Raw genomic sequence first — 288,358 nt, 5'->3', positions numbered from 1 at the left:
TGCTGACTCAAAACTCCACATCTAGAAAACTAGCAGGGTGTTAATTTTAGAACAGGAATGTAGCTTGCGTGTGTGAACATTTTCATCCTATAATTATAAACGTAAATTTGAAGGTTCAGAAGAACAGAAAATGCTTCAGATATTATGCTAAATTCATAAAAGAAAAATCATTAAAAACAACACTTACAAAACTGTCAAAGGCAGTAGAAATGTTTATAATAAAATATTGGCTAAAAAATGCAAAAACATATAATCCTTCAGATACATACACACTTATATATGTGACAGAAGAACAAAAATAAAAAGAAATGTATAAATATACTAGAAATCACTCTTTTAAGGTCATACCAGTTTTCTTACATATGCATTTTCTTTTAAAAAAGATATTCCACAATTGTTACAAATTAGTTTGATAATTATAACTACACTTATATTTTAACGTGTACAAACAAGGAGAGCCTTCTCTTTGTGTATCATTTTATTCTTAGACCACATTTTTATTGTTCCAGTATGTCATTTTCTATGACTTATGTGAAACAAACAATGATAGCTAAGGATAAGTGAAATGTGAATCATTAATAGATCCATGTTGACCCCTGTTCTGCAGAATGAAACCTCCTGTTTGAAAGTGAGTTTTAAGATAGAGAAAACTATTTCTCTATCTAAACACCCAATATCTAAATGATTTCATGTTTTATTAAATTAGAACTGAAACACATTAAGCCTCTGGAATGACTCCATGGATAAGAGTGAAATTCCCAGGTAGTGTTTGCCATGACACGCACAGATTTCCTTTTATTTTTGTTATCTGTTGCTGTAATGATACAGAGAGATTCACCACACTGATAAGATTTCTGTCTCATGAGCTGCATGTTTAAGAAATACACAGACATATGGTGCTCTCTGAATGATTGATACTCGTAATAGTTTGTACTAAGAATAACATCATCACAATCGATGTTTTAGCTTTGTGAAATAAATAAAGCAAAATAGGACTCTTTACATTATGCTTCTGATCATCCATTAGTAATGATGTGCTTCAGAGATCACAGCACTAGTTTTAGTAGTGTATTGGTCAGTTTCTCTTTTCTGTGAAAAAATGCCTGAGAAGAGCAACTTAAGGGTGGCATATTTATTTTGGCTCATGGTTTCAGAAGTTTCAGCCCATGTTCAGCTGGTTTACATTGCTATGGACCGGGAGTGAGGTGGAACATCATGGCAGCAAAAGAGTGTGGTGAGAAATTTTCTCACCTCCTGCCAGCCAGGAAGCAGAGAGGCAGGAGAGGTTAAGGGCAGACACTCATCAAGAACATGACCCACTTTCCCCTAGAGGTCCCATCTTCCACGGTTCTACCATTTTTATTTTTGGTGGTTCTGGAGATTGAACTTGCTAAGCAAGTGCTCTACTACTTGAGTCACACTCCCAGTCCTTTTTGCTTTTATTTCATTTCTTTTTCAGATAGGATCCATGCTTTTGCCCAGACAGGCTCCTTCTTTGCCTCTGAAGTAGCTGGAACTACAGACTTATGCCACCACACATAGCTCTCTTCAGATATTGAATCCATCAATGGATTACTCTAGTCATGAGGTCAGACCCCTTCATAATCCAATCTTTCCCTCTGTGAGGGAAGCCATAACTCTGAGCACCAATTGCATCAGGGAGTAACACTCAGTTTGTGAACCTCTTTGGGGACATTCCATTATCCAAACCATAGCAAATAGTGGGAATGCAGACACTGCTGTCTGACAGGTGGGACTGCTGTGTTGGCTTTCTCTGATCCTGGCTTTCTGAGCTTTAATTCACTAATTTGTAAAGTGGGGATTTACTCCTGCTGCATCATAAGAGCAAGTCTATGGTATACTTTAAAAAACTCAATTAATAGCAAGTATAATCTTTAAGTTGAACTTTTTAATATTGAAGCTCTCCTGTGTTACCATGCTAAACATTCAGGTAACTCTACTGAGCCAGTGATTAGTTTACTCTTAAAAATGAAATTACTAGTAGGTATTTTCAGACATGAAAATCATTTCACTCAAAGTTGACATGACGCACATCCACAAAATGTTCTCCAATGATATTTAGATATAAAAGAACGATAAACCACCTGTGACCCTCATGGCTTGAACCTTAACGTGAGGAGAAAAAGAAGTCCAAGAAACAGTTTCTCCATTAAAACGAAACTGCTGGTGGAGATCTTATTTCCTATTGGCTATGATAATTTTTATTCTTCCCTTCTTCTATTAAGTATGATTATAAGGTTTTGTAGATTGCTCGTTCCACTTTCCTCAGACAATGTTTGATGTGCCTACAAAATGTAGTAATGGTGGAGGCTTAAGGAAAATGTGTTCCTCTAATGTATATTCAGCAGCAATGTATAAAATGAAAAAAGAAAAGTCACCATGGAGCTAAACTTTTTTTTTCCTTCCTGGAAGCTCCCTTCATCTTTCATCTTGTGAACGCATTGTAAAGTTTAAACTTAATCTCAACGTGACACCATCTCTTTGAGATGGAGCTCTCCTAGAGTTTCATGCCTTACCTCCAGCTTGACTCTTTCAGTGATGTCTTCGCCATGTCTACAATCAGTATTTGATACAATGAGTCAATGCTTGTCCATGGTAGGCATCCAGTATTGTTCTTGAGTAAGACTAGTATACTCATCCTGGCAAGGATTGAGCTATTGCAAAAAAATAGCACTATGTCTTTCTATGAACTATGATCAAAGTACACTAAATGCATGTGTGAAAATGTTATAATAAAGCCCATTATTTTGACAGTTATTATACATTAGTAAAAAAAATTAAAAATAAGATTCACATGCATAGCTGTTATAGAGCAAATGCTCCTACATTTTTGTTGAGTGTTGGCAGATTGATTAACAAGCTGCAGGCTCCTCTGAGCCCCATTCTCTAAGGCTTCAAAATTGACCTCTGTCTTGTCATCCATCTGTCTGCCAAATTCAACCACAGCTGGAATCCCATTCTTGAGAAATCCCTCACTCTTTCTCACCTTTGGTGAATAAGTCCTTACCTTACCTCAGCAAAAGCAGTTAAGTCAGTTTAGCAAGAATTCCCCTACCCTTCAAGTCTTCTCTTAGTAATTTTCCATCACCCCTTACATCCTCCCTCTGTTGCCTAGCTATGGACCTCTGCTGTCTTTATTGCATCAGTGTTGAGCCCTACCTCTCTCTAGTCTACTGCCACGCTGCTGTAAAAATGGTCCTGATTATCCACTCTTGTTTTAACAAGTGTCAGAATTTTTTCTCTTGTAGTGTACACTGAGGAACGAGTCCCTTAGTCATGATGCACGTTCATCTTCAACTTTTAATCAAATTTCCTATTTTCCGCAATAGCTATAAGAATTCATACATCCACCATCAAGATATAAGAGTTTTCATGATTCCCCATTTGTGCCATCTTTTGGTGGTTTGTATTTTAGCGATTCTTGTGGACCCACAGTGGATTATACTATTTAATTTGTATCTTCCCTGGTTATTAATGAGGTTATACACATCTCTGTATGTGTATTGACCATTTGAATCATTTGAACATACATACTCCTTTATATCTGTGTATTTACTTATGGCTATTTATGGTGTTAGCCTATTTTCTTATGAGTTTTATGTCTTTTGCTTATTATAGGAATCAAATTCTCCACATATTCTAGAAATAGATTTTGGGATTCTATGTATTACAAATAACATCTTTTTCACTCTTTAGTACTGAATTTGGGGGAGCAAAATATCAATGTTTAGTGTTATTTTGTTAGTAGTCTTTTTCTGTATTAGAGTTGCTGTATTTTCAAATATTTTTTAACCTTATGTCATAAAGACATTCTATTGATTAATTTTCTTGTGTAATTGGTTAGTTCATGTGTGGCGCTTGTGTGTTGCACTTATATCTCTGATTTTGCATTTATATAGAAGAATTGATTTTTTGTGAATAATTTGCATGTCTTAGCACTCAATGTCATTTGCTTGGGTTGGTGAGGTGGTCTCTTTCCCTAGGCCAATTTGTGAAATACCTTGCTGCCTTGTGTGATGCACCACTTATCTCATAAATTGGGTTTGAAGGCTACTTTCCTACTGTTCTCTCAGCTGCCCTTGCATCTAAACCAGATGCTTTGGAATTTGTGTATGAATATGACAGTGAAAGTCTTCCCACGTTCTTCTTCCAGAGTTCTTTGGATATTTTTGGGTCTTTGCATTTCTCTGTAAATTTTAGAAACATCTTGCCAAGTTCCATCCAAAACTGTGTCGTTTTTATTGAGATTTTATTAACCATGTAGATAATTTTGGGCAGTGTGACATTATTGCAAAGTTGAATCATAAAATACATGAGCATATTATTTGTTATGAATTATTAAATGTATTCAAATATTTTGATATTGTTTAAAAACTTTCTAACATTCTGTACATCTTTTGTTGTCCATATATGTAGGTACACTTGCTTTTCATTATTCCAAGTAGTTATATACTGAAAATTCACCACAAACACTGAATAGTGGAACTCGGCCCTAGAGGAAATGCAGGGTGAGGTTCCTGTGAGCCTCTAGTCACATTTCTGTTAACTGATCAGTTTATAACCTCGTTATAGACTATTTAAAAACAACTTGATCAATAAATATTGTTGATTATTTAGTATTGAATTCACAGCCAGCATAAATATAACTTATAATGAGTGAAGTATTACTGATTTCTCTGTAAGGAACAGCACAGCCTCATTGTGTTCAGAAACATCAGACAGCACTTCAGCTGTACACTTGGGGGTATTTTAAACTATGAAAAGTACAAAAAAATGAAAACATGACACTAGACATTGCAAAAAGAACACTTGCTTACAGCAAGATAACTAGAACAAGAAGACAATGTCTTGATTGCTCTACTAACCTGAGAAATTACACATTGGGTAACTCAAAGTTTTCATGACTGCACACATCCACAAATGACTCAAAAATAATCACAAGTTATTTTTTTAGAGTTGCAAATAAATAAATAAATTTGAAAATTAAATAATGGAAATTGACTGTATTTGCTATTTTCAATGAGTTTATATTTAAAACCCTATGGAAGTTAAATCTATTTCTTTAAAAAATCGATAGTGTTGTCAGACATCTTATTTAACTTAGTTATTAATTCTCATTTCCTGTAGATTTTGGGTTTGCACAAACATCATTTTGTTGTCTGTGAGGTCAGGTTCTGTTGTGGTTGGAGTTAGGGGTAAGTCTGAAGACAAAGTGCAGCAGGCCCTCCCCTCCACAGTTTGTAACTGACCTTCACTCTATCTGGTTGGCATAGGAACCACAAATGGCTCAAGAAGATATATACAGCCAAGCCTAAGACAGCAGACAGAAACCAAAGAATGTCAGCTCTGGAGAAAGAGGCTATCATCCTTGCCTTAAATCTTTTCTTAAGGCATATTTTGAAATTCACTGCCAGACACACATTGAAAGAACTAGGCACACAATGCAAGCCAACATGAAAGGGATGCAGCAGAAACAAGAGGTGTTCTGAGTATCAAAAATATCTGGGATGATTTTTAAATGCTTAACATGTTCCAGGAAACAAAACAAATGGTAATGCTTAGGAAATAATCACAAACTCTAGAAGGAGGAAATAGATGATATTTTAATGATATAAAGAAGGAAATTCTGGTCATGGAAAATACATAGAACTGAAAAATCATCAAAAAACAATCTAAATGGTGGGAAGTTTCAAAAAGAATATTCTCAGAATGAAGCCAGTCAAAAGTCAAAAAGGATAGAGGGATGAGATAGATATAAGACACTTGTAGGATTCTGTGATAAAGTTTTATATACATTTAATTGCATCCTAGATGAAGAGAAGATGTAGCAAACACATTGTTTGAAGACATAGCAGCCCAGAATTTTCCAAAATTATCAAAGATATCCATTTATAAACTGAAAAAATATTTTGATAGAGAAATACATTGTTATGTAGCTATTCTTAAGTAATTCAAAGATCATATAATGTTTTGTTGCTGTTATGTCCTTCCAGGTTTATAAAAATCTTTCAAACTCAAAATGCTTATAAATTTCAGTGTCTCAATGTCCTTCTGTACCCCAGAAATCAATTGTTACCAGTTGATTGTTTTATGCAGTTGGTGTTTGCTTGACTCTGCTTATGCATTTAGAATTTCATTTAATTATCAGATCTTCCATAAAGAAAAAGATCACCCCCTCATTTCAACTGAAGAAAAGCAAAGAACCACAGGCTGGGGACCTCTGGGATTTATTTCACTAATGTCCAGAAGTAGAAGACTGGGGACTGGTGCTGCTGTGCTGAACTTAGTGAATAAAGGAAACAAAATTAAGTGTGACTAAATCTCACATGAAGTATGACTAACATCAAGGAACTCTTTTAATCTTGCTGTACTGGGACTTGAACTCAGGGCCTTCACCTTGAGCCACTCTGCCAGCCCTTTTTGTGTGAAGGGTTTTTTAGAGACAGGATCTTGTGAACTATTTGCCCTGGCTGGCTTCAAACCACTATCCTCCTGATCTCTGCCTTCTGAGTAGCTAGGATTACAGACATGAGCCACTAGTGCCTGGCTCAATGAATTCCTAAGATGTTTTATTTCTTATTTTGAAAAGACTTGAGATAATGGGTATTTGTCCAAGTATGCTTTGAAATTATTTCATGAATTCATGTTTTTATTTAGGATATATTCATTTCTCCCAACAAACTTAAAGCAATTTAAAGATTAAATCAAAAGCCAGATGCAATAGCTCATCCCTATATTCTCAGCTACTTGGGAGCAATATGTAGGAAGATTGTGTCTAAAATGGCCTAGACAAAAGCATAAGACCCGTCTTAAAGAATAACTAAAGCAAAATAGCTAAGAGCGAGCTTCACTTGGTATGGTGCTTGCTTAGCAAGTGTGAAGCCTTTAAAAAACCCCAATATTGGCAGAATTTCATCAAATAAATTAATTCAAATATATAGCAAATTAAGAATCATTTTGAAGGGTCAGAAATACGTGTCTAACACAGTTGGTCAAACTGATAAAGCATTTAGGCAAATCTATTGACCTCAAAGTGTTGAAATTCATAAGAAAGTATGAACTATCAGCATGCATATTTTAAGGAAAAGCATAAAATATACATCATAGAGAGATCCAAAGAGGTTTAGGACATGGGACGGAGAAGTGTGAACAAATGATTTGATTTGCAGGTAAAAGCCATTAGTGCCTCCTAATTGATGCTATCTGAGAGAATGACGCATCCAAGGTCAGTGTAGAGTTTGCGTGAAGGATGACATCACTCCAGTAACTTGCTTCACCCAGCAGAGCTTCCTCATACCCATGGCTGTTTGGATGTCAGCAGATGGATTAGGTCGGCACAAGACTTTATGAGGAAGGGAAGTGGAAATATTTCATTTCCAACGTGAGGTGAGAGCTGTGAAGTGCTTTCTTCCAAGGGCCTGAGGGCAAGGTTCATAGGAGGGGATACATGTGAGTTGCATTGTGCCAGTGCAAAGCACTGAATCCTGAGTTACACTGGAGTTTTGTACTCTTTAATTAATGAATGCAATGTGAGCATTATCAAGACTCCCTAAAGAGCAGGGGCCCAACTACTAGTCTACAGCAAATGTACTTACAAGGACTGGAAAAGCAATAGCGTTGGAAAATGTAGGTCACCCTTAGCTAAAACATTAACCTAGAGTTAAATGATAACGAGTCCTTAAATCCCACTCTGTTACCTGGAATTGAAGTACCTCACCTAAACATACAACTAACATGAACACTGTGTCTAAATATTTAAAAGTTTTCAATCAGATCTCAGTTCAAATACCTCATCTCAAGTAGGTCCCACAGCCTCCTAATCAATTTCCTTCCTCCAGTCATTCCTCATCGCACTATCCTTTTTAGAATCTCTTTATAGCAATGACCACCTTTTAAAAGTCACCTTGTTTTAGTTACATATGTATACCACCTATACATTCTAAAGAAAGACTGACATTACCCTCCATGCTGTCATCACAACCCCAAGAGGAAACATACTATTTGGGACATACTCCATGCTCAATAAATGTGTGTCAAATAAAGATTGATTATATAAAATGTAATGATTGAGCATATAAACCTTAATGTATTCTTGGATAATTTTGCCTTTTTTTCTTTTTCACACTATTGCTCCTCATTACAACTATGCCTATTTTATTCCTATTCTTTTTTATTTAATATATAGGGAGCAGGTGGAACATTTAAATTCAATATACTAAAGTCATGCATTTCCTCACCAACACTATTATTTCAATAATGCTTCTAGTGAAACCAAATGCCCCCTTAGGGCTGGAATGCATTGATAGTGGGGGAACCTGAGGTACACCTGAGAGCTGGCCTTCCCAATGAATCAGCAAAAGAAAAGAAAAGTAATGAGCTCCCCTTCACAAGTATTCTCTTGTCTCATTTCCATTCATGAACTATTAAGCATTCAGCTTAAGCCAAACTTGAACATTTTATTGATTTGTTCAGCACTGTTCGTGAAGATCATTTGTACTCTCACAGTATACTAGTGGCTGGTATTATTAGGTGAAAATGGAATCCAACTGAAAGGAGAAAAAGTAGACATATATTGGGGAGCAATTACCATATAAATAGACATTAACTATCTAAGAGAGTTTTCCAACATGCAATAAGTGAAACAAATCTTTTGAGGTGTTATTTCTAAGACTTCAAGTCGAAATGCTATTTCAACTCTCATTTACTTCTGCACTAGCTCAGGAAGAAAATCCTAAATGAGAGGTTAAAATGTTCAAATGTCCATACTATAGCTGTGATGTATCTGTAGAAACACACTTTCCAGCTATATATATAATATGCTAGGCAATTTTCATATGGAAATGAAAATAGCTTATCATCAACATTCAACTAACTCATATGTTATAGAGGTTTAATAAATTTGTGCCAATTAAAAATATTCCAAGTTTAATTTATTTTTCTGTCCATTTTTAAAATTTAGAGAGGAGTTCTCTGAAATCAATTTGGCATGAGGTGTAACGTTTTCATGATAAATATAAAATATGAGAGAAAATGAAATCTTTCGGATAGTAAGTCCTTATGGAAACGGAAATACTCCTATTGATTTGCTTTTCTATTAATTTATTATGTAGCTTGAGTGTAAATTGTTCCTTCACTTTATTCATATAAGGAATAAATTAAAGTTGCTACCATTATAGCAACTTTTTTTAAAAAGAAAAAGAGGATAATTTTTGCAGACATATTTGCTATATTTGATTCTTTTTATGTAAGTGCTCAAATCACTTTTTTAACTTCCTAGTGAATTGAGGATATTTAACTACAAACATAAAGGCTATGAAGTTGGGAACTTTTTTTCTTCTCTTTTATTTCTATTTTTTCTGTTGCTTATATTTTTTATATCCCACAATTCTGGCTTCCTTGTTAAAGGTGCATGTTACTCTTTCTGTTCGACTTCAGATGCAATTATAATTTACATTTGAGTAAGTGTTTTCCATTCACAAAACAATTTTGCATATGTGGAAGGTGTAATAACTGCAAGAAAACTGAAATTGAAGGAACATGTGGAATATAGCTACAGTCTGAAAGTTAAGTTAAAGGCATTAGGAGACACACCTAAGGCTTTGGATGGCAACTCTTCTACTGTACTTTCGAAATCACACTATTTGTAGCCTTCTCAAATAATGAACCTTCTCAGCCTTCTCAAATAGCAGTCTACAAGAGCTAATGTAATTTACATAAACAATAGTTTGCTTTATCTATTATTTTTATAGTAATCATTGCATTGCATTATATCAGGACTTTAGAATTTACAAATCACTGTTAATGTAAGTTGGCTCATTAGCTATAAGCAAACCTATGGTCCAGTCATTTGCTACATTGTCTCATCCTCAACAAATTTTCATAAATCATTGTCATATCATTTACTCAGAGCTAAATCTTTAAAGGAGTCTGTTTTCATGGTCTTTGGAAATTCAAATAAGTACTAGGCAACGATGTACTCTCAGATATGGCTCCCACACCAGTCCAGTCAGTGATTTGAACCTCCACAGTGTTTTCAATTGTCTCTAAATTCAGGTTTTAGTCACTCATTGGCTCTTAATGTTTTGAACGCACAATTAGACAAATATGCTTTATTTTTATTTTTATTAAGGTGAAATTCATGTAGCATAAAATTAAACATCATACAGTGACCCCTTCAGCGGCATTCCTATCTGCACAGTATTTCCAGCCACTCTCTCTCTTGAGTTCTCAGACATTTGACATTTCAGTTTCTACTGTGTTCTGAAGATCATTCAGAACTGTGTAGTGAAGATTATTCCACTAGATTTGGATCTGGAGATCATAAAGGATCACTCATTCCAAGGAATGGAAGAAAAACGTTTTCTAGACAGAAAGCAGTGAGACAGCCATGAAAGCTGGGAAAAGCATTGTGTGTTAGGGAAGATGAAGGCATTCACTATGTTCCCTCAAGCTTGAGGGTGTTATTTGGAAGGCAGAAAAAAGTGAAAGACTTGAGACTAACACATGGACAGAACTTGAAAAGCTTCTTAGGATTGAGGGAACTTCATTTGGCATGCCATGGGAAATTCTCAGACCATGATAGCTGCTCTAGTCAGATTTTCATTTTACATAAGCCATTTGATTGCAGTGGCTCATTGACTGGAGAAGAGCAAAAAAATGCAACAAGATTATCAATGGCAGTAGTATTTGATAGTGTAAATGGCCAACTGCATGAGTAGAAGCAAGAAGAGAGCATCAAGACATGTTTTAGGAGCAAAATCTGCAGAACGTGGAAGGTAAACAGATGTGATTGCTGACAGGACTCCTACATGGGAGGGGTGGAGCTACAGTAAGAGGGTTAATACCTGTGACCTGTGGTTAAACTCACTCTCAGGCATGGATGAGAAAGTGTCAAGAGGTAATGTTCTTCATCTATACTATCTTTTAATGAATAGACAAACAAAATCATCCCAATATAGATATATAAAAAAAGGCTAAAAAAATAGCAATTTGCATACTACTGGTACCTATCAGAATAGTTTTCTACTTAAGATACAGACATAGAGGTGAGGCAAAAATCTTAGATAAAGATATAATCTAATTATCTTGGAAACTGTGGCTGAGATAACAAGGACTAGCAAAAACAAAAAGCTCCTGTGGAATATGTCATAGTGAAACTCTTGAGTTATCGGGGACCCTCAGAACTTGAAAGTATGTATAAGTAATATTCATGGCAAATCAATAGGAAAGTGTATTGTAATTAATGTGTCTTTAATAAAATTATGATATTGTTATTTTAGTAGAATGGACTAAATGTTGACTAGAGTTTTTAAAACAGACACATAAAACCTTTTACATAGAATTAAATCAACAATGCATGGATTTTGATTTAGGGCTGGATGTCTCTGAAAATGGAATACCCAAAATTCCACAAAAAGTTCTTGCATATGTCTTATCCTGTCAAGGAACCCAGGATGTAAGAATAAATCTTTGAATCCTTGAGGTGAAGAGTAATGCCTGAGTCCCCACCTTCTCATTTCTAATTGTCTGAACAGTTGCAAAACCAAATCAGAGAAGACTAAACAAATAAAGTGCCAATGAGCGTGTACTGACTGTTTTAATGGATCACAGTATTTGTCATATCTACCTTCTTCAAAAGTATCACTTGAACATATCTATTACTCTGTCTTTGTGGCATTGCCAAAGACAAAGACCAGCTGCTGTTTGAAAGCCCTTTGATATGTTCAGTTAATTTTTAGCTGAAAAGATATGTTTTCTGAATTTAACCATCAATGTTCTAAAAACCAAAATGATAGGTGTTTGATCTTCAGCTGAGATTTTAGGAAGAAGGGATTAAAATCAATTTCCATAATATAATTGATACAGCAACTACTCAACTAATCATATGTTTTAAAACACAAAGCATACTTGCGGCCTTGTTTGCCTATCTTATTCTAACTAAATTAATTCAAAATGATGAATATTACATTGTAAGAAAGACAAAAGGCAAAAAATGAAAGAATGTCTCAACTAACCCATTACAATAAATGTCAGTGTAATTGATAATTTATGTAACTTCTTTTTTGTTTTAAACTCAAAGCTATCTGGGAATTTGCCCTCATGATATGTCATCATTAATTTTTAATTTTTTATGAACTGTGCTCTTTATTAATTTTCTCCTTAAAATTTGTAATGATGTGAAAGTAAAAAAAATGTTCTTTCTCTAAATTAAATGCATTTTTAAAAGTTAAAAGGAACTATTGCATAAGAATAAAGTTAGCATTACCCAACAGAAAAGTTCATGGATGGGAATAAAATCCTGGAAGTGACAATATGTACCTATGTTTTTACTATTGCAAATATTGTCAAGAAGGGCTATAAAATAACTTAAAGTTTTCAAATGAATTTATATAGGCTAATTATGGAGGCAAAGCAGGAGGACCACGAGTTCAAAGCCAGCATGGACTACATAACAAGTTCAAGGGCGTCCTGAACTACAAAGTATGACACCTTTCTTTAAAAAACAAAAATAAGTAAGTAAGCAAAAAATGAACAATAACAGGTAAAATCATGTGTTTGCAAAGGATATAATCTTATGGTTTATGCTGTTTTAACTAGACATGCAAATATTATTTCTGCTTATATAAGTGGAAATATATATATTACAGTGTATAATACAGTAATATGTACTATAAGTATATATATATATATATATATATATATATATATAAGTTTGTGGTTTTGTTCTAAAGGTATATTCCTTGCTTATTAATGAAGTCAGATACTCATGTATGGCAAAGCAACTTTCTTGTACATAGGCAATGCCCATACAAGGCTTTGAGAAAGAGCCATTTGGAAAAGGAAAAAAAGGTATTAGAGAAGAAAGGAATAATTGATAAATCAAGGTCTGTGATGCCATCTGAGGAAAGTGTCAAGAGCACTAGTGAGAGGTTGTCTTCCAACTTAGTGTGGACAAATTGCATCTTCTGAGATTATAAGGCAGGCAGGCAATAGATAGAGAGCTTGTGATCTGGCTGCGAATTGACGACATCCTCCCTAGATTTCCCAGTGAGGCCAGGTAGCCTGCAGACTGAGGCTGAGGGCACTTTGTTGGATAGGATGTGGGAAAGAAGCACAACTTTGACTAGTGCCAGTGTCAAAGGCTGAGGGGAGAGCCTGTCTATTTGTCACTGAAAGAGCCCGAACGGCTTTCCCCAGAGCTGCAGAGAATCCCAGGCATTCAATTCACATATACCAGGTAAACATAAGTATATTTTGTTGATGGAAGTTTATTTTATTTAATGCTTCAATGGATCAATCATTTGAGATTATAAATTTTAGGTGTCATAATTACTCAAAAAGAAGGAACAAGGAAATTGTAAATTTTATCCTGTGAGGCAGGTTTCTAGACAATAAATGGGGGAAGGAATTTAGGGTAAGAGAAGAGGAATTGAGGTGTTCAGCATTTTGGTTAATCTTATTGCCAACTTCATGAGACAGAGAAATGCCTAGGAGTTTAGTAAGGCATACCTCTAGGAGTGTCAGTGACAGCATTGCCAGAACGATTAGATCATGAGGGCTCTGACATAATGAATGGATTAATCCCTTGATTAAAGATAGGAGGTGGGGTCTGCTAAAAGGAAGTAGGTCATTGGGTTGTGTCCTTGGAAGCTAGATCTTGTCTTGTTCTCTTCCTGTATTCCCTTTCTCTCTTCCTGGCTATTAGAGTGTGAACTGCTCTGCTCTCTCTTGTCCTCCCCATCATGACAGACTGAACTCTCTGAAACCATGAGCCAGAAAAAATCATTCCACCCCCGTTTCTTTCAAATATGTTGTCACTTGAGAGACAATGTTAGCAATGGGAAAATCTAAATAGTAGACTTGGAATAGATTTGAATGGGATGGGGTAGTGAAAGAAGTTGAGGAATCAAGACAGAAGAAATTATGTAAAGGATGAAAGTAATTGCTGTGGGAATTTGGATGAAAATGGATGGCAAGGTCAGATGTGAAACTCAGCATGGTTTATTAGAGTTCAAGAGTTCATGAATAAAAGGTTTCAAAGTACAAAGTCCATGGCATGACCATGGGAGGACAAGAAGATCAGAAAGAACAGTTAAGGATGTAGAAGGTGAAGATTGGAACAAATGACCCTCCCAGAATACAGGATTCTCCCAGGTTAATGGGAAGGTCAAGGGGAGAGAAGAATGTAGGCTGAGTGAACACATTCAGTCAGTACATGTGCCAGGGGAAGAAACAGACTATCCCTAAACAGTAAGCATGGCTCTCCACTCAGAGAGGAAGGTTTCCTGTGTGAAGTACACATCAGCCTTGTAATTCATTTCTTAAGCAATTTTGGCTTAAAGACTTTTAGAAGTTTTCCATACCTGGAGATGCCCTCCCTGTAGTTTACCAGAGCATGTGTAAGCTTATAAACACCTGGCCTCTGTCTGTCCCTTACCTGGACAATGGGGAAGACAGTAGTGCTTGTAGACTGCCACTGCTTTGTCTGATTCTATTGTTTGAGAGAAAAGAACTAATGCCTCTATCAGATCCTCCTACCCAAAACAGTAGAGCTGGTCAGGCTTTTAGAGTTTGGTTCTATTCTTATGAAAATATACTTTATTGTGAAATTTAGAGAAATTCCTTCAAATATATTCTGGGATCCTATAGGTCACTGAAAATAAGGGAGTAGATAGAGGCTGCCAAAGCTTGTTACTGAGCTGCGCTCCTTGGGGACTGGGGAGAAGGCCTTCTCAGCATCCACCAAACATTCACTCTGCTCTCCTATAACCCATTACAGTATGAACTTTGCTGTATTTCCATTTTTTTCTTTCAATTTTCTTTTCTATTTTTGTATTTCAAGGTTTTGCTGAGGCTCCTTTTTGCCTATCACCCCTACATGGAGACACAGGGATGGTCAGTTTTCTGTGTTAAAGTGTCTTGGCTGCAGTCTCCAGCTCATCAATCAAGTAGCAGGTGAGGTATTGCTGTGAAGGTGTGCAGATGTGACTAAAGCCATTGTCACTTTGACTGTTAGTAAGGAGATGCCCTGATGTGTCTTGTGGAAAGACCTGAAGGAAAATTGCTCAGGTTTCACTAAGCAAAGAAAAGTATGTCTGTGGAGGGGAGCCTGAGTTTTGTCTTTTTCATGTTGAACCCTAACTGTATTTGCTCTTTCCACTTTGTGATGGAACCAAATAGAATCACAGCTTTTCTAGTGCCCAGTTCATCTATAAAACCAGCATAATAACACTTGTCTTCAGGGCTCACTGGATGGGGTGAATGGAGCATGGCATGTATATTCCATGCCACAAGGAAAATCTGTCCACTAGTTCCATTTAGTTCCTTATCTGGGTTTTCCTTCTCCTATTTATGTTTTTCTTCTCTGTGTAGCATACTTTACAATTTGCATCTAGAATGTGTAAGAACTTTTCTTATTTAAATCTCCAAAATCTATAAATAATTAAGTATCTTTTCAATGGTATAGTGTCATTAACACTTGAAAAAACTGAGGTCCTCAGAATTTTTAACCAGACTTCTGCTGTTTTAGGTTTTAATTCAGTAAGTGAAAGCTCTGTTTTATCCTTAACAAAGGGCTCATTGTAAATAACTCAACAGGCACACACTGATGATCAATATGTGACAATTAACCACTCTATGTTCTAGAAACATTCATAGCTTTTAAAGATTCCCTTTAAATGCTAATCCAGTCATTCATATTTTATTATTTTTCTGCTCTGCCCTTGTCCAGAATAATAGATTTTTGGTTTAAAAAAGTTACTTTATTTCTTTTCATTTCCTAGGATCTGCCTGTTCTCTCCTCAAGTTCACTGTCACCGTTTCAAGCAAGTGTGTGTCACTGCTAATCATTCTCTTCGAAATGTCTCAGCAGCTGAGCATCTAATTCCCAGTGCTTTATCCTCCATTTTATCACCAAAGAAAATAAAGTCATAAAAAGAAAACTTACTATGTTCTTATTCGTGGAGAAACCGAAACCAGAAAATAAGTGAAATGCTGCTTTTATTTTTATTGTTGTGCTGTGTGGGGGTTCATTGTGGCATTTACAAAAGTTCTTATAATATATCAGTCATATCACACTTGAATTCACCCCTCAACCATTCTTTACCCTCCTCTCCCCGCCATTCCTGGACTAGTTTTAACAGGTCTCGTGTTTCCATTTACATGCATGTGAACACAGCATTTGCACTATTCACCCTTCCATGCTTTTTCCCCACCTTCTCCTACCACTGGCACCAACCTCCCAAGCAAGACCTGCTCCCTCCTCCTGTTCTCCAATTTTATAAACAAACAAACAAAAAATGACATTTTTGATTATTTAAGATAGTTACACAGGGAATTTCCTTGCAACCTTTCTATGTATGGATGGATTATAACCCGAATTGGTTCATCTCCTCTATTTTTCTTCTTTTTACTTTAGTCCCCTTCTTCAACAGGTTTAAAAATTATGAAATGCTACTTTGAAACCATCCTAAAAACTCAGCTGTCAATGGGGGAAATGGCCTCTGGAGCTCCCTTTCTCCAAACAGTCATCCTGTTTTTTTTTTCTAAAAAGTGGCACACAGCCTGCACCAGATTTCTCATCACTACTCAAAAATGACACCATAAACTGGAATATCCTAATCCCCAGCCTGTGTCCTACCCAGTTACAAGGCCAAGTTCTCAGAGTGGGGCTAAAGACAATATTTTTGAAAAGGATCAGCTACATTTGAGACTCTCTGCCACACTGACCTCTCCTCCTCCAAGTGTGGTCCAAAGCCCAACAGTGTAGTGTCCCAGGGACCTTGTTAGACTTGTAAAATCCTGGGCTTCCTTCCACCTATTGAACTGGTATTTCTCAAGACCAACGGGTGACTCCTTGTTCTACGTTTTATTCTTCTGCTCGTGTGAATCAAACATCTGCTTGATTTCTACCCAATGAGAATGAATGATCAGCATTGTTCAATAATGTACACAATATCTAAGAGATCACTATTTTTGCTGTTTATTTCACATAATTCAAACTATTCTATCTATGTATCTGTGTATGTATGTATGTATGTATCTATCTGTCTGTCTGTCTTTCTATTTATCTATCATCTATCCACCATAATCTATCGATCTATATAATAACCACCTGTCTCTCTATGCATCTGACTAGGTAGCTTTGTAAAGTGGAATGCCATAGGTTTCGGAGGACACACAGTTAATTAGGTATATTCTGTCGTTAGAAATCTTTTCAGTTTGGCTGAACCAGGAGGAATGGTGTGTACTTCATTATACTACAAGGCTAGAGGATACTCCTTTAGACCTCTGCCTGCCACTGCAAAAAAGGAATTTTGAAGATTAGAGAAAATTTCTTAGAGAAATGTCACCTGATTTTGCATCTAATTAGATTCTTGTCATATCTAAATACTTGACCTTACCTTTCAAAATGAATTAACACCTTTCACTTCTTTCTCTCTTAAAAGAAGTTTCTAATAGAAATTAATTCCCAATCAAGTAAATTGTGAGTGCTTCACCTGCCTGGTCACATGCACATACTTTCTTGTGGTGTGAAGTGACATTTAAACATGGTGTGGAAATATGTCAACCTGGGTTTAATGTACGACTATGTGACACTTTTCCCTTTCACTTTCCCCCTCCCTTGGTAGAGATTCTTAATGATTTTTTTTAAAGGAAATGTAGAAGTTAATTACTGACCTCCTGTTAACAATGACAAGAAAGTTTAGGAGCAAAAGCCAACTGGCTTGTACTAGATTCTTCCTGTTTCTAATAACAAATTCATGGAGAGAGTACAATAAATAATTTCAAATATCAAATAGCACATTTTTACTAATGCATTTTCTAACTTCAGTAAAAGGTTGTTCTTTTTATTTATGCAAAGAATGTCATTTCATACTGACACAGTCAGTGACAAGAAAGAAATGTCAAATATTATAAGAGTTTAGAGAATGTTTGCCAAGGGTCCCTAAAAAGTATTGGTGATGCTTTTATCTGGGATTACTTAAAATGCATATTCTGTGTGGGTGGAACAAGACCTCTCACGCACAAGTGAAGAGTTTCCTAACTTATGTTCCTTCTATATTAGTCACCACTAGAAAATCAAAATGCAAAGTCCTCTTAAAAAGAAGATGCTGCATAGTCCTAGATTTCAGTCGTAACTTGTTTTTAGGTGTGACTTCTATCTGTATCATGCTTACACATTGGGGTACACACAGACAAGACTATTACACATTTACACACTACAATGGCAGATGGCATGTGATATGTGGGACTGCAGGCAAAATAAGAGAGACTCCATCTCTTTGTATCAAGTTTAAACGACTCCAGAGCTGATTGCATGGGCTTAACCAACCAGTCCCTTATGAAGTGACACTGCCTGTCACTTTTCCTGTCATTATGCTCTTGAGACTCTTCCCAGAGGAGAGACCTGTTCATAGTCTTAAGGATTTGTAATGCAGAATGAGTATTTTTTTCCTACCTTTTTTCTCTTGCATTAATAAAGAACCCAACCCAGTACAACTGTAATGCTTTCATTGGCCATTAATTATTCATAATTATTGAATGTTACCAAAGCCAGTGGTAACTATATGTATTTTCTACCTTATTGATGGAGAACAGATTAATTGTGGATACAATTTTCCTATTAATCTGTAGATTTTTCTTTGGGGGGGATATAGAAGTCATTAGTCAACTCTCCTTTATATGCCCAGCCCAAGATGCAATCAGATGGGGCCATGGCTGCACATCTGGGCATCGCTTTAGAAGTGATGATTCTGAGTGCACTGAGATGTGCTCTGTGCTCAGGTCCTTGGGACTCAAATCCAAGTCTAAGTCCAAAATCTCTCAGAGATATTGGAATCAAAGTTCTGCATTGCTTTTAGACTGTATTCAGTGGGTACAATTTACCTATTATGTAAGCATAAAAAGATCTGAAGAAACAGGCCACAGCAGACCACATCTGGGCTTGAAACAACATCAGCTCAGGCCACAGTGGGGTGGGGGAGTCCCGTCCAAGCATTCAGTGACAGCAGGATAGAGGGCCATGGCCCCCCACAAGGTCTAGCTGCTAGGACATTTTGCAAAAGCCATCACACAAGGAGTCAAAGGTGAGGAAATACACCATGTTATTTATTGCACACACTATACCTCCCTGAGTTGGGATAAATTGTGCCCCTCTGAATTCATATTGAAGTCCTATTCTTGAGTATGTTAGAATCTGACCTCATTTGGAAACAGTTTCTACAGAAGTAGGAAGACCAAATAAGGTCTAGCGTGCTTCAGTATAGCGTGACTGTGGCCTTACTAGTCAGGGCAGTCTGGACACAGGCATGCACACAGAGAGAAGACCAGGAGACGGCTTAAATTAGCAGTCATTAGGACAGATGCACCTCACTTGAAAATGTGCCTGCCTTCATTTCTCAGTCAGTAGATGATGGGAATATTTTCTCAGGACAATGGACACCAAGGGAACCAATTGTCTCTTTTTCTCCTGTGTGGTCATTTATAGCTACTTACTTTTTATTGAAACTAGAAGTCTATGAGCTATCTTCCTCGTTGCTTACAAAGTGCCTCCTGTAAACATAGATTTCAAGGCTTCCTTTCTGACATGTTATGCTAATAACTGTTCTATAGTATTCTCTTTTTATTCTAAATTTAGAAGTCTGTGTAGGAATCCAGTCTCCTCTAGACCCTGCAATTCAGTGCTTGATTTCCATCTTTTGATCCCCTCCCCCAATCAGCCTTCCACCTCCCTAATCGGCCATCACTTTCACTGGGACCATTAAGCATATTATAAGCTGTTTTTCTAACCACATCTAGCAGTAGTCTAATCAATACCTTTCTAGCAGCTGTTTCATTTCCAGAGAGAATCGTTTTTAGCACAGGCATATTTGAAGGCATATTCCCTGAACTCTTGCAACAGGCTTGCAACCTCTTATCTATTTTCCCCAAAATGAGCCTTCCATATATCTCTACCGTTTCTTCTCTCTGAGGCTTATATGACTGCAAAAATATCTTAGAATGATTCTTGGTGAATTTATAATAACAGTTCCCATAACACTATTCATGTGGCAACTGCTTTATTCCTTGTAAACAAAACCTGGAAAAAAAGAATACTTCCTAAGAACCTTTCTTTTCCTTCATAGCTTTTGAAACATGGCATAAATCTCCATTTTAACCTCCAAGTTCTTTTCTCCTAGGGTGTTGAATGCAGGGAGAATAAAAAAAGCCAGGTATTACTGCCCCTTTTATAATTTTCCTTCCTTCTCCCTCTCCCTCTCTCCTCCTCCCTTTATTTTCCTTGTTAACACATGCCCTGCTGCCTAACATTTTTGGCTTACTTCCTAAGTCCTCACCTGCCAGGTGTCAACCCTCACCAACTGCCTGGCTGCCTGTCTGCAGTTAAACTTTCACAAACCCACCCTTGTGTGCTGAGCTTGTGGGTCTCACATTTCTCCAAATTCTGGATTCCTGCTTTGTTCTGGAGTAGCCAGTTGAGAATGGCAGTGAGTCTAACAAGCCTGGTATCGCTAATGAAATGCGATTCTCATCTGCCCTGTGCATATGTAAGGAGCTGGTGCTCTATGGGAAATGACAGGGAGACTTGGTTCACACAGGCTTGGACACAGGTGTAGTGTTGAGGAGAAGGAACAGAAAGAAGGCTGGTATCTGAGCGCAGGATGAAAGTTTACTTGCACTGACCCTTTTACAACTATTAGGACAATGGTGCATTTTCATAAGTAGAAAATGTTAGGGGCTAAGTGTGTTCCTCAAAACTCGTATGTCGAAGTTGTAATCCCCAGTCCCACAAAATGTGAGTATATTTTCAGATAAAGTCTTTAAAGAGCTAATTATGGTAAGAATTAGTTCATACTGGTGGTTCCTAATCCAATGTGCTGGTGTCCTTAAAAGAAGAGGATAACAGACTTCTAATGCACACAGAGGAAAGACCCCATGAAGATGCACAGAGAGGATGGTCTTCTACTGGCCAAGGAGAGAGGCCTTAGAAGGAACCAGCCCTTGATATTGGCCTTGATATTGGAATTGTACCAGAAAGTTGGTACTTTGGTATGTCTACCCTACTGAATTGTGTCACAAAGATATATTACAGCCTCTAGCTTGGACTATGGGAAACTACAAAATAGTTTTCTAGCATGTCCCACATTAATTTTATGGGAGAGTTTCCAATTTGCTGTGCCCAGGGAACATGCTGTCACTCCTTATTACTCCCTATAAGCTGGAAGGGAACCATAAAGCATTTACTTAAACACTTTTAAGAACAAACTGCCAGTGCTGACTTGTGAACATCTTCTCACGGCTCCCAAACTTGTCACTGGCTAGTGCACCAAACTGTTCCCCTTTGCCATGTCATTGCTTCCCATAAATGTTTTGTTCTGCTCACAGCTGCTATCTGAGCACATTGTCTTCTGGTACAGTCTTGCCACCTTTGTGTTCCATCTCACCAACACTTTTTCTGCCATTCCTTGGGGACCTACAGGCTCATTAGTATCTTTGCTGTGTGATAATCTCCCTCAGAGATTTTGCCATAAGATGCCTTAACAGGTCCACACAAGAAATGCTCAGCTGTTCCACCATGATCACCTTAGCCAGTGCCGTCCTGATATTTCTTTATTTTTGAAATAAAGTGATATGGGCTACAGCTTTGCTGGAATCATTTGTTTTTTAGTCTGTGTCTCAGCAAATTTCCTTTCTTCCATCTTTCTCTGACACTGGCCACCATGTTCCTTCAACACCAGGCACACTCCCTTCTGGAATCTGTTTAAATGCTCTTCCCTGGCACCTCCATCCCTGGGAAAACTCTTTCCCTTGTTTTCTACAAGTCATTGCTCAAAATTCCTTGCCTTAGAAACTTTCTTGATTGTCTTACCTAAAAGCTTACTGCCACCAGGTTCTTTCTTTCACTTGGATTTATTTTCATTTCAAAGCATTCGTCGTTCCTGATATTACAGCAAATATCACTGTATCTGTCACCGTTTATTTATCTCCATTGTTGAGGAGGTAAACTGTACAAGTAAAGGGTCACTGCCTATCTACTCCCTGCCCTAACCTCTGCACTTAAACCGTGCTTCACACAGACAGGATTCTGGATCTCAGTCCCCGGAAGCAGAATGTAAATCAGTAGGAACATTCCTCTTCCAGAGCAGTTCTGAAGACTCCAAGGACACACAGTGGCAGTGCATCTGTTTCAACCTAAAACAATCCTTCATCTATATGTGCATTTGCATGCATGTGTGTGAGAGCACGGGCTTGCACAGTTTGTGTACATGTGTGTGTGTGTGTGTGTGTGTGTGCGTGTGTGTTTGTACTTGCTGCGTGTATTCTCAGAAGTTCGAGGGTTCCCAAGTTATGTGCAGACTCCTCAACCTGACATTTGCAGAGCTTTGGAGAACGGCTTGATTTCCTCTACAGCGATCTCTGTTGACTTGAACATTTTCTGTACTTAGTACCATTTTTTGTAATGAGAAACCCCTCCCCCTGCAATGTACCCACCTTACCCCACCTGCCCCACCTCTGTCAATTGCATGAAAGGCCTTAGGGTTTAGCTAGTCACCTTTTCTGTGGAGATTTTTCTCATCTTTAACCTCCACCCATACATTAGACCCTGTGTTGTTGGGTTTGTTCTTCCCTTGTAACTTGTTTTCAGGTATTTTATTTCATGACTATCTCTGAAAATGAATGTCAAGTTAGAATGAGTTTGCAAGGGCTGCTGATCATTTAAACGATACAAGTCTATTGTTTCTCGGTTCTGGAAGCAAGAAATTCAAGCACAAAGTGTTGGCAAGATGGGCTTCTTCTGAGGACCATGAAGGAGAATCTGTTCCACACCTCACTCTGAACTTCTGGGTGTTACTGGCCATCTCCAGTGTTCCTCGTTTTGTATATGCAGCACCCCAACCTAGTCTCCATCTTCACATGCTGTTCTGCCCATGTGCATGTCTCTTTGCAGAAAAGCACTAGTCATGTGGCATTAGGGCCCTCACTTCAGTAGGATGACCCTCATTTTAATAAACTACACATGCAAAACCCCATTTCCAGTGGGGCTACATTCACATGTTACAAGAGGCTCATGTGGTACAGGAGGTTAGAACTTCAGCATAAGAATTTTGGGGGTAGGACACAGTTCAACCTGTAACAAGTTCCTTGAAAAGGTTTTGCCATTTTTCTCATTACAGTGACTTCATAGATATTGTGTTCCACTTATTCAGCATCACCAGGGCCTTTTCCAATATCTGGAGCATAGCTAGTATTCTAAATCAATTTAAAGTTATTATTGCCATAGGACTTTTCTTCTTCCACATTAGAGTTGAAAGATTATCCTGTGATCCTCTTTCCCTCTTGATTTGAGCCACCCCAATAATGCAAGCTGCACTTATTTACAATAACCTGACACTGAGCAATGCTGGGGTCAGGTCAGGGTGGCTGTGAAAGATGACAAGAGAACAAGAAATAGCAGTGGGGACAAACAGGTCTCTTGACAGGTCTCTCCTTTGTTCAGAGTACAGGAAGTCACCCATCTAACAGGATCCCTGCAGAGGGTCTGAGGACACACCTATTTACATGTTTATCTCAAGGAATTGCTCCTCTGTTTCTTTGAAAACCTGGTACATCGTAGGCTTGTAGACTCTAGAAGTGAAATGTCAGATTTATTTTCATACACTGTTGTCTGTCAAGTTCCTATTGTTGACTTCTTTCTCAGTCTTGTGGTATATGCAGTTCACATTCAAAGTGTCTTCCAAGACATTGTACCCCCCCGTCCAACCTTGTGATTTGAAGTTCTTTTGTGAGGTAGCATTTCTTCTGTTACTCTCTCTTAAAAAGGTTTCCATATGGCCTCTGGGATCTTGTTTTCACTATTATAGAACTTTTTATAGCATTGGTTACAACATCCAGTTTGCTACTAACTGTCAGCATTCACCTGAATCTGTGTGAGGAAGCTTTATGTGCAAAGCGAGACCTAAGATTTTTACCTTTGGGACATAAGTAAACAAATTAATGCAAAAGAAAGCATGCATTTGGCCTAAAAGCTATCTATAGGTAATTAGTGTATTATTATATTTTATGTATACTATATAGTGCAATGAAAAATTTGATTAAAAAAATTAAATCTCAAAATAAGTGACACAGAAATAATTTTTGTAATTTCTATTCATATATTCTTTATGAATATTCTTTAACAGTCAATTTAAGATGACTATCTTAGGTATGAGGAAAGATTGCTAAGAGTTCATGAAACAATAACATTAATTGATTATCCAGTTAGATTTTTTTCTTTCATTTAATGCACTAGGATCACAAAATTATCTTCACTTTTTAGATGTGCATTAAGAATTCATCATAGAATAAAATTCATGGAAATTGGAACTCACATTCCATTGAATTTGATGGTTTGAGAATAGCATGTGTGATTTGAAAAAGCCAAAGATTTTTGTTTTTGAAAGCAAAATATTCATATACCATATTCACCTTAATATAGCTATTGGCATTACAATGCAGCTTGTGCAAAATTTTAGGTTGTCAACTCTAAAACTAAATCATTGATTTAACATATAGTTAAAGATTTTAAGACTTTGACAAATAACTGTACATTAGATGTATGTTATTATATCCACTCTTTTTTGTAGAGTTGGGAAATTTTTCTTGATGTTAAAAAGATGCAAGTCATTTCAGAAAAAAATATATCCACTCTGGGTTTTAAAGAACTTTTCATTAATACTGACCCCATTCAAAGTAACCAGCTGTGCATTGCAGGGTATTTCTCCTACAATGAGCCTCATGCCTGCCTGTTAGCTTGGGTCTTGCCATTTTGACTGAAGTTGTGAAAGAGATGGGCTTTGTTTGTAGTTAGCAAATCAGGGATATCAAGTGAAACCTTTTAAAATGTGGATTGGGAAACAGATTGACTTCTTAGTGATATTTGCTTTTTATTAAGCATTGAAATGCAAATTTTATTATGTAATGCATTAATTGTTTTGTTTTATTTTATGATTACATATGAAAAATGATTAGTAGAGCAATCCTACTTATTCTGTGATGTCAAGTAAATTTCTACCATATAACAAATGTTACACTACAACTGATAATTCTAGAAAGAGAATAGGAGATATAGGTTCTGTCTATGCTATCTAGTTTGCATCTGGATATGAGGTCTGACTCTATTTGTTTTTAAATACCTTGTGAATATACATCTTATCATGTTTCTTATTTTCTTCCTTGCATAACTGGTTAGAGTAATTTCTGAGTTTATGGTTAGCCCATGGCTGAAAATTCAGAACTCAAGCTACAAGCTTTCTTTCTCTATATGTTTATTTTTCTATTTCTGAAATCAGAAAAGATCCAAGCCTCTCATGATATGTATGTGACATCTTCCTAAATGGTCTTACCAAATTAGATTCTCAAATCTTTTTACAGAGCTCTGTCATGATTGGCTTATATACTCAATTTTTGTAAATTGAAATGAAACATTGTGAAATGACTTTTTCATAATTCTGAAACTCATAAATGTTCTTATTTTCATAGCAATATGGTTGCATGCATACACTCACATTATGTAATTTAGTTATTTGCATGTCCTTGTTAAAAGAGCATAATTAGAAACATTGGTTATGCAACAAGGTCTTGCTTGAGAATGTTGCTGTTTTAATCAGAAGCAACAAGGCACTTGCAAGGACAAAGGTGGAGGTTACGGAGCCAGTATGGAGCCTTCTTAGAAAACTTAGCTGATACCTACTTACAAAGTTTCCAGTCCAATCAGTGGGCAGGGAAAGTGACTTACTGGCAGGCACAGGAACCTAAGGGTATTTTTGGGAAGACAGGAAGACAGTAATTAGCTCTGGATTTGAATTCTTGCTTTCTCTACTTAGATTTCATATGGCAGTGTTCAAAATCCAATATGAGATTCCTTATAAAAAAATTCCAGAAAAGCTAATGTAAGGTCTCTGTGGTGAATTAACATTCTTGCTACACCTGTGTAAATAATCAGAGTGAGAACAGTCTTATTTTGTGATTAAGAATGATCTATCTTCCTTTGAGATTACTTTCTATCCAAAAGCTGTAGGCTAAAATTGTATGTCTTAATGGTAACCCACATCATCTATAGCCCACCTCTTTGGACTATCAAATTCTAAATTTTTATTGTCTTTGATATAATTCTCACCATTTTGAAAATTAAGGATACCTTGTGGATATACAAACTCTTGTCTTAGAGTCATTTCATTGACTTCTACCTTTCCATTGGAAAAAAAGGAGTTTTGGTACCCATTGGGTTAGCTCTTTTAACTTTACTCAAATGATGACCACCCTTATTGTGTCTTTCTTCTTTCTTTCTTTCTTTCTTTCTTTCATCTCTCTTCCTTCCTTCTTCCTTTCTTTCCTTCTTTCTCTTTTTCTCCTTCTATCTTTCCTTTTTTCCTTTTTTCTTTCTTTCCTTCCCTTCCTTCCTTCCTTCCTTCTTTCTTTCTTTCTTTCTTTCTTTCTTTCTTTCTTTCTTTCTTTCTTTCTTTCTTTCTTTCTTTCTTTCCTTTCTCTTTCTGTCTCTCTCCCTTTCTTTCTTCTTCTTTTTGCAGTTTTTCAATATCTTCTTTTTGAATTTTTACAGTATCTGGCTTCAATCTTTCAGTTTACTTTTTTTTCCCAATTTTTCTCATTGTTACCCTATTCAAAGTCATTGAGGAATAAACTTTGGTAACTTGGGAAGAGAGTTCTACTGGATCTCCAGCCTGCCTGGCAGATGGCTGTTGTCCTCAGGACCTGAAACCCAGATTGTTGAAATATTAATGATGTATTCAGCCTTGAGAGTCTTATCACAATTGCAGACACCACAAGCCTGAAGTCACCTGGGACAACCTGCTGCCTAGGTCACCTGAATCCTTGGACAAAACGCTCAGGAGATACACAGAGCTGATGAAGACCGTGGGTCACATCACCATGAGCTTGAGAATCTCAAGAAAATCAAGTATTGCTGCATAATCAGTATTGTCCTACAATGACCTCTAGGATTTCACTGGGCTGATTATTCTCAGAGTTTAACTCTTGATCTTCACTTTAACACAACCTTTGTATTAATATTTCTGGTTTTCTTTTCAGCAGCCTCTTTTTTATGTAAATACCTGACTTCTGTGACCCTATGACTTCCCATCACCTCTTGATAAATAGTTCAATGTGTTTTTCAGGAACACCAAGTAAAGGAGCCTGTGAGAGACTACCTAAACATCAGGAGGTCTTTGACAGTTTCTGTGTCATTCTAGGACTCATTTGAACAAAAGAGAGGACTTGGGTATTGAACATCAACTCCCAGCAACAGCAATGGCTAAGAAATTCCCTTATCCTCTTGTGTGCAGAAAATTGATCATCACAAAGGCCAGCCCTCACCCTTGAATACTCTAGGCAAGACTCAATACACCTTCCCTTAAGACCCCCGGCTTTGCAAAATCCCAGGTTTTCTGTCCTCTTTTATATCTCCACTCCCTAATCGAAACTCTCTCTAGTTACCTCATACATTACTGCCTTGTAATACCACAAGATTGCTACAAATGCTTGCATTTGATGAGATAGTATATACTTACATAATCTTATAGAAAGCTATGTTGGTAAATTGGCCTGAGAATTAATGCTCAATATTCCTTATAACATTGTATATATAATGCTACTATTTAAGCAGAGGGAAATTAAAACTTTAATAAAATGTTGTCAAATACCTAAAGAGGCTGTATTGAATCCTGTTAGACTGGTGTTTGGGACAAATGACAATTGAAGGCAGCTTTAGAAAATAAGAACAAAACAAAACTAAGCTTTAAGAAATGTAAAAGATGTGGAAATTGTTTTCCCAGCTTAAAAATTATCAGAAGAAAGTGAAGGTACTTTGGTGCCTCTCTCTCCATGAAATCTTACGGATTAACAGACAAGTTTGTACCATCCTTAGCTAAGAATATAGTGATGGTTTTGAAAGCATATTTTCTAACTCATCTAAAGAGATTATCTCAAAATCTGCTGGAAAATGATAGCCAGACATCTGAATGTTCCATGGGCATGACAAGCACATACAGAACCTGAAAATGAGGTGTAGTGTGCCATTTTTGTGTATTTAGTGCTTAGTTCCACCTCTCTGTCCAATTAACTCTGAGAATAGCTGTGGTGGGAGAGGGGTTCAGAAAGGTCAGCAGTCCAATCTTCCTCTCCCTCTCCACACTGGGACCCCCACCATCTCCTGCAGCATGACACTTTTCTGTCTCTAACCAAAGACACTGGGATTAAGATAACAAATACCTTGTCTGCATCTTTGCACCCAAGCAGAACTGCTAGATTATCACTCCTCAACATTTCTTCCTTTGTGTCATTTTCCAGTGGGTTTTTGGAAATATAAATTTTTAAATTAATAGGCTATCCTAATTATGTTTTGTAATATATATGTAAACTCAGTCTTGCTGCAAGTTGACTTTTAACTTTATAAATCTCACTGTCATTCCATTTGTAGCTTCTATTCCCAACACCGTGGTTTATTCATGGGTCTAGTTCAAAGCTTCTCAACTCCAATTGCTTGTAAGGGTGACCTTATCTGTCTCATCCAAAACACATGGGAATCTGGTGCAAAAAGTCAACTCCCTGTATAGGTATCCTTATGTCAACTAACAAAAACCCTTGGTTCTTCCTATTATTTCTTATACTCTCTCTTCAACAAAATTAGAGATAAGGGCAAAATAGTTTCTGCTGGGTATCGAGGGGGTGGAGGGGGTGAGGGAGGGGGCAGGGACAGGGGTGAGGGAGGGGGCAGGGACAGGGGTGAGAAATGACCCAAGCATTTTATGTACATATGAATAACAAAAAAAAATTTAAAAAAAAAGACACACGCTAGGCAGTGCTCAGCGGTGTGTTTATTATGTCAGTGAGTCAAAAACAGTCATTATGAACCTTTTCCCAATACTAGGTGAGCACCTCAGATCTTTTTAATTATTACTGTTTTCTCTTAATTATTTTAGAAAACAATTTTTAAGCTCCAAGATGTTTGTCTCACTCCTTTCCACACTTACATTTGCAAACTTGTATGTTAAAAACACGATAGTTTGTATAAAGAAAAGGGTAGGGAGAATAGATATCTATATTTAGTCATATTTAAAAAGCAAAAATGTAAATATAAATCAAAAAGTATCATACACAAGTAAAAGTAGTGAGTAGAGTTGAGCATAGAGAGAGGAAAATTCTATCACTCCGTATATGTTAGTATATTGGTTTAACTTTGAAAATTTTAAGTGATTTACATATCAACAAATTAACTAAATTAAATGACAGAAATTTAATTTAATTAAGAAAAATTAAACTAAAATAAAAAACTAGACTGTTATTTTAAGATCATAACTCAGAACATTCTCCACTTCCCTCAGAACAAACCCTAAAAGCCCTCAGAGTCCTTCAGGTATTGTCACATTCAGCTCTGTGTTTTTCTGCTCAAACTTGTTGCATGCCTCTGGGCCGCAGTAGAACTTTCTGTTCCTTAAATGTGTGCTAGTTCTTCCTGCCACAGGGACTTTGCACATAGTCTTCTGTCCCCAAAGCAACTTCCTTGCTGTGAATCTGACACATGGCTCAGATCCCAGATGCTTATTTCCTTGCTAGAGCAGTGTTTGATTCTTTGGATTAGTTCAGACTATCCCATCATCTCTAGCACATATTTTTAAACTGTCTACCTCCCTTTCTTTCTGAACACTTACCATTCTTGTTTTATTTTTATTTGTGTGATTTGAACTTTAAAAATTTCTTGTCTGCCCCTAAACTTTAACTTCTAGATGTGCACAGATGGTCATTGTTTGCTGCCCACTCTTGTACCATTCCTGCCAGTATTGATTGATACACAACCAACAGGTCAAATAGTCCTTAAATAAGTGAATGCATTCATAAATGAATGAGTCTGAGAGCTACAGAATATGTACCTACAGATGCTCGTCTCTTAAAACAACTGCCGAAGAGGGTTGTAAATGTTAATTGGGGTGGATTGAGATCTGGACTCTTCCTAGGTGAAGATGAGTAGAAAACACAGTTCATTTGCACATCTTCTGAACCCCTTTCCCAACCATTTATCTCAGCTCCGAGCTGTCACTTTCCGCCCTGGTGTCCAGGGAGAGTGTCTCTCTTTGTCACCCCTCCAGTAGAAAGTTCCTCTGAGGAAAGAAACAGAACTCATTGATGCCAGCATACAATGGCCAAAGACTTCCCTCACAATTAGGAAATGTTCATTTTTTAATTTTTTTGTCACAAATTGATAGAAGGCATTGGGCTTACAAAAAGTAAGAAATAATCTCCATCCTAGAAAAGAGTTAATTTGCTCTTCTCCTGAAGGTAATTTTTATTAGTAGACAATGTCATATACCTAAATTCAAAAATTATTATCAGTAATGGTAGAATTTTAGATATGACTAGAGTGAGTTTGCAGTAACCTGGGTGACAGATAGCCATAAACTTACCTGAAAAAAATCAACAATTCCCCATGTATAAAAAAGAAGTCTAGGCCCAGCATGCTGATGCCTGCCTGAAATCCCAGCAAGAGGAGAGCAGCTGCTTAGCAAGCACAAGGTCCTGAGTTCAAAGCCCAGTACTGAAAAAAAAAAAAAAAGTAGGGCTCATGGCTTAAACAAGACCAAAAGAAAGGCAAATCAGGAAGCTGGGAATCAAGACTTTGAGAACCACTGGTTCATGTAGAAACTCCTGAGACTGAATTATGACTGTCATCCTCCGTCTTCCTCAGGCCTCCCATGGAGGGCTCAACCCACTTTCCTATGTGGGCTTCTGACTACACAGGTTGGCTTGTCTGTGACTGACTTTCTACAAATGAACTCAGGCCAGGGGCACTTTTGTATCTAATTTTTTCCACCTCTCAGTACTTTTGTGAGATCCATCCATATATTGCATACATTCAACTTATTCTCACTGTTGTAGAATATTCCATGTATAAAATAGAGAATATTCAAAAATACAGACACATAATCATTTCCAAAAAACATTTTGAAGAATATCCAGTATAATACTAATGACAACAGACTGAAATTTGGCCAATTGTCAATCTGTAGCAGAACAGCTAAGTAAACATAGTCTGGGTTGCATTTTGATTCTTGTTTTTCTTAAGCAAGTGGAGTTTCACACAAACTACAGAACAGGTGTTATTCCAAAAAAGCTTTTTAAAAGTAAAGGACTCAGAAAACATCTTATATTTATGTGAGATTTTTACATGTCACTATTATTTCTGGTAGTAATGTAATTATTGTTGTGTTTGTTATTGTTGTAAAGTATTTCTGCTTGGTAAGCCCTGATAGAATTAGGTACAGCTTAAATGATATTTTAAAAGGAGAGCTGGGACTCCCAGTTTTGCCTACCTGCTTGGGACACAGGCAGCTTGACTGTGTCTAAGACATTGTCTGTGACAATTTCTAGAAGCATGATGCCCAGGGCTTCAGACTCTATACTGGTAAGAAGAGAGTGGATTGAAAGTAGGGAGTGTACCCTGCACAACCTTTGGAATTGTGGTTACACATATTAGTCATCATGATTATGGTTCACATAGCTCAGTCTTTTTAGAAATTTAAGAGATTTCACTGTCTTTTGCACTATGCATGTTCAAAATTCAAAATTTAAAATAAAAATTTGTTTCCACATATTTGTTACTGAAGCAATCACTTTCCTAGTTTGCAAGGAAACTGACAGTATTATGTTTAGTGTCTATGGCCAAATCTTCATTGCCAGGTGTCTATTTTCATGGCTCCAAACCTGTTTATCACTTTTCCCATAGTTTTTGGTGTCCATTTCTTCTGGTGTCATTAGAAATATATTATAGTCTCTGAGTTCTTGATTAAGACAATGATTTCTACTGATATAGCACCGACAGTATGGACATGCAACCATATGTCACCACACTGGACTGTACTTTTGAGTGCCATACTCTGTTTAAAACTATGCATCACCATTTAGAAACTCTTACTGATGTTCGAAGATAGAATCATGTGCTTTTATTTTGTATGGGATCCACAACTTATACAGCCAGTCCTGACATTAAATAGAATTGAAAAATTGTCTGCAGGAATGAGATTTCCCAAGAGGCAGTCTCTGTGCTGGCGTTTAGTGCATTAGGTATTTATTGAGGAGGACCCTTGTGATTCCTACTTGTGGGAAGGAGAAACAGAAAGCAAAAATTGGGCAGAGAGAGTAAGTGAGCCATCATTCAGGGCCAGCCACAGCCCCAGCTCACCCTACAGCACGCTTCAGGAGCTAGAATGGACTTTCCAAGTTGTTCGGACCTGGACCAAGGAGGCCTGGTCTCTCTATTTCCCTCCCCTTCAGGAATCAATGGCTGGATTTAGGCTTCCCCTAGAAGGGTAAGCGGCTTGTTTATTTGGAGCAATCCTCAGAGGGGCTGAGAAGAGAAGAATCTGTGTCAATGCCATGTTCATCTCTAGGGAAAATAGTCCTTTTTGGAGGATGAAGTTGGCAGCACATCTAACTTCTCATCTTCCACATGTGTGAGAAAGTCCTTGATCTTTGAGACACTTATGCATCCATTCACATTTTCTCACTATTTCTTTCTTGGCCTGTGCATGGATTTTTTTTTTTTTCTGGTTAGATGTCTGTACTTAGAAATTCAGCCCATGGCAATAGAATTGAGCAAAGCTAATTGAAGTGAAATTGGATCCATGACCTTCACCTCATTAATAGGCCTCATAGGCCAAAGAAAATGACCTCATTTGCTTTACTAAACTAGGCTGTTTCAGCTGCAAAGAACTAAGGACCACCCAAGTACTTCCTATCTTTACAAGTGTAACTTTAAAAGCCTAGTAAGCTTTGAACACAATCCATTAGCTATTAAATGTAGAAAAATCAGTTTTTCCTCCTAAATGATTAATAACAAAGCAAATCAACCAGAGATTAAATATTTTAACTACATAAACAAGTAGTAGAAATTGAAATGCAAGATAATTGTTCTCTTGGTTTGCTTTAAAAAACCAGGGACAACATTAAACAAGCACACATGTTCAAAAACTTAGGAGCAGATACTGGAAGCTGAAGTTCTCAACGTTAAACTCAATATTAAAATCTAGTGGTTATTCTTCATGAGGATAAAGAAAGCCAAGAAGATGAGAAAAAGGCAGTTAATTAATACAAGAAAACATTAGACATCAATGTCTGATGTCTGCATGATGATTAGAGAGTAAGAGATGATAGCTTTTTATGTTTCCTTGTAAATATTTTCCAAAATGTTCAATGGGCAGGAAGAAGGAATTCATTTTTAATTTTGATCTTAATCTTCTTATTGACCTGGTTTGCTTCAAAGTTTTTGAAATAGAAAATTCTTCCCAAATATCTTAATATTTGCAAATTCAGTGTTTCCCACTCTCTCAAATACTAGAAAATGTCAATATTTCTCTAGCACTTCCAACTGATTTCTTTAAATTCTATAAATGCTGGTTAGTTAACAGTATCTAAAGAAATAAACAAATGATATGAAAAAAAGTGTAGCATGACTTCTTTTACTATCCTTAGTGTTTAGAGCAAATAACTCCAAATGTCTCCAAATATTTCAGATACCATGTATTTTTTTTTTTATTTTTTTTTGTGAGATGGAGTCTTGGTATGTAACCCAGAGTGGCCTTGAGCTCACGATCTTCCTGCCTGTTCCTCCTAAGTGCTGGGGATCTCAGATGTGTACCACCATGTTAAGCGTGATACCACGATTTCTAATGTTGCATTCTAGACCTTTGGGGAATTCATTTGAACCAAGCAACCTGTCCCCTAGCCAAGAGTCAAACTGGAAGTTATAAGACTAGTGACTAAATTGCTAATGCTTGAAAAGGGAAAATAATATCCAGCATTATATAGTTTGGGATATGTTTTACGTGTCTGACTAATCTCATAAACTAAAACTGTATGCTAAGATTTTATAAATGATAAAAAGGCCAGTCCTCTAGAGAGCTATGCACCTGCATGGCTGTCACTTTGTGTACCATAGCACAAGCTATCATGTGACAATTAAGTAAAGGATTGCAAGTATGAAGGGGAATGGTTAAGTGGGTCTGAGAAAGAATTCATACATGATGAGCGAGAAAAACATTGTACTTAGTCTTGTCCTTATTTCTATCATTACAGTTATCTTCTTTATTTTAACCATCTTCTTCTTGCTTATATCTCTACTACAATGTTAAATTTCTGGTCAAGGAATTTTCACAATTTTCCAAGCAGAGGGCATATTAGAGAGAAAAGTAAACTGTCAATGAACAATTATTGAAGGGTAGGGTGATAGAATGGATGAAAACCCATTGACCCAACACACACACACAGTTTTAATATTTACGTAAGAAAACTGAAATTCAAGACACTTAATCAAGCTATGCAGAAGCACTGAACCTGTTGACAAATGTGCTTAGGACAGGCAGCCACTTGACTTGTAGACCAATGCACTTTCAGAGGCACTAAGTCTTTTTTCCTCAATAAGCATTTTAATATTTCTTGAATTCTTCTGCAATTTTCTTTCTCATGGACCTGAAGAACACCAGCATCCTTGCACTACAATTGTTTGCTCTTCTCTGCTCACACACATAACAATGAGTATATTTGTATGCTGAAATTAGTACAAGCCATATGAATGCTGGGCGAAAACAGTCCTTATTGAATTCTCAAGCACAAAATTGTGAGCACAGTTACTGAACTGTTTTTGTCTGAAAACTAACATCCTTATGGCAGCTAAAACTTTTTTTTACCTATCTAATTACTGCATGCTTGCTCCTATTTCTAGGAAAATTCATTAATTATCAAAGTAGATATTAATGACACAGATAACTAAAATAAATGGTTATAGTGAACTAAAATAACCTATGACTTCCTTCTTTTTGGAATTATTCCACTCAGGTGCTGCTAATTCTATTGTTGTTTGGGGAAAAGGAAGGAAAAAGACAATTAAAAGAAGTTTTTTATTATGTTTGATGCCCACTTTTCATTCAAATTATATAGCTCCAATTCAGCCTTCTTGGGGATGCAACCAGATTGTATAGATACAAATTGTGTGTATTAAGTAGAAAAGGCTCCTGCATATTTCTAAAAGTCTTTGTTTTTCTTAATCTTGACTACTCTAATTATTCTTTTAAAAAACTATTCCAATTCCATAAAGCTCTTTTTGGAATTGTGTACTTGCAGAACATGACCTGAAGAAGACTCTCTATCCCCACACATCAATGTCACTGAAGGAACTAGGAATAGAGAGATGACAATGGCATGTCTCAAGGGCTTATGCAAATCCAGGGATGGGAGAAGTGGAGTTAGACTCTCACGGCCCATCCTTCACCAAAATTCAGCTCTCATAAATCTTGACACTCCTGTCTCACACCTCGTCTCTTCAGAATACCTCGCTAGCAATAGAGCTGCAAATATTCACCTGAAATTCATTCTGGAAAGTCAGTTCAAACTTATGCAAGTTTAAGCATTACCCAATGTGTTAAGAAGGCAGTTTGGATCAGCAGCATACAAATATTTACATATGTATTTTGAGGGAAAATTTTCAGATGATTGTTATTTTTTAGAGCTCTAAAATGCTCCTTTGTGAATTAATATTAGACTCAGTCCAGTTTAGATTATTTGCTTCTTTTCTGCTATCTCGGTTCACTTCTGGCTTAGAAACCAATTTTTAAATTAACAAATGAAACCTATCAAGAGTTATATATATAGCCTTTTTATATATAAAATTATAATATTAAAATTATGAGAAAATTAACAATTTAGGCTTACTCTTTGTTAGGCATTTCAGTATGTGTAAACCAAGGTGTGAATATTAAATCAATCAGTGAAGCGCTGAGGGGTTATTAGTGCAAAGTCATTCATACAAATCATAGGTGACAGAATAGAGATTTTAAATCAGTCTCTGTTCTTTCACAAGGAAATGTTTTGTGTTGTTTGTTTTTAAAACAAGTTTGCCTCTGGAAAAATGTGATTTAAAAGTGTATTTTAAAATGATGTCTTAAAACAAATCAAGAGAGTTTTCCTTCCAAATGCAAAATAAATATCTAGAGCCACACTGACTAGTGTAGGTATGAGTTTTATAAATACATTGATCCCTGTTTTCATTTTGTCTCTACCTTTCACACAGCTGCCATAGTATAACATGGCTGGATAGAAAGAAGATTTTCCTAAGTACACAACTGATTTCTCAATTTTCTGTAGCAGTAAACCAATGGAAATCTGCTTAGGCTCCCTCTAGTTATGTCACATACCTGTTCTAAGACTTTCTTCCATGGTAAGACCTTTGACAATGTCTAATTACTATGTAAAGTCCAAATTCCACAAAAGGACAGAACCAAACACACTCAGTGCTTCCCTCTGGTCACTATTTTCCTTTTGGATCCCATTCAGCTTGCCTATTAGAGGGTTCGCTGAGCATTCTTTGCACTGTAAGAACAATTACAGTTCTATGGTACAAGACAGGAAGCTCCCTGAAGGTGGCTACTTCGTTCCCCATAACTCATACAAGCAATTGGCATACATCTTGAACAAATCAAGGGATAGCTGAACAAACACAGCAATGCAATGTGATTTTGAATAATTTGGTTTATTCTCCTATGACTCAATTTCCTTATTTGCTAGACGACACAGTAATTTTGGTTGTGGTATTATATAATTTTGAGCAAAAGCAAAAGGCTTGGCATTTGCTACCTGCTCGAAAATGAATAATAGCTATTATTATTTTTGTTGCTGGTATTTCATAATTACTTTTTTACTCCCCTTAGAATTTTTCTCTTCATCCACAGAAGTCAGCTCAATTTTCCAAAGTCCTTCTCACATTTCATGGAGTAGATATACTTCCTTTGGTATCTGCATTGTTGGAACACTTTGCGAGTACCCTTAACACCGTTTTTGTCACATTTTGTTGCATGTCTACATTTACATGATATGTTTTCCTCCCCCATGCCATGACTATACCAAGGACTAGAGGACTGTGTTCCCAAAATTATCCTAACACATCACTATATGTGGCACATCTGAGAGGCATTACACATTAGTTGAATATAAAGAGGTCAGAAATAACAAAAGTAGCTGGTTAAAACATCACTGGTCTGATGGTATCCCCAAAAAGCTAGTGCCGGTGGAGAACATGCAGAGGAAAGAGAGAAAAGAGAAAAAGGAAAGAGAGAAAAGTGTTCTCTTCATCTTCACGTACATGTTTTCTGTATTAATTTCTGTAATAATAAATCAGTGTAAAACTTTCACAACCATTACTGCTTAAAGATAAAGTTTTCACAGTCTATTATTCTCTGTTTGGTTAATTCAGCTTTTCATGTAACAATTTTAAATAATCCCTACCTATGTACTTCAATATTTTAATTAAATTGATATCAACTCCAAATGGGGGTTTATAAATGCACGTGAACTTTTTTTAACCCTTCTATTATAGCAATATGTTAATAAGTATTATGAAATCTATGATATTACTGAACAATTCTCTGGTTACAAATTAATGAGATTAAAATAAAGGATCTAGACTGTAAGCAGGAAATTCAAATTAGAATATTAAAGGGAATAAACTAAACAAGTTACAAAATCCTGCTTTTGAGAAATTTTCTTTTACACAGACTTACAAGTTCAATTTGGAGCACTAGGAATTAAAAAGTAACATTCAAAATAATAAGCAATAATTTAATAATGTAAGAGCACTGGAAGAACATTGCATTCTCCTTGTACAATGAGCAAGAACACTCATTCTCTGTGTACAGTGAAAATTCAAACAAAAACGGAATGCATCTTTCTGTGACTTTGGAACTGATAAAAAGTTGAGAGGTACCTTTGGTTCACCATTCCAGAATATTTAAGTTATTAAGAAGTTCTTTAAACTGTAATGTTGTAATGAGAAATTGAAATATTGCAGTGAAAAATTATGATAGAATCCTACTAATCTAGTTAGAGAGGATTTAATATTTCTGACTTCTTTTTCTACCATATTTATCTGCTATTGTGGTCAATAATACAAATTAATCCAGCTAGATATCATTTATTCTTTATGCACTGTGTAAAAGAATCTATGTTGCAAATGGGATAAAGATAGACCCAGATAAATTGGGTAAGATGCAAATAATTACTCAAGTTAAAATCAAATCAATACTAACATAAGTGTCACCATGCACCAGTCACAAACATTCATTCATGCATGAGTTCTTTTCAATTAACATCAACTCAGCAGCATTAATGTGGATCCTTGCTGGGAATACAGGAAGTAGAGCAGAGGGATTTACGGTACAGGGGAGGTGATGTAGAAGTTTAGATATTTTATAACATAACTTGAGACATGTTATAAAAGTAATATTAATAAATGCTTGAGGAGACCAGAGAAGAACCAATACAGAAAAATGTTAATATTAAAATTTAGTCGACGTTATTTTGCATGATGGTCTGATATCAGGGATTCATAATTGCAACCACAGTGGCCTCCTGTGGCCATAGACAATTCTACAAAAATCTTCAGTTATTCTATAACAAAATTTTACTATTTATCCATATACATCTTCATATTTGCTCTAAGATACAATCAGTGACCAGTAAATGGACCAGAATTACTCTTCTTCAACGTTTCTTTCAATCAAAACATTTGCTTTTGAAGTTTTAGGGAATCCAACTTAGTAGAATTTGAAAGCCTGACCATGTGATAGCTGTTGTCTAGATGAGCTGATCTTCCTTGATCGTATTGACCAAAGATATATTTGCTTCTTTTTCCTCTGCTTCTCATACAGCTTACATTTGCCGCTGTCGATAAGTTTATTTTTATTTAAACTTGCATTGCCTCTTAGTTGTCTGTGCAATTGCTTCATTCTCACCATATTTTCCTTAGAGAGCTCCCACTTGGAAAACTTCTAAAACTTGCTGATTTTATTTTGAAATTTACCTCATCAGATATTACATGAGCTCAATTTCAAAATAAAATCAGCATGGACGCCTTAATACAATTTATTTACTCTTGGTATCTCAAAACCAAGACCTCAGCTAACTGATCAGGTGGCGATTCACCTAAGGAGCCCATGAATGAGGTCAGGGTGTGGCAAGTGCCATAAGGAGAACAGCTCAGCAGGAAATAGTGAAGTGGCAATTAATCACACATTGTGACTTCCTTTTGCACAATTGTTTTTCATCTTACCTCACTAGATCAACTAATTTTATAAAAGAATAATACATATGGCAGACATTTAAAAAATCATCAACCTTATTACAAGTGGGGAGAGGGTAAGAAAGCAAAATTATCCAAACTTATAATAGACATGCATCTCAATAAAGTTTGATGGAAAGTCCTATTGAAAATGAATCTACTAAGTTAGCATTTAAAAGTACTAAAGGAAACAGTATTGCAAATCATACTTAATCTGTCAGAAGAGAAAACAGTCTTAGGGCTCATTTGTATTTATCTTCATAATATCAGAAAAGAAGGGAAAGGAAGTGAGAACACACGAAAAATTATATTATCCACATACCTACAAATTATTTTAAGTAGAAACATAGAGAAAGATAAATAGAATCACCAAGAGAATAACAGGTGTTTATTTTTAAAATTTGATGACCATTGTTTAAAAAAGAAAAAAAATCAGTCTCTCCATTTTAAGTATTTCCAAATAAATGATTCATGTCAAACATAAGAGGGGACATTTATTCTTAATCCTTGGATAGATTCTAAACTCCAATTTAATTTATGTTACAAGAAAGAACATCATCTAAACATTTTTAACTATTCAAGTGCTAGGTGTATAGGTCTCAAATAAAGGACCTCGCATTCTATTATTTTTACATAAGCAAACTTTTGTGGAACAGGTTTTATGACAAAGCAGAACTAACAATATTTAGCAAGTTTCATCACAGTAAGATATTGTCACGTAGCCAATACAATGATGCATAGAATTATTAAGCTCAGGTAGGTGATTCGGTTCCATCTGCAGAGTGATCTATATGGGTGCTTTCCTGTGTGTTAGGCAAGTGAGCATGGTTGTGTTCTCATTTAATCTGGGCTAGTTATTAGCTGAATAAATATTTTCTAAGCATCCACAATGCATAAATATTCACATGGAAATATCCCCAAATAGTTTCCTCTTACCTGTGCCAAATTCAAAGCCTTTATGTGGGCTATTTTCTCATTCCCTTTGAAAGGAATAGAGAACACGTAACCTTAGTTTCATGTTTAATTCGAGAAACTGCATATAATCAAAAAAAGTTCAGAACAGCTGGACATGGTAGAGTACACCCATAATCTCAGCTCTACTCAGCACCCAGCAGACTAAGGTAGGAGGATCTTGAATTCAAGGCAGCCTGAACTATATAGACAGACTCCGTCTCAAAAAAAAACCAGAAAAATTCCATTTCACAGTAAGACTATATGCCTTGTTTTTTCATATGTAAAATAAAATTTTTTTCAACTTCACATGCCTATTACAAGGAATAAACACATTGATGAACTCCTGATATGAAAGCATTCTTATAATTGACTTCAGATTTTCACATTTCCAAGTTCAGTTTCAGTCATGTATGAAAAAATATACGTTAAACATTTATCTCACTAGGTGACTAAGTCATGATCATAGTGTTTAATGAAAACAAAAGGGCAATGAACCCCAATGAAGATTCAAGAATAGGTAGAAGGGGACTCTTTTCCTCTTCACAGGAATTTTGAACTGTTATATGACATGTTACCAGTGTCCAGCCTGGAAGGACAGATGACAGAGAATCAGACCATTAAGCAGATAACCTGGTGACAGCAAGTGAAAAGCTCTGAGACTCTGGTTCCATTTTCTGAGCACAGCCCCAGCCCTGACACCCCAGTCACTGGTGCTTTATCTGGGCACAGCTGGTGTAAATAGAAGGTGACAGCAGTGTTCTCCCTGTCACATTTGAATGAACAGCTTCCATGACAGGAAGACTTTTCCTGTCAACGCAATAAGGGTGGCTCTGTGAGAGCCCAAGTTATGTGTTATTTTCCCCTGGAGGGAAATTGGTACCCTACAAGTAAAGACTTCATTTGATGAACTCAACATATATTTAAGTGTCTAGCATTGACAGACACTGAAATTACCCAGCAATTGACAGGAGAGACCCATTTCCTACTTTCATGGTGCTTTTACTCCCTGAGAGAAATAAGGAAGAAAGGCAGGAAGAAATCAAACCCACAACACAATAATTCCAAAGAGTGATGTGGGATGTGAATAAAGCAAAGAATAGAAGGGGTAAGGTGGTGCAGACATCTTGGCAGGCACTTAACAGGTGGTGATCAGAATTCTGTTGAAGATAAGACAGCTAAGGTGACATTTGAAGGATGAGCCATATCTGGGCATCACAGAAATGAGCATTTGAGTGTTTGGGGCAGGAGACCTTGAAGGGTTGGCAGAAAACTTACGTTCATGGAGAGGGACCTCCTGCTTCCACCTGTATTATGTACCATGAGTATGAACCAAAGAAATGGCCCTGAGGTAACTGTGCTCCCATGTGGTCTGTGGCTTCCAGTAAGTTCTAAAGGAATGTGTGCTATTAAGAAACACAGGTGAGTCAAGACTTTGGATTACATTTACTTCTTATTTATTTACGACATGTCCCTTTTGTTCATGCTGCACTCCAAGAGTTAACTTTTTCTAGGATAAGATGCCTGAGTTTTGTCTAGATAAAGTTTTATCTACCCCCATCCCATCCCATTTCAATCCTTGCAGAAAATGAAAATAAAATCTATCCCAGCAGATGTGGGGGAGAGTTGTGAGGTTACCTGAGTCTGACTCTCTTAGGATTAGCCCATGAGAGTCTTGTTAAACTTGCTGATGGATGCAAAGACCCATTGCACACTCTTAGTACATTTGTGCTTATGACTAAATTTCAAGTGGTCCATGATTCATCTGCTATTCCCACATATCTATTTTAGACTTACTGAGGAAAAAGCAGTTCTGAAATGTAGTGTTCAAGCCACGATTTTTTTTTCAAATGACATATACCACACTGTCATCCCATGCTACATCAGAAAATCATGGGCCCTTTCCTGTCAAAGTGATATGGACTGCTGTCAATAGCTAGCACTACTGTTTGTTTGCTAATAGGATCTTATATGATCCAGTGATAAGCAGCTTTGTGCACCAGGAACTAATACCTGGTGACATTTTGAAAGAGAGCAGCATGTGACAGTCTGATTGATGCTTCACAGCCACATCAGGTGCCTCTGCCTCGACAACACATTGTCAGAGCTTACAAACAGAAGGACTCTCAAATCACACTGCTAGAATTACAAGACTGTGGTTTATTTTGAAGGTTCAGTTTCAAGCACAGTTCATTATTTGTAGAAATTGCTGGTCAACAAGTTAAGAATTTTTTTTTGAAAGTTTTAAGAGATGAATCATGGCACTATTGTGTCATGCAATAAAACAAGTTTGCAATTATTTTTAAGTAGAAAGTGTTTTTTAATTAGAAAAATGCTTCTTGAACCCGAAGTAGTGCTTTTATAATCTTTAGTTTATATTGCTCTTGTGTGTGTATTTCAAAAGATGTGTTCAGAGTGCAGAGATAACCATGGACTTGCTGTATGAAGTGTCTTGATGCTACTGTGGCTTGGTGGTAATCATGCAGGTGTGTGTTTATTGACCCTACATCCCAGACCTGAAATTTCAAAACTATGCCCTCAAAACAAAGCAGTCTTGAATAACTGGACATTTGCACATACTTTCATTGTGATTCTTTTACACTCAGAGAATCTAGGTGGTTGTCTCAAGATCTTGCAGCAACTTGGTCCACGGGCAGCTATCTCATTAGGGAAGAGACCCACACAAACACATAATTTAAGGTTTTATTTGGGGCTTTTGTTTGTTTTCTTTATTAGTGCTGGGGATTGAACTAGGGGTTTGCATATATTCAACACGTAGTCTACCACCTACACAATTCAGGGTTTCTGAAAGGGTTGCCATACATCTCTTCGGAAAGTCCAGGTTTATATGTCTTTCTAAGGCTAAGACAAATATATAGTAATATTTAGGGAATGTGACCATCAGAAGGGTAATGGTCTATGCACATGATCCAAATCTGTGCACTGAGTGAGTTTTGGCCACTTAGCATTATTGACCTCCTGGAAATGTTGCCTTTGGAGGGATGATGGGTCATACTTGATAGCAAGATGGTAAGAACCCTTGTATTCAAATCTTGGTGCAAACACCTGATTCTATGCTTTGATGTGGCATCCTAGAAATAGAAAAGCTGAGTCAATGACTGTAAATTTTTAAAAATTTTCTTGAGATATATTTTATGTAGAAACAGTTATATTACTCCTCTTTAAAGAATGGTGTGCCTTTGTACTTTTATATCACATTGAATATGATATTAATTCATCTTTCCTTATTTGATGAGATTAAATATTTTTCTTTTAATTTAAATTGAGCACCTTCAAGTGGTGGAGTATCTGCCTAGAAAGGACAAGGCCCTGAGTTCAACCCCCAATATTGCCAAAAAATAAATAAGTGAATTAACTAATTAAAATGAGCATTTAATTACTAATGGGTAAGGATATTGAGCACTTTTGTTTAATACTAATTACATTTTATCATAAGTTGTAAGTACATGTCTTTTCTTTTTGTTAGGTATTGGTAAAAACAGTTTGTAAGCTCTTCCTGTGAATGAATCCTTTCTATGGCCATTTAAAATAATTTTTGCTAATTTGTCATTTTCTTCTGATATGCTTTAACCACAGTTGTGTTAATTCATTATACTTTCTTCTTATAGTTTTTCCCATTGGAAAAAGTGATACATTTGAAGTGACAATGGACCTAATAATAAAATTTGGGAAACTGTACCAAAAAGAATGAATGTGATAGTCAAAATAAAAGCAAGTCATCTAAGTGTGATAGATATGAAATTGGATATAGTACTAAGGGAAAATATTTTGAGGGGAAAGAGAAAATCAAGTGAAAGTGGGCACACTCCCCAAAAGAAGGGCAAAGAAGGACAAGGAACACTTTGGAAGAATAAAGAGAAGCAATAGGTTCAGAAAGAGAGATAAGGTCAGCAGTGCAGTGTGAAAGTCCAGCCCCTGGGAGGAAAGTAATCTAGAAGCAAGTCATTAAGAGTGTCTGGAAATGCAGAGGTGTCAAGAAAAACAAAGATTGAGAAAAGGCACTTGAATTTATCTGCTCTTTGTAAAACCTTCAGCTGCTACCCAAATGATCCAGCACTCTCTTGATAAGCCCTAGTTAATAACTCCTGCTATTATCTGCATTACAACAGAGAATCCCACTTAATACAGTGGAGAACCTGACATTGGTCTCTCTTTTCACAACAATGCAGAATTTACTCAAATAGAGTATCTTGACATTGGGAAGATTGGGGAAATACGAACACTGGCTGTGAAAGTTCAAAATGTGACATTTATTCGGAAAGTAGTCATAACATTGTATAGATACCTACTTTTTTAAAAATGCAGTTTCAAGAAGCTTTCTCCCAGAATAAGGACATCTCCTACGATGGCTTCAATTGTAAAGTACAATTTCTATTTGGGGAAACAAGGTGGATATTCACCCCAGGGAAAAGAATAAACCTGCACTTTCTTGTTAGTCTTGCTGAGCTGTGCACATCCTGTCTCCCCACCATGCCAGCAAAAGCACATAGAAACCTGTCTCATTTCACAAGCCATTCTCTCTCTTTCTCTCTCCCTTCTTCTCTTTCTGTTTCTCTCTCTCTCTCTCTCTCTCTCTCTCTCTCTCTCTCTCTCTCTCTCTCTCTCTCTCTCCCTCTCTCTCTCTCTCTCTCCTCCCCCTTTCCTTCTCTCTCTTTACTTATTTGAGCACATCAACTTCTAGAACATGACAGATAGCCACCAGAATTCTTTAGGTTCTCAAACTCTTACATACCTCCAAGAGCTGACTTACATCTCTTCACTTTTGCCATTCTTTATGATTTTCTTAGTTCTTTATTCACTGAATAAAATGGGTTTTCTATTCACTTATGCAACACTGCTTTCTGTAGAACTCAGTCTGTACTTGTTTCTTGTCTATTAAGGCAGTTTTCTTGTCTTCCTCTCTGATCATATATTTTTTTCTATACTTTAACAAATCCTTCCTTATTTCCATTTTTGAATATTGTCAGTAATTTCCAAATTATGCTTTTGAGCTCCATTCTGTCTGTTTCCATCTGCCCCCCACACCCCTATGTGTCTTAGTTTCTTACTATATATTCATACCTCCAACCCTTGGCAATCTTATTTCCTTTCTATACTGTCTATGTTATGTTTCAAGAAAGAGCTACAAAAAGAGATGGCCATATTTTTTTCAGAACTTGCCCTAAGGAGCACCTGGTTTTTGATGTAGTCATTCTAAATCCAGTAGCCAGTCTGTTGTGCTGGTATTTCCTAAATTTTTTATCCTCTTCCTAGAGGCAAACACAAGCCAAGGAAGAAATTTTATGTAGGTTCATGAAATGACTGAGACCTGAGTGGTCAGCAGTGCCAGTTCTCCTTGGTGGTGTTAAAAAAAAAATGACCAGGAGTTTTCTCTTAGAACAAAGAGAAAGAAAGTTAAATAATTTTTGAGTTAACTCTATCAAGATTCCATAGACGAATAAATTGAATCTGTCTATTTTATATGGTGAGGTTTATATATTCAGGAGGAGTTATTAGCATTGTAGAATTCTCTGCAGGCTGCACTTCCGGAATGATACTGTCAACTCCTCACTGTCCAGGATACTAAAAAGAGAGTCCTACAATCACGTGGTAGGTGTCATCAGTACACTGCTTCCTGGTGCTAGTTCTGTCCCTGTTGCCAACACCACAGTCTTATGCTGCTTTAACCACATTTGGAGTTGAGATGCCCCTCTGTTCTAAGAAGACAACTCTGGTTTCCTACTGATATTAGAAAAGAACCTAGCTCTATTGTCATAACATGGGGTGGTTGCTTCTACAATGGCATATTTTGGGGACATATTCCTGCACATAGCTCACATCATTCATCTTGTGTTGATTTTATTAGTTTGAAGTTTTATATTCTTGCTTTATCCAAATGATGCCAGATAGCTCCATGTAGAAGAGTCTCTAGTTCCAATCTGCCTTTTAAACTCCAGATGCTTTGTTATAGTTCTTGGCTTTACTCCACCATATTCTCTTCAGTAACAACTTAAACTAAGACACATTGCAAAGTCAAGTTCATCTTCCTCATGATTTCTCCCAGGTCTTTGCAAATCCTCTGTATTTCCTCTTTTAGATGTTGCTAACAAAATTTTATCATGCTCTGAACTGTCACCATTGTTTTTGATTTCTCACTTAACACTATATCAAATATCCTGTTTGTGTCCACTTTGGACACATTCTAATGCTTGTGGCACTCATGAGGGCTCAGTTCCTCAGTACTTGCAGTGACCTCTTAATTACGGTTCAGCTTCGACTTTTCTCTCTAATCAATCTATGCAATACAGGAGAGCCAGGAGAGTCATCTTAGTTATAGTCCTGCTCCTATGACATTCCTACTCTAAAGTCTTTATTGTTTCCCCTTGGACTTACTAAAACCTAATGTAGTATAAAGAGAATAATTAAAAATCAGGCTCCTTCAGGCTGAGATGGCTTGGAATCCTAATGATGTCATCCTTTTGACGTGTGGCTGAACTGAATTCTCTCATTTGTAATATTGGTGTGACACTATTGCTTATCCCATGGCTTGCTGTGAGGATTTCAGTGGGAAGCAAACATTAAGTGATTAGTACAGCACATGGCATGGTTTAAGTTACTGTTCTTGTACAAATTCTTTAGCAAAATATTAAGAAATATTTGACTCCAAACCTAATGTATATATATATATATATATATATATATATATATATATATATGTATATTTGAATATCTTCCATCAATGTTTTCACTAAACTGACCCACAGAGTTCTTGTTATTTCACTTTGCTGTTTCCATTTTTCTCTTACAACCTCAATTTTAAACCCTAGATGTCTGCTAATCATACTCTACTTATTCTTTGCAATACAGACTCATTGTTACTATCTTCAAGAATACAACTTCCATCTTTATTGCATCAATAATAATAATAATAATATTAGTATTAAGGACTAATGCTAATCAAACAGTTACAACCTACCACACTACCAATTAAGAACTTTACCTGTACTATAACATGGTCTTCTTCCCTAGGATTCTAATAATGCAAACTCATATCATGTACTACTGACAGCATCCTGTTTCTAAATGACTGTTCTTTTCCTGCATTCCAATTATGCCCAAAAGGATAAACACTGGAACCCTTCAGCTGCTCATTCAATCCACCACTGCTCACTGTTCCTGCTGTCCTCTGGTCTTTTGGACATAAATGCTTCTCACAAAGGGAGCAAAGCATATTCTTGCCTCCCTCATGTTATGTGTCTGCTCCTGTGACTTCTACATATTTGCCCTTTCCATGTCCTTCCTCAATCTGTCTGTCTGCCATTAGGGACCACTTCCAGTCCTACCACCCTCTTTAAACTGTTTTTAATAACTCCAAATCATATGGATGGCTTTTTAAAATATGCTAGCATGGTTCACATCCCTCAGTTGGAATTAAACCATACTGGGAGTTTTTAGTGTGTGTGTGTGGTTTTTTTAATATTAATTTCTTGCTTCTACAAATAACCCTAAAGCTCTTTAATGACAAGGAACACATTTATGCTTCCTTGTATAATGCTAACATTATTTTGAATATGACAAAATAATACATCATTACTTCCTCCTTGGATAGCCTTTCCTTATTGACTACCTTCTCTTTGGTTCAACAAAGGGCCAGAAGCTTCCATGAAAGGACAACATGATCCCAGAACACAAGAAAGTGTCCCAGATCAGTCTTGAGCCTCAAACAGGATAGTTTTGACTCCTCCACTTAACAATAGTGTTGAAAGCCAAGCTTTAATGAAATAAAACTAAATGGTCCTATGAAGTCCTCTTATTCCCATGCAACACAAGAGACAAGCTTTGCAAAAATAATAATAATAATAATCATAGACTGTAAGAAGTTAGAACCTCAGCCACAGGGGAGTAAAAAATGGAAAGTCCACCTACCCCTTCAGATCCTGGATGGCTGAAGAAAAAACTGGGTAACTGCTCAGGAAGTGGCAAGATGGGGTCAGAGATCTGGTCCTTCCCGTCCAGCTACAGTGCTAAAGAGAGACTAAGGGCATATGCCAGTTACAGTGACTTTGTAAAGTATTAGTGCCTTAAAAGAGCTTCACTCTTCAGCCTGGACAGGCTCTGCTCCATGTTGTTTCTCCTGAAGTGACTAGATGGGATCTGGAGTCATATCCCATCCCTTCTTCCTCACTTGCTAGTCACATTGCTGCTGCTTGGGCTGGGAAGACTGGCAACCAGGGATGGACCAGATGCTCTGCAGGCAACTGTCACTCCAAGAGATTTCTACATCTTGGTTCTCAAACTGAAGAATCCAAGAAGACTTTCTACATGGTGTCTCACTACTGAAGTTAAGAGAGGAAAAAAGAAGATAGAAAGGAGGGGGTAGAGAGATTGTCCAGTCAAATTTGCATCAGTTCATTACATGGGAGTACCTAGGGCTAACTCCTATTCCTAAAAGCACCTATTCCTTTTCTTAGGAGCACCTCAGTTTGTGGAAGGAGTGTCACCTAATCAGTGAATGTGCTTTTAAAACCATCAAGCAGGCCAGGTAGCTGAAATGGAAGTGGGAAAACAGAGAAGAAGCACTGGCTCCGTGCCCATCTAGAAGACACCATCCCCAACAGAACTTGTACTGTTGTTAGTGAAGCGACATCCATGTAAATGCTATTCTGCAGTCTGGCTGGGCTGCAGAAAAGCAATCTCAAGTGTCATCCACTCTCCAAGGGGTAGAAAGGATCCTGAGTTCCCTCATGTCATTCTACTGAGGCACTGAATAGTGGAGGAGGGAGAAACAAAATGATCTGGGATGTCTGAAAGCCAGAGATCATATGAGTGCTTTATGTAGCCACATCTTGTCACCTATACCAAGCAAGGAAAATGAGGACAGGACAAAAGGAAGGACCACTGAGTTGTGATCAAGTCAGCAAGTTTGCACCATGCTTAATTCTAGTCTTTATCAGATGATGCCTAAAGAACCATCACTAAGATGGCTTAGTGAGTCACATCTGCAACCCACCTTGGACCAGCAACACTTCCCTTCCTCCTATGTTCCATGAACCCACCATAGCACCCACTATTCTGCCTAGACCTATGCTTGGGAGAAGGTGGAGAGACAGAGCTTCTTTGCAGAGAAGAAATTCATGGTACTTTGATCGGGATGAACAGAAATTAAACTTAGACTAGCTGGAAGTTATTCATGGAAAGGAAACCGTCAATACCAGAAGCAAGTGTGAGGCTTCTTAAATTTGCTCATACCCAGGAGACAGGGCTTAGAGGGTAGGCTTAATCAAATACAGAATATAAAAAGTTCCACCACATTTTCTCTATATGTCTTAATGTAAATAAGGTTTTGACACTGGTATGATTTATTCATATTATAATATGCTAGGAATGTCTTGCATATAGAATAGATTCAATAAATATGTATTAAGTTAGCCCATAAAGGATTTTTGCAAATGCAGAAAATTTTAGAATATTCTAAGAGTGAACATATATTAGGAGCAATCAGCAGCAAGATGTGTTCACCTAGGTCAGCAGGCAAGTCCTTTTAGTTTCACATGATAAAATAACCCCAAATTTGATAACTGGGTGGCAATGTGCATAGGTGGGAAGAGTCCCTTGGCCTTTGCCTCCCAAGGCTTGGACATGTCCTGGGTTGCTGCTGCTTCTCTTTGTTTCCCCCTTTTGAACTAGCTCTCTCCTCTGCTGTCATTGCTCTTATTGCTGTTCATTTGCTTCTTAGTCACTTAACACCAAGGATCCACATGCAAAATGGCAGACTGAGATCTCCAGCTTCTCCTGCACAAACTCTGGATGATCTGACTTCCACATTCATGCTCAGAAAGGAGGTTTAACCTTTGCAACAGAGGAGCTTCACATTACTCAGAAAGGATGGGTGTGGCCAGGTCTGTCACTGACTTACCTGTGTCTTAAGGAGGGAAAAAATTATTGGGAATTTCTAGCCTCAGAGGGTGGTTCAAGTTCTCTCTATATACTTGTTATACTTATGTTATGATCTCCTTTCATTTCTGGGTTCTAGTCATCAGTTCAAATTAGTTGTAAATCCTCCCCCTCCATTTACAAAAACAAAAATTCAGGTAGAAACTTTCCACCTTCAAGTACATGGACCCCGTGAATGGGGCAAGAGAACAAAGGCCTGGCAGGTTTGAAAAACTGAAAAAAATGGCAGTTCAGTCTCCAGTAAGTACCTCCTAGTTTTGCTCACCATTAATGACTGCAGAGTCAATAAGTCATGGAATTCTCAATGCACGACAAGGCTCTGCTTTTTGATCTTAGAGAATCATTGAAGCAAAGTGAAGAGTCAGTTCTCTAGTTCAGAGAAGGTCTTAATTCTCTTAATTCCCACACCAGCTCATCCCATCCAGATATCCTCCAAGATCCTCGGTTCATCCTTTTCCCCATAAAATGATGGGTATATCAAAGGGACTCTTGCATTTTGTTTCTCACGGTGTCAGGTCCAGGACTGCCTTCAAATGACAGGAATTCTGATGTGAGTAGTGAGCTCAGAGTTCACCCAATTTATTTAGTCTGTTTTAAAAGTTCCAAGAAAAGTCAGGAAGAAGTTTTCTTTGCAAGATAATTTTCTATAATCTCTGAAACCAACAAGATATACATATATAGCAGATTCTAGATTGGCATGATGGGTAGAAAGGAGGAGGGAAGAAGAGATGGGACATCACCTAGGATGTCTGAGAGAAAGTATCAATTGTCTAAAGAATGTTAGCTTAAAAATACAAGAGTGCTCCATTCCTGGAAAATAATATGTGAAAAGAGGACACGTGAACTGAGGAAATGTCATCAAATGCATAAGGACCAGGGATAAATAGCTAGAGAGCCTAGTCCAAGTCCAGAAAGAAGCCATAAAGAGACAATAGGACTTCCTAGTAAGAAAAATGTGCACATTGATATCACTTGGGCCAAAATCCGTGTTTGGGCAAAAGTATCTCACCCCTTCTCCAACTGTGCCCTACAAACCATTCTTTGTGAGACAAAACCTGGGGTAAAGAGACAGATGGCAATACAAAAGTTCCAGAGTAAAAAAAAAAAGAGGAAATTACTCTCCACAATGATTTCTCCATTGTTTGCATCATAGATAAGAGCTGCACAGATTTAAAATGCATAGATACAGAGGGTAAAGAAGGAAATTAAGAAGATGAATATGGTTGATGTACTTTCTATACAATAATTAATACAGAATTTTTAAACCTGTTGAAATCATCATAAGAAGGGGACTAAAGTAGAAAGGAGAAGAGTAGAGGGGATGAACCAATTCAGGTTATAATACATATATACGTCGAAATGTCACAGTGAAACTCCATTCATCACTATCTTAAACAAATGTGCAGAACAGGAAGGTAAAACAGGCTCTGTCTGGGAGTTGGTAGCAGTGGGAGGGGAGAAGTCATAAGGAAAGGGTATAGGAGGGTGAATGTATTGGAAATAGTATGTATTCATGTATGAAAATGAAAAAATAAGATCTGTTGAAACTATTCCAGGAATGGGAGGAGGGGGGATAAAGAATGATGGAAGCAGTGAATTCAGCTATGATATATGGTAACAACTTTTGTAAATGTTACAATGTACTTCCAATACAACGACAATATGAAAATAAAAAATAAATAAAATACATAAAAATTGAAAGTAAAATAAAATGCATAGATGCAATAAGCAAAAGAGTGGAAAGGTTTATTACAAATGTCTAGACCTGTCTACAGCACAATTATAAGGATGTATTACTATGTTACAGGATCCTCAGTTGTAACTCCTTTTATGCATTTTCAGAACAAATAATAAATATCAAGCTGTTAATAGATTCATTTAATTATCATCTGAAGGGTGGTCTCTTGATAACAACTTTATTAACTCCTTATTTGCCAATAACTTCTCTACAATTAGAAGTGAAGATCTTTAAAGGAAGCAACTTTTGACCTATTTGTAAACCCCACAGTGCTAGAAACATGTCCTACAAATATATACATATAATCATAATCAGTTGATTTTCTTTAAAGTAGTGGTATCAGGAAGAGTGGTGTCAGGAAGAGTTTAGTACCTGCCATTTGGGGGAGAATTGAAAGAACTAGTGAGCATAATGAAGGTCGCCCCCCTACTGCCCATTCAGGGCAGGAACAAAGAGAGGGCCAGGCTCTGATACAGCTTAATTTGTCAGGATCGGGTAGCCTCTATCAATGCAATTTAATGCAAAATCAGATTGGTGTCTGAACACTGAATAATTCATGTGTAACTTACATAAATATATTTCCATTTGTGCTACATTGTGCACATTTTAGGTTAACATGGGTTTTGGTCCTTAACCCCTAAAGAGACACTCATTAAATTAAGCATGAATGTGTTATTTAAAAATGGACTTGCTATTCCACAGGAAAAAAATTTGCTGTCATGGTGTGACTGTGCATTTTGTCAGCTGTTTAATTTAGATGGTTAAATGTAGCCGCCTGTATCTCTGCTTTAGAGTCATGTGATATAATCTTCATATTGTAACAGGCAATCTATTGCTGAAATAGGAAAAAAAAAATGATGTGTATTTCAGGAGGTTGGTCTTGTATTATTTGAAAGTATTTTTTGTCTACATTTCCCCCATTTTTAACATCTTTACTAAGGAATAATTCACAGACCATAAAATTCCATCATTTGAAAATGTAAGTTCCATGTTTTAGTGTTCTCAGATTCATGCTGTCATCTCTGAAATCCTAGTTCAGAGCACTCCCATCACTCCAAGAGACCATGAACCTAACAGCTGCCACTGCTCCCTTCCTAATCCCCAGCCCTCCACACCTGAAGTCTACTCTTCCTCATCCATAGACTATCTGTCTTGGGCAAATCAGAGAAATGGAAGTGGGCATTCTTTGGTCTCTTTGTCTTGCTTCCTTCACCGAGCATAATGTCTTTGTAGCCCATCTGTTCTCTGTCATGAATCCCTACTTCATTGCTTTTGTAGTAGATAATACACTATTGCATGAGTAGGCCACATTTTTTTATTTACTTAATTGATGGATATTTGGGTGGTTTCTATATTTTGCCTGTGTCTTTCAGTAATTTGAAAAGAGACATATTTAAAAAACATATAAATCCCATTTTGCTTTGGCTTCATGGAGGTGTTAAAAACATCTAACCTTTGTCAACTGCCCTCAAGACACCTCTCCCAGTCTGTCAGCAGGAGAACCATTACAGCCCCATGGCATTTACCATCTGAAGATAGACTCCGATTTCCTACTTAAATCAGATTTTTTTTCTCTTTCTAGCTGGGCCCATTTCACCAGCAAAGCGTTCACAATGTAACTGGTTATAAATAAATATTTTCCAAAATTTAGCACAAAGAACTCTGATGTGGCAATTAGAATAATCTGTTTTTTGCTTCCATTCCATCATTGCCTGTTGAAAAATACAATCTTAAATTCTCTGTACTCAGCCCGGTAGAGCAGAGTGACCTGGCTATTACTCTTCCTTAAGATTCAGGAAACCGGGTAATCAGGAACTCCTAAAATGGAAACTTGCTTCAAACAAACCAGATGAAAAGCCAAAACCAAAAGCTAAAGCCAAAGGATTAAAAAGTAGCAAAATCCTCATCACTGTATCTTTTGTTTCTTTGCTTTGCTTTTTAAATGTCTTGATTGCTAACATTTTCTTTGTTGTTTGGGTAGAATGAATTTCCACAGGATTCACCCCGGACACTGTATAGATGATGCTTTCTGCTCTTATTATTGCTTGTCCTTGCAGAGCTGGGTGCATCTGGTAGTAAGTGGTGGGTGAGAAGAAGGAGTTTGAGTGCTTTTCAGAAACAAGAACTATACTAAGACGCTGAATAGGCTGGATTCATGAGGAATGGTATGACAGTGGCATATACTGCCCCATTCACACCCAATATGCAGAAAATCAGAGAGATGGGCAGAACCTGTTAAGCTTAAATCCTTCAGTACTTTATAGGAAAACAAAATAGAAAAACTGGTGAAATAGAGAGAAATATTTACCCAATACTCAACATAAATGTACAAGTTGCCTATATATGTCTACTGCAAAGGTTTCCCTATATCTTTAAGGACCAGACTGTGTTTGTCCTCTTCAACTATCCCAGTATTTGTCTACTTCATTCAGATCAGTTTATGGTATAAAGCAGTTGCTAGACTGCCAATCACTATTACCTCTATTCCAAGTACTAGGAAGGAAAAAAAAATGGTTTTAAAGACGTTTGCCAGCTGAAATTCGCTGGAAATTACATGGATTTTTCCTTCCTTTCTTCATTCTCTTCCTCACTGTTTTTTTTTTTTTTCAATTGTGTGAGGTGTATGGGAAAATGGATTAGCACAGAGTTCTCTTAGCCGGGATGGAGAAAGAGCAACAGAGGAATTACTACAGAAAAGTGATCTTGCTTTTTTCCCTATGAACTCAACTCAGGATCAAATCCCAGCCCAAGATCAGCATTGACTCTTCATGAGTTTTTAAGAAATGGGGATGGGTTTTGGTGATTGCAAAGCAATTTAATCATATAATCATAAACAATACTGATTTACTTTTAAATTCATAGGAAACCTCTGTCAACTAAATGAAAGTTTAATTTTACTGAGAATTAAATATAAAGGTGAAGTTTTGACTGACTGGCCCCTGCCTGTCTCCCACCTCTCTTACTAGTCTCTTACCAGATGATATGACATACTCGTAGCACATATACATACTTAAATTCACTGTGAAAATGGGCCATTTGAAGACAATTTTGCTTTCTACTTGTAGCTTAGCTTTCTCAGGGAGATAGCCTGCAGCTGCTTAGAAAAAAAAATAAAAACAAAACAGTCTTCTTTTGATTCTGGACTTCAATTCACATGGCTCACCTGAAGTTCAAGGACTGAATCTTTTTTAAACACTAGATAAACTTTAAAGGGATACCCAGAGGAAGCACAATTACTATTGAATTGATTCTGCAGTTCAAGTGGCTTCTCACTTTGGAGAAACAATTAAAAGTTTTCCACTTCTGGGCCTTGGATCCTGGGATAATTGGGTATCAACATTCCTGGGGATGTACTTAAGAGACAAGGCTGAAGCAGACACATGGAGATCAACTGTGCACAAACAGCTTGTTGATGCCATGCCACAGGGCCTGCAGTGGACTGTGAATTACAGGAAATTGTGGGACTGTCAGAGTCCTGCTGGTTTTATAGTGACATGCATTCTGCACACTTCACCCAGTGTTTCTTCAGGCAATATAGGTTTGATGTCTGCAAACCCATAAACACCCACATCGGCTGACAGCATGCAGAGCAAATTGAAGCAGAGTGATTTCCTGTTCTGAGGGACTCACCAGTACATGATATTGTTGAGTACAAGGAGCGGCAGGAGTCAGAAATTATGGACTATTAATCTTATACCAGGTCATTTTGGAAATATTTCTCCATTGAAGACTTCTTCATTGTTTCTTCCTAAAATATAGAGCTAACTAACATATGAAAGCCAGAAAATATTAATAATGGGAAGTATGATAATGTATGCATCATTCAACACAAAATTATTGAGACTGGTGTCAGCAATATCCCACAGATAGGAAGTATCTGTCTACAGGATTATGTCTTCATCAGATAAACTTATGATATTTGAAATAATGAATATAGTGGAATTGCTTAGTGTTACTCTGATTCCTTTTTTACTTTAGGTTTGTAATAAGGGGACCACAGTGACATTTTTAGTATTGTTTACAAAATATAGCTACACACATGTCATCCACATGAGAGTTCATCTTATGTCAGTGCTGGCCATGGCAGTCTCTGTTCCCCGCTGCATGTCACACACTGCCTGCCAGGTGTGTGACAGGCAGGCCCTACCCTGTGTCTCTAAAATGTCTAGTCAAGGCCACTGTGCTGTAAAATGTGAATGCATGGTGTACTAAGATGTCATGATGAACTGAAGTGGGCTTATCCACTTGTGGGACCTCTTCTTTCCTTTCTCTCTGTGGGTAATATCTAGCTTCACCATAAGATTCGGATCTCACCAGAGAGAGATACCAAGCTTGAAGAAGTCAACGATAGTGATGCTTGCCCTCCCAAGTCACAACAAACACACCTGTCACCAATTTAGGAAACAGCTCAAAGAGCAAAACCATGCAGTTTTTAGCTGGGAAGATAATTGGGGACTTCCACAACCATTATTCATAGCAACTTGAAGACCTCAATCAGCATGTCATTCTTTCCAGAGGGAGTAGAACAAATGAGGGCTCTTGATTTCACAGATTGTACATTAAAGTGGATCCAACTCTGTCCTTGCTGTGGTCTGAAGGGTCCCCATTGCTAAGTCCACACATGACTCCTCCTGGGCCCAGCAGCTGTATTTGACAAAGATGCTTCTCCTTCCTCAACAGGCTTTCTTGACCTGGTCCCAGGATTCTGTTCTCCTGGTTCTCCTTCCACTTCACTTCTTTTCCTTCTCAGGAACACTTCTGTGGGTTCTCCTTCTTTCCCCACATCTTTAAATTTTGAGTGTCAAGCATTAGTTTAGGGTTCCTCTTTCTTTTCTGTCCTTACTCAATCTCTTAGCAAACCAAGTCTGCTTCATGGACTACACTATGTGCTGTCAACTTCTTTATATTGGTTTTAGGCCTTTAGCTCTTTCCTGTAATTGAGACTCATATATCACTGCCAACATGTTATGGGATGACCAAGACATTTCAGGTGCAGTGTGTACAACTCTGCTCCCCATAGGACTCCGTACATTTACTCTACATTTGCCCGCTCCCCTGTTAAGGGCAAATCCTTCCTTCCATTTTCAGCCAAAAGCCTTAAGTCTTAGTGGCTTCCTTTAATTCTCTCTCTCTCTCTCTCTTTCTCTGTTGTATTTCATATCCCAAACTAGAAATCCTGGGAACACTCTTGTTCTGCCTACTAAAAAGAAGGAATTTCTTTGGGCTCTGTCTTTAAATGCAACCAGAGTTCAATAATTCCTTGCCATATTCACAAGTACTGTGATGTTAAAGCCACTATTATCCCTTGCTTAGACTACTACAGAAGTCTTCTACAGGTCTCCCTCCTTCTGCACTGCTCTTTTTATCAGTATATATTAATTGTAAAAAGGGGTTTCATTATTATACCTTCATATGTGCATGTGATTTAATTTGATTGTATTTCTCCTCTTTATTACTCTTTCTTATCTATCCTCCTCTCTTTTCCCTTCTACATCTGTAATCATTCCCTTTTTTACTCATTGTTTTCCCTCAATACCACATACGAGACAAAAGGCAAACTTTGTGAGTTTGGCTTATTTCACTTAACATGGCAACCTTCATTTCCATTATGTTGTAACAATTATTTTACACACCAAATGTCACAACACAACACTGCTTTCCATTGTACCCAAAAGCCATACACTGTATATGAGCAGATTAACTCAAACCTCCTCGGAAGCATCCATATTTCTAGGCTCATTTTAGGTTTATTTTTTTTCTTCAATTTATTGCTTTTAGACCATCTTCAGTTTTCTGGACCTGAAAATATTTTAGATAGAGAATAAAAAAAGTATACAAATAAAAGCAATTTTATAACATAGAGGGAAATTTAACTCACTTATATTTCTCCTGTCTTCCTTTTAGCTTCATTCTTCTAGCTCAGAAGAGGGTAGATGAAACACCTGATTTTCTCTTTTCTTTTTTCTATAGCTCATATCAACATCAAGACATTCCTTCTCTTATCCCCAAATATTTTTCCTCCAGTAAATACTGTTTTTTGATATTTTCCACTGATCCAGGATGAGAATGACCTATTCTGCTTCAAAAGGAAGGTGGAAACCAACTTAGTATGGAATCCATTGCTGCTGATCTTTGACGTTCAAAAGATGTCTTAAAAAACTCATAACAGAGAAGATAGTCATTCAAAGCCTGTACTTCTGCTGAGATGGGTACAGAGAATTAAAGATGAAGATGGAGAGAAAGAGAGAAAGAGAGAGAGATAGAGAGAGAGAGAGAGAGAGACAAAGCTAGGCTATTAGTACAGTGAGTTCAGGGTGATTCCGTGTAAAATCCAACCATAGGTTCCTGTCTCATAGGAAAGAAGCAAAATCCCTCCCAAAATTGAAAAGAAAAACCTAAAGAATGAGATAGAAGGGACTAGGTTACTGAACAAGGTGTAATCTTTATGCTCCCTCATTGACTTTGGTGAGACTCAGAAGAGATAATTGAAGGAATAAGTGACATCCACACAATGAGGACTGTGCCCATTTCCTGTCAGGATCTCCAAGAGGACCCCACCTTTCCTGTCTCACACCTGTAAAAGGTGACTGTAGCTGGTTAGACAGTTAGTGACATGACAGACACATTTGACATATTTGAAACTCTGAAATAACAGACCTCTGATTCCTCCAGAGCTGGGGAAGTAATACTGTTGTTTCTGAGTCTGTCAACCTCCTGCAATGACAAAGGGAATCTCACAATACTAAGCAGCCATTATTCTCAGCTTTGCAGTGAGGCATGACTCCAAGACAGGCTATAGTGCAGAACCTGGAAAAGATCTTCAGAATAAAAGGGACAGAAACCATACACACCCAGGACAGGGGTCATTCAGCTGAGATGGGAAACTTTCCCTGAGCTGAGGTTGTGAGGCAGAGCCCACTATTGGAAGGTTGGAAGGAGGAGGAGCTAACTGAGCTTCATTAGATCAAGATAGTGAAGTCCTGAATGTTCCCAGATAACACAAATTGAAATAGCTGGAGTTCAGATGGGCATGGTAGAACATGTCTGTAATCCCAGCATTTAGGACACTGAGGTTGGAGGATAATATTAGGAGTTTCAGGCCAGGCCTGGGCTGCATGGTGAATCCCTGTCTCAAAAAACAATAACCAAACAAGAGAAATGTTTGGAGTTAAGAGAAGCTAACGGTAATACTTTTCTCCTGATGCTGGAAGGTATCATGAACCCTGCTTACAGTCACCTCTGGAAGGGAAAAGGGAAAGGGAGGCATCTGAGAGGGGAGAGAAACCTCCACTGAAGGTTGAAACTCCCACTTAACCAAATTTAAATCATGAAATCACTGAGTAAATTGCAATAGGCTATGAGTGCTCAAAATAAATAAATAAATAAAAGCAATTGGACTGCTTAAGTTAGGGGATCAATCCTCTAATCCCAGGTACTCAGGAGGTGGAGCTCTGGAGGACAGCAGTTCAAGGACAGTGCTGGTGGAGGCTTATTCACCTCAATAAATAAGCCTGCATGACATGCTGTTGTGCACCCAGCTTCTCAGGAGGCATAGGTTGGGAGATGATAGCCTGAAGCCTGTCCCCAGCAAAAAAAACCAAACCAAACAAAACAAAAAAACCGAGGCCTTTCTGAAAAATAAATCAAAAATGGACTGTGGCTGTGGCTAAAGTAGTAGATCACCTGCCTAGCAAGTACAAGGCCCCAAGTTCAAATCCCAGTATTGCCAAAAAAAAAAAAAAGAAAAGAAAATTGACTCATTAGAAAGAGATTTAGAAAGAAGCTAATCTGACATTTTAAAAATATAGTCAGGAAAACCTGTGAACATGAAGTATATACATTTTGAAATTGATACCTATTCTCACAGATCCACATCTGCAACAGAACCTACCTACAAAGCTCGGCTCAAATCGTTGGTGACTATTTTTCTCCAATCGTCTGTACTTGCCAGTACCTATAGAACACTCTACCAGGCATTATCAGACTGTAGTAACTTTGAAAAATGCTTTCTGCTACACACAGAAACTACATTAGCTTTTGTTGTCGATGACAACAGGGCTTGTTTCCTTCTGTAAAATTTACTCATACTTTAAAATATAATTTTAATGTCATTTCCTTTAAAAAATACAAGAAGTACTTACTGAAGATTATTCACATATGTATTTTCTTCCTCAGATTGTTGAGAAATCCTTAAGAGAAGACGAACTCAAAAATGATTTAAGCAATGAGGTTACTACTGCCACTTTTATTTTAATCTCCAAGTTGCCGGAAGCCAGCTCAAAAAATATTTTGAAAAGGAAAATAAAAAATTCTTGCAAGGACAACATTTGTTATCCACTTGAAAAATTGTAAATTAAAGAATAAATACTCACCCAGTTTTTTTAAGCAACATTTCAAGGAAAACATTGCCAATGGGAATGTAAGATGAGTGATAGGGGGTGGGAATAGTGGTGTACGCCTATAGTACAAGCTAGAAAGAGGAAGAAGGACAGAGGTGCAAGACCAGTCTCTGGCAAAAATTAAGAAACCCTTTCTAGAAAATAAAGCTGAATGAAACAAACTAAAGATGAATAATTGATTATCACCAAGTATTAGATTAAAAAGTTGACTTTTTTCTCAGTTGAAAGGGCAAAAGTCTTGTCCTTGAAAAGAGTCAAATCATTATCTTTTTAAAAAGGTGCAGGAAGACTCACTAAAGGAACTTATCTTGTTCTACCATGAAGTTTTAATAATCCTCAGATTTGAGTCCAATGAGCCTGGCTTCTTTTTAATGACTATCTGTAATATTACTCAGGTAATATTTAGGAGAAAATTTCTAATCAAAAATCAAGACAAATAAGCCCACATTTTATTAATGTTTTCTTGGAGATGTAGAAGTCTTTACATCACCCAGTGACACGCAGATTCTCCTAAATCCCCACTCAGTTTTCTCTTCCCTTATAAGACACGGCTTTCTTCTTTGTCTGTCTGTTGGATTCCTTAGTTGTTTCTCAAACACACCAACGGCAGTGTGCTGTCTGTACACCTTTCTACTGTTCTATCCACCTGCAAAGAGACTTTCTGAAAATAAAAGCTGTCTGTAAGGAGAACTAGGATATCCCCTGTTGCCTTTCAAACCATCAGGGGACATTTATTTGTGCCATGGTACTGTGCGGAATGATCTGAAGTGGAACCGCTGTGCTCCTGGGGCAAACAATTTGGTTCTTACCAAATTACCAAACACAGCTTTACTACTGATAATCACAACACACTCTTCTAGAGCCAATGCAGGAACTAAGCTTAGTGGTCAGTTCCCAAGAGGAAGGTCTAGCTCCCTCCCTAGACCACAGACATAAACCACAAGGGAGTTGAAAAAGATCAGGGTGGGGAAGGTACTGAAGGGAAAGTTTGAAAAGATAATTAAGTCTGTGTTTTGAACAGTGCATCACTGCTCTCTAGGGAAAAACACCAGTTGAACATACATACAGACATAAAAAGAGACATTATAAGTGAGGAGTCACATGGTTATGGAGGCTAAAAAGTCCCACAATCTTCAGCTGGCAAGTCCAATTCCAGGAGAGTCAATGCCTCAGTCCTGAAAGTGAAGTAAGAAAAGTCATTTGTTCTACATAAAGTAAATCATACTGGAGGGATTTCCTTTGGTTTTGGAGGAAAGTTGACTTTTGTTTCCTTCTGGCCTTTGACTTGGCTGGATGAGGCCCACCCATATTACAGAAAGCAATCCTTTTTACCCAGATAGCTGTAAATCTACCCATAAATACCTGCAATGCTTGACTAAACAGCTGGGCACTCAGTGACACATCAAGTTTACCCCTAAAATTAACCTTCACACACAGGAAAACATTCTGACTTCCCCAAGGACTCGGGGACATGGCCTGAGAAAGTGGCGGCTGAGTTGCTATCTTTGTTGGATTAGCAGGTTTAATATTGAGATGGCAGAATTTGTGTCTTCAGGAATGGCACGAACACAGGTTTGCTCTGTGCATCAGTGGACATGGCTACTTCCTCCCTGCCCTTTTGAGAAAACTCACCTTCACTGGGCACTAGGCCACAAACAAAACAACCTTCCGCCTTCTAAACCCCAACTAAGAATCCTACATTTCTAAGCTAAACCTATGCTCTCTGCCTTAAGAAAGAAAAAACTCTATTTGTTTTACACAGTTCTTACAATAGAGGACAATCACATCAACAATACAGAAAGCATCATTAAAACTAGTTCAGGGGAGGGGAGATAAAGGAGAATGGTGGAGGGCTGAATTCAACTATGATATATTGTAAGAACTTTATAAATGTCACAATGTACCCCCAGCACAACAATAAAAAAGGAAGAAAAAAAAATTCTCATCTCGCTGCCAGTTCCACGTATACCATGGACTTTCTTAGATAAACCATCAATCACTTACATATTAGTTTCGATGCCTTGATTTTTATAGCCTTATTACAGAAGCCATGGTGGGGCTCAAATTAATTTCTTTTCAAAGCTAGTTTACTTATTTGATTTTAAAAGCTTACAGAAACCAGCAAAGTGAGTTGAATAGACATTGCCTGAACTTTGCATAGACATTGCTCTTATCATAGCTAAAACTCTCTGGTTAATATTGTATAAACATTGTATAATATATAATACATAATATTGTATATAATGTCAATTGGATATATAATTATACATAGATATATATTTACATATAACTGTGTATGTACTTATTCTAATAGTAATCATACTATATAATTACATAATATTTATTATTGTATAAATATAGATAATATACAAATGGCAACTATAGTGAATAGCTTCAGTGGAAAAAAATACTAGGAAAAAAGGGCTAGCATTAAATTAAGTGCAGTAGAATAATGGGCACCCTATTGAATGTGTGTTTGTTTTTGCGTAGTGTTTAAGCTTGCTGAAAGATGAGTATAGCAAGTCACTCTTTCTGAAGTTTAAGTCCATGCCCTGGTAAGAAATCTGCCTATAAAGAACTGGATCATTCCCTGTATCAGCTTGACACGCAGTCAGTTATTTAATGGATAATCAATCCCTCTGCAGTAAAATTTGTAGCTAATCCATGTTATGTTCTCCCATTGATAGGTTCAGAAAGAGATCAATTTAGGAGTATTCTCGGAAAGAGGGATTGGAAGTGCCAAAACACTTGCTTGGTAGTTTTCTGAAGAATAGGAGCAAAGGGAGAGATGCTTGCTGGGTCCTAGCACCTGTGATTTCCACACCCCACAATCATTATAGTTTCACATTTAACTTGCAAATTCTCACTGAATCACATTGGTTTTTGGTACTACGGTCTATGCAGTTCTTTCGGTACAGTTTGAGGTATTAATGAAAATTACTGCCTGAGCTCTTTTGTACCCATTTCTAGACTGAAGAAGGAAAAAAAGGCTTCTAAAACTACAAAAATGAATATTTTATTTTTAAAAAAATAGACAAGAGATTTCAGTCTCTTGATAACTCACAGTAAATATACTCTTCCTAAGTAATAAACACTCAAAATATAATCTCATGTTTTCCTTTTCACACGTTAAGTATTCCCACATCCCAATCTGTTATGGTTTGAATCTGATATATTTCCCAGAGGTACTGTTCTAAAGCTGGGCTGTCTGTTTGTGGTGTTATTGGGAGGTGGTGCAAACTTTAGAAGGTCTGACCTGGTTGGAGGGAGAAGGCCATTTTGAGCATGCCCTTGTAGGTGATCTTAGGACCACAGACCTTTCCCCCTTCCTCCTTCTCTTTCTCTTCCTCCCCCTCCTTTTCTTCCTCCCTTTTCTCCCTCAGCTTTTCTCCCCCTCTTCCTTTCATGCTCTGCCCCAGTGTTCTTCTTCACCATGGCCCAGAAGCAATTGAGCCAAGTGACCATGGATCGAAACCTATGAAAACGTGAGCCAAAAAAGTCTTTCATCCTCTAAGTTGTTTATCTCAGGTGTTATGACACAGAGACAGAAATCTGACTAAACACCAACCTCAGTGATTCACTCTCCAGAAGTAAAATTATATCATATAAAAAAGTACAAAGAAAAAGAAGTGAAATGAAAAAGCCAGTACCTGGCTTTTTTTTTTTTTAATCAGGGGTTGGGGGGTGGAGTGGGGAAGTGAGGACAACCATAGCCTTAAGGTTTGTTTTTCCTGTTCCCTGCCTCTGTGCTCTGGAGCCTTACTACTTTTGCTCACATCTACCACCAATCCACATGGTTGTAAAGCGGTCATACCTACAGAAATCCACATCTTATTGGTCCATCAGCAAAGGCTGGTTAATAGGAGCCCTTTCCTAAGTTGTTATTACAATCATAATATCAATATCATTGTAATTATCATTGCTTTTACATAGATAGGTAAGTGTCCACTTTCTGGTGGCTGAATCACTAAGAGGTGAGACTTGGAAATGCTCACACTTCCACAGCATAGAAAAGCTGACTTGGAACAGTAGAGACCTATCAGAAAGAATCTGAGGAGTAGAGGTCTTTCAGAATGAGATCTCAGTTCTTCCTGGGGCCCAAGCCACTCATTGCCCTGTGTGTCTTCAGTCAGTGCATGAGGTGGTCAAGGTGTTCCCAATATATTTCCTTTTACCCACCCCCCAACAAGTTACCTGAAATTAGTTTTGTTATGTGAAGTGTATTGTCCTCCCCACTACCAGGGAGTTTGGGGCATTTGCAAAGAGAATAAAATGGAAAACATTTGATGAACATCTTTGAGTACCTTTTGAGTCAGATTCCCAGGAAATGCCCAGAAAAATCTAAGTACAATTCATGAAGTACCGGTTACCTGCAAGAAACTACAAGCAGATTTTAATGTTAAAATCCTGGTTACAATATATTTTCCTTCTCATTTTGTATATTATAAAACTGAAGCACAGAAAATGTAAGCAAATAATTTCCACAATTACTAACAAGATGGCACTGAAATTAAGGCATATATCCACTTAGGGTTAACATTTGATTCCAAAACTTGATATGAGACACCTAGAGTGCTAACTTTCTGACCCCAACCTTTCTCTTAAATTTTGCTTGAGAGAAACAATCTGAACACGTCAACTACTTAACCAACTGGCTCAAATCCATGGTTCCTTAGTTTGTCTTCTTTCCAGGGGACTCAGCAACAATGCTATTCTGCTTCTCAGATAGACCAGATATGCCCCCCTCAAAATCATATATGAAACAAAATCTCCCATGTGATGACCTTAGGAAGTGAGGCCTTCTGAAGATAATCAGATCATGAGTGTGGGGTCCTGGAGAATGGGATTAGAACCTGCTGAAAGAGACCACAGAGCTGTCTCACGCCATCTGTCACATCAGAATTCAACTGTTTATGATGCAGCCATGGACCTCACCTGACAACGAACCTACCAGCATCTTGATCTTGGCTGTCTCATACTCCAGGACTGTGAGAAATAAGTTTTACTCATTTGTAGCTGCTCACTTTATGGTGTTTTGCTGTAGGTACCCAAATGGACTAAGACACTCTTAATAATAATATATGGTGAGTACTTAGATGAGGGTTCTACCAGATTTTTTGCTACATAAATGTGTGTGTGAGTACACATACCAACAAACTACAAACACAGAATTTAAATGCTTTGAAGTAGACTTTTTAAAATTCTACCTGAAATCAAGTATATTTATCATAACACATTATTTACACCCATTCTATAAACACATTTGCTAGCATGTGCAATAAGTAATCACTTATCACACTTAGCAGGTTCTTGCTGTATGCAAACCCTGTTATAATGATTTGTTAAGTAACACTCCATTAATCCTCTCATTAAACTGTGAGCTGAATACTTCCATGACCTCCTAACTTGTATGTAAGCATGAGATCAGGTTATCTACCCAGAGCTACATGTCAAACTTGGAGTCTGGATGGTCATCAAGGTCCTCTAACTGCAATGCTGCCTCCTACCCACAAGCTCCTTCACACAGACTCAGCAACCATTTCCTCTCTCACATGTCCTTCCCATGAGTCTAGGACATGGATGAGGCCTAACTATGTAGATAAGAATTTTTTCACTGAGAAGTTTCAATTGGCTCAATTTGATATAAATTTTCCTACATTTTTATGTTAATCTGAAGTTATAAAAAAATCTTTGAAATACAAACGTCTAGGAGAAATGTTGCTAAAGAAACCCATATAAGAATTTGGGGAAAATGAAGTATCAACTTGTAAGTAATGATGGAACTTTCCAAAAAGGGCAGTAAAGTAGATGACACAGAGTTTATATGACATGGGGGTGAGACCTCAAGAGACTAGGGAGTTGAGCAAAAATCAGAGGTTGACAGGAAGTGAAGGAGCCAGACAGACAAGGGGGTTGGGCATAAACTGTGCACCACATAGACTCAGAGGGGCTGGCTAGAGAGGGTTTATACTGAGTTCTGTCAGTTTAGGAATTTTTACGATTGTGCTGATATTTTGTCATATTTGAGGACATTGTCATTGACAGAATGAATCACCCAACGATACAGTTTTTGGATGGTGCAATGGGCAGCACTTCTCAAAGCATGGTCCTAGAATGACTGCATCAGAGTAACAGGAGGTTTCAGATCAATGCGCCAATTATCTTTCCAACAGAAATGCTGGGAGACATTCTTCTTGTGTGTGTGTGTGTGTGTGTGTGTGTGTGTGTGTGTGTGTGTGATTCTGGGGTTTGAACTCAAGGCCTCATGGTTGCTGAGCAGGTGCTCTACCACTTGAGCCATGTCTACAGCCTAATATTCTTCTCTTGAGCAGTAGCCAGGACTTATTTTCCCAGTTGTCCAAACAAACGCAAGCTTTACTTTAGATATCCATTGCTTCAATTATTGACATTCACTTCATGAGGGAAGTAAAAGTTACAATTATTTTTGTACTTCTAGTTCAAAAATATATGATAGTTGATCAATTAATAAAAATGCAGCTCATAGTGAAGAATAAAAAAACCCCACCGATATGTTACAAATCCTATTTGAGCATGAAACACTCAAGTATAATCATTTTCCAGTCTTCTGATGCAAAGCCTGACTCATTCTTTGTGTTTCAGTTTATATATTGAAGTTTGATCTATTCTGAGTAAATCTCAGTCCTACATCATCTTTTATGACTTATAATTTAATTTTCTTTCATGTAGAACAAGAATTAGAGATTTATGAAGAAGTTTTATTTCAGATTCAGAGTCCTGAATTTTCCTATTTTTTTATTTATTTAAATGTGTACTTCAATAGTTATTTTTTCACTTACTTATAGCATGAATTTTCAATTTATTCCATATGTCTTGGGACAAAAATCCTCTAAATTTATCTACTTTATCTTATATCAACTAACCATATATTTGTATAATTGATCTTACTAGACAGTATTTCACTATAGCATATAATTTCAAAAATACGCTCACCACTACAAGTGGTATTTTGAAGAAACAAAACCATATCTTGGTAATCACATAAATTATCCACAAGGAGAAATTCTAAAATCTAGAGAGTGATCTGCTAATCAGGACCAGCATTAAGCCACGAGCTGATAACAGCACATGAAAGAGACAAAATAAATGAATAAAGAGGTAACCTAGGTGAAATTGTGATGCTTAAGAGAGCATCTCCACTAACTCCAATTAATTCTGAATAATTGCTGCCTTCAACTCTTCCCAGAAGCATAAACTAAGCTCACATTTCCAAGCCCATGCTCACTAACAAAAGCACAGAGGAAGGACCCATAGATAGTGGTGTAGGTTTCCCTCAAGCTTGCACAGTCAAGCACATAGCTAGCTTCAAGAGGCACTTAGACATACAGCTGAAAGCTCTTTTGTGCTCGCCTCTGTATTACCTACTTTCAAAAAGGCAAGACAAAAGCCAATGCAATTTTTTTTAATAATAATAAGTTAATGCACGTAGGAACTTGCAGATGAGCTATGAATTTTTAATTTGAGTTGGAAACAGGATGTTAAGATGTGTTTTGCAATAATGTTGCATTTTATTATGTTTTTGTTGTTGTTCAATATCTTGAGGCAAATGTGAGTGGAGCGTGTCAGGTGAAAGTCCTTCTAGGCCCTTGTGAGTGGGCATTTTTTCTTCAGTTTTCATCCTTATCCCGCTTGTTTCTGAAGACAGGAACACCATGGTATCAAACAGGTTTATTTTAAACCTTTAATCACATTTTTGTAGAAATCAATACACCATTTTAGAATTTTAATTCACTGGATGAAATCCAGCAATCAAAGTATTTAGAACCTCTGTGTTAAGGAAAGTTTCCTCATACTTCCCTTCTTGGGAAGTAAGTACAAGTGAAATTCATTACCCCCCTCTTGTGGCCACTGGAAGATATGACCCTGTACACTGCAAAGGATTTTTGAGTTTCTGGGTTTCCATTACTAAAGAAGTCATCTGGAAGAAAGAATCAAGGCTTCATTTCTGTTACACAACAGAAACTCATTTGAGAATTTCATAGACAATTTGTATTTTTGCAAATATAAATGGAAATGATACATGCCTGAACCTGTAATCCATTTAACAGGTAGGAGCTTTCAGTCAAAAAAGACTGCTAAATCTTGTTGAGCTTGAACAGATCTTGGTAGAAAAGCAGACCTATGTCATGTCAGTGGCCATCTCGAAAGGTTGAGCTGATGAAGCTGACGTGGTGAGACAGGAATCCCGCTTTGCTGGTTCCAACCCAGTCAAGTGGAAGATTACATAAGTTTCCCCTAAGCACTCACAGACAGAAAGGGCATAAAAGATACACACTTCGCATGTTATATTGCGAAGGGGGTGAGGGCAAGTTTTAACCAGACCTGAGGGCTCCATGCGACCTCATTCTTTTTGGTTGGCCAGTGAGGCATGGCGATTGACAATATTGAGAATATCATGGCTAGTACCCTGAAAGAACACAGGCACCCGCACAGCACAGATGTCACATGCTGGGTTACACCAGCATAGTGCAAGGTCCACAACACACAACATGTTCACACATAGATGAAGAGGCAGGAATAGTATAAACAAGCAATTTTGAATTGCAAGAGTTAGTGTCAGGGCTCCTTAAGTATCTTTGTTAGTGATAATGGCTCTGATTTAGAATAGCACCATCAAAATAAGTCTGTATTTCCTTCAGAATGCATCTCAAGTAATTTTGCTTTAAAATAATGTTTATTTTTTACGTATTATTTTTAAACTGTCCACTTTAGTTTAAGATACAGAAACGAGGCACCTGTCTACACACGCAAGCCAAGGTGATTTGCGATTGTTAACTGCACAGAGTAGCAGAGACCCATGTGGTGCCCTGTCCTGAGGCTCCAGCTTCACTATGGTTGTCGGGTCTCTGTTCATTCTTCTCACCTGAGATCCAGCACATTAGATAGGCTCTGCACTGGGGTGCTTGGCATCACTCTAGCTATCTCAAAAGTAACTTTTCTACTCAGCGTTCCCTATGTGGATGCACGTATATGTATATAAGGATATCTATCAAATATAGAAGAAATCAGCACATAGTTTATAAGTGCCTGCATACCATCACCCTGTGTACTCATGAAACTTTACCCAATAAACTTTAGAGGTTCAGAAATCGCCATTTTTCTACCCTCCCTTCTTAGTTCCTCAGAAGTCACTAAGAATTGTCCCAGGGGAAGAGAATACTCTTACTTCAGTGAAAAGTTATCATCCTTGGTTTCTGTTTTTGTTTTCCTTTTTCCCTATCAGACACCCTTGCATCTTCTCAGTTTGACAGCCACTCAGCCTCAAAGGGAAATGTAGTTAAAGATTTGACTCAAAGACAGGATTTCCAGTAAGTGAACAAAAATAAAAAAGCACAGATGTGGGACTTGTCAACTTTGGATAAGTTCTCATCATTGTTTTTAAAGCACATATATTTCATGATGCTTACAAGTTGTTCACAATAACAAGTTATACCACAGATCATCTTGTCAGATGGCTCTCTCTCCTTTTGACACCAGTTAGCTTATTAAAAGTTGCACTTCACTTGCAATAGTTGGACAGACATATGGAGGTCTGATTTGATTTGAAGAGCCTATCGAACAGTTATAGCAAAGTCAGAGTAGCTCTATTCCTCCCAGTTTCTCCCTTTTACAAGTAAAAAGCTCTGGCATATACAACAAACAGGCACAGGAAAACTCTGGAAGGAAGAAAGAAGGTGGCAGAATGGTAGGAACCCAAGTTCTTGAGGAACAACATGGTGGGAGGAGGGGTTCACGAATGTTTGTGTCACCTCCTCCGTATGGTAAATGGAAACCACAGAAGCCTTGATCCCAGAATAATCAACAGGGTCAAACAGACAGAGCTCATAGAAAACTCTAATTCTCCTAGCTAAAGAATCAGGCCTGAGGTAGCTTAAAAATGAAAAGTCCTTTCTAGCAATACCAACCCAAACCCTAGCCAAACACCAAAAGGAAAAACCCTATCTCCCTTGAGGCTTTAGGGAGTGGGAAGAAGTGGATCTCCCACTGGAACAGAGGCCAACATGATGAGTGGTGGCTTTGGTGGCTGCACAGTCATTTGTCTTTCCTTTCCTACTCATGGAGGCGGGTTGCTCTGATCCCTCAGTGAGATGGTGTCTACAGGGTCCACTGGTGATCTCAACCTCACTTTCAACCAGCATCACTAAGACTAAGCAAAGCAGAGTGAAGCAGGAGCAGCAAGAACTCCAATCCCCTCCCCTGCTGGGGCTGGTAGTGTATTAAGAAGCTTAGCTTCCACCCCACCAGTAGAGTGAAGTGCTGAGGGGTGAAGCTATTGTCAAAGAGCCAAATGAGGGACTTAGGATGCACATAACCCCATTCCAATACAATGATTCAGTGCTGGTCAATGCACCGCCTACAAAAGAGAAAGTGTCAAGGGTGGGGGTGAACTTTCTCTTTGTGTATCCACAATGGAGGCCATAAGAATCAGTGTTCCACATGTGCTGGACACCACCAATAGAGCCCAGCAAGAAGCCATCCATCATCACAGACTTGAGCCTGCTGCATTGAAATGGACGAGAGTTTGACAAAATAAAGGAAAATAACATCCTGAGCCTCATAATACAATATACAATATTTCCTGGATACAATGAAAATTCGCTTATTATACTAGGAATCAGGAAAATCACAGCATGAGTGAAAAATGATAATTAACAGTTGGTAACACCAAGATGGTAGACATATTACAATTTTCTGGAAAAGATTTGAAAACATCTGTCATGAAATGCTACAAGCAGTTACAAGTTCCATTAAAAAAAAATGAAAAGAAAGAAAATCTCTGCCAAGCAAAGAAGTCACAGGAAGAACTAAGCAAGAAATATAGAACTGGAGAACATAACAGCAGTAAAAATCCCACTGGATGGGCACAATAGTAAAATGTAGAGATAGAACCAAAGAACCAATGAACTTGGTGAGAAATGGAGATAATTTGCCTGATCTGAACAACAGAGATGATGTAGACTGAGAAGCAAATGAACAGGGGCTAGGGGACAATGACAAATGAATTAATATTTGTATTAAAATCATAGAAAAGGAGAAATAAGAAAAAGTATTCAAAGATATAATGGATGGAAATTCTCCAAATTTAGCTAAAGAAATAAAACTAGACACCAATAGAATAAACCTTAAGAAGCCTACACAAATATGCATCATAAACAAACAATGTATGCACACATGAGTTAATGAATAAAGAAAAAAAATTGCTAGACACTAAAGAAAAACAAAAAAGTGCAGTAATAGCAGATTTTTAATCTAAAACCATGGAAGCAAGGATGAAATTGATAATTTTTGAGGTTCTGGGAAAAAATAACTATTACACACTCATTCTCACATAAAGAAAACTATCCTTCAGGATTGTAGTGGAAATAGTTGTTAGATCAAGGAAAACTAAGTGAATTTGTCACCACAGACCCACTTTTCAAGAAAGCTTAAGGAAGTCCATTTAACATAAAGGAAACGACAAAAGAAGTAGCTTGAAACTTCAAACAGTGTTAGAAAAATGGAATATAATAAAAGGGGTGAAATTGTTCAAAGTACACTGTGTACATCTATGGAATTATAATTATCATCCCTCCTTGTATTATTAGTATATGCCAATAAAATAGAAACAAAATAAAAGAAAAATAAATATAATAAACTATTTGTCTCCTCAGTTTCTTAAGTCATATTTGATGACCGAAAGAAAAGGAATATCATCTGATGTAACCAAATGTATACACATGAAATACGACAATTATGTTTCTATTTTCATTCTTGACTTTGAAATGCTTTGATCACTCCCTCTTACCCACTCTTTTCACCTTCTCACCTCCTGTTAGTTTCCACCCCCTAAAAATCCCCACTTTACACTCTTGTCATTCATTTTTTTAAAGATCTAGAATGGGCAGATGAGAAAAAACATGTAATTTTTATCTTTCTCAGTCCAGCTACTTCACTTATGATGATTTCCAGTTCCATTTATTTTCCTCAAAACAACATTATTTCATTCTTCTCTATGGCTGAGTACTTGACTGTGTATATGTACTACATTTTCTTTATCCATTCATCAGTTGATGGACACTGAGTCTGATCCCATAGTTCTGCTATTGTGAATATTTCTGCTATAAATGTAGGTGTGTAGGTGTCTCTGTTGTATGCAGACTTATATTCCTTTGGATATATGCCCAGGAGAGGTATTGCTGGAACATAAGGTAATACTATTTTTAGTTTTTTAAGGAACCTCCATACTGATTTCCAGAGTGGCTGCACTAATTTGCTTTCTGCCAACAGTGGATGAAGGTTCCTTTCCTCTTGCATCCCCACCAGCATTTGTTGTCTTTGTTTTCCTAATGACAGCCATTTTGTCTGGGGTAAGATGGAATCTCAGGGTAGTTTTGATTTGTATTTCCTTTATGACAAGGATGTTGAACATTTCCTCATGTGTTTATTGGCCATTTGTACTTCTTTTGAGAACTCTGCTGATTTTGTTTACCCGTTTATTAATTGGATTGTTTGTTCTTACAGTGTGAAATTTTTTACCTCTTTATGTATTATGGATATTAATTCTTTTTATGATAAATAATTGGGAAAGATTTCATCCTTTTTTCTGGAAATTTTCTCCTTTATTGGGCAGAAGCTTTTAAATTGTATAGAATCTCATTTGTCATTTTTTATTCTATTTCCTAAGCAATTGATCCTGTACTTAGAAGACCTTAAATACCCCATCAAAAAACCTATTAAGTTTGATTAAACCCTTTGGGAAAGGGATCAAGGTATAAAATTAACATATAAAACAAGTAGCTTTTGTATATGCCAATGATGAACAGGTTTAGAAAGAAATCAGGAAAATAATCCCACTCACAATAGTCTCAAACAATTAAAGAGCAAGGAATCAATCTAACAAAGGAAGTGAAAGACTGCAGTGAAAACTGTAAAGCCTTAAAGAAAGAAACTGAGGACACTAGAAGATGGAAAGGCCTCCCATGTTCATGGATTGGCAGAATTAATATGGTGAAAGTAGCTATACTACTGAAAGCAATCTACAGATTAAATAAAATCCTCATAAAAATTTCAACATCATTTTTACAGAAACAGAAAAATTAATCTTAATCTTCATATGGAAGCACAAAAGATTCAGAATAGCCAAAGCAAACCTGAGTTTAAAGATCAGTGTTGGAGGTATTACATTACTGAACCATAGTGACAAAAACAGCATGGTACTGGCACAAAAACAGACACATAGACCAATGGAATAGAACCAAAGTTACAGAAATAAGCCCAAAGAACTTCAACCATTTGATTTTAGACAAAAGCACCAAAACATCCATTGGAGAAAAGACAGTCTTTTCAACAAATGGTGTTGGGAAAACTGGATGTTCACATGTAGAAAATAGTAACTAGACTCCTATCTTTAACTGTGTACAAAAAATTAATTCAATGTGGATCAAATATCTTTAAGTAAGGCCTGAATCTTTAAAATTACTAGAGGAAAACATAGGCAGGACCCTTGAAAATATCAGCATAGATATTTTCTATGCCTTTCTGAATGGACCAATGGTTCTTAAATCCTGGTTTCCACATAAGCAGTAGCAGCAGCATCTGAAATCTGTTGGAATTTCCAATTGCTGAGTCCCACTTACATTTGCTGAATCAAAAACACTAGGGGCAGGAACCATAAACCAGTGTTTAAGATCCATTGACCTAGACAGCCATGTTTAGAGGTGGGGAAAGAATTCACAGTGCCTCCTAAGGACAGTTAGAAGACATCAGAGTGCAGTCTGGAGCAAAGCTCTAGCTTATTCAAAGAGAGGTTGGATGGAGGAAAGGGCTGGCTTGTTCATTTTTGTCTTTCCAATGATGCTTGGAGCAATCAGTGAAGCAGTGAAAAAAAGAGGAGCATGGAAGATTGACAAGGATGCTCTTGGCCGCAAGTAACAGACAATGATATGGTCTAACTGGTAAGGGTGTGCTAATAGTGCCAGGAAAGCAGAGGTAGGGATGTTCCACTGCTGGTTATTAACCTGAAGACCTGGATTTTCCCATCAGACCTCTCTGCCATCCCAAGCAGGTCAGCACAGAGACATTGGCAGTATGGTGTTGAGCATAGTTGCCTTCTAGTTGTTATCCTGGTAGAAGCAAAACCTTGCAGTACACACTCAGACTTCAGCAAGCAGAGGCGAAATTTATGTCTGATTCCATCTACCATTTTTCAAATTGAGTTAAAATTCATTCATATAACATAAACTTAACTAATTTAAGTGTACAATTTGGTGACATTTAGTACATACACTATGTTGCCAAATACCCCACAACCACTAAGCAGTCATTGTCCATTCTCCCCATCATCTACATGTTGGAATTTGCCAGTAGGATTTCTGTCTCTATGGACGTACCTATTCTGGCCATTTCATATGAGTGGAATAAGTTATGGACTCTTTTGTGTTTGGCTTCTCACTTAGCATGATGTTATTGAGGTGCATTGTGTTGTAACATATATCAATATTTCATTCCTTTGCACAGTTGAATAATATACCACTGCATGTGTATTTTGTATTTTGTTTATCCTTTTGTGCATTGATAGACATTTCAGTTGTTTCCCATTTTTGACACCTGTGAAGAGGGCTGCTATAAACATTTTTGTTCATATTTTTGTTTGAACATGGTTGCAATCAATGTAGGCACACAGCTAAGAACAAAATTACTCTGTCATAAGTCAACTATATGAATAACTCCCAGACCATTTCATGAGGCTGATCACCATTTTGCCTTCCTCTTACCAATGAACAAGGATTCTAATTCATCAACATTTTCATTGACTCTTGCTATTTTTTCTTTTCTTTTACTAACCATCCTAGGAAGTGTGGCCTGATTCTATTTCCCTGATGGCTGATGATGTTGGATCTTTTTCTGTGGTTGTTAACAATTTACATATTTTCATCTATTTAAATTCTTTCTCACTTTTTAAATTAAGTTGCTTGGCTTTTTAGTTTTGAGTTACGAGAGTTCTCTGTAAGTTCTGGATACTAGACTTCTCATATAAATGATTTACATTTTTGTTTGTATTTCATATAGTAACTTTTTCTTGATAATGTCCTTTGATATGTAAAAGTTTTTAACTTTGATTCACTTACAGAAATGTTGACAGTGGTCTGTGGAAGGGTTGCAAGGTTTGATCTCTCTCAAAAAGCACTGTCTAGGATTGAGACATATTCTGTGTTCTTTTCAAAGGCAGGATATAACACTTCTGGAGAAACATGCCTTTTACCTTTAAATGTCCCATCAGAGGTGGTTATTTTCCAATCTTGCTCTATGGTGTTTGACATGTGTTTAATGAGGCTATTACTGTGCAATATGTTTTCTTTTTATGGAGGAAATTTGACTTGGGATTAGTTAAATTATTTTAATTATTTCTGAGACTCATGTATGAGTTAGTTAAAACCTTATAGCCCACAGCTAATTTTATTTAGTTTAGACATTATCTTCTTTCAGGACACTGACATCTGAAAAATATGATGATGATATTGTCACAGTATCATCTAACTGAGTAGGAAGATCAATGGCCATCTGTAAGAGAAACATATTTCATCCTTAGTGAACTCTCTCTTCATGGCTCTCTCTCTCTCTCTCTCTCTCTCTCTCTCTCTCTCTCTCTCTCTGAAGTAGTCTGTGGTGCTCTCAGGCCTTCATTTTTCTTTTCACCTGCCCCATGAAGCCTAAGTAAGGAAATGATAAAATTAGTCAAATTAGCAAAGTTTCCCTATTGTGGCATTCTTTTGCTCTCAATTCTCTTTTATCCTTTCTTTATCTTCTGAACTTTTATTAAAAGCTTGCATAAAAGGTGGAGTGGTTTTCATGGCAAGATAGCTAAAAGGGAAGATGGAATTGATATGTCTCCCTGGCTTTTTCATAACTTGCAATGACTGTGTGCATTTAATTGACAAGAGAATGCAGTTTTTGGGGCTGAATTATGACAATTTCACATAACTCATTTGCAGAAGGGCAGAAACAACCACACATAAGCACAGACACAAACATCTTCACAAATGTACCCCTCCACCCACACATACAATTTTGTCATTCCCTAGTTCACAGAGAAAATCCACTGTGATTAAAAATTTTACAGAACCCTGGTGCTAGAGGTGATAAAGAACCTTCATCCATCAACAAGCTGGCCCCATCAATCAAGAAAGGGTAACGTCAAACATTTCAGCTTATTGCAGTCTCCTCTGACATTCACTAAGGAAGACAGCAATGCCCCAGTTTCTGCAACAATATTAAATAACTCTCCCTAGATTTCAATACAATCATTTCCACCTATGAAAGTTCTTCATCTTTGAAATAACTGATCCCTTTTTACATAGAAGAAGACAGAGTGTCAGCAGGAAGGGAGGGAATGTCCCTTAGGGCTGAATGTCACAGTGGATCAGCTATTGACTTCAAAACTGTATTTGGGCCTTATCCTAGAATTAATTGTAAAAAGCACTACAGCTAATACTTCTTGACTCACTAGGTGATATCTACTGACTGTGAATTGCATAGGATTACACTGCAGAGAAGAACCTGAGGTTATGGTACATGTTCTGCAAGAGCTCAGGCCCTAAGGCACCGTGTTTCCCCAAAGCTACTTCCTTAACCCCAATTATCACTTTAGGTTATCACTTTGATAACCAAAGGTGGCTGTTAGCTAGACTTACTGTAGACAGGAAAACAGCAACCAGGAGAAATCAATGGATAAGGACACTATCAGGTCTGTGTTTGTTTAGTACATGTAAATATCTCTTCAGGCAACAACACTTAAACGCTATCTCACAATCTACTCTCTAAACTCCAAAATATCCCACCAGAACAAAAGGAAAAAAATAAATAACTTTTCAGGTGCTATTGTCTCACTCCTAAGTGTTTCTCTAAATGTTGGCTTGGTTTTTGTTTTACCTTGTCTAGTTTGATGAATATTTCTTGGAACCATTTGTCTGACCCTTGTCCTACCTCATCTGGTTTAAATTCTCATTTTTTGAGGTAAATGGGTATTATGTCTTCCAAAACTTTGCTACTCTCACTACATGACCTCTGCTGTTGGTTTGTCTGTCTAGCTTATTTCTTCTGATAAATAAGCAGTTTTTATGACTTCACCACCTCTACCCTCTACAAATATCAACCCTGATATGCTATATAACTATTATGAAACCTACTTCAAATCTCTCCCTCCTGTTGTTCTGAAACACAGAAACTATAGAGACCATGAAAAGCCAAGCTAATAGTGATTTTACAAATGAGAAAACCAAGAGAGAGAAGGTAACCGACCAAGTCTTAATTGAAACTGCTAATCTGGTCAGTGGTACCCATTCCCTGTACTCACCTACTGTTCACTCTGTCACTTTGGCTTACATTTGTCATGAAGAATCCTTAGCTTGTAAAGTTTGGAACAAATTCTATTCTGTACTTAAAGTATATCTAGACTCTCTACTCTCTCTTCTTTATACAGTGGTGCAATACTCATTTGTTTTATAAAATGGTTTAAGGTTATCAAGTAGATGCTGATATGGGAAAATGTCTATGGACCTTGCTCTTGTGGCTCTTGCAGTCTAGTGAGAGAGTCATCAAATAACCCCCCACACACATTTATAGTGACAGACAAGACTAAATGCTCTGAAGGTAAATACTGAGTGTGATGGTGAGAAAGCACAGGACCACCATATCTGGTCTGATTAGCCAAGGAAGAATTACCTAGATAAGGAATAAAACTGCAGATAAGGGCACAGGAAGAAAAGATGATCTTGAATGTAGGTGATTAGAAGAGAAGTCAGTGCAACTATTGGAAGTACTGAGAGAAAAGACATATGTTATCCAGGGTTCTCCAGAGAAACAGAACTGATAAGGGAGATGATAGATAGAGAAAGTGATTTATTATAAGGAAGTGATTCATGTTACTATGGAGACAGAGAAGACCCATGCTTTGCCTTCAGCAAGCTGGAGATCCAACAAGACTTGGGGTATAATTTGAAGGTTTGAGTGCTGCAGATCAGACAGTATAGATTCCAGACTGCATCTGGAGCCACAAAACCAAGAGAGAGGAGAACAGGAGAAGATCTTGGTTCTAGTTCAGGCTGTCAACAGGTTGGCTGACAGCCATCTGTATTGAGGAGGTCATTGTTTTACCCAGTTCTCCATTCAAATGCTAGAAAATCCCTCAGACACATTTCCCAAGAGTGTTCTGCAAGATATCTATGCATTCTGGGATCCAGTCAAGTTGAAGCACAAAATTAAGTGCCACAGACATGAGTTTAATAGTTATAGCGAAGCTGTGATATTGGCTTCTGTTAGGGAACATGTTTGCTCTTGCCACTTTAATGACGTATACAAAGAATATGTACAGCTATACGCATGCAAGAACCTGTCTAATTTCAAAAATACTTAAAGATGACTTATATTTATAAATCCATACTCCAATTTTCTCTGTGCAGTTAGGAGTTAATTTATTTCTGCCAAAAGTTATAGGAACAATAGAGGAAGAAAGGAAGGCATGAGTAGGACTGTGTTTTTGTTTGTAAAATAAAGATTTTTTTAAAAAAAAGTTTTATTGTAAAGTGACTATTTAGAATGGAATACAAAAGAAGATAATTAAAAATAAAATTAAAATAGAAATAAAAAGTTTTGGAGTGTTTATAAAGAATGAATTTATTTATTATGTTTACTGATGACTTCAAATGATGAATCTTTAAAAGAAGCAATGAAATGTTGCATTTTTAATAATGTTTGCTCATTCTTAATGGGTTTATTCACTATATAATTTACAAAGGAAACATACAAATCTTTTACTGCTAAGCATAATAATGAAAAATTAGAACTTAGTGTTCTTTCTTCTAAAATGTTATATTGGTCATAGAGGGTATATAGAGGTTATTCTCTGTAACGTCCAAATATCAGAGATTTCATGACACCCAAGTTCCTTCCATACTTTGTAAAGGCATGTATTGCCATGCCTTTATTTGTAAAAGAGTTAGAACTTCTTACAAGTATATTATCTTCATGGTATACTAGCACATATGAGTTGAATAGGTGGGCTTCATTGTGACATTTCCACATAGGCTTTACAATGTACCTTGCTTATGTTCACCCCATTATCATTCTCTCTCATTCCCCTGCACCCTTCCATTCAACCTCCCCACTCCTACTAGTGCCCACCCCAAATAGGACCTGTTTTACACTACTGTCTTTCATTTTAAGGGTATATTCATTGTTTAAAGGGATCTCACTGTGGTATTTCACTTGTGAATATGCTATAATTTAGTTAGACTAACCCCTTTGGTTATTATCCCTTACCCTTTCCCCTCTACTCTCTTTTATTCAACCAGCATGTTTCTTTATGCAATCTACCAACAGCATTGCAATGTATTTCGATATCATTCACTATCATTCTCTTCTCCTATCTCTCTTCCCACTAGTCCCATCAAACAGTCCCACTACTGTAAACATGTACTCTCTCTATATATATATTTATGCATACCTATATGTACATATGTACACACATATATATGATCATATGTACATATTTATCCCTTAGATCTATCTTCCATATGTGAGATAAAACATGTATATTTTGATCTGCTTTATATTTAATGTGATTAATAGTCAAACATTATTTCTCAGGTACACATGATCTTATCTTGCTGAACATCCAAATAGCCTGCCTTTCTCTTGATTTTTGCTTTTTAAAAACCATAACACATGTTGGAATATAAACTAGTACATTTATCATGGAAAACAGTATAGAGAGTCCTTTAAAAACTAAAAATAGAACTACCATATGATCCAGCAATTCCATTACTGGTTATATATCCAAATAAGATGAAATCATTACAAAGAGATAGCCACACACTCATGTTTATTACAGCACGCACTTTTCATGATAGCTAAGGTATGGAATCAATCTAGATGCCCATCGGTGGATGAGTGGATAGCAGAAATTGGGTCTACAAACACAATGGGATATTACCCACTCAAAAAAGAGAAAAGAATGAAGTCTTGTCATTTGCAGCGATGTAGTTGGAACTGGAGGTCATTATGCTAAATAAAACAAACCAAACACAGAAAAACTACATCTTCTCACTCAATGTAGAACTAAAAAGTCAATCACAGAGAAAAATAGTGTGGATTTAGTCACCAGCAAAGGGCAATGGGGTGGAAAGAAGCCAGATAAAGGGAAACAAATCATAGAAATTAGGAACTAGTGCTGGTTTCCTATAGCACATTAGGATGACTATTGGTTAAAGCAATCTATGATACTTTTCAGAATTAGTGCAAAAGAGAAAAATACTCCCAACACATAACAGTGACAACATTCAAGGATATGAAAGTGCTTGTTAACCTGATTTGATCACCACACTGTGTAGATGTATCGAATTATAATGTACCTGAAGAAGGTACAGATAGTATGTGTCTTATTAAAAAATAAGATGTTAAACTTAGTCAAAACTAAAATGCTGTCTATTGAAAAAAAAATCTTTGAGAACTGAGCTCCCCCAAAAAGCACTAAGATGTCTTTCTTCCCCTTCTCAAAAAAAAGTACTAGAAATAGTTGTTTGATATGTTTCATAATTCTGATTTGTAGCTACTATTCCAAGAGCAACACAGGAAGAATTTGTCAAATTCGAAGGATCATTTTGCCTTCCCTAGCTTAGGTTTGCTTAGATAAAATGTCACTAATATAAAGATTTCAGAAGCTGTGTGTTAAAAGAGAAAGCTCTGGAAGTCAATGTCCTCGCTGTGTGCAGTAGGACCCAAGAGAAACATGGGAAAAGTGCTTGTGAATAGCTGTGTACTGTGACCCAGCAGACAGTGCTGCCATCCCCATTTTAATACTACTGGCTACTGCAATAAATTAAAAATAGCCATTAGACAGTTTCCATCTGGAGTCTTTTCTGAAGCATCCGTAAGCCTCAGGTCAACAAAGAAGGTCAGTGTCAGAGCCTCATGGAAGAGAATTGTACAATGTGCTTTGAACCACTGGCCTTCAAAGAAGTGCCAGGCTTCTGTGCTGGCACCTCTGGGACAGGTGTTGGGAGTTCTGTGATGTTTTGTGTCAAGAACCAGACATCCTTCATGAAGACAGATATCTGATCCAAGATTGAGCAGAACAAGCATAGATTACACAGAAGAAAATTACCTCATGGAGAATGTATTTACAATTATTTGCTTACTATTACTTACTGATGTGGTCATTTTTTCTTTCTTATTTTTCATAAGCCTGTTTTCTTTCTTGTAGCCTATCTATAACACCCAATCTACTTATTAGATTCTGCTTTTATACACAGAAATTTAAAAAATCATGCTTAGTTTTTACTGAACTCTCACCAGTTCTCCATATTCCTTTTGGAAATATCATTACTTATGCAGTTTTAATAAAACATGTTCTCCTTTACATCAAGACATAACTGGAACGTGGTGTTAATAAGCCCTGTGACTTAGCCATGGAAGTGATTCTCACCACCTTTGTGGGTTAGAGGCCAATCCGGAGGCCAGCTCACACAAGGTTGTGAATACCAGGAGGCAGGGGCCACTGGGGCCTTCCTTCATCCACTAGAAGGTGGCCTGATGGTTTATGCAGATACAGGAGAGTGCGAATTAACTATGTTGAAACTTTTTCTTTGCAAACAGTCATGAAACTGAGCAGGTAAAATCACAAGAATTAATCTAAGTATGGACATTTTTATAAGGAATCTCATATCAGATTTCACAAAGCCTTTGTCATTTACTACTGTTCTGAGGTGACTAAACCAAGGCCAAGATTCTGTCAATTAGATTCTTACCTACTGTGCTGACTTCCTCTTTTCTTGTGATCTTCAACTGTCCTAAGTGACCTTCCTCACTGCTTCCTAGGCCAAGGCCCAGAAAGTCAGGACCAGGCCAAAATCTTGGGAGGACTTGCCAATATTGGATGCCCAGATCAAGTGGCTGCCCTGTACGTTTTAGTGAGATTCATTCTCAAATAGGCTTTTGTTGAATAATTGATTTGGTCAAGTTGTCTTTTGCTTTCTTGGCAAGAACATTTTGTTGAATAGGACACAGGTGAGAGAGGATCACCTGGTAAGGAAACATGGGAAACCTTTGGTCAAGAGCCAGCTTCCAAATGAGGTTTCTGATTCAACAAGCATGGAGGAACTGAATGGTGAATGTGAGCACCTGAGCTTGTAAGCAGATGAGACCTGAGCCCAGGCTGAAACCTTGATTCTATCCCTGTGAGAGACCCTACTGCCAAGGACACTGCTCAAAGTCCTTCACCATGGAAATTTCTGAGTCAGAGACCAAAATGCCACCACTTAGTTTGGGGTACTTCATTATACAACAAGAATAACCAAAACAAACCTGGTGAGACTATCCTTTCCTCATTTATAATGAAGGATTTATGTTCTTGGGACTGTGATAATCACGTGGAGGACAGATGCTGACAGAAAGCAACGTAGAAAAATTTTAAATGAACAAAATCATTCTTGGATATTTTTCCAATGAAAATCTGGGCTCTACTTAGCAGAAACTTAGAATGATCTGTGTCATTCACTAACTGTGAGTGATTTCATAACTCTTGAAGTTGCAGAAAACTGTCAGTAGCACAAATTATCATTCTTTTTTTAAAATTTAGTAAGACAGGATCTCACTACATAGCACAGGCTGGCCTCAAGCTTTCAATCTTGCCTCAGCCTCCCTGGTGTGAGTTACAATTGTGTGGTGCCTCACAAGGCCTGGCCAAAGCTGGTGTACATCATTGTCATTGTCATCCATCGCATCACCCCATCCCATCTCATCTCATCCCATCATCCCATCCCATCCCATCATCCCATCCCATCCAATACCACTGGATATTGAAAGAAGGGCCTGTGTATGTTAGGTAAGCTCTACCACTGAGCTACAACCCCAGTCTAATAATTCTTGTCTTAGAGATGTATATATGTTTATCCTGCAGAGACTGAATTGATTTGGATTCCATGGAAGAGATGATTCTGAAAGTTACAGTATGTGCTCTGTGGAGGCTGAATTGTTTCAAGTTCTCAACCAGTAACTAATTATAGCATTTCTTGTTGTCTATAGATGTGTTTGCCTTTGAATTATCTTTTGAATCAGTTTTAATCAATTACTTAAAAAACCTTTGGTACACACTCACTTTTTAATAGCATGAGAATCCATGATCTTGCATATTCTATAAAAAATTTCTTAACAATTCTCCATTTGTTATAAGCATAACCAGAACAAATTCTGAGTTGTATAGTGATTTGTTACCTAGTCATTAATGCCAGTTGGTTTCTTGGTATATACATCAATATTTTGAAATGGCCTTTGTTTAAGGCATAGAAGCATTGGTATCCTGGGGCACTGCACACAATTAGACCCTGAGGGGAACACCGTTCTTTCTAAACTGGATAAAGGAAATCTGAAAGTAATGTTGAGAACTATCATGAAGCAGCAAGACACTACTGTTAGAGTTGTGTGGATTAATTGAATAAGTACGTGGAGAGCATTAAGAAAATAACCTGCAGAGAAAAAACGTTCAACCTGAGTAATAATTAGAAGTTTTTACTCGTGTGGGCTCTGGAAATCTATCTCAAAAGTGTTCAAAAGTACAGCATGAATTGGACATATTAAGACAGGGCATGATACTATAATTTATGGGAATTATTTTAAAATAATACTAGACATTTAATAAGCATTTAATAAATAAATGCTACCATCCAAGTTTAAAAAATCTTGGTATTTATGGCCTTTTAAGAAAGTCCTTTGTGTCAAACATGAACTGTTTGTGATCTATATTTTATGATTTTTATTATTATTCATATACAAAAGAAACTGAATGTATGTGTGTGGTGTCTAACTGTGTGTGTAAATTGTCTTTCAGGTTAAACATTTGCTATACTTTCAAGTAGTCTTTGACACAGAACTTAGCTGGTCTATCACCACCTATTAGAATGATTATCTATCTTTCTGCCTTTCAGTGTGGGTTGAACTACTCCAGATGTAGCATGAGTGAATGGATCATACAAGGGTGATACATATTTTCAATCCAAAGTCCATTCTTCTGTTGTTTTAGCCCAAGATGATAGTAAACTTTATTGTAGCTCCAGTGTGCTTCTGTCTTACACAGAGGTTACTTGCACATGCCTGCTCTGTATCCCTGTCTCCTCCTTGCTTCTCCTCATAAAACTTATAATTTCTTCCCAAATCAATTTGTGACTATTAAATTTAATGTCTTAAATTTCATCTTATTGTTCAAAGTTGTTGAATACTTTTGGCCTTCTTATTCAATAATGATATATTCTCTCATATATAGCTTTAAGTTATATAAAATGGGCAAGTAGGATCTCAGTACAGTTTTCAAATCATTTATAAATATGTGGAAAAGGACAAGATCAAATCTTTGTGACCTATGAACAAGTATTTTCTTACAAGGCCAAAGGGACAGTATCAAATGGCTTGATGAAGTGTTAACCCAATGCCTGCTTTGTGTGTTTTTAAACATAGCCTTTTATATCCAGTCATTGCATACATAAAGTAAAAAAATCAGAATACTAATAAGGCGATATTCATAAATTACATTGCCATAAAACGCTCATGATAGTCAAGAAGTAGAACATTATCAGCAACCCTGTAATACTTTTCTTCCCTATTCAAGTCTTCTAAAGTAAATAAAGTAAATAAACATGGTGAAGGGAACACCATGTTGCAGATGGTAGAGTTGTGGTGTGGGTTCAGTAAGACACACAAAGCATTTAGGAAAGAACCTGCAAATACTATTGATTGACTTTGTCTGCTTGTTTTAATTTATATTGAGAGAATGTTTTAATGCCTTCTGTATGTTTCTACTTCTCTTAAATTTCTCTTCTGGAGTTTGAAGTCCCATTATTGCGGGCGTGTAGACTTAAGACTGCTACCTCATCAGTGTCTGGCTTCTTTCGTTTTGTGTTTGTGATTCACCCATGTTGTTGCATGTGCCAGTGGTTTGCTCTTTTCTGTTGTGTAGTAGCATGATTACTGTGTTGTATGATAAGTGCATATTTAAGAGACACTTTCAAACTCTACCTATGGTGACTCTGTTTTGAGTTCTCACTAGCAATGCCTGAGAGTTACAGTGTTCCCACTTGCTGGGCCAACACTTTGTACTGTTTTGATTTTTATAAGCAGTTCTAGTTGGTGTGTGATTGTTTCTCACTGTGGTTTTAATTCATGCTTCTCTACTGACTAATGATGTTGATTTTTCTCATGTGTTCCTTCATAATCCAGAGTATAATAATTTTCATTAAAATGAAGTTATATTATCAAATTCTAATGGTTCTTTTTATATGACGTAACTCCTTGCTAGGCAGGTGTTTGTTAATTTTGTTTCTCCTGGCAAATGTTGAATGGGAATCTGAGCAAATAAGAAGTTTTGCGTTTTGACAGTGTTCATTTTATATTTTTGCTTGTTTTATTGTTCACCTTTTTATGCGTTGAGACACAATGTTTTACAAGTGGAATAGTTTTGGTTTAACATTTAGGACCATGACCATTTTTACTGAAGTATGAATGAGGATAGTTTAAAGTTTAAGGTTAATTTTAAAACATGTAGGTGATCAATTTTTCCACTATGATTTGTTGTAAAAACAATTTTTAGTGTTTCCCTGAGATTTTGGTTAAGGTCTTTAGACTCAAATTCATTTCAATGATTCAAACTTTGTCAAATTTCTTGAGAAGGTTTGAAGTCTGTCAAGCATCCTGTTGTATCATTACATTAATCTGCAAACACCAAACACTCAGCTCATTTTACAGTTCACTAAGGCAGCCCTGTGCAAGGGCGGCCCTCTTCTGAAATTCGTCATAATCCTCTCTGCTTCCTCAGCTTTTCTCATGCTCAATTAGAGTGTTGGCCTAAGGTGAGCTACTTATCTTGGCCAGAGGTAGAGGTGTCCTCTTTGTGGAAGACAGGGCAATGGAGTATTTTCATGTTTTTTACAATGTTGCAGCTAACTGAGCAAATATTACTGAAAGCAAAAGAAAAAGATGGTTCTGTTGAGAACATGTCTTGAAAGCTAAAGACAGTGCATTTCTTTGAATGCGTTTTAGTCTGTCCCCTGGAGCTATTTGAATATTGAAAGAAAACTAGAAACCAGACTGTCTCCCCAGGAAGGATTTGTGTGTATTTCAGAGCAAAGTCTCTTCTCTTAGTTTTGCTCTTTCTTTCTTTCTTAGGAGTAAGGGCAAGTGTACCAACCAGGAACGACTCAACTCACAGGTGGTTCTGTTCATTGATCTACTCAACTCAAGTTAATTTGTTGACTTGTGGATAAGATAACATCTCAGATCCTTCACTCTTTTAAACTTAACACTCAACACTGTCTATTTAACATTTCTAGTAAACTTTTCAAAATAATACATTTTATTTAAATTAAGTTCTACATCAATTCCTTCCTAATCGAAATGCATAGAGCCTCATTAATCACTCTTAAAAATATTAATCAGTATCATAATTTAAATATGTCTGGCAAGATGAATGATGTTTGAAAATAGCAAATCAAGATATATGTTCTCTATAGATCCATTTGTTCTTAAAAAATTAGAGAAAATGAAGACCCAAACCTACACAGATGACAAAATAAAGCAAAAATTAATATAAACATCAAAATGAATACAATTATGACTGGAGAAACACGAATTAGATTGGTACAACATATAAATGTCAAAATCTTGTTGTATTAAAATACAGTTTTCTAAAATGTCAACACAGTGAAAATCAGGAAAGTATATAATTATAACTTCCTATGTTATTTCCTATAATATTATAATCTATATTATTCATTATAATTGCACATAACTGCACAATTATCCCAATAAAATTTAATTAAGAAATAATGAAAACACTTCATATAGGCTGTGAATTTAAAGAAATTACACACTTTATTATGCTAAGATTATAACCTATTTTCTGTATTACATAGTTCCATTTTGAAAGTCTAGAATAATATCTGTTAGCATAGTTCCAGATAGATCATTACAAATGGCCTTTATTCTATTTCTAAACATTAATGTTCACAGAGAATATCTGAATCAAGTTTATTAGGCTGAGTTGACTGAGAGCACATAATAGGCAAAATAACTTCATCTCTCCATGTGTTATGGTAACAGTGCACTTTGTAAATGTGTAAGATTGATAGTGTTCTCAGCACATAGTCAGGATTACCTACATTCAGAATCATTCCAAGTTTATTTATATTAAATAGGACTTATATCATTGATGCAGCTGTACTTTCAGGAAGTTTTATGTTAACTCCCAATCACTTATTTAATTAGTGGAGAAGTAGGACTTAAAATTTCTGTTCTGTTCTGGAAACTGCTCCACTGTCAGCTCTGTGTGCTGGCTGCCCTTTGTTCTAAATCATTTAGATAAGCAACACTTGTTTAATTACTGAAGTGCTTTCTGTATTTATCTTTTAAATCAAACTTAGACTTCTATGGACAATTGGCTATATGGCTTTCATACATTTTTATAGATGTATCCATATAACTGTGATAACATGTTGGTCTCTGATATCTATGATATAAAATATTACAGCAATAGATGTATAGTTGTGTGATTTACCCGGAACTAAAAATCCATTTGATAACAAGGCATTTTCTATTCTCCCCAGTAGAGGTCTCTCTTACACTTCTCCAAGAGTTTAAAAAAATACATAAGGGAATGATTTAAAAAATAAGACAGAAGTTTCTAGAGATGTTTAGTGATACATTCTACTTTCGCAGCTCTGAGTGTTTTCAGAAAACCAACATCAATTCATGTCATTATTAGGGAAATATTTTTTTACTGTCTACACTAATGTAAGTAAAAATGAGAGTGAGCTTAATGACTCCAAAGAGCTAGAGAGATTTTGGTTATTATTGATGCTGACCAAAGTCTTAGGACAGATGCTGTCTCTATCTAGATGTTTGTAATCTCGATCTCCACAACATGTGGAAGGAAGAAGGTAAACCCATCATGTTGTGAAAATGTGGGCAAAACACATTGTTTGAGCTTGCATTGCATCTCAGATTGTCAGATCTTAGTTTACCTTTGCGAAGACATATGGCAGCAACTTCATCATAGCAGCTGTGATCCTTCCCAAATTGAGTAACTGTGGCTTGGGACCATTGGGGATTATTTTCTTGAAATATGGTGTCTTTTCTGTTTGCCTCCACTAAATGTTGACTGAAACAATGAGAAAAAAATGCTTCCAGGTACTCTTCTCCAAAGAACAGTTATCCCTAATGATTCAAACCTGCCATCTTACAAGACAAGCAACAAATCTGACAGAGGTTGATAAAACTAAAATCAAACACCTATAATTAGAAATTCAAAATTAGGTTCCTATTGCCTCAAAGTCAAGCTCTTTCCATTACACAAAGGTACTCTGCTCATAAATTCAAGTGCATAACTGCTTACATATCCAAGTTATTTATAGTTTTCATATTAGTATTCATCCCATATGCATGGACTCAGTAGTTTACTTAGACTACAAAAATACACTTTTACTATTAAATTTTTGAACTAATCTTTTCAGGATGTGGATATGAAAATAAAAAGTGGTAATCTACTTTATCTCATAGGAAGGATTTAAATCCCCAAAGATACCTTCAACACTAAAGCATTAAAAAAAAGGGTGACTTGACTTTTCATATGTCTTTCAAGTGAGATAAACAGAGTAACATTTCTTTGAAAGACTTCTTCAACTGCCAATTCTGCTCTCTGAAATGCTTTTATAAACAGTGATAAAAGGGAACAACAGGAGCCAAAGTGACTCAAATGCTTCAGGATAATACAGACTGAATGTTAATGCACAAATCCAACATTCAATTACTCTCTATGAAACTCATGCATCTGTACGACAGGATAATATTGAAGGTACCTATTTCAATGTCAAAGGAGCTAAATTATGTTTGACTTTCTTTAGTAGAGGGAGGGAGCTAAAATTTTATGCTAAGGAAATTATACTTTTCTGATCTAAAGTGTGAAATAACATGTATTAAATTGTTATCTCAGTAAGAATAGCACAGCAAATTATGAGTTGGTGATTGAGAACATGGGAGGCACCACATTACAGAGATATAACGCTTGTTTGGTATTATTTGAAGATACACAACACGTAAGAGATATATGGTAAAAGTACAGAACATAATGTTAATAAGATAATATTGTCCTGACCAATGTAAGTATTATCTTCTTTCTACATTTGTTAATTTTTACTTCAGTCACGTATACCCTCATGAAATATTAGATTGGGGAGACATGCAAAGGCAAGAAGCGATAATTATTCCACATGTAAATTTCCCTAACTCAGTTTCTCTTTTACATGGTATCTAAAGGCTCTTGTTATACCCTGTGATTTATTATTTGCAATACTAGGCTCAAAAGAGCCTCATCATTGATCTACCTTCTTCTCCATGGGGGAACAATTCCATACTTTGAATTAATTGGTACATAGGACATTTGGTCTTTCTAATAAGTTAATGAGAATGCTATGCCTTACAGATTATTTTAAGAGCCATACAGAGGAATTCTTCTTCAGTTAAGATGAGCTAAAAGTGATTTTTATCTTCACCTTCAGTTAAACATTAATAAAACTGAACATTACATACAAAGCAAACATAAGATGACTTTGAAACTGGACAGAAGAAAGCAGATCAGCTAGGAACCTTAAAACTGAAAGGAAAAGTTAGTGATGAATTCTTTAATGTTCCTTGGTCTTATATATACCACACTTAAAGCTGAAGATTTCTGCCAGCAACCCAGAGACATCAATGGACACAATAAAAAAAAAGTTGCAATGAAAGCCTGCTCTCTCTGGCCAAAGGAACCAGAAAGGGGCACCCTAGGAAACCAGAACATTTTAGACTATATCCTCTTCACTGCAATAAATTTCAAAAGAAAAATAGGACCCTCTCCTCACCACCATTATCAAAGAGTTTAGCTAGCTTAGATTTCTACCTTTGCCAGGCTGTACCAAGTTGCCTCATCTGATGGAGGGGATATCATCCTGACTGTACAGTGAGGAGGCAGCCATACCTGCACACTGCAGTGCCTCTGCAGCCTTTACAGGGTGCCATACTCCCCACCCTAGCAATAACGAGCCATCGCTCTGACGGGGAAGGAGTCAAAGAGGACATGGGAAGAATCAAGACTTTCACCAGTAGCCAACTGTATGCAGGAAGGAGGCCAGCCACCCTTTCAGCTCACCTGAGTCAGTGGAGATCACATGAGAAACAGTGATAAGTCCCCCTCCTCCTCCAGCCATGGCAGTTTCCATGAGTCCCAGTAGGGAGCCATAATTCTCAGCTCACCCAATAGTGAAAGCAGCCCTCAGAGATTGAGCAGGGAACCTGGGCCTTCAACCCCATCTGCCTGGAATGAGATGCTATCCCTTCTTTGAGGACTGAAGTGGAGTCTGTCTATAAAAGAAGATGGAAGAAGATCAAGAGTGTGCTACCACATCTATTATTTGAAAACCCCTCTTCATACCAAGAACCCAGAAAAACTTCATTCGAATGAGAAAATGCAACTAACATAAAGCAGACACAAAGATGATACAGAAGCTCTAATTGTCTAAGGAGGAATTTTAAGCAGCTACAACAAAACACTTCAACAATGTGAGCACACTTAAAATAAGAGAGGAGGTAGAGGGTCTCAAGAAATACATAGAGCAACAAACCAAAGCCAAAAGAAAACTTTAGAACTACATAAACCAGTGGATGGGCTCAATAAAGAACAAAGAAAAACAGGAATCCATGAACCAGAACAGAAAAATAGAGTTGAATAAAATAAAGAGATGAATAAACACTCTTTTCAAGTGCTATGGAACATTAACTAAAATGGACCATACCCTTAGTCATGAAACAAATTCAACAAACTTGAAACAATTGAAATCACACAGAATGTGTTCCTTTAATCATGATAGAATCAAACTGGAAATCAAAGACCAAAAGATAACATGAAAATCTCCATACACTTGGAAACTAAACAACATACTTCTAAAAAATGCTTGAGTCTAAGAGAAAGTCTCAAGGGAAATGAAAGAAATACTTTTAACTGAGTGGAACTCCTCTGAACAGAATGTATTCATTGGATTTTAAGTGATTCTGACAGGATTGGATAAAGCAAAAAACTAGGTTTTTAACAATCAGCTAAGGCTGAATAAGTGTTTTTGGTTCAGAATAACAATTTCTTAAAAATTATGATGTGATTATTCAATATGTTAATTATCATGCTTTAGAAGTAAGCAGTAGTAATTGTCATTGAATACTAGCTGTGTGGTGGTATAAATGTTCTATCAGTATTTGTATAATGAAGAAATGCTCCCAAATAACAACCCTCTTTAAAGAAGTCATTCAAGTGGTAATTCCCTGTTGGGCAGTCAGGGTGGAGAAGCCTTACTGCCAAAGACACCACTTTATGTTGAATCAGAGTTGGCTTCTTCTTGTGAAAGCCTTTGACTGAATTCTACATCCTCAATTATAATAAGGAAAATTTAACTTAAGAGAAGAAAGGAAAATGGCTGATATATTCTTAAAACATCTATCAAAACACCATAAAACACTGAGTGAGCATGTTAGAGAGACTTCTAGGAAGTGTACTTTTTTGCATGTGATATCAGGGAGAATAATTATACTTGTTTCACTTTAGAAACAAACTTCTGACAAATTGGTGTGATGGTGTGCTCTGGATTATTGCCTTGACCACTGCCATTTATTAGAGCAATCGTTCCTTACATCTCAGCTAGTAATTGTTATATTTAAAAGTAAAATAAAACCCCATCTGCTCTTTCTAATGACAATTGAACATCCTGAACTCTAGTGAATGCTGTTGATGTAAAATATAAGGGGGGGAGGATGTTATAAAACAGCTAGCTGACCGCTATAAACACACTTAAAATATGTATAAGATCTATCAAAGCAGTGTGAGACCTTCACTGGCCAGCTGTTCCATGTAGATAAGAAAACTGCACAGGCTCAGCCAGAGCATGCCAATAAAATGCCCTTTCCTAGAGACTGGGAAAGGGAGGTGGTCGGTGTTTCCTCACCTGTGGCCACGCTTCACCAATGAAAACCCACCCTGATTCAGATGAGAAAGTAGGGTAGGGGAGAACGACTGAGTTATGTGACCAGTCAAGTCAGTAGTCAGTACGACAGTAGAGTAATTAGTATGTTCATATAAAATGCAGGCATGGGGAGGAAAGGGGAGAAAGAGAGAGAGAGAGAGAGAGAGAAATACAGAGAAAGACACAGAGACAGACAGACAGAGAGACAGACAGAGAGAGAGAGAGGAGAGAGAGGCTTTAGGCAGTTTATTTATTGAAAAATAGTTTATTGGAAAGTTGAACAATGTATTGATGCCTTTAGGCAGATATTTTCAATTTAAAATATAACCTGAATCTCAGAGCTAGAGGAATCATCTATTTCTTTATTTTACACAGAGGGAAATCACGAAATTAAGTGATTTATTCAAAGTCTCAGAAAGTCAGTAGCAAAGCTGGTGATAGAACTTGCTTCCACTTCTGTTCAGATTGTTCATCCCTCTCTCCAAGTTGCTAGCATACAACAAAACTCAGAAGCTTCTTCTTAAAGTATTAATTCACAGAATCATGCTGCCTCATGCTGATGCACAGTCCAGGTTTGTGAATAAATTTGGGAAATCCTGAAAAAGTAGAAACTGTCAACCAGGAGTGAAGAGAAGGGGGCTGGTTTATTTAGCCATAGGGACCTGTGGAGAAACACTGCTGTGTTGGAAACAGGATGTACATGGAGCCTTTTTCCCCTTTTATTGCTGTGCTGGGTGGGGGTACATTGTGACATTTACATAGGTTCTTAAAATGGATCAAATATATCAGACTTAAATTCCCCCTTCCTCTGCTGTCCTTCACCCTCCTCCCCCATTCATAGAACGGTTTCAACAGGTATCTCTTTTATAACCAGGGAAGTTGAACACTTCTTCATGTATTATATTTGTACCTCTTCCTTTGAAAATTTCCTGTTTAATTCATGTACCCATTTCTTCAATGGGGTGTTGATTTTTTGGGGACTGAGTTTTTTGAGTTCCCTGTAGATTCTGGATATCAGTCCCTTGTCAGAAGAGTAGCTGGCAAAGATTTTCTCCCATTTGTGGGCTGTCCCTTGAGTCTGGTGAATGTTTTCTTTGCTGTGCAGAAGCTCTTTAGTTTAATGCAGTCACATTTGTTCATTCTTTCTCTTAAACTTTGTGCTTTTTGAGTTCTGTTTAGGAAGTCGTTCCTTATACCAATCAGTTCCAGTGTATTTCCTACTGCTTTGTGGAGTTGTTTCAAAGTTTCAGGCCTTATATTAATCAACTCCACTTTGAGTTGATTTTGGTACAGGGTGAAAGACAAGGATCTAGTTTCAGCCTTCTGCATGTGGATATCCAGTTTTTCCAGCAGCATTTGTTGGAGAGGCTATCTTTTCTCTATTGTGTGTTTTGGGCTCCTTTGTCAAAAATCAGTTGACTATAGATGCACAGATTTGTGCCTGGATCTTCTAGTCTGATCCATTGGTCTTTCGTCTGTTTTTGTGCCAGTGCCATGCTGTTTTTATTGTTTTGGCTCTGTAGTATAGTTTGAGGTTGGATATTGTGATGCCTCCAGCATTAGACATTTTGCTTAGAATTGCTTTGGCAATTTGAGGTCTTTTGTGACATTTTTGCATTTACACACATGTGTATGCATTATTTGCAGTGTATTTATTCTCATCTCCCTTTCCCTACCACCTCTCCCTAACTCATCGGTGCCACCCCCAACCCCTGCAGAACCTGTATTCCCCTTCGGTTCGATTTTGTAGAAGAAAAAAAGATAAAAGCTAAAAAGAAAAACATGAATTTTTGCTAATTTGAGATAAAGATATCTAGACAGGGAGTAACCTTGTGTTGTTTCCATGCATATGCATGTTAGGATTCCAATTGCTTCATCTTTTCCAGTCCTTTTCACTCCTCCCTTTTCCCTTTTCCATGGTGGTTCTGGCCAGTTTAATATTTTTATATTCATTCCTGTACATGGAGCACATCAACAACATTCAAGTTTTTGGTTTCCTTCCCTTGCCCTATTCCTCCTGTGTGCAGCCTCCCCTGATTGTGTGACCCATGTCCCATAATATTACTGCATTTGTTTTAGACCTATAATCCACATATGAGGGAGAACATGCAATTTTTGGCCTTCTGAACCTGATTAACTTCACTTAAGATGATGTTCTCCAGTTCCATCCATTTACCTGTGAATGACAAAATTTCATTCTTTTTTGTGACTGAGTAAAATTCCATACTAATAAAAGGAATAATACATACATCCAGAGGGATGTATGGAGCCTTTGCTTTTGCATCAACAGGCCTGGCAATAAGACAAGGGCTGCACAAGGAAGCAGGTGAGTACCAACACCAACAGAAAATTCTGGGCTCCTTTTCTGTTCTAGATTCACCATGAATCTCATGAGCACTAAGGTGCAGACTTAGTATGGTCACAAGTCATTTGACCATTTAGATTCTTAATTCCTTAGGCTTCAAAATGACTTTGATTTGGGTGGTTCTGGTTTCTTTTGTTTTTTGCTTGATCCTTGACTCTGTAAAATCAGGTTACCATTTTCCTTATACAGTTATGGGCAGGAAATAATGATATATTGCATAGAAAGTATTGAAAAGAATAGAACAATGACAGGTAGTAGGTGAAAAATGGTCTCCATGGGGTCCCAAGTCTCCCCTTATTCCCCCAGGTCTTCAAGAAGCCCATGGCAAAGGGCTTCATAAGTCATTTAAATATATTATGTCCATATTCACAGTAAGGTTGAAAGTATGGGATGCAGTGTATCTGTTCAGTGAGTTATTTTTTGAGTTAGGCACTGCCCTCTCTAGTGAGGAAAGAACAATGACTGACAGGTCATGACCCTGTTGAAAAGAAGTTGATATCCCACTGCAGTAAGAGAGGCACTTCACAGAAAAAAGGTCAGACTCCAGAGAGTAAAAGAGCTATGAAAAGAACGACTAGTTGAAGTCTGAAAACTGTGGTTAAGAGCATTTTCTCTCTGGAGGAAATGTGAGCAGAGATCTGAATGATGAAACAGAAATCAGGGGAAAGAAATTTCTAGGCAGGCAGATTATATGTGTCAAAAATTTCAATTTATGGAATTATACTGTTTCCAGTACTCAATGTAAAAAAAATCACAATATGAATATATGGCTTGGGTAGCTTAATCATTGCAACATGGGGGTTTTAGGCTGAAATGTGCCCTCCAAAACTTATGTGTTGACATTCTAATCCCCAGAACCCATAGTGTGACCTGATGTAGAGAGAGTATTTACAGAGGAAATATTCAATCGATTCTGGAGGCTGGGAAAGTCAAACTCTCTAGAATAATCTCATAATCTATTTTGATTTTTTCTGATAAGAAACTCAGTATTTAACAAAATCTAAATTTATATAGGACATAACTTAGAAGTCTGCCACATTAAAAGAAGACTCATCATTTGATTCTTGCAAACACTGATTTCCCCGAGTTCCTTTAAAATATCATTTGATGCATATTGCATGTTTGATGTACATAGCATGGCACAAATAAGGTACAGATTGTTGTTTAAATTTTTTAAGAGGGAAAAGTTTGGTTTTTAGAGCTGTCACAGAGGAACTCAATTTCTTAGAAACTAGATCAGTCATCATAAATTGATCTTTCAGGGAAAATTGTATGTTCCCAAAAGTTTGACACAGGCTTTCTTTTGAAACAGGAAGTCATAGTTTTGCTTTTGGTTATCCAGTAATCCTCCTATGTATTCATGTAGTATTTATGTATGGTAAAAAATTTAAAATAATAATGACTAGGTATTCATGGGACTAAAAAAGCCTATGTCTCCAGCTTTTATTACTTCTTAAGATGTTAAATAAGTGGTTAGATAGGTAGGTAGATAGATTGATATACAGATAAATAAACATAGATATATATCCTAATGTCTTAAGTATACAGTATCACTCCAGTGACAATATAAAGGGCAAGACAGTGTAGAACATCTATCCCACATGCAAATACACTAGTATTGGCTGTGAATTCGTGTTTCATTGATGTCGAGTTCAATTGGCACCCAGCTGTCAAGATAGTAACACACTGCATTTATTTCATAAGTTGCAGTAGACAGTGCTAACGCAGCCTTCATAAGCATCATTCAACAGGATCTCATAAATACCCAGAGTATGGAAAGGACCAAACAGAAGCAAGCATGCCACTGGAAAAATAGAGAAGTGCATTAAGAACAAACCAGTGAACGGATAGCCGCCCTTATAATATCTGCGAGAGAATAGGCTGAGGAACACACACCCCTTTAGAAGTGTGTGTTTGCAAAAGAAAGTGTGTTTCTTGAAAATTAATAGAACTGAGCTGGCTACAAATGGTGAGCTGGCCTTCTCTCAGCTTGCCAAGACCCTGCTGTCGGTGGTTTCTGACCCACACAAGGCAAGAATGTTACTGCCACCTACATGCTAGGAACGGTGTCTACGAGCACATTGTCAATTTCAACATAAAATTGCATTATTTCTCCAACACAGAAACATTTTCTAATAACTAAGTTTTTGCAAATCTCATTTCTTACCCACTATGGCAATAGAAGACATGAAAAATGAAAGGGAAATAATGAGATGGGTTGAGAGATAAAAGATTCGTGGAAAAAATAATTGATCTGAAGGAAAATATTTTTATTACTTTTAACTTTTATTCATTAAGACTACACATTTCAAAAATATAGATAATACATAGAAGATTAAAACAGTAAATATTATAGGTAGATAATTTATATATCTATAGTGATTACTTCACATTTTCTTCCTGAAGTCATGATAGATAAGTGAAAATTTTTTGCAAATGAAATGGCACATTTTATAAAAATGAAAACTTTTGATCACTTTAATTGTCATCATCCAATGACAATGGTCCTAACCTTTTGGTGGATAAATTTCTTCCTTTTTTTCTAGCAATTAAACACACAGAGACTGGGGGCTTGGGTCAAATGGTAAAGCACTTATTTAGCAAGTATGAGAATTTAAGTTCAATGTCCAGTACCGCCAGACACACACGTAAATCAATATACCTACACATATAATGTAAATAATGTACAATTATTTTACAAAATTATGACCTTATGCCACTTTTATTTTCCAGTTTAATGCATCTCTTACATCTTCCCATGTGAATAAAACATAAATATGAATCATCATTTTTAATAGCAACATTGTATGAAAGTGTATGAAAGTGTGATTTAATGGGATATTTAATTTAATTGGAATTAGTGCCTTCAAAGGAGAAAAACTTTGTTCTCTTTTGTTTAGTTTTGATTTTTGAGATAGGATCTTCTCACTATTTAGTCTAGGAAGACCTTGAACTAGAATTCCTCCTGCCTCACCCATCACATCTGAGTGTTGGGATTATAGGAGTGCACCATCAATTTGCAAAAATTATGCTCTTTACCTGCTGTTTTCAAACTGTTTATTCTCTCTTCCCAGGAAGAGAGACACCAGACTTTTTCCAGTTAACTGCCACTTGGTAATTATCTTGCTTGTTTTTAGCTATTAAAAACTTGAGTGCAACCATAACAGACAATTTCAATTGTTACTGAGTAGAACACTTGCCCTCTCATTTCTGCTTTCAGTTCAATCTAATAAATAGAAAAAAAGAGGAAAATTTCTTTATTGTCCTTATGTTTGTTCCTTCTTCCTTCCTGGGTTCTCATACTGACTCTGGCTCTCTGGAGTTCCAAGAGCCAGCTGGAGAGGTGATGTGGATGTGGCAGAGACTAGCTAATTGCTCACCAACACTCATAGTCTCTGCCCTATGGTACCTTTCCAGACATACACCGGCCCTTATAGTGGTGGGACCATGTGATTGATGGATGCTTTCCAATGGGTTCTACCCCCTAACTGCAGAGAACGTAGGAAGATCTATGGTGCTAGAAGAAGATGGACAGAGCTTAGGTCAGAAGGAAACTGGATCACCAATGCCTGTGTTGTTTGGATCCCCTTTCCACAGATTGCACGGATTGTGGTATTAAGTCACTAAATTTTGGTTATCAGTTTCAGCAGTCAGCTTATTCTCACCAAAAAATGAGGCAAAGGGTCAAAGGCCAAATTATTTACTTGATCCTGTCTGCACATTTTGAGAGTAAATATAGTTTGTCTTGGATGGTGGCCAAATTCTGAGTATTTTGCTTTATTTTTTAGAAAGATTTTTTTTTATGTGATGTATTGCATCATTTTTTTCACACATAAAGAAAGGAGAATTCTGTACTTTTATCCCAAGTTGTTCTTCACCTTCTCCATAAAAGTAAATGCTGAAAGTAATAGCTCAAATTCAGTTAAAGCTTCATGAGAAATTCTTAATTTCTCTCTTTTCCCTACTCTCCATATCAAATCTTTCATTTTCTTCTGTCCATTCTGTTTCCAGAATGTATCTGGACATCATCAAAGACATTCATAATCTGGTTTTTGGACAGCTTTCATTGCTTTCTAAGTCTTCTTTGTGCTTCCTAGACACTCTGTAAACTGTATAAACTTCAAGATTTTGGTGTTGGTAGTGCCAACCTGGAGGATGTTCTGCCACTTTATCATTTGCCTTCCCAGAGGCAAATCTGACTTTAATTTTTCCCAAGGGAACAGTAGGAACCAGGGGTGTCATGATCCCACCTTTCTCCTACTACCCCCCTCCACTCACAAATATATGCTTCATGGTACAGTCAGAGTGAACTCTTCTTATTCTGATTCTTGATGTAGTTCCTCCTCCTCCTCCTCTTCCTATTGTTCTTCTTATTATTCTTCTTCTCCTTCTCCTTCTTCTTCTCCTCCTTCTCTTCTTTCTCCTTCTCTTCTTCCTCCTCCTCCTCCTCCTTTTCATCTTCTTTCTTCTTATTCTTATCCTCCTTTTTTCTTCTCCTTCTCCTCCTGCTCCTTCTTTCACCTCCCTCTCCTTTTCATCCCCCCTTTTCCACCTCCTTTTTCTTGTCTTCCTCCTCTTCCCCCTCCTCCTCTTCCCCCTCCATACAATGCTGGAGATCAAATGTTGGGCTTAGTACATGCTAAGTAAGCATCATAGCACTAACCTATATCCTCAGCCTTTCATAATGAGCTTTTAAAGACAAACCTCATTGTATTGCTATAAAAATTTTATCTTCCAATGGCTTTATTAAATGCTTAGAAAAACTATAGCCTCTTCTAAAATTTATTTTATGTTGACACAATCTCTAACTGAAAATACAAAAGTGCAATACAAAAAGAAAGCCATTTTTCCCCTTCATTTAGAATCAAATTATCATCTTGCTGCCAAAAATCCTAAATATGATAGTATATATTCCCAATAGACAAGGGCCTTCAATGATGTAATCGCAAGGTGATTATGTCTTGCAAAGGCAAGAAATAATAAAGGCAATGAAAATATCATCTACTCCTCAAACACCATTCAAAATTTCCCAGTTGCAATAGCATTCTTTATGACCAAATGATCCTGAAGCATGTCTTAAATCAATTGTCATATCTGCTTCTCAGTCTTCCCTCACTCTTTTGACCTTGACCCTTTTGAAAATTTCACATCATTTCCTAGAATGTCCTTTATTTTGATTGATATAATGTTATTATGTGATTCAGGTTTTGCCTGTTTGAAATAAATAGCACAAATGACAATGTTGTGTTCTTCTCCTTGCATCGTAACAAGCTTGAATTCTCCTGTCTCTGCTGATGCTTTTTGATTCCTTGACCAAATCAGTATCTTCCAAGATTCTCTGTAGTTTTCCATACGTGTGAGCAATGTTTGAAAGTGGGCTCTTCTTCTACCATCTGCATTCTCAGTTATTGCTGCCACATTAGATAGGAACCTGGAAGTCAACTTTACCCTCTCAACTTTGCCCTCTCCCTTTCCCAACCTTCTCCCATGTGGTCATTAAACAAATGCAATAAGAGAAACAATTTTGCTTTAGAAGGGAATATCCATGTACTTTTAACCTTATTAGAGGCCTGGAATTAGAGTGGGTAGAACACTATTTAAACCTGGAATCCTAGAGCTCAGGTGATAGGGGTGGGCCTGGGAATCATTAGGGCACAGTAAAAACAAAACAATGAATGCAATCCCTTGTAGAATATTTGTGGCATAAAAGCTATGAGGAGACAGGAGTCATGAGAAACATGAATATTGATGGGATTGTTGGAGGAAAGAAAATTCAAGTGCAAAAAGGAAGTCATTACTGAAAAGTCATCAAAAGAACCAGGTGTGAGGAAGTAAGTGGCTAGAAGAAAGAGAATTTTAGAGCTAGGTCAACAGCAAATGGATCTGCAAAGTGATTTAAGGATATTTTTGGTAGATTCTGGAAGAAGAATACTTAGAATTTATTTCTGGCAGTACTGGGGTTGAGGCTTTGTGATTGCTAGACAGGCACTGTACTGCTTGAGCCATGACTCTGAAAATTTAGAATTTTAAGTGTTTGACTGGTTTCCAAGATAAGTAAAAATTATATCTTTCCTTTCAAAAAAGGAAAACCAATAAGATATTGGAAACCAATATTCAACATTCATTTTGCTACACGTGTGAATATAAACTTATTTTAAAAATCACCATTAGAAAAAAATTAAGTACATATTACTCTACCATGAATTTTGGTTCAAGCAGCAATTAGTTGGTAAATGGCCCATTTAGATATAAACCCATGTCAATCTGAAGCTCAAATCTGCATGAGAGCATATCTCTCAAAGAGAATTTAAAATAAGCTCAGATGTATCCATGATAAAATTCATACTAGATTAAAGGTGCATATACTTACTGCCCTCTCTGTAGGTGCTCATATGGTAAATTCAAATTAGATTTCTTGAATTGCATTTTTTAAGACTTTCTGGAAGACAAGACTTTTCTTGATATTGTAAGTACAGCATATCAGTGACTACTAGATATCAGAAAGATATGTAATACAGGGATTATTTCCATCTATGCCATCTATCTACACACTTGGTCAACATGTGTTTAGTGAAGTCTTGCAGTGCAGCCAGCATCCTTTCAGTACTAAGACTGCAGTATGAGAAAAACACTTGGTGCTCTCACAGGACTGGCCATTATTGAGAATGACCATAGGTATAAGCATCCAAATATAATGGGACAGAAGATCACAATGACTAAGAAAAAGAAAACCAAAGGCACGGGTTAAATCATGTTGGTAGGGTTCTAGAATAGGACTGAGGGCTGCTCTTGCACAAGGAGCAAGTTGCAAACTCTTCTCTGTTAGGATGACTGTGGGGCACAGACCTGCAGTGAGTGAGCCAGTTGTCTGGGTATCTCTGGGAGGAGCCGACCAAGAGGAATAAAAGTGGTCTGCAGCTGAATAACAGCAAGAAGCCCCTTCTGATAGGATGTGAAGTGTTAGGAAGCAGGGGACATGTCTATTGAATCGTCCTTTAAAATGTTTGTGATGGGTCCACTTTTCTTGATTTTAACTAACACGTACATGTTAGTACAAATGCTCTAATCCTTTAACGATCGTGTACTTAGGATGAGGATACCCATAGCTCACTGCCTCCATCACTGCGGCAGTGACGAGCAGTGGTTGAAGGGATCCTTAGCAGTTACTTATGATTTTAATGGCCTAAATATATTTTTTAAATTTTTTGGTTGTACCGAGATTTGAATTTAGAGTCTCATTCTCACTAGCTAAGTGCTGTACCACTAAAGTCACATCTCCAGCCCTTTCTGCTTTTAGTTATTTTTCAGATAGTGTTGTGAACTTTAGCTCAGGGACCAGCTTGGACCATGACTCTCATACCTATGCCTCATACGTAGCTGGGATTACAGGCCTGTATCACCACATCCTGCTTGTTCTTTGAGGTAGGGTCTTGCTAACTTTTTGCCCAGGTTGGCCTCGAACCACAATCCTTTGATCTCTTCAGGGCTTGAGACAATGAACCTAACCCTATTGACCTAAAGCTTTATAGCAAATCATTCACAACATCCACTCTGGTACATCTAAATATTGTAATTTCCATTTTCTAGATGGAGAATTTTAGTTGCTAAAAAAGTGGAGACTACTGAGGAAGTTGCTTTCAAGCTTAACTTAAATTTTAGATTTACTGACTTGTGACAAATCATTAGACTGGAAAACCCCAAGACCTCAACTGGAATAAATGCAAAACTCACAGGTCTCATTATGCACAAAGTCCTTTGGGAGCTTATAAGTCAGAAAAGAGTAGGAACCAGAGACCTGCTCTCCTGGGATTTGCTCTGCAATCCGATGGAAGTGTGCGAGTTCCAGGCAGAAAGGTCAGTCTCACCACACCAAGGGTTCCCCAGTGCCATCCTACCAGGCATGTCACTCAACAACACATGGCAGTTAAGTGTCTCTGTTAGGATTATACAATTTGGATCAAGCCAAAGTACTTTAAAATGCCATGCTCTTATCATATAAATTTCAGAAGTTAGTTTTAAAAAGCATAAAGAAAAGAATGAGATAGAAGCACAGAGATAAATGTCTTGAATTTGAACAAAGGAAATAAACTTGGGCAGGATATTGTAGCACCTCAATGTTGCTAGATAAATGAGCCATAGAGTTGAACATGTGTAAGTCTAGTTATAGCCCAGTAATCTTTGGCAATGTTAAGCCTCCGAGCCTTATCTTTAAAATGCAAGATGATAACAAGTAGCTCACAGGATTGCTGTGGGTGATAAACAGAGTAATTCCTGTAAAGAGTTGAATACAATTCCTAACATATGGCAAGCATCTGACAAACAATATCTACTAGGAAAACACTCTAAAATGACTGTCTTGTACATTTAAGTCCTAAAATGTACTAGGCCCTCTTTCAACCTTCTCTCTTCTATGACTATTTTTAAGGTAATTCTTCAAAGCCTTACACTTCATTATTTAAAGAGATCAATAAAATATTTCACTATATTTTTATATTTATAATATCATAGAATGTAAGTTTTATTTGTTATAAAACTGTTTTAATAAAACTTCTATCACAAGAATTCTTTCTTCTACATAATGTTGACAAAATATGCACAGTATTGAAGTTTTGTCTCAACATATTATTTCACCATAAGGAAATTCAACTTTGGAGAAATTAGTTATGAAACAATAGCTGGTTTTAATATTTTAAGCTATTTTTCCACATTCCACTTCAGCTTATGTTATTTGCATGGAAGAAGAATATTGACATGAATGTAGACTTGTGTTGTTTATATTAAAGATATTTTAAATCCAGTATTATTTTCCAAAACAATATATACCTCTCAAACACAGATCAATTTTATATTTCATATAGAAATAGCTGAATGGAAAAGAAAAATAATAACTTACCTAATCAAAGGAATGTACAAGAATTTTCAAGATGAAATTAGACTTTTCTTACTGCAAAGCTTAACACCATGAAAAGCATATATCTACAGTAAGCCTGCCTTGTTTGTGGATTTGTTACATGGGATTTTGACTAAGCATAGTCAACAAAACAAAACAAAAGAAATTTCAAAACAAAAAACAAAAACATCTCACACATGCATCACGCAGCTCAGTTGGTGAGGAGAAGCTCTCAGACTGTCATATGTTATTGTCAGATATGTTTAAATCGTTGTATGATATGCCCAGTGTTTTCCTGCCCTTAATTTTGTGAAAATATGCCTCCCCAAATACAACTGGTGTCCCCAAACAAAGTAAAAGTTAGTGTGATTAATTTAAAAAGTGAAAATTTTGGACTTGTTGAAAGTCCTCATGTCTTTCGTGGAAGGTGAGTGGCCTTATGGGAAACAGGGATCCAGCATCTGCAGTACAGTATGGAACTCTGCATCCTCAGCAGGTGCAGGTTTTCCTCAATGGTGGCTCCTTGGAACCATGTAACTGTAGGTTCCCTCTGTGTATTTACTTATTTGTATGTCTATTATTTCTGGAAATAAACAAACTGAAGAAAATTTATTTTTCCATTCAAGATTATGAACAGAGTTTAATACCAATTCTGAAGTGCAAAAGCATTTTCAGAAGGACCAGGAATGGCAGTATAAAGTCTGAAATTCAAAGAGGAAGCTTTGTGCATTTATTCTACTTGCATCTCTGTGGGCTGGTGGCTGGTGAGGACTGATTCAGGTTAATGTTTGTCAGCTGAATTCCAAGCTCCATCCATGAAAGACCTTTCTTCAGTTGTGTTCTCTCACTTCAACCACCTATAGTTCACTTTTCTTGCAGAGGAAAGGTGTAGTTTACTATGTTATCATGTAGCCACAGTGTAGTTCTGGTGGAAATGTGTAGTGGGATGAGTTTACCATGTAAGAAAACTACTTGTGGTGTTAGTTTAAGAGTAATCTTGACATTTTTGTGATGGTCTGGCAGTCATCATCTTGTAGTAACATTATTTAATGATGTGATTACTACTACCTGTTATAACAATAATAAATTCATTTCCTGAATCAATACTCAATGGGGTATATAGTGAACAATTAAGAAAAACTATCAAGTCAAGATTAAGAATTAACTTTCATTAAGAAATAGTCTACAAATCTACAAATTAAGATTTATCCTTTTTTTCTCAACAACTGCAATTCTATAGCAGTCCTTTGATGTCTCAGCACCCTATATGTATAGCTTCATTAGTCTTTGAAGTTATATAATGTCCCAGATGCAAAAACGAGAGAGATACAGAGATACCAACAGTGACTGGTCTTCTAGTGCTGTCTGATTTTCCCTCCATGCAACAAACACTTCACTGAGTCTTCAAAACCTTCTGAGATACCTCTAGTATGTAGGAACAATTTCTGAAAAATTTACTAGCTCTTGAAAGTAGAAACTGAATTATAGAGGCTCACATAGGTGCTTCATAGGTACCAGTTCATATTCATATGCATACGTAAATTGTTCCTTTACTCATAACAAAATAAAAACTACCTTATGCCTTAGTAAGGCATAAGTTACCAACTTCCTCTTAGCAAGAAAGCAAGATTTCAACATAAACAAATAAGCAAATGAAATCTCAACACACAGCAGAGGCAGAAAGTCAGACACCTTATTGTTATAATGGTTTTAGAAAACGAGAAACTGTTTCTCATGAAATCAGAAGGATTCGTTTTCCAGCTTTCAAAGAGAAGTTTCATAAGAACACAGAAGAGTCAAGGGACAGAGAGAAGAGGCAGAAGTGATGGAACCCTGTCATTTTGTGGAAAATTATAGAGAAAATCTGGATTTGGGGGGCCTACCTAGACAAACAAAACTAAAAGCTTTCACTTTGTGATTCTGAGCACGGTGGAGCTCAAACCCTTCCCAGATTTCTCGTAGTTCAGTCATCTACTTTACTAACAAATGCTCTCTGCAATGGCTTGTGTGTCCGGAGGGGAAGTGAGAGGCTGGAAGTTTTTACCTAGAATTATTTCTGTGCCAATGGGCAAACTTGTTATCACACATAAGCAAAGGAGATCAATAAAATATGACTTTATTTTGACAAAACAGTCAAACAACATTCCAGTCAGGATCTTAGGCACCCATAGAGCTTGGGGATCAATGAGGAGCTGTTTAGTCAAACGGATCTGAGTTCTTCATCACCATGGACAGCACAGAACCGTGTGCACCATGCAAATGTCTCCATTTTTTCTGTTCTGCCTCATCATGTGGAATTTGTTTATAATAAAATCCAAATACTTTGGACATTATGTCTAGAATCTAAGCAGGAAGAAAATGTAAATGTTAGAGACCAGCTGAGTCCCTTTCTTTAAAATGATGGTATTCCTAGAATCCCCATCCTGCTCTTTTAGTTATTTACCATTCACTAGAACTGCTTCATGTGGCCACATCTACCTGGGCAGGTAAACATTAACAGACACACTAATATTCTGAATAAAACTAGTATTCGGTTTATAAAGAAAAAGGGAGAACTCTGGTGTTACTCTAAAAGCTGGTGTATTTGTATTTGAAATGTCATTCCTCTAGAAAAGCAAAGAAAAGCAGAATTCTTTAATTTTGTAAGTCCAACAGCGTCAAGAACTGAGCCTATCATCCTCTCCTAAATATTAACAACCCTTTAAATTGTACCATAGTTATGTCATAGAGTTAAAGTAAATGGTAATTTTTTGGAATAGACTCATTCAATGAATTTCAAATGGACCTCAGGCTTTTGGTTAGGAATAAGAAGAAGTAGGTTGTGTACACCCACTACTGCATTAATTAGAGCCCATCTGGTTTCATGAAAGAACTCCACAAGGCATCTGCTGTGACAATAGCAGCACCTGAGGCCCTGTGCCAACAGATTCCATAATGAGTCATCAGCATGGCTGCACACACATTTCCTCTGCTCTTTCCAAGTTCTCCACCTCCACTGTGTTTAAAAAATCATTAACTCCATAACGTTGTGCCTCCAGAGAACTGTTTTGCTTCTTTAATAAGGAGATTTTGTTAGTAGTGGATAAAATACAGTCTTGGAACTGAAATCTGATTTATAGATGCATTGGGATCTGTATTTTTTTTCTGACATACTTAACTTTGTAGACTTTGTGTGAAGACTTGCTCAAGCAACACCCATCTGACAATTAGAAGAATGAAATTATATTCTATGATCTGTGGAAAGACCTTCAAGAAGGAGTTTGACATCAATTTCTCATGCATACCGCCAGTAGTCTGGAGTCAATGGCTCACAGATAACTCTCAGTATGTTCCTCTGAATGGTAAAAGCTGGACTGTACTATTTTAAAATGCCCATTTCTTACTATGGAGACCATTTGATATGGTTTCCTTATATTAGAAGGCAGACGATAGCTTTCTTTCACTTCTAGGCTTTCCCAAGGAAGACTGTGGAGATAATGAGACCTCGGCAACAGCGTAAGAATGTTGGCACACTTCTGGATATGAGCCTCAGTGTGGCCATCAGGGTGGATAATTAATAGCATTCAAGCGCAGTTTATCTGTTCAGTTTTGACAATTAGATTATCACAGTTATTTATAAATGCAATTAAATATTCCTGATAAGGAACTGAACATGCACTATAAAAATGCATTTATATGCAAATCTTATACATATAAAATATTTGTACCAACAGATGTGATAACTCTCAGGAAGTTAACAGTGATTCTTGGAGTCTAGGATTTTTCTTTTATGTGTGTATGTTGGGAAATGAAAGAAGGGCATAGCAAAAGGGTAGAAATAAAGAACTATGCAAAAGAAATGACAATAATACATGTGAAGTTTGGTAATACATGTGATGTTTGGTAATATAAATTGATTAACAGAGTAATTCTTTCTAAAATAAAATTCTAATAACTGAGATTAATGTCTCAATGAATGGGTTTTACTATATTAGACCATGACAAAGAAACAAATACTAAGTTAGGATATAAGTAAGGTAAAACTTCAAGATTGAATAGTAAGAAAGGAGGATAAAAGGGGAAGCAGTAAATACTGAGGAGAGAAAATGAGATAAAGAGATAAGGTTCAAAGTCATCACAAAAATGACCAAAGAAATCAAACCACAGAATCAAGACATGTTTTGAAGACACAGCAAGATAAATATGAAGAAAGCTGTATCTACGGCACCATTGGAAGTACTGGAAACCAAATGCAAAACAAATTGTAAAAGTAGCAGAAGATATGCTTCTTTCAAAGGAGAAAGACTTAATAGAAACTTTTTTAGTCTATATGGTAAAAAACCAAAAGAAAAGTGATAAATTCATATAGCTGAAAGAAAATGACCACTTTCATGGAATATTAATCAGAAAGCAGTGTAAAATAAAATGATTTCTGGAAAATAAAAACTGAGAAAGTGACATAAATAATGGGCCTACTTTTTCAAGCAGAAGGAAAATGATTCCATGTGTAAGCATAGAAATGCCAGGGTACAGGTTGGCAGCTTCATAAAGTATTAAGCATCTGACAAACTTAAGATTTTGAGTTCCACAACTAGGCATTTACTCAAGAGAAACAAAATACTTAGTATGAGTTTTATGGCAGCTTTATTTGTCTTAATAGTCAAAATCTGAACAAATGTACATAACTCTCATCAAGAAAATGAATAGACAAATTGTTATATATTTGTACAATGGAACACTGTTAGATCAGCAATAAAAATGAACTCATGATACATGAAACAGCAAAGACAAATTTTGAAACTTGATATTAAGTGAAAGAAGCCAGATTCAAAAAAAAGTTACATGTAGTGTAATTTCATTTCTATGAAATTTCAAAACAGGAAAACCTTAATTGATAGTTGACATGATTATGAATGCACAGTACATTTCTGGAATGACAGAAATGTTATAGTATTCAAAGTACAGAAGTTACTTTTTTCAAACTCACAAAATTATATACTTAAAATATGCACATTCTAAGCTCTGTAGATTTTATTTCAATTAAAAAAAAGAAGTTATTACCAATAATAACAAATGGTAAAGGGAATTTCCATGCAAGACGCATTAGTAGAAATAAGCAATTGTATTGCATAATGATGAAAAGTTCAATGCACGAGAAAATTACTACAATTCCACATTTACATAACTAAATATCTAATCAAAGATACAAAATAAAAAGTTACAGAACCAAAGTAAAGAGACATATAAAATTTGAACACTCAAAATTTATTTCTTGTTAAACAATAGACAAAATTGGAAAAAAAAAGGTTGAAGATATTAGAAAGTTAGACAGTATTATCAAAATATAATTAATTTAAATAGAATTGATCACATAGACTGCGAGTGGCTTCATTCAAAGAATCAACCTGAATTATAAAAGTTGACGAGAGAATCCACTGGGGATACAAGTTCTGCTTACCCAATAGTCATCAATATGTAAGTTTTTGTTGTTACCTTTATGTGCACTTTGAATTCTGAGCTTTCCACACTTACGGAGAAATTTAAATATCTTTCAATGATAAAAATCTTAATATTAATAAAGGTCTGCTGTGTCTTACTATAAACGTCTACCTTTTGTAGAGAATAAAAGATATGTTTCTATTTATATTCTTATATATACATATACATATGTACTCAATATAGGATTGTTAAAAACAATTTATTGACACATATTAAACTGTAGATAGTAAGGGTTTCATCATGACAATTCCATGTAACATACTTTGATCCTATTCACCCCCATTACTCTTTCTTATTAAACACTCTTTCCTGTTAAACACTTAATCTAATCTCCTCTGATAACTCTATGTAATTTGCATGGCACTTTGTTTCTAAGCACCAGATTTTTGTTCATTTACTTGTTTTACCCATAATATGTATTTAGAACTATCCATGAGTACAGTATGAGGTTGACTTAGCAAGCTTGGAGCCCTTGAATGACTCCTTGAAAACAAGCTCTGAGCCCTGTAATAACCTGCTAGGAGTGTTTTGCTTGCTGCAGGCTATGGGTCCATTACTACTGTCTGACCAGATAGCTTACACCAACCATGTGACTGACGGAGATTATCTGCCTTTGTTTGCCTAAGTTATTGGGCACATGGTCTGGAGACAGAAAAGCTAATGCTATATGACACACTGCATGCCAAACATCCAGTAAAACCCTGGACTCCAGGCCTGGATGAACTTCCTTGAAAACGTTACCACACATGGCTGCTGAAAGAATTAAGCATGGCCCATGTGACACCTCTGGGAGAAACACAATTGGAAGTGAGCACCATGTTTCCTTGGATTTCATCCTGTGTGCCTTTTCCCAATGCTGGTGCTAATCTGCATTTTTTCACTGCAAAACACCATCACCAAGAGTAGAACAGCTCTTTCTGATTCCTGGGAGTCATGAGTCCTTCAAGGAAGTCATTCATCATACCTATGAGTGGTCTGCAGACCATGGATATTTACCATACATTTACCAGTGCCATTGTTCATGTTTCTTCTTGAATTCCAATTCTATCTTCTGAATAGAGTTTTCTTCTTATTGAGGTCAATACAGCATAGCAAATCTTCCCAGAAAGGCCAGGAGTGGCAAAATTTCCCAGTCCTTTACAGGAAACATCTTAACAACTCCTCTCCCCCCTTTTTGTGAAAGATTGTTTGTATAGGTATAGAATTCTAGACTGATAGTTGTACTCCTTCAGCAACTTGAATGTCTATTTTGCTTTCTGTGGCTTTAAGTGTAGGTGGTAATCATGAAATGAACACCACCATAGAGAAAACTACAATGATGTGAGCAAAGATTTGTTTGACTCTTAGCGCACGAGGCAGCATTCCAAGGACTTATGTTTATTGACTCACTTAATACTCACAGGGCTACATGCCATTTAATAGAAATTAAGTGAAGACATGGCTCATAACTGACTGCTATGGGATACATGGCTCCAGAGACTTTGGGTGAAAAGATTTGCTATTGTCTATTTGCTTATCTTTTGGAAATCATTCATATTTTCTCTCTGGCTCCTTTTAAGTTTTCCATGTAGTTTTGGTAATCTGAACCTTTGTGAAAGTGTATCTGGGTATATATATTTATTTTCATTTATTCTTTTCAAAACTTTACCTTACTTCAATCTAATCATTCCGAAACTCCCAGAAATGACTCGGCAATGCAATCCTCTGTACTCACTGTTTCCACATGCTTGATAATTTTCTAAGTTTACTTCTTAATATGTGTATATATGGGAGTCTCATATACATTTTGTGTCTTTTTTTATTATTTTTATTAGCATACATTAATAGTGCAAAGGTGTTTCAGTTATGGTAACTCTATGAATGCATACATAAAACGTTGAACAAGTTTATTCCTTTTATTATAGTCCCTTAGTCCCCTCTCCCACCCTTTCCAAATAGTCTGTGGTGGGTTTCATTCTGCTATGCACACACACACACACACACACACACACACACACACACACGCTACATACCTCAGACATCTTCTTTTTCTTCATTTTCCCTCTCTCCCTTACCACTGATGTTCATTTTATATTTCCTCTTATGTTTTCAAGGCTGAATTCTAGAGATATTTTTCATATTTATTTTCAGCTTATCCATTAAATCTTCAGAGAGTATGTAACCTAAACAACACCCAACATACTCACATGTACCCATACTCAAAATTTTTAGCTATTAAATGCTGTTTGTTCTTTTATATCTATTTCTGTTATTTATGTATCTTCATTTTCTAATTTCTTTTGCTTGCTTTCATCTTATATCCTTCATTTTCTTGCTTATTGCGTCTTTTCACCAGCCCTCATGGGATGGATATTTCACTGATGTTAACTTGTAATTTACAAGCTCTATTTTTCTTAGTATTGTCTGACTTGGACTATCACATCCTATTTGCCCTGTCTTTAGAAAGTGTTTAGAAAGAGTAATTATAGTAGCTTCTTCCTTATAGACAAGAGACTTTATTCATTTGTCTCAATTTTTTCCATTAATATTTCCTGAAATTTCATATCACACATTCCAGTCACATACCTTAAATCTCAAAGAGGCAATGATGAATCTTACTAAATCCTTGGGATGGAGTATATTTTAACTAAAACGTAATAACTGTGTTCTTCAGTCTATCCACAACACTAGCCAGATGTGGAGACAACAGTTTCAGCTCCCCACATTTTATGCACTTAAGACATTTTGCTCATTTGAAGACATTAAAATCAGGATTAGACACAATGGATACCTGGGTTCAGACTCACTGCAAAGATTCCTCCTCACTGCCAGCACAGAGAGCCATGTTCTTGTTCATTAAGCCAGGCTTTAAATAATTTAAAATAATCTTTAGTTAACTTTCCTGATAACTTTTATTTTTTAACCAATAGTTTGGTTAAGGATATTGGTCTCTTCATTTTTTAAAATAAGGACTTTTTAACTCATTTTTGTTAAATCATATGGTTCTCTACCTTGTCTTTTGAGTCATGAACTGCTGCTTATAAAATACTATTTTTTATGGAACAACCCTACGAATCTCTGTATTATAATTAAATAGCTCATCATTACAGTATTTCCCTTCAATTTGAGGTTGAACCTCACTTTTACAGTAGATGTTTATATATATGCATATATGTATATATATCTATATAATGCTTGTGATCAGAGGAAACTCTTTCACACATACTTTCTGGTTTTGGCTCCGGAGAGAAAGAAAAGTCCTATTACTATAATTTAGCTCTAGTCCTCAGAGCCTACTCCACCATGTGTCCTAGACCCAACCCATATTACTTAAGCTGCATCCTCTTCCCAACTTCCTTCTGTGTCTGTTCCATCACAAAGCTAAGCACCCCAAGTGAGATGCCAAAGAAGAGCAGTGACCTTGTCTTAATGGTCTTCATCCAAGAGTCCTGCTCCCTGACCAACTCTTCTACTCTGTGCCCTGAACCAACTAGAGTTGTCCAAATCTTCAGATTCCAAGGCCACCTATGAAATAAAAAATTTCTGTCTCTTTTAACTTCCTCTAGTTCAAGAGACTTACTTCTGCCTATATGTATCTCTGTTGTCCTGTTGTCATAGCTGAAAGACATTCGAACTAAATCTTAGGTATGTCCTGTCTTAGTCTATGTGTGTTGCTAAAACAAAATACCATAGAGTGGATAATTCATGTAGAACAGATGTCTATTTATCATGGTTCAGGAGCCTGAGAAGTTTCACTCAGTGCTTGGTGAGGGCCTTCTGGCTGCATCCTTACATACATAAAGAGAGGAAAGAGCAAAGACAGGCCTGAAAGCTCTCATTCCAACTGTTTTTATATGAGAGGAAATCCATTGACAAGAGTAGACTTTTATTACTATATCACGTTTCAAATAGTCGTACCTCTTTGTATCATCAACTTCGGTCTTAGGTTCCAAACTGAATTTGTGGGGACACATTCACACTAGATTCACACATAGCACACCCCAGCAATGGAATCTGAACTTTGAATGTGAATACTCAACCATCTTTTACTAAAGACTAGAATATTATCAAAGTCCCATAGTCAGAACATTTTCTTTTTGTTTTTCACCATTGCCCCTATAGCTTTAGCATGTGTTCAGAAAAATTTGAATTGAAAGAGTGAATATGTTAATTGATAAGAAGATCATCTATGCAGAATCATCAAGATGGTAATAAGATACCCTGGCCTCTATGTACTGTCTGGTCTTACCTCACCTGGCAGGCAGAGCACGTGGAACTCCTGCTCACTTTTAAACATACCAGAAGCCACTCTCTTCCTTAGAAGACCCTTAGGAAACTTGCTCACTGGAACAATCTTATATTTTTCCTTTGAATCCTAGATTTAAAGTGGCTTAGCCTTTGTAGACAGAAAAATTGCAAGGAAGCTTGGTTCTGCTACTTCTGGTGATGTGATCACATTGATGCAACTTCTTTGGTAAGACTCTAATTTTCATTCCTTGATCAAGAAGACAGTTGAGTTGGTGAGGTTCAAAGGAGATATTGTATAAAAAACAATCAGGTAAAGAGTCAGACATCACGGCATACACTTGTAATTCTGACTACTCTGGAGGAGGTGGAGACAGTAGGATTGTGGTCTGAGGTCAGCCAGCTGGACAGATGTGTGAGACTCCACAAGATAAACAACCTAAAATAAAGGACTAGAGATGTCCCTTATTTAGAGGCAAGTGATAAAGCAATTGCCTAGCAAGCATGAGGTCCTGCGTTCAATCCCTAACACTGCCAAAAACTTTTTTAATAATAAAAATGTCAATCAACATCAGGTATATATGAATATATCATCTTAATTTTCTTATGGAGAATTTGCTGCTTTCACTATACTCAGTTAATGCTCATAGTATTTAATATAATTATAAATACATTTATCTTTCTATAAAAATTTAATCTATTGTAATTGTCTATTATATTTCTTATGGGACAATTAATGTGAATATCTGCATTCCTTGATCCCAATATAGTTGTCTGGCACAGTCAGTACTTCATAAATAATTACTTAATATATGAAATCATGATTGAAGGATTAAGTGTAAATATTTTTTGATGTATAAAATTGAGATGCAAAGCCCTGAGTTCAAACCCCAGTACCACAAAAAATGATAATCTAATTACTCTATTGCAAAAATTTATTATGCACGCATATGTACATATATAATCATTTACTATGACACCTTATCTATAATAAACACAAAGTATTTTTTATTTTTGCTGCCAGTCAAAAGTTAAACTAATACATACTGCTGTTTTATTAGTAAGAGCTTAAGAAGCAATAAAATCAAGCATCAAATTTTTGTGAAGGTAAGAAAATTTATGTGCACAACATTACTCATATTTGTTAATCTGTGAGTTTTATATTTTATGCAGCGTCGATTCTTTTCAAGAGCAATCTGTCAAATCATTTCAGGTTGAGAGATAGTATGAGCAGCCTCTTTATTCTATCATGTTTTGAAAAAATGTGTGTGGGAGCAATCAGAGGTTTACTGTGAGAACAAAATGAAGAAGCTGAGTTTCTTACTGTTGGTAACTACGTTCTTATGTAAGTCTTTCAATGTTTTTGTTATAAAGAAGGACCCAGGAAAACACTCAAGTAATAAGAATGACTTAGCAGATCTCTGGAGTTAAAATGGAGAAACAAAATCACTTTTTATATTTACATCTAATACTATAATCTGGGAAAGTAGACTGCCTGGGGGAAGATACAGAAAGCAATCTGAAGCCCAGAACCTTCACTAGCCATCAAAGTTGGTTAGTGATAAGTTATTTTCTACTTAGAGTTGTATGAGATAACATATTTAAGAAGGCAGAAGTTACTCATCAAAATAATGAATTAAGTGTTTATTCCAACACAAGCTATTTTAGAGAAGGGGAAACAGCGAGAGAGAATGTCATCAACAGGAAAGCAATGTTTTTCACTCTAAACCAACAGCCATTCTTAGAACTTTTCTTTTTGATTTTTAAAAACATATTATCATCTATTTTTTACAATAATGTATAAGACCGACATTTGCAGTATCCTATGTTTTCCTGTAATGACATTAAGTCTCAGAGAAGGCAGAAAAGCATAAAAGCTATAAAATTCACAAATATTTTAACTGCAAACTTCAACTTCAGTGCCTTAGATACCAAAGACCTTTTTAATTTCCATCATTTTAATTGTGCATTTTCCATTATAAATTCTGATCCTTGAAACCAACTCTAAAATTGTACTATTTTGAAACATACCTACTTTATTGAATATATTTTATAGAGAAGCAAGACAGATTGCATTACAGTCTCCAGCTATTTGCTCTCTCTCTCTCTCTCTCTCTCTCTCTCTCTCTCTCTTTCTCTCTGTCTCTCTCTGCGGGGTTAGCCAGAGGAGAGTGAGCAAATGTGGCCTAAGTTAAAACCCAATAGATACTGCATAAATACCACCTGCATTTCTTCCAACTCTCCTGTGACTTCTCTGATGAGAATCTTTTGTAAGGTTCCTCTCTTAGACCTGATTCCAGGATGAGAATTGTGGAGGCAGTCAGGATAGAGGTGACTCTCTGTCTTGACAGACATGGCGAATGAGGATAAATGCAGATGTACATGAGCCATAGAGTCCTTGGGTTGTATCTTACAGTTGTCAAACTGACTTATAAAAGAAACTCCCTTGGTACTTGAAACTGTAAGGATGAAGCTAGTAGTCACTGATGACATTCTAGAATATTTAAAATACTTGCTCGCACCTGGATACGGAAAAAAGAACTAAACATAAATTATGATTTTTGAAAATATTTTATCTAGTTTTTTCAAGATGGTGGATTGATGACTGACACCATTTTCCTATTTTTCCATGAACAAAACCTAAAATGCTAGGTACCACAACATAATAAAGGCTGTATTTGGCAAACATATAGCCAATATCATAGGAAATGGGTAAAAATGGAAACTATTTTCTCTAAAGTCAGGAGTGAGACAAGAGTGCCCATTCTTTCTGCTCTTATTCAATATATGGAATTCTGAGTCAGTGAAATATGGCAAGAGAAAGAAATAAAAAGGATTCAAATAGAGAAAGAAGATAAAAAATTATTCCTATTTGCAGTTGATATTATTCTATATTTAAAAGACCCTAAAGATACCACCAAAACCCTCCTAGATCTAATAAACACTTTTAAAATGTAGCAGGATATGGAATCAACTTACAAAATTCCTTAGCTTTTCTACATACCAAAAATGAATAGGCTGAGAAAGAAATTAGGAAAACAACTCTACTCACAATATTCTGAAAAAAATACCTAAGTATAAACTTAACTCAAGAAGCAAAAGACCTATACACTTACAAAACCTTAAAGAAAGAAAGTGAAGAAGACACTGGAAGATGGAAAGACCACTCATGTTCATAGACAAGAAGAATTAACATCATGAAAATTGCTATATTACTAAAAGCCATTCACAGATTCAATGTAATCCCCATCAAAATTCCAATATCATTCTTTACTGAAATAGAAAAATCAATTTTAAATTTATATGAAGCATAAAAACCCAAATAGCAAAAGCAAAACTGAACAAAAATAGCAACACTTGAAGTATCACAATACTAGGCTTCAAATTATACTATAGAACTATAGTAATAAAAATAGCATGGTATTGGCACAAAACAGACATGAATACCAGTAGACTAGAATAAAGAATGTAGAAATAAAATCACATAGATATAGTCAATGATAATTGACAAAGCCAGAAATGTACACTAGAGAAAAGACAGCCTCTTCAACAAGTGGTGTTGAGAAAACTCATTATCTACAAGCAGAAGACTGAAACTAGATCCCTCTTTCTCATGCTGTACAAAAATCAACACCAAATGGATCAAAGATATTAATGCAAACCTGAAACTTTGAAACTATAACTGAAAAATACTGAGAACTTATTTTTGGAATAGGGCTCCAACTGCCAAGGAAATAAGAGCAAGAATAGACAAATGGGACTACATCAAATTAAAATGTTTCTGTAAATCAAAACAACAATTTCCAAAATCAAGAGACAACTACAGAATGTGAGAAAATCTCTTCCAACTAGTCAACACACAAAGGATTAATATCCAGAATATTCATAGAGCTCAAAAACTAATCAGAAAAATAACAAATCAACCCATTAATAAATGGCAAATGAATTGAACAGAAAGTTCTCAGGAGAAAATGTACAAAAGGCTACTAAATATATGAAGAGATATTCAACATCCATAGCCACAAATGAAATACAAATCAAAACTACACTAAGATTCAGTCTCCCCTTGTCAAATTGGCTATCATGAGAAAGTAAGATAAATTCTGGCAAGGATGCAGGAAAAAAGAGCCCTCATGCACTCTTGGTAAGAATATAAATGAGCACAAACACTACAGAAATCAGTACGGAGCTTCCTTAAAAACTGAAAGTAGGTCTACCTTATGACCTTGCCGTACTACTTTTGGGCATACATAAGAAGACACCTGAGTATTCCCTTCACAACAGCCAGACTGTGGTACTGGGGCTCATCATAGTGAGCAAGATAAGCCAAGATCAGTGGCCAAATATCATTTGTTCTTGCTGATTTGTGGAACCTAGAACTAAAATGATGATGGTGGTGATGCTTGGACATGAATGTGAAAGGGGGATTGTGGAGGTGGGATCTGCAGGATGGGGGCAGGCCAGAGTAAAGGATACTTCACACACACGCACACACACATCACAAAGAAAACATAATGAAACTTACCAAAAACTACTTGAAAATGGAGGGAGGAAAAAATGGGAATATAATGGAGAGAGTGAACTTGTTCAAAGTACATTGTATTCTTGTTTGGAATAATCACCTTGAGGTCCCCTTGAGTTCTTAATGTATGCTCATTCAAAAATGTAATAAAACTATTTAAAAAAGAAAGCCCTCTAAGACCATAATTCCTAAAATGTAACATATTTTTCTTGCATTAAAAATGACATTTTATCTACCTCAATGATACATTCACTCATCTAATATATAGTGATCGTTTGTTGTGTACCTGGGTCTGTATTAGACCATTATATAGAGTAATGCCTTTCCTATGGGGAGTCTACAGTATAGTGAAATAATTGTTTCTACGCCAATTTGGGGTATGTTGGAGTAGTGTTTATTTTAATCAGAATGTGGATTAAGAAACACAGAGAAAGTGTAATCCAACAATGATATTAGGGATGCCAGTCCTGTTTATCTGAATGACCAAGAGTTGGCTGAAGACCAATAACCAACAGTGTTTTAGCCAAATGACAGGTGAACAAGGATAAACAGGAAAACTGGACATATTAGAAACTTCAGAATAAGTAACCAAGACAGATGTCTCCTAAGGAAACAATAACATTTTTTTCTCTGAAGCAAATGTTCAATTCTCTAGGCTTACAGATTAAAACTTCACATTTCCATGGTATGCATATGTGTGGGTACCCATACCCAAGAGATTTTCCCTTGAGTATTTGTGCAATTGTTATCACTCATGTGGATGATGGGAACGGAGTCAGCATTTCTAATTGGAGACACAAGGAGCAGGTGCCTCTGTAAGTTCTAATTAGGAATTATACCCAGATACATTCTCTATAACACTGCAAGAAAAGTTCAGTAAACATTTGCCATAGACCCAGCTCTTTTACATCCTGTTACTAAAATATTACACTTGATAAATTTTAAATTCAGAAATCATTGTTCACACAGGTCTAATAAAAATTGTTTATAACCTATTTTATTCACAGATGGGTAACACAGTACATAACTGTTTTATCAGATCAGCACAGGCCAAATAATTTATTTATTTTTATGTTGATAGTAATTCAACTCACAAAGAAAATCCCAGCAGTACTATGCATGAAGATTCTTTCATCTATCAAAGACATAGAGTAGCACAAAACAGAAGGCTCTTAATTCTTATTCACTGGATATTGATAGGTGGAACTGAGTTTTATCTTCATAACTTCTCAAGTATGTAATAGAAGGTTTTGTTTTCAGAGGATATTTCCTTTGCATTTTTTATAATAGCACTGCTGACAGTACCAGCAGTATATATGTTTAGGTTATACAACTAGCACTAAGGAACTCTTTATTTCCACATATATTGTTTAAAAAATGCTGCTGGGAAAACCTTATCTTTATTTCCTATGATCAAAAAAACCAGACTTTTGAGCCAGGCGCCAGTGGCTCATGCCTGTAATCCTAGCTACTCAGAAGGCAGAGATCAGGAGGATCATGGTTTGAAGCCAGCCCAGGCAAACAGTTCGGGAGACTTTATCTCACAAAACCCTATCACAAAAATTTGGGCAGGTAGAGTGGCTCAAAGTGAAGGACCTGAGTTCAATCCCCAGCATTGCAAAAAAAAGACTTTTAAAGTCTGCATATGTTTTTATATTTTTGCGCCAAGTCACTTACAAAAACATAATATTTTATAAACTCAGTGGGCTCAAATTTATGAACACTAAATAAATAGCAGTCATATTAATTAAAAATAATTCTCTTATGCTTCCTACCTTTTTCCCAATCAACTGAATGAATTAAGTGAACTTATTAATATATACATATAATATATTACCTATATCATGTATATAAAGAAGCTATCCCTCATCCAATGTGAGTGTGACACCCTCCATGTGGCAGAGAGCCTGGGAAGAACTAAAAAGTAGAGGAAAGTGAATTCCCTCTCTATCACTGGACACTAGGGTAGTCTTCTGTTGTCTAAGCACATCAAAGCACGGGGCTCTCCAGCCTTGACTCTGAGCCTTGCACTGGCAGGCCCAAGTCCCCAGGCCTTCAAGGCTTACGTTGAGCCTTTGAGCCACGTTATCAACTTTCCCAGTTCCCCAGTTCACACACTGCTTATCATGGGACTTTCTGACTTTTAAAATTTCATGAGCCAATTCCCTTAATAAGTCCTCTCCCTTCATCCAAGTATGTCCATCCTATCGACTGTTTCTTTGGAGAACACTAACTCAAATACATTCTTTGCTATTATTGTGTCTCTTGGGAAATGAGGCTACTTTTACCATTCCTATTCTGTGGTTATTTGGCATGAATTAGATAATGTATTCAGCATTAGCATGTCACAAATGTTCAACACATGAAGTCAACATTTTGGTAGAAAATGAGCTTATCATTAAGAAACCTAGAGTATGGGTTCTCAATTTATTGACACTGCAAATTGGATAAATCAGTTGACCTATTTAATACTCAATTAACTTATCTGTAAAATGGAAACTGAAATAGTATCTTCCTATTAGATATAATTTAAAGAAAACAATGTTTGTCTGAGAATCTTCATCACTGTTAAATTAGCCTTATTTTGTACTAATTTGTCACGTTCTCCAAAAATGCTTACTGCCTGTCAGAAATTAGAAAACTCTGGAGCCTGTTATTGAGAAACTCATCCCTCCTAACAGAGACAGTTGTTTACCTCTGCAGGAATAGAGATGCTCCCTGTCTCCGGCCTCTTCTGTATTCTAACCTGCCCAGGGAGGTCAGGTATTGATATTGCTCCGTGGAAAGCAGGAGCTGCAAGTCTTTTTCATAAAGAGCTTTGTCCTCATTGCATTGCTGTTTTGTAATAAACTCCCAAAATATTTTCTTGAAAAGCCTTTAGATATATTGTTTCAGAAACTGACAAGAAGATTGAGCTGTCAATTTACAAAGAATTGCACCAAGAAAATATAAAAGCATCTGAAAAACTTATAAGCATATTGATTCAATTATACTTGTTGAACCTTGAGGAAAATCTAAGTCTCTAACCTTTTTTTCCCTTTAAGTCCACCACAAATAGATGAAAGATTCTTCTGATTAAACAAAACTAATGGAAATTATTAACTGATATACTCAAAAATTTTTGCAGCTGTCTTAAGTTAGGCTGCGCCATATATACAGCTGTATTTAATTCCCACTTGTATGTTTTTATCATCCTATCTGCTCTGTTCAATACTTTCTTCACAAAGCCATCATGTTCTATTCAGCGTGGGTTGCTGTTCTCAGTGCAGACCACTTTTATACACACCTCTCTACTTGCTACTGTCAGCACTTTAGAGTTTAATTTACTCCATGACAATTTCACTTATTATGGGATACTACTTCATTCAACCAAAAGCATTTAATATGCATCCAATATATTCCAGAAATAGTGCTGTATTCTGAGGATTCATTAATGAAAAGGATTTCTACTTTCTACTGAAAGTAGATAGATGTTCTACCAAAGTGCTGATTGTCTAGTAGGAGGGATACAAAATAATTAATTTAATTAAAATAATTAAATTACCTTGTAGTTGACTTCTAATTCCAGAGGACAGAGTAAGACCATGTTTTGTCTTCATGTCCTGCTAAGCCATTGAACGGTGAATGACATATAAGAAAGATTACATTTAAGGCAATGTTGGAACACATAAAATAGTTCCTATTAAAAGGATTTTCAGCGCATGAACTAATGATTGAGTTTGTCAGTGACGAGCACCATGCAAGATTTGGCTAGTGAAAGAGATGGAATGCTGTGAAAATCAGCTTAGGTTGGGTCTTTTCTGTCAAAGGATTTAATCAGTAATCCCCACTGTTAAAAATGTTGGTCTCACTAACTTGCTTCCCATACACTAGCTTCATGGACTCTGCTTAACTGATAAAAGTTTTTACTAAAAACAAAGGGTTGTTATCCTCAGCAGGACAAAATTCTGCTAGATGCCCTGATTCTGGAACTGATAACCAAAAATTACTTTCCAGTGAGCCCATCCAAGAATTGCTACATTTATGTGTAATGTCTTATGTTACACCTGCACTTTGTCACACCATGGTAAGTATGTTAGGATGTAGATGCAAATTAGATCATAGGATTTTAGAAAGCTTTCTTCTTCAGATTTTATGATTTTAAAGAAAAGTTCCCTGAACTTTTAAATTTGTCTTCAAAGTTCCCTCCCAATGTCCTCTTTTATTAGCCAACTGCATAAACTCTGAACCCAAAATCTGCCCAATCCAAGGAAGAGCCAGCACTATACTAGAGATTAAACCCAAGTGGGCTTGCTATTTGTATGTGGTGCACCCTTCTGCAGAAGTAAATTTTACCTTGTCTATTGACTTCTGAGTTGTGTTTTCTATCTCTCATGACACTCCAATATCTTAAAAATATTTCTAACAGTGCACAGTGTCCTCCAAAAAATACACAAAGACAGATGCTTGAGCCTGATGCATGAACATATAAGGGCCACATATGTGTAGGCATGTTCTTCAGAATGACCCTCCTCTCACTATGTCTTATGGCCTCAATTTTGTAGTTTTACAGAGAATTTTGAAATTTGGTCATTTTTCAAGCACCAGATCTGTTTTGGAACATAAAGCTAAGACCTGTGGTAAAATTTCACTACCTGTGCTCCTCCAGGTTTGCGTAAGCCCTCAATTCCTATGTACGGCATTAATGCCTTTAATGTCCACGAGGAATTTAGTTCTCCTGGCTGCATTCTGACATCATTGCTCACCTGGACCATTGCCTTAGCTTTTCGATTTTTCTCACTGGCTTCATGGTGACCTCTTTACAGACTGTTCTCAACAAGGCAGACAGAGAAGACCAGGTAAATTAGTCATGTCCTTCACTGCTCTGCCAAAGCCCCCCCGTGGCTTCTTATTTCAGGCAGAATAAAATCTACTTTTAAAGCTTATTTAATCTCCATTAACTTTTCCCTTTTTCTCCTACCACAATCACTCTATCAATTTGTTCCTACCCTCTTTCCCTCTTCTTAGATGTGTGAGGTTTTCTCCCTTTGTTGGGAAATCTCTTTCCTTAGACACTCACATTTCTCACCATGTCCTTTCATTAGTATTTTGTTCAAACTCCACACAATCAGAGGTGTCATCACTGTCTCTTCTGATCCCATATTTAAACACTCCCTATTCCTTATTTTGTCTTTTTTCAAATCAAGGCATGATCACAAAATGACATCTGTTATGTGACATTCTATTGCTCTTTGTTCTGTATTACATTCCTTCAACTGGATTACATAACTCAAAAAAGCAAATTCTTTTCTGTGTTCTGACTAAAATAGTTCTATGCACATGGTGTACAAGCAATAAGTATTTATTGAATGAGTTGCTGTTTTTTGTGATATGTTTTTGAACAAATTAACAATGCCTAAAATAACAATCAAGAGAAACACAAAGAACATACAGCTTCATATAGATCCTTTTAGAATTGCAAAAAAGTTAACCGTAGGAAACTCCTTCATAAAAAATAAGGATAAGACTCAAATCAAACCATGGGGCAAAAAGTGACCAGTGATTCAAAGCACATGGGTGATTATGACATGTGAGTGATGCATGTGGAGTACAGTATTGCAAACATCACTCTCTACGTCCTTTATTGCTGCATTAGTGCCACCCTGACATCAGTTTAGTAGAGGAACTCTTTTACTGAAGCCTGTAAAGTATCACTTACTCAAGAAGAGGTATTTCAGTATAAAATATTACTAATTCCACTCAGAGTCACCATCTGACTCTGGCATTTCTTTTCAGCAGGTCTTGTACTATAAATCTATGAATTACAAATGCATTTTCTAAAAGTAACCTAGACAGACCAGGTATATCATGCTAAAAGCATTCTGTAGATGAGGGGTCTGTCCAGAATTCCTAATAGCATGTCTTCAAAGATAAATGACTGTGCTCCTTCTTTGGCCTCTTGTCTCTCCTCTTTTCTCTGGCCTTTCTGTAGTCATGAAGCAGATTTCAGTCAGTGACTATCACTTGGTTTCTCATCCATTCAAAGTGATGAGTGGAGAACTGGTATTAAGCAATACGGTCATAGTCAAGACCTCTCCTGCTCTATTCAGACTTCCACGTTTCAAATACAGACTTACAATGTACTAGGCACATGATCTTGGGAGGGCCATTTCACTTCTGTGGACTTCACATTCTCATTTGTGAAATACAGCTGATTATAAGTATTGATAATGTTGTCATGACAATTATATGACAGTAGATAAATACTTGTAACGTACTTGGAACTGTGCCTCATGCAAACATCTGATAATGGGTGGCAAATGCTTCAATGTAGCATTGCTTTTTCTAGTTCTTTATTTTGAGATCAATATTGTTTCTCTTTTTGTACCTTCTGAATTAGCACAATTTGCTATATTTACTAAGAAAGTAGAAATACATATGTGATGGTGCTCTGTAAGAATCCAAATTTGAGAAATGTCAAGAATAGTTTTGTATAAAATGAGTTTAATCATGAGCTATGCTTTCATCTGATTAAACTAGAAAAATGAATCTTTCTCCTGGTATAATCACAGACTGTAGGGAATCACAGACCCCAGACTGAGTCAAAATCACTCAATTTTATTGGGCACATCTGGTTGTCTCTCTGTTTGCTTAAGATAAAAAAATTGATGGTGTTTGACTGTAAATAGATTAAAATTCTTATCATCTTGAGATTAGATTTAAAGCCATTCCCTGTGAAAAATTGAGGTTATATATTTTTAACTTTCCAAGCTCTGTGACTGATTAGTTAGAATTTAAGTTATTAACCCTCCCAGAAAATGCTTTGAAATTTCTGGGCAGAGTCTCTAAGCTGTCTTTGAAGAGATCAGTAGGCTGCTATTGTACAATAATCTTGAAAGGTACTTTATTTGTGAAGAATGAAGTAAATTTAGAGACACACAAGAATTCACTTGTGGTCCACAAACATGAATTAAGAGGGAATCAAAGTGGACTAGATATGGAATATCAACTAGGACGATGACCCTCCCTCATGTCAATGTCATTTCAATATAAAAGATTTAACCCTGAAAAATGCCCACAAGAATTGACGATCAACCCATGGAAAGGAACTGTCTGCTCATTATAAACACTTGTATTGTAGCAACATAAAATTTGAAATCTCAAGGTATACAACTAATATTCCAGAAGTAATATGGTCAAATACTTCTATCTAGAGGAAGCATCAATTAAGCAAAGTTGAAGTAAATTAAACATAAGTATCTCATGGGAGAATTTTTAAATGCTGTCAGGAAGAAAATCATCTGATTAAAATCCATCATAATCCTCTGTTCTGTAAAGTAGAAAACACATTAGAGATGTCAACAGAGAGCTTTTGATAGGTAGAAACCACTACACAAGCTGGAGAGATCAACTGACAAAAAGGGACACGGAAATAACATAGAAAAAACCAACTATACATGTGTTACTCTCCTAGTCGTGAGAAAGGAGAAAATAGATGGGAGAAAATGCTTACGTACAGCAAAAGAATAAACAGATAAAGCATTTTCTCCCAAGTACACTAACTTTTTAAGAAGTATTTTAATATCACCAATAACTACTAGTTTTTTTAATACATAAAGACTATCCTTTCAGATAATTATACAAATATATTGTATGAAAAAATGTCCTCAAAGTATACAGCTTAGCAATCATGATCTAATTTGAAAAGTTGTCTTTGAAGACTCTTCTATTCATAATGTTAGCATATATGGGGAGTGGAGCAGAAAAACTAGAATGCCCCAGGGATTCTAAATATACCTAGCTGATACACAGTTCAAAAATTCAAAGTAGGGCTAGCAGAGTGGCTCAAGTGGTAGAGTGTCTGCCCAGCAAGCATGAGGTACTGAGTTCAAACCCCAGTACTGATGAAAGAATTCAATGTAAATGTTGATCTAAATTGTGCTTTAAAGCTTACCAACTTTTGTATTTTGGTATGATTTTGTATAGAAAGCAGTACTTGCTAATGCATTTTTAAGTTTTTAAATGAGTTATTATCTTAATTGTACATATTTATGGACTGCAGTATAACTCAGTACACCTACAGAGTATGCAATGATCAAATCATAGTAGATAGCATTTCCATCTCCTTAAATCAAAAGATGATTAATATGCAATAATTATATATATATATATATATATATTGGGCAAATCAGGATAACAAATGTTTCCATCTCTTTATCATTACTTTACTATTACTTACTTTGAGCTAAAGTTTGAGTAATAAACTTATTCAATCTTCTTTTTTTCCATAGCATTCTCTTTTATCCAACAAAATTACGGATGTACACAGTACCAACCAGATGGCTAGGTATGGAAAAATAAATATTTAGATAAAGTGTAAATTCATATATCAAGCACTAAGCTTAACCCAGGTGTCAGGAAAGAGCCTCTGTGACAAGAAAAGTTAGGTATTTAGATATAAGTTCTCCACTTGACACATTTGCTCATTGATACATTGATTACCAATTACATTCAACACATTTAGTGCCTATCTTTCAGGATACTCAGATTGTTCAGTCCTGATGCCTGTTTTAAATGTTTATATTATACAAGTCAGCCATTCTCAGCTACATATTATCAGCAGCATACCTGTGTTAGTGTGACTTTGAGTATCATTATTATCATTTATACTGTGTGGCGACCTTGTCCCTTCCCACCTAAGTCATCATTATATTTCTTGTTTGGCCCCATCTGAATAATCCCTCAGAAACTGCTGCCAACTGCTTCATTTCTTTGAAAGGTGAGGACTTTCCCTGCATTGTCTCAACTCATTAGAATCACAGAGGGAGAACAGGACGTTTTTGTCAGGAATACCTAGTCAGAGTTACATACTTGCATGACATGTACGAGATGTATTTTCCTCTTTGGACTAGAAACTGGTAAAACACAGAAATAAACACCACAGCCCCCGTGTGGCCTCACTGACCTCATGTTGCTGGTTTATGCATGTCATTTCTTGATCTTATGACACTTTTTTCATGAGCTGGAGCTTTCCATCTTTTACGGATAAAGGTGAAACTCAGAGGCATCAGACAACTTTGTAAAGAATACATATATAGTAAAAAGTGCAACTAAAATTATTTGAACTGTTGAAAAGTTATTTTCACTGTAGTATCCCACATTTTCTTATGACAATTATGGTTGTGAGACTGAATTTTTCTTCACAGTTATCTATCTGTTTGTAAATTATCTGTGATTGAGAAACAGGATTTCTTTTCAAGTGTTTCTTTCTTCACTGTATACTGGATAACTGGGGCATTTAAGGGTTACCTAGGAGATCTGCCACCCCATGCTTTTCATTAATGATGAACAACACATAAATAAGACAATGTAGAAAAGTAAACCTAATCAGTGAGGTCCAGAAGTCATGTGTTTCTCACTTTGCACAAGAGACGTTATTTTTCATTGCTACTCTTTATAGAAGATACATTTGTTGCATGTTGATTATAAAATGAAATCTACACATAATTTAGGAAAAATGATTTATTTTTACAATGCATCATTGGGTATAAAAATATCTTCCAGTTCATGATCATTTGGTCTGCACACACTGTAAGGTGGAAAGAAAGTGCAATAACACGTATTATACAGATGAGGAAACACAAAACTCTGGCTTTAACATGGATGAACACCAACTGCCCTCAGTGAGATGTATTAGGTTCAATTTGCACAGGGTAGCATTGTACATTGCTGGAGAAGGCTGGTTGCCTGGGTGGTTAGTCAGCTTCGTTTCAAAGCTGTATTCATCATTCTTAGTTTGCAATCTTAGAAAAGTTAAAAATACTCTTGTCATTTTTCTCATCTGTTCAATGGATAACAACAGTAAAAAAATATTATTAGTAGTATTCACAGAATTGCTAAGATGACCAAGGAAAAGATTGCATGTACAACAGAGTGACACTTGTCATGTGACACTCCATGTTTGTTAGTCTACCATAAAATAAAATAAATAGGAAAGCGAGATAATATATTACTGCTTCTCTTATAACCCATCATTTACATTTTCATGTCTTATTTTATTGCTTTAATTTCCTCTACTCTATTACAGTCAATTTAGCAAGCATACTGTCTTCAGAAGATTCTAAAGTCACACTTTCTCAAGAGACATAAAAGTGGTCTCCCTTGAACAAAAAAGTAGCTCGTTTGGACTGGCAGTCAATGTACTCAGAAATTATGATGTGAACTCCTGCCTACTATTCCAACTATATTTATCATGACTCCCCCTGTCTCCTCCTACACTGCACTCAATTCGAATGAGTGACCTTGGAGACAACACTGGCCCTTGTTATTTTTGGAGTACTAGAAGTTCACATTGGTCTCCTTCAAGAAGGACCAGAAGGTAGACTCCATATGCCCCTAAGACGTTGTCCCCTTCTTGATGGTAAACATGACTTGTGATGTATTCTCCTGACAGTTGAATATGCTTCACATCACACAGATGGTGGAGTAGGGACCCAGGCAATTATGATCAATTTTTCCAGATGGGAAACATGGTGATGGTGGTGGGGAAAAAGGGTCATAATTTTCCTTCTGCAGCTGCTCTAAGTACCATACTTTTATCAATGTCCATCATTACATCTCCCTCTCTACTATCTTGTCTGTTTTCATCCCCAAAACACTAAGGTAGAGTTTTTTATAGAGACAATCAGTGGCCATATTGATATCATATTTAACACATGGGGAATTGAATAAAGAGTACAAATTTTATACTGTGATATAAAAAGAATATTTTATTTTGAATAATGCACACATTATGCTTTCTGATCTCTGCAATTTTGTTTCAGTATCTGGCTATTAAGAGAGGGCCTAAAACAATTTCTCAAAGAATGAACCACTGAAAACTAGCATGCCTCAAGGGGTGGGAGAGATGGTAGAAGTGTAGACAAGGAACGTGCTGAATGCACAATTACTGTGGACACAGGAATAACTTAAATATATGAGCAAACTGGTTCAGGCATTAGGAAATTCTGGAAACCACTCAAGTAAATGACAAAAGTCTGAAGCAATGTGAGTTTATTCCTACCTGTGAGGCATTAATGGAATGGTAAAAGAGAATTTACCTCTTTAACAAAACACAAGGAACTACAGAATCTGAAGCTACAAAAAACTCACCTATATTTGTAATTATTATTGCTGTGCTTGATTTATTTGAATGATCTAATTAATTCTAAATTAACAAAGTGCCTTGAATTTATTGAACTGGATTACTGATAACAACACATCACTGATTATTTTAATATATTTATTTTTCTACTTTATCCACCCAATCTTTAAAAGTGACATGGGAAATTTACTTAAATGAATAAGAGATTAGTGATTAACTCAAGTCCCATTTATTTTATTCTTTTGTCTGTTTAATGATTTATTGGCTGTGTTCTTCATACCATCTTGTGGAAGATATAAATGAAGAAGGTGAGTGCAGAAACTAAGCCCTTGTTGCATTAGACAAACCCAAAACTCACTTCAAGTCCTATTCATTTAAGATTTAGAGAATGTCAAAGATTTCACCAAACTTCCCTCTAGAATTGGAACTTGATATTATTCATTTATATCACCAAAATGTGTAAAATTCACGGAAGATAAGATGCTATTACTTGCCTACTAAGAACATTAATGCCTTATTGCCAATACTTTAATAAAGTTCATGGAAACCAGGGCCATATTTTTCAGTTCACGATGATATTCTGAGGCCAAGGAAAACCTAGCTAGGGATTAAAAAAAACTATAAAATGTGAGGAAAACCTGGCTTCCTAAGGAAAACTACAGGAGTAGCTGGAGTGAATAGTCATGTAATGTCAAGGGCCTAACTTCTTAAACACCAAGACCTGCAGCTTTTGGAGTCATTTCATCTCATTGAGATAGTTTTAGCAGGAAAAAATAACGTGAAACAGCAAAGCCAGAGTCTCCACAATGGGAGTGGTTCTTCTTTAAAGGTCTAATGGCATTGATCTCTAATTACATTTATAGCCACATTTTAATTATCTAAGTAAATCAAAGTTAATTATGAAAAATCAAGCATCATGTCTAGTTTGCAAAGTGATGCATAAAAGTGGCACATGTATAAAAAAACAGGTACAAAAAATTCAAATTTCCAACTCAACACATCAACCCTGAATTGAGCAACTACACTGCACTGGGGACACACAGGTCGATTTAGGGCTTCATAAGTATTGCATGTAATTCTCATATGCCACTAAGATTTTGAAAAGTGAACACAAACACTGAAAATATAATAAATGGCTTTATCAAATAACAGTGGGTTAAATTGATACATTATTTGAAAACAACTTACTGAATTAATAAAGAACTTGTATTAGCATATTTGAATTAAATTTATGAACAAAATATAATTATTGATTAAAATAATTAGACTTAAAAAATCTTAAAACATCCCTTCCTTCACTTACAGGTGTCAGTCACTATTGAAGGTGGAACAAAGGTTGATATTCAAGTGATAAGCTCTGATGTAACCATAAAATAAGATTTTTTAATATCTTGAAAGATTTCAATACTGTTTTTCAAAAAAAACCCATCCAGGGGTCTCCGAAGAACACCCCCCTGCTTTATTGGAGCCCTGCATGCCAAGATCTAGCACAGACATTTGCTGCTGGGGACAATGGGATGCCTCCAGGACTTTGCCTTGCTTTATCAACATCATCCTTTCTGATGAGTTGGAGCCTATAGGTTGCCAAATAATTTCGGTTTCATCCTCAGGAAGGTTTATTCTTCATTTGAAATAGTTTTCCCATTCTTATTTTAGCTTGATGTTAAAAAATTGAAGTATTAAACTAGGTGCCATGGTTTACACTCCCAGATACTGGGGAACAATCAGAAAGATCATACTTCCAGGTTAGCATGGGCAAAAAGTTGATGAGACCCCATTCCATTCGATTAGCTGAGCCAGATGGCATGGATCTATGGTCCCAGCTAAGTGGCAGGAGACCAGAGGTATGAGGATTCCTGTCTGATGCCAACCCTAGATAAAAATGCCAGACCCTGTCTGGAAAATAACCTAAAGCAAAAACGTGCTGGTGGTGTAGTTGAAGTGGTAGAGTGCCAGCCTAGTAAGTGCGAGGCTCTGAGCTCAAATCCCAAATTAAATAAAAATAAAAATAATAAAATTAAGTATGCCTTAGTGGATTTCTGGTACAAATATGTTTTGAGCAGAAGTCAGCAGACCAGTAGCATTTGTGTCTGGAAAGAACTGGACACAAATGTCCTGTGGATAGCTGCAGGACAAGTGAGTGAAAAATTATTCATCTCATTTATCTTCCTGTCTTCATTTCTATGATAAATAAAAAGGCTTGACATGTATTGCGTACTTTGGGGATTATTCATTTGAAGGGAAAGGGATCCTATGAAGATTCCGAAAGAGATAAAATACAGGACCATGGCTAATCATTTAAACAATAATCTTTGGTACATCAACATTGAATTAAAAGGCATAAAATGCATGATAATAAATCATTTAATCCAAATAAAAGGTACATTTTATCATAAGTAATGTACATAAAAATATGTACCTTAATAATGAAAAATAAGTTTTATCACGTTCAATACTTTTTTCTATTCATCAGTTTATCAAATTAATTCATGGAAGTAATTATTTTTATAAGTTGATTTTTTTCACTATAAGCTATTCAGAATTATTATAATTCTTTGATTTTCGTATTACAGAATTAATTTGTTTACTTGTTTGTTTAAACATATATGAAACTGACTTCCTAACAGAGATATATGCAATCAGTTATCCATTTAGCTTCTAAACCCTGCTTGTGACACAAGGTCTGAATTGTAGTAGACCAGATTTCTTTGCAACTTGAAGGTCAGAATTCCTTTAACCTGCAGAATTCCATCATTTTAGAAGTGCTGGTAAACAGATTGATAATAATTCTGGTTCTTAAAATTCATTTTCTAAGAATACACATTCAATATTTGATAAACTATCCCCTTTTTAAGTCAAACTTAATAGAGTGAGGACAATTTCAACAGCAATTATATATTTTGTAGGATTTTTACCCTGTTTGCATGAAACACATAATCACTAAACTTCCAGGCATCACTTGTGTGCCTGTGTCCAAGAAAACTCATAAAGGTGTAGGTTAGGTCATAAAAGAGCCTATGATTTTGAAGCACTTAAAAAAGACTTTGTTATTCTAAAAGGAAAACATATTCATAAAATTTTAACAATCCAATATTTGTGAAAGTCGAGCTGAATATTAAAGGACATCCTCTCAAAGGTGGCTGAAATGCTAGAAAATGTGTACTTATGTAAGTCAGGTTTTTTTTTTTGTCACCCTTATAGAAGAAAGCATTTCTCTTAACTCAAATTAGGAAATTATTATACACTTTATATATATTTATATAAAAGTTACAAGTAGCAAGCATATGACACAAAGCAATGAAAGAGTAACAACAGGATTTGAGAATGCATGCTTTTTACAATGTGTCTAACAAAGAGGATATTTTCCCAACTCAAATATCCAGTACCGACATGCAGGGTATTTTCTCAAACTGTCGATTCAGTCATATTGCTAAGTGTTTAATCAAAAACATTTCTATTGTAGGCTATGAATGGTAAAATACCTGATTTCAAACAACAACAAGAAAAAAAAGTATTTCTGAAATTCATATCTTTCTTTGACATAAAACAAAAAAGAAATACGGGTATATAAGAAAGACCCAAAGTGAGAGTTTTCTTATTGCAATCTAGGAACTTTACTCATTAATTTTTCTTCATTTAATCATTATCAAGCAATAGTCATGTACAGTCCATAAAACCTCTAGCTGGTGTTTCCATGGTCCACACTTTCACTTTTCACTGTAGCAAGTTCAAAATCACCCAGGAATGCACTATTCTCAAGCAGTCTATATAATGAGAACAACGCACATGTAACACAAGGTTCATCCAAAACTGTGTTTTTCACAAATCACACAATGTACAATTATGTAACAAGGACACGAACAACATAAAAACAAAAGTGAAACTGACAATAAAAATAAAGTTGGGATAGTCTTAATCAGGAACTAATTTCTTCTTCAAGTTTCCAGTAAATCTCAGAATGTATTTAAAAACTAAGGAACACTTGGTGACCAGCAACCAAATGACGAAATGAACATATCATTGTGCAGCGGGGATGTCTTGCCGAAGGAGTAACAAATGTCTGTAACTCTTAAGTTTGGATAAAGGCAGTGGAATGAATTTAGAAATATGTCCACTTTTCACAATTCACTACAGAATTTTCTTTTCACAGTTCCCCATGTTTGTATAAATAGTTCTTCTCTGAAAATAAAACACAGTTAAAACATTTTCTCCCAATGCAAAATGCACACAAATGCAACAATTTTTCAAGGTAATATAGAGCAGTGAAATGCATCCACCCAATTCAGGAATTTCAATAGGCTTGAAGAGTTCTGAAGAGATTAGCTGTCAAGGAAATTTAATTGGAACTAAATTAGGACAATATAAATAGAGACTATCAAGTGTGAAAGTAAGGTCATTGTGATGATATCTGGAGACAAAATAGATGAACATGTAGACAACTGGCAGTGTGAAACCTTTTACATTATCAAGCATTCAAATTTTATCTGGTAAAATTTGACATAACATGCTACATTTAATTTTGATGAGATAAGCTACTTACCCATGCAAACGTAAGAAGGCATAAATTGTAAGAATACCACTAAACACTTAGTGTTTGACTTTTGAATAGGTTACCAAATTATCAGTAATTATAGTCTAACATATTCACATCAGTTATATTAAACATGAATATTCTACTCTTTTTAAAATTTGGTAAAATCTGGGTTTCTTCTGGTACTGTTTTGAAGAGAGCTCATTAATGTTAGCATATTTATCTTAAATATGCAAATTTTAGCTTATTTGATCAATATGCTTATTAGACCAGGCATCATATCCCATGTCTACATCTCGAGTTATTCAGGGAGCAGAGATTGAGGATGACTCTGGTCTGAGGTCAGTCTAGGAAAAAACCCAGAACCTGGTAAAAGAATAACTAAAGTAATAAAGGTCTGGGGAGGCATGCCTCAAGATCTATAGTGCCTGCCTAGCAAGTTCAATACCCTGAGTTTAAATTTCAGTATTGCACAAAACATTAATAATGTTTTAAAACAATGCTTGATGGTAAAAAATATTAAAATTTATTTTAATGTTATATATCCTAAGAATCATCCCTCCATTCATACTGGAAACATTTTATATTTCTAGTGATGCCATTAAACACACATCTGAAGAAATAATGAATAAATATCACATTCCCTAAAGTCTACAAGACAACTGCAACAAAACACAACAAAACATAACACAACAAAGTGGGGAGGAGCCAAGGGCATTTGCTTACCTTGAGTTTTCTTTTTAGACCCTAGTGGTGTTGTATTCAGATTCGTGTTTGCTTAGAGACCCAATGAGGCAGAACCTGGAATGTTATGGCTATTTCATTCAACAAAGCAATATTTGCACAAAATAAGCATGTACATGTAAATCTTTACTTTAAAGCATTCCCAAAATTCATTAAGCCACAAATATACTTATTTTGATTAGCATGCAAATCATATTAAATTCGCTAAAATAGTTTAGCTTTTGAGAATGTGTAATGATTAGAGAAAGTATGTAAACTGAAAAAACAAACTAAATGTTACCAGACATGCAAAACAATAAGCAGACTGGATGTTGAAATTTTGAAGGAATTTTCTAAATTTAAATTTTCTGTCCTCAAAATTTTACTCAGTTTAGGGCTAATAACACACAATGCACCTAACTTTGTATATATGCAAAAAGGAAATTAAATAAATTGTTTCTGGTAATTCTGTTATATTTAAATATAAATAAATGTTCATTATTTTAACACACCAAACAATCACGTGCAATTTGTGATGTATTATATGATATGTGGAAGAAAAGTAGTTTCATATTCATACTAAAAGTAAATATGTCATACTGCAAAATGTTATTTTTGCATTAAAATTATTCAACAAGATGGGTTAGCCATCTTAGTAAGGCAACTGTTTCCAAGTGTCATTTTATATCTTAAAAATATTAATGGGAGCAATTATCATGACCATGTGGAAGCGAATTAGCAATATGAACCTGTATAGTAAATTAATTGTCATAATTTTGTAAAAATAAATATATGCATGTATGTAGAAATACATGCTCTTTGGTCTGTGCGTGCATGGGTGTTCACACATGCTTCCCATGCTCATCTATGGGACTGAAGAAGAGTAAGTGTAGCAGCGAAAAAAAAGAAAAGTTGAGACCCCATGTGTAAACCATCACTTCAAGGGGAACTGAAATGTGGAGACAAAACAGATCCCAAAACTCTGGAAGTATCTCCGTCCTCAGGTTATAGTTGTCATCAAAAAATCTATGGATACTGACCGCTGGACGGCTTTGTCGTGCCTGGACAGCCTGTGACTCGTGGTGGGCACCTCCTCGATTTCATCGATATCACAGCTATCTGCAGCATCTTGCGAGTAGTTGTGTTTCATGACAAGAATGTTCCTTCTGCTCACGGGTGGGATAAGAGGCTTGACAGGCTGTGCGGGCATCTCGGTCAGGATAGGAGCATCTCTTGTGCTGAGGTTACTGCGGCTGCCTTTAGTGCTGGACAGCTGGGATCCACAGTGATGGTCGTGAATGCATTTGGAAGATGACCTCCTCAGTTGATGGTAATTTTCAAGGTCACCTGCCACATCTGTAAAGTCAGCTGTCGCTCCTGTCCCTCTGAGGGTGCATAACTCATAGTGAGGAGGCTCAAACACCTCCTGGAAAACGGTCTGGTCAAAGTCTGACTTCCTTTGGACGTATTTTTTACGAGGTTGTTTGATCTGTACAATGACAGAAATGATAATAAGGATGATCACAATGCAGGAAGTCACGCCAATGACAGTCCCACTGGTGTTGGTGAGCTGGTCCAGCAGGCTGGTCTTCCTCTTCTCTGCAGGTCGGAGAGAGTGAAGACAACAGACAGACAAAACGAGAAACAACCCACCACACATTAATATCATGGTTAACATGTATATTGATAACTTTAAAATGAAATAGGCTGAGCTTAAAAATTTCACAATATAAGGAAGTATTTTAAAATAAACAAAAACTCTCAATTTTCACAAGGACCCTATATTCTAGCTTTAAAAAGAGCCCTTCTATTGCCCAGAATCCTTGCTTTAGATAAATATTTGTAGATATACTCACAGATGCACATATATGTGTGTATATATGTGTGAACAAATATATATATATTTACATGTATATATACATAGATACATATATATTATAAAGAAATTTGAACAAGATCTGTAGTATGACATTTGGGAATAAACTTGTAATTTTATAAATGGCAAATTCTTTTCTTCTGTTGGTTATAAGAAAGCCAGAAGCATGAATATATTTGTTTCATTTTCTAATGATGTTTGACAGCATAACTGAAGTTATAGTAACAATAATATTCTGACACCAAAAGATGACGCCATACGAATTCAAGACAGATGATTTGGAATGTTGGATGAGGGCCTTCATGGACTGTTTACCAAATTAAGTAGCCATATCTGGCAAAGAAAATTATGAGAAGTCAACCATTTAAATTCTAGTTAATGGATCTCTGGAAAATGTCCTGATGGGGTACAGCAAATGGAGATTTGCTCATTTAAACAAATTTGCTGGAATTCTTTAAGAATAGTGATCTTTGGCATTTGAGTCATGACTGGCTCCCTCCTCCCTCAAATCATTGGATCTGCTCATACAGATTGCAGAAGGAACATAGGACTCCCTCTTCAAAGCAGAAGACAGAGGAATGAAAATTATACTATCTAAAGAAGAATGGGGGAGAAGGAATGCAAATAAATTAACATAGCCTCAAAAAATGTAGCAAATATTCAGGCATGCCAACATAATGTAAGGAGAGTAGAAATGAAGAGAAGAAACAGGAAAAATATTCAAATATCAAAGGGTGAAAACTCCCCAGACTTGGTAAGAGAACTTTTCATGATCAGTAAGTATAAGAGATAATTAAAGAAAAAACTACACCCACCCAGACATATAGCATTACAAATGATTAGAAACATAGATAAAGCGAAAATAAAGAGATCAGCAAAGGTAAAACAACTAATCACACAGAAAGGAGCCCTCAGCAGAGCATCACTTGATTTTGCCATCGACAGAGGCCAGAAGGTAACATGGTAACATGTTCAAACTACTGCACTCAAAAGAAAAGCAAAACAAAAATCACCACAACAGTGAAACTGTAGACACAACCCCAATATCCAGCCAAACTACGTTTGAAAATGAAATAAAGACAAAGCCAGATAAACAAAAATGAAGAGATAAATCAATGCTAAAATAGCTACCTTTAATGAAATATTGAAAGAAGTTCTTCAAGTTGAAAATAAGTTACCCGAGAAAGTAACAAATCCACATAAAAACTAAACAGATAACAGCTTAAGCAAAATTGATATAGCCAGTAAAGACAATTATATAAATAATTATGAAAGACTATAGAGCTGCAAATTTTGTCTGCATTCATCACTTAGTTTTATTTAAATGCAGTGTGATATGTAAATAATTATACTGTAGATCGTATGACATATTAAAATGTAGTCTATTTGGTAGAAATAGTACCAATGAGTTTGGTGAGCTAAACTATTGGAGTAAAGGAATGACACCTTGGGTAAAACCAATCCACAGAAGCAATGGAAGGGAACCAGAAATATTCTAAACAGAAGAGTTACATAGCAAATTTTACTAACATATACTCTCTGTCCTTTCTTTTCTCAACATCTTTAAAAGACACAAACTTATATAAAGCAATAATTATTGCAGTATATTGTTGAGTTTCTTAACATATTTAGATGTCATATGGGAAAATAATGGATAAAGGAAAGAGCAATAGAACCGGGTAGGAAAAATGTTTCCATATCTATCCAATATGGTTAATATGAATATGAAGTACATGTAGAGAAGTTAAGATGTATATTGTTAGCTGTACAGTAACCACTAAGGAACTAAGCAAAGAACACATTAGAAAAAGCACTAGAAAACTAAAATCTCAAAGTAGAATATATTCATTGAAAGCAGAAGAGAGCAATAAAGGAAGAAAAGAGAAAAAAACAAAACAAAACATGAGACATATAAAAAATATACAATGGTGAAAGTAAACCCACCTATATCAATGACAGTTTAAACAAACCAATGAGCAGGCAGAACTTGTCAAAATAGATAAAAATATAAGATCCAATAATACTCTGTCTATAGAAAAAAACTTTATCTTTAAGCCACAGATAAGCTGGAATGAAAAGGATGTGATGAAAAGCATAAGAAATCTGACATGACTACACTAATGGCAGGCAAAGTACACTTTCAAACCAAAATGTTAATAAATGGTCGTTCATTTTTTCCATCAGGAAGATACAATTGTAAGCATATATTGTTCAGACAACCAAGCTCAGAACTGCATGGAGCAAAAGCTTTACACAATTGAAGAGAGAAGCAAGAATTCAACCATAATATTTAGAAGGTATAATACTATCTTTCAATAATGCATGAAACATGGAAGAAAATGTACAGGAAAAAAATCAGACTTATATACTGCTAAATAACCTTACTAGACATAACAGACATCCTCAAATAATCCACCCAGAATCAACGAATACACATTCTGGTCAAGGACGCTTGGGGCATTCATTTAGCCTTTACTACATGTTAAGCCATAAAAATAACCTTGATAAATTAGAAGTGACTTAAATCATGAAAAGTCTGTTTTCCTATCACAAGTGGCTCAGGTCTGTAATCTTAACTACTCTGGAGGCAGAGATCAGAAGGATCACAGTTCCAGACCAAACTGCACAAAAAAGTTCATGAAATATTTCCATGTGTATGTATTATAACCTCAATAGGTTTATCTCCTCTAATTTCTTTAGACTCCCTATGTAGCTACCTTTATCTCAAACAAACTAAAATGTAACGTTTTTCATTTTATCTCTTCTCTTTTTTTCTTCTATAAAATCAGAGAACAAGGGCAGAACAAGTCCTGCCCAGAGGGGATGGCTGGCACTAGTGGGAGGGGGGAGGTGTTAGGGAAAGGATGTAGGAGGGTGAATACAGTGCAAAAAACAAATGTGTAAACATGTATGTAAATGCAGAGTATGACACTGTTATAACTGCTGCAGGAATTTGGGCAGGGCGGGGGGAGGCAGAATAAAGGAGAATTCATCCATCGTAACAATAAAGGGAATAAAAAAATTCATGAGACTCCATCTCAGCCACTAAAAGCTGTGTGTGGGAGCGGGCCAGTCATCCCAGCTACACGGGAAGCATAAATAGGAGCATCATGGTTCAGATCTGCCCAGAGAATATAAGCACCAGACCCTATTTAAAAATAACTAAAGCAAAAAATACTGGGGACATGGCTCAAGTGGCAGAGCACCTGTCTAGCAAGCATGAGACACTGAGTTCAATCCCTAGTGCAGTCAAAACAAGCAACCAAACAAAAAGAATGTCTTCCCCTTCTGAAGAAAATCACAAGGACTTTCATAATTCACAAGCATTTACATTTTCTTGATTGCTGTCTCATGCTAAATATTCCTTACATACATGGCAACAAATTTATGTTGGGCAAATGAAGCTGATGGTGACTACTATTCATTAGCACTGCTATATTAGGATAATTCAGAAAGTGTTTAGTTTCCTGTCTATTCCCAAGTGGTTCCTTGGGATCATTGCCAACACCACCAAGTGGTTGATAATGGGTCTGGTTTGCCTATTGACTCTATGAAATGAGGCAATGGCCGGAAGTGGCCCTCTGCTCCTCTCCTCAGAAGACATTTTCATAGATAATATTGGACATAAGCAGAAAAGAATTACCTTCCTGTTTGTCATCCTTTGCAGACTGTTTACTACAGGACCTGAGTAATAAAGTTCATATGGCACTTTCAATTTAAATAAAATACAGCATAACCCAGTCAAGGAACCCTGTCCACATAACCAAACATTTGTGCATAGACTAGTGAAGAATGCAGGAGCACTGGAGACTGTTTTCATTGGAAATGAAGAAAAGCATTTTAGTAACAAAATGGAAGTGGAGTTAAGTGGCTAAAGTGCCTGAAGACACATGTACCCTTCAATGTATTTAATCTCTAGAGTGTGTGCACAAGGGCAGTGGAAACAAAGGAATACACGAGAGGTGCAGGTGCACACTATGGACCACCAGGTATGATGGAGAGTAGTGGTCTCCACTAAAAGCTCCCTTTCCTCCCTATGGTTCTGCAGGCTTTAATGAGATGTCTTCAAGGACGATTCTAAAGTTAAGGACAGTACATGGCACATTAACAAATGATTAAATCTCAGACATACAGAATAAAGGCAAAGAAAAATGCTTACAAATAGTAAGATGCGTCTATATACCCTGTTTTTAACCTGATGCATATAAACTTCCTTCCCACTCCACAGGCAGGGGATTTTTCAAATGTCAAGGACTAATCATTACCTTTACAGTGATTTTCATCCCAAGGATACACACAGTTCTGGAGCCCATTGCAGACCAATGTATTATTAATACACATGTTACTGTGGCAGAAGAATGCATTGCCTTCACAAGGAGCTAAAAACAAAAAGAATAAGACAAGGAAAATCATCTTAAGCTCAGTAGTAAATCATTCACAAATGCAAATGCAAAGACAAAAAGATTAGAATGGGCATTTGCCATTTAAATTAAGGTGACCAATGGACCACAGGATTCTCAGAAGGGTTGCCATGATGGTAATTACCTCTTCTGTTACTAACAGTGTTGGCATCACTCTAGAGGGGCTCAGCTTATATACAAAGAACATGTGATTTTATCATCACCCGTACATTATCCACAAAGCCTTATTTTTTTAAAGTTGGTGTATGCACTTAGTAAAATTTATATGCCTACTACAGGTGTCAATTATGCTTTACACTGAAATTCTATATGTGTAGATTTAGTCTTGTTGTGCAAAGACTCTTAATTGAAATACTGAAATAATTTGGAAATATATATGTAAAAACAAAACATACTCAGCCAAACCCTAGAATACCACTTCTGCATATGAAAGAATAAAAGAAGTTATGGAAATTCGGAACAAAGAGAAAATTAATCTTAAGCAATGTAAGAAAATGTATGTTATGTTCACCCTCATTTATCTTTTATATGTAGTAATATGATATGTATCTGTTTTACTGATTCTAGTGACAATGTACAGTGACTGCAATCTTCAGGTTACAATACATATTTACCTAGGGAAGTAAAACTGGAACTCCACGATGGTATGAAATCTAGCTAGATAATTACAAGAACATGTGAGGAGTAAATACAGTAAAGCTACATGTTGGATATGATTTCCATATTAGGAAAAACACTATTTCATTATTAGAATAGTAGTGTATTTAAAACATTCAGTCTCTATAGCAACATTGTATTGTGGATTTTTTTTTTTAGAAATGCTTCAAAGCCAACTTTTGTTTTTACCACTGTAATCACTGCACATGTCTGGTAAAATGTCATCTTAGTATTTAGAGTTTTTAGTAATAGTTCTGAAATCTTTACAGGCAGACATTCTAGAAAATGTATTATACAAAACAAATAATGTATGATGATTAATCAATCAGTAGAGACTGCTAAATATCAATATTTTCAAAACACTGTAGTCATAATGAATTCTTTTTTAATTGTCAAAACCATATATGGCAGGTACTTCAGAATGTGGGCTTCTTTAGAGTACTTCCTCTGGTATTAAAAATGGTTGGGAAAATATTTTGCATATGCACATTGGTATATTCTGACACTCCAGGGGAATTCTCTCAAGACAAACAAAAGGAAAATACTCCAATCCTGAAAACCAAAAGTAAGTCAAAGATACAGCTCATTCAGACAAAAGGACCTCTCTTGCTCCCCACATAGGCCCCCTCCCAATGAACAGCTTCTTCTTCCCTCTGCTCATTTTCCTTTAAGTTGTAATAGTCAGTTTGAAAAACAGAGCAGGGAATGTGTGATAATCATTTTGAAGAGTATCATGCTACACACTTGAGTTCGTAATTTAAGCACTGTATAAATCTGATACAATGTAAAATTTAATGATCTGATATATTATTGTAAAAATCTGCTTTTTAGTATGGAACTAAATTTGATCCAAATAATTTGCTTAATGTGGAGAGGGGACATTGTAACACTAACAAATGAGTCTTCCCTCACCGTTCTCTTTGCACAAACATGCAAAGTGTGCTTTTCTGGCTAAGGAACAGACTGTACTTTTAATAAAGCTTGGACAGTGCTTCACACACATCAGCCTAGCAGGAGTGTTACACAGGGTTGAGCACAGTGACTGTGGGACTTCAGTGTGTCTGGCGGCCTGGTCTCAAAATCCCAGAGCCACCTCTTTGACCTCTTTGCCCTTGAGCTAGCTACCCTGCCAGTTACTGAGCAACCATATCTGTAAATTGGAGAGTGGGATAGGAAGGTCATACTCAGCTAAGGGTGTGCGCTACACACAGAACGAGTGTAGTGTGGTGCCAGCAAGATACTATAGGCATTACTGAGACCTGTCTTAGGAGAAGGATTTTCACAGGGCCTGCACGTTACAATGTCTGATTCAGAAGCATGAGCCTGTACTTCCTAGTAGTGTGACCTTGAGGAAATGTATTCAAACAGGTTCAGTTGCAGATTATGTTTAGGTGACCATGATCTTCTCCACTGTCATGAAGAGCCGTGAAGAAAACGGAATGCAGAAAAACTTTTAAACATGGCGGAAGAAGTGTTGCCTTTCACATGACTACTAATCGTGAGCTGGTTTTGAACTATTTATACTAAGATAGTGTCCAAAAATAAAATAAAATCTTGCAGTGTTGAGGAGATAGATGATATAAAATTTAAGTGACTTAATTGACAATAAATTTCCTAACTTATAAATTGAGGGTTGTCATTCACAGATCCCTTGCTAGAATTAAATGAGATAGCATATTTGAAACAAATGTCCACTATTTTCTCCAATCTTAAGACTTTCTGGTTATTTTCATATCTTGGAAAGTATATGCCCTTTCTACAACCATGTCCAATGTAAACTGTTATGGTTCAATTCTAAAAACAGAAACAGGAAGCATAACTTTTGTGTATTAAATAAATACCATGGAAATTTAGATATCAGCATGTATTTGTCCTACTGAGTAAGAGTCAGACTTAACTCTGCAAGATATTTAATTTCAATATTAAACTTTTAATATTTTAACAAGACCATCAAAATAGCATGTATTTTCTAACATCAAATTGTAAAGAGAAAGCATCAAGTCCAGTCTTAGAAAGACAGCAGTATTCAGAAGAAAATATTTCTTTGACTTTTGATCTCCAACAAAAAAGGCTATTTTTCCAAAGTGCTGAGTGATCCTCTATGACTAAGGGTTGGATTAAAGTGGCGATATGGTTTTATAGTTATATGAACAAAATTTTTCAAAATTTTCAGAAAATGAATACATACACTCAAATTTTGAAATTATTTCTAGGCATCTCCACTGCAATTTAAATATTCTAATTTAAAATGTTTTTAGTGACTACCCAAACATTTAATAACAAATTATTTGGAAGTACAAAAGGTAGCAGAACATTTTTCTCAGAAGAAGTGTATTGTAAGCCAGCAAGACTGAGACAGGCTGTTTATGTTCACTGACTCTCAGGCTTCTATACAAACTGAAGGGTTCAGAAAAGTGGGGCAGCAAAGATCCTGTTTAACATTGCTTAACCCAGATAATTTAAATTCCAGTTGCTTATCATTTAATAGCCAAAACAAAACAGTTAAACAATTAGGAAGAATTGTCCTCATGCTCAGAAATAATTATAATGATAATATTCTTAATTATTAAGGAAATATAGAATAGTTTGGAAGACTGAGATTCAAAGTAGGGTAAAAAGGAGTGTATACTCTTTCAAATTATAAAAACATAAGCAAACACACTATGGAAATTTTTTACAGGAAGTACGTAGCCAAAATGTGAATAACGGTTATTTTCAGAAGTTACTCAAGTTACATTGCATTTAACCCCATCTGAGACATTTTCCAATGTGTATACATACATATATACACGTAATGCCAGACTTGAAAAAAAATGACTTTTCATGAAAAGCAAACCAAATGATTGTCAAAAAAGTCAGTTTTGCTTTCAGATTTTTCAACAAGTAAAGTGAAAGTTTTTGCATAACATCAATGTTTTCCTATATTTAAAAGTAGTTAATGAACTCAAAATGCGTTTTACTTAGTATTGCTTTACCACTCTTGTTTTTAAGCTCTCATCTGTTCTAGCCACAAGATGGCAGACTTCTACCAGATTTCAGTGAAACTGTTTGAAACCATCAACTTGATTATAGACAGCACTAATAACCATGTTTACACCTGTATGTGACTGACTGATTCTTTAAAGAAAGAAAAAAATGTAGCAGGAGGCAAACAGAAATAACTTTGAGAGTATTTTAGCAGGTAAAGAAGCTCAAAAGAAAGCTCAAAAGAAAGATTGATAGCTACAACATGCTATTGTTATTTTAAAATGACAAGAGTAATCAATGGATTTTCCATCATTTTTGGTGTTTATTTCATATATTGATAAAATGCTGTTTCAATGCTGCAATTAAGAAGGTTAAATTTATATTTGCTATTTTAATACCATAGCCACTAAGCTCATTCTATTAGGTTCCTTTCTTTCTTAAAAATGGAATCTAGAAATCCAGTTAATTTAAGTCAAAATTAAGTAAAACTGTGTCAGATATCTTTTTGAAACACTAATATTTCAAATACCTGTGTTTTGTGGTTAAAATGTATCATTGATGGATTAATGCAAAATCAATGACATCACACTGCATCATAAAATTTGGAAACAGAAAGGCTGTTGAACAATATGGTCCTAAGACAACACTTAACTCAACATGAGTGGGACTGAGTATATCCAGTGCACCCGCTCCCTGTCCACACCACCAATGGTGGTCCCTACCTAGTTCCCTTGCTCCTTGCTTCCTTCAATTCTTTTCTTTTAGCTTCTTTAATCTGTGCTTTCTCCAAAACTCACCCAGCTCTGTGCCAGCCTGTGTGGGCACAGTCACACTCACTCTTTCACACACACACACTCATTCACACAGCCAAACTCATTCATACATAGTCAGTCACACACTCATTCACACACTCACTCACACACAGCCATTCACACACACACACACACTCATTCACACAGCCAAACTCATTCATACGTAGTCACACACTCACACTCACTCACACACACACACACTCATCCACACACTCACACACACTCATTCACACAGCCACTCTTCACACATAGTCACACACACTCATTCACACACACCCTCATTCATTCACACAGCCACACTCATTTACACAACCATAGTCACTCGTTCACACACACACACACACTCATTCACACAGCCAAACTCATTCATACGTAGTCACAGACTCACTCACACTCACTCACACACACACACTCATTCACACAGCCACTCGTTCACACATGGTCACACACTCATTCACACACACTCACACACACTCATTCACACACACACACTCATCCACACACTCATTCACACAGCCACTCATTCACACATAGTCACACACTCGTTCACACACACTCATTCACACACACCCTCATTCATTCACACAGCCACACTCATTTACACAACCATAGTCACTCGTTCACACACACAGTCACTTATTCTCAATCTTTCACACACATTCATTCACACACTCACTCATTCACACTTATTCACACTCACACATTCATTTACACACTCACTCGCACACATACTCACTTCGATTTGTGTTTTTAAAAAATCACTATTGTAGTTCATTTCCTCAGCCTGTAATTCAAGGGGAAGTGCTCGCAGACCTGTGCAGACAAGCAGCAGCATGAGCAGTTTCTCAGAAAATGTTTCCACCTTCTTGCTTTATTCTTGGGTTCACCTTTCATTGACCTTGAAGATAATGATTTATTAAAACTTTCTGATCTTCAAGACATCCTGGAGCCTATTCTATTGCTCTCTTTGGCAATGAAATCAAGGCAAAGCTTCTCATTGTTATACATACATAACTGGATAGGCATCTACCTTCTACAGTTAAGTAATGAGTTCACACCACATAGCAAAGCCTTGCATTGTTGAAAACTCAATTGCTATCAAATGAGTGAGGTGAGATCCCTGTCTTTTCAGGCTGCTGTGCTGCTGTCTGTAGACAGGTGTAGTCACATTATTGGGCCTCCATATTTCCCCTCTCTCCTCTCTCCACATCCTTTTCCTCAGTGACCTCAGTAGGACTGAGCACGTACCTGTGACTAGGGGCTCACACTGAGCACTGACAATTGTCTGAGAACCATATCTGCCACATGAACAGTCAAACCCCTACCTCACATCTGCACTTGTAATTTTAATGACCTCCCTGGTTAGTGACAAAGGGCATGACCACACTCCCAGCATGCAGGATAAAGGATGAGACTGTCCTGAGGCCTGCCTTGCCTCAACACCTTCATGCAAACTGGCCATTGCTTGTGTCAGCTCTGCGTAGATTCCAAGCTCTGGATGACCTTCCATTGCTTACTCCTTAGCTAGGCCATCATACAATAAAAGGTCTACCGGGAGTGCATACACACAGCTGTTTCACTCTGTTAAAAACACTTCAAATCCTGCCCAATTAAGTTAGATTCAATTCGAAACTCAGTGCTTAGCACACAAAGATTTTCATTCTCAGATCTCCTGCTAGCCCCAAATCTCAACCAGTCCCTTTGGAACCACATGTGACTAACACACTCAGTGCACACATGCTGCATCCTTCCCTACGGCATGGCCCATTCTGGTTTTTACCACAGAACTCTTAGAACCTGAGCTCCACATGGACCCCTTTCTGGGTATTTCATGAATGCTTATCTGAAGACCTTATATCATGTAAAATTCTCTCAGCAACACAATGGAAATGAAATGCCATCTTCTCACTAAAGTTTGACAAAGGTTTTAATAGTTAAGGAATTTCAAACTTTTCTTAATATTTTCTTGGGAAAATAACTGAAATATCAGAGAGAGCAATGACTAAACAACTGAATATGGGTTTTTTTAACTTCAAAAATGTATAGCTTCTTGCTAATTGTCATTTTAGTTTGGTATTCAAATTATAGAAATACACATGTTAAAAATATATAAAATATATTGGGCCATCAGCATTAGCCCCAAAACAAACACTTATTTTTTTTTTTCAAAACAAATGGAAAATTTTCCCCTGCCACCATATTTTGAACTAAAAATGGTCCTAACACTATGTAATTAGAAGAGATGTCATTTTCCTTGAAAAATGCTGTTTAAATCCAGGCCAGAAATAGATTTGTGTATCTCCTCTTCTTTTTCTTTATCATCTTCATATTTGTTTTTTAAAAATCAATAGCTATTTCCAAAACTTTCTGTTCCAGCATGACTAAGCTATCAGTCAAAAACATCTAGCGTTATGGAAGAAAGACATTTCTCAACTCTATTTTAATATATGAAATTCTGCTCACAAACTGCAACTTAATCTCACAATTATTAGCTTCCTCCCCAATGTTGTGCTAAAATTGCATATTCCTTCCATTCTAAAAGACATTATATTAAGGAAAAAAGAACACATCTTCATGTGACAATTTCACTCCATAGACAGAGATCATTTCTTTCCTCCCATATGTGTGAGCCAATCCATAAGATATCTGTTCTTTTTTCATTCCAAGAAATTATTTTGCATTTTATGCTAACATTGTGTCTGCCTTGAGTCAGCTGCATAATGATTTATTCATCGTGAGCAATTAGACATTATAATTATAATAAAGATGATGTTGAATTGCTTCTGCACTCTGACTATTTTTAGGCCCCGGACATGTGGCCCAGGGTTTGTTTTTGTGGCTGAATTATACAGATCTGCAACAGTTGGCTAGTGTAGACACATTGTTCTGACAAAGGTACAATATTTGGCTTCATGTTGAACATGCCAAGTTCCGAAAAAAGAACTTGCGGTAAATAAAGTTCAGAGCCAGTCATTGACACATCACATTACCTCAAGCTTTTGTGATTCTATTTCAAAACCTATAAATTCAAGTTAAAAATTTTATTTTACCATACAGTAAACACACAGAGTGCAATTTCCGTAACAGCTGTGAATGACAGTGGCTCTAAAATCATAATCAGAAGGATCAATATGTATTATTCTGAAGGATCCTAGCAAAATTTTCACTTGACCGCAGGCATTCACTGAACGAAAGGCAACATTGCTCTAAAATATTCATGCATGTTCCACAACATTCCCTAAGATAGTCAATGGATAGACACAAAAACTGCATTTATTGAAATTAAGGCAACTGTTTTGGTTTAAAAATTTAAATCTTGAATGTTTCATAAGCCATGTACCTGTATTTATGCACAAAAGAGTTCTCATTGACTTGAGTTTTCTTTGTGGCACAATTGGACTCAAACAAATGTTTAAAAAGAAGAGAAAAAAGGAAGGAACAAAAGAAGGAAGAAAAGAAAGAAGAAAGAAGGGATGGAGAGAGGGAAGGAAGAAGAAAGGAAGCAAGAGTTGATCCCTGTCAAATTATAAAATTTTATACATATATTTCCTTTAATCAATAGTCTTATTGCATTTGAACATCAGAAGCCATTGGAACTGACCATTAGCTCAGTTCCAAACACATGCATTTAAAACTTTCACCTGCCCTCTAATGTTTCTCCCATTTTTTCCTGAAAGGTAATTAAAGACTAAAATCTAGCCATTACCAAGTAGCAGAATTAATTTGCCAACACTGGGTACTTGGTCTTAAATATGTGTCATCCTAATAAAAATTCTGTTTAAACAACAAGTTTCCCAAAGGGCTGATTTGTGATAGTTTTTCTAAAAATGCTTAAAACTAATTTTAAAATCTAAGCATGTATCTACTTCCCAAAAATTATATTTCTGTCTTTATGATACATCCCCATTTTGTATTTTTTCTATAACAAGAAAACTATTTAATTGTAAGAATAATTTCCTTATAAAGAGCGTGTATTCCCATGGTTAATTATGAAGGTAAACGTGTTGAAGTATACTATTGTCAACTGGCATTGTACACCTTTGGGTTTCAAGTAATCTAAATTGTTGTTCTCATGATTTTAATCAGAGAACTCATCAGTTTAAAATAGAGAGAGAGAGAGAGAGAAAGAGAGAGAGATGAAACATATGCAGTAAGATGGCCTCCAATGATGTATACATGTCAGCTCCCAGAGTTTATGAATGATACGTTATATGGCAAAAGAGAGTCCACAGGTGTAATGCAACTAAAGAGTTCAAGGTAGGAAGATTTTTATGGATAATCCAGGTGGCCCGGTGTAATCCCAGGCAGAGAAAGGCAGGAAGATCATGAGAGAGAGGTAATGTGATCATGAAGCAAAAAGACACATGGTGGTTCTAGGATACTGGATTTGAACAAGAAGAAGAATTCTGAGCAAAGAATACTCGCATTTGATTGCAATGTGATATCTTCAGCTGCTGGCATAGTTAGAATAACATTGATCAGTTACTTTCTGGAATTATAAGAAAGAGTCTTATTTCAATTTGTAGCATATATATGCATGTATATATACACTCATGTATACCTATATTCATCATGTATATATATATATATATATACATACATATATATATATAATCCTATTTTCTTAATGTGATAAATCCCTCCTGAAAGTTACTTCTTACTCAGTTTTTTTATATTATTCATTTATTTACATATGCATACATTGTTTGGATCATTTCCCCCCCCTGCCCCCCACCACTTTCAGTTTTTTAATCAAAAGGATACATATTCATTGTAGAAAACACAAAAAACAGCTTGCATGCTTATGCCTGTAATCTTAGCTACTTAGGAGGCTGAAATAGGCACATAGTTTGGGAGACCTTATCTCAACCAAATGCTGGCTTTAGTGGCATGCATCCCAGTAACCATAGCAAGCCTAAAATAGGAGGATCACACAAAAACCGAGACCCTATCTCCAAAATAACTAGAGCAAAAATGGTTGAAGGTAGAGTGTCTACCTCACAATCATGAAGCCCTGAGTTCAAATCCCAGTAGTGCCAAAAAGCAAACCATGAACTAAAAATAATAACTAGCACTATCTTAAATCCACTGTTTTCTATACATGTGTATTGCATACATAACAGATGCTGCATATTAAATGTTTATACATATAGTTACATGAGGATATTTGTGTGATACACATGTGTATTTTTGCTACTTATTTTAGCAGCTTTTTTTTAACATAGTTCAAGGCCAACATTAATCTACCACATCATAATAAAGAGCATATGTTTGTTCCCCAAACCATTTACCCACTTAACTAAGCATATTTTTCAATTTTGCATAGCATATCCATCAGAAGTATATATTCTTAGAGGTTAGTATTTCAGATCAAAAGGTGAGCTCATATGTTTTTCTCTATTTAGAATTTTGCTATGAAGAGCTGAATTTTCCCTCAGAAACATTCAGTTTTCTACCAGAAGTACCTAGGTTCTCACTCTACCACACCAGCTCCAGATTTTGAAAGGTAGAGTATCATTACTACTTGAAACTACATCTCTTTTTTTGCTGTTATGTGTGAGTTTGTTTGCAACACAATAGGCCACTTGTACTTCTTTTATGAGTCATTCACTTTATTTGTTCTGCTTTCTTATAGAATCCTGATTTTCTTATTCTCTTTCATAATCCTTATTCTTTGTGGTGTAAAAATATTCACTTTACTGCCTATTTTGTACCTTGCTATTTGTTCTCCAGTTCATTATCCTTTCTTATGTTCACTATGTTTTAATATTAACACATACTTTAAGTAATATATGTTTGAATATAATGGTTTTTCTCTAATCCCTAGTGTGTTTTATTCTACTTTAAGAAAAACTGCCAAAACGTTTCCTATATATATTCTGGTTTTCCCAGATTACTTTATGTACTGTTGATATTTAAATCTATGCCATCTGGTATTTATGTTACTATATGGTATACACAAATAAACATTTCTTACATTAATAAAGTGTTCCTACTCTTTTAAAAACACATCAATCTATAATCGGGGAAGTATTGAGATCTGTTTCGTGAAGACATCGATTTACACTTTATACAGTAATAATTGGTAACATTACTTTATCTAGTATATAAAATTTTCATTATTATTAAACACAGGATAAATACAATGCATTTTTATCCTAGCAGTTACTCTATACCTGTAATTAATTGTATATAGGCCTCATTTTTGTAATGGAAGTTATCACTGTAGAATAAATATTTGTGAAATATTTAACAAGAGTATTTATGTTTTACTATTTCCTTTCTTCGATTCTTTAAATAAAAAGTTCTAAATTTGAAAATGTGTTAATTTTTCCATAATTAATGTAAAGTCATCTGGGTTTCAATGTGAAGGTAGCTGGGGAAGATAAACCTGGGCTGGTGATTCTCAACCTATTCGATGCATATTCTCAGAATTTCACTAAAAATGTGGTGTTTGCACAGTAAAATTTAAGTTATGATCCGCTGTAATTTTTTGTTTAGGACCCATCAAATTTAGGTTATTGTGATAATATACCTGTTTTACTCCGTTATTACAAATTTAGGAATTTGCATTATGTAAGACAGCATTTTGCTTTTGTAAACAAGAGGTGACGGAAGGCTGTACCATGTTCTCAACAGAAGATGATAAAAAATAAAACTAAACTCTGAAATCACAATCTGCCAATGGCAGAAAGGCAAAAGCCAAACTCATTTAGACAAATGCTGGAGGAAAACCTGCAAAAAGAGAATTCAGCTTCATCAAATGCAATGTTTCAATGGCAATTTACTAAAATAAATGAGGGAGTGTGTGGTAGGAACACAGAAGAGGATGTAAGACATAAAGGGACATTTTCAGAAGTGAGTTCTGCATGTGGAACTGCTCTGAATGAGCACTCAGGTGTAGCACCCACCTCATTCAGCTTGCTGAATTAGCTCATTAGTTCCTGTATGCTTAATTGGTTACTGAAGAAATAAAAGAATGACTAGATGAAGAGAAATACCACAATGAAAACTGATTGATGATTAGGCTAAGAAACTAACAGTGGTTCAAATTAATGTTTTTGTGCAATGCTATCTTCCTGCCATCTTCTGGACGACCAAAGTCAGAGACAGCAATAAATTAACACTTAGTAATGACGTAATGCTTTAAGTAATATGTGCAGATTAACACTTAGATCATCAAAAATTCCACATCATTGCAATAGTCGTTGATGTTGAGTTTCTCTTAGTGACTCATAAATTTCCAGAAATTTGCCTCTCATATTTCTGAATGTCCAAAGTCTGGGTAGGTGTCAGGTGGGTCCTTTTTCAGAGTCTCCCAGGATTCAGTCAAGTAGTCTTACTTCACTTCACAGTGTTTGTGGACACAAGCTTTGCTTGCTGTATACACTCAAGACATTATTTTGCCAAGATTTCTGCCATTGCAAAATAAGAATCCCCTTCTTTTGGTTTCTAATAACTTCTTCTTCCAGACTTCCACTAACAATTAGTCTAAGACAACCCAGACTTTTTCCCCTACTGAGCCACAAAATTTTTTCAAGTATTATAACTGCCTTATCTCAAACTGCTCCTATATTTGGTATTTATTATAGCAAATGTCTCATTTCTGTTCCAAAATCATCAGTAGTTTCTTCGGTTTTCCAACAAATCACCAGAATCTTAAACTACCACCCAGTTATTTCCACACAAATTATGTACATCAGAAACCCAGCCACTGAATCCTCCACACATGTGCAATTGAGTGATGACTGTGGTGATGTTTTTCAGCCTGGTGCCTAAGAGTCTTTTTCCTAGATTTTTAGGTTGTACATAGAATTCAGAGTTGTATGACTGAGAGCCTTATTTTTGTGGCTAGCCTTGGTCAGGGATGCTCTGTGCTCCCACAGTTGTCCTGCTTACCTGCAGACAGGTCGCACATGGCTGTTTGCTGTCTCCCTCGAGGTACAACAATATTCCTGACTGATGCTTCACCTTAGTTTAGACAGTCACTGGACTATGCCAGGTCTACCTAAGATGATCTCCCTAATGATTAACTTACAGCCGTTAAGGACTTTATTTACATTCTCAGAATATCTTTTGCCATACAATATAAGTTAATCACCAAATGACACTAGATGCTATTCACAAACACTGTCTGTCTCAAGGGGAGGGGTATATAGAGGTCTTGTTCACCTAAAGATGGGAACTTTTGCCTTCGTGTAAGAATACTTGAATTAACTCTTTTTGAAACTCAGATGGCATTGAATATATATTTATTACAAATAAATTTATAGCTTAACTTGATAGCCTTTTATAATGTTAATATGAAACTAAATACATTGTCTCATTGTAGCAAATTATTATAAATAATTACTATGCAACCTAAAGGGATCAAATTTTATCTCTTTACTTTCTTTCCTGTGTTTAACAGAAATATACCACTCATTAATCAAGTATTAAGCCACTGGTATTTTATTATGCAAAAACTGTAAATGGATCAGCATCCATTTACATGCAGCATTGTGGAAGTCAGGAGGCTACATCACTGGTGTCATGCAGCAGCCATCCCTTTGACACCACAGTCATGTTTAAACTCAGCACAAGCGTGGTTCGGAAAGGTGAGATGGTGACTCAGTTGCAACAGACACATGTAACTCAGCTGTCCATTTTCCCCCTAATGGCCAATAAGTTAAAATTAAATAAATAGTTTCATTGCTAGTGATTGTGAAAAGTACTCAAATTAAAAATTATACTCATTATAATCTTTTTTTTTTAAAAGGTATTCTTATTTTTCAGAATAAGGTCAAAGACTCTATAAAAGTGATGCAAACATATTAAGCTGTGTTATTGTTATTATAGCAATCTTAAATTGAGTCAATAAAGTAAAACATAGCATATCTTCAATAACTTAATTTAGAATTATCCATCATATAGCAGGCATGTTTATTGCAAATTAGATTATGTTCTTAGCTAAAAGCAGATTTCCAATTTGATTCTTGTGTCTGTCTTCGTGACCCATGAAAGTAAATTAATTACAAACAAACCAAGTTATTTCACTACTAAAAGCTCAGAATACATTTAAGTATTAAATAAGTCATCTTTCTTAGAGAAATGAGCCAACTCATATGCTTCTATTCTGAATTATGCAGGGGTGTGACCTTCTAAGAGTGAGCTGCGCATGTTGAATATTACAAATAAAATGTGTCAACGAGGATATTATAAAGGTTATAACCTAACAAAGTAAAAGAGGTTCCCTTTCCCGATAATCCAGATTTTTTGTCTTATTCCTGAGCTTCATGATTGCTCAATCTGAACAGACATTTTTCACTAAAGTCTCCATCTTCTCTATCCTTAAACAAAGGGATTTCTCACAATTGGTTAATGAGCTTTATATTCAAAATTAAGATAACTAACTATAAGCTACTTAAGATAAGGTCTGAATGTGGTTCTTCTAAAGGAAAAGTGTTTAGCTTCCATGACAGATCGTGCCATGCCATGAGTCTGCATCATCTCTGGTGAGAGTAGGAGGAGCAGAGGCAAAGAGTCACATCAGTCAACAGAGGGGACTGACCTATAGAGAGGATGTTTCTCAGCCCAGATGATTCACCATCTTTCCATGACTAGTATTGGAGAATTCTCAATGCAAATATTATCTAACACAGCTTGATGAAATCTTCTTAATATGCATGTGCATACTAAGTCTAATGATTTTTAGACAGAATTTAACTACCTTAAATGCTCATCCTTCCCCTTTCCTACAACTTATTCAGATATAAATGTAAAAATATGCTGATTTGAAAATACATTCACATTAGTACCTATTAGTCCCCTGATTGGCATGTTTTAGAAAAGAAGCCCCTCATCACAATTTTCCTTTTGTCTACTAAGCACAGTCATGTGAAGTTGTCCTGCTACATGACGAGAGCATGTAGGCATGCTATGTAGCCAGAATATGCCACAGACAGGACAAGAGGATCACAATTCTACCTGTAAAGCACATAAAACATTGCTAATGGTTAATTATTTTTAGTCATCATTATTATTATTATCCTCTGTAGAAAATGGTTGCTCTGCCTCAGGTGTGCCTCAAAGGTGACAAAGTTACCCACTTGAGAATTCATGAGATTGGGAGTCAGACGTTCAATTCTTGCACAAGTTCTGCTTGCACATCATTAAGCATGGAGTTGAAAATGTGCAGCCAAAATTATTGTCACTGGACCTTTGCTTTTCCTGTTAGAACTAGTGAGTGTGATGGACCGGAAGAGATGATATCTAAACATCCTCTATTTCCTAAAAACATCCTATGGTCCTAACAAAAAAATGTTGATATTATGATACTACTGAAAATACTCTATCTTTACCTATTTGTGCTAAATTAACAAATTTCCATAAGCTGGGCAGCCTATAATCAATAGACATTTATTTCTCAATGTTCTGGAGGAAGGGAACTCCAAGATCAAGAGAACTACAGGTTTGGTGTCTGGTTGGCCCCTAGAGGTAGCTGTCTTCCAAGTTCAACTGGATATGGTTCTTTTTTAAGGGTACAAATCTTACTACGAGGGTTCTTCCCCCATGATATAATCTCAAGGACCCATCTCCTCATACCAGTTTGAGAATAAGAGACCCAATTTAGACAATGAAGGGACAAAAACATACACTAGGCATTGTACATATTATATATAATTTTGTATATTACATATTATTTTGGTATGTAATTATAGATTACATATTTGTATGATCAAAACAAGTAATTTATATAGTTATTGCTATTGTTTGAATACGGTTTGTTCTCTCCTGAGTCATACTGGAGTTTAATCCCATTGTGAGGTATTAAGAGGACACTATACATCAGACAAAGGACTGATAACCAGGATATATAGGGAACTTAAAAAACTAAATTCTCCCAAAACTAATGAACCAATAAAGAAATGGGCAAGTGAACTAAACAGAACTTTCTCAAAAGGAGAAAATCAAATGGCCAAAAAACACATGGAAAAATGCTCACCATCTCTAGCAATAAAGGAAATGCAAATTAAAACCACACTAAGATTCCACCTCACCCCTGTTAGAATAGCCATCATCAGCAACACCACCACCAACAGGTGTTGGCGAGGATGCGGGAAAAAGGAACTGTCTTACACTGTTGGTGGGAATATAAACTAGTACAACCACGCTGGAAAAAAATTTGGAGGCTACTTAAAAAGCTAGACATTGATCTACCATTTGATCCAGCAATACCACTCTTGGGGATATACCCAAAAGACTGTGACACAGGTTACTCCAGAGGCACCTGAACACCCATGTTTATTGCAGCACTATTCACAATAGCCAAGTTATGGAAACAGCCAAGATGCCCCACCACTGACGAATGGATTAAGAAAATGTGGTATCTATACACAATGGAATTTTATGCAGCCATGAAAAAGAACGAAATGTTATCATTCACTGGTAAATGGATGGAATTGGAGAACATCATTCTGAGTGAGGTTAGCCTGGCCCAAAAGGTCAAAAATCGTATGTTCTCCCTCATATGTGGACATTAGATCAAGGGCAAACACAACAAGGGGATTGGACTATGAGCACATGATAAAAGCGAGAGCACACAAGGAAGGGGTGAGATTAGGTAAGACACCTAAAAAATTAGCTAGCATTTGTTGCCCTTAACGCAGAGAAACTAAAGCAGATACCTTAAAAGCAACTGAGGCCGATAGGAAAAGGGGAACAGGAACTAGAGAAAAGGTGAGATCAAAAAGAATTAACCTAGAAGGTAACACACATTCACAGGAAATCAATGTGAGTCAATGCCCTGTATAGCTATCCTTATCTCAACCAGCAAAAACCCTTGTCCCTTCCTATTATTGCTTATACTCTCTCTACAACAAAATTAGAAATAAGGGCAAAATAGTTTCTGCTGGGTATTGAAGGGGTGGGGGGGAGCGCGAAGGGGAGGAGTGGGTGGTAAGGGAGGGGGTGGGGGCAGGGGGGAGAAATGACCCAAGCCTTGTATGCACATATGAATAATAAAAGAAAAAAAATAAGAGGACACAAATTTAATCTGACTGAGGTTTTGGGGGTACCTTTGGAAAATGATTAAGATTAGATAAATGGAGACCCCATGATTGAGATGAGTATATAAGAAGAGAAATAGAGAGAGAGAGAGAGAGAGAGAGCGCAGAGGACAAACATGATCCCTGTCTCCCTGTCTCTCGTCATGTGGTACCCTCCTCCAGCCACTTTGGGACACAGTCAGCAGGAAGACGACCACCAGATGCAGCCCTATATGTTGTACCTCCAAAATCATGAGCCCAGATAAGTTTCTTTTCTTTATAACTCTTGTAGCCTATGGCTTATTGTGCTATTAGCAACAGAAAACAGACTAATAAATTATCATCAATAGTCACCATGATCACCATCAACAGAAATAAAAATGAAATTCAAAATTCTTCCAGCCACTAATACTGAATCAAGAAATACCAAATAATACCATATCTGAATTCCTTAGCAGAGACCCCTGCTTCCTCTTTAATGACTCGTACACTGATTCTGAACCACTTGAAGCCTATTCTTGATTTTCTTGATGTTTTCATCTCTTATCTGGAAAATATCGAGTTCAATGAGTAAAGATTTAATTTACTACATGATCATTTTCATTTTCGGTGTACATATACTGGTGGAATTTTGCTCAATTTTAGCCAATGTCTGCTTTGAAACAAGCATCATGCCAAAATCCTTTGGATGTGTCTTAATCAATGCTATGGAAAAGTACCATAATCTGGATAGCTTATAAGGAACAGAAATTTGTTTCTCATAGCTCATAGTTCTGGAGTAGGTAAAACCCAAGATCCAGGCAACTACAGATCCAGTGTCTCACGTGTACCTATTCCCTGGTTCAAAAGTGGAAATATTTCATTGTGTCTTCACGGCTCTCCGAGCCCTCTTTTATCAGGGTTCTAGTCCCACTCAAGAGGGTTTTGTCCTCATAGTCTAATCACCTCCAAACATCCTCCCCACCTCTTAATAGCTGCACACTGAGGGTTAGATTTTCAGCATAAAATCAGAACCTAGCAGGCAGCATAACCCAGAGAAAACACAGAGGTGTTAGTGGGAGCTTATTACAACTGCCTGAGATAATCAGAGAATGTCATTGTAATACTCATCATTCAAACAGAGTGGTCATGTCTCTCCTGAGCAGAACATGAAGGGCTTGGTGCCCTTTCTTCCTACATAGGAAGAGAACTCTGTGTCCTCTGGATTGCTTAATGATACACCCACCCACTGAATGACTCTCAGAGATCAAGTCATCATAAGCATTGCAACTCGACCTTTTATCTCAACAGATATATGTGATAAACACAGTTTGATATAAATTGTTATTTCTTGTACATGAGATTTCTAGTGATTCACAGAATTATATAATCCATTTTAGAGTTAAAAGGGACCTTAGATGTTAACCTGCTTTTCTGCTTTCCAGTACACATATTTCATCTACACCAATCAAGCCAGATGGCAATCCATTTTCAGGCTGAACCTTATCCCTGGATCCTTGTGGTCATCCATTCAGTTAAGTTTTTCTAGCTACAGCTCACATGGCCAAGACATTTTTCCCTACATTGCACTCAGAAGTTTCTCTATAATTTTCACACATTGGTCTTACTTTTGTGGAATTGATCCATATCCAGAGTAAGTGTCACTTGTTGAACAGTAAGAATAAGAACACCACACCAGAAAATAAAACCTCTAAGGTCAACACTTCTTCTCTTTGGTATATGGCATGATTCTAGATGGTTCTGAACACTGTCAGCCTCTTCTAGTTTAGCACTTTCCTCATTAAAAGACAGAAAAGAATAAACTGCATCTTTTTCATCTTGACCAATACTGCTTTGCACAAGTCCAGTATCTTCTTTGTGTATTACTGTACTTTCTTTTATATATACACATTAATATAATTTTGGCCAACTCTAATGATAATATTGGCTCGTGTTGAATTTTAAAACTTTAAAATTCTGAGTTAGAGTTCCCACATACTCATTTAGCTCATTTTTAAATAGAAAAATATAGTTTTTCACTATTCCTACTACATTTTAGAGTGCTATTTGGATAAACATCAGTTTTCATGATATTAAAAAAACAATAGCTTGCCTTTCCTTATATTTCATTTAAACTAGATAGAAGTTCCTACTATATCATGAATCAAAACTGATATTATTGAAAATAATTCAAAACCCTGTGGAATCATTTAAATCTAACAATCAACATATGCACTGCCTCATGTACTTTTTCTTTTCACAGTAAGAATAATTAATATTGATTCCCTGCATTTCTCAAGAGAAAAATATATTACAATTAGCTAGACCTAGCCATTCTACAATGTTCATACACTTCAACATACCATGTCATATATAATAAGACATAAAATTTCATGTCAATTTGAAGAAGCAATTAATTTTAAAATTGTCAAGATAATAGATGTTATGTTAACTACATTTAACCACAGATAGAAATTAAAATAAAATAATATAGAATCCTGAAACATCTCATCACAGGCATAATTCATTGGATTTGGTTGAGCAATCAGTATTGAGACACCAAAAATGTATTCTGGTAGCCTGAATATCTTTATATTCTCATCAAAAAATGATAAGATTTTTTTAAATTACCTTACTGAGATAAAGACACAAGGCTCCAAGGTTTTACACAACTACTGCAATGAAGACACAAATACTGACATTCTTCTTAAATCTGTCTAAAGCTGTGCATGAGATTCCACAACCTGGGTGACAGCATTCAGGGCATCGGTGCCCTAGAATTCCCTAGCTGGGTAATTAGAGATGAATATAAAGACAAATTATTTAAATAATATGTAAAATAATTATCTAAAATATTTAACATTTTTGAGTTTTAAAAAGCTGGTCACTGTACTACTGACAATAGGACGAACTCTTCAAAATTATTACTGTTCTTTTCTTTTCAAGAAAGATGTACAGCCTCAAGATACAATGTGATTTACCTTTAAGCTGAGTTTCCCAGGATTCTGTCATCTGCCTAAATTTATGAAACATAAAACACTCAGGGTTATTAAGAAGATTCTAACATATGTATAGATAGAGCTAATTATTTGTGAAAATATAATTTTCTAGAATTGCTACACTCTGCACATAACTTTGTCACTCATTGTGTCACTGTAGGCAATTTCTGAAACTTTTTCTATTCACTGTCTTGTCAAGTCACTCTCCCTTTCCCTACTTAAGCTGCGACCCTGTAGTCATAAAAATATTTGAAATGAATGGACTACAATAGAAGCTTACTAAAGTGAACCTACCACATATTTTTAGGTGGGTTTTTAAAGATTTAAATTCAAACCATCAAAAGCTATGGCACCAGTTCCACATGCTCAGTAAGAGCTGAACCAAAGACAAACCAGATGCATCTTTTCCCAGTGCAGTGAGTGGTGTGAACTCCGGAAGCAAGGCTATGATGCCTGAGCTGCAACAGAATGTCCCATGTGACTCTCCTGTCACAAGGACAGAGAATCTCAGCGATGTTAACAACTTAAGGGGAAACAACCCTCTGGGCTCACAGTGCATGAAAAAAACACCATTAGTGGCTCAGGAGACTTGCATCATAAGACATATCTGAAGGACAAACAGGAAGGTCTTACGTTCTTGAAAGGATGTGAAGAGCATCTGAAACCTGCTGTTTCTGCTGCCCTCATCCGCCCACATGCGGACCACCCCCAGGCCTGTGCGCAGCATGACGTCATTGGCCACGGTGCTGCAGAACTTGGCCTTCAAGTCCTCCACAGAACTGCTCCCGTCATACACAGCCACGAAATTCCTTTTGCATTCATTCGAATTCTGCATCTCATAGTCCAAGAAACGTAAGTAAATCTGTAAAATAAAATAATTTGCCCAGTTTCAAAATATGAAAGTAGATCAGAAAGTACCAGGACTTCCTTTCTTTTTTTCAATCTCACAAGACAGTCTTGATTGCAATCAAACACATTATTTCCCCCTGTGGATAGCAGGAAGACGTACAAGTAACAAATTGTGCTTAATAGCTTTTTTTCAAATGTTATTATCTTTTTTTTTTTAACTTAAATATACCATTTCTCTTAGTTGAATATTTTACTCAAATGATACTGAGGTCTTCTCAGAACATTTGGAGTAAGTTATTAGTTTTGTAAACTTATATACTGTTTTTTTTATTGTTGTGCTGGGTGGGGATACCTTGTGGCAATTACAAAAGTTTTTACAACATATCAAATATATCATCCTTGAATTCACCCCCTCCACCATGCTCCTTTATTCTCACCCCCATTCCTGGAACAGTTTCAGCAGGTCTCATTTTTCCGTTTACATACATGTGTACACAGTGTTTGCACCACATTCACCCTCCTACACCCTTTAGGTTGGAAACATGTTTTTAAATATGCCTAATGTATTCCTGTTCAGTTCCACTCTCACCTTCCTTTTACTTCCAAAAATTTAAGGAAAGAAATAATTTGTATTAATACTAAAGGAAAACAAAAAATGATGTCAAAAGACTGTCTGACTTATTTGCTTTATTGTTTAACATAACTACACTTTCATTTTTGAGGTAGAGAATATTTTTTAAAAAATTTAAAGGCCAAGATAGTTTATGATCATTCTCACTATACTTTTAATCAAGTCATTTAGCTAAACCCACATAAATACAAATTAAATTAACATTTAATGAGTTAAAAGTACTGTGTATCCTACCTTGTGTGCTGTTTTGAAAAACTCCCAACTCTAAAAGTGGCCCATATGCTGTCATGCTCAGATGTGACAACTGAGGCTCAAATGATGTAAACTGGAAATGAGATACAAGGTCCCTCTAAGTCCCTTGTCTACAAAGTTCCACTATTTCACTGCTTCAAACACATTGGTTTCTGTTTATGACTAACAGACATTACTTGACTCTATTCAGAATCACAAGTATTGATTCAACCATATATAAGTCTAGGAAGAAGCTGTTTTTTCATTCACCCATCTGTCAGTTCAACAATATCTCCAGTGTGGCCTCCCATGCAGTCACAGACACATTGCATTGCAGGTACAATAGGGAACAACAGGGGCTGAAGATAAGTGAACTAAGTCATGATGCCAGTAGATAAGGTCAAACAGCTGGGATTATATAAAGAAAAACAAAGCAAAACAAAAAGCCTAGGCACTATGAGAGGGACATTGTGAATGGTTCTGGAATAAAAAAAGTGCTTTTCACATAGTATCTCCTAAGTGTGTTACATTTTTATTTTATTTAATTTTTGCTGTACTGGGGCTTGAACTCAGGGCCCTCACCTTGAGCCACTCCTTTTGTCATGGGTGTTTTTGAGATAGGGTCTCACGAACTATATGCCTGGGCTGGCTTCAAATCACAGTCCTCCAGATCTCTGCCTCCTGAGTAGCTAGGATTACAAGTGGGAGCCACTGGCACCTGGCTTATATTTTACTTTTTAACATGCATACCTTTCAGCTATTTCCTTTTGAATGCACTTCTCTTTATGTAACAAGGATATAAACTGAAGCTATACACCCCATTAGAAATTTATCTTTTTCATCATCTATATGCATTTTTCTCATGTTATAAACTATGAGTCTCAAGACAGCTTCTTCCCAGATCTGTCCTGTCTACCCCAAATTCAAAATTTCACTATTTCAAGTAATAGGCATCTATCTTTTGTTCTCAGTGTTCTTAACAAATTAGGCACTAACCCCTGTTAATTTCATCTGTAAAATATCTCTTTTCCCTGTCTGCTGACATTTCTATGGCATCTTCACAGTTTCCTGACCAGCCTTGATGATTTCAAGGTTCAGATTCTCTGGTCTACCTCAAAACCCCAATTCAACCAAAGTTGCAGTTCTAAGTAATTAATCTCATAATTGTACTCTTAGCAAAAATCTCTAACTGACCTATAATAAAAACATTTGTAAACCACAAACCAGCAAATTCCTGTTCTTAACTCCCAAAATTTTACACTTGTTTTCTATATGCCATCCTTCATACACATATTACTAGTTTTATTTAAAGTAATCATTCCCTACTTTCTACCAGAAACTTCTTCCTGATGTGTCAAGGTGTAATTTACTTCTTGAATACTTGGTGAAGAGTTTTCCAATGCTACCAGAATTTTTCTCTACATTCTCTATGCTAAATGACAATTTTCAAACATATTTTAAGCTATATTTACAGATGATATATCCCTTTTACTACACTGTGTGTGTGCTCTTGAAAAGCTAGGGCAGAAGTGCATGTATTCATATTTTAAGTGTTAAACCATGTTTTCCACACACTAAGCACTCCATGAATGTTTGGGAATGGGTGTACCTTCAAATGATTAAATTGTTAGAAATCTTATTTTCTTTATTGACTTCACTTGTTCAGCATTCACCAGACATTGATTGGGTGCCCGTATGCCAGACATTGCTTTAAGTGCTAGATAGTGATAATTACATTATATAATGCATAGTGGAAATTGTTCAAAATCTCTCTCAGAACAAGGCATAATATATATAGATCTAAATTATGACATAAAAGTATAAAACAATATGCTGCAGACTCATAGGAAGCTGAAAATAAAATGTGTCAACCCAAGTAAGGGAGCCCTGAAATAACTGTGAGAAGGAGGAACAAAAACAGAAATATGGGGAAATGAATGAAACTGAGCAAGAGTGGAACACTCTGGAGTTCTTTTACACTTTGCATGGTAATAAGGTTTTCAGGTATGGGTGATCTGTAGTGTCTTAGCTGAAAGCTCTTGTAAAATCTCCAATGACTCTGATGCATATTTTAAACTAACTGTCACTGCCACAGCCCTGTGAAACATAGGACCCAAGAAAGGCTTTATCACTCCCATGGTCTGTCCTTGCCTTTGTTTCTCCCATCGGAAGCTCAAATACTACTGCTCAGTGCATTTGTGATCTCCTCCCAACACATTTCTGAAATTATCCAGAGAATTCCTGAAATGTCCTGTTTAAGAAGATATATCTCAAAAATGTTAAACCTTCCATGTTTCTGCCAACTTCTGTACTTTGGTTTTCAAATATTCACATGGATTATTTAAAAAGAAGGGGTTTTCAGATGAGTGTTACTAGAAAGGAGGGTGAAAAAGACCAGATAACTCATTCAAGAAAAATAAGCAAATTACAGTGGGAGCCTTACATCAGGTGAAAATCCTCAACTTTGGCTTTAAGTTTCTTCCACCACATCACTTTGTCCTTTCCTGACTAAAAGTAAACAAACTGAAAATACTGTAAGAATTCACAAAAATCTAAGTATTCTTCTAAGATAACAAACTTATTGAATGCAAGAAGTCAAACATATATTTGTATTCTAAAATACTATGTAATAAATCCAACATGGCCTATAATCTGTCAAAAGTATATACATGTTCCCCAGAAAGAGAATTACCCAGTGTATTCCACATTTTGAAATGTAACCTAAAAATAACACCTCTTTAACAGTCTTACAAAGTTATGAAAAACAAACCCTTTGCCCACAGAAGGAAAATTAAGAGTCATTTGACTAATCCAACAAAGAAAATTACTTTATCGTCTGATGTTTTCAGGTAGAAGTGTTTCAGTAGCCTAATGTGTCCTGAGCAATTATCAACATTTCCTTACTCTGCATGTAGAAACTCAACCTGAAATGCCAGTTTCTTATTGAGGAAAGAAAAGAAAGTTTGCATAATACATTGATAATAGTTTTTGACACTGTTTTAGTGTTTCATTCAATTTTCTAAATGAAAAGCGACACTAGTTATAAACATTTTAATATGAACCAAATAAATTGAGAGAAAATAAGTAAGCTATTACAGTCAGATCTGCCCGACAGGTGACTGTCTGTCATCCTCACTCTCATACTATGTGGTCTCACAGAAAATTTCCACAGAGAAAGTTACAATCTTAAATAAAACAACTTTTGCAAAATAAGTAATCAAACAATAAATAAAAACAAAGCAAACCACTTCTATTTTCCTAAAGAGGCTGGATTTTATGTAATCACTTCTAAAGAATTTTTAATTCTTTTTAATTGCAAATTTATTATATAGGAGAATAAATAAAATTAATTGGTAGGGTCTTCACTAGACCCAGAACTGGCAGCACAAAAGCTAAATTCTATCCAGAAAAAAGGGGTCAAGTTTTTTCTCACGAGTTCTAGAATATATTATATAAAGTCCCCCCTTGTATTATGTTTGGAATGACTGTCTCATCATCTTAAACCCTGTGTGATAAAATGCCAAGAAAAAGAATTATTTAGGTACCAAATGACAAAAAACTCTTTAGTACCTCTGCTAAAGCAAAGAGAAAATGATAAACAGAATAATATATAACTCTACAAAACTGTGATTATAATCTCTTCTCAGTGAATCATTTTGATGCATTCTTTTTAATCAATCATGAAGAGCTGGAGCTGACAAGATGATTTATGAGTAGGACATGGAAACTTCAAAACATATAAACCATTTCTGGTAATATCTGTTTTTAAATCACACCAATATGGAAGGCAGAATCCTTGTTTTATATGCAAAGTAAATAAATTTAGCTAACAATTTACAAAGTGATATATTTACAAACAAAATTTAATTACAACTGCTTGACCAGGTTCCTCCACTCATTTCATAATACCACGTGAAAAAGATACTGAAGCAATTATTTATGTGTTTCCTCCATTAAAAACAAAAATTAAATATGCCATAGTCTGAGAAATACTATATGTAGCTTCTATACTACTGAATACTTTTATAAATAAAACCACATTCTAAAAAAGTATGTAGATCAGGAGCCCTGTGGTTGCTGTTTTATTTGTGAATGGACATGTCAAATTCATAATTAGGCAGACTATTACATTAACTTGAAGATCTCACTTATTTGGAGGAAACAAGCATATCATACTGTTTTCTGAAATGTTAAAACACATACACCAACAAAAAAATCTTGGTATAGTAATATTGAAGTGATTTTTCAGGTAAGCACAGAGAAATATCAAAATTTTTAGTGTTTATCTGAGTAACTCTATAAAATCATACATCATATAAATGAGATTTCATTTTTAAAATATTGAACCATAGTACTTAGCTAGCCAGTTAAAAATTTCACTTTTTAACCCAATTTTACCCTCATTTTTGGAGAAAACTCTTATCCTTACAATCAGTTATAGTTTTCTATTGCTCTGAAACAAGTCACCTCAAATTTAGCAGCTTCAAGTGCCACGCATTTATTGTCACACAGATCTACAGTTTAGAAGCACTGTATTTAACTGTATTCTTTGTAAGGCTGAAAATCCAGTTTTTTCAGTCCTGCAACAATATTCCCATTTTCTTAATGGCTGTTTACCAGGATTGCTTTTCTCCCAGAAATGGTCCCTTGGTCCTTTGGTATTCTGACTTCCCCTTTTGCCTACAATTTTGTTTAAGGACTGTGTGCCTAGATTAGCCTCACCTGGATAATCTCCCTTTAGATCAAAGTCAATGGACCTTGATCATTCCTAACTCCCTTTGCCAAGTAATTTAACATAATCAAGTGTGTGATACTTTGTTACGTTCATGTCCCCAGGCTAGAGCTGGAAATCTTGAGCACTCTCTTAAGAGTCTCTCTTCAACACTATGGTCATCATATAAGCAATGCCAAGACCACCCTCCTGTAAAAAACTATTGAATTACTGTATTTGTTATATTTTAGTTCATTTGAATACAATCTGAGTATAATTTGACTGAAAACATTTTTCAGTTAGGTAACAAATTAAAATTTGATTTGAAGTATTAATTTGAAGTATTTGATGGGTAAGTCACAAAACTAAGGGTTTATTTCCCCCAAATTATTAACTAATTATCTTCCTTGGAATGCTTTTGTTAAGTCTTTTGACTCCATCTCATCTCATGTCTTAGCAAACTTGATCCTGTCCTTGAAAATAGTAGTTTTTTGACATCAAACTGGGCCAGGAGTTAAATAGAGATATTGGTCTTGCTCCAGCCCTGTTTCTAACTGGCCAAATATTTGAGCAAGTCACTTATCATAGATTCATGGATTTTTGAGCTTAAAAGGGCTTTCATATTACTTCTGCCAAAAATTACTTGATTTTTAAAATTATTATAAAAAACTCCTGCCAAATTTTGCTTGCATTCCTCCTGTGGAATCTCCTTTGATCATCATTATTAAAACAAAAACCATCTCTATATTAAATTGAAAGCATTTCTCTAATTCCAAATTTTCAAATAAATTGAAATACTTAAAACATGCAGATTAAGTTTTAATCCTTTTCAAATGACAGTCCTTCGAACATTTGAATATTGCTGGTGTGTCATTTTCCCCGTGAGTGGTAACTGAGGAACAGATGTTCTGCTTGGCAATGGGTATTCACCGAAACCTAAAGTCCAACTCTCATGGAATTCAGGTTCAAATAATGACCAGGACTTGTTCTCTCTATTCCATTTTGGTGGTTCTTTTCTGGACCAAATGCATAACTGGACATATTAATGCCCTTCCTCTATACTTGGTCTAGAATCTGTGTGCATACAAAATATTTCCTCACAGAGAATGTTTCCATACTTCATTATCCTGACTCGACTTATTCATCTTTTAAAAGATGTCTTCAGTAATCAATTTCCAACATTCTTTCTGGCTCTGGGTTTTCCAAATTCTAGCAAGTATGGATTGATCACATTCTAATTAAAGGGGACCATCAATATTAAAAAAACAGATATCAAATATCTCCTTTCTACTTAGCAAATGCTGAGAAGCAGGGTATAATTTATGACTGTTCATAGAACTTAAGTAAGCTAGTTAGCACTTTCATTATTCAATGTGACCCAGCCACCAGGTTGCATTCAAGTATTCACAAGGAGCCATTTGAAGTTTAACTGATGCTTTGATAGTTTGTTCTCATAAGCTGTTAGGAACTCCATAAAAATAGAAAACCCACATGGGGCAATAATCTCCAGTTCTTGCTTTTCTCTACAGCATTGAAAGCCACTTCTGTCCCCTAACCTTCATTTAGCAGCGAAAGCCTGTCACAACAGAGCCATCTTTGTCTACCTTGGCAGGCAGTTTCCCCTTTGGGTCACGGAATGTCAAATTCTGTAACAGACAGATACTCTTGCCATTGTTATTCAGGGAATGTACAATAGACAACCAATTTACCACCTGGAAGAAAGAGGTGTGTATGTACACTCTGAAAAACCTTCCCTTTGATGCTATGGGGACAAGAAGCTAGCTGTGGCAGTAAGATGCTGCACATATGTGTCTTGTTCATAAAAACAAGTCTTAGTTATTCACAGAGGTGAAGAAAAATGAAAAATACTTGTCTGTGAACCCACATACTATGCAAGAAAACATAATAAAATGAAATCTAGCTCTCTGATCACCCATGTAGGTACTTAGGCCTTTATGTTACAAATAGTTTTAACTAAGAAAAGACAAAGAATATGTATGTTTTTCTTCAAAACAATTTTTTCAAAGGTTTATTCAGAAACAATGAGAGCCACAAGTGTCAGAGCTCGAAGCTGGACCATGAGCATCTCAGAAAGTCTATAACTGAGGTTTGGAGAAATGTTCCATTATACAAGACAGACATTCTAGAGACAAACTCAAGGGAATCATACAGAAACAGAAAAGTATTTTGTACTCCCTCAAAGTTAACTTCTTTTTCCCTCAGCCTAAATATTCCATCACCAAGATCAACTGTATCTGTTTTTAATATTTCCTTCATTGTCTACTAGCACAACCATCTCAGCCCTGGGCTCACTGCCACCACCTCCTAGTCAGACTTGTGCCCAGTGCTATCTCCCCTGTCCTTGCTTCACAGGGAAATGCTACCTTTCTAGAACACACATCTGGTCACCTCACTTTTCTGCTTTGCTTTTCTATATATCACCAAGGCACCTGTGATAAGTCTAAGTTCTTTGTTGATGCTCACAGAGCTCTCAGAGCTAACTAGTTAGTTAGCGCCACACTCATGGAGCTAGCCACCCCCTCCACACTCATGTGTGATTCGCTTACATATTGTTGTGTCAATCCTGAGAAAGTATGGTGTCAAAGTATTTCATGACTTCACAGATGCTCTTCTCTCTGCCTGGAGATTCTTCCCCACCCCCCTACCTGACAGCAGTATTTCTCATTAAGATTCAGCTGAGACCACTCTACCATGAGTATGTGATCTTTCCTACACTCTATCTATCCTTCTCAACACTTCAACAACTGATCTTATTGCTTGGAGATTTTTTTAAATTATGTATTTTTCTAAGTATTAAATAAAAACCTGAGGACAGGACCCAGTGTGCTTTTACTTCTCCATCATAGTGCCTGAGCTTTGTAGAGTCAATAAACCAATTAAATGGACAAGGAACTGACTCAACTTCAAGAAATCATTGAACAGGAATTCCGTAAGTCAGTAATGTTTGTTGTAAGTCTGTAACTAAAGAATGAGAATAAAAGAAGGATAAAAAGTTCTCAGTAGGCCTGGAGGAGTGGCTCAAGTGGTAGAGTGCCTGCCTAGCAAGCATGAGGCCCTGTGTTCAAACCCCAGTACCACAAAAAAAAATTAATAATCAATGCTGGACACCTTTGGCAACCTCATTCTCAATATTACTGAAGATTGATCTGTAAAGTGGTTGCTTGTGTGTGAATCTGGCCACACCACATTTACACATACATGTAATACTGTAAATTTTAAAGTGTGTTGGTCCACCTTATATTAAATATACTACACATAATACTGAAAAATTTTATAGTTTATTGCCAGAAAATAAAGCTACATATAGTCAACATAAAAGACTGAAGTTTTGTGATGTGGAAAACATTGGGAGACTTAGTAATGCTGGTCACACATTTTCCAAAAACAAATAACAGCAAGCTTCTGAGGCAGTTAGAGTGACTCTCCCGTTCAAATGAGCACAGGCAGTTCAATCCTCCATGCTATCCCCACTGTTCCCAGCCTTATCACTCATGTATTTTCCATACATTATGTACATGATTTTGTAGTACCTAGCCATTTCTTCCACAGATATTATTTTAGGTTAGAAAACAAACTTCAGGTATTGACAGTTAGGGTTCAAGTATAATTATGTTCATAGCCATTGCTTGTGCCAGACACACTCAATCTACTTTTCAGAGACATAGACTTACTCTGTTCAGAGTCTCTTATTAGCAAAAGATATCTTTACCATATCTCCACCTTGCAATTTATGGCACAGAAGTTAGAATGGACAAGGTAAGAAGACAAGTGCATCTCAAAACCAAAAGAAAATAGTAGCTGTGATATCACTCTATCACATGTTAAGTGTGCTCAGTTGCTCAAGGCACTGTGTTTGGGATGCTTCTCAAGCCCACTGTCAGGTCTGATCGCACGGTGAGACTGACCTTGGATCGTGGAGGGGCTCGGATGTACCACTTGCAATCCACGGCCTCGCTGGCAGAAGCTTTGCCTTCCTTCAGAATTTGTATGGACTCCACAATTCCTTCAGGGCCGCCCATCTCAAACTCACAGGCTACACAAGAAGATGCCAAACAAACACACAAAAATGGAGCTTGAAAAATAAACCAAAAGTATATTTTACAGTAGAAAACAAGGCCTCCAAACATTATTAAATAGCTATTTTACCAACCTGGTAATGGTTTCAAAACTCCAAGGTCCTTAAAGTCAGGATCTTAAAAATTGAGAAAAAGACAATTAGTCCTATACTGCACTTATACCATAAAATGATGTTGAGTACTATACCATCAAATTATCCTGGGATCAGCCTTAAAACACATTAGGAGAAACTGAATGGCAAAATAAATAGTGCATGGTAATATTAGGATGGGCATGTTACATGTGTATAACAATGTATTACTGCTAGGTTTTGGTGAATATAAAAGAGATGGTTTTTGAAAACTTCTAATGCCATTCCTGTAACTAATAGGCAAGTAATTCAGGTACAGTGATTGCCTGTGTCCATAATAAGGCAATAGATGTTTTGGCAAAATGTGTCTATAGGTAATTAAAACTTTGGGTCAGCCTCCATGTATGATAAACACAAGTCTTTTATCTGGTTCAAAAGTTTCTGTGAATTGTTGAGACAGTTTTCACCTGCAATATCAAAGTAAAAGGTTAAGATGGAAATCTGAGCTTTTCTCCTCTGGTTAAACAAATCACCCTATTTTCATTTAGTACCATGCTGAATTTCAAAGTATTCCTCAATTTTCTACTTTTCAAACCCAATATCCATTTTCTCTCATCTTCTTGTCCAGGAACTGAGGTTCACTTATCTGTCTTTTCTGCTTATTTATGTGTTTCAGAGGAAGCTCACTTCATCATGAGCCTACTTGATTTCACCTCAAAATGGTAGCTCATTCCTATTTCTCAGAATTGATTAGATAGGTCTGCTAGCAATAAAATATCAAGGTGAGCCTGGAAGAGGACTTCTGAGAAAGGCAGACCAGTTTTCTTGACTCACATTGCAGTCATGTTATTTTGGACCCTTTGGATCAGGTGCAGTGGTCAACTTCTGATATAGACAGGTACAGATGTAAGACAATGCTAACTCTGAGAATGAGTGACTAGTAACATGGGAAACCATAGGTCCTTCAGGATGCCACTGAGGAGCTATGGAGTTGTACTTCTCTGGGTTTTTGTTTTTGAAAGAATACATGTCCTTTATAGCCTCCCCTTCCTTGAGTTTAATTTGCTTTTACCTATTACTGGGTAAAGGCATCAATGATCATGCTATATAGCTGGACATACATCACATGCAAAGTAAAGGTGGTCATGAATGTCATATGCAATTACTGCTATAGTATTAGTAATAAATGGAATATCCTGTAACAGAAATATTCTTAAGACACTACTCAAAAGCATCTATTATGCATCTTTTTGTGTCTGGGCACAGATGCACTAAACTTGCATCTTGTTAGCTCTTTAAAGGTTGTTTTCTGTTGTGTGTTTTTGTTTTGTCAAATAGAGATGAGAACTAATCTGTCACCACTGAGAGATTGGAATCAGCCACACTCCACCAGAGTTATATCAGCTACTTATAGTTGGTTTATTATAGGACATCATATTCAGAAACTTTGGATCATGAAACAAATTCCTTTGTATCATGGTTTTGAAAATGGTTCTTTTACTTTATGGAAAAAAATAAAGAAAAAAAACATTTGTAAGAAATTTTCATGGAAAACACAGAAATGAGGACACATAGATAATTTAGTCCAAGATACTTCACAGTTGGGATTTTTTCCTTCATATAAATAAGTAGGTATTTGGTTATTTCAAATCAATAAGCATGTATTTAGTACCTACTATGTGCAAGAAAAGAGCTATGTTTTGTAGAATTACTAACTTTATGTTATTTCCATTAACCATCTCATTGGCAAGATTCATTCGTGTCATCCTGATTTTTATATCAAGCTTGTCCACCCCAGGTATCTAGATTTTGTTATTCATTATAACCTTTTGCTATTTAGCATGCATAATTACATTCATTACTCATAGACAAAATCACCTTCTTACCAGGATGCTTCAGCCATATAAAGCAATCCCTAGAATTTTTATGGAAATGTAGTTGGTATTCTTTTTTTCTAGTTTGAAGACTATCATTTATCATTTTCATACCTCATACAAGACAAGGTTGAGATAAATGCCAGTTATGGGAATTGAAGATTTACTTTTGTCTTTGTATTAATAGTGATAGTACCAATGGTTTAAAGAAAACTTGAGGGGAAAATTTGTATTTACAATTCCATTTATATTAATCACCAGTAATATCACAAATATACACTGCTCATATGACCTGCAAAAAATAAACAAAAATATTTTGAAACAGCCCAAGTTGAATTTAAGAATAAAAAGTTGGACTGATAGCTCAAGGTTATTTGGGGGCAATGACATTTGTTGTTATGTCATTACACAATAAAGATGGAGTTACTATGAAGCATGTCTCCCCAAAGCTATTTTCCACAAAGTAAATTGAGTCAACCTGTGAAAACATAAGTGACGTCATGAGGCTTGCCTGGCATTCCATTGCCCTTGGAATAAGACCATGACTCTCTTTGTGTTCTTGCCCCTGCCCACCAAGCCCAACAGCCTTGGGCCCTGTTCTCTCCTCCATTCAACTTCAAAGACAATCAAATCTGTTTTCTGCAGACCTTTGAACTTGTTCTTTCATCTCTTTGTAGAAATTTTTCCAGATCATTGCATACCTGGGTCTTTCTCACTCTTCCATTTTAGGCTCAAAAAACCTTCCTTGAAAATCCTCTGTAAGGCAGCATCACCTCCCATTTTCTTGACCCCCTCAGGGTTCTGATTTCAATTCATAGCCACTGTACTGCCATCCTTACTTTTTGATTAATAATCTATGCCCACTGAAGTCGACTCTGTAAGGGACCTCATGTCTTTTTCCTAACCTTTTTATTAGTATATAATAATTGTACAGGGAGTTTCCTTGTGACATTTCCAATGTGACATTTCCAAAGTAAAATTTGTCTTGGCCACTCTCATTTTTCCAGGAATTCATGGTAGAGTAGTTAAAACCTTGTATTACATGCAATCAAATGAACATTACTGTAGCTAATGAGGTATTTGCTTGTGTGTTCAAGAGTACGTTCTAAGGTTAAATGCTTTAGTGTGCAAATGTGTGCATTTTCACAGAGTGGTTCAGCTTGTTCTCACTGGAGGCACAGTAGATATTTCCAGCTCTCATTAGCATAAACCCTGCAACCTATTATGGTACAGTATGGTGGTATTGGGGAATTATTTGGAAATCTCAAATTTTTCTTGGGTTTACTTGGAAAAGCAGGTAGTGAGTACATTTTCTGCCTTGTTTTGTAAATCTATCTACACATCCATATATCTCATGTATTTATCTGCATAAAATATGAAACCTTTTATAAACCTTTAAATTTTATCTAAAAGTATAGTAATTAGAAAACTTAATTTCATTTGCTCCTAAATAAAATATACTGCTACATTTCTATTGTGGTTTAGAATGGGCATTTGTCTTAGAAATAGTTGATTAAAGAAGAGATTTTCTCCTCAGTTACACTCTCTATTTTAAGGGGCAGAGAGATGAAACTGGCATTTGAACAGGTGTCATCCCAATGGAAGGTGGACTCTATTCCACATAAAATGAGAAAATTATGAACAAAAATGGAGATATAACAAAAATCTGTCCCTTCATCAGCTTTATGGATATTAATAACTGACTTTTAAAGAATTTACACAGAAAATATTTTATCACTTCATTGGACAGTATGGTCACTGATGTCTTTTGAGACAGATAACTCAGAGTTTTGCAAGATAGCTCAAGACATTGTTACACCTTTAAAGGCCAAATGTCACTTTTCAAACTAAAAGCAGGGGAACCAGTGAAGCATCTCAAGGGGAGAGCTGGTACATTGCCTTGGCTGAGGAGCCAGAGAGCTCAGAGTCAGCAAAGCCACTGCACCTGCCACTGCCCAATGCCATCGGGTGGAGTCCTTAAGAGAAAGCAGGATGCAAGCACCACCTTCCACACTGACAGCATTTCCTGGGTTGGAAGTTTCAGCTGAAACAGGAAAACAGACTTGATCTTTTCTGCATCTTTACTTTTGTCTAGCACATTTGTGGAGGCACAGATATGACTTAAGTACTCGTTATTTTACCTGAGTTGGACCAGTATCTGTGTGGATTAGTCACCAAAGATTGTCTTTTATGTGAATGCTTGTCTTCTGTGGAAATATTTAATTTATTCATAACTTTCAGTTCATATGGCTTCTGCTAGAACCTGTGAGTTAACATTTGCACTGATGGTGCTAAACAATGGTGGTTAAAATTATTGATGCTTAGTTAACAATCCAGAGTGCAGCACCAAATCTGAGCATCCAGTGTGCATGGCACAGCTCACTGTCATTTTCTTACCCATGCTACTTTTAAAACCTAAAATCTAGACTAAATGTACCAATATTTTCAGGGTGCAATGTTAAGTATGAGTTAGACATTTTATTTGACAGTACTGGGGTTTGAACTGAGTATTGTGCTTGATAGGCAAGCCTCTACCACTTGAGCCACACTCATAATGCTTTATGCTTTAGGTTTTTTTTTTTTTTCAGATAGGGTCTCACTTTTTTGCCTGGGGCAGACCTTGATCTGTGATTCTCTTCCTATTCCCCCTGGGTAGCTTGGATTATTGGCATCACCACAATCACGTGGCTTATTTGTTGAGATGGAGTCTCCCTGACTTTTTAACTGGATTGGTCTTGAACCATGATCTTCCTCCTCTAGAATAGCTGAGATTATAGGCATAAGCCACCATACCTTGCTGTGTAAGGCACTTCTGCTGCAGACTGGTAGAATTTCTTTCTTAAGAAAAAGGACTTTTAAAATTGTTTACATTGAGAACTGAGTTGCTTACTTTTTTTCATGGAGAATCATTTTGGCTTGAAAGACAAACTGTAGTTATTCAGGTTTGGATATTTGGCAGAGATTATTTTGAAAATGAACAAAACTAATTTGTTGATGTTAAGGAAAACAACTGACAGTGTTGCCAATGATAATACCCAAGCTTCAAACAGAAAATGTATTCATCGCTGTGTGCCTGACAGCTTCTCAAAGCTTGGAGAATTTCAAAATGAGATTGTTGTTGATATAAGCAATATGATTTTTGGTGCTGAATAAAGAAATATGTCACTATTTGGAAGTTCTGCCTAACGGTGATCCCCAAACTGCAGAACAAATAATGCATGGCTTTGAAAAGAAATTTGAAGACCGCACTGATACATTTTAATGTAGCAAAATGCATAGTAATTGTTGATGTGGTTTCACATTTGTCTTTGGCACTTACTTTTAAAAGAATGTTCATTTGCTGAGGTTTGATGTGGTATAAAACGTAGCCACTTTGATCTGAAAATGCTATCAAAATACACATTCCTTTACCAACTACATATCTCTGCTTTCTCCATAACAAAATATCATAACAAATGCTTGAGATAATCCAGTGAGCTTCAAAAAATTTATATTTTGTGTTTGTAAGAATATAAAAGAGCTTCACTTTTATTTAGCATTTTAATATTTATTAATATCTCACTACTAAGTGATGTTTTAATAAAACCTGCTAGGTACTTTAACACATAACTGGTTTACTGGTATAAGTTTTAAATGCTCCATAAACAGATATTTAAAATGTCCTCAGTTTCAGTGGTTAATAAGGCAAATATTGACTGATACAGCCCTTTATAGTAGCACTTTGAGATCTTCAGTAATTTTCCAGAGTAGAAATCAGAATCTTCTGCCCTCACCATGCCTGTCTTGTATCTTGGCCATTTTCTTTCCACAGAACTCTAGGTTGCAATTTAATATTTCAGCCCTGTGCAGTGCACTGATTTCATAACCTAAAGAGATTTCCATACTGTGAGCCATGGGGTAGATGAACTTTCTGGAAATTACCATTAAGCCAATTGACTATGAGCGATCCTATCAGAGGAATCTTCATCCCATAAATGAAAAATTGGGATGTGATGACATTATAAAACCTCAATTTGTTTTAACCCAAAACTGAACCACCTTCAGTGCTGTCTCTGGAACTTTAAATGATTCATCCAATCTTTCCAGCTGTGGTTTTCCTTAACGAAGTTAACAGGAGAATCTTGTTGCTTTAAGCTCTTAGAATTCAAGTTAGTGCAAAATGTAGCTGCCCAATCAGGCTGTGTAGCTATGTCAACCTTTCTGTTATAAAAATCACATGTGATACTTGGTTATATTTGCAAAGCACAATTCAACCACCGGACCAGATACTCTTAGAGAAAACTGGTAAATATCATCACCAAATTTTCACAATCTCTGACTTCCTGAATTATGTCAGCCATCCTTCTCACTGACAGGTAGACACTGCAAGCAGTGTTATATGAGATCTACTGTTCCCCAAATTTTGGGATAATCTCTACTATTCATTTTGCCTTTGTATAGCTGGTCAGAATGTTTTAATGACATTTTTATCAAATGAAGCATAAGTCAAATATGAGGGAACTAAAGATGTGAGATGGTGTTATTTATAATTTCCTTCAGAATACTATGAAGTAATGTAGCACTGACATTTAATTGAAAAACATACTGGCTACTGGAAAACCAACCAAATATTTTGGCAGAAATTAGCATTTATATTACAAGAGAGAATGCAGACTTTAAAACCAATTTATATTTTTTAAGCATCCCAAAATTTTGTTTGTAGTTACAATCTTCTAGAACTTTTCTAAAGGGAAATTACATTCCAAATAAATCAAATTTTTATGGGGCACAAGACTTCTCAAGTATTCTACACAAATTTAAATAATAAAAATTCAAAATAAATCAAAATAACTAAAACAAAGATTGTTTTGTTATTCTAATAAGTCTTTAAGTTAGCTAGATTTGTTAAACTAGCTAATGCTATTGCAATAATTAATATGTACCAGGTATTATTTTAATCATTTTAAACATAGTTAAGTCCTGTAAGCCAAGAGATATATAACAATATTATGCCTTCTTTAGAAATGAGGGAAACAGGTACAGAGAGAGTAAGTAACTAGCTTAAGAACACACAGTTAATAGATGGCTTAGTTGGATGCAGGTGGCTCATAACCGTAATCCTAGCTACTTGAGAGGCTGAGATAGGGAGGATCACAATTCTAGGCTAGTTGTGGCTAACAGTTTGAGAAACTCCATCCCAAACAACAGCTGGGTGTGCTCATACCATCTGTTATCCCAGTTATGGAGAAAAGCATAAAGCAGGAGTACTGTGATCCAGGATAATCTGGGAAAAATGCAAAACGTATCTTCAAAATAACAGAGATGGAGGTATAGGTAGAGCACCTGCATTACAAGCACAAAGCCCTGAGTTCAAACCCCAGTATCCCAATGACAATAATTAAAAACTAAGCAGTCTAGTGTGGAGAGCAGAGTACATAAGCACAGCTGTGTCAAATAAACTGCGGGCTTGAGTTTGGCACAGCCCCAAACCACAGAAGGGAGCAAGCACAGTTATGCCCAATAAACTGCAGGCTTGAGTTGGCAAAGCCTCAGCTGCAAAAGTGGACAAGATTCAGTACAGCTGTTTTTTCCTAAGATGTTTATGTTCAGAGAGAAGTGGTCACAGGTTCTTCCTGTTTCCGAGAATTAAAATGTCACACCCCCACCCCTGAGAACTGCTGCTCCACATCATGCTGGAGGTGGAGGTGGCTGGTGTGTCTCCATCTGAGCATCCAGCCTACCTCACCCAGCTTTATGCATGTTTGGTCTTCTGTCTGTTTTCTTTTTCTGCATCTCCCATTGCCCTCAGGTTTCTAGGACAAGCTTCTGAGGGACATGAGATGTAGCGCCAACATGGGGCTCTAGAGAAAGGTGATGCCTGGATGGGAACCTAACTGTGGGGGAACTTGAAGCCTGAGATAAGAAGACACCCTCCAAGAAGCACACATGTAAGATATAATAAGAAACAAGTAAGGTGGGGGAGGAGAGTGCATTGAACACAAAAGATTTTCCTCCTTGGTGTTTGAGTCAGGATGTGGGACTCACCCCTTACAATCAGTCAGGCAGTGTCCCTTAATGGAACAAAATGCTGCAGGCAGCGGAGTTGCATAGCCATCAGCCCCATCTTACGAAGACAAGTTTTCACATAAAATTAAAATTCAGTCCAAAGATGATTTGGATTCTGATTTAGTGTCAGATGAGGAGGGTCAGAAGGACACTCCAGCTCATCAAGCATGGGGAACCATGCATTTGGAGTTCCCTCTATGGGCCAGGAGATTTCCCACTCTTACTAAGAGTCCCCTGCAGGCTGCCTTGCAGGCAGCTCGTAGTCAAGGTGAGAATATAGCTGGTTTTAAATTTTACCCTGTGCTTGAGAGGCCGGACCCTAACAACCCTGGCAAGCAACAGAGGTTTCATGACCAGGCTACTGATTGGTGCCAATGGGCCCAGGACTTGACTACCAAGTGGTGTCGGAGGGGAGGAAGAAGATTTGCTGAGCATGGCACCACTTCTGGGAATAGGCGGGCCGAGAGGGAGTGAGTCACAGCAGGCACCAGTGGAGCTGTGGCATTGGACCCACCTCTTAAAAGAGCTCAGCCCCAGCCAGGCTCGACCCCATTCCCATACCACCACCATGGGAACACTCTGGTAATTGCTGGTGCAAACCCACCTCTACCCATTTTGTGAGCCAGGCAGATAATCTAGTCTCTGGGCTTGTTTTGAGCTTGCCTACATAAACCGCTGCACTTGTAGAAGCTTCTTGACTAAGTCATGCTGTGTACTACCAAAACGCTTCAGCTTTGCATAGGCAATTTATATCTATGCCCCTGCACACACTGGTGAGGCCACTAAGCATGCCATCATACATTGTTTGGCTATGTAGTGTCAAGGGTATGTTTGCATTTTTCCTGAGGATGCAGAACACCCAGTGTGGGTACCATAGCAGTTTGTCAAGCCTCATGGATCCCCTGGTACTGAAGATGAGGGTACTGAGGCTGGAAGATTCACCCAGGAAAGGGAGCCACTGAGGCTGACTCCTCCATTGGCCAGAGGGTGGCCAAGGAAATGGCTGTTGGTGAGACAGACAAGGGACAGTGGGCCACCCACCTGGGGTCAAATTAAGAAACTAATGGACATAGTGATGATGGTAACTGGTAGCCTGGGGATGGTTGGGAATCCCACAGCCACATTGCTGGGGGCACTGGTCATAAGTACCATACAGGTAGGAATTGTCCAGGGCGATGCATACTGGACTTTTCCAACCTGTCAATGGTACATCCTATCACTTGGTAGAGACACCCTGTAACTATCTTTACAAATGATTCGGTGCACATGGGAGGTCATTCCTCAGGACATTTGGTGCTTCAGTATAGTGACTATGACTTTACCTGTAAAGCTTGTCTTACCGGTGCATGAGAACAAAGCAAATGATTCTGTGGACTTACGGCTATTACAACAACAAATATTGGCCATGCAAAAGACTTACGATGCTGTTGTTTCTCCAGCCACTATTGCAAAAACTATCCTGGGTGAATTCAAGGGTTTCAATCCATTTAACTTGCTAAAGCACTCCTTTTGGTATTGTTCACCTGTTTGCTTGTTTTTTCAGTTGGATGCCATACGGTGTGAAGAGAACTCCTTGGATTAGGGGACAGGCTTCATTGGGAACATTTAAGAAATTGTAAAAGGGGGAAGTCTAGCTCCAGATTTACATACTGTCATTTTCTATCTGGATGTCTAAGTATAGTTAATTATTTTACATAGTACATCTCAAAATTTTTATTGCCAAAGACCTAAGGGGTACATCTGGACATTCCACCTGGCCATTATCTATTCTCTCTTGTATTGAAAGTGAGATGCCTTAAAACAATTTTATACATAAAAACAGATGAAGCACAATGTTTGACATGAGAAAGTACATTTGAGGATGATGCTGGAAGTATTGTTTAAAAAATACAAATATATTTAAAATGTTTCAGAACTAAATTTCCAAAATCAAGATTCATGTAAGAAAGTAGACATTTCCTATTTGTCCTAAAATGAATAAATTAAAGATACCTAGTGGAAGTTAGTGATAAGAGGTGCTAGATGGTGCCATTGGGAAGCAGGTGGGTAAGAATGATTGCAGTGGGTGGGTGGGGAGTGGATGTCTTTTCTGCCCAGGAAACCCCATGATTTTTTTATGGGATTAAATCTTATAAGCATATCTTTAAGTCCAATGCAAGTTGGGTCATATTTTTAAGCTTCAGTAAATATCCAAAGATCAATTACTTTATTTTAGATTGTTGATAGAATGGTGTAAAGAAGGAAGTTAAGAATGTGAAGATAGTTGATGCACTTTCTATACACGAATCAATATAGAATTTTTAAACCTGCTGAAATCATCATAAGAAGAGGCTAAGGTAGAAAGAAGAAAAATAGAGGGGATGAACCAAATTGGGCTATGATACATACATAATACATGGAAGTGTTATAATGAAACTCCCTGTATACTATCTTAAACAAGCAAAAAAGGTGAACAGGAAGGCAAAAGAGGTCCTATCTGGGAGTTGGTACCAGCGGAATGGGAGACAGCAAAGGAAAAGGTCTAAGTTACCGAGTGTGAGGACCTGAGTTCAACTGCATTCCCAGTAAGGAAAAATCAAACAAACAAACAAATAAAACCCTTCACTTAAGCCGGGCACAATGGTTCACTTCTGTTATCCCAGCTACACATATGGTGGAAGTCTCAGTTCAAGGCCAGCTTGGGCAAAAAGTTAGTGAGTCATAATCTCAGCCAAAAAACTGGGCAGAGTGGTATGCACCTGTCATCCCAGGTACCTGGGGGCCTCAGTAAAGGGGTTCTGGTCCAGGATGGTCGGGCAAAAGGGCATGCAAGATCCTATCAGAGAAGAAGGGCTGGAGGCATGTCCCAAGTAGAAGAACACCTGCCAAACAACCCAAAGCCCTGAGCTCAACCCCAGTACCACTGAAAAATATCCACAGCACAGTATGAAAATAGAGCTTGCAGAGTCACATGATTTTATCTGTCTGTTTGCCTGTCTATTGATTGGCAGTTCTGAGGTTTGAACTCAGCCTCGCACTTCCTAGGCAAGGGCTCTTCTACTTGAGCCATGCACCCACCCCTTTTTGGATTTTAGTTTATTTTGTTGGATTTTGGTTTATTTACTAATGTAAGATTTCATGCAGAGGCTAACCCCCAACCATGATCCTTGTGAGCTCTGCCACCAGAGTCACTGAGATTACAGGCATGCCCTCCTTGCTCAGCCCAGTATTTTGTTATTTCAGTAACTGACTTCTTTCTTTCTTGTCTAGAGGCAGTTATTATGAAATTAATAACAATGTTTTAAACCTCTTTTAAAGGCTTGCTGTTATTCTCTAAGTATGGATGGAGCTTGGCAATTACAGCTTTCACTTTGAATTTGGCTTCCTCATATCTTCATGTGGACACAGATTTACACATTATGACTTTTTTCTACTTTAGTGTAAATGTACTCGTGTAAATTTAATATATCAAAACTATGAGATTTTTAGAAAGATGTTTTCAAGCCCACTAAAATATTATTAGTATTTGCACAACTTATCATTATGTCAAAGGAAATCATGAGACAATACATCGTTTAAGAAAATAATGTATTTTCTTAATATCATTTCTAAATATGAACATAAGCATCATGAGGACGCCTTCTGTGTGATAGCTCAATAAATACACTGAAGGCACAAGAGATCTGTGCAAGTGATGTGTAAGTAGCTTCAGGACAGCTCTTTCCTACGTCCAGGAAATGTAGTGATTCTCAGCCCTTCTACGTAGACTTAGAGCAACTTCTAATCGGGAACCTGGGAGCGTCCTCTTTTGGTGCCCTTAGCAAGGACACCAGCGTTTTCATGCCAGACACCAGCAGCACACATGGGCAGGGGGAGCCATCATGAAACTGGAAGAAAAGACTAAGTGCAGAACACTAGATGCAGCCACTGCCAGAAGACTGGTGTGGGTGTGCGCAAAGCGCCTCTTGATAAACCCAGAGAAGTTCCTGAAACGCCATGAATAGCATCCGCTTCTGCCAGTGTGGATGACAGGCTGAAGTCCTCACATTTTTTCTTTGAAAGTCAGTGCATTCTAACTTTTGTTTTTTGGTGCTGGGAATTGAACCCAGGGCCTCATGGATGCCAAGCACATCCTCTACCACTGAGCTACATCCACATCCCCTACCTCCCCCATCTTTTCAAGACACAGCTCTCAAGGTAAAGATCCTTACCTAAGTCAGAATCTTTGTGTTCTAGCCATTTTTGTGCTCTTCAGATCCAGAAAATCCAGCCACCTGCTTATTCCCCTCTCTTTTTTCAATTTGAGTACATTAATTATACAACGGGATTTCCTTGTGATATTTTCATGTGTGCATATAATGTACTTTGATTAAATTTACCAGTTCCTCTTTTTCTACTGGCTCTGCCTCCCTTTGCAAGCAATGCTTAATGGGTTTCATTATTCTATTTTGACACAAGTGCATGAAGTATCTTGATTATACTCACCCCCCACTCTACTTTCACCCTCCCCCTCCACAGGTTTTCTTCTCCAAACAGTCCCCACTTTTTAACACTCATTGATTCTTGTTTTTCTGGTCTGGATTCCACATTAAACAGAAAACACGTGATAGTTGTCTTTCTCTGTCTCAGCCATGCACTTTTTATAAAAAGCTGCACACAATGAGTACTGGTGCAGAAAGGTTGAAAATTAATAGGACCAAAAATGAATTGACAATCAAGCAATAAAATTGCTTTTAGAAAATGTATGTAACCACATCATGGTAAACAAAATAGAAGTCAAAGAACCAAAGTATGTAATGAAAATACAGGTGAGATACTTCATTTCTTAAAGAACAAGTCACCAGAAAGTTTTAATCAGCTGAACCTGAATGTATCAGAATACTTACTGATTGAATTCCACCTTGTAAGGCTTCAATTACTCTTCTTCTAAAAGATTGTGATTAAAAATATTAACTTGTCTTGACACAAAGCCACGAACTTGACAATATCAACTAACTAATGGGTGAGATATGGGTTCGTTATAATTTGAAGAGCTAGGTAAATGTAAATTATCCTACACATAAGTACTTCAGAACTTGAACTCCAAGTTGATAGATATGTACAAATAATCAGCCAAAATTTTTTGAAATGCTGTTGCTGTTCCATTAGCATTATTCACAAATGAAGTACTATTAGTGTAGCCTCAATGGTAATTTGTCATTTAGCACTTATCTTCTTTAAATAGCATTTAACTCTGGGCATCGATAAGGTGTTACCATTATTTCTTCAAATGTCTCAGACTGGACAAGAAGCATGTAGAAACTTTGTAAGAGAGTTCTTACTCCCTGTTCACTGATATCCAAATAATGCTATATTCTTGGTACATGCCCAAATGCTTACTTTTTTATAACATACAACATCATATACTAGAAATAAAAAAGCCATTTTATGAGCATCTACACAAAATTTAAATCCATACTTTGAATGACAATAAAACTACTCTAAATAGGTATGAAACAGTTTTAGAAAAGCATGTCTATTGTCCAGACTGCAATTTAAGAGGCCCTTTGCAAAGTCATGCTAATATCTGAGGACTTAAATTGTTTCTTATCTCCATTTCCCAATAGCAAACAATCTCACTGCATTTTAAGTATAGAGGAAGCAATGAATTGCCAAAAAATTCAAAGTCCTTCCTTCTTCATTTCTTGAAAATTGTTTTCCATCCCTTGTTATCTATTTTCCCAATTATTACGTAACTCTAAAGGTTTAAATGAGTGTCTGAAGCCAGTATTTTTAATGCTTAGTGCACTGGAAAGTAGATGTGATCCATGTTGGGTAGCTAATGTTGGAGCTCCTGTTGATAAAGTTAGACTAGAGTTTTTAAATCCCTTCTGCCTCAGAGAAAAGATCATTTCTAGAAAGTAGAGCTATCATCTTGGGAGACTGGGCAGAATAAGAAATCCTGGAACTCAGACAGAACCAGATTGCCAAGTCAATCTGACCGCCAAATCTACCATCTCATAAGGAATGGAGGACCAAAAATATTTCCCACCCATGTTTAAATGCAACCATGGGACCCAGTCTAATAGAAGCTTTAGAATTTTTAACAGAGCTGTATAATTTATTCCCACTGGTATTTTAAATATGCACAATTTTGAAAATGGCATTGCTTTATAAAAGGACTCTTAATGGTTCAATAGCCCTTGAATTGCAGTTTAAGACCCAGCTGTTTATTGAGACACTTGCTAGGCCTGCAGTCCCTTTGGTCATTTTTCTGTCATTCAAATACAAAAGCATCAAAGGTGATTTCATTAGGAGGTGTGAAAATAATCCCAGGCTTTTCCAGTGTAATGGTCTGAGGCAGTATACATCAATATCATAATTTTAGGTTCTGTTATGTTAAAAGGAAAAAACAGGTCTTTCTTATTTAGTCCAAGAGTAAGATTGATGGGATGCCTTCAGCTTTGTTCCCTTAGATTTTTGATTTTTGTCAATCATTAGCCTTCTCCTGATTACCTGAACTTCTAAAAACAAATTGACTCCTTCCTCATGCTTGCCTTTCAGCAGAAAGATACCAAGAATCTTCTATTTTCTTTGTGAAATCCTTGCTACCTCCCTCACTTTCTAAGTCTACAGTGGTCTCTACTCCCAACCTTTACCATTTCAGGTTATGGGAATCCTAAAATGTTACTGTCCTTATTCCTCCCTCTTCCAGTACTTGGCACTTATCTTTCTGACACCTGAGCACCTGTCTTCCCACTCACCTGGAAGGGCTCAACCTGCTCCAGTGATCCAAAACCCATGAGTAATCTCTGAACACTCATTCTGCCAATGACTCCCCTTATTCCTGGTCACATTTTTCAAGGTCAACTTCCTCTCAACTTGGAAACTCTCCTGCTTTCATTCTCCAAAGGAAATTTTCACCCAGGATACTGCTAATGGGAATAATCTGACTTCACTTCATTAATCTCCTTTTAAAATTCCTTCTTCAGGCTGTGAATTACCTTTATTTATCTCTTTACCTTCAAATGGTTAAACTGGTACAAAGCAAATGATGCAAAAATTTATGGAATTAGTAGTAAAACAATGGAAGTTGAGTCTTGAGTTATTATTATTATTATTACTATTAATAGTGGTGGTGGTGGTAACCATTTTCTTGGCTTTCTCATGTATTCCCATAGTACCAGCTAGGTGACTCCTAGTCCACAGTAGGGAAATAAGCTAGCAGACTTGAGTATACAAATATTACAGAGACACTTGTGCTCCTATTATAATTACCATTATAATTGTGTCATCCTAAAACCTTTACTGAGGCACCATTGTAGATAGAACTTGACTGGATGACATCTATGATATTTAAGTAAAGAACTCAATATACAAAATGCACAGTTATTCTTACCAATGGAAGAGGAAAAGAAAGGATTAAAGAATTCATACAAAGTCACAAAATTATTAAATTAATCAGAAATATTTGAACTTGTCTTGTTTGGCTGCACAACTGTGCACAGGTGTTATTCAGTCACCCCTGTCAGACCTCCAACATAAGCAACAGGCTCATATGTAGACCAGTCTGATGCCTCTGTCTTCCACTTCTGGCTCAACAAGTGTAAAATTTACATTAGTGTCTTCTTCCAGTTTTTCTCCCATTTTGGTCAATGTTGTCAACACTAGTAAGTTTTGACTTCTTCCTTACTCTCCCTATTATACTTTGTGTTACCCACAATGACCAAATCATGTTAATTCTTCTCTGAAAAGTGTTTTCTTGTCCTAAGTGAGGTTAGCCAGGTTCAGAAAACCAAAAGCTGCACATGTCCTCCATGTGTGGAATATAGACCCAACACAAATACCGAAATATTATGAAAAACAGGTCATGCTAAGGAGAGGGAACATACAAGAGAGGGAGGGAAAAGGAAGGAAGTTAAGAACCTGATTATGGTTGATGTACTTTCTATACAAGAATGAATATAAATTTTTTAAACCTGTTAAAATGAAGGAGACTAAGGAGAAAGGAGAAAAATAGAGGGGATAAACCAATTTTTTTGGATCGTTATACATATATACATGGAATGTCACAATGAAACACCTTGTATAGCTGTCTTAAACAAACAAAAATGCCATCCTTTTTTTTTTCAACAAAAACAGAGAGCAGGAAGGCAAAACAGGTCCTGTCTGGGGGACTGGTACCAGTAGGAGGAGGGAGGATATAAGGAAAGGGTGTAGAAAGGTGCATGTGGTAGAAGTATTCTGTACACATGTATGTAAATGGAAAAATGAGACCTATTAAAACTATTCCAGGAATGGAGGGAGGATAAGGAGAATGGTGGAGGGGGTGAGTTCAACTCTGATATATTATAAGAACTTTTGTAAATGTCACAATATACTCCCAGTACAATAATAGAAAAAAATAGAAAAATAAAAGATCACAAAGAGTCATCAAAAAAGTGTTCTTCCCAATTACATTTAAAATCAATTCCCACTGCCATTCTTTTAGCGAAACTCAGAGTGAATCATTTGTTCTGCCAAGTCTTCTGAATTTCAGACTCTGCACTTTTCAATCCAGTCTCTGTAGAGTATACCACACATCCTGCTAACTTCTTTAGAAATATCCCCTTGATCTTAAACATGCAGAATAAAGCTGAATTTCTTAGATGCATTTTACTAAAAACTTTTCAAGACCCATCTCTAAATTTTCTCTCAGAGACAACCCTGCCAAAATATATTATGTCATCATCATAACATATCTGGCATCATGCAAATTATATCTGTGGTTTTAATCATATCATGGATGGATTGTTCACACCTCAGATATGTATGTATCAAAATGTAAGCGTGTTAAAGTCTTTACTCAGAGCCCCTTCCCATGAGATCTCACCAATGTCTCTCTGCAAAGCACGTTTTCTCTCAGAGCTCCTAAGAGCTCTGACCATGGGACCATTCTTTCAACCTTACCCCAAAGTTGAACTTAAATTTTAATGATTTACATGATCACATGGACTCCTTTATTATATGATATGGTCCTTAAGACTTTCAATAAAAAGAACTTGAATTTAGCTCCACTAAACTTAAGCTGATTAATTCTTCTCAGCTGGTATCTCTGCTTTAATAGTGCATTTTAATATTAGCAAAAATAGGAATTATAAAATGGTGAGTATTGAAGGATTCTTAACTCACTCATGAGAAGATATTTAAGGATAAGTAATTTAGTGCTTTACCCATCCTATTAGTAGAGAAGAAATTCTCAAACTTCAGTGTGTGTTGTGCATACATCCCTGGATGAGAATGTCAAGTTTCACATGTGACCATCAATCTCAAAGATTCTTGGTCATCTGAGCATGGTGGTGCACAACTGCCTTCCCAGTTATTGGAGAGGCAAACATTGGGAGGATTGTGGTTCGAGGCCAGTCTGGGCTGAAAGCTAGAGAAACTACTTCCAGACAATAAAGCTGGGCATGGTGAGGTATGAGTGTCTTCCCAGCTACTCAGGAGGTACAAATAGGAGGATGGTGTCCAGCCAAAAACACAACAGCCTATTTTAGAAAATACCTAAAGCAAAACGGGTTGGAAACATGGCTCAAGAGGTAAAACACTTGTCTAGCAAATGTGAGGCCCTTAGCTCAAACCCAGTACTACCACCAAAAAAGATTCTTTGTCAGTATGACTGGTTTTAGGTAGGACATTAACACCCAGTTCCTAGGGACACAATCTGGTAATAAATAAATTAAACTACTGCCATGTTTTGGCTATGAAGTGTCTCCCAAAACAAAAGGCTCATGTGTTGAGTCCTTCATTCCCAGCTGGTAGCACTGTTGAGGAGTGATTGGACTCTGAGGCACTAACTTCATCAATGGATTAACCCAGTGATGAGTTCTTTTCTGAATGGTTTATTAGGGCTGTGACTTAGGGTCTCCATGGAGGAAGTGGGTCACTGGGAGTGTAATTGTGAATAGTATATGTCACTCCCAGATCATTCCTCTGCCGCCCTCTCTGCCTCCCACCTGCAGTGAGGTAAGTGAGTGTTCTCCCACATGATGTTCTGCCTTTCCACATACTCCCTCCTTAAGTAATTTTCTCAGATATTGTGTCACAGCGATGAAAAACTAATGAACATAACATTTTGGTGTCATTAGCACTTTTAGGTGAATACTCAATCGACCTCAAGAGAAAATTTAGGTATTGAATAGATAAGAAATATCACTAGCTAGGAAAGGAATTTGTGAGAGTCAGGCCATGCTGAAGGATTTTGCATTGTCTTAACATGGGTCGAACCATGCAATATGCATCTGTCTTGTGGAGAAGTTAACCATGAGATTTCCTTCCCTGTTTTATCTCAGGCAGTCTGGGGTCATGGTTCATAGTTCACTCTCTGGACAAGCTGCAGGGCTGGCAGTTGACTTTAGCATTTCAGCAGTGGCCTGCAACACCCCGGAAAGTCACCTAACTCTTCTGTAGTACTATTTCTTCACCACAAAAGAGGACTGGTGATGACAATACTATCATAGCTTTGCTGGGGTGAATTTATACCTGTTAGAACAAATCTCAGCAATGTTTACAAATAAAAATGCATTTACCTAGGTGACAACTCTATTGTATGGGCATCTACCTGGTAATGACAATACTCATTGAATAATTATCCGTGAACTTGACAGCATCCATAGAAATAGGCCTACTTTAATAGCCATTAGCACATCAAAATTCTGAGAATTAAAATGGTCAACTGAGTTACCAATGTCATGGAGCCTGGATGAAGACCCGACACATTCAATAAACTCCCGATGCAAGTCCCTTAAAGTCCCTGCATGTGATAATGATATGTGCATCACACACTGTAATGAATTTCTGATATAACTTTTGTAGTTCTGTTATCATATTGTAAAATTTTTAAGTGCAAATGAAAGAAGAAGCATGCTTTAACACAGATATTAGTTTGTATATATGAAATCTAAAAAATAAAGGAGACCCAGTCACACACAGTGGTTCACACCTGTAACCACAGCTATCCCGGAGGCAGAGATCAGGAGGATCAGGCACAAACTCCAGGAGTGGTATGGTTTATCTATAATCCCAGCTATGCAGGAGGAATAGGTAGAAGCCTCTGACACAAATGCAAGACCTTATCTGAAAAATAACCTAAAGCATAAAGGGCTGAAGACATGACTCAAATGGTAGAGCTCTTGCATAGAAAACACAAGGTTTTGAATTCAACAACTAGTACCACCAAAAATAAAACAAAACCCTATAAATTCCACCATTAGTAATAGCAAGTATAATACAGAATTACTTTATTGTCATTTACTAAAATAAGAGAAATGTGGATTTGATAAAGATGACATAATTCTGTTTCAACTTTTCCATCTGAAACAAGCCCAAAAAATATATGTGTATACATTTTCCCCTGAAACCAACAGTGCTCAGTATGTCTTCATGTGGACTTACACATGATGGAGTATGAAGAAAATCCTGTATTATGTTTACTACCCCTTGTTGTTACAGCCTTGTGGTCTTGACTTTGGAGGTGGGCAAGCAGGTGAGGAGGGTACATTAAGAAATGACAGAATAAGGTCTAAGGGTCCACTTAATGCCAGGCTGCTCACAATGGAATCTATGCCTGGTGGAATTACAGAGGTTTCTTGTTCTGACAAGTCTAGGTCCCCCCACAGAGCCAGATAATTCCCCTTCTAGAACACCATGTACCACCACCAAGGTAGCTAGAAAATGAGACAGAATTCTCCTACTACACTGATCCAAAGATACGTCACTGCTTGCCATTTGGCTAGTACATCAAGTTAAAGGAGCTAAAAAATACAAGGAACAAAAACCAGACATGTGAAGTTATTCATAAAGATATACAAAACAGGATAATTGAGTTTAAAAAAACAAAGAGATGATGAAATCATCAAAATTACCGATGAAAGGATAAATGATGAGAGATGAAAAGTAAGGCCACAAATGATAACCATGAAGATTTAACTAGAGCATGGCATGGATAAATTAAAGGCAGAGCTATAGTAGAGTTGGTGAACAAGGAATTCAAGAAATAAAATCATAAAAATATATGTCATATTCAGCTGGCCACTGTGGTGTATACTGTTATCCCAGCTATGCAGAAGGCAGATGGAGGAGGATTGTAGTCTGAGTTTAGCTGGGCAAAAGTATGAGACCTTATCTGAAAAATATATGTAGCATGATGGGCTGGCAAGTGACTCAAGTTGCCTAGCAAGCATGAGGTCCTGAGTTCAAACATCATATTTACCTCAAAATATTAATATGTATATTATAAATAATACCTATGTTCATATTGGATTCATAGGCAAATCTATTTTGGTAGTTTGTAATCCACTTTACTCTTCTTCATATTAAAAAGTGGTCTGTGTTTCCTAACAAAAGAAACAAAACCTGGATCTGGACTGGGTATAGCCTAGCATCCAACTAAACATGATTGCTAATATACAAAGTTTAAATATATGCTGAGAAGCATATATCTAAATGTGTTGAGTGAATATCCAGACATCCCACTTAAATGCTTTTCTTCAATACACTACCCCTACATGTTCTTTGTTATTTACACAGAATTTTTATTTTCCCCAAGTCCATATGCATTTGTCAAGTGTGCATGAGTATGTGTGTTTTCTAAAGCAGGAAAAGCACATTGATAACTTCAACATTAAATCACTTAATTTACCTTCAAACTTGCAAAAATATCTGATCTGATGATGTAAGCCAAGGTGAGAAAAAGGTGTATGCTCTCCCAGTCATAGTATTTGGCAGGAAAACTATCTTGTAGAATGGTAAAATTAAAAAAGAAAAATGAGCATTTCAAATTTTTAACACATGTGGTAAAGGGGAAAATTACATTAAATGTACAAATTAAAGAGATGTTTTTCAGTATATGCATGCATTTTTATAAATAAAAACTTTAGGAGACTAATAAGAAAAATGTATGAAAGGTGATATAAATTGTCTAAAACCTAGAATATTATTAATTATCATATGGAATCTGTTTAATGAATATTGTTAAAGTATTTCAATACTACTATTGCACCTCAAATTAATAATTGATAAAACTCATGAATACCAAGAATTGGATGTAGGAAATTAAGTCTGCTATATAAAGTTGGAAGAAGTTGCAATTGATATTTTCTCTACAAATCAACTGGCAACAAACAGAGAAAAATGTTCTAGCGATTCAGTTTCTGAGGCTGTATCTTGAGGTGATGAAATAACAGACATTTGTCTATATAATACTTGATCTTAGGACCTCACATTACATGTGGCAAAAGACAAAAATCTAAGATCTAACCAAGGATGAGAATCTGCTGGGAGATCCACCCTCTGGGAATCTGGAGTGGTGCAACACCAGTACTGCTTGGGTGAGAAAGAGCCAAAAATTAAACCATAGAGGGATAAGGCCCAGCTGAAAAACAGTAAAAAAAATCCAGCAGAAATAGACCTTCAAAGATTCCAGATACAAGAACAACTAACTATTCATAGGCTAAACAATAACTATACTTATCATGTTTAAAGAAATTGCAAACGGGATTGAAAATGTCTGCAGGGAACAGGATATTATCAAAAAAATCTTACATTTCTGGAAAGTAATCAGTTATATTTAGAAATGGAAAATCATGATAATTGGAATTAGCTTCTCAACGCACAGATTTAACAGCAGACTCGAGTTGATGCCCTGAAAGATATCAGAAATTCTCCAGTACACAATGCAGAGAGATAGGAGAAAAAATATAAAAGAAATAAAAAGATAGAACAGAGTGAGAAATGATAATCTCAACAGATTTCTCAAAAGAAAGAAAATATGGATACTATGAGATGTTTAAATAGATAACGACAATTTCAAAACTGTTGAGAAAAGGAAAATCTTTCAACCATTCAGAGAAGAGGAGGAGCTATTTCCTCCAAGGACCAGAAATTAAATAGATACCTGTGTTCAGTGCAATCAGAGACAGTGAGATGACACATTTTACATGCGGGATGAAAGTAAGGACCAACCTTGGTTTCAACACTGAGCCAAACTCTTTCAAGAATGAGAGTAAAACAAAGATGGTTTCAGACAAAAACTAAGATTATTATTCAGACATCTATTTTCACTATGGGAATTTCTGAAGGGTACAGTTCAGGCAGAAGCAACTGCCAGTAGAGCCCAATTTTAGAGACAGGAAGAATGAGGAATATATATACAAGTGAACACAAGTGAACAGAACAGCAATAGTTAAACAAAAATAACCCACAGATAAGGCAATTTGAGAGGCAAAAGTTCTAAGATTTTTGTTTTTACATCAGAGAACATAAAGACCAGTTTTGAGAAGACAATGTGCATATAATGATTTCCTGGATAAGCACAGCTAGGATAGGAAAAAAGAGTGAAAAATAAAGAGGCAGACAAATGGTAGGAGGAAATCAAAAGAAAGAAGGAAATGTTTTTAAAAGGAAATAAGAGGGGAAATAATCACAAAGGATGAAAAAGCATAATTTACCTAAACCCAGACATATGAAACAAATGAAATGCATGCATCATTAAAAACAAAGATCAAAAAACAGGACAAGAACAACACAAATCTGGAACTGATCTGTTCTTAATAGGCATTTCAAAATAAGGGTACAAAAATATTGAAAGTGGATTTCAGAATCATCACAAAATTCCAAACTCAAAGGGCTCTGATCTAGCAATCATGATGAGTTTTAAAAGACCTTTAAATTATTAATTAAACATAAACTGATTTCAAAACTTCAAAAAATGGGGGTAATGTAACTAGTATACAACATAAGCCTAATCAGAATTGTCACTATGAATCCTCCCCTGTGTAAAGAATGAATCCTGATTTTAAAAAGTTTAAAAAATATCTTCAAAAGATTCAATTCACTAAGACAAAAGATATGTAAATGTATAGGTACTTACTAACATAAGTACAATATTTTCATTCTGAAATCCCAGAGAAATAAAAATCTATAAACACAGGAACAGATTTTAATGTTGATAAGAATTAAAAATATTAATTAATAAAACAATTATGACAAAAATAATTTTGGTTTGATGTTGCTAAAGAGAAATTTTTAGTCCTAAACCCATGTGTTAAGAGGTAGAAATGATCAGCTGTCTCCAACAGTATCTAGCTTTGTGGCTTATTTTTTATTCATGCTGGTATAACACCATGCCTTAAAAGTCAAAATCCAAAAGGTAAGCAAATGTAGTACTTAGCAGATAATAAAAAAGAATAACTTAATAATTTTATAAGGAAGATTCCTTAAATCACAAGATGAAAGATAAAGTTGATAAATTGCACCCAATTAAAATTAGGAATTTGTGCTCTTCAGAAGAAACCATGAAACCAGGCACTGCAACAAAGTCTTTTCAACACTAATACTCAGACTAAATTCTGATTACTACAACTGGCTGTGCAGTGGAGACACAAAGGAACAGGGGCTGAAATCCTGGGAGGGTATTTCACATAAGAGGAAACCTATGTCTTCAGAAGATGTAACAAGCCATTTCATCTTATTCTTAATAAAATTTAATTATAGGCATACATGATTTCCTTAAGCAGCCAAGAGAGTAGAAAATAAATGTCAAACTGACAGCACCAAGGTTTGTGAGGATGTACAACAATGAAACTCTCACCCCCTACTTCTAGCAGTGGATATTGTTGCCACTCTATTCAGGGAAATTTCAGCTTAGCTTTGGAACTGGGTCCTTCTTGGAGACCAGGGCCCTTGAAAAAACTCTCAGTGGTGGCTGCTAGAACAGTTAGGAAAGCCTATTGTATGTAACACAGGCAAATGAGATATACAGTGGTGGAAAATCTGGCAACTGTTGCCTGGTAACAAGGACCCATCCTTGATCAACTTGCACATTTAATTAAGGAGATTCTCAGGCAAAATACTGAGAGTGCCAAGTGATTTCTCTTATGTGCTTATAATAGGGTGTAGGTGTAATTCTTCTTCAACCTAAGAAGAATTTTTACTCAGAACCAAGAGTAACTTGTGAAGGAGGAGGACATTGTGGTACTGCTCAATGAGGCCTGAAGAAGTTTAGGACCTTAAGAAGGCTCTTACCTATCCTCACACCTCCCTTGTGTGCTCTCGCTTTATCATGTGATCAAAGTCCAATCCCCTTGTTGTGTTTGCCCTTGATCTAATGTCGCATATGAGGGAGAACTTTTGGGCCAGGCTAACCTCACTCAGAATGATGTTTTCCAGTTCCATCCATTTACTTGCAAATGATAAGATTTCATTCTTCTTCATGGCTGCACAGAATTCCATTGTGTATAAATACCACATTTTCTTAATCCATTCATCAGTAGTCGGGTATTTTGGCTGTTTCCATAACTTGGCTATTGTGAATAGTGCTGCAATAAACATGGGTGTGCAAGTGTACCTAAAAAACTAGGTAGCATTTGTTGCCCTCAATGCACAGAAACTAATGCAGATACTTTAAAGTGACAGAGGCCAATAGGAGAAGGAGACCAGGAAGTAGAGAAAAGGTTAGCTAGAGAAGAATTAATTTAGATGGTAACACACATGTACAGGAAACTCCCTGTATAGCTATCCTTATCTCAAGTAGCAAAAACCCTTGGTCCTTCCTATTATTGCTTATACTCTCTCTTCAACAAAATTAGAAGTAGTGAGGGGATGGGAAGGAGAGGGAAGGGGCTGGGAAGGGAAGGGAGGGGGTGGGGGAAGGGGGGAGAAATGACCCAAACACTGTATGCACATACGAATAAAAGAAAAATAAAATAATTTTAAAAAAAAAGAAGACTCTTTCTGGAGCCTCCTGGAGAATGCCTAATGAGGTGGATTGTATCATGTCACAGTCAAACCACAAAGTTTTGAAGAGTCTAATACCACCTTTAATCCAAAGGGACACAGATTATTCAAGTGAAAGCAGTCAAGATTTGTTTTTTTATCAAAAAGAAGTAGTGAAGAAGTAGAAATATATTAAATATATATAATTTTTTAAAATCTGGATTCTTTTTGATGTTCGTTTAATTTATATATAGACAATAAGAGGAGGACATTGTTACTTTTAATTTTTAGAAAAGACCAACAATAAATGTATGTAGATTAATACTTATGAGCACTTTGCAAAGTTTCAATTAATTAAAATGCACCACAGTTGAGTGTAAACAATCAAGGAGATTCATACTTTGGAATCTCCCAGACTGGAAAGCAAGTCAATCCCAGACTATGGAGGCCTGCATTCTCTTTATTCATCTTTAGCTAACCCTCTCTCTGCCCATTCACTTCATGTAGAACTATTTGTTCCACAGCCACCTGACCTCCTTGTCAAAGCCTTGTGAATACGTTAATTTTATAGACACCTTGACTAGACCAATGCGGTCACCCCATTACTGTGGGTCTATCTGTGAGGGTCTTTCTGGACAAGATTAATATTTAAATCACTAGACTGAGAAAAGCCGAGTGCACCTCATTCAATTTCTAGAAGATTTGAATGGACAAAATGAGGGAGTAAGATGGATTGCCTCTGTCTGGTTGCTTGAACTAGAAAGGAGGCTTCTGCCTTTGGAGTCAAAAACTGAAAAACTGAATCTTCCTGGCCCTTGAGTGTGCCAGCTTTTGGACTGAAATAAACTATTGGCTCTCCTAGCTCTCCAGCTTGTTGGCTACAGACCTCGGGGCCTCCAAGGCACTGCAATCTTGAGATAAAATTGTGCAAGCTAAATCTCTTTATAGATGGATGGATAGATAATCTCCCATTTGGAGCCCTGATGGCACAGTGGCCTTCATGATCTTCCACTGAATACTTCTGTGCATCAGTTGCCTAGGAAAGAGCCCTACATCCTTCGGCTTCCTGATCTGCAAGTGGCTTCCTCTGGCTGACACATTACTTCCTGTTCTTTCCTTAGCCTCCTGTCTTATGTTGCCTGTAGCTGAGTTCCTGGCATGCCACATTCTTTACCCTAAATGTCCTCTTCTTTACATAAATAGAGGTATGGGAATTTGTGTGTGACCCATAGACAAAAAAAGGATGACAAATTATCTGGGAACTTTCTAGGGCTCTAGTCTCAGAGTCTGGAAGCATGTAAGGGTGAGCTGGCAACAAGGTGGACAGATAAATGGGGCCATGGAATCAGATTCCCATGGACTCACTGAGCCAGGAATCTGCAGTGTCCAATGTCCCACATGGGAGAATGAGCACTGGGCCCAATCATGCTACAAGTCAGAATGCACAGATAACAAAGATGGCACAGCCAGGAGCACTGCTGTCTTGGAGTGTTGGAGGGGGAGGCAGGAGGTATTTGAAAGAAGTGAGTTAATTGAATCTTAAATTTGACATTTAAAATAAGACAGAAAAGAAAACCCACTAGGTAAGATTAAGTTTCCTGTTGCCAAGCAAAATCGTGAGCTCAGAAGCAAGAAAATTATTTTAGTTATAAAGAGAGTGACATGTTTCTCTCCCTGAGTTCTGTGCATCATGTACCTGTAAAGTATATAATAATTGCACTGCTTTTGTCAAAATAACATAAATTATCATTGGAATAAAAGCTGAAGACTTGGTTTTTGGTAGGCACTGTTCTGTAAGCTTATTTATAAATTATTAAATTTGCACACATAATCACATTTCTGATAAACAAAAACAACGAGCAGCAGCACCAAAAAATTATCTCACCCCCCCCAATGAAAGACAAACAGAAAAGAGGGGGCTATTTATATGGGAATATGATTTATTCATATGTGTTGAGTATAAAAAATAGTGTGACTAGTTACTAAGCAAACTGTTACCAAGGCCTCAAAGAGTGGGAGTACATAGAGCTTGGAGGATTTTAAACCGTTCTTCATATATCTTTGTATTTGGGACTTCTTAAAAGCATGTGTTACCTTTACAACAGAGACATAAATAAAAAGCCTCCTGTGCATCCATCCTCTCATGATTAGACACACACAATGTCTGTCTTAGTGTCCTTCCCAGCATTTGTTACTCAATACATGTGTATCAAATACTTTCTAAATTCTAGATGCTGAAGAAGCAAGTTAAAAAAAAAAAAGAGTTCCAAACCTCATGGAACTGATATCTTATTGATAAAAGAAAAAAGTGTCAGATTATCTAAATCATACAGAAATACAGAATGATACTGTTTGGGAAATTCACCAGGCTTAAGGAAGAACTAGATGCAGAGCTGCTCACTTACACAGAGGTGGGGCAGAGATGGCAGAGGTGGCCTCTGAGAAAAGTTGACATTGGTAGAAACTGGGGAGAAGAAAAAGAAACATCCTGAGGGTAACAGAAGGAAGAGTTTTCCAGCCAGAAAGAAGAGGATGTTTGGACACCTCAAGGCTGGCTCATCAAGGGACACATTGAGGCCAGAGTTCCCTGGGAGTGTAGAGCAGGGAGGGTTACGGGAACAACCCACCACCTAGTTCTGTACAACTCATGAGCTAAAAATGGTTGCCATTTAAAAATAGATTTTATAAAAAGTCAAGAAATGAATATTGTGTGCCATAATGAAAGATATGAAATTAAATTTCTGGTGTCCATCAGTAAGTTTTGTTGGAACACATCCATCCCACCCTTTTCTGCTTTCCTGTTATAATGTCAAAGTTGACTGGCTGCCACAGAGATGATGTGACCTCCCAAGGTAGTACTGGGGTTTGAACTAAGGTCCGTGCACTTGCTAGGCAAGTGCTCTACCACTTCAGCCACTCCACCAGTCCCCCAAAAAGGCAAATATATACTTTCTGGCCTTTCACAGAGCAGCAGTCTGCCCATTCTTCATGCATTGCAGGCAGTGGAAGGTCCCTTGTCCACAGCTGGGATGGATTGGTAAAGCAGTGACTTGTGCCTGCCTTACATTTTTAAGACATTGTGCTGGTGGCAGTGAGGAAGTTTTCCTTTTGGGAATGAGGGCTTGACTTTATTGTACAATTTTATGTGTGCACTCTCACATTATGATCCAAAATAATAATGTTTATTCATCCCAAACTCTGAATAGATGAGATACAAACATTGAGAATAGAGTTGTTTGTTCATTTGTTTTAATATCAATAAATTCAGCTCTCAGAATTCCTCACATTTAGTGAGCATTCATTAAAAATTGTTTAAGGCATAATATACTCAAATCACTGCCTGGAACTTGGCTGCTGGAAACTTCATCTGTAATTATATTTGTGTGACATTCTATTATTAATATGTTTCTCTTCTTGTAAAATTTTTGTGAGCTTCAATATTAGAATTATAACCTCAAATTGAATTTGTAATTATCTGGCTCTCTATATTTGGTACACATGAGTTAGAGGTCCCATATGAACAGTAAAAATATCCTGGTAAGCACTCATTAACTGCTGAGGATATTCTCATAGGAGAATAGTTCACAAACATCTATTTGTATCCTGAGACTAGAAAAGTGACTTAAATTGTCATAAAAATGACAATAATTCTCCCTAATTTGGGGAAAATAGAGTAAGAAAAGTTGTCAAATATTCTTTTGAAAGCTCTAATAAAGAGAAAAAGGTCTAGCCACGAACTCAAGGCAACCTAGACACTGAAAGAGATATCATCAATGATGTCAATGTCACAAGGAAGGATACAATATTACAATATGATCAGCGAGAGCTACGCCAGGGAAGACAAAGAAATTATTGTAAAACTAAAAGGTCTTAAGGTTACAAGGGAAAACAATGACGTAAATAACAAAATAGAATTTTGTGCTAATAAAAGTTTTAATAAACATTTTTAAGACAAGTCTTTTGGCTTACACTCAAAATAGCTGCTAGAACCCAACACAATGATCAAAAATAAGCAAAGCTATTTAAGATTTAAGTACTATCTCAAAACAGTTAGAAGAATAATAACAGGCTATAATTTTTAAAAGTAAATCTGTAGGAAATATAAAGATTGGAGCAAGCACCACATTTTCCTGATCCATTTATCAGGAGAACATCATTCTAAGTGAGGTCAGCCAGGCTCAGAAGATCAAAAATCGTATGTTCTCCCTCATATGCGGACTTTAGATCTAGGGCAAACACAACAATGTAGTTGAACTTGGATCACAAGAAAAGGGGAGAGCACATATGGGAGATATAGGAATAGGTAGAAAACCCAAAACATGAAAGCGTTTGATGTCCCCAGTCCAGAAGAACTAATACAGAAACCTTAAAACGACAGGTTATCACTAGCAGGGGATCAGGAACCAATGTAAAGATCAGTTAGAGTTGAATCAACATGGGTCGTAACACGGGTACATGAGAGCAATAATAGGAGTCTCTCTGTATAGCTATCCTTAACTCAACTAGCAAAACTGCTTTGTCTTTCTTAATTATGCTTATGTCTTTTCTTCAACAAAATCTGTCACAAGGGCAGAACGGGACCTGTCTGAAACTGAGGGGAGGAGGGGGAAAAGGGGGGGTGAGGGGGGGAGAAATGACCCAAACAATGTATGCACATGTGAACAAATGAACAAACAAACAAAAAAGATTAGAGCAGAAATTAATGAAACAAAACAAACCAGAGAATTATAGGAAAACATGGTACTTTGAAAAGAATATCTGTGCAGGTTATTAAGAAATAAAGAAGGAAAACTAATATTATTGAAATTTGAGGATAAGAGAACAGATAGAGGAAAAAAGGTTAAGCTTTTGTGAATGTATTTCCAAAGTTAAATAAAATAAACTAATGTTTAGGAGTAAACAAAATCCCCAAACATCACAAGCAACACTGAAACTGCTATTATTTGAGAAAAATGGGAATCAAAACAACCACAGGTCATATGGAAAACCCAGGTGAGGCTCTGAGATGAATTTCTCCAAGCACTGAGTTGCCTTCAGACCTTTTTCTTTCTTTTTTTTTTTTTTTTATGAATCCTTTAATTGGTCTTGTTTAATAAAATAAAATGTGATTTTAAAACTCGATTCGTTAGTAAATGCTAAGATTTGTAAAATTGTGCAAATATTTTATTTATTCTGGAAAATAACTCATACGCTATGGAATGCAGGTTTGTAAACACACTTACTAGTTTGACCATAGGAGTCTTCTTCCTCATTTCATTTATATGCTGAATTTTATACCTTGTAACCGCCTAGCTACACTTATGTAACAAATCTTCCGGGGTTATTATGGCTTGCCATTGTTTTAAATATCTGTTTTCAACTAACAAATTTTGATAGTAATTTTTTGACACCTAGCTGCTTATTGTTACTTTATTTCAAACTTTTCTCACCACCATTTTACAGCCATTTCCCTTTGCTATTACTAATTTTTCCTAAATTGTCAGTAGCCTGCAATTACTTTTGCTAACAATAGATTTCTTTTAGCCAATGCCTCTCCATGTTTATATTTATCAATTTTCAACCTTCCTAAATGTGTGTGTATATGTATTTTTAATTTTAGGTGCTTTTATGTTTTTATAAGTATTATCATGTTGGGCATTTTACTTAATCTAGTTAATTTCTCATTTATACTGGTGAATTTATTCTGCTTATATTTATATGTATTTCTTTTTACCTTCATACTGTGTTTCCCTTATACATAATTTACTTTCACGTGTCTTTCTTTTTGTCCTTCATTGCCTTGCAGCTCATTGATAAAAACTTTTGAGTTCTCTTTTTTTGTCTTAGGATTAGGATAGGTGGGCAGCTGCCCTGGTCAGATGTGGTCTCCTCTACCTGTGTTCCTTTGCACAATAACTGCAGGTCCTCAGAAAACAGTCCACCATAGGTTTCGTGCCCTAGGGACTACATGGTATGCAGGGCTGAAGACAGACATGCAAAATGTTTTGAAAAGAGACATTTACAAAGATTAGTATAAGATAAGAAACTATAAAAAATAGATGGAAAGTGGAATTTTCATATCATAAATTAAAATCATAATTTTCATTTTATATATTTACTAAGATATAAGCACAGTCTATAATGTTTATCAATTAATCTCTACAAAATTTTCAGAACCAATGACAAATATGAAGCCAGGAACATAGGAGGTATAATGCATTGCACACACATGTACACACACACACGAGTACATTCATATCTAGACACATGGAAATGGAATTACCAAACACAGTAGATGAAGATAATATCTTGAAAGGACAGAAAGAAAGGCCATGTCAATGAAAGGAAATAACAGAGTGATTGCAGACACTTCAATAGTAAAAATACAAGCCAGCAGACAGTGAAATAGCACCTACTAAAACTTGGAGAAAACACCTGTCAACTGAGAATTGTCAGTCACAAAATGAGCCTTCAAAGAAAGAGGGAAAATGAAGACATTCAGAGATTAAGTAAACATCAAAGGATTTTATCTCCAGGAGACCTGTTCTGAAGGAAAATTGAAGAGCATGCTTCAAGAACAATGAAAGTGATGACAACAGTGTAAAAAGCAAGAAAGACTGGTGACCAAATGAAATGGAAACAAAAAGCTCATATGTGTGTAATCACAACACCACTTAGAAGCCAATTACAAAAATAAGTACATTTCTATTAGAAACTGAAAAGCAAACATTATAAAGAAAAGAAGAGTTAAACAAAAAAATCAAAGATTTTAAATGTACCATAAAGGACTGTAGTGCTTGTGGCCACACACTCAGCACCATGGACAGAGTACAAACCAGCAGCACAAGCTGGCAGGAAGCTGTGGATTTCCACATCCGTAGTATCACCTGCATTTTCAGAAAACATTGTAGCATCACCTTTGATGAACATCCAAAGGGACTTAACAAGGTGGCCCAGAAATAAACAAAATACGACAAAAATAGCAACTACTATAAAGGCTGAAGGTTGGCACAGGATTTCTCAATAAGCAGACATATAGCAGAAGATGCACAGAAGCAACCTTGTGTATGGACAAAGCATGAGAAGATGGATTTCACCAGTGAATGGAAAAGCATAAGAAAAGTTACAATAAGTCTGACTTTTAGTATAAATGAGCCTTGCATAAAGAGCAACAAAAGATAAAGCTGGCAATTTTCACTTTGACACTACATTGATCCTCAAATTCACCATACATGACAAGACTTCTTCCAACAACAAAGTTCTTAAAAGAATATTCTACACTTAAAGACTTCACTTGCACAGTTTTTAATCTGCTGTTTTCTTCTCTTCAGTTAGAATTTTAATTCCACCATGGCAGGAAAGTTGTACTTGGTAGGTTGTCAATTACCCCTTCAAATTTCAAAATTTTATTGACAACAGAATTCTACTTTGCATATCACACACTGATTTGACTTAAGTCTGTCTCTTCCTGTGACGTACAGAACTGTGTCCCACCATCACCCAACACTTCAAGCTCATATTGAGCAGCTGGCCATCAATTTCAGGGTTTATTTCTGGCTTTTTAAACAGCAGCCTCTCTTCCCTTGCCAGCACACCTACTCAAAATGTTCTGTCTTTATCTTTCTTGATATTTCTTTGCTGAGCAACATCATCCACATCCATGATTTCTGCCACTACATCCACACCAATGGCTAACACATTGGATTCTACAGACCAGATCTCTCAAGTAAGTTAAAGTTCTATTCAACAAGTGGAGTCACAACAATCAATTAAAATGATCTATTTCTTCATAGGATTACACTGTGGCTGGTCAGATAATAAAAGACCCTTGGTTACTTTGCTTCTATATTTCAGAGGTACTTCAAATCAAAGATGTACCAGCATAACTCACTGTTTCACTCCTCACACACAGACTATGCTTCAAATATCAACATCCACATAACCCTTGAAGCTGTGTCTCTCTGATCATATCCACTGTGGCCATTGATACTTATTAATTCACCTGAGAACCTTTTCCTGCTTACCAACCCATCAGTATTTCCACTGTGTCCAAATTTATTTTCCATCTGTTAATTGTAGGGTGTTTCCATGTCTCAAATGTGATCATTTTCCTATATAAAATCTCTTACTGGTTTCCACTATTTCCACTAACCTCAATTATGATACCCATTTCAGATAACTGTTCCAAGCTTGTCATTCATCATGTCTTTGTGAATAACCTTAATTTCCACCAAACTGAATCACTCAACAATTTCTCCAGTGGAAAAGCAGCAAAAGTATTTCTTAGAACACTGTGGTTCTACAGCCTGAAAGGTTTTGTCTTGCCTCTATCATAGGGAGGCCTTCAAAATCAGCTTGTGCACCTCTTGAAAGTGTTGCTCAATCATGTAATCTAGTCTGAATTAATAACCTATGACTTCCTGAAAATGATAGGCTTACCTTAATTGTGGCATGTATCATATTTTATTCCCTAGATCCCCGAGTAAGATATAAACAAGACTGAGTTCATTTATTTTTTTGCCTCCCACACATACACAAGTAAATGAATAACTGATAGATGATCTAGATGATATCATTGAAATTCCTGATAGCTCCTGAATTTCCTAATTCTTAAAATTCGATAAAATATAAAATACTCTCTAATTCATAGAAAGTAAAATAAAAATTTAGTCTCTAAAATTTATAATCAATTTTTATAGTATTCTAGAAATTTCAATATGACACAAAATTATCATTTTCAAAAAATTTTAGGAAAAAATTATCATTTGCAAAAGTTAATAAGTCTCAGATTTGTAATTAAACTAAGTTACGTTATACCCATGAGGAACAAATTTCTTTTGTGGTGATACAAACATTTTAGATTTTATTTCCTTACATTTATCATTCAGGAAGAGTCACTTCTAAATTACACTGCAGAAGAATTAAGAAAGAGCCAAGTAGTTTTTTTAGAATTTTATTAACCATACCTTGTGGTAAGCAGATCTCACAGCTCAGTCTCTTGATCATCGAGGTGACATCTGGCTGTTGATATTTATAAGCCCCATTACACAAAATCTTCTGGCTTCATAGTGTCATCCAAGGGACTGGCATGTGACTAGACTACCCTAATCTATTCTGCCAGCTGCTCTCATTTATAGGCTGTCAGTAATGGATAGACTGAAGTAGGGCTCATTATAATTCACTCTTTAACATAAAACCTCATAGTGTTGGGGTTTATATACATATTTTCATATATGCAGTAGGGTGATAAAAAGCTTCTCTTAATGTTTCTATACTCTTACTAGCAGGGATGCTGTCTTATTCTTTTTTATGTGTGATTTATAATTCAGATAGCTTGAAAGTTGAATAAAATGAACAAGGGTTAGAAAATTTTTTATATACAGTCATGTGTAATGTAATGTTGGGGATATCTTCCGACAAATGAATCATTAGATGGATTTGCCTTTGTGTGAACGTCACAGAGTATATCTATACAAACTACCAGGGTTATGACATCTCTATTTGGCTGTCATGTTATGAGATCACCACCAAGTACATAGTGTGGGTGACCAAAATGTTATTAGGTAGAACATGACTATGATTTGAAAATTGTTAAATGGAAGTAATTGCTATTACTTTAAGAAATTTTAAAAGCATTTATTCTACTTCATTTTCCCTCATTATCAATTTATACAAGTATATGTTTATTCCAAAAGACTAATGCAAGGTACTGTATAAAACACAGTATCAGATAAAGGGAAATAAACCCTTCCTAGGAATACTTAGCACATTAGCATGAAACTGTAAATAACAACATAAAACAAGATTTAATAACTTAGCTATTGCCAAATACAAGGGTTTACAGGGGATATATGATAGAGAGGGACAGGAAGGAAGGAGAGAAGGAAGGAGGGAAGGGAGGAAGGAAACTACACAGGAGGCCATAAGTAAGAGGATTGCAGTTCAAGGCTGCCTGACCATCGCAAAAATATGAAAAATAACAAGAAGTGAAACAGACAGGATATGTGGTTCAAGTGGTAGAGTACCTGCCCTGAGTTCAAACCACAGTATCACCAAGAGAAAAAATCATAACACACAAATTTTCTATAAATCTAAGAACGTCATTATGATTTGAGCAAATGACAATGCTGTGAGATTCACTACTATGTTATTTCCATTTTCATTCATAAAGTAATTAGTACTCAGAATCTTTGGTGAAACAATATTACACAATATTAAAATGGAATTAGGATTTGGGTACAAATATGTTTTATTTTTCTGTGTGTAGATTTTAATGAAACATTTTTTCTTTACTAAATTCATGTTGTCTGGTTCTAAAGTCTCTTCCTATTTAATGTCTATCTCTTTCAAAAAGGTTATAGTTTCATTATTTATAAAGTTATGTTATGACATGACATAGTTATGGGTAAGAAAATAAATACCTCATGGAGCAAGTGGTGAGGGAGGGGGTCTTGGGGGAGCTAAACCTTCATCTGCATGTTAAGAAAAGTGCTGCTATTTGCAAGGTGGGAGAATATGAAGAACGTTCTGGATGGATCAAACAACCTGCCCAGTAGCACAAACCATGGTGCATTAGGCACTCTGTGTGAGGGTCAACACTGCTTTTAAACCAAATTGGTAGGCACTGCAGCATCCAAAGTCAAGTTGAAGCAATAGGGAGATTGTGTAGGCATTTTTTGTGTGTGTGTGTCCTGGTTAGGAAATTAGATTTGCTCTGGAAGCAACCATCACCACTGGGGAAGTTTAATTAGACCAGTATCATGATCAAGTGTGAGCTTTATGAAGTCCACTGTAGCAGATGTGTGCATAATATGGGAAAAACAATTCTGAATTAGGGACACAAGTTAAAAATCTATCATATTTTCACCACACTAAGAAATTAGAAGAGCCTGAAAATCAGTGCTGAGGCAGAAAGGTAAGACCCAACACATAATTTTAAAAATTTTCTGAAGATTGTGGGGCTTGAAAGAGAAGAATGTTAGAGAACTGTTTCTTGCTTGATGATGTATAGGTTGATAGTACCATTATCCTATATCTGAAATGAAGAAAAAGATAATAGTTTTCTGGGAAAGAAATGTTTATCTTTTTTAATTTGAGGAAGAAATGAGACATGCGTACAAAAACAAAACTGGGTGGGTAAATAAATGAGTGAGAAGGAGGTAATACTTCAAGTACATTCTTACATATGTTGACACTGTGGCTAATGTTTGGAGCACAAATATGACTCACAGTTACTTCCTTAGAAATCTCACAGTTCAGCAGCAGAAAAATACGTAAACAGATAATTACAATGCAATGTGATATCAAGAGAGGAGTGTATATGTCACAGTGAGAGCATGAAGAAGAGGAAGAGGAGGGCTGGCAGGAAAGGGATGACTGAGGGAGGGCTGATGATAATAATTCACCAAAAATAAGCAAGAATATCTTAAGTAATTCTTGCTTTCGCTCCTTCTGTTTAAGCACCACCCACATAGTGGCTGTGCCTGTCTTCTTCCAATCTCTAAATGAGCCACTGTTTTCACATTTGCCCAGCTCTCTCCACTAACAGAAAGCCCACTCCCCACTTCTGCCAGCCCATGATTCATCTTTTGTTCTTCTGCATGGTTGACTTCCATCAACTTGTCAACCTCATCTCAAACTCTTTTCAGAAATGATTTGTCTTTATCTTATAAACTAAGTTAGATCCCCTTGACATATTTTCTTCAAAACATTCTCTTCTTTTCCTTTAATCCACTTAACTTGTGATTTTACATAGCTACTGATTTAAATGTCCTACTTAGTATATCTAAATAGATATGGTCCTAAAAGCTAAGGTCCACATTTCATAGATCATCACTGTGTTCCCAGTGCCTAGTACAGTAGCACCTTTCACAAAGTAAACACATAATACTGATTTTATTAATGAATACATCAATACATGAATAGTTGAGAGAGATACAGGCAGGAGAAACATATGCAAAAGCACAGATTTAAACTGCAAGGACTTTTGCATGAATGGAAGGCATGTTTGAAAGAGAGTGATAAAGGAAGGCTAGATGTGCAGACAGAAATCACCTTGACTAAGAAGTAGTATACAAAACCACTGAAAGTTTTAATCTGGGGATGGATACAATTAAACATTTCTTATATATCTCTCACCCAACTCTGTTACATAATTGGAGGAAATCTGTTTGAATGAAAGCAAACAGGCTATTAAATTTGGCCAGGTTAGACATGGGGGCCAGAACAAATGTAATGTCAGTAGGAATGAAGAAAGGCAAAGGCAATACTAACAAGAAAAGTTAGTATTTGGATTCATCAGGACTTAGTGGCTGATGGCAGACAGTAAGAAAGGGAAAAGTCAAATATATTTCATGTAATTCGAACATGAATTTCTAGGTGAGCCATGCTGGTATTGATCACAGCAACAAAATATAGGAAGAGACTTGGGCTTAGATATTTTTCAGTACATACTGGTTGGGGATATGGAAGTAGCTTGATGAGTTCAAGTTTTGACATTATAAATATAATATCTGTGTTCATCTAAGGAATCCCTAGCAAGCTGCTTAGAATGCACAGTTGGATTTCCATAGAAAGTTCAGTATGATAAATGAGAAATTACCAATTTAAGAATTAAGAAGATGGTCAACTTGTGAATTCAGAATTACTGAAGTTAAAAAAAAGGAAAAATGGAGTCAGAATAATTTTTTTGCCTTCCTGTGAAGCTATCTATGATTAAGCTTAATTTATAGTGTTTATTTGCATGAGAAGTACTACATAGAAATTAAGAGCAAGTGTTTTTGCTAGTGTTAGACTATATGGGATTTGAACTTTTCTGTTATAATTTGTAAAATAGGTGTCTTTAGATCACCAGTTTCTTAACTTTTCTAAGCTTCTACTTTCTTATTTCTAATATAGGAAGTGTAATTATATTATGTAACCAATTTACTAAATCTAGCTCTGTGGAATTCAAAGAGGAATAATCTTAATTTACTTTATGTTCAACTGTAGCCTTTAGCTGATGTAAAATTTCCTTTCTATGCCCTTGAATGACAGCTTGTGGGATCTGGTAGTCTTTCAATTCTAGAAACTTCTTGTTACAAATTTACTCACTTTCAGATACTTCAGCTGTTTAAAAATCATTTGCTACATATCTGATTTAAACAATTAAAACCTTCTTTCTCCCCCTTCCCCATGACAGGTGTCTCTGAAGGACCTGCAGACAGAAAGAGAAGGAGTCTGTTTTTTTTCTTCCTGTATCCCTTTTCCTTGCCTTCTGCAATTCTCTAAGAAGAGGTGAAAAGAAAAGGAAAAAAAGCTTAGATATTTGATGGATGATTTTTGTACCTCCCTCTTCACTTTCAATGCACACATTGCAAGTAGCAGGTGTTTACATAATTCTCACAAAGAGGACACAGCAAGCACTTCAGCTTCTTCTCCCTCACCCATTCTTTCTGGCTGACTTCTTTGGACAAATGTTGTAACACTACTAAATTTTATCTCCCTGATAAAATATGGTTCTGTCCAGATGGTAGCTGCAATAACCCCTTTGCCCTCAAGAAACTTAACACATTCTTGTTACACCAAGAAGAGGGGGGACAAGGCTGACCCATAGCACCTCTCACGCTTGCACTGCCATTGCAAGCACCAGATAATTAAATGGTCCCAAGGAAATGGAAACACCACTCCTTTTGCAACTGTGTTTCCAGATTGAAAAGACTGGAGAACCAGGTATCCAAAGGCTCTCTGGCTACACTGTTTTAGTGCACCTTGGGGCTGGCAATTTCTAGCTCCACCTCCTCAGGAACCTACAATCTCCAGACTGGTTCCCGGAGAAACTCTAGCCAGGAAAAAAGATTCTCCTATAAAAAAGACATTCAAAATTTTCAGTATTCCATTTAATAAAGGCTACCGGGAAGTGGAGAATAAAATATAAAACACAAACTTTGTCACTTGAGCATCAAATGAATCTAATAGTTTTCTTTAGAGTTTAAGGACTGTTTTGTCACTTATTTTTCTCAGCTGCAAAGCATTTACTGGAATTTGGGTAACAGGACAAACTACATCCTTTAATATTTATAACAATGTTTATGCTTTCAAGGTTGTTTGGGGGATTAAAAGAGGTAAAACATAAGAACCTAAATAGATTCCTTCTATTGTTACCAAGTGTGCTAAGCACTCACAACCATATGACCTGTAATAAATTTAAACTTTTATTACTAGAATATTAAAAGAAAGGAAACAGAATACATAAAGGGTACTTTCTTACTGCAGAACTGAACCATGTATTAAGGAGAAGTTCTGAGTACATGAAACAAAGATAGTGAATCTGTGGTCAGCCAATTTGGATAAAAAACAGACCTTGTGGGCTTTAGAGTCAGTGTGAGTGACTCTGAATGCTAACTCCTCTTGTTATTAGCTATATCTTTGGGCCTGAGATGTTCCATGCTCCAGACTTCAAGTGACTCATCTATAAGACAGTGACACAGTGAAATTTTGTTTTGATAAATGAACTGATCAATTTTTCTAAGAGCAGTTTTAAAGGAATAGTAAATGATCCCACAATTAAGAATGTCAGAACTTCAACAGTCTTGGAAGACATCTAGTTCTACTTAGCTCTTTTGCAAAGGCGAAGGATTTTCTTATGGTCACATGGACAGATTCTTATTCCAGGACCCAGGGGACCAGGGTGTTATACAAGTGCTCATAAGGTGAGATAATTTCCTCTTGTTTCAGTAGAACTCCTCCAATGCTTTTAAAATGCACAATTATTTCAGTTCTTGTAACAACAAGGTTACAAACTCTCCCTAAGTTATGAATTGTAAATAGAGTGATGTTATCCACATGAAAGGAATAGTAAAGGTAGACAGGCTGACTTTTCCTGTGATTCAAATGTTCAAACACACTTAAGAAATGTGACTATACATTTATTTTGTTTTTAATTCAGTGCTAGTCATTGCATTTGCCATGATTATTCTGTTTGTCTCTTATTCCTGAAATACACATTCTCCAGGGCTTTGTATCTGTTATCTCCAGTACCTAACCATCACAGGTTTTCAACAAATATTCCATTGATGAATTCATGTATGTGAGTTAAAGACTTTGCATTCACCTTTCACAGACAGAAGGTGTTTCTGTCCGACTGTCAAGAAGTAGATCCTCCATGTTTCATTCCTTTGAAACCAGCATGTTTTTTTACTGTGAGAATCAACCACAGTTAGGTCTTTTCTGTCAAAGGAGCTAATATATAACTATCACTATGTAGAGGGCAACTAACCTCCATGAATTGCTGCCTACATGCTTTGTGAAAGGTTGCTTTACCTTGCAAAGTTCTTGAGGTAAAATAAAGAGCTGTTTATTACCAGGTGACCTAATCTCAAACTGCTTGCTTAAAGATGAAAATTGCCCAAAAGAATTTTCTTGTTCTCCCTGATTCAAGGTCCCCTTTACCCCACACACTCCCTTTTCTAAGTAACCAATCATGAACATTGTGAACCCAAACTAGTCCATCAGGGTGAGGGGCAAAGAGATAAAAACTGAGCTGACTCCCTGCTCAGTGTGTCCTGCCTACTGGGCTATGGTCTGTGGCTACACCCTTCTGCAGAAGTAAAACCTTTCTTTTTGCCTTGCTGAGTGACTCCTGCATGTTTATTTGATCATTATTTGGGAATGGCATTTCCAACAATTTGGCACCTAATATGGGGCAAACTTTGTTGCCATAGGGATCACTGGAACCCCCTTCTTAGAAGCGACGCATCCAGCTGCCTAGCTGCTGCAGCGTCGGAGTGGGGAGATCTGCCATCCCTGAGCCAACAACTAACCCAAGGTTGAAGAGTCACTCAGCAACATGGGGAAGGTCCCCTTATAGAAAGCACTGAGATGGCCAGGGCAAGTCTGTGCAGAGATGATATTTCCTTGATGGCTGGACATCCTGGAGGTTGTGTGGGTGTGACTGAGACTTGTCTCAGACACAAAGCAAGTTCTAACTTTGTGTAAAATGCAAGAAACTTCTGGTACTGGGAGTATGGGGGGTGAGGGGAGTTGAGCTCTTCCAGGGGAAATAGACAAAACTGAGATTAAAGGATGGGTAACAAAAATTCAGTTCCAAAGAGGAAGACTCATAAAAGAACAGATGCATCATCCACCATTCTCCTGGATAACTCTCTGTGTATGCTTTAAAAGGTTTTTCCTGAGAATGCACTCTAATTTTTGTGTGTGTTCGTCAATTTGTTTCCAGCATTGGGCAAAACTTAACTTGCTCCTGGAATTCTAGCTCATTTTATGCACACTTAAATTGACTTTTTTTTCTGGCATACTTAATTTATAAAATGTGTGTGTGTGTATTAGAATCTTCAAAATGGATCTTAAACTGCTGTGTAAGGTAATATGATATTCAAGGTAACAAAAAACCTGGGGTGTTTGTGTTAAAGATCTTTGTTATAAACTTCTTCAACTTTTTACATGTGAATATGTTAATATATTAAAGATGGCTCTTATTATAAAGTCAATGTAAAAAATTGTTACTTTTACTAAGAAAACCACTTTTCATACTTAGGGTCTCACTAGGATGCAGGCATTCAGGAGTCAACACTCTGGCTCAGAACAGAAAACCGCCAGGGCCCAGGGTGCACAGCCTGAAGCAGGAATCTTGGAATTCGGGTAGTTAAAGAAATGCCCTTACCCTATTTCATTCTGTCATAAATAAAATCCAGAATTTAATTCTATCTTATAATACATAGGCCTATTAACAAATGGACTTTCTAAAATTGTTTTTATACAAAAATAATTTTAAGATTGCTTTCTTTCTGGTTTTTACATGCAAATATGAGGCTCTAAGTTAAAAAGTTTTATGCACTACTTTCAACAAGTAACAAAAATATATAAAAGGTATTAAGGACATGGTTTTTAAAAATAAAAGGTTAAAAATACTTTTAGATGAAAAAGGATTGTATTAAAAATAAAAGGTTCTCTTCAACAAATGTTGCTGGGAAAACTGGTTATCTATCTGTAAGAAACTTAAACTAGATCCATGTCTATCACACTGTACTAATATCAACTCAAAATGGATCAAGGACCTAAATATCAGACCTGAAACTCTGAAGTTAGTACAGTAAGGAACAGGAAACACTCTGGAAATAATAGGTACAGGCAAGGACTTCCTCAATAGAACCCCAGCAGCTCAGCAACTAAGATAAAGGATGAATAAATGGGACTTCATAAAATTAAAAAGCTTCTGCACAACAATAGAAATGGTCTCTAAACTGAAGAGACCACTCACAGAGTGGGAGAAAATATTTGCCAGCTATACATCAGACAAAGGACTGATAACCAGAATATACAAGGAACTGAAAAAACTAAGCTCTCCCAAAAACAATGAACCAATAGAGAAATGGGCAACTGAACTAAACAGAACTTTCTCAAAAGAAGAAATGCTAATGGCCAAAAAATACATGAAAAAATGCTCACCATCTCTGGCCATAAAGGAAATGCAAATCAAAACCACACTAAGATTCCACCTCACCCCTGTTAGAATAGCCATCATCAGCAACACCACCAACAACAGGTGTTGGCGAGGATGCAGGGAAAAAGAACCCTCTTACACTGTTGGTGGGAATGTAAACTAGTACAACCACTCTGGAAAAAAATTTGGAGGTTTCTTAAAAATCTAAACATAGATCTACCATATGATCCAGCAATATCCCTCCTGGGGATATACCCAAAAGACTGTGACACAGGTTACTCCAGAGGCACCTGCACACCCATGTTTATTGCGGCACTATTCACATAGCCAAGTTATGGAAACAGCCAAGATGCCCCACCACTGATGAATGGATTAAGAAAATGTGGTATTTATACACAATGGAATTGTATGCAGCCATGAAGAAGAACGAAATCTTATCATTTGCAAGGAAATGTATGGAACTGGGCAACATCATTTTGGGTGAGGTCAGCCAGGCTTGGAACACCAAAAATCATAGGTTTTCCCTTATATGCGGACTTTAGATCTAGGGCAAATGCAACAATCTGGTTGGACTTGGATCACATGACAAGGGGAGAGCACATATGGGAGATATAGGAATAGGTAGAAAACCCAAAACATGAAAGTGTTTGATGTCCCCACTCCAGAAGAACTAATACAGAAACTTTAAAGAGACAGAGGTTAACATGAGAAGGGGATCAGGAACCAGGGTGAAGATCAGTTAGAGATGAATCAACTTAGGTTGTAACACATTTGTGCATGGAAGGAATGCTAGGAATCTCTCTGTATAGCTATCCTTAACTCAACTAGCAAACACGCTTTGTCTTCCTTATGCTTATGTCTTCTCTTCCTCAAAATTAGAGATAAGGGCAGAACAGGTTCTGCCTGGAAGCAAGGGGGGGAAGGGGGAAGAGGATGGGGAAGGGGGGCAGGAGGGAGAAATGACCCAAACAATGTAAGCACATGTGAATAAATGAATAATAAAAAACTTTTAAAAAAGGTTTGTCCTCAAAATAAAAAAAGAGAGTATAAAGACAACATCAAGCTTCCCCAGGGGGTACAGAGTAAGTTGTCATAAAAAGATGAAGCTTATAAATGCTTATATAAGTGATTAAGTTGACTAAAATCTAAGAGTTAAAGATTTTGTAAGGTCAAAATTTAATGTGCTGATGTTAAACTTAGTTCTCTAAGCTCATAACAACAAGGTTGTCTTAAAAATATTGTTTTGTTCTTGATAACATTTATAAAAAAACTGTCTTAAAAAAAGGTTTGTATTTTGTCAAGATAACTGTCAAGAATTTTTGGTGCTACAGGTTAATCCAAAAATTTATGAAGACAGCAAGAGTTTATTAAAACACAGAGAAACCGGAGACAGCTGAGCAAAGGGAGTGCTGCTACAGTGATATGAGGATTGGGACAGATTTTCTTATTTAATGCAATCTTGAGACCTCCAGTTTTTACTGAAGTCAACAGAGAGAGGTGTTAGTTGTACTCGGATGGCCAGACTGGGCCTGTTATTTCAGGGGGCTCCATTGACTACAGGTGGGTGGGATCCTGCTGTATGTCTTGAGCCATGTGTTAATGTCAGCAATCTGGGATGTTGATTTTTGTCAGGGTTTTGACTACTGAGGTATCTGAGCCATAACTAATAAAAGTTCATTTAAGAGTTGGTTTATGTAAAATCTTCTAGATGACCTCATAATTATTGTTAAACAGCTATTGTCAGTACCTTATGTATGTCTGTGACTGGGCTAGCTGGGGTCACTGACACTTCCTCCTCCAAACTGGTAGAAAATCTAAGATTTTACTTCAAGAGTAACAACTAAACTAACATGTATAATAGTATATAATACATAGACATATATGTGTAACCTCTATAGAGCTGTGCTGTTATTGCTGGTTCCTGTATACATATTTGAATTTTCCAAGTACATTAAGCCTTCTAAAGTACAAAGTTTAGATAAACACTGTAACAAAAGGTTAATGATACTAATGTACTGTCCTGTTAGTTTCTAAATTGTCTATCAGAATTTTAACTATGGCTCTTTTAAGTTTTTATCATTACAGTTCTGATCCTTACAATCAAGTCCATAAAAAATGACCCTAACAGGTACTTATGTGTCAACCAGGTTAGCTTTTTGGATGTCTGTTTTTGTTGGGTTTTGTTTTGTATTGTTCTTTTCTAGGAGCCCTGCCTAAGAGCCACTCTTTGTAAACCTCTTTGTTGCTTAAATTTAGCCAAAAGTGTCTAGTTGGCACTGAGTCCCACCTGATCTGCTTGTTACTGCCCCCACCACAAACACACACACACACGTGGAATCAAAAGCAAACCATCCAGAAAAAAAAAAATCCTCAGGACAAGGGACAAAAATGAACAAAGGAGAAAGGTCCTTAGTCTGTGGCCAGACCACCCCGAACGCGCCCAATCTCTTGTGGTCTCAGAAGCTAAGCAGGGTCGGACCTGGTTAGGATCTGGATGGGAGACAGACCTTCAGAGGAGACTGCTCAGAGACAAGCAGTTTGGAGACAAGTAGGGAATGTATTCAAAGTTCAAATGGAGTCACTGGTGCCAGATCTCTCAAAAATAACCAAGGCGGAGAGAACTGGGGAAATGGTTCTCATGCATGTGTGGCTACCTGGCATTAAAGCCCTTCCAGACACAAACTCATTTTTTAAACCAGGTTCTTCCACTTAAATCGAGACAAAGTGATTCTTTTTACTGGCTCTAGACATGTTCTTTGATATTTAAGGATGGTGTTTTTAATTTTTTTAAACAATGGGTTTTTCTTGAACATATATAAGGAACTTCATTTAAACTGCCATGAGAAAAAGTAACTACTGATAATGTATCGTTGCCATGGTAATTCTGCAGACAAGAAAAACTGCAGGTTCAAACATTTAAAAAAAATGTACTATAGCCAACACCACCTGCTATAAGTATGAGAAAAAAATTAATTATATTTTGACTACTGTCTCTAACCTGGTTCCTCCCTCTACTCAGCACCTAGTCTCTTAATCTGCTTGTGAAGTTTGTTTCTTCAAGGTTGGAGACAGTCAAGCTTCAGATGTTGACGGAGACAAAGCCACACATACCAGAGAACTCCTCCAGATACCATGAGACAGACCTCCTTCGACATCTTAGAAGAGACCCTTACTTACCGTCCAGGGAACACTCAAGTCAATGCTCTCTTTCCTGATAGAAGTCTGGGTTACCTCTGGAGGGGGGAGGGAATATAACGAGACAAATGTAAGGAAAAATAAAATGACAAAAATGTCCCTGGGGATGTAAATGTAAAGGGACAAATGAAAAAGGAACTTTGTTTGAGGTAAAGGAGACAAAAAGACATAAACATAAAACCTTTAAAAAGACTTAAGAGACCAGCTTCACATGCAGGTGCTGAGGCACAGCAAACTTTCCCAAAATAAACAAAAGACAGGTCTCACCAAAATGGTAAGCAGTAGTCATAAAATATAGGTAACATGCCATAAGAACAGGATGGACTAACAGGGCTCTCTTAAAATATCCAGTCTAATAAGGACGGGGCAAATGGATGGTCATGCTTGACCAAAAGTCAATTAATACTAGCTAAATTTGAAGAAAAGAGCTGTAAATAAAAGGGTGGAATTGTGAGAATCAACTAAAGTTAGGTCTTCTCTGTCAAAGGAGTTAATGTCTAACTCTCATTGTGTAGAGATGCCAGCTACCCTCCCCGAACTGCTGCCTACAATGTTCTTGAGGTGAAAATGTGGTTTATTGACAGATGATCCCATCCCAAACTGCTGAATATTGCCCAAAAGAATGTTCTTGTTCTCCCTTCTTTAAGGTCCCCCTTACCCCACGTGCCCCCTTTTCCAAGTAACCAATCACAAAGATTGTGAGGCAAAGATATAAAACCTGAGCTGACTCCCTGCTCACTGTGTTCTGCCTATCAGACACTGGTCTGTGCCTATGTCCATGTGCAGAAGTAAAACTTTTTTTTTGCCTTGCTGAGCGACTCTGTGTGTTTCTTTGATCATCATTTGGAAATGGCATTTCTAACACTATTTAAGTCATCATTTAGAATGCAGATGTCCCTTATTGGGATGAATAAAAGTCCTCATGAGTGAGGACCACTGTCCAGTGAGGAGACTAGCTCAGAATAAGTATCTGCAGAATGAGACTGAGACACCAGATAAGACTCTGTGCTGAGGAGGAGGGAGAGGAGAAGGGAGGGCTGCATGACCAATGGAAGTCCGAAAGTGCAAAAACCAAAGACATTAATGGACTAATCACAATTTTCATGCTCCATTTTCACACAGGCCCAACTTGCCCCATTCTCACAGAAGGTGAATATCTCTGAGGCACTCATTCTTGGTTTAGCAACTTTCTATTGCTATCTGCAGCTCCAAGATGTCAACATATTGATTCCCTAATAAAGCGAGCAAACACACTCCCTAACACATCATTGCATGCTAGTCACATACTTAATATTTCAAGGATCATTTTATTGATACAGGCAAGAGTGGAGCAATGATTGAGGAAAATTTATAAAGATCCTGGAAAGTCTTTTAGTGGCTTGAGAAAATTTCCACAAATTATGCATTATGTAACCCAACAGGAAATCTGAGTCTGCTCCAAGAGAAAATTCTGAGCTAAAGAAAAAATAAATAAAGAGGAAGAAAGAGCATCTTGGAAATTATGTTCTAAGTTTAACCAATAATACAGATATAAGACTGTGGCTAATTTAAATGTAAAGTAAGGTATACTTCCCAATGAGCCCAGTTGGTTCTTCAGAGATTTGTAGAATAATCGACACTAGATATGATCACAATGGAAGAGTAAAAAAATGTCTTAGGAGACACCATGTAGAGCAGGTGAATGGTGCTTCCCAGGTAGTGGATGTTGACAGATCACTTTTGTGGGCTGTCCTACAACTCATGCAGCTGTAGGGACCACACTAAGTAATTTCCAAGGGAGGGGGCCCCTGCCTCACCCTGTGAGCACCACAATCACGAGGAGCACAAGTGGTTGGCCATTGAAATACTGCCAGAGTTTGGGGGCAGTGATCCCTCTAGCTGTTGTTTTCATTGTCAAAGGTTGGAGAAGAGGGGTTTGAGAGACATTTAGGAAGTTTGCTTTTAGATGTTTGAAACAGTTATCTAACCCAAGTCTTTCATAACCCTTTGAAAAATCGGTACTGTGAATCAATCAATGACTTTGCTACGACATTTGCATGTTTGGTACAGTGGGAAGAAATGATTTGAGACCAGACTACTAGCAGGTGCAAGGGGAAATGGAATTGCTGCAAAGAAGCCTGTCAAACAGGTTACATACATTACTGCACTTAATCCTTGCAAGATTGGTTCAAAGAGTTAATATAATAACCTGAGGGTTGTACCATTTGGGCATTCATGGCCAAGGAAATGTGGTAAGAAAAAATAAGCTTAACTCTTTCTACAATTTAATGTAAAAGTACGGCTGACAGAAACTATTTTCACTTAAGGAAACCAGTAACTGAAATATATGCAGGGAAGATGGGTGAAAGGAACATGAGGTATCTGTACTGTGCTTGCAACTTTTCAGGAAGTTTAACATTGTTTCACAACTAAATTTTTTAAAAGTATACAGAAATGTGCAGTAGTGGCTGTGGAAGAAGATATTCAGAGTAAAGAATGCTGAAGTCAATTGTTATTTTAGCATTTGGAATGGCTATTCACTTTTTCCACTTGTTAACAAATTGATCAAAGTAATCACTTCCTATGGCAACTATAAATAATAACACAGTTGATACTTATGAGTTTGACAATGATTCATAAGATAACAGTCATAAGTAGTGGTATTATTATTAGTACTACTGATGACTTATATGGGAATGATATGAAGAATAAAACTGATAATGATATCATTAATATTTTTTAATTCCAGAGGAAATTTTTACTTAAATCACAATATAGGAACAAAATTAGCTATATGAAAGATGTTAGAGAAAAAAGAAAAGATAAATAATATTATCACTGAAAACATCTGAAAGCTCTGAAGTAAAATCACAGAGTGAGGGAAATCACTGTCCTTGAGCTGCTGAGCCAAAAGAAAATAAGCATTTATTAGTTGAATATGGTACACTATCTAAAGAGCTGTTGTTCTTGGCTCAAGCCTCAGCTTTTCCAGAGAGACAAACTCATGTGCAGCATCTAAATATTTTAGGTCTCTCCTGTTTTTCTAAACCCCAAACTAAGATGGAAATAATTTTATATTATATTATTGCTTTCTAATGGGTAGGCTATAAAAATCTAATAAGATAATGCATGCTACTTGCTTACAATTATACCTATAATATAATAAGAGTTCAATAATTCATTATTTCATAAAGATAAATTCCTCACAATGAGATTTTTAGAATGCAGGAATTACTGCCTATTTATGCCATATTTCATTTGAATTAATTTTGAATGACTACATGTATCATATTATTCTGCAGGACAGTCTTACAGGGAAAGTTGAGAGTGCATGTTTTAGTTAATGAACAAAACCAACTATCTTTGACAAGAAAGTAGTTATTTTTATAAATATGTAGGATATATGTATCAGAATATTTTCTAAAACATTTCACCTTTTCTTGGCCCAACCACCTAAATTTTAGCCAATAACAAGTACTGCCATTTTGCAGTGCTATGCCTAGCAATTGCAAACAGTGCAAATCCTGACAGGATCAGGGAACATATAAAGAAGTAAAATAAGTAATGTCTACACAACAAGAAAGTATCTCAATGAGTTGAAACAGTAGGTCTTTTCTTTTTCCCACACACCAAACATATTTCTTCAAATGTTGCAGGTCACCTGAAATCACCCTAATAATAGGAATGCTATGATAGTTTCAAAAATAGGTAGAAATAAATGAAGTCATGCCTAAAAACATAGTCAAGTTATATAGAAAAAAACTAATGAACAATATATTACTGAATGCCCTGGGCATATCTGTGCAGTAAATCTCATGTCTATCTTTTTCCTTTTAGAAATATCCCAAATAAGCTCCTTTTATTGTAAGCAATCTCATGAAAACAGACATCTCCATAAATCAAGTAAATGTCTCAACCTTCAGGAATGCTCCAAGCATGGGACTGAAGCAAAATCCCTCCCTTAACTTAAAAAAAAAATGCATTATAAGAATCCCTATAACACCATCCCCAAAAATCTAATGTCAATTAATAATCTGATAAAATTGTCTATAAGGAAAGAGGCCAAGACTGAAGAAAGTGTAAAATTCCCAAACACACAATTTGATTTCTAATTTACTTAGGCAAGATCATTGGCTCAAACTCATGTCATGCTCTCTTTTAATTGTGGCTGTCATAATTACTTGGGGTTTTCAACTTAGTTGTCTAATAAGTCCCCCTTTCACCTTCTGTGGTCATGTTTCTTTGCTTTAGCTCTAAATTTCTAATGTGCTCACAAAGATAGCTCATTGATAAGTCTCTTTCCCCAAATATAAAAATAAAAATAAAAATAAAAAAAGCTAGAAAGTGTTTTCTAACCTTTTAATTGCCGACATGTATGTTTTGACATAACCCAATTATCAAATCAGCAGTTATTTCTAATTCCTTTTCTCAGCATGCATACTCAATTTGTCACTAAATTTTACTGTTTCCAAATTTGTTCTTTAGTAACATCACCAAAGACTTCATTCTAATTCTGACTCTCACTATCTCTTACCTATTACTTTGTGTTGTAGTTACGATTTTTTTCCTGTGCTGTTATTCTCTCTATTCAATCCATCATCCACATTCTAATAAATCACATTCCTACAATAAAAGTCTCAAATATTTCTCTTCAAATTAAAATATTAGTGTATTTTCACCATCTGAAACTGTCTGCACATCATGGTTCATCTAACAGAGCCATTAATTATGTCAATCAGATGAGCACTTCACTCTTAACTTCTCCCTTTTTAACACCACACAACTACTTTACAAATAGTCTTGATTTCCAAATAGGCATGAACATGTCAGCAATTCTTTTCATATCTGATGTCCTATGCATTTTACCTTCTGTGATTATTTAACTCCATCCCTTCACTTACTCAACTCTTGGCACACTTAGGTTTACATTTAATGAACTTCGTCAAGCACTTGCTATTGCTAAGCACTGATGAGGTTTGGAAACTAAAAGTGTAAACCAAAGTTCCTTTCTTTTGGAAAGTTCAGTGTTGAGGATGAGAAAGAACATTTTACTATAGCACACTTAGCAAGGGCATGATGGAGCTGTGGCTGAGTGAGCCCAGGGAAGCTCCTCATCCATCCTGATGATGCAGTGGGGACTGTGCCAGGAAGTGCCTCTGCGGTGCAGATCTCATGAATTATCTACTGATGCCTGCACTTGTCCTCAAGGTGCCCACACATCGTCCACATGCCATAGCATTCACCAAATAAGGTATAAATGTCTATTTCTGCAAACACACTGTAAGCTCCTGAAGATTGCATAATGCCTCTCAATAATGTCCATGCATGTAGTATAGAGCCATTCATGTAGTGTAGTGCCACACACAGGATATTAAGATAGGTATGTAGTTTGCACCATGCCTCTAGTATAGAATCACACATGGAGTTTAGAGTAATGCACAGACTTTAGACAGACATGTAGCATAAAATCTAAGACAATTATGGGTGAATTACCTTCCATTCTTATTGTACAATTCCATGAAATAACAATTCCATGAAAATACCAATTTCAATTCCATGAAATACATATGATCCCACATGACCACCTGTGAGGTAATGTCAGTAATTTGGCTATATTGTTAGTCAGCAAAATCCATTATGATACCTGTCAAGGGTTGATCTCATGAGAAATATGCAGCTCTGAGAGATTAAGTTGATGCTACCCAAAGTCACATAGCAAAAAAGTGTCTGAGCCAGAACACCACTGACACTGTAATACATGTTCAAGTATACAACATGAAATAGTAGTATGGAGAAGCTTATGCATTATATGAACCTGTGAGTTATCACGAATGAGCTATGTAGAGATGACAAACTGAAGATCCATACCAAAGGACCTAGCAATGACTGGCTACAAGGTCAACATTCCCTGAAAGGAAATGAATATCATCCAGTATACTTTAGAGGAAAAACCTAAAATAAACTCTTTCTAGTTGATTGTTGGTGATAAATTATAGCCACACAATTAAACTATTATTACATTATCATTATGATCTTGTTATGATTATTTATTCATTTTATTCGTATTTTTCCATAATGAGATAATATAGGTCCCAGTTGAGAAAGCCGATACCTCTTGGGCATAAAAGAATACTTCATCTATAATTAATGAAAATAACACTGCCAGTCACATTTTATAACTATTTTATCTTGACAGAAACTTGGGTTAAGGGTGTATTACTCTGTGATCTAAAATAGAATATATAAGTTGTTGTCAGAAAAAAAATGACTTCCAATCCAAGCAAGACAGTGAAAAGTCTAGCGTGATAAACATAAATGTCTGTGCTGACATTTCAATGCCTTGTTTATCTGCATAATCACTACCTTTCTCCAATATTGAGGGCTCATAAATAATTCCAATGTTTCTGATCAGAAACATGAAAGAGGGGCCAGCAGAGTCAAGAGATAGCATGCAGATTCAGAGCCAGAGAGAAGTAGCAGTTGGAGGCTGTGGGAGATGCACAGGTTGGAGCTGTCAAGGAAAGGGGGGGATAGCTCCTTCAAAGGTGCATGATGGCCCAGTAAGAACCCAGGTGGACAAACTATGGCATGGACAGAATGGAGATGATGTCAAAGTATAAAACAGAAAATAATCAAGACTGTATTATTTTAAAATAATCATTTCCTTTTCATCTAAAATTAAGATGCAAATATTACTTGGAATGATTATTAAAAGAAAACAATGTGCACAGACTAGAAAGCTGGCAATAATTTTCCCAGGAGTTCACCAGTTATTTACAACAGCAGGTCTCTGCAAGACTGATTCATTCTTATGCTCACAGAAACTCTATTTCAGATGCTACCTATGATTGTCATGGCAACCCTCATGTGTGCTTTCCCACTTCATCAGCCCAGCCACTGACCACTCATTAAATCCTACTTGGTTTGCCCACCAAATCTGCCAAAGGGGAAACACACCTTGCAGACTTCCCCAATAAGCATAAAGGGGTGGGGCGGTGTCTGGGAATGTTTTAAGGTAGTACTGCTTTCTAGACTATCATCTTTGTTAAACTGCTTTTCTCTCTGATGAACAAAAGCTCTTGGGGTTTTGAAGTGCAGATTTCTCAAGAAAGGTTCCCAGGGAGCAGAAGAGCCATCTGACTTTGGTTGTGATCAATAGAGAACAGAATAGAAGTGACATATTCACAACTAATATGTTCTCCTGCTTAAAAAAAGTCAACTATGGTTCTTTTGTGAGCACCTGCCCTGTTGGTTGTGAACAGTCAGACTTTATTATAATCACTCTGTAATTCCTGAGGAAGGCTAGTTGAAAAGAGGTGACAGAATTTAGTTGGAAAGGGATAGTGCCATAAGGACACACTGGAGCAGAATTTCAAGCAAGTCAGCATAGCTGTGGAGTGATGGGAAGAGAGCCAACTGAACAAGCAAGAACAGACAGCATCGCTCTTTTGAAGCAAATGCATCAGGCAGATATGCCATGAAGAGGCAGAGGCTTAAAGGATGCCAGGTTCTACAAATAGTTATTATTTGCCACAAACAAAAATACCAGCATCCCATGCACATCTATGGAAAGGGCTGCAAGTGATTTTGTGGGGGGTTCAGCCATATGTATGCAGAAAGATGGAATTCACAAATGAAAATCAAATGATATAAAAGACAGTTCCATACATTTATCAAGATGGAGATGACTAATTTGTGTGCGGAAAAGTGCAGCTGAGAGGACTGTAAATGCTGCACTTGGAATAAAGGTGTTTTTAAGTTTGAACTGGTGAAGAACCTAATTATTTTGCTCTTCTTCCCACAGGTGAATTTTTACATCATTTGCTTACTTTCTAGATCACTTCCTAGACTCTAACACATAGTTTAAATTTTAGTTACTTGCTCTATTAGTGTTCTTGCTCCTGCAACAAATTACCACACAATTTGTGGTTTTAAACTGTACAAAATTGTTATTTTTCCATGCTAGGGGACAGAAGTCCTGAAGGTTTCATACTGGACTCACATTATGTTTTACCAGAGCTGTGTTTTTTTTCTTTCCCTTACCTCTTCCAGCTTCATGAGTCCTCCCACATTCCTTGGTCCATGGACCTTCCATCTTCAAAGGCTTTTGGAGCTTTCTCATGCTATGTAACTTTGACAGTGACTTCTCTTACTCTCTATTCCACATTGAAAAACTTTTGTGATTACATTGGATCTTCCCACATAATTCAGAATAATCTTCCCATCTAAAATTCAGCTGATTAGCAACATAAATTCCATTGACAACAGCCTTCCTTCCCTTTGTCATTTAGCATAGCATAACCACGGGTTCCAAAATTTAGGATGTAGACATCTTTGTGGCTCACTTTTCTCCTTTCCACTGTTAGACCTCTGACCCATCAAGACTCAAATCCATCTGAAATTCAAATATATTCACCCCTCCAAGGTGGTCCCAAACTTCAACCCATTCCACCATTGATTCAGACACTAATTCCCATTGGTTCAAATTGCACATCTCAGCAACTATACCATATAAATCAGGCATGGGTGAAGTTCTGTGTGGAATTCACTCTGAAACACAATCTCATCCTATCTCTGAACTTATAAAACTCAAGAAACATGTTACCTGGTTCAAAAAGAAAATATTCCTGCTCAAAAAGTGGAAAAAATAAAGAGAAAAAATAAGTCTACCATTCTCGTGTTTCCACTGGGTTTCAATGCCTAGGAGTTATCTTTCTGCTTCTTTACCTTCTGGGCTGAAGACCCTCCCTCCCATCTGGGTTTGCGATCATGCCTTAAGAGTCAGCCTTCCTTTTTCATGAAAACTGCCACGTTTGCATTGGAGCAGATATAACACCATGCTTCTTGCTAGCAGATATTCAGGCATCTGATGATCTTCATTCATTTCAATCTCTTCCTGTCTCCTTTAATTCAAGATGGGTGATGTAACATCCTCAAGAAGCATGGATGTCTCCTGTGTATTTCATCAGATTCACTCCACTAGCCGTAAGATTCCTAGATATTATGATCCTTACTGTTGGCTTTTGCTGAGATGACTGAAGAGATTGACAACTGAATCATTTCACTTTTATGAGACAGAATACTCTCATCTTTTGACTTTTCTAGGAAATTAGCACATGCTTGTTCAACTCAGTTTTATTTTCCTTCTCGGGCATGCTTTTCCAATCCCATCCAAAGATTTTCTAGATTTTAATTGATAGTGACTTTCTTAAAATTAAATACCGAAGTTAATTGGTTAAAAGTTCTGTTGTCCACATGACTCTAGGGTAGAACTGTACTAAGCTTTCTGACTGGATAGAACCAGGATTTCTTGTCCTTTGGTTTCCAAATTAATGTTCCTCATTTCCTACTGAGCCTTTATCTCAGAGTCTTTAGCTTTTATACTTCTACCAACATTTTAGGTCTTATGATTTAGGTATTCTTTTAAGACATAAAAGTTTTCTCTGCCATGATCCTCACTTCTTTATAAGACTCTACTGACAGTCATTAATATCCACCTTTCTTCCAACAGTCCATCTAAGGCAATATAAACTTTGTTTTCCCAGATGTGTCTATATAAATTACCACAAATATAGTAGCTTTAATCAACATAAATTATTTTGTAGTTCTGGGTATAAAAAATCTGAAATGACTTAAAATCAAGGTGTTGTATATGCTCCTTTTTGGATGTTCTATAAGAGAATCTATTTCTTGCCTTTTTCAGTTTCTAGAAACTGACCACAGTGATTACCCTTTCACTGATCTTTAAAGAAAGCCAGAGTCCTGCTTACCTCACATCTCACTACTCTGAATCTTCTGCCTCTTTGTTCCACATTGGAGGACTCTTGTGATTCACTGGGCTCTCTCAGATAATCCAGAATAATCTCCTTATAATAAAGTTAACTGGTAAGCATCCTTAATACAATCTGCTACCATGACTTCCATTTTCCATGTCACCTAACATATTCATAGATTCCTGTTAGCTGATAATCTGTCTCTTGCACATGACTTCTCTTCTAAGAGACAATGAATTTATTTCATGGAAGCTAGAGCCTTCCCATGATCTATTTCTACTGTGTGATCTATATAATGGATCAGGAAACATCCACTGAATAAATGTCAGTGGCAAATACAGCCTAGTGGAAATGAAGCTATTCTGTGCATTGACATTATAGATAGTAACGTGAGTAATACTTATATAGTTGTAATGGCATCCAAATTATAAAATAAGACAACATTTTTGGTTAAGACCAGTATCAATTGTTTTCCTAATAAATGCCTTGATTTATTTTACATACAACTAAATTGAAAATAAGCTGGTTTATCCATAAAAAAGTTATGAAAGAGAATGTATAAGGAGTAAAAGATTTAAGGAATGTTAAGGAATGAAAGATTTGATAATATTTTCTTAAGCAAAATATAGACAACACAATTTGAGAAATGTATTCATTGGCTATGCAATGCTAACTTGAGATTACTCAGAGGTTACAGGGAGAAGAATATACCAAGAAGCACTGTGACTAGACAAACCACAAAACGCGAGAATTCAAAATGGAGATAGAGTATATGCATTATTTCTCTGTCTTATTTTGGTCAAGTTTCTGGAATGTTGTTCTCACCCAAATGTTGCAGATTCCCTTTAGAGCAATTTAAGTGAAGGGAGGATATTGGTCTTTTGATGATGACTTAGGATGTAGAGGTGACAACTCAGAGTAGGGCCTCCACTAGTCCATCAGCCATCTTTTTGTAAATTGGTAAACCTTCCCATTTCTGCATAAAGCCCTCCTCCAGGGGATCTGTGTTTAGCACATCTAACAGTGTCCCTTTCCCTCCCTCCACTGAATGTCCTAACAGTGCCCAGCTGGATACAGCCGCCTTGGAAGGTATGTGAGACAACTGAAAGCAAGTGTCATCCCAAGAAAAACCCAAAGAGGCATGCATGTTAGGGGACAAAAATGGTTGCTGTAGCAGACTTGGAGAAAGAAATCAAAGCTATCATCTTGAGTATTCAATATGTACATTATAAGTTTCAACTAACGAAAGTGCTGTGTGAACAGAAAACTATGTCATTAGTAACATATTAGACATAACCATGTCATGAATCATTGGTTTCAGATTCAGGTAGGTTAAGAATGCAGAAATTTATAAAAAGGGAGGGGAAAGATGACAAACCAATGATTCTTTGGACATTGTGAATTGAGACATTTCTGACAACATAGGAAAAGTGCAATTTGGACTCATATAACAGTTAGTGGTGAAATGTAGGTAATACACTATGGCCCTTTACTAAGTTTTTTAATATAACTGTATTAAGAGGTCTTGCTTTATGTAATTGCATGCATATAATATGTGATCAACCTCTGGAGAAAGCATGGCAGCACATCATTACATAACTGATAAGCAAGCCATGGATTAATGTCTGTACAGAGCTCACATGCAAACCAAGGTAGCACCTTCTCCCTAGACCTCTGGTTTCTTGATCTCCGACATGAAAGTCTTGAGTGAAAGGAGCCCCAAGGTCTCTTTCTAATCTGAAGAAAATATGCATCTCTAATGGAAAAACATCTGGGATCCAGTGTGGTCCCATCAAGGACCCATATTCAACACATATTGCAGTCCAGCAATTAGCTACTATGCAACTATAAACACACCTAACATGTTCCTCCACCTCTCCAGGAAATTCTTATTGTACAGGAAATTTCTCAAAAATTTTCCTTTTCCTTTGCTATTGCTTTCAATATTCTCTGCACAGATGGAAGCTAATCCTGGAAATTCTCTCTCCCACTCTCAACTTCTCTCCTGAACACCCACCTAGACAAGCAGCATTTCTGTCTCTCTGACTTTATACCTCATCCCTCTGCCTGAGCCCTCTATTACACGGATCAAACCAACCAAATCATGGGCTAAGTGAATGAGATCAAGGAATAGAAGAAACCACTCTCACACGAATATCTTTGGTAACTATTATACATTTATAATTTTGTTATTGCTATGAGTTTCAAGTTTATAGTTTCACTTCAAAAAATATGCCTCAAGAGAAAATGTGATTTTACTCTTTATATTTTCCTTTTGACAGCATTTGCTAAGGCTGCAATGAGGATATTTTGGATGAACAGTGTAAATATAACAGTTAGAAAGACTACACATATGCACCTAAATGTATTTTGTTTTTAATTTATACATGGAAAACAAATCAACATCTTTTTAACCTTAGCCTTTAAAACTATTCTTTCATTTTATTAGGAAAGAATGTAAACTAATTTTAAGGCATTTAAAATGGATAATAGATTTTCTTTTCTTTCTACTAGAATACATATTGCAACTTTGATTAGAAACTTTCAAAATCATTAAGCACATATGCACCCACATTTCTGATTTTTATAAAAAGAGGGGAAACCATTGCACCAAATAAAATAACTTTAAATCCATGCTGATATTTTACCGAAGTAATATATTTCATCTACTATGCATAGGAATAATTTTCTAAAGCACTCAGTTTAAAGTCCCACACTGCAATGTACTCTTTCCATTGCTTTTGAAGTCAATCAGCATGCACTTTGAGAGGAGGCTAGGAATTGGGCAGAATGTCCCTAAAGGACTTTGAGCTCCTCAGATGAAAGGTGCTATTTAAGTACAAAGTATCATAATAATTTCAATATATTTAACAACTCCACTCACTTCAATGCCAATGACTAACTCAACCTCATGTTTGGTGCTTTCAGGCATGGTCCTTCAGTCAAATTTCTCCAGTAGGATATATGTAACTACATTTTATAAAAGTAATAGAGGAAAACATCATCAAAGCCAAATATCCCATAAATGTTCTAGTATGTCTATAAATATCAGAAAAATCTCTTCATTAGAAAGTAGAGTATAGGCTAGCAAGATATATCTGTCATTGAAGGAAGGAAAGGTTACCTTACCCAGAAATAGAGTATTCTGGATGTTTTCCTCAAGAATGACTAAAAAGACCCTGGGTGATGCCACTAGCCTTGGACGTAGGTAGCAGATACTGTTGTGTTTTTCTTCTTGTTTTCTACTGGCTATGAAAATTATGGTAAGAAGGCAGCTGACTGCAGAGAAGTGCTATTCTCTGCTCAAAAGGCTTTCTTGAGTTTGTAATATGTGGAATATGAAGAAATGATATTCCCCTTCTAAGATTAATTTAATTTATCAGTGATAGTAGTTTCTATTTTTTATGTAGTAAATAATTTACTTACACAAGTAATACCACAAACATAGCATCCTTCTTGAAAAATTTAAGCACTATTGAGAAACTGCTGTCAATTTTTACCCTATCTCCACTGGGCCCTTAATGACCCCGTATCATTCCTTTCTCCTACCGCCCCATGCTTGGGGTGGCCATTGCTATGAGCAAGGTGGACATTAGTCACAAAATATTTTCTAGTTATATAATTTTCTGTAAAGAACTGTCTTAAGTATTTTTAAAGGAAATGTTTGATTAAGTGAGCAAAATATTGGTTTAGAACAACTTATTTTTAAGTAATTTATGTTTTCTTGTTGAATTGTCTGTGAGTTATTAAATTTCTCACCTTGTAACTTTTAACAGTTCCAGTGACTCTGCACTTACCTCTCTTCTGGGAACTGTGAGTGTATGGTTAAGATGACCTGACAACACAGGACACATTGAGTCTCCCTATGATCATCATCCCTGACTCACCCACCAGGGCTCTGGCCCTTCTTGTCCTTCAAAGACAAGGATCAGAACCAGTTGATTTCTTCCCCAGTATCACAATCCTCCTTATGCATGCTAGACTATAGTCCTATGATTCATCCCTGTACTGTGGACCTGGGTAATAGCACAGGATCTAAACATAACTGTCAGGGAAGTAAAAACCAAAGAACTATCAAAATGTGTCAGGAGAGACAGCAACACCTCTTTTCAAATGCATACTCTGTGGCATTTCTCTTCCTTCCTACCCTCCAGGTCCAGGCACGACCACTGATTGGCTGGTTCCCAGCTATCATTGGGAATTCAGAAACACAGATAACAGGAATAACAGGATCCAGGGTTAGAGAGACTATACTTTTTCCAACTTCAATCCAAAAGAAACTCGGATATTTAGAAATAGAAGCAATTTTGTTGATAAGTGATGACAAAAATTAGTTTGTTGTTCAGGCAAGATGTAAGCAGGAGAGTAGAGACTGGAGACTGGAGATGGGAACCAGCCCATGGGACTTTGAGACTTAAAGCACACTGGAAAAACTGATCCATTTCTAGTGATAAACCATTGAATACCGTATATCTTAGCTCAATTCCATTAAGCATGAATGTTATATAACTAATTTCAAAACCTGGATTGCATATTCATAATGTAGTCTTCTGGTTATAATCTGGCTGTGCAGTAGGTTTGCATGTGGGGAAAACTGGGCTATATTGTTCTTTTTCTTTTTCTTTTTGGCAGCACTGGGGTTTGAACTCAGAACTTCCTACTTGCAAAACAAGCACTCTAAGAATTCTTATTGACTAGCCAGGCATGGAGGCTCCCGCCTGTAATCTTAGCTACTTAAGAAGTAGTGATCAGGACTATTGTTATTTGAAATTAGCTCAGGCAAAAAGTTTCCAAGAACCATCTCAAACCAATGACTGGGCACAATGGCATGCACCTGTCATCTCAGCTCCATGGGAAGCATAAATAGGAGGATCATGGTCCAGGCATAAAAAAATGAGAACTTATCTCAAAACTAACCAATGTGAAAAGGGCTGACAGAGTGGCTCAAGTGAGAAAACACCTGCCTAGGAAACACAAGACCCTGAGTTCAATCTCTGGAACCACCAAAGAAAGAGAAATAAAAGAATTCTCACTGCAAATGTATATACAAGTTATGATTTTATCTGTGTATATGCATGTGCCCATATGCATAGGTATATTCATGCTATATACAGATAGATATATATGGCAGGGTTGGGGATTTAGCTCAGTGGAAGAGCACATGCCTGGCAAGTACAAAGCCCTGAGTTCGGTCTCCAGCACCGAAAAAAAAAAAAAGATAGATAGATATGTATATATATGTACAAAAATAAGTATATATGTTTATCTTATTAGCTTGAAAAATGTGATTTGTTCCTAAGTGATATGTATACTGTCAATACGCTGACATCAAATTTCTGAAATTGAGAATTTAAAGTCCAGATCCCAGACTGTGGTAAATTCAAAAATAATAAAGGCCTCCTGGACTTCCTGCTGCCATTTCTGCCTTACCATATTTTATGACCGCCATTAGAAATATCCTGTAGTTATGTCCCCACCTTGAAATCCGGGCCCACCTAAACTAATCTAACACAAAAAGTGATGATGTAAATATTAGTGTTTCAGCACAAAAATTCTAAGATGGAAAGATTGTAATTTGGAAAAATATCTGGAATATTTATTCTCCTGAAAGCCTATTTCAGGTCTCCTTTTGCTTTGAAAGAATATATGATGAAATTAATTTAAATAAATAGCTACTGGTAGTTGAGATCTTACTCTGTGAGTCAATGTTATCTTTATTTTAAAAGTGAAACTATTGAAGGATAGAGTATCATGGATTATAGCCAAGGTGACAGCTATGTCTGGATGCCAGATGTGCAGCAAAACAGGTGTTCCCCCAGTTGTCCTAGAGTCCAGCCTTTGAGCTGGTAGGCAGATCTTCACTATTTCACCAACACATTATTCCTTGAATCATTAAATTGACTTGAGGATCTCTCCTCCACTCAGCTTCCCCAGTCACCATGTGAATCATACTACTAAATAAACATTAAGGCAAAATGACAACTAAAGCCTGCTGGCTTCAGATTCATGAAATGCTGTCTAAACATTCACTAAGCCGTCCACTTCCTGTTTCAATAACTAATCAGCATCCTCAGCGCTGCCTCTTTATGGACTGCCTTGGAGATTGTTCTGTCACTCAGGCTGAGAGCCAGATAATAATGTCACTTCTGTCTTCATGGAAATTTCACAGATCCCCTTCTTAAAGTCCTGCCTATTGTTCCTCCTACATCAAGTGCAGGTCCTCCTGGGGGCTTTACTCCAATTTATCTGGATGAGACCTAAGCCTCTGCTCATTCTTATTCTACTTTCCTGGGATCATTTCCTCAAGGTTCCTTCCAACTCAGTTTTTCTTGGCAACAAAACCCTCTCCCAGAAATAAAGTCTGGCAATTCTAAGGAAACCAAGAGCAAAGACCATGCCCAGGCCAGATCATGGCTTGGGAAGTCTTGGATAACGGAATGAGTGCCCACCATTTATGTTCTATCAAATGAAGCTAGAAGCACGGATAACATGGCTTATGCTGATAAAGGCTGTTAGCTGATCTACATTCTTTAGGAAAGCATAGTTGTAAATCCTAGACCTTATGTTCACTATCATTAAGTCCAGAATGGAAATATATCTTAGTAATACCATGTGCCACTATCTTTATCAGTTTAGAAAATTACTTACAGACTGGGCAACTCATGCCTATAATCCCAGATACTTGGGAGGCAGAGATGTATGAGCCCAGCCAAAGCAAAAAAAAAAAAAAGTTAAGAGAGATTGCATTTCAATCAATAAGCCAGGCATGGTGGCATGCACCTGTCATCCCAATTTTGCAGGAGTCTATCAGTAGGAGAACTGCAATGTAGACTGGGTGGAGGGAAAATGTGAGACCATATTCAAAAAATAACTTTGCAAAGCAAAAAGGGCTGAATATAAGGCAAGGGTAAGACCCTGTGTTCAAACCCAGTACCTCCAAAAAAAATAAAAAACACATACATTTCAATAATTCCAGCACTCCAGCACTAAGACAGAAGAAGTAATGTAAATAAATATTCACATATTTTTGGCACATGTCAAATTAGATTGCTCATGGTATATAAAATACCCAAGATTTCTGTGAAGAAGCCAATCTTCATAATGTACTACTAGAACCACAATCACTAGTGATATCATAAAATATTGCCAGTGCTTAAAATTAATTCATACGATGCACTTAGTATCTGATTTACTTAACATCCACCATGATGTCATAATGAAGGCCAACATGAATCTTACATTAATTACTTGTAAAATTGTAATTCTTTGTGCAATAAATAAATACTGTGCTGTATGAGATTTGAATCATCCTTCCATTTCAAAAAGTACTCAGCTGCACCAAAACTCAGTTGATGAGCAGGGAAGCCCTTTCAGGTTAAAAGTGTGATTAAACATTTTTATTTTGATAAAAATAAGGCTTACTAGACTGAGCCAGTCAGTACCACAGACTCCTTTTCATACATTAGCATGTGAAAAGGAAAATCAACAAAACCCATATAATTTTATAATTGCACCTAATCTCTGGCAGACATTGCAAATGAATGTTTGGATGCCATAGGTCTCAGTTTTCCTTTCACAAAAACTCTAGGGAATTTGCATTTCTAAAAAGAGTTTAGACAGCTTTTTAGAAGGATCCATTTACTTTAAAATGATAATTTTCAGAACAATGAATTTTTTATTCAAGTTCTCCAAAAATCATTACAATGAATACTTTTTTATAATACTAAAATTGACTTTTCAAGCCTACTGAGATCCTGTGTAAAATTAGTCTCCTTATTATGGACTGTCTCTAAAATTGCACATTTTTTTCCATAATAGAAGTCAGTTTTATTAATTGTGTTTTTGATGACCACTTAGCTTTTAAGCAGACTTTTCTGCAGACTGTTTTAAGGAAAAATTCTTTTCCTTTCAGAATATGGGAACTGTAAGAGAAGAGAGTATAGTTCTGGTTTCAAATAGAACTGGAAAAGCCCTTGAAAATTTGTCTTAGTAGATAATGTCTTCATGAAAGTTTTTTTTTTTTCTTTAAAGAGAGAAAACTAAGGGAGACAATGTGATAGGTAGAAAAAAATTTAAAAATCAAGTTCCTACTTACCAGGTGTGAAATTGTATCGAGCTGAAAATCCCATAGATTCAAGCTCTCCATCAGCAAAAAATTTAATCCATAGAAATCTTCCACTGGATTTTATGACAGGTGGATTTTGCTGTCCACAGAAACGTCCAATTATTGGAGAAAAACCAAAAGGTCCATCTCGAACTTCAATATGATCAAATTTACACTCCCAAGATGGTTCAATAGAGTATTTTTCATCAAAGTAAAGTTCAATGCACTGTCTTGGGGCAGCTGCAAAGAAAGAAAGATATATGTAGAAGACTGTTTCTCAAATCTGTAGGTTGATTCTTCTGATTCTATCTCAGATTTCACCTGTATACCTGTTATCAAACTCTGCAGGTGATTTGCATGGAAACATAAACAAAGGAGATGAAACTTAGTATTCTAAGAGATATTTACATGAAAATACATTAAGGGTGACTCGTAAAGCTGGTCATGTCGCACTACACATTATTCTGATATAAAATGACAATTTTGATATCTAACACAAAACGAACTCATCACAGTATTTTTGTAAAAGGCTGAAACTGGGATTAGAAGTGGAGGGCATTTTTCTCTGTTCTCCTCTATTTTGCAAAGCTCAGATTTAAGGTTATAAACCACTTGAAAACCAGATGGAGTCACACAACCATTCAAGTAGTTGCACTCAGGAGTCTTGATTAGCCCCAAGTGTCTATACAAGGGTATTAAGAGTAATTTGACTAGAACACAAATCTGATCACATCACTCTCAATTCTAACTTCAGCAACTATCAGCTGCAGACAATGATCAATGCACTTGCCAGAAGAGCCTGAGGACATCTTACGTCCAGGGTCTTATCATCACAGAAACAGACAAAATGCAAGCCATTTCAAAGATGCCAAGTTTTCTGACAACAAATCTTTCAAGCTGGTCCATACTTTCCAGCTCTCGTAAATATCTGTATACCTACAATTTAGCTTGCTTTAAATCCAGGAATATCTTGTTTAAAGGAAACTCCTTTCTAAAACCTGTTCATGGAAGACAGGAACCATGTAATTTTTACCTTCTTTTCTTAGCACCTTAGCACGTTATTTGTCATTGGGGATTTCAAAAATCTTTTAAAATGAATTGTAAATGAAATTGTTTCCATAAATGTTTTTTACAGCTCTCTGAAAAGTCATGAGAGCATGTGCTAATGTTCTTGCATTCTTCCCTTGTCATGTCCAAAAAAGTCCAAATTCTTGTTAAATTCAACCAGGACAGTCCAGAACACCCATAACATTGGTTGAAATGTCAGTACAAATTTATCCAGGTTAAAAACCCATTGTTGTCTTGATCCCTGGAGAGCTTTCCAGCCCTCTTGAGGGTGTAATCCCCTCCAAAGCCTCCAAAGTAGACCTGCTGCTTATGTGTTCAGGAACCATTCTGAATGGCTGTCTTGCTCCACTGCTTTATAAATGCATATAACTAATCTTTATGACCTAAAAATTAAACCTTTGCAGTTATGAATGTCAAAAATTTACATAGAATTAAGATATGTGATGACTTTGAATTTAGGGAATTTTAGAATAAGATATAATCTTTCACCCTCCACATATAAAATGAAAAATCAACAAGTAAAAGGTCAATTCATGTTAAAAGATTATTCATGAATTATTTTTAATCTCTAAAAATGTTTCTGACTCATTGCATATTGAAAAGACACATTTATAACTCTTTTAAGAAAGATTAGGAATTACTTTATCCGACAATACGGCATATCAGAAAGGTTGGCAGATATAGTAGATGATGACAGATTTGAGGAGGTTTCCATTAAATTTTTGAAACTTGAAAATATCCTAGAAATGTACCTGGAAAACCATGTTTTTCCTTTAAAGTATTAGACTTATTATCAAAGAGCTAAAGTTTATAAAAATTGAAACTGTTTATATACTTGGCACTAAATATACCACTTGTAAGTATTATTATTCTACAGAATATGTCTGCTTGTTTAGCTTCTCTTTGATAAGCCAGAAAGGTAAATTTTATGGTAAAATAAATTATTTCTGAATGTGGACTAATTCTTCTAGATGTAAATAATGTATGATTAGGAAAAGGTAAAGCAACAAGTACAGTCCCATGTTAGTTTACTTAGAAGTCCATCCACCTTTTTTCAACATGATCGATCCCCCTATTAGAAAATATGTTATCATCTAACATGAATTTGTTTATTCTTATCTTCATTTTCCTTGTCATTCAAGTTGTATCCAACAAACCACTCAATGTCCTTTCTGGAAACATGTAATTGTTACAGCTTTTGGTAGACCATATTATATGTGGAAAATTCATTTCCAATTGATTCAGAATTGTGAAATTAACTACACATATACCCACATTCAAAAATTCCACTAGCTGAATTTTAGGAGGTAGCAAAAGAACTTTTTTGAAAATAAGCATGCTGTATAGTTCTTTGAGATTAAACACTGAGATTATAGAACAAGTATGTTGTTTGAAGTGGCCTGGTTCCAACTCCTTAAACTAACTTTTTCTTCACCTTCAAATCAATCTAGTCACATCTATCTCTTACCTTAGCATTTTCCATTAGCTGACTTTGATCTAAGACTTGAGGTTCTTTTAGGGTTCAACCTCTTTGAGAATCTTTGGGCTCAGTGCAAACTATGGGCCCTTTCATTTGAATGTGTATGTATGTATTCAAGTTTATTTCCTCCAAGCTGTGGGAGTTTTAAGACCACCGGCAATCCATAGAAGACGCCTCCTTTCCAAGACTGAGATTTCAGCTCATTCTTCACCAGAGCAACCTGAATTTACCTTTTGTTTACTGAACAGGCTGCTATTTTTAAGGATAAATGTGTATAATTTACCCTATTAAAAGAAGAAAACACAAAGAAAAAAAAAGACATTGCCTGTCTCCTGCGGGCGCATTGTTTACAAACGTCACGTGCCCTCAGTCCTCTACTCTCTGTGATTTGATTCCCACCACACTGTGTCCACGAGAAGGCTCATCTGAAAGTCACTAACACACCCTTAGTTGACCCGTGCAACAGGTATATTTCTGATTTTACCTTATTTTTTTTTACTGTAACAAATGACACTTAGACAATTCACTGATTCTGGAATTCTCATTCACGCTAGCTGCTTTGACATCCTTCGCCTGATTCTTCTGTCCAAGTCCCAGGCTTCTCCTTCTAGTCCATCCTATCTCTCCTACTCTGACTATCCCCGACACATTATTCTCCAGAAATCTGTCACATTCCTCCTCTAGTTTTAGGACAGTACTCTGAGGGTCACTGGCATGCCCATGGAGTGCTCTTAAAACCTAATGCTGCCTGAGGGTCCAGCTAAGATCAGTTAACTCAGAACTCTTATGGAGGGACTCAGGCATCTGTGTCTTTTACAAGAGTTGAAACAATGGTGCTCAAATATTTCCTTTGGATAATAGTATTCACACTGACAACCTTGATAACATAAACTTTTGTCCTGTAAATATCCATTATTAGCACAGATCTCCCCACTGAGCTAAAGATACAATCCTTTTAGGAGACATCTCCATTAATGTCCAAATTGAACATATTCTCTTTCCTTTAAACCCACTTTTTCCAACTATATATCGTATCTGGTATGTTATTCCATCTAACAAGTGGCCAGACAGCAAAAATCTTAGAATAGTCTTGGATTCTCTATTATCTCACATCACAACCATTCACAATGCAGTTTCCTAAGAACTTCTCATTTCTTCCGTTGAATTCACCATTAATGCAACTTTCTTTCAATCACATTTTCACTGTGACTTACTTGGCCTTCTGCAATGGTTTCTTAGTTTATCCTCTTTTCCTTCAGCTACCTCCTCATCAAAATCACACATAATTTCCCTACCAAAATAATTCCAACGATATCCCCATTGTCTGCGACTTAATATACAAACTACCATGGATGTAATACATGCAATACTGGGTTCTCCATCTGACAACACTGACCTCCTTCTCCCCTGAGCCTCTCATCCATTCAAAAGTTCTACTATATCTCTGACCTTTTGCACTTGCTAATCTATATAGGGTTTGATTACCTCCTGAATGTTCTTTAAAATGAAGGTTGGCTGGGTGTTTGTGATTCACTCCTATAATCCTAGCTACTCAGGAGGCAGAGATCAGGAGAATCGCGGTTTGAAGCCAGCCCAGGCAAACAGTCCATGATACCCTATCTCAAAAAGACCATAGGAAAAAATGGCTGGTGGAGTGGTTATGGTGTAGGTCTTGAGTTCAAGTCCCAGTACAGCAATAAATTAAATAAATTCATAAATAAATAATTAATAAATAAAAGAAGGTTAGCATCCATGCCTCATAGTATTTTTTCTTTCTGTTTTCCTATTCTGACTGTCTTTTGTTAACCTTGAGACCCCTTTAAATTGTTTACTGAAAGGGAGAATCCGAAAGCCATATTATAAGCACAATTACGGGGGAGTCATATATGTTTTGCTCAGTGATCTCTTAATTGTGCCCAGAAGTGTGGCTATTTGTTATTAAACAAGTGTAAAAGGTCTTTCTAAAAGAATCAAAAAGCCAGATTTAATGGTAAAAGGAGATTCTGTTTATACCCTCACTTTAACTTTGTCCTTGACATAAGTACAAATGAATTAGAATATGTCCATAATGTTATAATAAAAGATTAGCAATGTTTTTAATGCCCCCACAAATGATAAACATGAAAACACAATTGACATGCAAAGCTTTGTTTCTGAGTTCATCTTTTAAATATGAGAACAGGTTGATTTTATTCTCTTTAAAAATTTAGCACTTTAAAATAGTGTTTCAAAATACAAATAATGTTATGTGACTGTAAGGAAGATAGTTACCCTCTCTTTGACTCAAACAAGGACAAAAAATTACCTACCTCCTGTTGCTAAAATGTTTTAATATACATGAAGTCTGCACAAAGTTAGTAACATATGTTATTCCTAACGTATTTAGTTAACAGATATGTGATACTAACTTGATTAAAAAGAAAAACTAATTTCAGCCCACAATCTCTATATTTCAATATTCATTTCTATTAGTCCGTATATCAGACCTTTGGGGTTTTGTTAGTGTGTTTGTTGCTTTATCCTTTTAACATCAGAGCTTATGTAATGTAGCGTATCTTTGCTAAATGTTCTACTTTGAGTATGACAAGAGGAAGGGAAAGATTTTGGGCTCAAAAATTGCCATGAGAAAAAGAATCTTTCCAAATAGAGATACTTAAATTCACATGAGCAGATCTTATTTCTTTTGAGTGATCTATAACAGGCGCAGGACCCTGGTTTTAAGTAGATAGTGACCACAGGTACCTCTTTCACTGAGGTTGCTTTGTCTGTACTGCACATGGGGGGGGGGAGGTGTCAAAAGTTCTAGGCTAATTGATGCTAACACTTAAAATATTGAAAGCATCTGTCACTAGAAGGAATGCTCATATATTTTTAAAAGCTATATTTGACACAGGTTAACAAAAGGTTAACAAGGTTAACAAAAATGGGAAATGCTCAAAAAGAGGTGAATCTCTTTTTTTCAGCCCTATTTATCCTTCAAGTTGGAAAAAAAATGGCGAAAGAAAGCATCATAAATTAGAACTCTGACAATGACTTTAAATAAGGTAACCGTCATTCAGATCAATGTTTAGAAAACATGATTATAGATTCATCTTTGACAATCATAATGATTTTGTTGCTTTATAACATTAAAGAACACAGTAATGAGTGTAGAGTTTATTGTAATGATTCTTAAACTAATTAAATACTAATTTCTAAAGCCATTATATGCTAGGTAATACTTGACCAACTACACATCCTTTCTACTACTTTAAAACTGTCAATCAATTAAATCAAAATAGCAAAATAAGCTCTTAAATTGTTGACTTGTTTTTATTTCCCAGAATTTGCCTTGTTCACAACCCATTACTAATAATTTCAGTAATTAGCCTGATCTTGGATTTCACAGTAATTTGCTTCACTCAGAGATATTTATGTCCTTGGTCTCCAAAATTAATTTTTGTAATGTCTGCATGAATATTGTCCATCCAAAGCATAAAATGACCAGGCTTTGTTCTAGTTCCCCAGCTCTGTTACTCTTGCCCCCCTCTTACCTTCTATAATATAGACGCACTCCCTGTCAGGGGGGTACTTGCTGGGATAGTTTGGAGAGGTAAAGATACCTCCCTCTGCATGCTTTGTCCACGTTCCACACTGCACTGACTTCTGTGTTTCTGAAGGGGTTTGCTTTTCTGTACAGCAAAACAAACAAAAAAAAATTAAGATGAGCCATGATCCAATTTTCTATAACACTAAAAATAGAGAGGACATTCTTATAATATCCATTAGTAAATTAATTTTGAAATGCTCTCTTAGTCAAAACCAATCAGTTATACACACTATAAAATGTCCAGATATTCTGTAATATTAAAAGTATTAGGAAAAGAGGAAAATGCAAAAATAATTACAGGTTTTTTGCTACCATTTTTTTTTTCAAAGAAACACACCTGTTCCTTTCTTGGTTGCCCCAGACAAATGAAGGATGATCAAACTTGCTACAACTGAAAGAGAAAAAAAAAGTTAGAAGATAATACACACCAAATGATCAACTCCTGTTGAAAAAAAATAGCAAGAATTAAAGATAAAATGATACCAAAGCAGATGAGTTTTATCATTGCTAATTGTTACAAGTTGACTGAGAACTTGCAAAAAAATGAATTCAGAATGAAAAAGAAAAATTTGGGAATCCCTTAAGGAAGAAATGCACATTTAGATTGGATGAGACCCAAATTGCTAAGGCAAACCCATACTTCAAAACTAAGAGGCAACATTATATTTGAGTAATGTCACACAAACTACAGTGGGACTTCAAGGTGTCCACTGTTACTAAGCTGCACTTTGTCACAGGTCTTGCTCATGTCTTTAAAGGGAGAGAGGTAAAAGGAGGAAAAAATTAGCTAACAATGAGACAGAGAGTTCTGTGACTGACCCTACCACATTGCCAAGGTGGTTACACTTTGGAACATAAGTATTTAAGCAAGTCCTATAATGGTGGAGGAGGGGCGGGGAAGAACAAGGGAAAAGCAGATTGATGTGGTTGAAGCATTAAATTACATTATAAGAAGGTTTGTTACTAAAATGAACTTGAACTCAACTATGCAGGAACATCATCCTCAGAACTTTCTAGGCTGTGAAATTCTTCTTTCCTAACCTTAGCTTTGGCTCAGTATTTACTGTTATTTAGAAACAGATTATTATTTTTAAAAAGGGGATTTCTAGAGGTATTTCAATAATCACTTCTTCAGGATCAGAGACTCTAGTCTGTCATTTAACAAACCTGGAATGGCATTTTAATCTGAACTTGTTTGACTTCTGAATTCTTGATTTACTCAACATTTTCAGAAAACCTGAAACTATCAAGTGTTAAAGTCATCATCTAATCTTCATAATTTCTAATTTGTCCTCTTTTGTTTGTTATTTATTTAGTTGCTGAATTACATAAAAGGTCTACATTCTCATCTTTCTATTTAAAATGAATTAAGGAAGGGAGGACAGAATTCACAAGCATATGCCATTGTAAAGCTCAGTACAGGAGCTTATAAATTTATACCTAAACATTATTCCAAGAAAATTATCTGGTTCTTAATATTAAAATTTGCGAAATTATCAATGCCATTACTTTATATACTAGTTAAGTCAGCTACTCTTAAGAGTGGTCATTGTTACTATGTTTATGGGTGTGTTTGAATGTGTTTAAGTAGCAAAAAAAGTGAAAATATGCTGACTTGCCAGGATTCTAAAATTCCCGCTCCCCCCCCCCCCACCCACCCACCCCCCTCGGCCCACAAACACAGGCAGAGGCATGTGGCCACCAGTTAGAGGGTGCGCATTTGGTCTTTTCTTTACTCTCCTGCCTTGTTTTTACGGAGTCACGCTAGGACCATGTTCTGTGTGGAACCCATGGGCAAGCATGTCTTCACTGCGTGGCACAGGATTAACCCTCCAAACCTTGTTCACAATATGACATTCCCACCACACTGCCTTTACTTCATGACTTATTGATGCTGTCTTTCCACACTTCCTCCCCACCTCACACTGCAAGCTTTGTCACACTCTGAAGCAGCTTCAGAGTGCTGGTGGGCAGAGAAGAGTTGAGGCCGGCACTTGCCCTCCGCAGAGCTCTGGGTTCACATGTGCCCTGGGGTACATACATAGGGGTCTGAGTTCCCCAAGCCCAGGAAAGAGGAATAATTTTTTTAATTCCACCAAGTATCAATCTTGCACCCTCCCCATTTCAACCTGCGCCCTCACTCTGGCCACAGCCTCTGCGCACGTGCCAGTCTCTGAACTACTGGCTCTGCTGGACCCTGAAGGTTCCTGCCCGGGGAGAGACTGTTTTTCCTGGCAGGTCGAGCAACGCCTCACTGCGCGCCGCCCCCACGCTGGGCTCTGATGCTGCAATACAGAAAGTTTACATCTGCCCTAGACTCGCGGGGACTGCGGGGTCTGGCTGGAGCCTGGTGGCCAGGCTTTCCCCCCGCGCGTTTGGCCAAAAGGAGGGGAAGGAAGGAAGGAACGGCACCGGGGAGCGACTCGCGTGGCGGGCAAGGTACTCACTGTGAAATAAACTGCGTCCATAGATCATGTCTGTGCGTTACACCAGGGGCTCCGATCTCCACTAATTCCATTTAGAGACGGGAAGACGTCGGTGGTGAGGGAGAGGATGGAGTCCAGAGATTTGAAATATTCAAACCAATAACAAAATACAAGGGGGAGAGAGAGGGAGAGAGAGAGAGAGAGAGAGGAGCGGGAGAGAGAGAGAGAGAGAGAGAGAGAGAGAGAGAGAGAGAGAGAGAGAGAGAGAAACAGATTTCAGCCCCCACAGCTGCCAGATCCGAATCGGTCCGTCTCCTGCCCCGGTTCGCTCTCGCTCGCTCTCGCTCTTGCTTGAGGTCTCACCGCCGCGAAGCCAGCACCCCACCAAGACGCTCGCATCACACCCGGGCGCGGATCGCCTCCATCAGCACCGCCGCCGGCAGCACCCTCCTCCTTTGCATCATCGCCGCCGCCGCAGCTGTCAGGAGGACGCGGCGGGCAGTGGCGCGCAGGCGGCGGCGGGCGCGGGGAGAGCCCCGGGGCGCCCGGAGCAGGAGCCTGAGCCGGGGCCGGGGCCGGGCCGGGGCCGGGGCCGGGAGGCGGGCGGGCGGAGCGAGGAGGGGGCCGGTCCCGACCGACGGCAGCGACGGAGCGGGCGGCGAGGGCGGCAGCTGGGGCTCGCTCAGTCCCCAGTCTCATACAGGACGAGCAGCAGGTCGCAACAGCCTCCCCGGGAGGACGTCCAGCAGCAGCCCTCCTCTCTCCAGCCCTTGGGGATCTTCCGCTGAGGCATTGAAGACAGGAGGAAGGGGTCCGTCATGGGCTCGCCGGGCTCAGCGCCACCTCTGCGATCTTGCGGAAAGACGAACGGGTGGGTGGGCGTCTGGGAGGAGGGCTCGAGGGTGGTGGAGGGGAAAGAGGGTGGCTAAAGGGGGCGGGGAAGGGAGGGAAGAGAAAGGAGCAGGAAGACGGTAGAGTTACCAAGTGCGCGCCTTAGTCATAGCCCCGGCTGCAAGACCCCCTCCCAGGAAGCCCGAAACCCGGGTAAAATTGGGCAGCTCCGCGCAGCTGGCGCCCCCCGGGCTGGTGCGCGGCGGAATGGGCGGTGGCGGCGACAGCAAGGACAGCACAACCACTTGGATCCTGGGGGAGGGGAGGGGGGAGGGAGAAAGGACCAGGCTGGGATCCTACACACTTCGCCAACCCTGGGAGAAGGGGCGAGAAAGGAATCGGCAAAATCCCCAGTGGATTTTGGCTCTAGATAAAAGGCTTGGAAGGGGAAGGGGCCGTTATGGGAAAATTCCCTGTGGGTTTTCCTCTTCTTTTCTTCTTCTTCTTCTTCTTCTTCTTCTTCTTCTTCTTCTTCTTCTTCTTCTTCTTCTTCTTCTTCTTCTTCTTCTTTCTTCTTCTTCTTCTTCTTCTTCTTCTTCTTCTTCTTCTTCTTCTTCTTCTTCTTCTTTTCTTCTTCTTCTTCTTTCTTCTTTCTTCTTCTTGGAGAGGATGGTTAAGATAGGGTCTCCCTTTGTAGGTAAGAGTGGCCTTCAACTAGCAATTCTCCTACTTCCGCCTCCCAAGTGCTGGCATTATAGGTGTTAGTTTTTTCACTTTTTAAGGCTTCCAATTGCCGTGAGTCTGTCTCACATTCCTTGCATTTCACCTACCGATGGAGATTTCTAGCTCTTCTTTTTTCCCGTTTATGATGCTCAGTCTGGGAGATGAGCCCGGGGCGCTGGAAGAAAAGGCCAACTGTAAAAGTTTCAGGATTAATCACTGGACCAGATATCGAGGACTACCACACCAAAATACTCTTGAAATTTATCTTTCTCCCCCTCAAAATATTTAAAACCATCCAAAGGCAAACCCAACCCCACCGCAACGCAAACAAGCGCGCGCGTTAAACTAGGGTAGAAAGGAGTTGCTGGAACAGCACCCGAAGCGCCTCAGCTTGCAAAAAGCGAATAAACAAATTCGAAAGAACAGCAAGCACAAGTAAGCACTGCACAGGGCTGGAGCGCGAGGGAGGTTGGGGAGTCCCTCCCCAGACGCTGCAGCAGCTCCTCCTCCCCTGGCCAGATGCGTCCCCCTCTACCCCCATCCTGGTCCCTGGCCTCTGCGGATGATGAACGCGCCTAGCACAGTGGCTGCTCCAGCTGGACCTCGCCAGCCCCCGCCGCAGCCTCGGCAGCCAGGGACCTCCAGCGCTCTCATCGCGGACTCAGCGCCACCAGGTCCACAACCCGGTCTGCGCTCTAGTTGGGGACCCTAGCGATGAGGAGTTAAGGATGGGGAGAACCCGGGGAGGCTGACCACGAGCAGACACTGTGCTGCGCTGTGAATCCTGAGATTGGCTCCAAAGGCCAAAGAGACAAGACAGGGCCTTGGCAGGGGACCAGAGAGAGCTAGGATCTGGGTGGTGTCGCCGCGCGCCTGGCCTTCACTTCCCCGCACCTGTCGCGGCTGCCCTGGGAAGCCTGCGCCCACGCGGGGGCGCAGGGCTGGAGAGGTGAGTGTGCTGCCGCGGTGCTGCGCACATGTTCTCCAGCGCAAAGCTGGGAGAGGGTGGGATGAGAAGACTTGTGGTGGCCGTCAAGTGAGGAAGAAATCCCCAACATTCAGGTGCAACCTCTAAGACTGTAGCCTCCAGGCTTTTGCTTCCTAGATCTCTTGGTAGCTGCAACTCCGTCACAAGTGGAGGTGTGTGTGTCTACTTGGAAGAGAGAGCGTGAGCAAGAGAGAATGTGCGCGATGGGAGCTGAGGTGGGGGGAGAGGGAGGCGAGGAGGTGGGAAGAGGAGAGAGGAGACAGAGAGAGAGAGGGGGGAGAGAGAGAGAGGAAAGAGAGAGAGAGAGAGAGAGAGAGAGAGAGAGAGAGAGAGAGAGAGAAAACAGGCCTGTATTGCAGAGGAGCTAGTAGCTGGGAAAACCTAAAGCCACAAGCCCATGCACGCAGAGCTATTGAGTATCCGCCCACATATGGATTCCTAAAAGGATCCACAGGGAAACAGGCAGCAGGGCCATGGAAGTCCTGTGACCCACAGGCCAGTATGGTGCCCGCGGGGCAGGGAGGGAGGGCTGAAATGGGAAGCAGTGGTGGGTGGCATTGAGGAGGAAATTCCCCCAACTGTGAAGAAACAAAAGCAATGTTAAAAGAGGGAGGAGTGGACAACAATGATAACTGGGAAACATTTCCTGGATCAGGGTCACCTCTGGAGGAGAGGGTGGGGTTCTTGACAAATGGCCAGTGATGCTGGATGACAGTTCAATGAATATAGGAAGCTTTTTATTTTTATTTTTTAAGATTGGATGGTCATTACTTTTCATACACAAAATGTACCATCTTTAAGAAAATGACAAAATTCTTCAAGAAAACAGGGTAACCTTAACATCTACAATTTGAAGACAGAACAATGAAAACTTGATTTTTTGCTAAATCTCCTGTCCAAGTATTCTCTTCCTTCCTCTTTACCCGGGTCTGTGTCTCAAAACACAGATTTTGTAGCACAGTCAAGGAAGTGACCATCATAAATTTTGCTAGACACATGGTCTTTGTATCAAAAGGGAAGGGTACAGGAAATTCAGAAAGGAAATCTCGAGAAGTGGGGAAAGGTCACAACCTTTGTCCATGTCTTTCCTTTAAGTAAAGTTCTCATAAATTGTGCCCTATTTGGTATTCCTTGCCCAGTGCTCTCCTGGGCAGTAGCTGGGGCTAGGGGTGGGGAGCCGATCCTAGAGCCACTCCACCCTGAGTACTGAGACAGTGTGTACTTCCTGGCCCTCTGCCTGGACAAAGGTACACTTAGGGATGCTTACCTGAGATGGAGCCAAGGCAGAAGCTGGACTATGGTCCTCCCAGGCTGCAGAGGCAACCTTTTCCATGAAGGCTCCCTTACCTTTCCTTTTGCACACTAGCACACATACTTTTAGCCCTCTGCCACATTCTGCTTGCTTGGCAAGCTGTCTTCTCATTCTTGACTCCTTGAATCACCCCTTGCTGAGTAATGCTATCTCCCTAATAGAGGCTCACATTTTTTTCTTTCTGAGAAAAATAAACAGCATATGGGAAAAGTTCAGCTTCTCAAAGAGAAGGTTGTGAACACATATGGTCAAGTTATAAGATGTAGATATTTTGAAAGGGCAGCCGATGAACTGATAGATCATTGGAGTTAAATATGCTGTCCTAGAAGAGTGTGTTCTGTCATGGCTTCCCAAAGTTAGAGTAAAAATTGAGACTATCATGAGACATAATGCAGAACTACAGCTTCTTGGGCCCACATAAGTGTCATTTCTTTCCTTTTACCTTGTACCTTCATAACAATGGTGGGTAGGTAGGAAAGATTTCTAAAACCCTAAATAAATTAGTGTAGGACACTTAGTCTTCCCATTCAAATGCCTGTATTATTTGTCTGTGTGCATGTAATTCTCTACAGAAATCAATGAAGCTTTGGGTCCACTATGGTTCCTTCATTTACTCTATCTGCAATTTGACAACATCCCAAATTTGTCATTCTATTGCTAAAAGAGTCCATGTTACAAAAAATAACCCAAATAAAATAATGCTGCAAACACTTCCAATAGTATGTTACTACTTTTATTGCTAAGAAACATTTTAAATTTATTTACATAGTTACGAAATGTAAATGTTTGATTTTTCCATTTTATTAAATCAATATGTTATAACATTATTTTATCAAAAATTTATTAATAAGTATTTTGCTGCCAAACAGTGTCCTTAAAATTTATCTGTAGTACTCAAATAAAGCCAATTTTAAGCAGCACTTATAAAATAATTTCTCTTCAACAATCTGTAGGTATATCCTGACAAGGTAGAAAGTCATCATAAAATAGGAGATAGATCAACATCTTTGAAATCTTACATTTAAAACAAATAGTATGTCTTATGATCATGATTTGAAAAATAAAAAATATAATTTCATTAGAAGTGTGAATATATTGAGTTGTTGGATAAACTGAGGTTATCAGCCTCTTCTGGACTGGAAATTTCATAGCACTACCTTATTTAAGCCTACTTAGCCAGTACTTTCTGGTACATATTTTCCATCACGTTATTTCACATCATGTGACAATTGTGTTTTGATGTCTCTATTTTTGGAAATAAGAAGGGTATAAAAATAATTGGTTCAGTCCAGGTCACTTGGTCCCATGAGCTTGGGAAGAACATGGCGGCATAGTGTGTAGTGGAGAAGCTCCTTCACCTCATGGAAACCAGAGACAGGGGAAAGTGCTGGAATCAGGTATAGCCTTCAAAGTCAAGCCCTGCAACGCACTTCCCCAGTGAGGTCCCACCTGCCAAACTTTCTACCACTTCCCAAAATAGCTCTACCAGCTGGGGACCAAGTGTTCAAAACATGAGCCTGTGGGGGACATATCATATTTAAACCATAACACTTTGTCCTAGTTTTTGGATAGTCCAAGTTTCAAAATAGTTTAATTTCAGAAAGTAGCAATATAGTAGCAGAATTTTTGCCAAGCACTTATAGTTGTGATAATTTTCAAAAAACCAAGGAAAAACACCACCATGTTTTAGGCAAATTGTCATTTAAAATAATAGTCTTCAAAATAATTTTGTAATTGACAGAATGTTGCTACTCTATAGATATACTTCTTTAGGACACAAAAGGGTTTATTATAGTTATTAGGAGGCTATTTACAATTCCCAACTCCTGTTATAGTTGTTGTCCCTTCTAAAATGATGCCTTCTAATGGAAAAAGAACAGGTTGTGGACAGTGACAGAAAGCAGTTACATTCCAAGAGGAATCCTGAAAGATGTCTCCACACAGTCCTTTGAACAAGGTGGGTCTGTGATAACGGGACTGACAGAAAAGAGAGTATAATTTTTGAATATTTATAGGATATAAATATTAATATCTTCTTTTAGGAAACTTGTTTTTTTCTTTTTTCTTTGGAGATTATAAGATGGGAGACATGTTTTTGTATTACAAGGACTACTCATTTCAACAGCTCAACATATAAGAACCAGCTAATATCTGAATTAGAAATAGGAGCTGAATAAGTTAAAATGACTTTAATTTACATTTGCAACACACAGTAGATTTCTTTTGAGCCAAAGTTTGGAAAATTCTACTTTGAATAATGCTTTTTATTTAGTCCAATTCTAAGTATCTCTGCGTCCTTTAAAAACCCTGATTGACCCACAATTGACCAAATTTCCTAAATGTCAGCAGCCTATTTAATCAGAAGAAGCAATTGATAATTCACTTCAGTCTCCTCCTTCCTCAACTACTCCCTGAGGCATGTAGGAGACATTTGCACCATTCTGAACTAACAGCTTTCCATTTTGACGAACATGATTTCTGTGGCTCTGGCTGTTGAACAGGACCTTGTGCACTCCAGGACCTCTTGCACAGGAAGCAAGCACTTTATTATGAGCTATGTCACACAACCCTGGGGCAGCTTTCTTTTGAGAGAGGGTCTCTATGTAGCCTAGGCTGGGCTTGAACTGCAGATCCTCCTTTGCCAGGTTCCTAAATTCTGGGATTATAGATAGGTGTGTGTTGTCATGTCTGACCACAGTCACTATCAGTGTCTTTACAACACTAGTTTTCATCATTTAGGACACAGGATATAGCTACAATATGTTAAAAATGAGGAGGGAACAAGTGGGATGATTTCTGTAATGTCACTTTATTTATAACATAGCTGATAGAATGTCAGATCTTCTAACTTACTGGGGAAAAAATGCTAGTCTTTTGGATTGTTTCACCTGGTTTCAATAAAAGCTCCTATGCTGCATGTATTTGGGGACCTATTCAATTGTAGCCAAAGTGTATATGCCACTAGAGCTATTTCTGGATGTAGTAAATATCACGAGGGTTAATGAAGAAGAAAGTGAAGGTAGGTTTCCTTGGTAGATAGGAAATAAGTACAGATGGTGGAAATTATTATGTCCCTGCAAAGTCTTACTGGAAGCACATACACACAAATACAACCATAAGGAGAGAGCAGGTGGGTACACATTGTATGTGATAGGCCATCTAAGTAATAATAACCCCACTTGCTAAGCAATGGCAATTTTTTAGTATGAGTTTTAGTTTTTAGATGTGATGTGAGGAAAGTTAGGAAGAGTGTAGATGGGGACGTTTTGCATGAACACCAGCCCCATCAATTGGTAGTCACATAATAATCATAAGCTCTATAAACTCTTCTATGAAAAACAGGATTAATAACACAGAGCTATTTAATAATCAAATGGGATTATATATAAATCACTAAGCACAGTGACTATCATGTATAAATAAATATCACTGTATTTTATTAGCACAATGAGCAGAATTATATCTATTTTGTGTGTGGAGGATAGCAGTAACTGCATACGAGTCTAAGTAGATGGATAATATCTGTATCTATGCCTATACACAGGTACCTGCACTTATTTCAGTGTTTACATCTTTATCTATATTTATGTTTATACTTGCATCTGTACCATCAAGTCATACTTTTTTATGATTTACTATAACAATGCGGTGTGTTCAACTTCCAACTTTCTCTTGTTGTAAGAAGTACCTGAAGAAAACAATTTAAAAAGAGGCAAGTTTTATTTTGGCTCACAGTTTTGGATGTGTCAGTCCGTGGGTAGTTAACTCCCTTCCTTTTGAGCCATTGGCAAGGCAGAGTATCATAGTAAACATTGCATGGGAGATAAAAGCTGCTCAACTCATGGTAGCCAGAGAGCAAAAACAGAGGGACAGGGAGGAAGTGGTTGGGGTCCCCATTTCCCTTTTAAGGCCAGGTAACACAATTACCTCACTTCCTGCCACTAGACCACACCTCCTAAAGGTTCCACCACTTCCCAGCAGTGCCACAGGTTGGATCCAACCATAACATGGCAATAGATATCTAAGCCAAGAAATCTTGCATCACAGCCAAGCTCAATAATTAATATGAATTATGAGAAACCTTTGGGAAACAGAAGAGATTTATGTCCTGGCTTGAGAAGACCAGAGAAGACTAAGACTATGAGTATGGACTTTCCTTCATAAGGAGAGCTTAGCTCATGCCAGAACATCTTCCTTGTATTGCTCTGATGCTATTATCAATACACTTTTCTTAAAAATTTTGTGGGTTTCCAATAGGTCTTTTTTGGGATTCTGCCTATCAGATAAAAATCACCCTTACAAATCTCTTTAAGAGAGTTCCCTCTTTGCCTTGGGCTAAAAGCTAAATGTTGAGAAAAATACCTTTAAGAATGTCAGAATTTCTATTGACTAGTTGAGGAATTACAAGGCATAGTTTAAGATTCCTGAAGGTTTTAGCTAACTGAATGTTCTCATACTTGCAATTTTGATCTGAACTTAATCTTGAAGCCCTATTTCACCCATGATTCATGTTTTCACTTTTATTTTGAAGTCATTTCTTCAAAATAACCTTGAGAATATTCTGCCCTTTGGAAAGGCTGAAAATGCAAGTTATTTTTACTGCAGGATTTACCAAGTTCTGGATCCTAATACTTGACTTTCCCCCTAAATTCTTCTCGAAAGATGACCAATCTACTCTTTAGCTATTCTGTCTGGTTTTACCTTACAATATACAGCTAAAAGAAATATTTTGGAATTTATTCTCTAAAGCTTCTTAGCCAACTTCATCACATCATTTTGTATATTTTCTTTTTTCTGCATTACTACTGTGACAAACTTTTCTCTACTATACAATATGTGTCAACTTTTCCTGTATTCCTGTTTTCCCTGTTATCAGGACCCCTTATATCAATTTTTGCATTGTGTATTCAGATCTGATTAATGGTCTCCTTGAGAGAGGTCCATTGGTCCCCAAACCAATGCCACTTGCTTTAGCTTTATACGATAGCAGCACCTTCTCACTCCCAGGTATCACATTATGTCCCAGGAATTTACTGATGTGTAACACACTTTTCCACAACTGTGTCTTAAACTAATTACCAGAGTAGAAGTGTGACTTGTTTCTGCTCCATGTGGTAACAGCTACAGAGGCCAGGGGTAAGTGTCAACTCCCATGAGAGCTGCTTTGCTAGCATGTCTTGTGACTTGGTGCTCCTTGTTTCTGTGATGCACACCTTCTTGTACTCTTTACCTCACTCACTCTGTACCTCATCACTACATGATGTCTCATGTAGTGTTTTCAAGATGGCTTGGCTTCTCACAACACAGAGATCTTAGATTATTTGTACTTACTGCAATGGCTTCTAACTTACAAATAACAGGAAATGGAAGCTAGAAGATCAGAGAAAGTGTATACACAGCACTGGCACCTTACAACATCTGTCACATTTGACTCATCACAACAGTCATGAAGCCCACTCAGATCCAAAAGGAAGGAAAAATAGAATTTACCTCCTGATATAGAGTCACATGGTCATATTGCATGTGGAATTTGATACATTGTTGATGCCATCATTAATATATAATATATCCCTGTCCATTGCTATGTCTAGGCTGGAAGTACGAAGGTGAGGATGAGGCTGGGTGCAATATCAAAAACAGCAGGGTGTGAAGATAGTGCAGAGCTACAGAAATAGTGTAGAGGTAAACACATCATCATGCTTTATCCATTCCACATCTAACACCTCTTAGGTCGGGCAATTACAAAAGAAGTCAAAAGCTCTAGCACAAAGGTAGTACCTGGGGCAGAGATATGGTGGAATTGAGCAGGGCCTGCTAAATGGATGTGAAAACATTAGAGTGTTTCTGGCATATGCTCCATGCCTGTCACTCAATTCAAGTGGAGAGGAACCAGTGAAGACCGTTATGGTATGTCCACTGCTGTTATTTTAATTACATAAGCATCACAGCCAAAATAGCTGCTAGTCATGTAAGACTAGTGAATTATTTCATAGTTATACAAGCACACTGAAAGGAAAAGTAGAAACTTGAATATATTCATAGCCATAAATAAATTGAATTGCTGACTTGTATCACTAATTCTCAACCAACCAATGTAAACCCATAAATGAATGAATGCATGAACAAATAAGTGTTTTACCTCTGAGGTCATGATAATTCACTTTTTATATAAGGTGTTCCAGGTATTTTTTTAAAGTGGAAACTCTGCAAGACAAATTTCATGCTCGTATAACCTCAGCATTGAAATCAAATGGGCTGACCCCTGCGTCAAATTTCCCAGCATCATCCTTTCAGGCAGTGTACAGTGACATCATCCAGCCACCAGGAGCTGCAAACATTTTTCTCAGGTTTTCTCTGGCTGTCAGAGCCCCATTTAGCCAGGGAAACCACACCTCCCTCTCGTATCAACCTTTAGTCAGTGACCACAAAGCACTGGCCTCCAACACCCTATCAGTATTTTCTTGAAGAACTTCCAAAATAACTACTTGTCCTCAAATTCTTATCCCAGGTTTTTGTAGTAGTTGCTATTATGTGTTTCTCTAATGAGAGGCAAACTAAACAGTCAGTTCCATAGAACAGCTACATTGCAGATCCCAGAGATGGAATCCTGGGTTCGAATCACTCACCATAGGTGACATGTGACCCTAGGTAATATGTGCTCCATAATAGCATGTTATAACATCACAATTGCTAAGGATTTCTCCAACAAAAACTTGGAAAAGAGAATAGAACACAGTGTGTTGGTGCATACCACATCTCTGGTCTGTCTGTATGAAAGTTAGACTCTGGTATGGAAGAAGAAGGGCTGTAAAACCTGTGATAGAATCTCCACAGTGGCTATGCTGAGAAAGTCTGACATTTGTTCCCCCAAAACCCACCAGATCAGGGTGTCTCCTCTGGTCTCAGAGCCCTGTAATTCCCTACCCTAAGAAAATGCCAAGGAGAATGAAGTCTATCTACGCTCCTCAAGATCTGACCTCATTTCCCTCCATTGTTCCTAAACCGAGGACTGTCTTCAAGACTCCACTTAACCTAACTGTGAATTTTTCTGTTTTGGGAAAACAGGGTGTTCAGGTGATACAGTTATGACCTACAAGGTTCGAGGGGACATTCCACCAGTTCAATTGTACTTTACTATTAGTGCTTACTTCTGACATCCTTGTCAAATAATTACATTCTAAGTCACAGAAATGCTCCCCCATATGAAAATCTCTTAATGACATTTCCATTTTGTCCCCTCCACCCTGCTATCCCATCCCGGTACCTGCTGACTGGTTTTCCATTCCTGTTCATCAGTCTGTTAATCTCTAAGTAGTATCATGACTTCCCCAGTTAGAATGCTGAGCCTTGAACTTAGGCATTTTGCACTAGAGTTAGCAAAAGGAACAGTGTTTGTTTTAAATCATAAGCAATTTTGTTATCACTTGTCCAGAAATATTTTCCCATAATTGAGAAAATATTAAAGTATAAGAGCAAGTTAAGAAGTAATAAAGGGACTGGTGGAGTGGCTTAAGTGGTAGAGCACCTGCCTAGCAAGCATGAGACTTGCTAGTTCAGACTCCAGTACCACCCCCTTCAAACAGAAGAACTAAGAAAGAAGAAGAAGCCTGGAAATGGGGCATGCCTGTAATCACAGCACTCAGGAGACAGAGGTAGGAGGATTGTGATTTTGAAGCCAACCTGGACTATACATGGAGATTCTGTCATAAAAAATACAAAACAGAAAGTAGAGCAAACCATACTATGACACACTGAATAAACAGTCATGCAGCCCAAAAAATCAATTTCATTTCGAAATTTCAGTGAAGCATTCTTTGTGAAATTTATAGATTGCTACAATGGTGATTCCTCCTCAATCTTTACATTAAATCTGAAAATATTTCTCAACACTTTTCAAGATATTAAAAAAATTTTATTCTTATTTGCATATATTAGCTGTACAAGGGGGTTTCATTGTGTTATGTCCATACATGTATATAATGTATAAGTGTATAAATTCATCCTTCTATTACTTTCTTATCCCCTCCTTTTTAAATAATATTTTAATAGTTTTTTAAAATATGAAATGGAAAACATTGTAATATTTGTTGCAGTTTGAGATGCCTGCAGAATATAGAAATGGTTTCCAGGAATTTACAGGGTTCAGTCAAATCAGTAGTAAATATGTTATTTGAGTAAATCTATGGTCATGACTATTGACAGTATACTTTCATTTATTTTATTTGTTGTTTCTCCCTAATTATTTTCCAAATGACAAAATTCTCCAGGTAAGAACAAAGCTCTTATATAAAGGCTCTTGTTTTTTTGTGCTTTTGTTCTTCTCAAGAAGATTCTGCATTGAATAGACAGAGTAGATTTGCAAGGGAGTCAGAAAAGGTCAGGGTGATTCATGAACAGCCAATGTGCTATACTAAAATAACGCTTCTTACACAGCCACAGAAGAGGTTTTGCACAACCAAGGCCCACTTAACTCAGCAGTAAGACCAACATTGGAAAGTACTATTGAAAAGAATGAAAGTATTGTTCCCTAAAATTTTCATTCATTAAAATTAGGAAAAGTTTTCAGTAAATGAAAAAGACAGATGAGAAGTAGATAGATAAATATAGATGATAGATAGATAAATAGATTAATAATCAGTAATTAATGAACATAGTCATATGTTGAAATGTAATACCTTATTTTCATTTGTCTAGCAATTACTTTTAAGTATAGTCTTATCTATGTTTTTGAAATGATGAATTTTGCTTTCTTTAGAAAACTTATACATTGTTATAAAGATGGAACACATTGTTCTTGTCATCAGTAGCAAAAAGGGATTTTTATAATGTATTCTTAGTATATACCTTTGACTCATGTTCTTTTACTTTAGGCACACAACCCAGGATTCATAACTACATACATATGGATAGAGCTGCTTTGAAAGAAAACCTCCCCTTCTGGAATATTGAATGTAAAAGTAAAGTCTGTCATGGCAACCAAAACTTGGAGAAAAAAGTGGAAGATGAAATATAGCTTTTAAAAGTATTATTGAAATATAGTGTATGCATTTTTTCTTAAACAATAAAATATATGACACTGATGTACCTTAAATTCTGTTTTATTTTGGTAAACTATTTTGAGCACTCTTGAAAATAGATGTGACATTAATAGAAGCACTCAGGCTCATTCAGCTCTTTCCTCTTACTGCAATTACTTAATAATTCCTTCTATGAGATACATTCTGGGACTTTCTAAAATTATGAAATTTATTGGTTCCTTCTAAAATGATGGTCCTCAATGTAACTGAGCATAAGTTTGACTAGGAATAGAGGTCAGTTAATTTATACATTGACACACATGGGAAATTGAAGAGCAAGTTTCCAGTGACGTGGTTATTCTCTGAGGTATGGATTTGTCAGCAAACCAAATAATCTCTTCCAAGAAGACTTCAGAGGACATCAGAGCAAAATAGAAAGCATGAAGTTGCATTTTGCTGTTTTTGTTGTAGAAAACTTCACTCAATAAAGAAAGCTAGGACACACACATGCCACCACCCCCCCCACGCACACTCTTAAATTATCAGCAGAATGAAACATGAAAACACAGGAGTCCTATCCTGACTTACGATGAAGTAAAACAATAGGTTACAAGTGCATACATAACATCAAGACTTGCTTTCACAAGACTTGCTTTCAGAAGAGTTTGTGGGGAACTGGGATCATGGTATCTTACTTGATTATATCTTTGTATAAGGGCTTTCAAAGCCTTTATAAATTCCCTAATTGGTAGCTTTTTATCCCTCACTTAAAACACATATGACCAATCACTTAAGCAAGATAAAGTAAAACAGAAAGGCATTTCAAGAATGGCTTAAAGGGGCAACTTGTCATAGCAATGTTGGTGAATTCTTTTAGTTTTAAGGAAAACCTTTGTTCCCATCAAGTTATAGATAAAATTGGTAAATTGGCTTTCTTCTAAATTGTATAAGAAGGTATCTAACAGCTTTTTGATAGAATTTATAAGAAATAAGTGATTACTTGTAAACTTTTACTTCTGAAGTTTACCATACCTATAAACTTTTAGCTGAAAATTTTAGTATCTAATTTTAAATTGGCATCTATATACTAGCAGAAAACTGATTTTCTCTGATACTAGTTATTGTTCACAATTCTGATAACATTCTGATTCCTGAAGCTCTCTATACATTTGCACCATCTGGACTGGCTTTCAGGACTTCTCAATTTCATTTATGTAGACACTCAATACATCTTTTAATCTGAAAATCTGATTTTTAGTTCTGGAGTCAGAACTAAATAAATAGAAGAGGAAAAGTGGATCCCAAATTAATTGGTGCTATGAATCTTGGTTTTGCCTGTCTGTATTTCTAAATTTTCTATAATCTGCATATTCATTGTGAAGATAGGAAACAAAAATGTAATAATAAGAAAAAATATCCATTCATTAGAAAGTGTGTCTCACTAAGATTCTACCTCACCCCTGTTAGAATAGCCATCATCAGCAACACCATGAACAACAGGTGTTGGCGAGGATGCGGGGAAAAAGGAACCTCTTACACTGTTGGTGGGAATGTAAACTAGTACAACCACTCTGGAAAAAAATTTGGAGGCTACTTAAAAAACTAAACATTGATCTACCATTTGATCCAGCAATACCACTCCTGGGGATATACCCAAAAGACTGTGACACAGGTTACTCCAGAGGCACCTGCACACCCATGTTTATTGCAGCACTATTCACAATAGCCAAGTTGTGGAAACAGCCAAGATGCCCCACCACTGACGAATGGATTAAGAAAATGTGGTATCTATACACAATGGAATTTTATGCAGCCATGAAGAAGAACGAAATGTTATCATTCGCAGGTAAATGGATGGAATTGGAGAACATCATTCTGAGTGAGGTTAGCCTGGCCCAAAAGACCAAAAATTGTATGTTCTCCCTCATATGTGGACATTAGATCAAGGGCAAACACAACAATGGGATTGGACTTTGAGCACATGACAAAAGCGAGAGCACACAAGGGAGGGGTGAGGATAGGTAAGACACCTAAAAAATTAGCTAGCATTTGTTGCCCTTAACGCAGAGAAACTAAAGCAGATACCTTAAAAGCAACTGAGGCCAATAGGAAAAGGGGACCAGGAACTAGAGAAAAGGTGAGATAAAAAAGAATTAACCTAGAAGGTAACACACGCACACAGGAAATCAATGTGAGTCAATGCCCTGTATAGCTATCCTTATCTCAACCAGCAAAAACCCTTGTTCCTTCCTATTATTATTGCTTATACTCTCTCTTCAACAAAATTAGAGATAAGGGCAAAATAGTTTCTGCCGGGTATTGAGGGGTGGGGGGGAGAGGGAGGGGGCTGAGTGGGTGGTAAGGGAGGGGGTGGGGGCAGGGGGGAGAAATGACCCAAGCCTTGTATGCACATATGAATAATAAAACAATTAAAAAAAAAAAGAAAGTGTGTCTGCAGCAAATCCTGTCATTGTATTACAACACACATTCCTCTTCTTCCCGTGGGTCTGTTACGATCAGTGAGGAGCGTGAGGGCAGTTCCTCAGCATGGAAGAGAGCTCTTCCTCACCTCTCCTTGGCAATAATCGGATGACACACTCCTGCCTAAATTAATCTCTGTCAAGGGGAAAAGAATAAGACATGTAATTGAAGAACCAGGTCCCTTTCAGGGCAGGGCTTCCTCACTCTTCCTTTTAGATGTGAGCTGATGATGTGAGGACTAGCACTTACCGTGTGTGGTACCACTCCCTGTTTAGTGGATGACAGTTCTTATTTGGTGTCTTTGTTTCTTCCATGTGGTGGTACAATCGGTATGCTGTGTATGAATAATTTGCTGTGTTCCCTTATAAAGACACTCTATAAACAGAGTACCTCTGGATTTTGTTAAATAAACTACACGTCGCCACATGATCTTCTACTTGAACACAGAGTAGTAAAAGAGTAAAAATGTGGGGATTTTGTGAAGGATAAGAACATTTATTTTAAATATGTGGTTTAATGTATATGTAAGATGAAAGGTAAGAGTGGATGCTGTATATTCAAACAGAGGCACCTGTCAGTCACTGATGGTTGCTGTCCTATAATTAGTTGCTCACTCTGTGCTAACTCCACCCTCATTTCGGGAGGGCATTCATTTCTTTACTCAGATTTTGGTTCAAACACTATGTACATTGATAATGCTGGTGCTTCAACCACTGCCAACGACTGGTTTGGATTGGAGAGTGTGATTTTCATATGAAAAAAATCTACTTTGACCTTAAAAAGAGAAACTAGAAGGAGGAGGCTTGCTTTCCTTTTTTGTTGTCTGTTATCTTCATATGTGCTTTCTGTTCTTTCTGTTTTCATGACTCTATTTAACAACAGTGTTGCAGTTTTCTTGTAATCCTCAGACTGAAGATGCAATCTACATAGTGAGGAAGGAGGGAGAAGCCAAAAAACTGGTAGACATGAGGACTCAGTGCAGAAATTTTGTGCCTGAAGCTGGCTTTCTCCCTAAATTTCTTTTTTAAAATTCATTTATTCACATGTGCATACCTCCCTGCCCACCTCCCCTCCATCCCCCCCTCCTCCCTCAGTTCCAGGCAGGTCCTGTTCTGCCCTTATCACTAATTTTGTTGAAGAAATGACATAAGCATAATAAGGCAGACAAAGCATTTTTGCTAGCTGAGTTAAGGATAGCTACACAGAGAGATTCCTAACATTGCTTTCATGTACCCATGTGTTACGACCCATGTTGATACATCTCTAACTGATCTTTACACTGGTTCCTGATCCCCATCTCATGATAACCTCTGTCACTTTAAGGTTTCTGTATTAGTTCCTTTGGAGTGGGGACATCAAACACTTTCACGTTTTGGGTTTTCTACTTATTCCTATATCTCCCCGAATATGCTCTCCCCTTGTCATGTGATCCAAGTTCAACCACATTGCTGCATTTGCCCTAGATCTAAAGTACACATACAAGGGAGAACATATGATTTCTGGTCTTCTGAGCCTGGCTGACCTCACTCAGAATGATGTTCTCCAGTTCCATCCATTTACCTGCAAATGATAAGATTTCATTCTTCTTCATGGCTGAGTAAAATTCCATTGTGTACAAGTACCACATTTTCTTAATCCATTCACCAATAGTGGGGCATCTTGGTTGTTTCCATAACTTGGCTATTGTGAATAGTGCAGCAATAAACATGGGTGTGCAGGTGCCTCTGAAGTAACCTGTGAAACATTCCTTTGGGAATATCCCCAGGAGTGGGATTGATGTCCAAAATTTTTTCCAGAGTGGTTGCACCAGCTTGCATTCCCACCAGCAGTGGATTAGGGTTCCTTTTTCCCCACATCCTCACCAACACATGTTGTTGGTGGTGTTTTTGATGATTTCCATTCTAACAGGGGTGAGGTGGAATCTTAGTGTGGTTTTGATTTGCATTTCCTTTATGGCTAGAGATGGTGAGCATTTTTTCGAGTGTTTTTTGGCAATTTGAATTTCTTCTTTTGAGAAAGTTCTGTTTAGTTCAGTTGTCCATTTATTTATTGGTTCATTGATTTTAGGAGAGTTTAGATTTTAAGATCCATGTATATTCTGGTTATCAGTCCCTTATCTGATGTATAGGTGGCAAATATTTTCTCCCACTCTGTGGGTGGTCTCTTCAGTTTAGAGACCATTTCTTTTGCTGTGCAGAGGCTTTTTAATTTTATGAAGTCCCAGCAGCTGGGCTGCTGGGTTTCTATTGAGGAAGTCCTTGCCTATACCTATTGGTTCCAGAGTGTTTCCTGCTCTTTTCTGTAATAACTTCAGAGTTTCAGGTCTGACATTAGGGTCCTTGATCCATTTTGAGTTGAAACTAGTACAGGGTGACGGACATGGATCTAGTTTCAGTTTCTTGCTGATGCATAACCACTTTTCCCAGCAACATTTGTTGAAGAGGCTGTCTTTTCTCCATAGTATATTTTTGGCACCTTTGTCAAATATGAGGTAGGTATAGTTGTGTGGATTCATATCCTGGTCCTCTGTTTTGTTTCACTGGTCTTCCTGTCTGTTTTTGTGACAGTACCATGCTGTTTTTATTGCTATTACTTTGTAATATAGTTTGAAGTCAGGTATTGTGATACATCCAGCATTGCTCTTTTTGCTGAGCATTGCCTTGGCTATTCACAGTCTCTTGTATTTCCAAATGAACTTTAGGGTAGATTTTTCAATCTCTGTGATGAAAGTCATTGGGATTTTGGTGGGAATTGCATTAATCATGCAGGTTGCTTTTGGTAGTATAGCCATTTTTACTATGTTGATTCTACTGATCCATGAGCATGGGAGATCTTTTCATTTTCTGTAGTCTTCCTTGATCTTTTTTTCAGGAGTTTGTAATTCTCCTTGTAGAGGCCATTCATATCCTTTGTTAAATTTACTCCTAGGTATTTGATTTTTTTTGAGGCTATTGTGGATGGAATTGTTTCCATATATTCTTTCTTAGTTTGTTCATTGTTGGTGTACAGAAAAGCTAATGATTTTTGTAAGTTGATTTTGTATTCTGCCACCTTACTGTAGGTGTTTATGGTGTCTAAGAGTTTTTGGGTAGAATTTTTTCAGTCTTTAAGGTATAGGATCATATCATCTGCAAATAGGGATATTTTGACAGTTTCTTTACCTATTTGTATTCCTTTTATTTCTTCTTCTTGCCTAATTGCTCTGGCTAGGAATTCCAGTACTATGTTGAATAGGAGTGGAAGTAGTGGGCATCCTTGTCTCATTCCTGATTTTAGGGGGAATGGTTTCAGTTTTTCACCACTAAGTATGATGTTAGCTGTAGGTTTGTCATAAATAACCTTTACAGTGTTGAGGTACATTCCTTCTATTCCTAGTTTTCTTACAACTTTTATCATGAAGTGGTGTTGAATCTTGTCGAAGGCTTTTTCTGCATCTGTTGAGATGATCAAGTGGTTTTTGTCTTTGCTTCTATTAATGTGCTGTATTACATTCATTGATTTTCGTATGTTGAACCACCCCTGCATCTTTGGGATGAAGCCAAGTTGGTCGTGGTGAATGATCATTCTGATCTGTTGTTGGATTCAGTTTGCCATTATTTTGTTGAGGATTTTTGCATCAATGTTCATTAAGGGGATTGGCCTATAGTTCTCCTTTTTGGAGGTGTATTTGTCTGGTTTGGGGATGAGTGTAATACTGGCTTCATAAATGAGTTAGGCAGTGTTCCTTCCCTTTCTATTTCGTGGACCAGTTTAATGTTAGTTGGTATCAGTTCTTCTTTAAACATCTGATGGAATTCAGCAGTGAATCCATCAGGTCCTGGACTTTTCTTTTTTTGGGGAGGTTCTTGATAGCTGCTTCAATTTCTTTTTCTGTATAGATCTATTCAGGTGATCAATATCCTCTTGGTTCAGTTTTGGGTGGCTGTAAGCTTCTAGAAATCTGTCCATTTCTTCAAGATTTTCAAATTCATTAGAGTATAGCCTCTCAAAGTAATCTCTGATGATTTCCATGGTTGTTGTTATCTCCCCTTTTGCATTTCTGATTTTACTGATTTGAGTTTTTTCTCTCCTCATTAATATGAGGTTTATCAGGGGTCTATCAATCTTGTTTATTTTTTCAAAGGAACAGCTTTTTGTTTCATTGATTTTTGTATTTTTTTTTTGGTTTCTAATTCATTGATTTCAGCCCTTATTTTAATTATTTCTTTCCTTCTGCTTGTTTTGGGATTTGCTTGTTCTTGTTTTTCTAGGAGTTTGAGCTGTAGTATTAGGTCATTGATTTGAGATCTTTCTGTCCTTTTAACATATGTTGTCATGGCTATAAACTTTCCTCTTAGGACTGCCTTTGCTGTGCCCCATAGGGTCTGGTAGGTCTTGCTTTCATTTTCATTAACTTCCAGAAACCTTTTAATTTCCTCTTTTATTTCATCAATGACCCATTCATCATTAAGCAAGGTGTTGTTCAGCTTCCAATTGTTTGCAGGTTTTTTACTGATGTTTTTGTTGTTGCTTTTAGTTTAAATGCATTGTGATCAAATAGAATTCATGGGATTATTTCTATTTTCTTATATTTGCTGAGGCTTGCTTTGTGCCCAAAGATATGACCAATTTTGGGGAAGGTTCCATGGGCTGCTGAGAAGAATGTATATTGTTCAGAAGTTGGATGAAATATTCTGTAGACATCAGCTAGTTCCATTTGATCTATGGTGTGATTTAATTCTAGGATTTTATTATTGATGTTTTTGTTTGGATGACCTATCTATTGGTGACAGGGGGTTATTAAAGTCTCCCACTCCCACTGTGTGGGAGTTTATATGATTTTAGGTCCCTGAAGGGAACTTGATGAAATTGGGTGCATTGACGTTGGGTGCATATAGGTTGATAATTGTTATTTCCTTTTGATGTATTTCCCCTTTTATTAGTATGGAATGTCCTTCTTTATCTCATTTGATCAATGTAGGTTTGAAGTCTACTTTGTCCAACACAAGTGTTGCTACCCCTGCCTGTTTTCAGGGACCATTGGCTTGGTAAGTCTTTGTCCAGCCTTTCATCCTAAGCCTATGCTTATTTCTGTTGATGAGATGGGTCTTCTGTAAGCAACAGATTGTTGGATCTTCCTTTTTAATCCAGTTTGCCAATTGGTGTCTTTTGATGGGGGAATTTAGTTCATTAACATTCAGTGTTAGTATTGATAAATACGTGGTGATCCCTGTCATGTAGTTGTCTTTGTTGTTTAAGGTTTTGATTGTGTGCAGCTGAATCAATGTTACTCTTTACTTTCTTGCCTTTTCTTCTCCTGTGGTTTGGTACTACCTGCCCTTTGATGGTTTTGTTTGCTTGCATTTTTTGTGTGCAGAATTCCTTGGAGAATCTTTTGTAGTGGTGGCTTGGTGGTCATACATTGTTTTAGTTTCTGCTTATCATGGAAGACTTTTATTGCTCCATCTATTTTGAAAGATTGTTTTGCTGAGTAGTATCCTAGGGTTGAAGCTATTTTCATTCAGTGCTTGGAAGACCTCACTCCATATGCCTCTTGCTTTTAAGATTTCTGTTAAGAAATCTTCTGTCATTTTGATGGGTTTACCTTTGTATGTTATTTGTTTTTTCTCTCTTATAGCCTTCAATATTTTTTCTCTAGTCTCTGTACTTGTTGTTTTAATGATAATATATCATGGGGGTAGTTTTATTTTGGTCAGGTCTGTTCAGTGTTCTGGAGGCTTCCTGTACCTGAATGGGCATAGTTTTCACTAGATTTGGGAAATTTTCTGTTATTATTTTGCTGAATTGTTATGCATTCCTTTTGTTTGTACCTCTTCTCCTTCTTCACTGCCCATGATTTTCAGGTTTGGTCTTTTCAGGAGTCAGTGAGTTCTTGCCTTTTCTTTTCACAGGTCTTGAGTCGTTCAACTAATAGTTCTTCAGTTTTTCCTTTAATTACCATTTCATCTTCAGGTTCTGAAATTCTGTCTTCTGTTTGTTCTATTCTGCTGGAATGGCCTTCTATTTTGTTTTGCGTTTCTGTTTCATTCTTTTTTCTGAGGTTTTCCATATCTTGGGTTACTTCCTCTTTAATATTGTCAATTTTTGACCTTAATTTGTTTATCTCTCTGTTTGTGGTGGTCTCAGTTTCAGTTTGGCATTTATTTAGGGCTTCTATTATTTCATTTATTTGTTTTTGTGTTTTCTGAAATTCTTTGTTTTTATTGTCTTGGAATTTCTTGAGTGCCTCCTGTACATTTTTGTTGACCATGTCTAGTAACATCTCCATGAAATTCTCATTAATTACTTGTAGGATTTCTTCTTTCAGGTTGTTCTTATGGGCTTCATTTGGTTCCTTGGTATAGTTTATCTTTGTTTCATTGGAGTCTGGATCTGGGTATCCGTTTTCTTCATTTCACTCTAATCCTGCAGTACTTTATTTTTTGAGGTTAAAATGGTTTCCATCCCTTTTTCTTCTTTCCATATTTCCACTAGGTACTGTTTGTACCCCTGGACTATGTGTAATTTAGTATTAACTGGGTAACAATATTAATACAATAAAACCAAGAGAGAAGGATAAAAAAGAGAAAGAGATGGAAAGATAAAAGGAGGAGAGAAGAGATGAAAAGAAATGGGAGAGATAGTGGGTGATCAAACAGCAAACCAGGCAGCAGCAAAACCCTTAAAGAAGGAAAAAAAAGAAAAAAAAGTCACCAGTTATGGAACAGTAGAAATGCAGCCTTAGTTGTTCTGATGTTACTCCTTTAGCATCCAGACCTGTCTGTGTGTGTGTCTTAGGCAGGTTTGGAGCCCTCCTGTGGAGTTGGGTGGGGTCCCATGGGCCTACAGGCATAGGCCTTTCCTTGAGGGAAACTAGTGGGCCTTTGGAGTGTGGGCCTGGCGTGGCTGGCGGAGTGGAGATCATGCGTGTGGATTGCCGGCTTGTAGGCTTTAGGGGCATGGTCCCAGCGAGATTGTGCAGGCCTGAGGGCTGTGGCCTGGTTGTGATCGTGAATGCCTGTGGACCGCCTGATTGGCAGGCCTTAGGTGCTCTGTCTGGTGGAGATTGTGCGGGTCTGAGGGGTGGGAGTTTGGGGAAGAGCGGCCCTGGAAGGGCTGAGGAGCAGGACCAGGGTTCACAGATCTCATGGCCTGCAGAGCCACGGCTCAGTGGGCCCATGAGGCAGGGCTTGGCTATTGTTTTACTATTTTGTGGCCTGGGGAAGCCTTCCATTAGCTTGGGGTTCAGAATGCTGATGTTTCAGCTCTCCCTGATGCTTTATCTCAGGCAAGTGTGTCTCCAGCCTCTCAGCAAAGTCCCTGGTGCATGGAGTTCAGGAGGTATGTAGCTGTGTCCCAGTCGCCATCTTGGATCTCCTCCCTGAATTTCTTGTCCTCTATGATTAAAGCCATGATCAACTGATTGTCTTTTACTTGTAACTAAAATATTTATAATGATCATCTAATGAATGGGCAGAGAAAATTGAGGTACATACATACAACGGAATACGATTGCTCTCTAATCAGGAATGAAATCCTGCCATTTGTGACAGCTTGGATGGAACTGAGATCAAAAAGTTAAGTGAGATAAGTCAGACACAGAAAATGAGTAATCTCTCTCATGTGCAGAGTATAAAAATGTTGATCTCTAGAAATTCAGAGTAAGAGCCTATGAAGGATAGGGAGAAGTGAGGGATGGGGAGAGGTTGGACACAGAAGACTAAGTATGGTTAGGTAGGAAAAAGAAGTTCTGCACAGTAGGGTGACTATGGATAACAATAATGTACATACAGCACATTTCAAAAAGCTGGGAGAAAGAATTTGGAAAGATATTTATCATAAACAATGAGAAGATTTATATGGTTAATCTTATTTAAATATTATACATTGTATACATGTATTGAAACATCAAGTCATTGCACCAATATCATAAAATTTTTATGCTTTCAAGTACCAGCTTAAAAAGTCTATAACCCCCTCAAAGAAAATTATCTCCTCAGTGCTCTCCTGGCTCTGTCCTTTTGGCTTCCACTATGCTCTGACTAAGGTTCAAAGTCTGTCTCTTGATTTAGATTTAAATCTTTATTTTTTCAGTGTACGGATATATCAGCTAGAATAAAGCTATAATAAGTCAGTATCACCAAAATGGAAACATGGATGTATTCTTTTAAACAACACAAGCTAAAACTTTTATTTTTACTGACTTCAAGTTAATTAAAATAGTCATAAAATAATTATAAATATGGAGATGGTAGCACTGAAGAGTGGTTGTTTTTCTTCAAAAATAAGAAGAGTCAGAAGAGAAGTAGGGCATACTTGACCTATGATCCTTATTTTAAAAGGAAATATGTCACCTGTTTGTGGAATTAATCTATTTACCCATACAGGCCATTGAAATCTGTTTTATCAAAAGAAGGGAGATACAGTTACCTCCTAAAGAGAACACATGAAAAGTTGTAGTTATTACATGCAGAAACAAATTTTCCAATTTAACTGATAATTTAAGAGAGGAAATAAATGGATACAAACCGTCTTTCTTGAAGCAAAATAACATTTTGGTAACATTGCCATCCCAAAGAACAACTATAGATCTCAATTAAAACTGTTAAATTAAGTAGGCTAACAAAAGTGATATTCAATTAATTGAATGAGACAACTTCTTTGTCTTAATTTGTCCATCAAATGTTGAGATCCCCCAAAACAAACCAACACAACAGTTCTTGGATCAGAAACAGGAATGTTTACCCTTTAAGCTGACCATGTCATTCCTTATTTGTTTGCTGCTGCTGCTGTTTGAAACAGGGCTACATGTCTAGGCTGCCTGGATCTCACCATGTAGCCCAAGCTGGCTCATACCTATGATCCTCTGCTTCTGGTCTTTGGAGTACTGGGATGATAGGCAAGCATCATCATGCCTGGCTCTGTAAATCCCCATAAAAACAGGAAAGGGGAAGTAATCACATGATCATTTTAGGAGCTGGATACAAAAACTATGACTGATAACGGCACTTTAGGAAGAAAGTGGTGCTTCTTCACTATGATAAATACTGTGTATCAGTAATAAAACTGTATCAGTTAGCATGACTCATGAAGAACTGCTTAAATAACTGCTACTAAATCAATATTGCTCAGGAGGTCTTAACTGAAGGCAAGCAGAATAAAATATAAGAGTTAGACAGTAAGAAATAAAACTATAAATATTTGATGACAGTATGACCATGTATGTAGAAATTTTAAAAGAATCTAACAAATTTTGAGAATTAAGGAGTCAGTAAAACAAGGCCAGTGACAAAAATCAACACCAGAATTGTTTTAATATATGTCAGCAAGTAAGAGAAATGCACACAAAAGCACACACAGTTAATGAGATGCAATTTTGCTAGTTCAAATACTGTCAAATATCTAGGAATAAGCATAACAAAAACTTTGAAAGGCCTTTATATAGAAAACAATATACTATTGAGAGAATATTTAAAATATTTTGAAACTAAAAAGTTAAACTGTTGCATAGCTTAGAAGAATTAATTTATAAAAGTGTTAATTGAAGCTTAAAAACTTAGTTAAAAATTTGATGCAGTCCTAATCCAAATCTGAACTATCTAGGACAATGACAGTTCGATTTTAAAATTTATATAGAAACTCAGAAAGTCCAGATTATCCCAGCCCTCACTGGAGGAAGAGAAAGAGAGTGGGCTAGTATGATCTTTCAACTTTCGAGACTGATCAGAAAGCTATGCAAGTCATGACGTTTGTTTTTAGTGCAAAAAAGAGAAATATACCAACAAAACAAATAAGAAGATTGAAGAACAGTTCATGCCAGGGCGGCACCTGATGTATGGCGACAGTGACAGTGCAAACAGGGGAAAGAAGGGTTTCCCTAAAATGGAGAGACTTTTTTGACTACATGTCAAAAAACTCAGATGCTTGTAAATTGATTTCTGGTGAATATTAAAAAAAAATTATAAAAGGAAACACACTAAATCTTCTAGAAATAGGAAATAGAAAAGTGTTTTATGACTCAGAATTGTTAAACTCTATTAAACACAAAACTCTGTACTAATAAAGGAAAATAATAAAATTTTTCTATAGTAACATATTTTAGCTAAAAATATAAATAACATATTTTAGCTAAAATAACATTTTCAGCCCAGGCATCAAATAAGGCAGAAAACAATGTAGTTGTAGGAGGTAATTGCAAAACCTACAATAAAGGGCTTTTCAAATAAACAATCAAGTTAAAAGAGAAATAACATAAGCATCAACAACTGGTTTCAGGAAGAACTTAAAATGGAATATTCAGGTAAATAATTGAGTTTTGAAAACTTGCTCAATTCCATTAGTCATCAAGGAACTGCAAATTAAAATTGCAATGAGGTTCCTCTTCACAGCCTCTACGATGGTTAAAATTAAAAGGTTGAAGATACAACATGTTGGTGATGAATTACACCAACAAGTACTAGTATTGACTGAGTGCATTGATGCGATTTCTTTGGAAAGTGGAAAGCAGTTTAGCCTTATCTACTGGATAGAAAATATGCATATGATGTGATTCAGAAATTCCATACTAGGTATCCAACAAAAATGAGTGCCTTAGACCAAAGTCACAGGGTCAAGAATGTTCATATGCCAGTATTTATAAGATCTTTGACAAATATGACCTCAAGTGGTGGTGAGAGGACCAGAAATACATGTGCAAAAGAATGAAATTGGAGCCCCATCTTAGATCAGACACAAACTCAACTCAAAATCAATTAAAAATTTAAATAAGGCATGAAACTGTGGAACTCCTAGGAGAAAATAGAATGGAAAATCTTCATAACCTTGTTCCTAACAATAACTTCTTGGATGTGACTTTAATAGCATATGCAACGATAGGAAAAATAGCCAAGTGAGACTATGCCAAACTCAACACAAAAACCAACTCACCACCCCCTGCTTCTGCAGAGTTGAAATGAGAAACCATATATTTAATAAGGTGTCAATGTCCAAAGAGGAAACCCTACAACAAAGGAGAAAATAATAATAATACAATTAAAATGAGCAAAATGCTTGCATGGACATTTCTCTAAGAAAAACATACAAGTGACCAAAAAAGTATATGAAAAGGTGCTTCACACCACAAATTTTCGGGGAAGTGCAACTCAAAGCCACTTGTTAAGATGGCTATTTTATACATATATATACTACAGAAAACAACAAAAACTGAAACGCAACTGCTGAGGAAAAACTAAAAGTCCTTTTAAAGAATGCAAAATGAGGTCCAAATGGAAGACAAGCATGGGATTTAATAAAAAAATTAAAAATAAAACTATCATAGGATCTAGCAATATCCCTGGTGAGTATTATTAAAACCAACTGAAAACAGGATTTTGAGGCGATACAAAAGAAATTTACTTGAACTTCTAGATTAAATCCTGCCGAAAGTTCTACTCCTGTGTTTTTAGTTTTATGAGTCAATAGGTGCAATTTTGCCAAAGTTTGTTTGCATTGATTTATTGTCATCTACACAGGAAAATAGTCCTACTTGCTATAATACCACTTAAAGTATTTTTGTCCAGTGAGACCATGCAGCAGGTGTTTGTAGTCTGAAGCCCAAACTCCAGGCTTTGTCCTAGTAGGAGAATGACTTAATAATGGAAAACACAGACTATGGATGGTTGTTACATGGTATTTCTACCCAAAACAAACCAAATTTCTTTGGGTTTGAGTTGTTCAAATGGACTACTTTTAAATTATGATAAAACAACACTTAGCATGAAATCTATCCTGTTAACAAATTTTAAGTGTTGAGCCCAGTGTTTTTACTTGTAACTACAATGTTATGACAGCAGGCCTCTACTGACTCATCCTCACTACTTAAATTTTATACTCACAGAACAGCAATTCCCCATTTCCCCTTCCCAGGTCCAGGCAATCACATCCCACCTCCCACTTCTAGGAGTTTGGCTTCCTGAGAGGCCTCAGGTAAACAGAGTCACACAGTGTTTGTCCTGATGTGATTGGCTTCATTCACTTACCATGGTGTTCTCAAAGTGAATTTATGTTATTATGCAACATATTTCAGGCTGAATAACAATCCGTTTTATATTTATATCACATCCCTCTTCTGTCTTCTGCCCACGGACATTTTATTACTCCCATTGTTGTAGCAATGCTGCAAGGAACACAGGACAGCGAATACCTCTTTTCCTTCCTGTTCTCAATGGCTCTGGATAAATACCCACAGAGAATTGCCAAGACAGTTATAGCTTTTAGATGTATTTTTGTAACTTCCATCCTGTTTTCCACAGGAGCTGCACTATTTTACAGTTCCACCAGCAGAGTAAAAAAGGGTCTAATTTCTCTACATCCTCACCTGCACCTGTATTGTCTATTTTGTTTTAATGAGGACTGTTCTAACAGGTGGAGATAAACCTCTTTGTAGATTTGATTTGCATTTTTTGTGGTAATTAGTGAAATTGAAAGTCTGTTCTTATGCCTGCTGGCCACATATCCTCTTTTAAGAAATGAACCCAGGGCCTCCCACTGGCCAGGCAGGGCCTCTACCACTTGAGCCATGTCCCCAGCCCTTTTTTGCTTTAGTTAGTTTTCAGGTAGGGTATTGCATTTTTGTACAGGACCAGCCTCTGACAGTGATCCTTCCATGTAACTGAGATGGCAAATGTAAACCATCATGCTCAATTTACAGATTGATAAGTGGGTCTCACTAACATTTTGCCCAGGCTGGCCTTGAACCATGATCCTCCCAATCTCTTCCTCCCAACTAGGTGGGATTACAGACATGAGTGACCCTGCCAAGAGATGCCCAGCTTTTAACTGGCCTTTTTTGTTGTTGTTGTTTTGCTTGCTTGTTTCCTATTGGTTAGTAGGAATTCCTTACATATTCTTGATATTAATCCTTTATCAGATAAACAGTTGGCAAATATTTTCTACCATTCTATAGATTGTTTCTTTGATATTTTCATTGTTTCTTTTGTTGCACATAAGATTTTTGGTTGGGTATAGCCTTATTTTTCCACGTTTCTTATTTCCTGAGCTTTTCAGTCATACCTACAAAGCTATATATAGCACTTATGAAAACAGTATAAATTTTGAACCCTATATTCATTAATATTAAAAGTATTTAATAATTAGTAGGGCCCATGCCTTCTCTTAAGCAATTTACATGTGTTAGCATATGGAAATTATAACCTCTCAAAGTGTGGATTTTTATCCCTGTTTCCCAGACAGGCACAGTGAGATTATGTAATATACCTAGGAGCCAATTGAAGCATAGTTTTCCTGTGGAGCTGATGTTTAAATGCTAAATCATGTTGTCTCTCCATTATGTTTTTACTTGTTTAATTGAATTAAAAATAACTGTATCAATGTATGTATGAACTAATGGTTAAATGGTTTAATGAATGGACAGAGCTAATATAATAATAAAATGTAAAAAAGATGACATTCATCTCTTAAAATACTCAATTACTAAAATCACCATTTAGAAATAGTTTGGGAATAAGAGCTAACTGGAGAATACTGAATTAACCAAAATATCTTGTAGATAAATAACAATGAAATGCTTTTATTTTTTTGGCTGATTTTAAAGCTAAAATATATTTTCTAAGACTGGGTTATTGACAAATAATTTCTTTATTTGGTACAAAAATCCAATATTGAGCTATAAGATGTTGTATCCCATTTTTTAATACAATATCAGCTCAGAGGCAAACCCACAACAACCACAGGCATTCTCTTATCCATCCTTATAAAGATATATTACCTGGGGATTTATAAAGATATGGTTACATGGCTATTTTAAATGTAGAAGGACAGCTCAGGGCTAAGTTCAATATGTTGAGGATGGTGATGTGAAAAGATTGGTTATCGGTGAAACCATTGCACTATTAAAATGGCCCTTAAAATTTTCAGCAAGTAAATTAAATCTTCTATTATTGTTTAAGTCAACTTTTATTTCCCAACATAACACATAATAATTTCAGTTTTTAAAGTCATGTCTACATTTACCTCTATTGAAATTCAAACTTCAGTAATGAAAAAAGGAACAAGAGTATTGATAGTATGAAGAAATATCATGTTGCATACAGGACCACAGATTAGTACTTCATAAAAACACAGTATCAACTGCAATATTTGCATCTAACAATGCCAGAAGTTACAGCATCTCTCTCCCTTTCTCTTTTTAAAAATTGACTTTAAAGAATTACCATATAGCAAAAATACTGTTGGGAATAGACTCACTGCCGCAGGTGGTGTTGAGGACTTGCTGGGAGAGGGACCACAGGTGCCTGAGAAGAAGAACAGGTGGAAGAGGAGGAGGTGGAACCCACCCATCAGGCCTAAAACAAGCTTAAGGTCTTCACATGTATTTGCTCATGAGAAACAGGGGTGGGATGGAAAGCAGCTGCAAGGCATGTCTTCCTCTCTCTCTTCTTTTATATTCTCTCCCAAGCTGTATGCTCATTTTTATGGCACAATGCATTCCCACTTTTACATTCAAAGTTGCTAGTTTTATTCATTTAAAACACATAAGCTATAAAAAAAATGAAGAGAAGCAGACAGATTAATTTTGATCTACTTTGTGTTTTTCCCTGTTATGCTGCCTAAGGATAGTTTCTAATATCTGCTGAGAAGATGAATGATGGGACTGAGTGTTGTTTCATTTCGCAGACTGTAGAAGCCAGGCCTGGACTGCATAAATGAGGGAGTCACAATCTCACTTGTCCACTCCATTTTCTATGTTCAGCTACTGATCCATGACATGAAAACTTGGATGGTGCATACTTTGGATCTGTACTAAGAGAGCTCATCTTGAGACATTGGACAAGTAGAATGCAAGGAAGAAAATGACTATTTTGTTTCCAAATTTTTGTGTCCATATTTTCTTGGGAAAACAATCTATTCCACTTATTGAAAACTTCACACAGCATTGGAAAATAGCTTTAAATAGCCTTTGTAGTGTTGTCCATTGACTAATACACACATCTCAAGCTTACCTTTAAAATATACATTTTCCTTTACCAAAAAAAAAAAAAATACACACACATGGTTCAAGATACAGTAATCCCGAAAGCCTTTTAGTGAAATGACCCCCCATCTCCTTTGCCCCTTTCCCCTCCAGGCAACAGAATTTTCATCTCTTTCATTTTTTTTCCTTTGGTAGTTATCTGTATCTTTATCGTAATACAAACGGCTAGTCTGGATTCCTCAAAGCTGGACATCACCTGTGTATTTCCTGTTGGGAGAGATAAAGATTTACCTGTCTGTCACTGCACACTCTCTTCCTGCTTCATCTTTTGGTGATATGTGTGACTTTATCTATTATCATCTTATTATCTATATATCTATCTTTTATCTATATATTTGTCTATCATCTATCTATCTCTATGATACCAGATATCAAACATCTGATATTATATATAATTTCACATGTTTAATTAAATTTAAAAATCAACTTGTGTTTTTTCCACCCATAGGATGATGCAAATAGTGAAGTCAAATTGTATATGATTTGCATTTCGATGTTTTGCTTTTCACTGCAGTTTCTCACTTTTCATCTTTTTGCAATGTCCTTTTACAATACAATCATTTCTGGCAAGGTTTAAAGTAGTAGGTGTTCTAGGGGAACAACTTTTTCCTGATGTTCTCTAATCTGAGGGCTTTGACCCAGCTGCCCCTAAACTATGAATCTGCTTCCCGTGTCTTAGTGTGGTAGACATTTGGTCTTTGCTGCTGAGAAGAGAGAAGGAAGGAACTAAGTGGAGAAATAAAATCAAACTTGCTTCTAAAATTTAATATGACACAAAATGAACAAAGAATATCTACTACCTGTTTTGGTGATGGTGCTGAGGATCATGCCTTGCCTAAGCTAAATTGTATTTGGTTTTCAGTTAGTGCTAAAGGTGACCTTATTGATATAGCAGATATGACCTGTTTTGATTTATTTCTCTGTTGGGCTAGAACACTTTTCATGTAATTATTTGAGAGCAGATTGCAAAAGGAGGGAAATTTCTGAGTTCTTCTGTCAGAAAAATCATTTATTGAAACTTCCTTGCTTCATTAAATTATAGATTGAAAATATTTTTCCTCAATTTTTTTAAAGCATTTAGAATTTGGTACTGATAATAAAAGATGAAATTAATTTATGAAACTTTTGCACAGTTTAATGTATTTTTATTTCCACAATTATTAAGAATTCCCAAGTTATTCCTGATTTTCTGAAATTTGTTGAAAACACCTCTTATCAGGGTTTAGATATTTTTTTCACTTTTCCTTAGCACCTCAGTGTGTGCTTCAAGTTAGGACCTTTCTCATGTATTTGTTGATTTTTGTGTCTTTTTAAAGAATAAACTGAGTGAGTGATAGGGGGAATCTTGGGTTCATTTATGAGTCTTATCCATTGTCAGACTTGTTTTAGAATGATTGAAAATAAGACAGATGTAAACATTCCAAAGGATAACAAAATTCCAGGCTTTTCTATAAAATAATATAATTTCCCTAGAGTGGCAACTTCCAGCATTTTACCTGAGGAAAGGGAGGGGTGATAGGTGCCATGAATGCAAAATTCTGTGTGTGAAGATAGAGTGTGGTAGTAAACACGGACTTTTAGGTAATTCTCTTTTCATCCCTGATTCCAGGTCCACTCTTCTATGTTCCTTGGATCTACAGCAATAATTATTAAAGTTAAAAAGCCAAAATTGCTGTGGTTCTCAAGGATGAGGGGAAGTCCTGCAGGTGACCCACAAGGAAGCATGAAGGATGCCCCATCAACTCTTAATGAAAGGAGAGTCCCGGTACAGCAGCATCTCGTAAGTGTTTAGCGCCGACTCTTCATCAAACCAAGGCTGATGGTGAGACAGTTTATTATAGAATTAAGAGAACTGATAGCAATGGGGGGAGGATGATAAGAGCCTTTAACAATGAAGACAAGGCAGTAGGAAGGTCCCAATTATCACAGGGGCTGGAATGGCAGAGACCAAAGGAGATTGATTCACTGAATATTAAAGAGCTAATGAAACATGGCAACCCTAAAGACAGCGTAGATGGGAGGCCCTCAGGATATACTCATCTTGTGCTATTAGAAGAAATAAGAGCGATATGACAAGCGTGTTGTGGCAGTACCCCAAACTTGTAAAAATCTTTGCTTAATTTCTGATCCTAAGAGAGTTTTCTGAAATGAAATCTTGAGGTACAAAGAAGTCTGAACCCAAGAAGGAAGGACTGGACAGGTCTTCAGGTGGAACATTTAGCAACCATTCCCCAGTCCGTCCCCCAAAGTTCTGCAGACATTACCTTGAGTGAATGTGTATAGCTTGTGCAAATTTGTGGGTGCTGTAACAATAACAACAAAAAACAAAGTGGATGACTTTAAAAGAAACATATAGGCTCACATCTCTGAAGACTACAAGAGTGAAATCAGGTGTTGGCAAAGTCATTTCCTTTTGTGAGTTTGTAGTAAAGAATCTGTTCCATGCTTATATCTACCTTCTGGTGGTGGCTGATAATCTAGTGTTTCCTAGATTGGGAAAGCATCACTTTAATGCCTTCATCTTCATAGAGGGATCTATGCCCAAATTTTCACATTTTATAAGGACATAGTCATACTGAATTATAGGCTACCCTACTCTACTGTAACCTGATCTTATTTCATCTACATTTACCAGTCTCCATTGAGGTCAAATCTGAGGTGCTGGGATTAGAATTTCAGCTTATTAATTTTAGAGGACACAGTTAAACAGGTAACACTAGAAAAGGGTTATAGTAAATAGGTTAGGGACTGTTGGTCCCAGGGTTTACATTGACATTAGACTCTGGAGACACTAAGTTAATTGTGGCTCCCATTAAAATGGAGCACATTGGAGCCAGGTGACCAGGGAGAGGCTAAGCAAAGTCTTAGAGATTTCCTTCCACTGTCAGCCAAGAGAGAAGATGAGACCAACACTGAACAGGATGGTAGAATGACCCAGTCAGACCACCTTCAAGAATCAAGTCAAGAGTAAGCAAATCACAGTGGTGAGCCTATGGCCTTGAGAGTAATGGAGGGTGTGAATTCAACTACAATGTGTTGGAAGACTGATTGCAAATGTCACAATGTACACCCAGCCCACCCCAGACTTCAGCTAAGCACTGAGCTTGTGTGAGGGGCATCTCTGCCTTCCTGTCAGATAACTTGATTCACCTAATTTTCCCTTGTGAGAATAAACACTGAGTTGAAGCCTCCATTTCTTTATTGTATGATTCTATTATTCCCACTGTATTTAGGTCAAACAAAGTTTTGCTCTAAATAATCAAGATCATTTTATGATCAGAGAGTGTTTTCTAATGCAAGTATGTAAATACTAATCTGAGGTTCTGAGTGTGGAGTATTTTGGACATTTCACTTTAGCATTTCTCTTATTTGTGACCTACACAGCAAGCAGCACTGTCACAGGAATGGTTTTCCTGTGTACTGTGCCAGCACTACAGAAATGACGACCCTAACCTCGGAGAGAAGAGTGATGATTGCGGGCACATCTTTAGGAAAATGAGTTTCCTTTGTCTTTTTGAACCACAGAAGTTAGAGTTAATAAATCACATGTCAGGTGTTTGCTTTGTTTTAACTTTCCCTTTTTCAAGCAAGAATTGCAAAAACAGACTAGCAGTGGGTTTGACATAGGTGTGAACACCAAGCTGCCCTGTGGTGTGAGCCATAATCAGCTGCAGCAGACCAGAGTCCAGGGACACTTCTCCAACACACAGACTGAGTGCAAATGTGAGGCTCTCCTCCCTGCTTGTGTCAGCCAGATGAGGACTTAATTTGGAATGAAGAGCATGTTATTCTGTTTCTATCCATTACTGTTCCTAATTTTCTCTTTATTTTGACCAAACCACAATCTCTTTGATTAGCTACACAAGCAGATTCACTCCTTATTATATAATTCTAATTAAATGAAGTTAATTGAAACACAGAACCAAGTTTTTATTTGGCAGATTTTATGACTAGAGCATTTTAATTAAGTATAATTTCCAAGGGATATTGATGGTGGTATTTGGTTCTAAATTGAGAACAAAAATTTCTTCACCCCATGAGATGGAAAGCAGCATGTAGAGGCCATATTTCTTTTTCACTAAAGAACGATCATGTTGAGTCTGTTTATAAGACATTTCAGTGCAACAGATGACTGATATATTTAAGTAATTAGCCTCTGAAGTCATGAGACGATTTCTGGCAGGCACAGGTACAAGAAGGCTTGTGAAGACTTGGCTGATTCTGTTATTCAACAAAACTCTTAATGCTACAAATACTTTCATTGGGTCTGAAACAGCGCGTCCACAACAGGAGTCAAAAGTTCAACATAAAAATTCTTAGCAACTGGTTTTTGGACCAAGAAATTTCTTTGCCTTCATTTGCTATTTATATGCTCGCTTCTTCAACTGAAGAATTGATTAAAATGAACAGATAATCTCAGTGCACCATGGCAGCTATTTTGAGATGTATACAGTACCCTTTTCATGTCTGTACCCTAATTGATTGTCTCCTCATAAGTAACCTGCATTATTTATGAGGAAAATGAAGACTGGACATGATAAGGGACACAATCATTACAAGCATGGACTAACCATGGAAGTGTATCCAGGGAACTGAGCTAGGGGAGAGAGGGAAGAGCAAGGACTGCCATCTAAGGAGCTTTTGTCAAATGTCAGTTTTAAGGTCACAATAGGGGACTGGTTGATGTGAGACTACACATTGTAACTTGATTTTCAAACAGTGATTTGAATAAACAAATAAGAGTCTTATTGTGACTTAAACAAAAGTAAAATTATAAAATTGTAATAAATAAAATCAAAGAAACTAAGAATTATCTTGTTTCTTCTTCTCTAGTTTGCTATAATAAGAGCATTAAATCATTACCATTCATATCTGATATATAAATTCTTGTGTATGAGTTCCTGTTTATGTAGTCTGATGGCAAAACAAAAATTGTCTTTATATGAGTGCGTATTCAGCGAGAATTATGCTGTCAGAATATTATGAAGTTATCCTTTTGTGTACTGAAAACAAAGAGATTGTGGTGAGCTTCATGCTGTAACTATGGAAACCATAGAGGATTAAAAACAATGATAAATGTTATCAGAATATGCAGTAAATCATTTTTCAAACATAATAACCACTTTAAAAGTTCCTGAGATTTTGTAGAAAATGCTACCATATGGCAGGTGGAGTGATTCATACCAGTAATCCTAGCTACCTGGAAGGAATAGGTAGAAGCAATAGAATCTGAGGCTGGCTCTGAGCAAAAATGTGAGACCCTACCTGAGAAATAATACAAGGATGGGGCAGGGATCAAGAGGCAGAGTGCCTCTCTACCAAGCAAGAAGTCCTGAGTTCAAAACCCAGTACCACTTTCCTCCCCCAAAGGACTACCATATCAATACTTATAATTAAATTTGATATTTTCCTCAGGTTTATAACAATATATCAAGTGGTACATAGGGAACTGACTTGTATTTGTGAAGATTACAAATTTTGACTGAAATCAAGAATAATTTTTGAAATTTTGATAGTTATATCTTAAGTATTTAAAAATGCAATTCAGATCTAATAGTTATGTCTCCAAAGCGATGGGTTAACTGTAAATGTATTTATCTGTTGATAGGACTTTCAGTAGCATATGTGGCAAGCTTGTAACTAAATTGCTTATGTCTACATTGTTATGAATGGAGTAAACATTTAAAATATAAGGTGTCAATTCAGTCATAATAAGAAAGTGTATCACTTAATGAAATTACATTAAATATTGAGTATTTGTAGAGCCTTTCTGACATTGGTGTATGAAAGATAAGTAATTGGGGCCAACGGGAGAAGGAGGTGGAGAGGGGAGGGAAACGCTAGAGTGAATATGATCAAAGTATGTCATGTACTTGTATGCAAATGTCATGACACCAGTGTTTTGTGTGATAAAAATCCTCAAAAGAAGCATGAAATATTGGCATTTTTCTTAAGATAGAGTAGAAGGTATTCATTTGAGCGGGACAAGATGGCAGAATGTTGGCATTTGCATAGCCCAGTGGAGACTAACTATCCTGAAAAAGGAAGGTCAGGGGGCCCCAAAAGTCACGCATGGGGTCCCATCCCCAGCAAGAAGCAAAGCCCTCTCTGAATCTGCAAATAAAGAAGCAACTAACCATGGAAGGAGTGGAAAGAAGGACTTGCAGCTCAACACTCATGATCCCCCTCCACTGAAGTTGCTGCAGGGCTCCAGGCTCCATCACTCCATGCTCCCTTGGTGGTAAGTGAAAGGAAAATGGAGGATGGGGAGATAGATAGATAGAAAGAGAGAGAGAGAGAGAGAGAGAGAGAGACTGAGAAATAATTTGTCTTTATCAGGGAGAGGAGATCTGAAAGAGACCCTCAGCCATCAGAGTAACACTCTGAGAGGAGCACAGACCTCTCTTACGGTCTGGGGTTTTAAGTGTCCTGTAGTGGAAAAGGGAGGTTGGAGAGGATGGGCGTTAGAAAACTGACTGCAAAGGGGAAATGAGGGAAAGTGCTGGGCATTATCAGGAGGGTCATTAGGGCTGGGCAGCCAGCCATTATGTGTTGTTTTTCTCTGGCTCTTTTATCATAGGTAGCCATGTTTGCATTGTTCCAGTCTTTCTCAATATTCCAGCATTAAGTCCTACTTCCTGGCACACATAGGAACTCAGAACCTTATGTTTCCCCCTACCACATGACCTGCTACCTTCATCCTGAAACTCCAGGGATTCCAGCACCAGTGTGCAAGCAAGACCCTCCGCTCCTGCTACTCCACAGGTAACAGAAGGCACAAGCTGGCAGGCTCGGTTTCCCAGGAAGCAACACCACAGAACTGAGCTCTGAAGCCCATGTGGGAAATCAGGTCCAGGAACTTCCACTGCTCACAGGGTTACTTTTCTTGAGCCAGTAACAAAGGCAATGAACTGAGCTTGCTCTCTAAAGATGCAGGAAATCAGGCCCCCAAAACTCCCACCACTTGCAGGCTTAGTTCTTTGTAGCTGATCTGGTAGCAAAGTCACTATACTGGGCTCCCTGAAGCCAGTGTGGGAGATTGGGCCTTGGAACTCCTGCTGGTTGCAGGCTTAGTTCTCCTGAGCTGGCAACAGAGCCACTGAACTATGCTTCCTGAAGCCCACACAGGAAATCAGGCACCAGGGCTCCTGCTGCTCACAGGCTTGGTTCTTCTGCGCAAAGCTGTAGAGCCATTGAACTGAGCTCCCTGAAGCCCATGTGGGAAATCTGGCCCCAGGGCTCTCGCTACCCAAAGCCTTGGTCCCCCCATGCTTGCAGCACTACTGCGCTACACCACTGCAGCCCATGTGGAAAGCAGGCCCAGAATTCCTACTGTCTGAAGGCTTGGATCCCCCATGCAGCTGCCGGGGCTCCTGGAAGCCTACACCCCAAAGCAGGCAGACCCTAAGTCCACCACTGCCTGTGGGCATCAGACAATTCAAGACAGCCAGCTTTGCTACCACACGGGAACCCTCAACTTGTTACTGTGTCAGGAGCCTGCCACCACACATGCAAGTGAAACTCAGGCTCCAGGTTTTGCTATTTTCTGGCATCAGGAGGCTTCTTTCTCCACAGAGCATGGAGGCCCAGCAGTCCTCACTGTCCCTGACAGCAAAAGAGCCTTCACTTCCCCGCCAAAGAGCAAGAATTCCAGATTTCCTACTGAGGGGAGGAAAGTTATAACCTGCCACTCTGCAGGCAGCATCAGAAGCCTTGATCCCCCAAAGCTACACCGAAGACCAGCATTTCATGCTGCACCTTCCTGCAGAAGAGTTGTGTCTCACCTGTCCAAGAGTTGGAATCCCAGCTCCTCCACTGTGTGGCCATCTGCTACTCTGCTGGTGCTAGGAGGCCTGCCCCCCCAGTGCACAGAGACCCAGTGCTCCCCAACATGACTGCAGGAGAGCCCCTGCACCTGCATCAAAGAGTGAGAACTTCAACCCCTTCGCTGACAAAAGCAAAGACATAATCAGCACCCCAACAAGAACTCTGCAAGGGATAACATATCCAGCATACCACTCTCTGAGGAACATTGCTGGAGCACTGGGTGAAAGCAACTCAAAACCCCAGGGGTATAAGAGATTAAAACCCTAACCAAAAACAACTTTAGATGCATAAATCTGAATGCAGAATGAAGCAGCAAGACAACCACTCTTCATCAACAGCCAATTCCACCACTGAAGATCCAAATACCTATGCAGAGGAAGTGCCATCAAATAATGAATTCCAAAAAATAATAGTAGAATTGATTAATGACCTCAAAGAAGAAACACAAAAGTTAGTATCTGACTTCAAAGAGAACATGAGTAAACAATTAAATAAGCTCAAAGAGAATATAAACAAACAGATGAATGAAATTAAGAAGACTATCCAGGATATGAAAGAAGAACTCAATGAAGATATGGAAACTCTGGACAATCAATCCAAAATAAACAACTCAATATCCCAAATAAATACCTCAACTGAAAGCTTGGTAAACAGAGTAGAGCAAGTTGAAAATAGAGTATCAGGAACAGAAGACAAAGTGGAGGAATTAGACCAAACAGTAAAGGATCATGAAAGAATGCCAAGAAAATATGAAATATGAATGGAACATCCAAGATAACTGGGACACCATGGGAAGAAAGACCGAAATTACTAATCATGAATATAGAAGAAGGAGAGGCAATACAAACTAAAGGCATGGACAATCTATTCAAGAGAATAATAGCAGAGAACTTCCCTAAACTTAAGAAAGAGAGAGTCATCCAGGTGCAGGAAGCTTACAGAATATCAAACTGTCAGGACAAAAACAGAAACACCCTCAGACACATCATAATCAAAACAGTCAATGCCTAGAACAAAGAAAGAATTCTGAAAGCTACAAAAGAGAAATGACAAACCATACAAAGGCAAACCCACTAGAATAACAGCAGATTTCTCAACTCAAACTCTAAACACAAGAAGGTCATGGAAAGACATAATTCAGGCCTTGACAGAAAGCAATTGTCAACCTAGATTAGTCTACTCAGCAAAATTATCCTACCTAATTGAAGTAGAAATTAAAATCTTCCACAACAAGGAAAAGCTAAAGGAATTTGCAACCACCAAGCCAGCACTACAGAGGATACTTAAAGGACTTTTACATAGAGAAGAAGAAACTAGAGTGAGACAAGTAGGCTCAAGGAAGAATAAACCCTTTTTGAGTAAGCAGAACAGTAAACAAGGAATAGATAAAACTAAAAAGTAGGGGAACAAAAATGACTGGAAACAAAAGGCAACTCTCAATATTAACACTGAATGTAAATGGCCTCAATGTCCCAATCAAAAGACATAGAAGAGTGAACTGGGTTAAAAAACAAGACCCAACCATATGTTGCTTACAAGAGACTCATCTCACTAAATAAAATAAACACTGGCTTAGAGTCAAAGGCTGGAAAAAAGTTTTCCAGCAAATGGACCTCAAAAACAGGCAGGAGTAGCTATACTCATATGTGACAAAATAGACTTAGACTAAAATCAATCAGAAGAGACAATTAAGGTCACTTCATATTAATGAAAGGAACAATTCATCAAGAAACCAAAGGCCTTTTAAATAAAAACTATACACCACAGAAGAGAGAAATTGTGGAAGACATCAGAAGATGGAATATCTTCCATGCTTGTGGATTGGGAGAATCAACATTGTGAAAATGGCCATCCTACCAAAAGCAATCTACATGTTCAATTCAATCCCCATAAAAATTCCAATGACATTCTGCACAGAAATAGAAAAATTAATCATGAAATGCATATGGAAATACAAAAGACCTCAAATAGCCAAAGCAATTCTGAGCAAAAAGTCCAATCCTGGAGGCATCACAATATCAGACTTCAAACTATACTACAGAGCCATAGCAGTAAAAACAGCATGGTACAGGCAAAAATCAGACAGGAAGACCAACGGATCAGATTAGAAAGTCTAGATATAAACCCATGCATCTATAGCCAACTGATCTTTAACAAAGGAGCCCAAAACACACAATGGAGAAAAGATGGCCTCTTCAACAAATGCTGCTGGGAAAACTGGATTTCCACATGGAGAAGACTGAAACTAGATCCCTGTCTTTCACCCTATACCAAATTCAACTCAAGGTGGATCAAAGACCTTGATATAAGGCCTGATACCCTGAAACAACTCCAAGAAATAGTAGGAAATACACTGAAACAATAGGTATAGGGAACGACTTCCTAAACAGAACTCAAAAGATTGAGCATCTAAGAAAAACAATGAATAAATGGGACTGCATCAAACTAAAGAGCTTTTGCACAGATAAGGCAAGTCACCAGACTCAAGAGACAGCCCACAGAATGGGAGAATATCTTTGCCAGCTTCTCATCTGATATCCAGATTCTACAGAGAACTCAAAAAAAACTCAACCCCCAAAGAATCAACACCCTGGTGAAGAAATGGGCACATTAATTAAACAGGGAATTCTCAAAGGAAGAGGTACAAATGGCCAGTAAATACATGAAGAAGTGTTCAACTTCCCTGGCTATAAAAGAGATACAGCTCAAAACAACATGTACATTTCATCTCACCTCAGTTAGAATGGCCATAATCAAGGGTAAAAACAAACGCTGGCAAGGATGTGACCAAACAGGAACCCTTATACACTGCTAGTGGGAATGCAAGTTAGTGCAACCTCTATGGAAAGTAGTATGGAGACTCATCACAAAGCTAAAGACAGAACTGCCATTTGATCCATGATACTGCTCCTGGGCATCTACCCAAAGGAACATAAGACAGGGTACAGTAGAGACACCTGTACTGATGTTCATCATTACACTATTCATGATAGTCAAGCTCTGGAAACAACCCAGATGCCCTACAACTGATGAATGGATCATGAAATTGTGGTATATATACACAATGGATTGTTACTCAGCCACAAGGAATAATGAGATGGGGTTTGAAGGTAAATGGATGAAATTGGAGGAAATCTTGCTAAGTGAGGATAGCCAGGATGAGAAACACAAAAGTCACATGCTTCCCCTCATACAAGGAAGCTAGATCCAAAGATAAACATATACACAAAAACAAGCATGATCATACAAAAACTAAAAAGTAGAACATGTTTGTAACACTGGAATCACTCTACGGAACTCAGGGAAAGAGGAAAGGAAGAGTGACTGAGCATCAGTAATACACATACCATAAGATGTAAAGGTAGAGGATATAAGGATGTGTATTGGAACTGTTGAAAAGTGGAGGGTAAAGGGGTAAGGGAGAGTATTTGAAGGGATTGAACAGACCAAATTAAAGTACACCCACAGAGGGCATACACTGAGACACCCCTTTAAATGTCAACTTAAATATTAACACGAAAATCAGGACTGAAAAAGAGGCACAGTGTGTGCAGGTGTGGGTACTAGTGGGAAGCAGGAAGGTGAAGGAAGGAGATTAAGGTGACGATATATGGTTGATGGACTTCAAATACCTATATGAAACAGAGCTAAATAGCCTCTTGGAAATGCTTTAAGTGGGGTTGGGAGGGGTTGAGGGGGAGAGATAATTGGGGCAATGTAAACAATGTACAATATGTCTAATCAGAATTGCCACTATGAATCCCCCTGTATAATGAATATATCTTAATCAAAAATTTATTGGCAAAAAGTATTCATTTGAATCTTATGTGAGTTGATGAAACTGTCCCATAATTTTTTGTAAGGTGAAGATCCTTATAGAAACATAGAAGGACCTTAACTCAAAGAAACAAACTTGTAATCAATGGCATTTTAAATCATGATCAGAAAAAAATTGCATATTAAACTGTTAACAGTAAAGTGAGGTCTGATTTCTACGTTCGTGTCATTTTTATTCTAGACTCAAGTACAGTATTTTTCAGTTTAAACTTTAATATTTATGAGCACAGTATGTTTTTGTATATTCTGACAACCAGCATACTCAATATATTCTACATGTGTTATCCTAAATAAACAGCAAGTTGCTTTATTCTTTTCCTGTAAACTAAATATTATGTTAATAAAATTCCAGTACAGTACAGCAAATGCTTCTGAGATTCAGAATAAAATGCTGTTCTAATTAAAACAAGAATAAGTACTAATGACTTGCAATTTACTACTTATGCACTTACTAAGAGTCCCCAGGTCATGAGCAGTCATTTAAAAGTATATTGCGGTTTTAAACTTATTTTCTTAGTCAGCCTCTAAGTGCTAAATACCACCAGTAAAGAATGATCATGGAAGAAGTGCAGGAAATTATGACAGGAGCAAAAGAAGATACCAAAGTTCACTCTAAAGTAAGAAATGCATGCCACCTGGAACTGTCGGGGGCTGAGTAGTAATCCCCACCCTGAATTCATGCCCATCTGAATTCATGCCCACCTGAATCCACGGAATGAGACCCCACTGAACAAGGGCCTATGGAGAGGTCCTGAAAGGAAAGGTGTTGATATGAGTTCATCCTGTAGTAGAATGGACTGTCAATCCTATCATGTGTCCTTAGGAGACTAGTATAGGAAAGGCAGAGATGTAGAGGATGAGGCACTGAGGATGGAGGCAGAATGGAGGTCAGCTACAAGCCCAGGAATACAGCCTTGGAAGTGTCCAGCAGAAGGTGGGACAAAGGCAAGGAGCCGGTTCTCTCTGAGCTTCCAGAAGGAGTTAACTCAGCCAACCCATTGATTTTGGAGTTCTGGTCTTTTGAACTGTGAAAGAGTAAATTTCTGGCTTTATTTTTTAAGCCAATAAATTTGTAATAATTTGCAAAGGCAGCCTTAGGAAAGTAATACAAGCACATGTCAACTGCTACTTAAATTTAGTGTCTATATTCAGTAGATTTCAAATAGAAAAACTCAAGCTGACAAGAATGTGTTAATTACAAATCTTCCTCAAGTTCACATTTATTCCCAAATTTCTGTGATTGTGAGTTCATGTGCTTCCTATGTCTCTAAGGACCTTTTACAAAGAGGATTAGCTAAAAAAACCAAAAAGGAATGGAGTTACATTATATGTGGGATTACTGGAAAATGGGGATTTAATTTCTGATATATTTACTTTTATCTCTGATATTTTCCATTTTGTTCTGATACATTCATTTTACTGTGAATGGTATTTTAAAGCCAGGTTTTTTGTTGACTGTTTTTTTTATAATTACTGTGTAAACTCTTCTGAAATTCTGCTTTGTTTTTTAAAAAGTTGGATACTTTTAGAACTTTAATTGATCTGGATGATTCCAAATGTGAGGAATAGACTTTTCCATAGAGCCCCATTTCAGCATGACTATAAGTGTATTATAAATCATAATGTTACTTGAGATAAGTCAGGCACAGAATGACCAGCAGGGATGAGCTCACTCCTAAAATCTAGAACAGTTGACCCAGGAGAAGTACAGAGTAGAGTGGTGGTTACAGGGCTGGGAGAGTGTGGCGGGGTTGGAGGGGAACAGGAAGATGTTGGGGAAAGAACTTGTCCTTATGGTTAGACAGGAGGAATAAGTTCAAGAGAGCTATCATACAGCATGGTGGTTATAGGTTGATTACAATCTATTGTATTCCTAAATAGTATAAAGACAGTGGATATTAAGTGATCTAACCACTAAAATGATAGCTATGTATGAGAATACATTTGTTATTTTGCCATATTTAACCATTTCCCAACAACACACACACATATGTTGAAGTTTTTTTGATTATATGCCTCATGATATCATGTTGTACATGTTAAGTACAATGTTATCTATCAATATAAATATTTTAATTGAAATAAACAAATCTATGTTTTAAGTGTTTGATACTTCCTTACATGGTTATGAAAAATGGGTATGCTTAGACAAATAGTTAGAAAACAATTTAAAATTTAAAAAGTTGTTTTCAAAAACTGAGAGTGAAGCCAGGCTCCGGTGGCTCACACTTTGTAATTCTAGCTACTCCAGAGGCAGAGATCAGGAGGATCACAGTTCAAGGCCAACCTGGGCAAATAGTTTGCAAGACCCTATCTTGGAAATATCCAAAACAGAAAAGGGCTGGCAGAATGCCTCAAATGGTAGAGTGCCTGACTAACAAGCATGAGACCCTGAATTCAAACCCCAATACTGCCCAAAAAAATAAGATGAAAAGCACTCTCCTCCCTTTTTCTTTCTTATTTTCCACCTATTTCCTTCGTCTCTGCTGTACTTGAACTATCAACAGTGTCTTTCATACTTATGTGATACATCTTGGCTTGCCTGGTTGATGAAATATTTCTTCGCTCTTCTTTGTCCTTTGCTCAAGTGAATTTACTTATTCATTCATTTTTTTACTATATTAGTATTCAAAAGAAGAGGCTGGCTTCCTCAAGGTCTCTTCTTTTGGAGTGCCAAATTGGTACATGCACTTGCTCTGTGCTTTCTCATCTAGACCACCTCCCAACCTTCACTGTTTTCTTCTCATTTTGTTCTGCTGCCTGGGATGTCACTTTCCAAATAAAGTATTAACACACCTGGGCTCTGTTTCTGGTGAACCCAGTCCATGGACTGGCTTTATATATTACATATTACTTTCTCACTGAGCTATACCACCCACCCTCCCCTCCATCCCATTTTCAATCCTTTGTGCTCCTGTGCCTATCTTTGCCATATAAGTAATTGGAAACTTCTTCCAGTTGGTCAAATAAAATATTTCCAGTAATTTTCAACTTATTTCCCTCACACCTGTCACACAGGTTAAAGCAAAAACCATGTGACCCTTTCTTCGAAGGGATTCAGAATGGCAATGGCACATACCACCTGCAGCAATGTCCAGACCCACCACCGTTCTGTGCCTTTGTTGTGCAGTTGGCTTCCATTAGGATTTTGAGGGGTCACTCTGTCCTCCCTAGCAGGGTAATGTCCTCATTACGTGAGCGATGCCTAAGCACACCACACAGACTCTCACCTTGTACAAACTGCACACTGGATTCCACCTCTCACTCAAAAAATGGGTTCTGTGAGCAAACAACCCTGAACTTCTCTTCTGTGACTTGCTCTTATTTCTCCTCCTCACTCACTTCATCTGGCAGGCCTGAATCCCACATCAAGGTCTTCGCATCTCTGACGTCTGCACAATATGTCCATACATTTTACCCCCAAAGGATTTCTTTGCTTCTCCCCATTCTCCACTGAAACATCATCTTACCAGTAAAAGTTGGTTTAACCAACCGACACATAGAGTACCTCTTGTGCTATACCTTTTCTCTGTCTCCCTATTTTGCTTTTCTTGGGGGTCATTTGCATTGTCTGGCATATGTATACTTACTTGTTCATTTCTTAATCATTTTTCTCTTCCAGTAGAATGTAATAACCACAAAGGCAGGGAATGTGCTGATGTAATGACACCTCTGCTCCACCATTACTGTCTTGGACATACATCCATGGAAATATCACATGGAAACTCCCTGCATAGCTATTCTGATATGAAACTAACAAAAATGTCGTGTTTCTCTTTTATCTCTTTTCTTCTACAAAATCAAAGAACAGGAGGGCAGAACAGGTCCTGTGGGGGTGGGGAAGTGGAGGGTTGGCACCAGTGAGAGGGACAGGCAGCCAGGAAAGGGGGTAGGAGAGTGAATACTGCGCAAATACTGTGTAGGCATGTATACAAATGCAAAAATGATACCTATTGAAACTATTCCAGGAATGGGGGGGAGGGGTGATGAAGGAGAGCAGTGGAGGGGGTGAATTCAAGTGTGATATATCTGATACATTGTAAGAACCTGTGTAAATGCCACAGTGTACCCCCGCCCAGCACAATAATAATAGTCTTTTTAAGAACAAGTATTGCATAAATGAACCCACGATCAACCTAACTGTGAACACACGTTTTATTGAGCACTTTGTGGAC

At 37.0% G+C, this 288,358-nt stretch overlaps 2 protein-coding genes across 6 annotated transcripts; one reads left to right on the top strand and one right to left on the bottom strand.

Annotated features, from left to right (window-relative positions):
- Positions 1–108,190: 108,190 nt before the first annotated feature.
- Positions 108,191–242,608, bottom strand: Neto1 (neuropilin and tolloid like 1). 5 transcript variants are annotated; one of them, XM_074069645.1, is made up of 11 exons: positions 242,179–242,608; positions 240,069–240,122; positions 239,676–239,813; positions 233,586–233,834; positions 170,499–170,540; positions 170,254–170,420; positions 160,539–160,767; positions 140,310–140,423; positions 135,209–135,767; positions 134,172–134,246; positions 108,191–133,093 (listed from the first exon to the last, which is right to left on the bottom strand). In XM_074069645.1, the coding sequence occupies exons 1-10, from the start codon at positions 242,204–242,206 to the stop codon at positions 134,186–134,188; spliced, it is 1,641 nt and encodes a 546-aa protein (XP_073925746.1). In that variant the 5' UTR covers positions 242,207–242,608; the 3' UTR covers positions 108,191–133,093; positions 134,172–134,185. The 5 variants fall into 5 exon arrangements, with proteins under 5 accessions (XP_073925746.1, XP_073925747.1, XP_073925748.1 ...); XM_074069646.1 differs by having other exon boundaries at positions 108,191–132,678; XM_074069647.1 differs by having other exon boundaries at positions 108,191–127,612.
- LOC141422431 (uncharacterized) lies at positions 242,205–255,073 on the top strand. Its single transcript, XM_074069578.1, has 3 exons — positions 242,205–242,226; positions 242,447–243,028; positions 254,882–255,073. The coding sequence occupies exons 1-3, from the start codon at positions 242,205–242,207 to the stop codon at positions 255,022–255,024; spliced, it is 747 nt and encodes a 248-aa protein (XP_073925679.1). The 3' UTR covers positions 255,025–255,073.
- The last annotated feature ends 33,285 nt before the right edge of the window (positions 255,074–288,358 follow it).

Source organism: Castor canadensis, chromosome 4 (genome assembly GCF_047511655.1).
Source record: "Castor canadensis chromosome 4, mCasCan1.hap1v2, whole genome shotgun sequence".
NCBI lineage: Eukaryota > Metazoa > Chordata > Mammalia > Rodentia > Castoridae > Castor > Castor canadensis.
Note: the sequence above shows the minus strand (reverse complement) of the source record. Positions and strands in the feature narration are given on the sequence as shown.

What these genes read in the sequence shown, in the direction of transcription:
- LOC141422431 (XM_074069578.1), top strand. Translation starts at nt 242,205, where the DNA reads ATGTCTGTGCGTTACACCAGGG. An exon ending in GTCTGTGCGTTACACCAGGG is followed by an intron (nt 242,227 to 242,446) that starts GCTCCGATCTCC and finishes CAGCCCCCACAG; the next exon opens with CTGCCAGATCCGAATCGGTC. An exon ending in TCTTGCGGAAAGACGAACGG is followed by an intron (nt 243,029 to 254,881) that starts GTGGGTGGGCGT and finishes CTTTTACTTTAG; the next exon opens with GCACACAACCCAGGATTCAT.
- Neto1 (XM_074069645.1), bottom strand. Translation starts at nt 242,206, where the DNA reads ATGATCTATGGACGCAGTTTATTTCACA. An exon ending in AGTTTTGAAACCATTACCAG is followed by an intron (nt 170,421 to 170,498) that starts GTTGGTAAAATA and finishes TTATTTTTCAAG; the next exon opens with CTCCATTTTTGTGTGTTTGT. An exon ending in GAGCCCCTCCACGATCCAAG is followed by an intron (nt 160,768 to 170,253) that starts GTCAGTCTCACC and finishes TTTATTTTACAG; the next exon opens with ATTTACTTACGTTTCTTGGA.